The sequence below is a fragment of the Phascolarctos cinereus genome, unplaced genomic scaffold (assembly GCF_003287225.1).
Source record: "Phascolarctos cinereus isolate Bilbo 61053 unplaced genomic scaffold, phaCin_HiC Scaffold_7;HRSCAF=346, whole genome shotgun sequence".
NCBI lineage: Eukaryota > Metazoa > Chordata > Mammalia > Diprotodontia > Phascolarctidae > Phascolarctos > Phascolarctos cinereus.
The window spans coordinates 27960778-28243516 of record NW_027556180.1 but is presented as its reverse complement, the minus strand read 5'-3'; the positions used below and the strand labels follow the sequence as shown (position 1 = coordinate 28243516).

The 282739-nt window shown below is 38.4% G+C and overlaps 2 protein-coding genes across 2 annotated transcripts; both read left to right on the top strand.

Moving 5' to 3' along the window:
* Nucleotides 1–42475: 42475 nt before the first annotated feature.
* SERPINI2 (serpin family I member 2) lies at nt 42476–82949 on the top strand. The gene is made up of 8 exons (XM_020979710.1): nt 42476–42796; nt 47894–48124; nt 50285–50479; nt 51110–51302; nt 59888–59985; nt 73769–73855; nt 78511–78600; nt 82873–82949. The coding sequence occupies exons 1-8, from the start codon at nt 42529–42531 to the stop codon at nt 82947–82949; spliced, it is 1239 nt and encodes a 412-aa protein (XP_020835369.1). The 5' UTR covers nt 42476–42528.
* A 42716-nt stretch (nt 82950–125665) lies between these two features.
* On the top strand, nt 125666–248000 carry ZBBX (zinc finger B-box domain containing). Its single transcript, XM_020980125.1, is given in 21 exon segments — nt 125666–125740; nt 136916–137049; nt 141981–142094; nt 146112–146205; nt 151195–151243; nt 154329–154438; nt 161327–161422; nt 188450–188605; nt 190485–190665; nt 192974–193094; nt 196460–196596; nt 197624–197721; nt 198653–198732; nt 201116–201147; nt 201150–201287; nt 203916–204196; nt 209727–209886; nt 211003–211119; nt 224932–225189; nt 243654–243792; nt 245073–248000. Coding segments are annotated over 20 exon segments (2532 nt in total). The 5' UTR covers nt 125666–125740; nt 136916–136981; the 3' UTR covers nt 245176–248000.
* Nucleotides 248001–282739: the final 34739 nt, after the last annotated feature.

The following is a 282739-nucleotide window of genomic DNA, read 5'->3' as shown; positions in this document are numbered from 1 at the left end:
GCTTCCCATTTCTTTCTCCATCTCATTTTACAGATGAGCCAACTAAGGCAAGCAGTATTATATGACTTGCCCAAGGTCACACAATTTGTAAGTGTCTGAGGTTGGATTTGAACTTAGTTCTTCCTGACTCCAGGCCTAGTGCTCTATTCATTGAGCCACCTAACTTCCCCTAAAAAAGTGCTAACCAAATTGAATCAAATGAAAAGAATGTTAAATAATGAAAGGAAGAAAAGTATCCAAGAAGGAAAGATGAAGAAAGAAGTGAAAGCTTTTTATTTTTTATTAAGCTGTGTTCTTATCTTGAATCCTCATAATCTTTCATGGGATTAATAGCTTGGTTGAATATTTTCCTCTGTACTTATACAAATAGTGGCTGGTTTCCATGGTGCTCAAAGAATTTTATAATATTTTACCTAGAAAGTAGGTGGGAAGGATATTAACTTTAAGCCCTGGGAAACATATGAAGATTAGAGTTTTCCTTTAAAATCTTGCCTAAAGGCCTCAAAGTAAGTTAGTAATTGAGTTAAAAACACAATACAACTCTCTCATCTCCAACACCCACATATAGCAAGCAGAATACCCTATCTCTGGAAAAAACAAAATGCAGATGAGAACAACATGTTAGATAAGGATGTAAGACATACAAAATATAGTATTTCTAAACTAACAGAAAATTATTTCAAATCTGATCAATTCCCAATAAGATTGTTGTTGTTCAATCTTGTCTGATTCTTCATAACCCTATTTAGGGTTTTCTTGATAAAGATACTGGAGTGGTTTGTGCCATTTCCCTTCTCTAGCTCATTTTGCAGATGATAAAACTGAGGTAATTAAAGGTTAAGTGACTTACTCTGAGTCACACATCTAGTAATTGCATACTTAATGATTATGGAATTATGAATCTCAGAGATCAATGGGAATTTAAAGATCATTTAATCTAAACTTTAACCCAATAAAAGAAAAGTCCTTCTTCAGCATCCAAAATAATAGTCATCCCTTCTCTGATTTATTACTTCCAGTGACAGAAACTCACTCTCTCAAATATTAGGAAATCTATTGTTGGAAAATTCCATTGACCATGTTGAAGCAAAATGTACTAACTTGTAACTTTGATGTGAGTCCAGGTCTGCTTTTAGGAGTGACAGAAAACATCTATGCTCTCTTGTACATCAAAGCTATTCAGATATGAGAACATAGCTCTCATTTCTCTGGTTTAGCTTCAAATTCAATTCAATTCATTTTAAAAAGCATGCATAAACACTTTGCTAGCCACTGGAGATTCAAAAACAGAAACAGTAAACAACCACTTTACTTGTGTAGATTAAGTCCATTATGTAATACAAACAAGTAAATAGATAAGTAGACCCTAGATATTTTGAGGAGGAAGACAGCATTAACAGAAACATCAGGAAAAGTGCTGGATAAAAGGTGACCCGAGTAAAATCTTGAAGGAAGTAAGGGCTCCTAACAGGTGGAGGCCAGGTGGGAATACTGGAATACATCATAGGCATGGGGGATTGCCTGTATACAAAGTTACATGTGAAGGCTGGCTATTAGAAACTGGGCTAAAAGCTTTAGCATTGATGATTGGTAGAAGAATTTCAATTAATTCTAGCCCATCTAGATGAAACAGAAGGAACACTGAGGCAAAGGCTTTAAAGACTATTGAGGTCATTACAAGCACTCCAAATTTATGGCAGCATCAGGAGGGAATAGGATTAAATAGTTTAAGACTTTGGGCAGCTTATTATCCTACCAACACATCACACTTGAGATATGGTCAGCAAATAAAACTTGAAGGTCGATAGATACACAGAAAGAGAAATACACAAAAGATTGAAATCTCCTTTAAAGCCATAGGTAAAGATGAAATGAAACACTGGGGAAAATGGCAGGTGACTTTTGCAAGCTATCTGTAGCAATAACAGTGTGAAATGTGTGACAAATGACAGGCTGTGATGTCTGCATAAGTCATTGAAAATTAAGTCTGAAAAATGGCACCCTAGCAACTTTGGGGTGGTTGTGGGGTAGGTGTGGAAAGACAAATCCTCTGACCTTGGCGACAGTGATGGAATACTGATCACAGATCATAGACTTAGAGGTCATTTTATCCAACCCCTTCATTTTTTAGATAAAGAAACTAAGGCTCTGGAAGGATCAGTGACTTGCTCAAAGTCACATGGCACTACTAAGTGATAGAGTAGGGTTCAAACTCACATCCGAGTGCAAATCTTATCTGACTCCACTGTACAGCAGAGAGGGACCCCTGGCAGAGGAGTTTTTAGGTGGGGACTGGGAGGCATGTTCACTTATTCTCTATGGCAGCTGAAGCTTGCAGCTACTTCATATCCAGTGGAGTGATCTAGTTATACTGTGGTCTTGAACTAACTTACAATTTGAGAACCCCATTAAGGATGCTGTAATACTGCCTACCCTTCACTTAAAAGCAAATCTTATGTGACAATGTGGAACTGCCTTTGGATTCTACATCAAATGAACAAAGCTTTTGTAAGCACCTACTATGTGTTCTAGCACAGTCATCATTCTGAATGTTTTGTAATATTGAGAGGCTGTAGCCTTGCCTTCATAAATCAAGTGAACAATCACTTCTCTCATACTCCCATATTCTCCCCTTCTGACAGGGATACACTAGATAGAATGGAGAAGAGCCAGGCAAAAACTTTCTTCTTCATGGAACTGATTGCAACACTGGTAGTATCCTGACATATGGGCTTTTGGGGTTCATGGACAGGTTTACACTGATTAGATCAATGTTGCAAATGTTTTCCAAATATAATGTCCAAACATCTCTATAAGACTTCGCAGATTCTACAAAGTACTTTCCACCCAACATTCTTGTTATGATTGTTATAATATCATTAGCATTTACAGGTGAAGAAACTATGGCTAATAGTGTTGAAGTGGCTTGCCCACAGTGACCCAACCGGTATGTTTGATCCTGGGGGCAGAACGAGGAGCATTGGTAGAATTGCAGAAAGGCAGATTTAAAGGATGTTAAGGAAAAGCTTTCTAGCAATTGGAGCTTTCCTAATGTAGGATAGACTAGGTGTCCATGTGTTGAATAGAAAATAGAGGAGGTTGCTTATCATTTAGGAGGCCTTGAAGACCTGTTCCAAATTTATTTCTTTAAAACAGATTTCCTTCAGTGCTCTCTATTTGACTAGACATCTCCATAAATATTTTGTGCTGAGGCCTCACTAAGGTATGGAGCCAAATCCTCTGCTAGTCAAGGACCAAGTCTGATAACTCTTACCAAGCTGTAAAGGTTTTGAGTTCAAGCCCTTTTAACCTCTCACCTGGACTACCACAGCAGTCTCCCTGCCTCAAGTTTTTTCCCATTACAATCCACCCTCCATGCAGCTGCCAATATGATATTCCTCTGACCAAGACACTCCTCTACCCAGTAGACTGTAGGGGCTCCGTATTACCTTCGGATCAAATCGAATCTCCTCAGTCAGTATTTAAATCCCTTCACATTCTTACATTATTTTAGCATTCTAGGCTCATCACCCATTACTCTCTACACCTTCCTCAGGCCCCCTAAACTCACCTTGCTATTAATTACTCCTGACACTCCATATCCCAGTGGGTAACATTAGCTGTCCCTCATGCCTGGAATGTACTCCCTTCTCACCTTGACAACTTTGAATTTCCCCTAAGCTGCTAATGTTCCACCCTGCCACCTGCAAGAGAACCTTGCATCTGTTTCATATGTGTTTTGTTCACACACACACACACACACACACACACACACACACACACACACACACATATAGCAGATGCCTATTGGCTTATGTTAGAATACAAAATTCTTGAAGGCAGAGACAATTTCATTTTTACTTTGTATCTCTAATGCCTGGCACATAAGCATGTAAGATAAAACCTTCTTGACTGGTAATACACCATGTGTCTACTGTTGGATGAAACAAAGGAAAATAGCAAGGAGTTAGTAAACATTGATTATGTGCTAGGCACTCTGTTAAGGAGGGGGGATACAAGTACAAGCAAAAAGAAACACACTTCCTTCCCTCAAAGAACTTACAATCTGATGGGGGAAGACAACAGACAAAAAGGATCTGGAAAGTGGGGCTATAGAGAAGATTGAAGGTACCTGGCATGGCGTTGAAGTCCAAAAAGTTAGACACAAAGCTGGGAGGGATATTAAATTTGGCCAGCCTGAGCCCCTCCCCCAATGTTGGAAAACCAATTTAGTAACTTTGGAGAATCCCACTCTCACCAGAGGCTTGGGCCCAAGGCAAGGGCAAAGGATCCCCCCTCCCATCAATTTATGAAAACTATCTAAGGCACGGAACTATTTGTGGAGGAGTATCTGCATTTAAGTATTGAATAGTAATAACTCATAATGAAAGGCACCATGATCTAGTGCATGGTGGGCTGGCTTTAGAGTCATGACTACAGACCTTTATTAACTCTGTGACTATTGGTAAGTCACTTTAGCTCTCTGAGCCAGTGTGGATAGGGGATAATAATGATAATAATTATAATGCCTTTATTACCCACCACAACACAATGGCATTGTGAGAATCAAATAGAACACACACACACACACACACACACACACACACACACACACACACACACAAAGGATGGCATCTGTTATTGTCCCTGGTATTTCAATTTGCTCATTAGCACAGCAACAGATGTAAATCTCCCTAAACATGTGAAACACTTTAGCAAATTTAAAGTACCATATAAATGTGTTATTATTATAGTTATTATTATTATTACTTTCATTACTACTCCATAAAACTCTGCCTGTCCCCTACTTCCTGTTCCTCCAAATAACTGGTTTCCATGGAAATAAAAGAATGTCTCATTCTTTGCGTCCAACAGTGATGCTATCAACCAATCAGGTTGTGGGTGCGCTCTTTTAGTTGCTTTTTCAGTCATGGAGTTGGGTGGAATTTGTATCAATTCATGCCTTGGCATTGGAGTGGTGATACATATGAAGGAGATGATGATATCTCAGGTAGGGAAGGGATCTCAGAGATCGTCTAATCTCTTCCAATCATCTCATTTTAAAGATGAGAAAATTGTAAGTGGGGTTAAGTAGCTTTACTAATGGCACACAATTGGTAGAAATACTAGGAACTCAACTCAAATCCCTTGTCTCCAAATCTCAATCTAGAATCTTTTCATTATACCATGAAGAATAGTCAAGAGCCCATCTGGTACAGTTCTAGGAAGCACCCTACCACCAAGAAGAGATTTCCTTTACCTTCCTGCTGATACCTGAATTACTTAATTAGGGGCAGAGCATTTTGTAATCAAATTAAAGATTGAATATATGATGCCAATACCCCCGGGAGAGGGAATTCATTGACTGGAATTCGTAGTAATGTATAATGACTGATAGATCCCTTCCTGAGCACAGTATAGGTAGGGATAAGAAAGAAGACAAATGACTGAAGTAGGATGAGGGGACAAAAGGATATAGAAAAGAGAGTCATAGGGGTAGCAAGATGGTGCGGTGGATAGAACACTGGCCCTGGAGTCAGGAGGAGCTGAGTTCAAACCTGGCCTCAGACACTTACTAGCTGTGTGACTTTGGGCAGTCAATTAACTCTTATGCCTCCTAAAAAAAAAGAGAGAAAAGAAAAAAAGGCTTTTACTCCAAAGATTTTGACATTTTTATTTTATTACCCGAGTAATATATGAAGCAAAGTGAAGGTGGCTAAGCCATGTAGTAAGGTTGAAGAATAACCTCTGGGAGCTTCATGTGCTCCGCTGGTACTTTTTGTTGTGAATAAAAAAATGAGAAAGTTTTCCAGCAGTTTGGGTAGACTCCCAGTCCACATATGAAGGACATGTGTAGACAGGCATGTGATGGGCAGGCATGGATGGATTATGATTAGCATCATGGGAGCAGCAACATGGCAGTTTCAACAGATCATCTAAGTATACCTTTTCCTTAGTTGTGGTAGACAATTGTGTCTGGCCCTTCTCTAAGTCCACGTTATCTTGAGACATTTTATTAAAAGGTATGACTTGGTAAGTACCCAAACAGGGTTAACAAGAAAATAAAAATATTGATTCCTGAAACACCAACATTCTTATAAGCTGAGAATGTGTTATTAGCCTTCATTTGTAGTTAATATTTTATCCCATAATGGATTGTTTTGTCCAGGCTCAACCCAGAGGAAAATAACAATGTTGGCACAAACTCTAAGGAAAGCATAACATTAAAGAAAAAGACATACAAATTCTGCCATGGTGGACTGATACCAAAGTCATCAAGTAAGTACGTATCATTAGCATATTCTTCTCATCATTAGGAACCCATCAATCAGGTAACAAGCCTTTATTAAGTGCTATTATGTGCCAGGCACTGGGCAATGCTAGAGATTGATCAGGTTATGAAGTGCCAGGGGATTTACTGATGATTAGAAAAGAACTGCAAAAAAGTAAGTCAAAACAAAGGTCATCTTCCCATACTGAGTTATTTTCTCTAGAGACTGAGAGGGAACTAGTTTATAGTTCACATCACAGTCTATAATAATGTGATTTCTCTCACTGCCAATCTTTTCTCTGCTGATGACTGAAGGAAACTTCGCTCCCAGAGAAATCAGTTGTTGTATGAAGAATTCAGCCTGAGCTATAAAAAGATCCACCATTATTTGATAACATTCAATAGAAATTGTATAGAATGACATCTTGAATTAAGCCTTCATTTATTTCCTTTCCCTCATCCTCTATCACATGAAGTAGAAGGCTCAATTTCTTTTTTTTTTGTCCAAGTCATTTTTATGGGCATAATTAAAATGGATTTTCATCACCTTGTGCACATATTCAATACAATAGAGCTGCCTTGGTGAACATTTCAGCCAAACTGAAGAGCTCTTCTGAGCTCAGACCTTTCTGCATTCTATTTTGAAGAAGGCTTATTTCTCTAGCTTTTGAGGGGACTACACAAAGAACTCTATTTCTTAATAATAGAAAAGAAATTGGAGATTTTCCAATGTGGCAGAATCCTTGTTTCTATGTGAAAATGACTAAGGAATAAAAAATAAAAATAAAAACAAATGGAGAGTGTTAGGCACCTTTTGGTCCCTTTGAATAAAAAAAGGACCACTGATTCAATTGGCCCAGCTGTGTTTACAGAGTTTGCCGAGCACTGCAGCTGTAAGAGCTGAGGAAGGCTAGATCAGAAAAGTTCACTTGGCTGGAAAAATCTCTTGATTCTGGGGACTTAATGATTTTTAAAAATCCTGTTGTTCTGAAGGTGTATTTAGGTCATTGCATATCGGAACCCTGGAGGAGGTGGCAGAAGTGAACAAACCTGATTTCCTTGTCAACCCAGAGAAATACTTCAGGGAAAAGCCAGAGGAGGGATGCCCTAAAAACCTAAAGATTGCCTCACTTGCAGAAAGTAAGTTTCCCATTCTTATATTTTTGTTCTTCTCTCCAGGATGCCCTCCTTATTAAAAAGGAAGAGAAATAAAAGAAGAAAACAATTGGCTCTTTGCAATGTGGGTTAAGGTGAAATGGGATGTCAAGTCAGGTGCTAAGACAGCTCAGGCTGCTGATGCATGCTTTCTGAAAGGGTAGCCAAGGGCCTGTTGAACCATGCTGAGTTTTGAGGCAGAAATATTTTATTTGACAACTTTTCAGAAGTAAGGACACCCTGAATATTTCTTATTATGATTCTGCCATTGATAAGCCATCTTCTCCCAAATTGCCTTAATTAATTTTCAAAACTTAGTGGACCAGAGAAGAAGAAATGTTGAAAGACAAAGTCACTGACTGGTTTCTGGTGCTCTGATCTTGTTCTCATGTCAGATGCTATTTCTAGAAGATACTGAAGAGAATTATTTTGAAGCATTGTTCCCTTATGAGTAGAGGTACATGATGATAGGATAAGAAAACTCAATTTAGAAAATAGAAGGTTTTTTTTGAACATTCTGACAAAAAGTGGGTCTGAAAGGCTATGTTGACTTTTCTAAGAATTCGAAGTTCTTTTTCTTTCTCCCACATATGGGACTCTAGTTGAGTTTCAAAATAGGGAGACAATAGTTGCTATATAAGAATGGAAAGTCAAGATCAGAGGTGTCAGACGGGTGGCCAGCAAAACCCCTGAGTAAGGCCAGATTAAAATGTGATTGAGAAATGTTTAACAAAATCAATAAATAACATGGATAATATTAACATGTGGTTTTCTAAGTCTATATATCTCCTGCAATGAAGATATTTCTTCCTCTTTAATTTTATTAAATTTGAGTTTAAGTACAAAAAAATGAAAAAAAGAACATTTCCATGTACATAGCACAACATAAAAAGAGGATTCAATATAAAACCATGAATTTCCACTTTATACTGTTTACTTAAAAAATATATATAACAAATACTACACAACATTTTAAAAGCTATCCTGCTCTTCTGGGCTTCCTTCTAAGTTTTCTTTTGTTCTCTGCTATGCACTTTAATTTTTTTTTAACTCTTTCCCTCCCCACCATGCCCTGGAGAAGGCTACCGTTACATGAATATGTGTATGTATGCATATATCTGAATTTATGTGTTTTGTTATAATTTTTTCCAGCTCAGCAAAATAATTTTTCTTTTGGTAATTTAATTGGGATGGCATTGAACAAATAGATAAGTTTAGGTAAAATGGTTATTTTTATTATATTGGCTCTGCCTACCCATGAACAATTCAGATTTCTCCATTTACTTAAATACGACTTTATTTGTATAAAAAGTGTTTCATAATTATGTTCATGTAGTTAATTCCTGGGTTGTTTCGGTAAGTATACTCCCAGGTATTTTATACTGTTTACAGTTATTTTAAACAGGGTATCTCTTACTATCTCTTCTTGCAGGGCTTTGTTGGTGATATATAGAAATGCTGGTGATTTATGTGGGTTTATTTTATATCTTGCTACTTTACTAAAATTATTAATTGTTTCCACTAACTTTTTAGTTGAATCTTTAGCATTTCCAAGCATATATCCTATTGTCTGCAAAAAGAGATAGTTTTATTATTTCATTGCCCATTCTGATTCTTTCAATTTTTTCTTGTTCTCTCATTGCTATTGCTAACATTTCTAATGTAATATTGAATAATGTTCGTGACAATGGGCCTTCTTGTTTCACTCCTGATCTTATTTGGAAGGCTTCTAGCTTATCTCCATTACAAATTATGTTTCCTGATGGTTTTAGGTAGATGCTTTTTACCATTTTAAGAAAATATCCATTTATACCTATGCTTTTGAGTGTTTTTAATAGGAATGAGTGTTATATTTTATCTAAACCTTTTTCTGCATCTATTGATATAATCACATATTTTTGTTACTTTTGTTATTAACATAATCAATTATGTTAATAATTTTCCTTATGTTAAACCACATTTATTCCCTGCATTCCTGGTATATATTCCACTTGGACACAATATATCATCTTTGTAGTAAAGTGTTGTTCCCTAGCTAGTATTTTATTTAAGATTTTTGTATCCATATTCATTAATAAAATTGGTCTATAAATTTCTTTCTCTGTTTTTGTTCTTCCTGATTTAGGTATCAGCACCATATTTGTTTCATAAAATGAGTTTTGTAGGACTCCTTTGCCTATTGTTCCAAACAATTTATTTAATATTGGAATTAGTTGATCTGTAAATGTTTGGTAGAGTTCACTTGTAAATCCATCTGGTCTTGATGTTTTTTTTCCCCCTTAGGAAGCTCATTTATGGGCTGTTCAATTTCTTTTTCTAAAATAGGTTTATTTTGATATTCTATTACTTTTTCTGTTAATCCAGGCAGTTTATATTTTTGTAAATATTCTTCCATTTCATTTAAATTGTTAAATTTATTGGCATATAATTAGGCAAAATAACTATAATTGTTTTGGTCTCATCTTCATTACTTTAATACTTCATTACTCGGACTACATTACTTTATTCACCCTTTTCATTTTTAATACTAGTGATTTGGTTTTCTTATCTCTTTTTAAAAATCATATTAATAAAACCAATTCCTAGTTTTATTGATTAATTCAATGGTTTTCTTACACTCAGTTTTGTTAATCTCACCTTTAATTTTTAAGATTTCCAATTAGGTGTGTAATTGGAGTTTTTATTTTTTCTTTTTCTAGTTTTTTTTAATTGCATACCCAATTCATTGGTCTGCTCTTCCTCTATTTTATTGATATGATCATTTAGAGATAAATTTTCCTCTGATTACTGCTTTTGTTTCATCTCATAGGTTTTGATATATTTTCTCCTTATTGTCATTCTCTTTAATGAAATTACTGATAGTTTCTATGACTTGTTCTTTAACCCACTCATTCTTTAAGGGTAAGGTTAGTCTCCAATTAGTTTTTAATTTGTGTTTCCATGGTCTGTTATTGACTGTATATATGTATATATATAGTCAATAAGACACCATGGAAATACAGATCTCTCTCTCTCTCTCTCTCTCTCTCTCTCTCTCTCTCTCTCTCTGTCTCTCTCTGTCTCTCTGTCTCTCTCTCTGTCTCTGTCTCTGTCTCTCTATTTATATATATATATATATATATATATATATATATATATATATATATATATATATATATATATATATATATATATATATATATATATACATCTGAAAAGGATGCAGTTAATATTTCTGCTTTTCTGAATTAAAGTATAAAGATTTTTATGACCTAATATGTGGTCAATTTTTGTAAAGGTACCATGTACCCCTGAGAAAAAGGTGTATTCCTTTCAGTTGTTTTTAATCTCATGTAGATTACTAGGCTAATCAATTTGGAGTTACTGAAAATCTTGAGAGTGTCCAGCCACATTCAGGGCCTTGGTGAAAAACAATGTTGTCTGCCACCTGGAGTATCTGGAGGACCTCACCGCCTTTAAGGAATCCTTCCATTTAAATTCTGTGTGTACCTCCTCCATGACAATTGTGAACATTTTGGCAGGCAGATGTCTCCCTGTTTTATGCCTCATCTAATATTGATAATTGGAATATCATTGAACAATGTTGCATTTATCAAAATGTGACTTTTTATCTGTTATATTTATTAAAAAATCTTAATTGTTCTTATCATTTGCCTGGGAGATCCCATATTAAGGAAGAGCTTTTATATATGTATTCTGCTTTTACTGGGTCTAATTCTCTTTTTATTGGAGCTGGATGGTATAATGGGAAAAGAATACTAAACTGAGCCAGAAAAGCTGGGTTTAAATTCCATTTATTAGCTGTATAACAATGAGCAAATTATTTAACTTCCAAGAGATTGTTTCTTCATTTGCAAAATTTATCTAATGCTTCTTGTACTTCCTACATCGTAGAATTGTGAGGTGAGTGTGTTCAAAACCTTAAAGCACCATGTTAAGTGCACTATTATTGTTAGTCAACAAACAATGAATACAGGGGGATCTTGCATTCTCTATATATTTCAATCAATTTAATTTTTCTGTGGTGATATGGTCTGCCACAGAAAATAATCCATGAAATCTTGGCTGTCTTTTTCTTCTATTTCCATCAAGATTTCTCTGCATATATGGAGAGGTCATTTTTGTTTAAAAAATGCTATGGAAATGAGAAAGTAGGTTTATGCACTGGTAGTCACTAATGTCTTCTCAATAACCTTCTTGGGGGTAATAATATCATCCATTATTCTTCCCATTATTTTGAAAAATCTTGAAAACAAACCCCTCAGTGCTTTTAAAAGTTTTGCCTTCCCAAATTTCTTCTTTGAATACTTGATCAGGTCAAACTGTTCTCAGTTTAATTCTCTTACATCATTTTCATTTTCTCATAGAATTCTGGAATGATTACATTGTTAGAATTTAGATGTGGTGGTTCTACTGCCATTGCTGACAAGAATTTATTGAAAATACTGGCAAGTCTTTTGCATTGTTGGCATATATATTGTCTACTTCTGGTTTCTTCTATAAATGGTCTAGGAATGATTTGATGGGTTCTATGTCAAGCTTATGTCCACCAATTTTTTCTTACATCTTATGAAATGATACTGCTTGTAGTCATACCTGATCCTAACCTGTAATGTTTGGAAAATCAGCTGGTACTCTATTGTATTGTCTTCGGCCGCCATGCCTCTCCAATTGGTAAGGAAGGAGATCAAGCAAGTGCAGCTTGAGGTGGCTTTTGGGTTCTTGTTCTATGCACTGTTGCCATGGTTTTGTTCAAGTTAAACTTCCCTAAAACTGATGATACTCAGAGTCAATATCTTAACTTTTATCCTTTTCCCCCCCATACTCAACAGCTTATTTAAATAGGTCGTTTGATGTAATTGTAACTGGTGTCATTTTTATCCTTCTAATTTGGTGTTGAATTTGACACCTTCTGTAGCTAGTTATTGGTCTAAATGCAAACAAACAGCTGACTCCAGAGAAGTCAACAATCATTTATTAAGCACCTACTATATACCAGGCAAGGTGCTAAGAGCCAGGGATACAAAGAAAGGCAAAAACATTAACTCCAAAATGCTTTCCACCTCAGAAATCACTACTTTTTCTTCATTAAATATGCATATAGCCATTTTTTATAAATTAATGGTATTCATTGCTTTCCAACTCTCTTTTTGAATAAAGTATTCCTGTTATATAGGCATATATCTTTTTAATAGCACAGAAACTTTTTTTGTCTTTTAATCCTTAATATTGAACAATATTTTCCAACATAATCTATCATCTTTGCCTGTGCCTGCTTTCCTGCTGAAGCTACTACATTATACCTTAGTATAATATAATTTGTCATTCTCTATATAACCCAGTATCCCAGCACCTCAGGCTCTGGATTTATAAAGACTCAGTTCAATTTTCCTTCTCCTTCTACTACATCCCTCCCTGATCCCCACCCCCATTATGCTTTTTGGGCTCAAGATACCTGCACTCAGAGGGAGTTGTTAGATATCTCATAAGGTAGGCAAAATATAGGTTATGTAATGCATGATGGGTATGGCATAGCCTTTATTCCACCCAATGGGAAATGTAAAATCCTATTAAGGACTCACAGTAGAATATGAATAGTCAATGTGATTCCTGTTATTTCTTCAGTGTGTCCCATATTTCTCAAGGGCCTGTGTAGTCCTCCAGATTCTTCCTAGCACCTCCACAGGTTTGGAATTCCTCCAGAAGTAAAATAAACTTTGAGTTTCTAGTGAGTCAACTCTTAAAATTCTAGTGAGTATCTTTGCCACCTGCAGGAGGTTTTCAGGCTTATAGAACTATCCTGAGGTCTTTGGCTACCCCTCAATGGGAAACACATTTGGGGCTGCCAGACAGACCATTCATTCCCAATTAGATCTATATATTTCAGGAATTCACGGTAGTAATAGGAGAGAATAAAGTCCAGTGTTTTCACTCTTCTATATCATGGCCTAAATTTCCTTACTATTCTTCCTCTTTGGGGACCACATGAATCATTCTCTTCTCCCAAAGAGGCTGGCTCTGCCCAAGAGCTACCCTTCTTTTGCTAGAAGGCTGTTCTACAAATGCTAGAGAGACAACCATAAGGCTAGTAGTACCTAGGAATTTCCCCTTCTAGAAGGCTAAGGTTTAGGAAATCTTACCACTTAGTTATATGCTTCCCCTTTCCATAATTGCCATAGCTCAAGCTGTGAAAGCATGAATGAATGAGAAGCATTTATTAATCACTTACTACATGCCAAGCACCTAGTTCAGTACTGGGTATACAAATACAAAAATGAGAAGTCCCTTTCTTCAATGAACTAACGCTGTAATGGACACATAGAGTGGAGAGGTAAGGGATGGGAAGTGTGATCTGGGAAGTCACAGTGATGGTGAGTAGAACAAGAGGGAAGTCAATTGACATGTCTTTTCCATAGATATTAGTAGTGTTAATATTAATATAGTTCCCTATGTAAGAAGTAATAGTCATACTAGTATTTCTCCAAGGCCAGAGACAGAAACTACATACAGGTCAAGGCAGTCAAGCCACACAATGAGGGCATATGCAACTCTCACATACCTATATCCCAAGGTTGCCATTTGTAGCTGTAGGTTGGGATGGGACTCCTTTCTCCCCAGGGTCCATGTTAACTCTTAGCTCTGCTGAGTGCTGGTTTGTTTTCCTAAAAGGAAAAGAAGAAAAAAAGCTAAAAAGGCTGATTCTGTGACTGATCCAATCCGCAAAAGTGGGTATCTTCTCTCCACAACAATTTAGCACAATCAATTCATACCCAATAATACAGACTGATCTTCTATGAGAAATAAAGGGTCCTGCCCATATACTGCACAGTAAGATGTGGAAGACTCACTTCCCTATAAATTGAGCAGAGAGCTCCTATCAACCCCCTTTATCTAATCTATACTTACCTCCTTTAAGAGAACTTTCCTGATTTTCTCTTTCTTAATGCCTCCTCCACCTCCCATTACTGTGTATTTATTTTGTACATATCCTGAATTGACTTCTCTGTGAACATATTGTAAGCTCCTTATAAAATACATACTTCCTTGAGGCATGGATTCTCTCCCTCTTCTATTTGTATCCCAAACACCTACCACAGTGCTTGGCACATATTAGACCTTAATAAATGCTTGTTGATCACTGTTCTCCAAGAGAGGCTGCCATTCTCTTCATAATGGTCTTTTTGTATATGTTCATCATGAGAACTGCAAGACAAGGTTCCCAAACGGTCTGTGGTGAGCCAGTATTTCCTATTGCTTTTAGATACACAGGGCAACCAGCCCTTTTATTTGCCTCTGATAATCTGGGAGCCCTCCTTCTGTTTAGCGGTAACTTCTCTTCGTCTTCTTGTTTTCTTTAATGCGAGAATGTCAATATTGGTGTGGTTTCAGTTCCTTTAGGAGTTTATAACTAGGTTTGACTGGACAAAAATCTCACGTTCAAGTAACTGAGAATTAAATGAATGCTTATTAATGGTCTGAAGAGTGATTATAACAATCTCAGCAATCCCTCTCCCCTAACTCAATGCCAGTAGCTTCTTGCTTCCTCTAGGATCAAATATAAATACTCTATTTGTCTTTTAAAGCCCATCATAACCTGGCCCATTTGCACTCTTCCAATCTCCTTGCACCATATATCCTATCACATACTCTATCATCCAGGGCCCCTGGCCTCCTTGTCGTTCCTCACGTGAGACGCTCCCACTCTGCACATTTTCCTTTGCTGTTCCCCATACCTGGAATTCTCTCCCTCCTTATCTCTGTCTCCTAGCTTCCCTGGCTTCCTTCAGGACCCATAGACTTCTTCAAGAAGTCTATCCCCACCCCTCTTCATGTTAGTGACTTCCCTTTAAGATTATGCCAATTAATCTCATATGTGCATGCCATGATATATACACACATACATCCATCATGATATATCTATACACAAGTATACATATGTATGTATATATGTGTGAATATACACATACACTTATATATGTAATATTCCACAGCCTTCATGACATGGATATCCCTATACTCTAAATACCTGAACAGCTGAGGGAGCACTGAGCCTGATTTTAGGCCTAAACTGCATACCCTTTGAACCGCAATACCTCATTACTTTGCTGTTGTTCAGTCATTTTTCTGTTGTGTCTGAGTCTTCACTGACCTTATTTGGGGGTTTCCTGGCAAAGATGCTGGAATGGTTTGACATTTCCTTCTTCAGATCATTTTACAGATGAGGAAACTCAGGCAAACAGGGTTTAATGACTCACCCAGGGCCACACAACTAGTAAGTTTCTGAGGCTGGATTTGAACTCAGGAAGATGAGTCTTCTTGACTCCAGGCCAGGTACTCTATGACTATAGTGCTACCTAGCTGCCCCTATATATACCTCCTTCTTATATATTCTTTATAGATAATCTGGCTCCAGAAATTTCTATATTTAGAACTTCAGGATGAGCCCACTGCTTTATGAGAAACGACAGATTAGGAAAATAAGATAATGATCCAAGCAAAAGCTGGGAAGCAAGGGTCAGAAAACTCTGAAGTAATCACAATGATATTTTTTGTTACTATTTATTATTTATTAACATTGATTATATTATGAGATTTTCAAAGTGATTTATGAACATTGTCTCATTTCATCCTCCTAAAAACTCTTTATGCTATTATTATCCTCCTCTTACAGACAAAAGATCTAAGAATCAGAGAGATACAAAGTGACTTAGCTAAAGCCCCACAGTCAGTCTATGAGGTAACCAAGGTGTTCTTTACTCTATGTGTGAGATTCTGGTTGCTATGTCACATTGCCTCTCCAGTCCACATGCAGCAACAAGTCCAGTAGTCAGGAAACAGGAAAGCACCTCTAAGGCAGATAAGTGATGAGAGCAGCACACATGATACCCTCAGCCAGAGGGCCTGTGTTGGTCCATGAACTTTTCATTCTGTAAAAATTGACTGCATTCCATTCCATAAATATTTACCAAGTACCTACTATGTGTGAGGATTATTCTAATCTCCAGAGAATACAGACAAAAATAACCACTAAAACATTAGAGAACCTCTCTTCAGAAGGGGGACAATTAGAGCCCAAGGGGTGATCCTTAGCAGCAAAGCAATTTGTTATGCCCAGCAGGATTACAGAGGCTGCTACATTTCAATTACTTGCAGTTTAGGGTAAATCCTGGCACAGCTTTCTTAAATAATTTCATCTCTTGGATTTCCTTCATATTGAATAATCACAGCCCATCCATACCCAGAGAAGTATGAAATATGGTCCTATATGGTCCAGAGAAGTGAAATGTTTGGGTAAGATCACCAACAAAGTGAGCAGAAGACATAGCTCCAAATCCTGGGCTCTTTCCATTATGCTACCTTGGGTTGCCAAGATTTTTTTGACTATCAGAATTTTAAGTAATGCCTTTTCATTTGTAAGAATCCAATCAACAAGTTGAGCCACCTAAGTTTGAACTACTGCCCAGCAGGGTGGGGACATTCTTGTTGGACAAACTATTGGAAGAATTTCAAAGAAGGAAGATTCTCAAGAGAAGGGCTTTCTAGGGATAGACATAACATCAATAAAAGCAGGACTGAGATGGAAATGAGTAGTTGGACATTTCAGCTTTAATCCCCCTTGGAAATGCAACATGCCAATATGTGGATGTTCTCTGGTGAAATCTGACACTAGACTGGCTTGGATAGCTCCTTGTAAATTTTGAAGGTATCCCATGCTCTAAGAATTGATCTGATGAAAGAGGTTTGGACTCAATTCAACTCCTGACTCTGGTACTTCCTGGCTTTGCTGCCTTGGATGTATATAATATATGTGAAATGGACAGAGTAACACTTGTAATCCCTACTCATTGATGGAGACTCAAATGAGAAAATGGATATAAAGTGCTCATTCAACCTAAAAGGACCACAGAAATGTCAGCTACTGTTATTTTTAAGTGTACTATGTTTTCCTAAAATAGATACTTAATAAATATTGGCCCTGGCCAGCATTGTAAAATTGTAAATTTTGTCTTTGGCATGTGGTGCCTCTGGCATATATCGATATATTCACTGTCTGGTCTGACTCACTCACCCCAATCTGTCCTCAAACTGGCAGTTCCCAGAAATGGGCCACCGCCATGTAGCTACACTTGAAATCTCTTGGGGACGTAGAGGCAACTTTAATATGGGGGAATACACTTCTCCTACTTATCTCTATAACTAAAGCTCCCAGAAATGTAACTTCTTGCTGTTCAGTTGTTTTGAGATGTGTCTGAATCTTCGTGATCCTATATACCATACCGTCCATGGGGTGTTTTCTTGGCAAAGATATGGGAGTGTTTGCCATTTCTTTCTCCAGTGGATTAAGGCAAACAGAGGTTAAGCTCAGAGTCACATAGCTACTACGTGTCTGAGGCCAGATTTGAACTCAAGAAGATGAGTATTCCTGACTCCAGTGCTGATGGGTTGTGTCTTCCTGACTCTAGGCCCAGCAGTCTATCCACCATGCCACCTATCTGTCCTAATTGTAATGCTACAATGAGAGCATATCAGAAAATGCATAAGAGTGAATTCTTTAGCTGGGAGCAAGGTAACATCTCAGCTCAATTCAAGAAAGAGGAACTGATTTCATCCAAGTACCATTGTGGAAATATTTAGGTGGGCTAGCTGGAAATCAGATATACATGAAACAGCCATGTTTTACTACATGCTTGCAACCTCTCACTCTCTCCCCACCCCTTCTTTCTCTCTCTCTCTCTCTCTCCCCCTCCTTCCTTCTCTCTCTCTCTCTCTTTCTTGAAATTGAATAATAACAAAGGGCTAAGAGGTGAGACCATCCACCCCCAACCTTCCTGTATTTATTATGCTTCTTTGCATGCAACCCTATCTTAGGCTTTGTGCATATTGCATTCATCCCAAAACCTCACTGATTCTCTACACATCCTTTTCTATTTGGATATTATGTCATTCCCCACCTCCCATCTACCCCGCCCCCCATTCCACCCAACTTGAATAATCTCCTTGGGGGCAGGGATGGTTGTCTTCATCCCTCATTTTCTTTGCTTCCTCAGGGCCTGCACACAGCAGGCCTTAACAATTGCTTACTGCATAGCAGTGGCTTGTGACATCTTCCCAGCTCTTAGGATATTGCCCATGACTTTTTTTGTTTTCTGTTTTGTTTTTGTTTCTGACATTTTCACTCAAACTGATCTTTTCCTCATAAGGAGTAAACCCTTGGATTAAAAATTCACTGCTAGAAAAGAAGATTAAAAAGCATAATTATCCATACACTCTTAATACTCACTATCACTCTAGCCTTCAGTTAATCCTTTATGCCAGGTCTAATATTAATTCATACAATCTCTATGATTGTGTCAAGTGAGAAGTTATTTGGCAGGTATGCCATCCAGAAGAGAGGGTTTTTGCCTGATTGCCATTCAGTCTTTGCAACCATAACTTTTGGAACTTGGGCCTATTTTCTGGTGCTTTATGGTTCCTCTGTCACTTTTTAGGTTCTCTCCCTCCCTCCCTCTGGGTATTGAATGTCCTTTCTCTACTCCATTTCCTTCTTTTGAAATTAAAAGGATCCTCCATACTCTATGGTTTTCTAGCTGTCCTCATTGGGTGCTTAAACAGCATGACATTTCATGTGTCCCAAATCTGAAAACTACTGAGGCCTAGCCTTTGTTCACACTTTGTCAAAGGATTCTTCAGAACCTCTTTAAAGTTTTCCAGTATAGAGAAAATATTGTGTTTGGGGTGTCTCAGAGGAATCCAGTTTTGTGAATGTAATACATTTGCTTAGGTTAAGTGACTTTCCCAAGTCAATTAGGTACAACGAGGGGGGGAATGGTCTAGATCAGAAGTTCTTAACTTGATTAGATTTCTGGGCATCTATGAACTTGGATAAGTAAAAAAAAAATAACATCTTTATTTCAATACAATTCTATATATTTTATTTTATGCATTTAAAAACATTCTGTGAATGGGTCCACAGGCTTCATTGGATTGTCAAAGGATTCCATGACATAAAAAATGTTTAGAAGTCTTAGTTTAGATGGTCCCTTAAGGACTTCCAGTTCTATAATTATGATGCTGGGATCTGAATGAGGAGCAGGGCCAAGGTAATTAGAGCTGACATTTATATACCACTTTATAATATCAACTCACGTGATTCCTAAAATGACCCTGTGAGCACCAAAGTTGTTATCTACATTTTTCAGATGAGGAAATAGAGGAGTTAAGTGCGTTAGCTCATGGGCACACAACTAGTAAATGCCAAGGTTGGAATTTCAATTGAGGTCTCATTTCACTCAATGCTTTTCCCACTTTTCTTTTCAACTTCTCTTACAGTTAGGATTAGGGAAAGCACAAGGGGAGTCTGGAATGCTTAAGAGAACTGGTTTTGTGCCTAAGCTGTGTGTTTAGAGAAATGGATGTTCCATTGGTGGCTACCATTCACTAGCCAATCAGGATGGAGGCACAGAAGCCTGAAATAGTTGAGTAATGGTCAAACTTTCACTGTCAATGAATAAACAATCATCTATTAAATATCAGCTATGTGCCAGATATTGTAGCAAATGCTAGAGAAAAAAAGGAAAAATATTATTCTCACCTTCAAGGAAATTACATTCCATATTATATGTATATATAACATATATATGTGTATGTGTATATATGTACACACACATGCACACATATACATATACATGCATATATATGTATATGTATATGTATATATAGCTATACCCCCCCCAGACTTATCCTTTTTTTTTTGAATAGGTAAAAGAGGCAACTCTTCACCTCATTTCTTACCTAAACTTAATCACTGAATGGGTGTTGTCTCAATTAAATTGAAACCTGGGAAAGACCTTAGCTCAAAAAAGCTAAGGTTTCCCATTGCATCCATCTCCAGTCTTCCTGATCTATATCTTGCCACTGGACCCAGATGGCTCTGGAGGAGAGGAAGCTGATGACTTTGCACAGCCCTCCCTCACTTAAATCCAGTTCACTTGCAAGTCACAGTATCACCTTCCTGATGTCACTGGTCCTCTTTGAGAAAAAAAAGACAAATAATGAATGAATGAATGAGAAATACAAAATAAATGCATAATAGTTATGGAGAAAAGGCACTAAGAGTTGGGGAGGTTGTATCTTGGAGGAGGTGAAGGCTTCTATGAGGCAGAGATGAGGAAAGTGCATACAAGGTATAGGAAACAACTAGTGAAAAGTGTGGAGACAGGAAATCCAGTGTCCTGTATTAAGAACAGAGAGAAGGTCATTTTGGCTGGAAAGTGGAGTAAAAGGAGAATAATTTATAAATTGTATAATGTTTTCATGTAAACCATCCCTTTGACCAACAGTGCTGGGATCCTGAGCTCACAAGAAGGCAGCATGAAAAGATTGTGAGATGTAGTGCAATACATTAGAAAGAAAATTGGATTAGAGTTAGAGGACATGGTTTTTTTATCCTGGCTTTGCCACTTGTCCTTGTATAATCGTGGGCAAACTAATTTACTTTTCTGGCCTCCATTTCCCTACCTGTAAAATGAAAAGGCTGAAGTAAATGGCTTCTGACATCCCTGGTTCACAACCAAATCTACAATCTATGATTTCCTTTTATTTATACTCTAGGAGCAGATGGTCTCTATATCTTTATTGATGCATTGAGATTGCCATATAAAATTGCTTGGGATTTTAGTGTAAATCTAATAGATGCTAATGCTACAGAGTGAGAAGAAATTGGAATTTGTCATCTAGGGTCATTTTGTGGGTCTTTGGTTATGATTGGCATTGGGTGAGGAGGTCCTCAGTGATATGACTGGTGATGCCTTTGTCTGTTAACTTTGGGAAATGTGGATCTCTGGGAAGACAATATCTCTCATTTGTTCATTTGGCTAGCCCTCTCTCACCAACTGTACTCTGTACTTTTGGTGAGACCTTTCTTCCCGACTCAACCAGCCAGTGGGTGTGTTACAATGTGAGTCCCAAGTCTAACCATGCCATGTACTGCCTGTATGATCTTGGGCAAGTAACCACCTCTCTAGACATCTATTTTCTAATCTGAAGTGGTTGGATTCTGAAGTCCTTTTCTTTTCTATATCTATGATGCCATGATATGATTCCTTTGGAATTCTGTATTTGAGACCCAAGGGTGACAAGAACATTTATGAGCAACTTTCAAATGCCATTCCCTGGTTTCCATCTCCAGACAGCCCTTCTGAACCAAGAATTTCCTATGATTTCAGAGACGGCATTTGTAGCTTTTTGCAGATGAATCCAAATATTGACTAATAGAAGTCAATATTCTATAGTGCCATTTTTAGGCGAAAGGAAGCACAGTGCTTATCCCTTTGAGTGGTGCTATTTCGTCTAGAAGTGCTTCAATGGCCACATAGTGATATGTCATCTTACCATCTGCCCTGTCTCTATGCCCTTCAGACTCCCTAACAATGACATCTGACCTCTGACACAATCTAAGGATCTCTGGGCTTTACTATCTGCCTCACTGCTGATCCCTTAGGACTTCTTTTATGTGTTGATATCCTCAATTACAGTATGAACTCCTTGTAAGCAGACTGTCTAGCTTGTTCTATTAGTATTCCTAGGGGTTTGCACATAGTAAGTGCTTACTAAATGGTTTTTCATACATTTATTTATTTCTTTAAATGTCAGTGTTCTATCAAGGTCTCATTTCAGTCTCTCATCAGGTGTTCTTGTTTTTTCCAAGAAGAGTAGCTAAGTGGTACAATAGATAGAGTGCAGGGCCTGGAATCAGGAAGACATAAATTTAAATCTGGCCTCCAACTCTTACTAGCTGTGACCCTGGGCAAGGCACTTAACCCTGTGTGCCTCAGTTTCCTCATCCATAAAATGATCTGGAGAAGGAAATGGCAAACCACTCTAATATCTTTGCCAAGAAAATACCAAATGGGATCATGAGGAGTCAGACATGACGTATAACACTTAACATGGTGTAACAGCCTAGATTTGGGAATTAGAGTGGCTTCAGATGGAAGGCAGGATGATAGATGGAAAGAGTCCTGGATCTGAAGTCAGAGGACCTGAATTCAGGGTCCTGCTCTATCATACACTATGCAACTTTGGGCAAGTCACTTCTCATTAGTACTCAGTTTTCTTACCTCTAAAAGGAGAGGTTGGTTTGATTTCAGAGGACCCAGGATGAAACATGATGCCCATCTTCATACAGAAAGGTGATGAACTCAGGGTACTAAATGAGACAGATATGTTTGGACATGGCCAATGAGGACGTTTGTATTGCTTAGCTCCATGTATTTATCATAAGGGGTCTCTCCATCTCTCTCTCCTTTTCTCCCTTTCCCTCTGTCTTCCCCTTTGTCTCTCCCTTTTTGGCCAAGGCATCTCACAGAATGAATGGTGGCAATCTTGTGATCTGTGTCAATGATAGTAATTCTTACACTGATGAAATCATAGCTTTTTTTTTTTGAGGTATCAAAGAAGCTAATCACAGATAGTCCACTCAATTGGGATAAAATGGGTTGATTCATCTAATCGTGAAGCAAGAAGAACTAGAATGAGAGGCTTAAGTTCTCTTCTTGAATGAATGGTACACTTTCTATGTCCTTCCATGGCAACCCTGATCCCCAGCCCTGTGGACAATCTGTACATTTTTTTAAAGAGAACCCACATCCCTACAGATCAGAATATTTTCAAGGATATGATTGCACTAGATACTCATTTGACCATGCAAACGTTCAAACCGTAGTTTGATTACTTTAATTGCTTTACTTCTATAAAGGATAATTTGTTTTTAGTGTTTTATGAGTTCTTGATAGCAGCAAGTAGATTGAAAAGAATAAAGTTAGAATGGACTAACTCTTATTCCCCTATTCCTTAATAGCGGATCTTTGTATCATGATGAAGGCAAATTCAATAAAATAAAATAAAATAAAAATTAGCTGTGTGGAATGTAGAATGCAAATGAAAATTAAAGTAATAGCAGAAGTTTAGAAACAACACCCTCAAGGCCAGACTTTCCCCTCAAATTATGTAAAAGCCAAAAGTCTTTGTTTCAAGTATAATTTGATGTTTTTGTTATCACTGCTTAATTTTTCCCAGGCCTCTTACCAAACTATAATTTTCATGTGGATTTTCTCATCACCTTTGTAGCATGAGAGCAGCATTTGATGAGAAAAGCCTACTCCCCAAAGAAATTCTGGATCGGGAACGAAAAGCCAAGCAATTATGCCAGGAGACATGCAATAGAGGAAAGATAAAAAGAAATCGAAAGCAAATATCATTGAAAGAAAAATAAATCTTTTGTTGCAGGAGGTAAGAGGGTTACTGCGTGTAAACTTTATGTACATGCAAACACACACAGAGAGAAAAGAGTCCAGAAGGCCACTGTGTCCTATTACCTGGATATTGACAAAAGGTCTTTCTTTTTGTTCATTTTATTATTTTTATGGTGCTTTTCACCCATCATCCTTTGTTCCTACTAGATACTCAATAAGAAATTTAACGGTGGAAGAAAGGGGGGAAAGATTTCATTTGGGGTATTCTAGCCTTAAGTATCAAGATATAAGAAAAGACAGGGCTTTCCACTATAAATATCCAGCTAACCTTTAAATAGGCGCGGTTCTCACTGCTTCTGTGACCTGAATATGCCAACAGAGTTAATTTTCATTATAAAAAATGCATCTAGATGACAATAACGACATTTATATAGTACTCAAAAGTTCACCAAATACTCAGTATACAGGATGCCCCCAAAGTCTTAGTACAGTTTTGAGCTTTAATAGTTATTATGGTTTTAATTATTCTATGCTTAGTTATTATTTAATTTCAATTTAATTAAATTATTTTAATTATTTAACTTTATTTTATTACTTATTACATGCTTATTATAGCATATATAAGTTTCAATAGCTTATAATTCTTTCTGTGATCCTCCCAATAACTACAAGAGGTAAAGACTCCAGATATTCAGTATGCCCATTTGAATAATAAAGAAATTAAAGCATAGAGCAGTTAAGGGCTGTGCCTAGCTATAGACAGCCAGTAAATGCCAGAGGTGTGATTCGACATGAGGGCCTCTTGACCCCAGGTAGAGCATTCTAGTCACACGATCAGCTCCCTTATATTGACTCAACTTCCTATTTATTTTAATAACTCCCATCCATGACATTTTTCTAATATTCCAGGAGCATTTTTTTTATTAATCCTAGAATCATTCTTAAGTTAACTGAAGATAATAAGCCCATACATTTAGAATGGGAAGCAACCTCAAAAGGTACAGATTCTTTTGCAGATGATAATAGTGAGGCACAGAGACATTAAGTAACTTGTCTGGGATTGCACAACTAACAAGTCTCTGAAGCAGACTTTTCATTTAGGACCTCTTGACTCCTTGACTCCAGTTCTAGCACCCCATGCACTGGTTCATCAGCCTCTCAATGTGCTTTTATGCACTTAAGAGGAAGTTAGTGGGCCCACTACTACTTCTGTACTTTCCAATGCAACAACACAGAGTGGCATGACAAAAATCTACTTCGAGATTTCAGAGAGTAGAAATTTCATTTCTCCATGATCATGGATCATGCCCATACGGTAGTTTTCTCTATGATCTTTGGGAGGTTTTTTTTTTAATCTCTCTGTGGCCAAGCTAGCAATGACCTCTTACTCCTGCCTATGTGTGATGTAGATGACACTGGAAGAAGGCCTGATTTATGTTGGTTGAATCATGAATGCTAAGCGAGGTTAGAAGTTCTTTAGGAGGGAAGCAGAAGAATATCAATAAATCAAAAAGCATTTATTAAGCACTTATTATGTGCCACACACTATACCAAGAGGTAGGGATACAAAGAAAAAATAAAAACGGAAATAGTCTCTGCCCTCAAAGAGCTTGTGTTCTAACAGGGGAGACAACACATGCATATACATATATATATGCATATATATATATTATATGCATGTATATATATGTGTGTATATATATATATACATATAAATTTATATAAGATACATTTTACAGTTAAAATTCCAAATTTAATTCCTAGGAAATTAGGAGGATTTTCATGTGATAAAGTATCAGTGAATTTCTTTTGGCTCAATAGATGAGTTGAAATTGGATTTAAGAGGTTTTCTAATGGGATTTTAAAAGTCTTCAGTTGGACATATGTTCCTTCCACCAAAATGAATTTTACTGTCTATCATTTATCATGAAAGGCAGCACGGTCTAGTGAGGAATTTGTAACCTGGGGTCTATGAGCTTTTTTTTTTTAAAAAAAAATGATAATTGCATTTTATTGTAATTGGATTCCTTATGTATATATTTTATTTTTATGGATTTTAACACATTCTAAGAAGGGGTCCATAGATTTTGCCAGACCATCAAAAGGGGCCCATGGCACCCAAAAAGTTTGAGTCTTGGTCTAGCAGATAATTGGCCTTGGAGTCAAGAAATCTTGGGTTTAATTCCTGCCTCTAGATGTAGTGGCTGTGTGACCTTACACAAGTCAATTTACCTCTCAGTGCCTATAGACAAGTTTCTAAGACAATATGTTGGTAAAAATGTAAGGGTAGATGATGGGAAGAACCTTAGGCTTAGAATTAGGAAGGGTAGAGGTGACATCCCCCAGGGAAGTTCTCTATGCCAACGGAATCAAAAGCCTGGTCTCAAATACAAATCCAATATTAATTGTAAACATCCATAAAAATAAGACTTCTCTCTACAAGTCCAGAAAACTGATGAAGGAATCTTCTTTTCACAATCTGTTCAGTTAATAACCACTTACTAAGGCAGTATCATGGAGCATGGATAAAACAAGGTCAGCCTCAGATCTTCATCCCATGACCCCTTGTACAATGAAGCAAATATCTACCTCCTTAATACACTGATGATGTAAATGATTTTAAAAAGCTAAGTTCTCCTTAGGAGACAAATGTTTCCATTTGTACTTCGAAAGTAAAAAATGAAAAAAAAATAGAAGGGAGAAAAATAATAGGTGACATTGATATAGTCATTTGAGGTTTTCTAAAGCACTTTAAGCACATTATCTCATTTAATCCACTATAGCACATGATAAGTCAACTTGGGCTGGATCTAAGGAGAAAGGAATCCTGCGCCCTAAGCCCACCTCTTCTACTAACCATCTGGGTGACTATGGGCACATCACTGAGCTCCAGGCTCTTCATTTGCAGAAGACAGCACTGTGCAAATCTGAAAGCATTCTATAATGTCAGTGTTCTTCCTCCTCATCCTCCTCCTCCTTCTCCTCTTCTTCCTCCTCCTCTTCCTCCTCCTCCTCCCCCCTTCTAACAAGTACTAGATTTGCTGATTAAGGGGGTTTATAAAAATCATCTCATTTGATAGGCTTTTTTTCTGAGTATTTTTGAGTATGTTTCAATGATCTGATCATCAGAGGATTTTAGATTTAGAGCTGGTAGAGGCCTAAGAGGTCATCTGGGCCTCATTTTCATTTTACAAAGGAGGAAACTAAAGTCTAGGAAGGGTAAAGGCATTCCCCATGATCATACAGGTAATAAATGGCATAGCCAGGGCCATAAGATCACAATCGAGTTTGGAAGAGACCACAGAGATAATTAAGTGCCCCTCTTATTTTACAAATGAGATAACTGAGGCCTAGAGATATTTAATGACTTACCCAAGGTCACATAGGTAAAAAAAATAAAGTGGCAGGTTTGATTTTTAAATTTAGGTCCTCTGAATCCAAATCCAGTGATATTTCTGCTATACTACTCCATATAATATGACAGAAATTATATACATATGTATATATGGTAGCTTTTAACACCGTGACTTTCAAGTAGTCCATATAGTTGTTTGCTTTTTTTTTGTCTAGGCAATGGGGTTAAGTGACTTGCCCAGGGTCACACAGCTAGTAAGTGTAATGTATCTGAGGCTGGGTTTCAACTCAGTTCCTCCTGAATCCAGGGCCAGTACTCTATCCGCTGCATCACCTAGCTGCCCCCATATAGTTTTATATTACATGCTGCTCAACCCATTATTTTCTTTGCCCAGTGAAATATTCACCCTTTTTGACAGACCGACTGAGTTTACAGAGAACTGCTTAAAACCTATGTGGCCTCAGACTGATGAAAAAACTCGAACAACAACTACTTCATTGACAGGAATATTTGCTTTGCTGGTACTTTTTTAAGTTTGGAAGTAAATGCAATTTTTTGTTCCTTTTTCAAGAAAAAAAAACAACTTACTTTAAAATGCTGACACTGGCCATGTGGACATAAGGATAATTCACTGGGATTTCTTCAATGTGTCCCCAGGTTCCTGCCTGACTGGATGCCAGGATCAAGAGAAGACACTCCGGAAACCTAGATATTACTGATTGATGATCTTCCTAATTATGATAGATGGATTTGCTTCTTTGCTTGTGTCTTCATATACAAAGAGCTTTTCAGTGGACGTTTTATACAATGAGATTTGCATCAGACTTATTCAGAACGGATTCAGCAAACCTTTATTAAAATCCTACTGTGTGAAGCATTCTAGGATGAATAGTGTAGAAATAGAGACAAAATGATAATCCCTCCTTTTAAAGAACTTAGAGTCTCTGATGGACAGACAAGGAAGGAAGCTGTGTATGAGACCATGTACCTAGAGAGATGATTAATTACTAGATATCTGATGGTAGTGAGAGTCTTGACAGTGAAAGAATCATAACAGGCTTTGAAAACATTTTGGTGCCTAAGCTGAGTCCTGAAGGAGAGGTTTCTGGGATATAAATTTAAAAATGTATCAAATGCCTATTATGTGTAAAGTAATAGGATTATAATCCTAGAGAGAAGGTTCCTTAGAGGTCATCTAGTCCAACCTTCTCATTCTACAGATGAGAAAAGTAAGGATCAAGGAGGTAACTTATTCAAGGTGACATAGGTCATAAGAGGAAGAGGGGTTGTTTTAATCTAAGTCCTTTGACTTTATAATCAATGCTGAGTCTACTATACCCAGGGCTGGCAATGCATGGATGAAACTGTCCATGTATTTAAAAGAACATCTATTAGATGAATAGCTGTTATTTATAGAGTACTTTTTAAGGCTTACAAAGTGTCTTGTATGTATTATCTCATTTGGTCCTTACAACTACCTGGTTCTGTAAATGCTATTCATATCATACCTGTTCTAGAGATGAGGCAATTGAGGCTTAAAGGTGCTATGGGACTCATTCATGGTCTCAAACCTAGAGTCTAAGTATTAAATACAAGTTTCCTTGGCTCCAAGTGCAGCAATCTATCCATTATGCCAGGTACTAACAATACTGTACATTGCCAGCTTGGGGTGGGAGGTGGGTTGTATAAAAGCCTAAAAGAAGAGAATATGAATTGAGGGGGGGCATTCTAGTTTGGATAAAATAAAGTATATGGTGGGGGGGTGAGGTGAAGGAGATAATGAGATATAAGACTGGCAAAGAAAATAGGATCCAGATTCTGCATATCTTGAATGTCAGGCTGAGGAATTTGTATTGTATCTGGGATGGAATAGGGAGCCAGGGAAAATTTTTGAGAAGGGAAATGCTATCCAGGTCTGCTTCTAAGAATATTATTTTGGTGGCTGGCTGACCTATGATTGGAGAAGGGAAACGCTGGAAACAGGAAGACCAATTAAAAGGCAATTAGTAACAAGCTATGGAAAGAGGGGATGAGAATCTGCACTATAAGGCTTGTTGAGGTAGCTCCACGGTGTGGTAGAAAGAGTGCTAGACTTGGAGTCAGAAAGATCTGAGTTCAAATCTACTCTTAGGCACTCACTAACTGGACATGTCACTTGATCTCTTTCCTAAAGCTCAGTTTCCTAATCTAGAAAGTGGGAATTAAAATAGTGCCTATGTCTCTGAGTTATGAGTACCAGGTAAGATAACTTAGGCAAAATATTTTTCAAAACTTAAAATGGTGTATAAAGAGTAGCTATTATTATTTTGCAAAAATAATCAACAAGCCTCAGTGACTGATTGGATATAAGGGTGCGGGGTGGCAAGGGATAGGGGCAGATTCAAGGATAATTTTGAGATTCTGAGTTTGGGTTGACCAGGAGCCTGGTAGTAAGCATGGTAGAAACAGGCTAGATAAAAGGGGCAGTGGAAAGTATGTTGGATTTGGAGTGAGAACAGGGATTCAGATCCTAACTCTGCCTAGCTCATTAGCATTTATAGCTAGGGGGGAGAGGGAAGCCATGAATGCTGCTTAAGCCTTCTCTGGCTGTTCAGGGAAGGCATGTTCTGGGGAAAGCAGCCCTGTCCCAGAGGTATTTGAAGATGCACTTCATCAAACAAACCTAACAGGAGAGTGTAGCTATTGTTTCACACTGAATGGGGGGAAAAGGCCATTTCCTGAATAAATCATCTTGTGGCTTCACTAATGTACAGACATAATCTCATAATGAGGGTATGTAAGATGGATGTTGGCTGATTCCACTGTGTGGGAATGGGGCATGTTGTCTGAATGACCATCTTTCATATTCAGATTAATTATTTATGAATCAAAGAGATAGAAAAAAATAATGACCTGTCTTTGAGTGCCACAAATCTTCTGTGTGTATACATGCAGATGTGCATACATATATTACATATACACGTAACATTAAATGCAAAATATCATATATACTATATGTACGTATTACATATAATAAATACAGAGACAGAGGAAGGAGAGAGGGAGAGAGAGATTGAGAGAGAGAGAAAGAGAGATATCAGTGGTCTCACTCTTTCTTGCAGTCATGTAAATTCATACTACCCCAAGGTTGAAGAAAAATTAAGACATACCTAGAAGAAACAAGTCAATTAGGAAGTAAGAATTTTGTTCTGTGAAGGGAGAGAAAAGTATTATCCACAAATCCCTCTCTCTGCAAACTTATTCGAGCTATTTCCAGAGCTTCTGATACTACTTTTGCTCCAATTCCCCGTTCCAGCCCTGATTCACACAGCTAACTTTCATGCACTCTTCGGTTCATTCCAATCATAGTTCTAATGATGATCCTCAAACTCAACATTCCATCCTCTGGTCACATGCTTTCAAACAAGTCTCTTCCATGCCTGGAGGGCATGCTTCCTTTCCAACTCCAGTAGTACTCCTTAACTGCTTATTTGACTCCTGTATCACCAGTACCAACCAGTTCAGGACCAAGGCCAGTAGCTGAATCATTACTTTGGCATTGCTAAGAGTGAAAAGGGCCAGTGAAAAATTCTGCAGGTAAATAAATGATTTTAAACTTTACCTGAGAGTCAGCTAGGTGGCACAGTGGATAAAGCACTGGCTCTGGAGTCAGGAGGATTTAAGTTCAAATCCGGCCTCAGACATTTGATACTCACTAGCTGTGCGACCCTGGGCAAGTCACTTAACCCCAATTTCCTCACCAAACAAACAACTTTACCCAAAATGCTATGCTCCATCATTACCTCTAATTAAACTGTAGCTTTTTGCAGATGCTAGTTGGTTCCTTTCCATCAGGTCTTGATTCTTGTAAGTAAGTGGACAAGACCTCCTGCCTGTCTCTGCTGGCTCCTTACCACTGGGCATGCTGGCTTCCTGAGTTTTGTCTTGTACCAGAAGTGGGGTCAGGAGATGTCACTGTCTGCCTCCCACTCCAAAAGGGCTTTGACTGAGGACCTTCTCCATTTCTAGCTTGCCCCCTATTCAGGAACTTTTGTGATACAAGTAAAGCACTTTGACCTCTGCCCAGGCTCCCATACCTCTTCCTGCTCCTGACAACTATGAAGGTGACCTCCTTGGATCTCACAGGCCACAATATCTCCATCTTCAAGGAAGGCCAAATGTTGAAGGAGGACCTTGACCTGCCTGATATTATGCCTCTCCCAGCAGCCTTCAATGCATCCATCTCATCCTCTCCAGAAGCAGGAATTCCAGGCGTATGCAACCATGTCTGGCTACACTGTGAAATGTCTATTACATGCACATTTGTTGGTTTGATATTAGACTAACATATCTAATTACCCACCTCCATTTTATTGATATGAAATCAATTGAGACAAGCTGTTGCATGTGATTTTGGTAAATACATTTGAAGCAAGAGATGGAGATAAAAAGGTTATGGTATCACTAGTCACATTTCTTCCTTAAGAAATTGTTTTGGGAGAAAATGTTTGTTTTAAATCCATTTAATTCTGTATCAAATCCAGCAGCATGCAGCAAAGACAAAGAGAAAATAAAAAAAAATCAAGACCCAATTCTTGCTCTCAAGGAGTTTACATTTTAACAAGTGAATGAGCTTCAAACTCAGGCAATTATAATACACAATGATATGTTTTAAGTGCATTGTTGCTATTTGGTCAGGATACATTATTTCATTAGGGGAGACTCCTTGGTGTGGAACTCCCTCCATCTATGCATATTGGCAACTCATCTGTAACCTAAATTCTTAAAAGAGAGAGACAGAGAGTTGATGCTGAGAACGGTTGAGGAAGATAGCTAAGGAGTTCTTGTCAAATGGGCTCACATCTCAGTGAAACAGGAGATAAGCTCACTGTAGATGTCAGGGACAAGGATAAGGTGAGTCACAAGGGGAGGAAAGAACAGGTTTGAAAAGGTTCTCTGGTGAATGAGATCAAGAGTCAGTAATGACACAGTAGGTGGCTTGTCAGGGACCAGCAGTGTTCTAGCTGAAGTTCTTTTCAGATTTTTAGTGGATAAAATCAGTCAGATTTCCTATCATTAACCAGTAATTCTCAAGAACCTGGAGGTGGGAATGGAGAAATCGGATGATGGGACACTCAAGGATAAGGATTCAAAGGTTGAGAATGGTAGAAGGTCATGAAGAATTCTTTGGGAGTATAAAGAGAAAGATTAATGCAGCAAACACAATTGCATCAAAGCTGGATTGGCAAGGCTGTCATCAAGAGTAGAGGAGATAGGGGCAGCTAGGTGGCACAGTGGATACAGCTCTGGCCTTGGAGTCAGGAAGACCTGAATTCAAATCTGACCTCAGACACTTGACACTTGACTAGCTGTGTGACCCTGGGCAAGTTACCTCACCAAAAAGAAAAAAAGAGTGGAGGAGGTGGCTTTGGACAAAAAAAGATATTGGTCATGATTTCAGTGAAGAGTAGAACTACTGTACATGAGGGGAAATAGTGGTAAAAAGAACAGAGATTGTGGCTGTAGAGTGGAATTCCAGAGCAGCGGATCTCAGAGGGAGAGCAATTCCAAAGAACAGGTCTAAGGCATGCCATGTCATGTCATGATTGAAATGGGGCAAAGATGGAGTAATTGTATTATAAGAAGGGTTGCAGTGTGAAAACTGAAGTTTCTAGAGATTATGGCAGAGTTTAAGGTGGTGAGGAAAACCATGAGTGGTCTTCAAGTTATTGAAAAATACAGATAATGATGTGGGGGTCAGTTGGTGGCAGTAAAAAGGATGGGGAAAGCGTATTGCCAGTGGGTTAATGGATCTTGAAAGAGGAAATTTCTTTGAAGAATATAGGTTAAGGAATAGTCTCTAAGTAGCTATAAGAGTGAGAAGTATGCCATCTCTCCTTTTGAACAGATGATTCATGGAGAGTTAGAGAAATCATGGTCACCTTAACCCTACATTTCTTTTTATGGCTCTCCCACCTGTGGAAGAGGACTGATTGTAAAAAAATATATATCTGCCATCACAGCATCTCCTTAGGCTGGGATACAAAGCGTTCCTTATGAGGAGGAAGATGATGGTCATCTACATAGTACAATGGTTATAGAGTTCTAGACTTGCAGTTAGGAAGGCCTGGGTTCAAATTCTCCCTGTGATGCTTACTAATTATATGAACCTCAAAAAGTGATATGCTGAGTCTATTTCTTCATCTGTAAAATGATGGCTATAACACCATTCATATTATGTACCTCACAAAGCTGTTAAGAGGATCAAATGAGATAATGCATACATAAAGGACTCTGCAGAAATGAAAGTACTGTAGGAATGTCAATTATTTTTATGATTACCATTACCATCCTATTTCCAAACTTCCTTTAGGATTTACTATGTGGGCTCATAAAATCACAGACTTAAAGCTTCAAGGAACTTTAAAGGTGATCTAATCCAAACCTTCTCTTTTACAGATGAGAAAACTATGGCCCACAGAGTTTAAATGATTTGCCCCAGGTCAGACAGGTAGAAAATAGCAGAAAGCAGACTAGGATCCAGGTCATCTGACTATAAATTCAGTGCTAAACCCTAATGGTCATTCCACCATTTGTCATTGGCATCCCTTTTCCTTACCTTGTAATGGGGTCCTCAGCATTATGGTAGAGTCCTCATAGACTCTCACACCCACCTTTGTTAGCCTCATTTGGGAAAGGAACATTACTTTGGCCTTTCAAAAAGGACAGTAGTAGTAAGTGTTACCTTGGGCTGATGCATTGAAAACACAGTCCAAAACAGTGCTAAAGAAGCTATACTCTAGGAAACGAAGATGTCTGGCTCATCTTTCTTGGCTGTATGGCCAGTGCTTTCCTGCCTCTCCACGTGTTCCCTTCCATTGCCTTAACTGCAGGCTCACTGATGCTGACTGCTCACATGATTAGGGTTCCATATGGATACCAAGAACATGGCAAGCCTATTATGGTTAAATATGAGAATCTGCTTTGGCTAGTTGACCCACAATTCCATGAGTTGAGAGCTTCCTTTGCCTATATATTGGCATCCAGCTTCTCCTCAGTCTTGAGTTTGTGCTCTCTTTCAGTCCTTCAGATGATCAATCTATCAGAGGAGTATATCCATCTGCCCTATAAAACTATCTAGAGAAGACTGCTCTAAAAACGAATCTAGAGTGCCTCATCTAATGCCATCTTAAAGACCATTATTTTGAGTAATTGACTCAGTACTACATTTTCTTGTTTGGTCAAGGCATTCATATTTTCTTCTAGCTGTCAGGGAAGAACCAGACTGTGGCACATAAATAGTGTCATTGCAGGCCCACTGACAACAAGCTGGCTTTCAACAAGCTGGTCAACTTGAACATTTTTTAGTCTTTTGATTTAGGTAGCGAAGATAAAGATGAATGATGTTAGTTCAAAATTGGGAGACATGTCTCTCTTCATTCCAAATCTTTCCTCCCCAGTTGTTGTTTTTTCATTTCAGTCACGTCCAACTTCATGACTCCATTTGGAATTCCTTGGCAAAGATACTGGAGAGGTTTGCCATTTCCTTCTCCAGCTCATTTGCCAGAAGAGGAAACTGAGGCAAACAGGGGTAAGTGACTTACCTAGGATTAGCTAGTGAGTATTTGGGGCCAGATTTGAACTCAGGTCTTTCTGACTCTAAGGCCAGAGTTTTATCCACTTCACCACCTAAGCTGCCCCATCCTCCCCTTGGCAACATTATTTTTTTTCCAAAAGTGCAGATCTGATCATCTCAATAAATTATAGAGGCTCCCTATAACAATAAAGATCAAATATAAAACCCTCTATTTGATATTTAAAGTCCTTAATAACCTGGGCCCTTTTTCCAGTCTTACACCTTATTCCCCTCTTCCTACTGTATGATCCAGCTGCACTAGCTTTGCTTGCTGCCTCTCACATATTCTCCATCTCTCAACTCAGTGCCCTTTACACATTGTCTGACCCCATGCCTCAAATGCTCTCTCATTCCTTTCCCCTCTCTTCCTATCAATGTCACCCATTGCCTATATGATGTATGTATACATATATATATATATATATATATATAGTTGCATGTCTTCTCCCCCATTAGAATATGATCACCTTGAGGGCAGAGACCATGCTTTTGCCTTTCTTCATATTCCCAGTGCTTAGCCCAATGCCTTGCATACAGTGAGCATATAATAAATGCTTACTGATTGACTGATTTACAAGTAACAGCTAAAGGAGCTAGGTGGCACAGTGGATAAAGTTCCAGCCTGGAGTTCAAACATGACTTCAGATGCTTACTAGCTATGTGACCCTGAACAAGTCACTTCACTCTCTTTGCCTCAGTTTCCTCATCAGGAAAATGAGCTGGAGAAGGAAATGACAAACCACTTTAGTATCTTCACCAAGAAAAGCCCAAATGGGGTCAGGAAGACTTGGATACAACTGAAACAACTTGAACAACATCTACAAGACTGATGGATTTACAAGTAACACATTAATAGCATATATAGTCACAGCAAGTTGAACAGGAGTAAAATTTCCCATGGGAAAAAAAATTTCTCCTACCATTTCAGTCTGTCAATGTTTACATTTCTCATAGCCCTTTGCAGCAATGCCAAGTTTCTAGAAACACCACAACAAAATGGCAAGCCTAGAAACACTATTAATACTACCTTGTCCCAACCCTCCAAATGGTGCTTGAATGATGACCTCTTTGTTCTGCCTAGTGGCACTCTTTCCCAGTGATTTTAACTCTAAATTATCAATAACCTTAACAAAAGGAAAAATTTACTCCACTGGAAGAAATGCATTGTCTAGGCTGAAATTCTCCAATTATCCAAGAATAGAGGTTGTCTTAATGATTCTATGGCATGAGTTTGTGGTTTTTTTTTTCCAGTAGTTTTTCCAACTCTTGATGACTCCATTTTGGGGGTTTTCTTGTCAGAGATACTAGAGTGGTTCACCATTTCCTTCTCTAGTTCATTTTACACATGAGGAAACTGAGGCAAACAGGGTTCAGTGACTTATCCAGGGTCACCCAGCTAGCAAGTGTCCTAGGCCAGATTTGAACTCAGGAAGATGAGCCTTCCTTTTCTTTTTTCTTTTCTTTTCTTTTCTTTTCTTTTCTTTTCTTTTCTTTTCTTTTCTTTTCTTTTCTTTTCTTTTCTTTTTTTCTTTTCTTTTCTTTTCTTTTCTTTTCTTTTCTTTTCTTTTCTTTTCTTTTCTTTTCTTTTTTTTTTTCTTTTCTTTTTTTTTTTTAGATGAGCCTTCCTGACTCCAGGCCCAGCACTCTATCTGCTGTGCCACCTAGCTGCCCAATTATAATAGGAACATTCAATACCTAGACAGATCAAGTTACCATAAGGTATTTCGAGGAAGTTGAGAGCATGAACAATTGTGTTGGAGGAGGATGAGAAGAGGCTTAGTTTAGAAGAGGGCAACTGAGCTGAACTTTGAAGGAAGCTTAGGATTTGGAGAGCTGGGGATGAGTCTAGGCTAGGCTGCAGTTTGGTTGACTCTAGTGAGTTGAACCAAACAAGGACCCCCAGATATTCTCTTACTATTTTCCTTTTCGTTGTTCATTTGTGTCCAATTGTTCATGACCCTATTTGAGGTTTTTATGACAAAGATACTAGAGTGGTTGGCCATTTCCTTTTCCAGCTCATTTTATAGATGAGGAAACTGAGGCAAATACGGTGAAGTGACTTGCCAGGGTCACCCAGCTAGTAAATGTTTAAGGCTGGATTTAAACTCAGGTCTTCTTGACTTCAGGCCCAGTGCTTGATCCACCGTACCACCTAACTATTTTCCAACTGTTTTCCTACTTACGTTTTGTTTCAATTCCTAATTTTTTCTTGCCCTTTCCAGGCTCTGTATTTCTATATTTGCTTGAGCCATGTGTGATTTATTCATTAACAAGCATTTGTTAAGTGCTTCCTATGTTCTAGGCACTGTATTAGGCATTTGGGGGAGTACACAAAGGCAAAAAAACAAATAGCCTCAGCCCTCCAAAAATTCACATCCTATTGATCCCAAGGGAGTCTGCTGAGTCATGCAAAGATGGCCAAGGTCTTTGGCACAGGGAAGGGTTTGGTGGTGATGACTGTGTCACAAGTCCGGTGACACGGGTGCACTTGGTAATTGCTTCTGGCTCTTTCTCTGAAACCCTGGAACTAACATGGGTATTAATAAATCTTCCTGCTCTTTCTCCAGCCCTTGAGTAGTGTTAGAGGGTTTGATGGACAGTGTACCCTATGGTACCATGGTTTAGGTGAACAATGGTTGTCACTTATTGCCTGTAACAGTGGAGAATAGCATGTAGAAGAAGGCCATAGCAGCTCACCCAGTGTCCCTAGTTGTGATGATTCTGTCAGTTGTATTCTTGCCCTACTCTCTCTGCTCCTCTTATGGGGCAGGGAGAGCAGACATTCACCTTCCTAAGTCAGTGTGATATTTCTTAAGACCTACCACAGATCCTCAGGTTCGCTAGGTGGCGCCAGAGTGCACAGAGCCCTGGGCCTGGAGTCAGGAAGACTCATCTTCCTGAGTTCACATCTGGCCTCAGACACTTGCTAGTTGTGTGACCCTGGACAAGTCACTTAACTCTGCCTCAGTTTCCTCATGTGTAAAATTAACTGGAGAAGGAAAGGTGAACCACTCTAGTATCTCTGTCAAGAAAACCCCAAAATGGGGTCATCAAGAGTTGGAGATGACTGAAAAATGACTAAAAAACAAGTATAATATGAACTTCCTGAGGGCAGATAATGTTTCATTTTTGTCTTTGTGCCTTCAGTGCCTAGCATAGTTTTTTGCACAACTTAATCAATTGAGTGTCTTTGACATCTGTCTTTGGCTCTGTGTTGCTTAATGTAGGATCCTAAGTCTTTCACTAGGAGCAACCTAGTCCAACATTCTGATTTACAGATGAGGAAACCAAAGCCTATAGAGCTTAAGTGATTTTCCCAAAGTGGGAGGCAGAATTTGAACTCGTGTTTTCTGCCTCCAGGGCCAGTGTTCTTTCCATCCTTCCACACTGTTTCCTTAATATCTTCATCAATGATTTGGACAATGCATGGATAACATGCACATAAAATTGGAAGATGATACAGTCAGTCAACAAACATTTTTAAGCATTTACTCTGTTGTAAGAACTATACTAAGTGCTAGGGATACACAGAAAGGGGAAAAGAACCCCACCATTTTGCTCTGAAGGAGCTCACAGTCTAATAAGGGAGACCACATGCAAATAACTATATGTACATACTAGGTATGTACATTACAAATAAAAGGTGATCTCAGAGGGAAAATAGTAGCAGAAAGGAGGTTTGGAAAAAAAAAAACATCCTGTGGAAGATGGGATTTAAAGTAAGGCTTAAAGGAAGCCAGGGAAGCCAAGAGATGGAAAGGAGGGAGGAGAGAATTACAAGCATGGGGGCAGTCAGTGAAAAGACAAGGCATCAGGAGAAAGAGTGTTATGTGATAGGAACAGCAAGATGGCCAGTACCATTAAATCATCGAGCCTGTGCAGAGGAACAAAGGGGAAGAAGACAGTTAAGGGGTATAGATGACATGTCAGGTGACAGAATCAGGGTCTCAAAGACCTGTATGGAAAAGAGCCATTGTTGTGCTCTATCTAATGACAGGAGATTTAATAAAGATGTGCATAAAACTATATCTCAATTAAATTAATAAACACAATACATGGAGCTGTGGCTAGATAACAGTTTACTGAAAAAGAGCTAGGTGTGCTAGTGAATAAATGAATGGATTAAAAAAAATTAGATGGTTACCATGTCCAAAAGCATAGTGACTAGCAATGAATCCATGATATAATACGACCACTAGAAAGATGAGGTGGCAAAGTTCTCAGGGCCGTTGTTCACAGTCATTGACTGTACCTGTAGCTCAGTGGCCCTGACTTCCATGATGAGGCACAGATTTTTTTTCTTTTAAATACAGTCATATGATACAGCTGCATCCCCATGTAGACTCAGCTCCATTCGATTACTTTTCTCATGGGTGCCATTAAATATTGATGATGACATCCATGTGGAATGTGTTAAATTCCTTTGTGAAACCACAAGAATAAGTAACTAGTTCAATTCAGACCCGACTGCATAGTCTTCCAAATTCAATTTCCAATCATGCCGTAATTTAAACAGAATGAAGAATAATGGTAACATTTGTTCAATGGATTTCGAGTGGTACATTTTTTGTCCTATTCCTTTTATTGCCCATTGAAATGATTTTTTCTATCAATTCTTCCACCTCTTAAGGGTAATCAGTTAATGTTATCCTTTAGTGCTCTCGTAACAGAATTCTTGAACACCAGCTGTGAGTTTGGAAGGATTAATCAAACAACCTTCATGATAAATGTGTTTGCCCTTGCCCTTCCACAGAGCAAGGCTCTTAACAGTTCCCAGGAAGCTCATTCTAAGTACAACATCCAGTAACTAACCATCAGGCATTTTTTTAAGGTAAGTACATTGATGTTACACCTGAAACTCCTTTGGTGTAACATATGGGTGTGATAGGACCTCATATGATGATTCAGCAGGATTGATAAAGGTTGGAATTCCTGTGGGTACAGGGGACACTATTGTAATTTCAACAATTAAGGGATGACTTTTTCATCTTAATGGATTTCACTATGTAAATTAGATAGCAAATTTGGATTCAAAGCTATTGAATGAAGACCTTTCACCAAATCGTACAGTATGAAAGTACAGACATGTTCAGCTGTCAACCTGAACTTCAGGGGTAAGTAAAAATGCTTCCCCTAGAAGGGGATGATTTGCTGATGCCTAGAAACAGAAAGTGGTAAATAGAGTCCTGGACTTGGAGTCATAAGGGGTTCAAATCTTACCTCAGAAACTTACTAGTTTTGTGATTAGCCTTAACCTGTCCTCTTTTCAGTTTGTCAGCTATGAGACAATAGAGTTGGACTCCATGGCATCTAAGATCTTTTCTAATTATAATCTGATTTCCAGTGTCTTGTCTTATTTTTTTCTTCATTTTTTTTTAACATTTCTGTTTAAAGTTTTTAGTTCCAAATTCTATCCCTCTCTCACTCCACTCCCCTCTTTCTGAGATGGTAAGCAATCAGATATAGGTTATACATGTACAATCGTGTAAAACATTTCCATATTAGTCATTTTGTATACAAAGACTCAAATGAAAGGGGAAAAATGAAAGAAAATGAAAAATAGCATGCTTCAGTCTGTATCCAACATTTATTAATTTTTTTCTCTGGAGGCAGATAGTATGCTTCATCATTAGTCGTTTGGGATTATCTTGCATCATTGTATTGCTGAGACTAGCTAAGTCATTCACAGCTCTTCATTGAACAATATTGCTATTACTGTGTACAATATTCTCCTGATTCTGTTCACTTCACTATGCATCTATTCATGTAAGTCTTTCAGGGTTTCTGAAATCATCCTGCTTGTCACTTCTTATAGCACAATAATATTCCATTACAATCACATAGCACAGCTTGTTTAGCCATTCCCCAATTGATTTCCAATTCTTAGCCACCACAAAAAGAGCTGCTATAAATATTTTTGTGCAATAGGTCCCTGCCCCCATTTTTTGGATTTCTTTGGTATATAGACCTAGCAGTGGCATTACTGGATCCAAGGGTATGCATGCTTTTATAGCCCTTTGGGCATAGTTCCAAATTGCTCTGCAGAATGGTTGGATCAGTTTCAGAACTCTACCAACAATGTATTAGTGTCTCAGTTTTCCCACATCCCCTCCAACATCCAACATTTTCCTTTTTTTGTCATGTTAGACATTCTGATAGGTGTGAATGTGGTACCTCAGAGTTGTTTTAATTCGCATTTCTCTAATCAATAGTGATTTAGAGCATTTTTTCATGTGACTATAGATAGCTTTGATTTCTTTGTTTGAAAACTGCCTCTTCATATCCTTTGGCCATTTATCAATTGGGGAACAGTGTCTTCTCTTATAATGAGCGCTATAGTCATACAAATTATATTTGTTGGGGTTAATATCATGTATTTTCTATTTACTTATGTTGTTTTTCCCCAAAGAGTGTAAGTTCCTTGAAAGTGGGGATTATTTCCATTGTGTCTTCTATCTCCAGTGCCTGGCAAAGGGCATGGCATACAGTAGGAACTTAATAAATACTCATGGCTTGATTTTCAGATTATAATACAAGCAAGAAAAGCATGTTATATGCTTGAAAAACATTGTTTGCAATTCTAATTTGTACTTGGATGCAAAATGGGTCCCTAACGTGGTTGATATTGAATGAATTATAAGCATTTATATAATTTTTAGCTATTTGCATAATAGCAAGCAGATGTTTTGTTCAAAAACCTCACCCAAAAAACTGTTTCTCAGTATATCAAAACAGACTTGTTCACCGAAAATCTTACATGTGAAACTTCTCCTCTGGCCAATTTGGTTTTCTCATTAAGACCGTAGCATCGACAACTATATGTATCGATTTATTTTTTAATAAAATATTTGTTTGGTGCTTTAGAATATTTTTTCAGTGTCCTAACAAAATTTCTTTCAACATGTGTTTGAGATTTCTCTTCTCCCCATGAGGTATTGATCACCAAAACAAAGAGGTTTTTAAATGAGTGTGTAAAGAATATTCTGGATAATTCATGGATGTACCTATATTAGGTTTTTTTTTTTTAAGAATTTGACTTCTAATATTGCAACTGCCTGTACATGTAAAGCTGTATAACTGCAGCTATGTAATGTCAGCAGTAGCTAGAATCCACTCAGATTCTGTCCATTTGAGAGCATTTTTCTCCTCAGGCCTTTGATGTTAAAGTTCTAGAAAACCATATCACAAATGTGGTGAAGGCTGAGAAGGTACCATTCTGAGTGGACAGAACTACTGACAACATTCCAGAATTATGGCCTCCCCTTGGGAAATGTCACATTTAAAAATTACCAGTAAATTTACTAGTAATCTCTAACATGTACTCAGTCACCAGGCACCTCTCTAAGAATATAAGTTACAGATGAATGGCTGATAAGTAGAAGGATTTTCCCTACACTCATGAAGTCATAAGTTGAGACTTCCACTCTAATCCAATCCAATAAACATTTAGTAAGCACTTATTGCGTCCAGACACTGTGTTCAGGCTGCGGATCCAATTAATTAAAAAAAAAAAAGAAAGACAGTCCTTGCCCTCAAGGAGCTCACAGTCTAAAGGGGGAAACAACACCCAAAAGGAAACAGGAAAATGGAGGATGAGTATCTGGAGCAGGGGCTTCTTGCTGGGAGTTGAAAACAAGCAGAGCAGCAGATGCAAGAAATATTTTAAAAATAGTGACAAGGAAAACAATATTAAAACCATCAGTCTTGCTCTTCCTAAATGTAAAAATGCTTAGTGAGAAAACCCCAAATTACAGGGACTCTGTTTACTCCACATCACTGACTTGTGAATTGCAAATGGAAGGTTTTTCTTGAGACTTACAGGCAGTGACTTTTTGGTATTTTCTTGTTCCTTCAATTTTGCTTCTACCCATACACAGGCATGACTATGACTCAGACCTGGTTTTGGAGATTCCTGCTGACCCTTTGTGGACCATTCCTCACATGGATTCACAGCTCAAGTTTCTTGGTTGACAACAATGCTAGGTTTGCTCTGGACCTTTATCAAACCATCCGTTCATCTTATGAGGACAATGTTATATTTTCCCCACTTGGTGCAAGATTGGTTTTGGGAATGGTACAGATGGGGGCCAAAGGAAAAGCCCAGCACCAGATAAGAAAAGCTCTGAGACTTCCAGAAGACTCAACTGGTGAGATTTCTTTAGCAAGAATCATGTTCAATTTCTTCTGTCAGATCTGCCAAGTCGAGTATCAGGCAGGTTCTAGGGCTCTCCAGAGGGGTCCCTCTAGGGAGACAGTGTGCCACAGAGGAATGAGCCTTGGCTTGTAGACAAAGGACCTGGGTTTGTATCTTGATTGACATTTGGAGCCTGTTTGACCTTGGGCAGATCACTTCAGGCTTCAGTTTCTTAATTTTTAAAGGAAGGGGTTTATCACTGTGTCGTCCAAAGTCTCTGAGAAAAAGATTTTTTTTCTTCAAAAGAGAAATCCAGTTTTCAGATACTATGATCGTATGACCAGAAATGGCAAAGATACAATGATAGAAATTTGCTCGTGACCTTTATCAAATCAGCCATTTATCTCATGAGGAAAACATTATGTTTCCCCACTTGGTGCAAAATTGATTTGAGGAATGGTACAGTTGGGAGGGGTGAAAGGAAAAATCCAAAGGAAGAGAGGGAAGGACACACAGAGCCAGAGAGATGATGGGATATGGAGCTTGAAGAGCCTCACTTTACAAATAAAGAAACTGAGGTCCTCAGAGGTTTTGAAAAAGTCAGTCCAATGTTCCTACAGATAAGGCAGTGTCAGAGCCACGATTCAAACCCAAGTCCTTCTATTCCACATTCACTGCATTTTTCCTGTCCTTGCTGGTGCAGAGAAGCCCTGTTTCCTAGAAAATCAAATAAGTAGGCTCTCATTTCTTAGAATGTGACTCATGCAATAACATTCCATTAAAGTCTTTATTAAATACAGGTCATTTATCTGCAAATTAAATTAAGTCTACAAAGCTGATTATGAAGACACACATATATATACACACACAACTTCTGCTAGATGGTGACATTTTCCTACTAACTTCCAAGAATTGTGATTTATCAAAGGGCTGCTGTCACACATTCTTAAGGCCTAAGTACATGACATAAATCCATTTGCTCAGACAAATGATTATGAATCGCATTTTTTTTTTCACTTTAAGAAAAGCTACTGAATTGCAAAATGTCAGGAAATCAGCTTCAAACTCTGCCAAATGCCTTTGGAGTCTTAATTAATTCTTCGGAACTATTCTGCCACCCCCCAACCCCCCCAGAATTCTTAAGGCTGATCACTAGAGTTTCAAAGAGCTAGAGTGAAGTCTTCCAGCTCCTGTGTTAGTCTGGTCACGCCAATCCTTTAAATAGCCCAGAAGCAATTCCTGAAACCAGCAGAGTGAAACAAAAGATGCCAATTAACTTCCTAATGGAAGGAAGGTTTGAGCAGGAACTGCTGTAATTCACTAGGAAAGGGGAACAATTTTTTCCCCTGAGGTAGGAAAGTGGAATCAGAACTGGAAGGGGTTTGTTTTTTCTCATCTGTAAAATGGGTCTAAGAGTATTTGCCCTATGTACTTTGAGAGTTTATTACTCAGCATGAAATGAAGTGAAATCTAAAAAATGTTTTGCTTTTCTAAAAAGTTATATCAATGAAAGCTACTTGTAGCAATGGTGCTCTAATCAGGAATCTTGATTTTACACTCTAGAGAGGAGTGATAATGTCAAACAGCAGGTGGTAGAGTTGGAATAGTTGGCCAGCAACAACGGAGTCTACTGCAAAAGAAAGCTGGTCAAGAAGACTGGAGTTCAGGCACTGATTTAGCTGTGTGACCCTGAGCAAGTCACTAGATCTTTCTCTGTATCAATATCCTTTTCTATAAAATGGGGGTAATATCAGCTCTATCACAGAGTTGTTGTGAGGATCAAATGAGATAATATATTCAAAGGACTTTACATCCTTACATTCCTCTAAGTGCAATATAAATGCTGGTTGTCACTATTTAGGCTTTAATTATCCTCATTCGGTGTGCACCTGATTACTGTGGGTTATACTTCAAGGTTCTCTTCTGAGTCCTCTTCTCTTCCCTCTCCATATTATCTCTCTCAGTGATCTCATAGGTCCTGTATATTCAATTCTTATCTCTATGCAGGTGATTCTCTATATATCCAGCCCTAACCTCTCTCCTGACCTCCAGTCTAGAATCTCCAGTTGCCTATTAGCCGTTTTGAACTAGATATCCTATAGGCAACCGGAGATTCTAGATGTATTGCTTTTACCTTTGCAACATCTCTTCTACACACCCTCTTCCCTCCTCTCACACAGCTACCATCTTGTACAAGCCCTCATTATCTCATGCTAAGACTATTCCAACAGCTTACTGGTTAGCCTACCTCAAGTCTCTCTTCATTCTCCTTCCTCCTTCACTCAGCTGTTAAAGCGAGCTTTGTAAAGCACCTATCATCAGTCTCCAATTAAATAAACTCCAGTGGCTCCCTGTTGCATCTAGGATCAAATGTAAAACCTGGCTCCTTTCTACCTTCCCAATCTACTTACACCTTACTTCTCACCATGTTCTTTGTTATTGTTGTTCAGTCCTTTTCAGTCATTTCCTACTATTTGTGACCCTACTTGGGGTTTACTTGGCAGAGATACTGGAATGATTTGCTGTTTCCTTCTTTGGATCATTTTACAGATGAGAAAACTGAGGCAAATAGAGTTAAGCTATGTCTCACATAGCTAGTACATGTCTGAAGCCAGATTTGAACTCATGAAGATAAGTCTTCCTGTCTCCCGGGCTGGCATTCTATCCGCTGCACCACCTAGCTACCCTCATGTACTCTACAATCTAGTTAAAATAGCTTCTTCATCATTCCTCACACAAGATCTTTCATCTCTCAAACCTGTTCATTTTCAATAGCTGTCCACCAGCTTGGAATTCTTTCTCATCTCATCTATACCTCCTGGCTTCCCTAGCTTCCTTCAAGTTTCAGCTGAAATCCCACCTTCTGTAAAGGAATCTTTTCTAGTCCTCCCCAATTCCCCCCCCCAAAAGCCCCTTAACTTGTTAGTGTCTTCCTTCTGAGATTACAACCCTGTCCAGTGGACTTTCAACTCTACCCTACTGACTTTCTTTGAGATTGTTTTATTGTCTGTTAAATGGGGTATAGCAGCATTAGTGCTATCTTCTTCTCAAGGTTTGTTATAAGGAAAGCATGTTACAATTGGTTAAATAAATATTCAGTATTCTTAGCCTCCAGGTCACTTGATTCTCAGGACAGTTCCTTCAGCTGATCTGGATATGACATGGACTAATGGTTCTTCACCATCATGGATGCCCTCTTCTGGATGCTCTCTATCTTAACAATGTCCTTCCTAGAATGAGCAAAATACTTCTGAGGTTGCCTACAGGTTAAAGTTCATCTCTAGACTGTCTCTAGTCCTGGAAGCCATGCCTCTCTTAATGAAGCTCCAGATTGCATTAACTTTCAATCCTGCCAAATTTATAGCATTGACCCATGTTGAGTTTCCAAGTCTATTTCAATTCTCAGAACTTTATTCAGTCTAACTGCTCTTTAACTATACTTGATTTATCTTGTATAGTTTTTGAACCTAGATATAACAGTTTACATTTATTTCTAGTAAATGTCTAGTATTGGGATTAATAGTCCAACCTGTCAAGGTATTTCTTTTTGGATCCTGATTCTATAATCTAGTGTCAGCTATTCCACTGAACTTTGTATCATCCAGAAATTGGATAAGCATGTCATCTTTGCTCTTATCCAAGTGAATGATAAAAATGTTAAAGAGCATAAAGCCAAATGCAGAACCCTGTGGCATGCCACTAGAGACCTTTTCCAAGTTCCATATATACCTATGACCAAACTTTTACCACACCATTCCAACATTAACTTTTGAATACATGAATTAACTATGATCACACACAAATCAGACCACAAAGATTTTCCTGAAGAATGAGTTTGGAATCATTTAGGAATTGTGCTTTTGTGTATATTCAAAGTCCATAGATCTATTAAAGGGATGATCTAGGCAATTTTTTATAAAGAAGATTAGAGGTGCCTTGCTGTATTTCTCAGAGAATTAGCAAGGGCAGTGACTCAGAAAAAACAACAGCAGCAAGAAGTTTCTCTCAAAGTCTCAAAAGTCAGGCATAAAAACCCATCCCTTTGGAATCACTTTTGTAAAATAAGTTTTGCCAATGTATTTTGTGGTTATGCCACACTAATTTATGGATTTAGCCTTCTTTTCCTCTCATCCCAAATAAGCCCTTCATGTTCATATAGAAAAAGAATTAAGCAAAACAAATGACAGATTGAGTATTTGGCAACAGCATATGCACCATTCTTGAGCTGGAGCTCCCCCACTCATCTCTCCACCAATGTTAAAGTATCTCTTCCTTATATCTTCTTTGGGTGCCAGATCAGTTTTCACAATTATTCAGTATCTGGCTTTGTTTTAATATGACATAATTGCAGTCTTTATGTATATAATTCCCCTGGTTCTTTGCTACACAATATTTCATATAAATGCCTCCAAGTTGTCTGAATTACTCATTAGTTGTCAATGTTTACTTTGCAATGTTCCATCATGTTCATATAACTCAATATTCTCAGCCATTCCACAATTAATGGGCACTCTCTTTATGACTTTGTATTCATTAGTCTAACACTTTGGGGATGATCATAACTTCATGTTATGTGTGAATTGTGACCTAAAGACTAATTCTTAATCTCATTGGGAGCAAAACTGGCTTGTGAATACAATGCTTTCCTTTAGACTGCTATAAATAATAACTGACACATTGCAATGTAAAACTTCTGAAGTGCTTCGCAAAGTAGATGCTCTTCCTCTTCCAGAGATAAGGAATTGGAGGCACCATGTTAATGTACATGGCTCACGTGTCAGAGGTAGAATTTTAATCGAAGTCCTCCTGACTCCAGGTGCAGTGCTCCATTCTCCCTGCCATATTCCTTTGATACATCCTGGGCTTTTTTTGGTAAAGTTTGAAACCACGCTCACTTTCTTCTCCCTCAACATAAATTGTTTTCTGCAAAAACTCATTTTCTGCAGCAAGGAAACATTTAAAATATTTATGGTAACTTAAAATGCAGTGTTAGTTATACCTAAGGGTCTAAAGAATTATGACATCTATCCGAGTGCTTAGATAGCTGGGCTGAAAAGCTGTTGTTTTTATGTTGTTCAAGATGTCAGTATATGTTATAATTATTTTTCAGGGGAAGAATTTTCGGCTCTGAAGTCATTTCTCTCTGCCATACCCCCCCAAAAGCAAGAATTTACATTTAATCTTGCCAACGCCCTCTACCTTCAGGAAGGATTCCTGGTGAAAGAACAGTATCTCCATAGCAACGAGGCATTTTTTCAGAGCGCTGTAAAACTGGTGGATTTCCAAGATGCAAAGTCCTGCGCAGAGGCAATCAGTACCTGGGTGGAAAACAAAACAGATGGTAAAGCTGTCCATTTTCCCAGAATCCTTATTTGCTATTCATATTTGTGGTTCTCTGTGCCCTCAAGCTGGGAATGACTGGCTGTTTTCTTACTAATACCCAGAGCAGAAACATAGGCACAAAGGAATTAAGAAGTGAGAAACTCTACTTCCTTTCCCTCTTATTGTTCCTGGGTCCTAAAACGGAAGAATTGAGAGCAGCTTTAGAAGAATAATGATCTTGGGTTGAATGACATCGATTTTTTATGGTTCACCAGAAAATGGTGAACAGCAATTTTTGCACCAGCCCCAGTTTTTTGGAGTCACTCTTTTTTTGTCAAAGGGAAGGCAGCTGATGATGTACTCACTTCTTTAGTAACAAATGCTTTATTTCCCACATTTACTGTAAATCATTAATACCCCTTGGTTAAATGTGTTAATGCTTAGCAAAATATCCTGATAACCCCCCTGGCAACATGCCACTCAAGAAACTTAATCTTTCCACAAAGTAAATGAAAGAAGACATGGTTTGGGGCTTCCCAAATCACTGAAGGATGAGTCTTTTATCTTTTTGTCACATCCTTCACATGAAGCCTTACCTTAGTTCAAATTTCTACAGTAATTTAATGTTTGCAAAGCATTTTGCACACACTATTTCAACCCTATCGGGTAGTTATTGTTATCCTCATTGTATGGATGAAGAGGGATGTTAAGTGACTTGGCCAGAGTTATACAGCTAGGATCTGACATCTTAGGTCTTCCTAAACTTAAGTCTAATTCTTTATCCGCCATAACATGGTAACTCTCCAAATGGACAATCAACTCAAAAAGTAGACACAAAGGGACTCACTATGTTTGTTTTGGGGTAAAATTCCAAGCCATAGAAGAGCAGGAGCATCTTAACACCCTACCTGTAGAGTCAAAAGGCATTCATTGTGCTTTTTGGTAAAGTTCCTTTCTAAATGCACTTCTCCTAAATTGTTTCTCCAAAAATGTACCTCAGAAGGAAAAAAAGTGCCATATTTGGAGTCAGAAGAACTAGGCTTTCATTCTTTGTCTGCTGTTCACACTCAGGTTCATTTCAATGAGTCAGCCTTGTCCTTTCTCTCTCTCTCTGTCTCTCTCTCTCTCTGTCTGTCTATTTGTCTCCATCTGTCTCTGTCTGTCTCTGTCTCTCCCCCCCTCCATCTCTCTGTCTCTCTCTCTGTCTCTGTCTCTGTCTCTCTGTCTCTCTCTGTCTCTCTGTCTCTCTCTCTCTCTCTCTCTCTCTCTCTCTCTCTCTCTGTCTCTGTCTCTTTCTCTCGTTCTGCTGCACGTAAGGGCTAGGTTAGCATTAGGTCCTGTCATGGGTCTTCCTGCCATTCTGTTCTGCTCCTACTCGCACGTTTGGGTCACATAATGATAACATCTCTGAGTGGGAAGGGCCCACAGAGACCATTTGTCCTAACCCATAGGAGAACAAGAATTTCCTCTTACATCAGAACTTGTAGTGGGCATCCAAACTTTGCTCTAAGCCTCTGCTAAGTGAGAGTCCATTATTTTCTGGAGCAGCCCATTCTGTTTGGGGATATCTTCATTACTAAGTTTGTTTTTCTGACATCAAGCCTAAATTTGTATCTGAAATCTCCACCCATTATGTCTAGTTCTACCCTATGGGGCCAAGCAGAACAAACCTAATCCTTCATTCACATAAAAAGCCTTCTGGAGAGCAGAGAAGGAGCATTTCAGCAACCTCCAGCCTTACTCTGGCCTTAAACTTTTTGCTAGCATTTCAGACTGGAATGCTATTTCCAACTTCAAATGCCTCATACCCATAGTGAGAGAGATACAACTAGACTGTGGCTCTGCAGTTGATGATTAGGAATTGAGGAATAATTGGCCAATCATACTGTACCATCTACCGAAGAGAAGCCCTTGATTTAAAGACTGACTTATCCTACCCATGATGCATATGACAGACAGCTACACATTTCAGTATTCTAACTCCATTCAGTCAGAAAGATGATTACAAATTTGCACAGAATGAAAGGGGAAAAATTGTTTGGTCTCTCTTTCTCCCTTTCCCCTTCCCTCAAACATAAAAACTTGTTAATGGTTATTTTGTAAGTCCTGATAGCTAGGTAGACAGATATTTCTAGTCTAAGGAACTATCACATTCTTTTCTCTCTTTTAACCCCAAAAGGAAAAATAAAAAACATGTTTTCAACCAAGGACTTTAGCCCTCTAACAAGACTTGTGCTGGTGAATGCCATTTATTTCAAGGGGGACTGGAAACAGAAATTCAGAGAAGAAGAGACACAGCCAATGGATTTTACCATTAAAGACGGCTCTATAACCAAAGTGCCAATGATGAAGATGAAACTGAGGACAAAGTTAGGTAATTTGGAGATTTACTGTGGGAGGCAAGGAAAAAGAAAAAGAGAAAGGGAAACCCTTTGACCTCTCCAGGCTTAGGGGCAGGAGTCAGCCATCTGGGAGTTTCCATACAAGGACTATGGATGAAATCCTAAGTGTGAAAAACAACAGCAATGTATTTTCTTGGTAATATCCATTGTATAACTCCTGGCCTCTCCCCCCCACTCCTCATATATTGTATAGTCCGGGAATACTGGTCTTGTTACTTTCCCTTGCACATGACATTTCATCTCCCACCTCTGTGTCTTTGCATTGATTGTTTCCCATGCCAGACATGCTTTCCCTCTTTTCACCTTAAACTATTGGCATCCCTGGCTTCTTTTAAGACTTAATTCAAATGATACTATCTACAAGAGACCTTTCCAGGGCCCCCTAATTACATGAGCCTTCCCATCTAAGGTTACCTTTCTTGTGTAATTTATCTGTCATGTAGGTATCTATTTATGTATTGTCTCCTCCATTAGTTCCTAAGTTCCCAAGCATTCAGCACCGTGCCTATATCTATCTCTATATATTTATATATGGCACATGGTACACATTTAATAAATGTTTTATTGATTGATTGATCTATCTTCTCCCTCCTTGATTGTAGGTTACTTTACTCATTCACAAATGAACTACCAGGTGGTGGAATTGCCTTATGAAGGGAATGAGTTTAGTCTGATTCTCCTGCTTCCAGCGGAAGGGGTAGCCATTGAGGAAGTAGAAAAAATTGTCTCTGTGGATCAAATCCAAGGTTGGCTTAATGAAATGCAGAAGGAACATGTGGAAATAAGCCTTCCTAGGTTTGTAATGGCATTTTATTATTCTGGTCTCTTTCTTCCTTTTGCCTCATCCCCACCCATTTCATTTCACTTAGAGAGGATTCAGAATAGTAGGCTGAAAAGTGACAAATGTTTGAAGAAGACTGCTGACATCAGCAAAAAAAATCCTTTCTGAGGTGGCATTCTACTCTGTTGGCACAAAGATGAACCTAACCTGACTTGGCATAAATCCATTCTAAGGGAGACTGGATTCAAGAGCTCAGTTTTCTCTGGAAGGGATGAAGAATGTAAGACTAGAGTAATAGGATTAAGTGGAATTATTATAATTGTTTTATGACCGTACCTTAGATTTCTCTAGTTTTTTTCCTCAATAGAGCTTAAAGTATTTCCCTCGCCCCAAAGTAAGGGTATTGATGGCGAATATAAGATGCCATCCTTATCTTTTTTCCCCAAAAAAACAAACCACAGCCTAGAACACTAATTCTGTCACTTACAGCTGTAATAAAGTTAGAGCACTTTACCTACTGTAGGAATGGTGGGGAGGGCATATATAAAAGGAGAAATATGGAGGCTCTCTTCAATAGGAGTCCTTTAAATGAAAATAATATATACCTACCTATCCAATGATTTGAATGAACTTGCGGTTTGTAATTGAGCCCTTTTGTCTGCTTACTTCTTCTTCTTCTTCTTCTTGCTGCTGCTGCTACTGTTTTCATATAAGCTCAAGAGGCAGCACCACATGGTGCCTAGGCTTGGAGTCAGGAAAACCTAGGTTTGAATCCTACTTCTGACATTTACTAGCCATGTAACCTGCAAATCAACTAATCTCTATCTACCTCAAGGAACTTCCTTGGACATATCTGTTAATGGCACCTAAGATCCTATCTAATTTTTAATATATGATGCTATAATACTATAGAAGCCTTATATTCAGAGCTGGTAAAGGGAGTTCCCATCCTGATATGCCTCAGTGCTGACTAAATTCCACATTTATTCACTGTGGATTTATATCCATCCTATAGGATATTCTTGGACTGGTTTATTTCCAATTTATGACAAGTACAAGTTTTTTTTAATGTAAAATAGGATAATAGGGTAGATTCACAGGGACAGAAGAGATTTTAAGAGATAATCTTGTATTGTCCCACATAAAGCATTTCTATAAGAAACTGTTGACTACATTTATGATTTCAGTATTAGAGATATCCTAACCACCCACAGAACCAAGTCTAGCATTTCTATGTATTCTCCTTGTCAAATTTGAATTCTTACTATGTGATCCTAGATTTAGAGCAGGAAGGCCATCTGGCCCACCTCCTCCCCCTGCCCCATCATACAGATGAACAACTGCAGCCCATCAAGGTTAAGTGACTTACCCAAGGTCATACAGCTAACAAGTGGCAAAAGTGGGATTTGAATGCAGGTGCTCCAATTCCAAATCCAGTGCTCTGTCCATTGTACCATGCTGCCTCTCCTCTCTCATTCTAATCAAGACTTAACAAGAAGGCAATTAGAATATCAGTTATATGTTGGCAAATGACTTTCACTGGGAAGAAAAAATTGCAACTTTATATCGAGTTCAAAATATGGTTATTAACTCAACCACTTGAGAAGCAAGATGGCCCAGTAAAAGGCACACTGGATTTGAATTAAGGAAGGTCTGGGTTCAAATCCTGCCTCAGTTACTTATTAACTGTGTAACCCTAGGTAAATCTCTTCACTTCTTATCTTTAAAATGGGGATAATAGGAGCCCCCCCCCGCAAGATTTGTCATAAACACTAAATGAGATAACATATGTAAAGTCTCTATAAACCTTTAAGTGCTGTATAAATATCAGTTATTATAATCATAATTGCAATAGAATATTTGTTTTTCCTTTTAAAATGCTTTTATTGATATCTTTTGTTTTAATATTGCATATGTTTCCAAATATATCCTTTCCTACCCCTGATGGAGAAAGTTAGTCTTTGTACCGAAGGGGTGTGGAAAAAAAAGAGGAAGTGGATCAATCCAGCAAAATCCATGAGTACATAAACCGTGTTTGATACACAGTATATTCAATATTCTACACCCATAGACTCCCACCCCTACAAAGAAGGGAGGGAAATGCATTTTTTCAATTCTTCTCTGGGACCACACTTACTTGATCATTAGGATTGTGCATCATTCAGTTGTTTGTTTGTTTGTTTGTTTGTTTTTTCTGGGAAAGAGCATTTCAAGTACCTTCCCTTGTTTTTACTATAGGTGTACATTCGTAGTTTCAGATCATGAAGATAAGGAACATAATCTAAATGATTTAGAGCAGGAAGAGCCCCAAGAGGCCATTTTGCACAACTATCTATCTCGTTTTATAGATGAGGAAGTGATGGGGAGAAGCAAAGTCACTTGGCCGAAGATCACAAAGGTGATCGGAACCCAGGTCCTTGGACTCCACGTGCAAATCTTTTTGTAATAATTTTGTATTACATTCATCAGGCGATCTCGTCTAGCCCATGCAGATGACGGTCCCAAACTTTTAAAAATAAAACTGAAAAAAATGGCTTCCCTCGCACAGGTAAAATGAAGCAGATTTTGATTATATGGCTGCTGATGAAAGCCAAATCAATAGTTTTGCCGAGATGAACAGTAAGCTTTCCACACAACCAAAAGCTGGGCATGATTTCAACATGGAAGTGTGCCTTCTAACTTCGAAGGAGTTATTTATGCCAGCTTTCTTCTGTTTTCACACAGGGACATCCAGATTTGTAAAAGGCAAGGATAGCCATGTGAAAACGGAACTGTCTTCTCAGCCTAATTCAACTAGATTCAGCTTCAGGTTATAGTCATTCAAATTGCAGCTAATTCTGTGGCAAAGCCATACAGAATTCTTCCTTCATCTAAATATAGGGAAACTAACTGTTTACAGAGAAGCTTGCAGAAGAAATTTCTAAAGAATCATAAAAAAGATTTGTAGATGTGTTTCATTTGAAATCATCACTGTTTCTAGGTAATAACAATGTATTAATGTATTATTTTCCAAAAAATTACTTCAATATTAACTATTTCCGATTTTTTTCATGCCAATTTAGTGAGAATGAGAGTGAAACCCTAGAAGTTTTTAAATTCACATCTCTTATTATTAATGATTTTGTATGGTCATTGATGTTGTCATTTTTCTTTTGAAAACTTTTTGTACTATTTGACTACTTAGCTATTAAGGAATGAATGACTCTCGGACTTCAGCACTTGGATAGTTCCCTATGTATTGTGCGTATCATAGCATTATTAATGTTACTTTCTGAAAAATATTTGTCCACCTTCTACAATTTCTCTTCTTATTCTACATGCATGAATTTTATTCATGCAAAAGACTTTTTTCATAATCCAAATGTTCTATTTTGTCATATATGTGTGTATAGAGACATGTGTGTGTGCATGTGTGTGTGTGTATGAGAGAAAGAAAGAGAAAGGGAGAGAGAGGGAGAGAGAGAAAGTGTATTATGGAGAAAACATTTTTTAAGTGGTTGCTATGTTCCTGGTATTGTGCTAAGTACTAGTCAGAAAACAAGACAGTCTGTACTCTCTGTTGCAATCTAATAGAGGAAGACAAAAAATAAATGGGAGTTAGAAGTGAGGAGAAAAAGAGGACTTGACAGTGAGTGTGGCAGTGAAAAAAACTCAGTGTGATGGTAGAGAAGGAGGCCAGTACTTGAAGCAGGAATAAAGAGTGAGTGGCATGAGTGGTTCTTTGAATGAATAATGTGACAGTTCTATACAGGGACTCACCATCCAATGCATCACTGTCAGGCAAGGAAGAATTGTTTCCCGGGTGCCAGGCAGATAGTGTGGAGGTGGAACAGATGGGAGAGTGAAACAGAAGTAAAGATCTCCTTTGTCACTTTATGACCACCTCTATCCTTTGTTTGTTTAAGAATTCTCCTCTTATCTATATATCTGAAAAGCACTTCCTTCTATTTTCCTCTAATTTATTAATTTTTTGTATGATCTTTTATCTTCAGATCACATTTCTATTTGGAGGTTAATGCAGTATATGGTACAAGATACTGGTCTAAACTTTTTACCAAACTGCTTTCCATCTATCCCACAAGTTCTTGTCAAATAGTCGTTTCCTCATTAATTTTAGTTCTTGCGATCCAACCAATTCTGACTCTTCTTTAGCTAGCCTATTCCACTATTAACCAGTACCTAATGAAGAGTCACAGTGGTGCTGGGGACAGAGGGAACCTCCAAGTTAGGAAGATATAATAAGTTCAAGGCCCACTTTTGACACATGTTGCATCTATGACTCTGACTAGCCTCTTTAACCTCTTCATGACTAAACAACTCTCTAAGAACATTAAAATATCAAGCAGTTATTTATATGCATTGGTAGAGGAAGTTTATTCACTGAGAGTTCCCTATATCAATGAAATCAAATGATAACCACTTTACAATCTAGTTTAAACTATGGTAATGATGGGCCCCTTTTGTTCTTATATTTTTCAGTATTTCCCATGAAATTCTAGACCTAGTATTCTTCCAAAGGAATTTTGTCTACTTCTACGAAGTATACCATTCGCTATTTGATTGACATAGCACTAAAGATATTAATTAATTTTGGTAGTATCATTGGTTTTAGTGTATTGGTAAGATTCAGCCATGATTGCTAAATATCTCTCCAATTTTTAAGTATTTCTGTATAGAATATTATATTTTATATATATGTATCTTATGTATGTCTTGACATGTTTATGTTTATTTTTATGTTATAGCTAACACTTAAGAACACCTATCCCCCCCAAATCTGTCTGTGAACAGCTTACTTTTATAAGTTCAAGTATAAAAGTACAAAATGGAAGATATGGTCACACCGTAAGAGGATATTTTCTAGTGTTTTACTTAAGTCAGGTTTATTTCAAACACTGAATGATTAATCTAGCATATTATCCTATATAGCTCTATAGTAAGTAATATTATAACAAGGTTCTTGGAATGTCTATATAATGAGTGCAGCTAGATGGCACACTGGATTCAGGAAGACCTGAGTTCAAATGTGAAATCAGATACTTGACACTTACTAGCTGTGTGATCCTGGGAAAGTCACTTCACCCCAATGCCTTACCAAAAAAAAAAAAGAGTCAAGTCAGGCCAGGAAGCAGTTATTAAGTGCTTACTATGTGCTAGGCTCTGGCTAAGCTCTGGGGATACAAGAGCAAACAAACACGAAAAAAAGAAACATTTCCTACCCTCAAGGAGCTTATATTCTAACAAGAGCAGACAACATATAAAAGGGAACAATATACTGGAATGGAGGGGATGAAGGAAGGGTCCAGAGAGAGTATCTGGAGTGGGGCACCATGGGGCTAGCCAGAATCACAAAATGAGGACTCTGAAAAATAATTCACCAATGAGAGAAAGAGGCCCCAGGAACTGAGAAAGAAGGCAGCGGAGTCATTTGTGATGGTAAAGTCTAGAGAATTAAACTGAATGTTCAGGCATTGTGTATATGTAAGTATGCATATTATTTGTGAATTTATTACCTGAAAAGTCTTCCAAAGAGTATAGTTAATAATAACTCACACCTTTTTTGCTTCTCAAGAAGGTTTCATATAGCTTAGGGGCAACTTCAGTGGATCACAAAATGAGTAGTTAGAATGAACTCAGTTTGAATATTGCCCTAATCTATAGACCTTTTCAGGTTTCTTAAGGTCTTGTACCCAGTTTCTTCATCTGTAAAATGGCAATAATAATAGCACCTATTGCAGGGTTGGTGTGAAAATGCACTGAGATATAATTAGTGGGCTTTGCAAAACAAAATACTTTAGAAATGAGATCTTTTGTCAATATTATTAACAACATCACTATTATATCTGTTCTTTCAGTTGATACAATTACACTGATGTTAGAGGCATTTTCCCCGGGTGACAGGGAAACCAAGTTAAGGAAAAATTTAATGATTTGTCCAAAATCATATAAGTTATTAGTGGTGGGTCCAACACTAGAACCTGGGTCTAGATGTAGGAAAATGTAAACTCCTTGAGGGCAGACACTGCTCTGAACTTACATCCATATTTTCAGCAGCAGGCATAGAGTATAAGTAAAAGTTGCTTAATAAATGCTTACTGATCCATCCATAGGTGATGTTGCTACTCATTGTGAGCAAATTAATTCAAGATCCATCAATATTTATTTATTCCATGTATGCAATGTGTTAGGCCTTGTAGGGGAACACAAAGAAAACAGGCCGCATGGTATGGGGGATAGAGAGTCAAGATGATGTTTGTCATCCCTCCCCTCGCACATGTTGACTGTGTGACCCTGGCCAAGTAAGTCATTTAGCTTCTGCATGCCAAGGCAGCTCTTTAGGGCCATAAGTTATAGAGCAGGAGCTAACCTGCTTTGGCAGAGGGAACTTCCTCAGCTGGGAGTGCCCCATGCTGATAGAGGCACAGGTCTTATAAAAATAAACCACACAAGTGCCTACCTCACAGAATCCTTGAGAGGGTCTCACAAGATAATACCTGAAAATCTCTTTGCTGAACCTGAAGTGCCAACTATAATTCTTATCATTATATATATATCTGTACCCCAACTAGATTGGAAGCCGCTTGTTGTCAAGCATTACAATTTACAATTTCTCTTTTTCACATTTTCTATTTCTTCCTTCCTTCCTTCTTTCCTTCCTTCCTTCCTTCCTTCCTTCCTTCCTTCCTTCCTTCCTTCCTTCTCCTTCCTTCCTTCCTTCCTTCCTTCTTTCCTTCCTTCCTTCCTTCCTTCCTTCCTTCCTTCCTTCCTTCCTTCCTTCCTTCCTTCCTTCCTTCCTTTCCTTCTTTCTCTCTCTCTCTCTCTCTCTCTCTCTCTCTCTTTCCTTTCTTTCTTTCTTTCTTTCTTTCTCTTTCTTTCTTTCTTTCTTTCTTTCTTTCTTTCTTTCTCTCTCTCTCCTTCTCTCTTCTCTCCTCTCCTTCTCTCCTTTTCTCTCTCTCTTTCTCTCTTTCTTTCTTTCTTTCTTTCTTTCTTTCTTTTCTTTCTTTCTCTTTCTTTCTTTTCTTTTTTTCCTCCATAATTTTGCTGGTATGGAGAGCTCCCTGTATGTAACTTCTTCTGAAAACTCCCCTGAAAATTATAGTTAGAGATGAGTGGGAGGTTTGGTGACTTGCCCAGGGTCACATAGCCATTGTGTGTAAGATGTGGGATTTGGACCCAGGTCTTCCTGACTCCCAGGAAGACTCAATCTACTCCACCATGCTGCATCTCAAAAAGCATAATATAGACATTCTTGTTCTCATTGTACATGTGGGGAAACTGAGGTCCAGAGAAGTTAAAAAAATTGCTTGAAGTGATATAGTTAGCCAAGAAGTGTGAAAGGCCACTTGTGAAGGATGGCCTTCCTATGTCCTTGGATTCACTCTAGGCATCACAGCTCACTTACCGTCCAGGAGAAGCTCATGTATATGATAGGCACACTTAATAAATGCTTGCTTGTTGACTGGGGCAGCCTAGATCTTTCATGTCCCTTTCCAAGCCTATGTAACCCCCATTTTGAGTACAGTAACTAAAGACCTCTTTTCCCTCCAGGCAAATTGAAAGAATAGGTCATTTAGCTGCTTTCTTGGTATCAGTTTTGACATTCAGCCCAGGAGACTTCTCTAAAAGTATACTTTCATGTTGCAATATGAATAAGATTCTCAGGACCTTAGGTTTAGAAATGGGAAAGACCTCCATTCACTCACCCATTGGCACAGATGATGAAACTGAGGCCCAGAATCTTGTCCAAGGTAATACAGACAACTGAGTGACATATGAGATAGAGTGTTGGACTTGGAGTCAAGAAAACCTGGTGAATCCTGCCTCAGACACTTCCTGGTTGCGTGGCTCTGGGCAAGTTGCATAACCTCTGTTAGCTTTAATTTCCTCTTCTGGAAAATGAAGAAGTTGGACTCAGTGGCTTCTAAGGTCTATGATCTATGATCATATGGTAAGTAGAAGTGACAGAGATAGGACTCAAACACAGGTCATCTCACTCCAGACTCAGATCTTCTTCCACTTTAGCAGGGCTTCATGAGGGTATATGGAAGCCATACACAGACAGGTGATGTAGTGGATAAATTGCTGCACCTGGAGAGTTTAAATTAAGTCTCAGATATTAGCTGTTCAAGTTTGAGCAAGTCATTTGGTCTCTGCCTGCCTCAATTTTCTCATCTTTAAATGGGGATAACCATGTTAATAACTACCTCGTGTGGTTGTTGTAAGGATAAAATGAGATGTTATCTGTAAAATGCTTTGCAAAGTTTAAAGTACAATATAAATGTTAGCTATGGTAATGCTGCTGATCTCTAAAGTAGAGGCACAACACAAAACAGCTTGTTCAAGTATTCTTTTCATGGTTAATTTAACAAAAAAAAAACCCACTGGGAATATTTTCCCAATTGTTTCTGAGAAATTAATGAAAACTAGAAGATTGAACTTATGTGGGGCCCAGGAAAGAGGACAAAACTTGATTAAATATAAAATGTGATGATTGAAAAAAAAAAGTATTTCATTGCACAGGCAATTGTGGTTGAAAAAAATTAATCTGGTAAGAGTCATGGAGAATGTTTCAAGCATTTCTTTTTTTTCCCCCCTACAGGCTTCAAATAGAACAAAAATTAGATTTCAAGGAAGTTTTCAAGGCTCTGAATATAACGGAGATATTTAGCGGTGGCTGTGACCTTTCAGGAATAGCAGGTAGTGTGATGGATGATTGTGATATTATTCCAGATATTTTAAAGTATGTTTTCAGTTTTTTTCTTCCCTCAGTTATGCCCCTTAACCATTTGATTTTCAAACTTAAAACAATACACCCCATAAAACACAAGAACGAGCTGCATAAATGTCACTTCTGTACATTCACACAGCCAATAAACTCTCAGGATGTTTTCTGTTTAAATAATTCCCTTCATGGAGCTCACAAAACACTTTGGAACTGTTAGTTAAGCCAGATAACTGCAATTTTTGGTGGATTTATGGCGTTAAAATGCAACCATGAGTTCTTATTTCAGACGCTTTCATTTCTAGACCTCTAAAATGGGAATAATAACTTCACAGCCCTTCTCTAACAAAAACTCATAAAAACTCATAAACCATTTTGCAAATGCTAATGTAGGAGTATTAAAGTACTTGAAACAGTCATCTGCAAGCTGCCACTGTTCTCTGACCTAGAATACAGAGAGGGCCCCATCTAAGACTCCAGAACATTTTACTGTCAGACCACTATGGGCCAACTATGGGTAGGGCACTGGGCATGGCATGGGAAGATACAGAGGCAAGTAAGGCATAGTCCCCAACCTCAAGGATTTTATACTGGCCTGTATTCAGTAAACCTGTACAAGACAAAGATTTTCCAGTGAAAATTTATAGCACAAAGCAGGTCACTGAATGTCTCTGCTGAGATTCATCATCGTTTGTTGACATAGAAATAGAACATAGCACCTAGAAGGCCTGTTTCTCCTTTGGGTGAGTGAGTGTAAAACAACGTGGCACATTGGTGCCATTGAGCTGCAGATCCAAAGGTCAATCGCTGGGATAGCTAATGCACAATCTGTGGCCCACACGTGGCTTTTCAGAAGTTCAGGATGCATCCTTACAACATGAAGGGAAAATCAAAATTGCCCTTACAGCTGTATTGTTGTTATTTTGATGAACTGCAAAGGCAGCAAATACTTATTATTGACTGATACAGCATGTTTTCTGAAAGATCCAACATGGTAATCTGCCATAGACATACCTAAGGGTCCTCTAGCCAGTATGATCTATTTAGCATAATATAATAATTACATATGCATTATAGGATTAGGGCTGGGAAGGCCCTTAGAGATAACAGCTGGATGTGGAATGGATGGGGCACTGGACTTGGAATCAGAAAGATCTGAACTTAAATCCCGCCTCAGGCTGGTAGTGCAGTTATCCCTCTTACATCGTGACTTTCCCCACTGTGGTTTTGATAGAGTGTGGGTTGGCATAAAAAAGATTAAATGCTAATTTTTTTGGAGTTTTGCAAAAGCTGCACAGCATAGGTATAGGCCAGCACATGACACAGAAAAAGTTTAGAAACTCAGAAATACATAAAATAAATGCATAGTATCATATAACATCAACATATTTCATTTTTAATACCACAATAATTCAGATTTCCTCTCTGGTATGAAGTGAGGGCCAAAAAATTTTACACAGATTTTCCAGAATGCAGGGGTGCCATGCCCCTAATCTCCTCAGTGTGGAAGGGATAGTTGTATAATCTTGGGCAAACCATTTAATCTCCATCAACCTCAGTTTCCTCATCTGTAAAATGGGGATAATAATATCCCTATTTTACCATGAGGTAATAACATCTTCTTCATAGGGTTGTTGTGAGGATCAAATGAGTAAACATATATGTAAATGCTTCATGTATCTTAAAACACTCTATAAGTTAATTATGATTGTTATTAGCTTGGGATCATCTAAGCCAATCCTCTCATTTTGAAGTCCAGAGAGATTAGGCATCTTATAAATAGGAAACAGCAAAGCAAAGATTCAAACCCAGGTTCTTTGACAATAAATACAGCACATTTCCCCCTATGTCACAGAACACTTAAGGGAAAATTGCTGTAGCTTTGTCATGAGGCTGGTGAATTCTGACTCATACCACTGGTCAGGGCTAGCCACTCTTAGTCTACAGAATGTAACATTCCACCTGAGATAAGAATTTGACACACTTCCCCTGGGCCTCTCAGATTTTACTTCTGCAATGGTCTCATCAGTGTTAAGCATTTGAAGTAATGTGGTTGGTGAGACTTGGATTTAAAAGCTCTCTGTGCCTCAGTTTCCTCATCTGTATAGAGGGGGATAATACTTGTAGCACCTACCTCCTAGGATAGCAGAACTGCACAATCATAGTGTCTATCTATGCTTGCTTTATAGGTTATCTAAAAATATGATAAATACACCTTACATTTCTTCATGCCAGTCACTGATAACAGAAAGGACAGGGTCCTGTGCTACTCTTCTATAGACCTCTTTTCAAATTAACAGAAGATCATTAATCAACACTCACTCTTCTGCGAACCTATCTGCAAGTTTTATTAATTACCCACCATTTTATTCTTCCACCAATAAGTATATTATGGGAGATTTTGTCAAGTCTGCTGAAATTAAAGCGTACTCACTCATTCAAGGCATGTCTTACAAATCTAGCAGTTCCATTATGTTAAAAATAATAATAATTAGTTTGATGTGAGTGACTCTGTGCTAACTTTAGGGATCTCCTTTTTCTTTTCAAAATGCTTGCTATTTACTAATCCTTTAGAATTTTTCTGTAAGACCAGTATAAAAATCATTGGTCTGGAATTTCCCAAATTCATCTTTTTCCTTCTTGGTACATAGCTTAATTTTTATCACTAAAGAGTTGCATTATGGATAGTTACAAAAAGAAAAAAAAGATAAAGCATGGGGAAGTATACTAATCTCTTCTTTCATATTAGTAGAATACAGACCTCTAGAAAGAAATAGTGTGTACCTAACCGTGGTTGGGAAGAGTCTGCATGGCAGGGGATTTGTAGATCTAAAAAAAACCCACCAACTTTCACTGAAATATTAAGGAGAAAGTGGAGGAATGGGGAAGGATGCAAAATGGGAAATATTCTTTGTCTGTTCTCACAGCAATATTACTTTATTTCTCTCTTATTATCTTCATACAAACCCTCTCCCCTATACTTCTATTCTTCTACTTTGGAGTTCCTATACAAGGGCATCCTTTCTTTGTATGAAGTGCTATTTCCCCTATCTCTCGATTTTATCTGATTCCTTTTAACCAACCAAGATAACACCCCTTCAATTTTCTAGCATCTCTCCCCATGACTTCTTACATATCACCAACAGAGGTCCTCGAATGACATTAACATATTCTATTACTATGCTGGGAGGTAGGTTTTTTAGGCCCAGAGACTTGAACACATTTAAAGTAGCTTGGTAATCTCTCACCATATTTTTCCCTGCCGTTGCCTTTCATTTCTTCTTCATGTTGCTTGTTAGACTGAAGACCGTTTAATCTGGAAGAGAGAGAAGCAAAACAGAAATTAAGTAGTCTGTGCTCTCTCTCTCTCTCTCTCTCAACATTACCTCATTGTTTCAAACAATGGGCCTATCTCTTCCTTGATTCTTTCAAACTGAGGAGAGGTTCAGAAGGTATCTATCCCATTAGAATACAAGCTCCCAGAGAGTAGACATTGTTTCATTATTTATGCTTATAACTTCAGTGCTTGACACATAGTAGGCACTTGCAGATTGTGAATTTTTTGATGATAAATTTTAGTGGATTCTGAAATGTATCCCTCTTGATCTCCCCCTCCCCCTCTCCTCCTCCTCCTCTTCTTCTTCATTTTTTCCTCATCCTTGATTATGTGATCCTCTTCCCACTTTTTGTCCATCTGCTTTTTTTAAAATTTGAAGTCATCAGAGAGCCATCTGTGTAGCTCCATTGTTTTCTCCATTGTTAAATTTATTTTGTCACTGATATGAACCTCAACTGTAAAGATAGAATTGCAATAAAAAAACTCCCATCCCCTTATGGTATTACCTTTTATTGTCTCAGGCTATGAAATCATGTCATCTTTTCTGGTAATTTTTTTTTTTGAAATTTCATTTCCTAAAGCTTAAAGTACATTTCTGATTAATCCTAGTGCGTGATTTTCTTTCCATTACAAACTGAAAGTTAATTTGATTACTTTTTTCCAAGATTCCTGTTATTGTCTTTTTGTGTGTGTGTGTGTGTGTGAGGCAATCGGGGTTAAGGGACTTGCCCAGGGTCACACAGCTAGGAAGTGTCAAGTATCTGAGGTCGGATTTGAACTCAGGTCCTCCTGACTTGAGGGCCAGTGTTCTATCCAGGGCACCATGTAGCTGTCCCTGTTATTGCCTTTTCAACCATCATATTTAATTATTCGCTAGAATTTAGTCCAGATTATTTCTCCTCATCCCTTCCTCTACTTTCTGAGAGATTTTCAGGTTACCTAAAGAGTTTCTCAGATGCCCTACGTTTTGCCAAATTATACTTATAGTTCTAGTAGACTTTGGATTTAAACCTAATTGTCCAGCATTGACTTTATACTTTGTCTCTGAACAAAATCTGTATTTGTAAAGCATAATCCACTGCCTTTGTCTTGTCCAGTAGTCTGTTGTATTTTCTCCCAATAACATTGCTTTGTTTTTCCTTTTATCCTCCTCCAAATACTCTCCACTGCGCTTTCATTCTTAAGTGGTAGTGCTATTCTCCCTCCCTTTCCAAATTATGATTCTTTTTGAACACATTCTGCTGCTGCCATCATCCAATCAAACTACAATACCACCAAGTCTCAATGATACCTATTTGATTGTATTTTTTGTGTGAAAATTTAAAGTCCATCTCATTTTTTATATTCTATGTATTGATATACCTTGAATCTTCAGTATTATTCCTGCCTGTTATTTTCTATTTTCATTTGAGAATTACTTAGAGCTATTTATCTCTTTTATATGTATATTTAATAGTACCTGCTTCATAATATGTAATTTTGCAGTTTTTCTGGGCTTTCTCTCTCTCTTGCCCTCGAAATTCCACTGACAGCCTTCTTGACTAGATTAGTAAGTAACCTGACATATGTGAATTACACTCTACCTCTTCATAAAAACCTCATCATTTTGTTATTATAGAAGAGATTAATAAGCTTTCCTCTTCTTCATTCTTTTTGAGCATTCATAATATAATTTTTTTTGTTTTTACTTTTAGTAGTATTTATTTTTTCCAATTACACATAAACACAATTTTTAACATTCATTTTAAAAAATAAGATTTCGAGTTCCAAATGTCTCTTCCTCCCCTCTCTCCTCCTTAAGACACTAAGCAATTTAATATAGGTTATATATGTGCAATCATGTAAAATGTATTTCATATATAATATAACTATTAAATAATTAAGAAACAATATGATCAAAATGAGTTGAAAGTTAGTGTAAAATACTGAGCAAGATTTTAAAGAAATAAAAATTGAGGCAAAATTTGATAGCTTTCTCATAAACCTATAACTTATTTATTTATCACATTTCCTAACATACTCATAGGACTAAATTAATGTGGTCTTTTATAATCCAAGGTACTATTTTAATATGGAGTCTGGACTCTTCCTGGCTTTGGTCATGATTTGGAGCATTAATTCAGTTTAGTGTCAAAAGCAACAGCAACTTCTCATGGATGCTGGTGATCAGCAGATGTCGTTCATTTGTGTTTTTTGCTTTTTTGCTTAGCCAGGGCTTTCTTAGTCTTTCCCTATCCATCTTCCCATTTTTCCCTCTTTCATGTGATAAAAGTCCAGCAGGGAAAACAAACAAACAAATTTCTGATTTTTGGTTCCTATCTTTCTAACCATTTTATCTTTATGGCAGAAGAAAGGAAGAAAGCTATTACAGTTATGCCAAGTTTCTCTTCACTAATAGAATGAAAGCCTCATGCTATCTTTTTTTCGGTCAAAAAGGAATAATTTTTCCCTCTGCTCCCATAGAAGATGGAGTATCTCCCACTGTGAAATAGCTAATTTCTGGCATACTTGCTACTGCTATTCCTCAGAATTTCTCTACGATGACTCACTGTATGTCCCCCTAGAAAGAAGAAACATTCATAAACTACTTCAGATACAGACCCTTTTATTGAGAAGGATTATTTCATTCATTCCAATTTAGCAAATATTTGGTTTCTCATCCCTCAAATAGCTCCTTCTCCTTCACATAAAAATAGGTTAAGGACAGTTAAAACAAAAATGTCTTCCCATGAGCCTGTTACTCCATTCAGCCATCTTTCCATCTCGTTCCAGCTCTTTACTTCCAAAGTTTTGGAACGAGTAGCACACAATTACTGCCTGAACCCGCTCGTTCCTTAGTACCTTCCAATCTGGTGTCCACCTCACAAATTTACTACAATTGCTCTTCCTACAAGCAAATCTAATCCTCTTTTCTGGTTCTTATTCACACTGACTTTGCTTGTTGACTGTCTCATTTTTCTTGATGTCATCTGTATCTTTTGCTTCCATGACTTTGCACCGGAATGGTTAGTTTCCCCTTCTCTAATGGTCCTTCTCTGTCTCTTTCATTAACTCTAAATCCTGCAGCCCTCTCTCCCTTAAATGGAATGTATATTAAAAGTATTACCTTGGATCTCTTCTGTTTCTAATTTTTATTTTGGTCATCTCATTTGGCCCCAAGGCTTCAATGATCATCGCTAAGCAGATTGCTCCATACCTCCCCAACCCAGCCCAAACAGATGTTATGGCTTGGCCTCTCACCAGAGCTGTACTTTGTGGGGTATCTTCAACCTAATATCCCACTAGAATCTCAAACCCATCATGTTTAAAGCTGAACTCTTCATCTGTTTCCCTAAAGCTCTGTTCTCCTTCTAATTTTTCTATGCTGTTTATGGTACCAGTATTCTTCAGATCACATGGGTTGTAGCCTCAGAGTTCTCTTGATACTTTGTGTAGACTAAACCTTGACGCTTATTATATTCTTTCTTATATTGTCATTTATGTTGGTTTATTCCATCCACCTCTTTCATCAGAACGTGAGCTCTTTGAAGGCAAGGCTAGTAGCTTTTCACGTCTCTCTATCTCGGTACCAAAGTCTATTACTCCTTCACTCACTCATTTCAGCTGTGTCTCACTCTTCATGGCCCCATTTGGAGTTTTCTGGGCAAAGATACTGGAGTGCTTTGTCATTTCCATTGTCACAACAGCTCATTTTACAGATGAGGAACCTGAACCAAACAGAGTGAAGTGACTTACCCAGGGTCACACAGCTAGTAAGTGTCTGAGTATGGATTTGAACTCAGGAAGACTATCTCTCTGGCTCCAGGCCCAGTACTCTAAGTCCTGCACCACTTAGCTGCACTTCACACATATTTATTAAATTGAATCAACAATACACGCTATAATGAAGAAAACACTGACTGAAATCAGAGGTACTGGGTTCAAATCTCATCTCTGATAACTCCCATATAACTTTGACCAAATGGGTTATCTTCCCTGGGCCTCTGTTTTACATGTAAAATGAGAGGATTTGGACTAGAAAGCTGCTGAGCTACCTTCCAGCACTATATCTTTGAACCTTTGATCCCATTATATTTAGAAGAGTTATATAAGTAATAACAGAGCTAAAAGCAAATCCCCAGCAGGAAAGGATCAATGTCCCCAATTGTTACTAGCAGTTTTACTTCTAGTTTCTCTATTCTCTGCCCCAGTTCTAGCTAAACTCTGGTTCCCAGATCTGGGGGTGGTCAGCCCCACCATTACAGCTGACCAGCTACATCTGAATGAAAAGTATTTATTAAGTGTTTGCTCTGAGCTGGGCATTAGGTGAAACACTGGGAATACAAATGCAATAGCAGCCTGGGCTGTCACAAAGATGAGTTCAAGGATAAGACAGTCCCCTGGGCCTGTTGACAGGCAAGGAGGAAGCCCTGAGGCCCTTTTGCTGATTAATTCATGACCAAGTCAGTTAAGCATGTAGTTGTGGACTTAGATTCAGGATGTTTAGCTGTGAATCCCATATCACCTCTTTAATCATCTGTGTGGTTATGGACAAGTCACTTACCCACTTACAGCCTAACTTTTTTTTTTAATCTATAAGATGTGGATGGGGGGATAGAGATGGGAATTGTGATTTCCTGAGTACATGGAACTCCCAGAGTTTGTCCCCAAGGCAAAGTGGCATCCCATCTTCCAAGCACTTAAAGTCTTAGAAAGTTGCCTAAAGCGCTGAGACGTTAAGTAATTTACCTGGGGTCACATATCTAGTGCATGTCAGAAGCAAGCCTTGAACTCTGGTGTTCTAGGCTTTGAGGCCAATTCTGCATCCATTGTACCTATATCCACCCACCTATGTCCTCTGTAACTGCCTCTGAAATTGGAGATAATAATACCTGTATCACAAGGCTGTTGTGAGGAAAGTGCATTGCAAACCTTAAAACACCAAATGAATGGAAATAATTTTATTTGAACTCAGCAGATGTTCTTATGGAGGGCAATTTGGATGAGAAACCCTTGTCATGCCCCTCCCTTTAGGAGAAGAAGCAGAACTGATTCTCCCGGACCATATCTACCTCTATGTACAGGGGCCAGGCAGAGAGAATGATTTATCCTTGACATCTCAGCTCCATCTCCCTTCCCCTTTCTCTGGCCTCCAGGGCAGAGAATACTCAAAGTTCACTGGTACAAAGAAAAATATTAGCTTGGAGATAATGAGATTACCTCTTAAAGGTTTTAGTCTGGAGTAAAGGTCTCAGGCTTCTTTTCTCTATAAAGTAGAAAGCTTTCAAGCTTAATGCTGATTATGTATTAAAATTCATTAAATGTTTTGAACCCTCAGGCAGCATTTTAATTGACAAGGAGAAGGGTGGTCTCCAGTAAGCTGAACTTGGTATAATCAATTATTCATATGTTTCACCTCCTCACCTAACATACTTTATATAGTGAAAACACCAACTCATGACAAAATTTAAATCATACTTATCCAGAAAATGATTGCTAAAAATACAAATGAACAGTAAGCAGTCCATGAGACAAAAAAGGTATTTCAAGCACAACACAAACTGTTCAGTCACCTAGCATTTATTATTAAGTGCCTTCTATGTACCAGGCACAATGTTAAGTGTTGGTGATACAAAGAAAGGTTAAAAAAAAAACAATCCCTGCTCTCAAGGAGCTCATGTTATAATGGACAATAAACATGAACATGAACAAAACTATGTGAAAACAAAATGTTATATGGGAAAAATTGGGGATAGTCTCAGGAGAAAGGTACTAAGATTAAGGAAAACTAAAAAAGGCTTGTTGCAGAAGGAAGGACTTCAGCTGAGACTTGAAGGAAGCCATCAAGGAAGAGATGAAGCATGAGAGAATTCCAGGCATGAAGGACAGTCAATGAAAATTCATGGAGTTGAGAGATGAAATATCTTGTGCAGGTACAATAAGGAAGTAAATGTCACTGGATGGCACAGTATGTAGAAGGCAGTAGGTGTGAGAAGATTGGAAAAGTAGGAAGAGGCAAGTTATGAAGGCCTTTAAAAGGCCAAATCAGATTTTACATTTGGCCTTCAAGGCAATAGAGGCTACTAGAGTTTATTGAATGGGGATGGTGACATGGTCAGTTATGTGTCAGATCAATTTGAAAGCTGAGTGGATTCAGGACTGGAGTGGGAAGAGGTTTGATGCAAGGAGACCAACAATAGTCACAGAATGAGGTGAGGAGGGCCTGTACCAGAATGGTGGTGATCAGAGGAGAGAAGAGGGCATGTATTAGAAATGTTGTGAAGGCAGAACGGACAGGACTTGACCAGTGACTAGATAAACAAAATGAGAGAGCGGGTGAGGAATAGAAGATGGCATCCAAGTTGCTAGCCCTGGTGACTGGGAAGATGGTGGTAGCTTTTAGAGTCATAGGGAAGGTAGGAAGAGGAGAGGGACTTGTTGGGGGTGTGATGATGAGTTCAGCTGGTTTTGGTCATGTTGAATTTAAGATGTCTGTGGGACATCTGGTTTGAAATGGAAGTCATGAGATAGCAAAAGTATTGGATGGTGAGAGTAATCTAGGTTAAGGTTTAGAATGGCAAGGTCTTTGATAGGGTAGAGGGAAAAGAGATTCAAGAGAAGTAGACAGTGTAGAGTTGAGCTGGTTCACCAAGGGATCAAGATAGGGAAAGGAAAAGAATACAGCCAGGGCAGTGCTGATTGCTTGGGAAACAAGTGAGGGGTGAATTGATTGAAGGTAAAGATGAAGAACAGGTTTTAATGTTGCAAGCCAGAGGGAGAGTTGGAATGCAACAGATTATAATCAGATAAAGGAATTTTAGAGTTCACAACCATGGATATGGGGTACTTGTGGGTAAGGCCAAGACTGGTGACATGACCATCACTGTATATATCTGAGGTAGAAGAGTAGGTCATGGGAAATGAGTAAACTGAATAATTAAGAGCTTAGGGTATTTGTGGAAGTCCTTTACTATAAGGGCAGGAGGTGGGGAGAAGAGAAAGACTGTGAGCCAGATACCAAAGTCAATGAGGAAGGAAGGAGAGTGTTCTAGATATTTATAGACATCAGTTAAAAGAATCTTGATTGGCTTATAAATATCAGTTGAATGAACCTCAAAAGGTCACTGAGTGATGGTGGTAGAGGGAGAGTCAGGACATGGCACTGGGGGAGTAAGGAGCAATCCAACTCTCTCCCAAGATGAGTGAGTTGGAGGGTATGAGTGGAAGGGCATCAGGTCCTGGAAAGGGGAGCCAGGGAAGCTGTGTCATCAGGAAAGAGCATGAAAATGGAGCAAGTGAGAAAAGCAAAGGTTTCAGATGAAATTCCATCTGGTCATTCCTGAGATCACTGCCTTGGAACTGGAGCTTGCTGGTAGGAGTGGCGGCAGTGGTGGTGGTGGTGGTGGCGGCGGTGGTGGTGATGCTGGGGTGGGGGTGATGGTGGTGGTGGTGGTGCTGGGGTGGGGGTGGGGGGGAGTGGAGAGGGATGAGAATAAAGGAGTCATCAATAAAGAAAAGTGTTTGAACAATGGATACAGGAGATTCCAAATCATTGATATGAGATAGATATGACAGGTGGGAATTATGTTAATCATTGTGGAATGCATTCAGGTAGGTTATCATTATTCCCAAGGGTTCAGCCTCAAGTGGCATACTCTTGGGGTGTCAGGCAATTCTCTGTGTCTGAAGAGCAATGGTGATAGGGTTACTGTGAAGGGTGGCAAGCTATGTAGAGCTGTAGGTGGCTGGGGAAAGTGCCTGCCTTGAGAGTGGTGTTCTTCTCTATCAATATGTGCCATTCACTACACTAAGCCTCAGAAATACAAAGAAAGACAATAAGAAAAAATGTTGGTACCCTCAAGGAGCTTACATCCTAATGAGACAGAATAAAATAAATCTCTATACATGGAAGACACAAAGTAGAAGAGAAATAACCTCAGAGGGGAAGAAATTAGAAGCTGGAGGTAATGAGAAAGGCCTCCTCATGAAGGTAGTCACTGAGCTGAATCTGAAATGAAGCCTGGGAACTAGGAGTCAGAGGTAAGGAGAAGAACATTCCAGCTCTGAAGGATAGTAGATACTAAGGCCCAATACATGACCTGGGGCTTGGGGTGCAAGGAAGAGCAAGAATGCCTGGCCACTTGGATATTAGCGGTAGTAGATGGAACAAAATAGAAGATTGAAAATATAGGAAGGGCTCAAGGAATCAAGAGCTTTAAATTATAAATAGAACTTTTTATTGGATCCTGGAGGTAATAGGAAGCCGCCATGGTTTGTAGAGCATGGGGATGATTTGATCAGACTTACACTTTAGGAAGACCACTTTAGCAACTGAATGGTGGAAGAATCGGAACAGGAAGAGACTTGAGACAGAGAGACCCATTAAAAGGCTCTTGCTTATAAATCTGTCTATGTATGTATGTATATGCACGTATATGTACATGTATACCTACATACAATATGTGTATATAAGTATATATACATATGTATATACTTATATACACATATATTTAATTTGAAGAGTGCATTTATGGCTTGTTTAATTTCTTTCAGTAGTCTAGGCAAGAGATGATAAGGGCCCAAACTAGAGTAAATTGGTGTCTATGAGTAGAGAGAATTGGATATATATGAAAGATGTTGTGAAGGTAGAAATGATAAGATTTGGCTACAGATTTGCTAGATGGGGTAAATGAGAAAAAGGAGTTGAGAATGATATCAAGGTTGTGAGTCTGAGTAACTGGGAGATGGAAGTATCCTTGATATAGAGGCAAGTTTGGAAAAGGGGAGGGTTAGAGAAAAAGATAATGAGTTTGATTGAAGATGTCTTTGGGACATCCAGTTTGAGATGTTCAGTAGGTATTTGGATATGAGGTACTGGCACTGAGGAGAGAGTGAAATTAGGGCAGGATATGGAGATCTCAGAAAATACCTCTAATTTTGTTAGTGAATTATGAAGTAGACTCCTCGGCCGAGAGGGTGGGGAAGGTGCCAGGGGAGACTTGAGAAGAGATGAAGAGGGGTGGGATATCTGCTATGGAGAGTAATAGTGAATCATTTTAAAAAGACTGACAGCCCAGTTATGAGTAGATGATGTAAATTTGTAGTCAATCCAGTCAGTCAGTTTGGAGAAACACCTCATAATGAACCATGCCACTCATTGTTTCTGAGGACAAAACAGAAGGAAGAAATAGAAAGTGGAGGGAATCCCATGGTTCCAGCAGTTTTGAGTACACAAAACCCCTGCTGGATTCTCTTAATGATCTGAGTGGCAAGACAAAGACATTTCAAGGTTCAGTGCCAATCTCTTCAGTCTCCTGGAAAGTGACATCCATTTGTGCTTTCTCTCTCTTTCTCTCTCTCTCTCTCTCTCTCTCTCTCTCTCTCTCTCTCTCTCTCTCTCTCTCTCTCTCTCTCTTTCTCTCTTTCTCTCTCTCTCTGTCTCTCTCTCCTGAAATAGTTTTTATTTTTCCTGGAGTTAAAGAAATAAAACTCCCAGTGTTTTTAGTGATTTAGGCCCCCTTACAATTTAGAATATCTAAAAGGATTTCACTTGTTTACAAAGTGCAGATTTCTTACACTAACTTAGTCTAGCCACAGACCAGTTTGTCAGGCATGGCTTGAGGAATAGGCAGACCTGTTCCTTTTACTTGCTTCAGTGCTGTCTGGAGGGAGATGGATACTACATCCATTCAATTGGACTGAGGTAAATTTATACTGCTTTTGGTCCTAGGTCTGGTCTGCATTTCAGACCCTTCTAAAACCTGCTTCCTAGTCTTCTCTCTAGAACTTACATTAGTATCCTTCCCAACCTTCCTCATTTGCCATCCCAAGCTTTCCTTCCTGTGCAGTCACTGGTCCCCCTACAAGTCCTCTACAGCCTGTGAGCTCCCGATCCAGGAAAGCACTTCCCTCCCCACCCCCAAGTATTCCTACCACAGCTTCAGGCAGTACCAAAAGATCCTTTCAGACATTCCATTGCCTGTCTTCTAGAGGCTTCCATGCTCCTCCCTTACACAAGGGTCCCTCATTTCAGACTTTTTTTCTTTTTCATTTGTTTGGGTTGACTTGCTGAAAGCATATTCACTCAACTGTCATTAGAGGTATCAGTCAAATAAATAGCAAAAAATAGCTAGATTGATTGACAATCTAAAATGAAGCATTTGTTTAAATTAAATGAGGAAAATACAATTATTATTAGACTTAAGTCAAGGTGTCAAAACAAATGTATTTCATTAATAAAATTTTTCATTAAAAGGTGTTCATATGCCTCCTGTTTCAAGGCCTATGGTCTTTAAAACCAAACAAAAATAACCTTGGTTTTTCTATTCTTTTTCATTGATCATTGAAAAGAAAAAGGAAATACTTTTGGCAGCAATCTACCTGGCAATATTTCTTGGTTATTCTCTTTCATGATTGAAAATATTCTCCATTTTCTCCTTCAGATTCGTCTGACTTACACGTCTCTCAAATCACGCAAAAAATTGCCTTTGTGATAAATGAAGATGGCAGCGAAGCAGCAGCATCGACTGGTAAGACAGACATTTGTTTTACAAATAAATGGCAGGAAGGCTTAAGAGGAACAATTATCAGAGGTTCAGCTCCTGTCCATGGACATCACTCCTTCTTTTCCTCTACCTACTCTAATCACGCTACGTGATACTGAAATTGTTGCAGTAAGTTGAATATTCATTGTTCTGCTATAGCAAATACCTAGGGAATAGATCTACTGGTGCGTTAAAGCTCAGAGGGGCAACAGTGGATAGAGCCTTGGGCCTTGAGTCAGGAAGACCTGCATTTGAATCCAGACTCAGTCACCCCCTAGATATGTGGTCCTGGGCAAGTCACAACTCCTGCCCGCCTTATTTTCCCCATCTGTAATATAGAGATGACAATAATAGCACCTACCTATGAAATACACATGAATGAAATACCAATTGTAAAGCACTTAGAACAGTACCTGCCACACAATGCTATGGAAATGTTATTGTTGTTGTTATTATTATTGTATGTAAGCCAGGCAACATGTAAATTAGCATAATAAGGCTGCCTAGACGCAGAGAAGATACAATATATCAATTCAAAGATTTGGAAATGAAATTAAGCAAAGATTGTATCTTTTATTGAATTTCTAGGAATGTGTTTTAGACAAATGTTATTGATACTGACCTATGATATAGTCAGGTGGCGCAGTACAATGAACATTGGATCTGGAGTCAGGAAGATCCGAATTCAAATCTAGTCTCAGACACTTCCTAACTGTGTGACCCTGGGCAACTCATTTAACCTGCCTTCCTCAGTTTCCTCATCTTTAAAATGGGAGTAATAATAGCACTTATCTCCCAGGGTTGCGGTGAAGATTGAATGAGATAATTTTTGTAAAGTGCTTGGCAAACATTAAAATGCTGTATAAAAATGTTGGTTATCATCTTCGATTACTCTTATTCTTTCCTAGCTTTGCTGATTCCACTTTGGTGACTGTGGCCATTTACTATACCAGAATGATGCTTTCATGTTCCGCTTCCAATTAATGATGGTTTATGTAGTGCCTAAGCTTCATGTAATTCTGTAATACAGACCTTTTTTTAAAAAAAAATTTCTTTAAATCTAGGAGAACTAATTGGAAATTGAAGACTAACTCTAAGGAGTCTCTCAGTGATTTCTCTTAATGTCTAATCATACAATTTTTCAGTTCCAAATCAATATTTTCAAGTGCATGCCTTTTTAAAAAACTTCTCTTTTAATCTGTCTGATAAATGTCTATAAATTAGTAGCCACATTGAGAGCAGTGCTTCATTAAAACATGTCATTCAGATTAATTTTCAAATGGCATGCAATGTCAAGGAAATTTGTAGGTTAAATGGAGTGACTTTAAATATATCATTGCCATATTGTCATCAGCTGACGAGCTGGCCACTGCTCTGCATTGGGGGCTTTAAAAAGTTGCTCTGTAAGGCTAAGGAGGACCACCATAGCCTGGCAGCATAGAATTTCAGCACTAGAAGGGAACTCAGCAGCCATATAATGCAAATTTTTCACAAAAAGGGAACTTGTCCTTTGGGTGAGAATGTGGGGTAGGAACTGCATTCCCTTGCCAGATGTGTGTGTATGTATGTATGAAGTATGCATACACGCATGTATGTATGCATGTATGTAGTATGTACATATGTAAATAGGTAGATGTAGATGTGTAGGTGGATAGATGCACACACACAATTAGAGCTGAAAAGGAGCTTAGAAGACAGCAGGTTCAACTCTCATTTCATGAATGAGGAGACTGAGGCCCTAAGAAGTTAAGGGACTAGCCTAGAGACATACAGTTAGCAATTATCTGTGACAAAATTTGAGCCCAGGTCTTCCTGACTTTAAGTCAGAATACCCACACAAATACATACACTTATCTTATATATGCTATAAGACTAGAACTTTCTGGGACAGTTAGGTGGTGCAGTGGATACAGCACTGTGCTTGGAATCAGGAAGATTCATCCTCATGAGTTCAAATCCAGCCTCTGAAATTTATAAGCTGTGTGACCCTGGGCAAGTCATTTAATCTGGTTTGCCTCCATTTCCTCATCTGTAAAATGATCTGGAGAAGGAAATGGCAAATCACTTTAGTATCTTTGCCCCGCCAAAACCCCAAAGGGTCATGAAGAGTCAGACACAACTGAAATGACTTAACAGCAATGAATCTTCCTACAAGGATACGGGCCACAAATGAAGTGAAGGCAGAATAACTGACTTCTTGTCAAACTGAGATTCTGTGATTCTGCACAGTCCCTTGCCAAGGATTAACAACTGGAAGCAGAACCCAAGAAGGGCAAAGGCCTGACTGCTCTCTTACTGTGGGTTCCTTTATGGGGGTAGTTCATGGAGGGAGAGCAGAAGATGGGGTCCAGACCTGATAGTCATAAAATAGTAAAAGCATTAGAAGAAAGCTTCCAGAGAATTCAGTGGATTCTCTAGGGAGTCAATGGAAAATGTGAATGTGAATTGCAAAGGATGAGAAGGACCTGCTTTGTGCTTTGGAGAAAGATCAGTGATCTTCTCCAATAGGGAACCATTTGAGTTATTCAGACATAAACCAAAACACCTTTGAGTCAATAACTGGGGGTGAAAACCTAATGTTTCACACAGGCGAATGATGTGACTGTCACAGATCCCTGACTGAGCATACATTTTCTTATCCTTTTATGCTGCTAATCAAATATTTACAAAAGAGGAATAGATATTTTATGAATTTTTAAAAATCATTTAAAACCTCCCTATTTCAAGTCTTCAAGGATAAACAAGTTATTGCAAATTATAATATCAGCTGCATGAGACTGGTGCAGTCTAGAAGGAAGTAATCAGCTTTTTTTCCTGCTAAACATTGACAAACCCTAATAAAACACTAACAATAGCTAGTATTGACATAGAGCTTTTAGGCTTTCAAAGTGATTTTCACATATTATCTCATAGGATCCTCAAAACAATTCTGTGAAGGAGGGACTGTTGTTGTTCCCATTTAACAGATGAGGAGACGTGAGACTGAGGAGATAAAGGAACTTCCTCAGGGTCACATAGCTGGTGTCTGAGGCCCCAGGTCATCTTAACTCAAGGTCCAACACTCTAATCACTGCTAGCTGCAAAAAGAAGGGAATGAGAGAACACACAATCTGTAAACTACGAATCCAAACTAACAATGACAATGACAATAGCTGCCACTTAGATAGCACCCACTAGGTGCCAGGCACTGTGATAACCACTCTACAATATTATCTCATTTGATCCTCACAACAACCTTCGAAGGTAAGTGCTATGGTTTTCAGTTATTTCAATTCTTCAGGACCCTATTTGGAGTTTTCTTGGCAAAGATGATGGAGTGGTTTGACTTTTCCTTCTCCAATTCACTTTACAGATAAGGAAACTGAGGCAAACAAGGTTAAGTGACTTACCCAAAGTCATGCAGCTAGTAAGTGTCTGAGGCCAGATCTGAACTGGGCAAATGAGTCTTCCTGACTCTAGACCTGGCACTCTATCCATTGTGCCACCTAGGTGCCTACATTTGGCAAATATTTCAGGAACCCCTTGGCCAAAGCCCTGTTGGAACAATAAATTTCTTTCCCATTTAGCCAATAAATTGTTATTCATCCTTTGCTTGAAGACCTTTATTAATAGGGAAGCCTATCCACTGCCTCCCAAGGCAGCCCTTATCACTCCTGGGTGGTGCTAACTGTAGGAAATGTTTTCTTTACCTTTACTCAGTTCTTCTCTTTGTGATTTCTATCTGTAGCTCCTAGTTCTTCTATCTGAAGTTAAAGAAAAGGTCCCATTCCTCTTTCACATGAGAGTCCTCCAAATACTTGAAGATAGCTGTCCTGTCTTCCCTGAGTCATTTCTTCTCTGGGCTAAACATTCTCTATTCTTTCAACTTGTCCTCCTATGGTATAAACTCAAGGCCTTTCCCCCATGGCAGTTGCCTTCCTTGAAATTTCCCTCTAGCTCATCAATGTCCATTTAAAAAAGGTGCCCTACGCTGAACACACCACTCTGGAGGTCCTTACAGGAAAAAAACCTCCATGCATGCGCCACAAAACATTTGGGGATTTTGAGTTATGCATGTGTGTAGGGTTTCTTTTGAGAGGGCACATTTGGAGTAGCCCTAACAGCAACAAGAAAAATAAAAAATAAAACCTTCATGCTTATGGAACAATTTTGCAAAATTTGGTGAGTTTGGCTGTTCCAAGACAGTGAGAAATGCTCACCCCCTTCTCGAAAGCTGAAGAGTAGACAGGATGCAGATCAGACCTGCATCTTGAGGCAATGATGGAAGACCTAAGTCAGCAGCATGCATTGAGAAGGAATAGTTGGGTACTTGGCCAAGCTAGAATGCCAATTTTTCCACAGCTTCAACGTGATCTAGTATAGTGTGAGAGAGTACAATATAATTGCTGGCATTCTTTGCCAGCTAGCAGAACTGTATAGAGAAGAATACTTTCAAAATCATATGATACTTATCTTTTGCTCTTTATCACTCAAATTTATTCCAAATTTCTGTGTTTAGAAAATGCGTCATTTCTTCTGCATGTGAATTATTCAAACAATGTGGCCTTTCCTGCCTATTCAAAAACTCCACGCAGATATTTTCCTCTGAAGCTTTCCATTTCAACCAACCAATCCTATTGACAATGTGTTTTTGTTTGCAGGTGGGCAGGTGCCGGTAATCATGAGTCTGGATTCCAACCAGTTTGTAGCTAATCGGCCTTTCTTGTTTATTTTGAAGAATAACCCAACAGGTAAATTCACTGGGACCCCTGTGTTGAATGGTTTACTGATCATGGTAGCAATAAACAGGCTTCTGGAGCTGAGAGGTAACTGCAACCAGACATAATTTTCATATTAGAGTGTAGGTAATATGAAAAGCCATCTCCACATCTTTCCCTGCTTGGGATAAGACCAGAGGCAAGATATAGCGGGGACATATATTGCCATGTAAATTGGTACTAAAGGAAGACTGTCATATGACACCAAGGAGAAAGGAAAACAACTTATATCAGTCTGTCAACAAGCATTTTTTTTTGCCTTTTTTAGGCGATTGGGGTTAAGTGACTTGCCTAGGGTCACACAGCTAGTAAGTGCCAAGTATTTGGTCTGAGGCTGAATTTGAACTCAGGTCCTCCTGACTTCAGGGCCGGTGCTCTATCCACTGTGCCACCTAACTGCCCCCAAAAGCATTTATTAAACGTTTACTACGTACCAGGCACTGTCCTAAGACAAATAATGCAAAAAAAGAGACATTTCCTGCCCTCAAGGAGCTTATATTCTAATGGGCAAAGCCAACACATAAAAGTAGAGCTGAGAAGCAGGTAGGTGGAGGGGAGAGGTACCCTGGCTGGGCCACGGTGGTTAAGTCCAGAGAATTAAGAATGGCTGGTCTGGGGCCCTCCCCCAAAGTTGAGCTTCCAGGAAGAACTCACCAATACAAGAAGGCAGCCACAGGAGCAGAGTTAGTGGGGAGAGGGGGCCAATCAATCAACAATTATTTATATTTTTTAAATGTATCAGGCGAAGTGATAAGATCAAAAGAAATATGAAAAGGACAACATGAAACAATCCCTGCTCCTAAAAGACCTTACATTCTATCAGAGGAGAAGACATGTATTTATATAAGTACATATATATATATATATATATATCATGTATATATATATATGTGTATGTATATTCATACATACATATATATGAAATAAATCAAAAGTAATCGACAGAGGGCACTAGCGTTTGGGCTGGGGGAATCAGCAGAAGCTTCCCATAGGAAAGGGGCATCTTAGCTGAGCTTTGGAGACAGAGATTAGAGAAGTTTCTCCAAGAAAACTAGCTCCCGCAGGAAAGATTCATGATCAAATCCACACAGGCTGAATAAACTAGCTTCCACTAGAGTTAGAAAGGTAGCATGACACATTAAAAAGACAACTTAGCATATAGAATCAGGACAGATGTGAGGGTAAATGACTTACCCAGGGTCACACGGCCAGTATTTATTAGTGGTGGCACTTGAAATCAGCTCTTCCTGGCTGGCTCCCTACACCCGACTGCCTCTCTTTGTAAACGTTGGCGTGTTATATAAACGGCAGCTACTGTTACATTGGTTTGCATTCTTCCCAGTCCTACCAGATGCTGCCTAAGGGGACACCTGTATCTCTTGCAGCTGGTTACTGGCTGACCCAGGGGAAGTGCTGCATCTTGAAAAAAATGAATAGTTTTAGAACTTTCTTCATTCACCACAAATGCAGTGGTGGATAAGCCTATGTAGAAATGTGCTGAGAGTAGGTCATCTGAGCTATGCATCTCTGACCTTTAGATAACTATTATTCTCTAAAATGAGTATATAATCACTGAATCTCAAGAGCAGAGAGAAATAAAGCATCGGGGGGCACTGATGGGTAAGAGAATAACGGCATTTGGTGTGATTACGTTTGCCTTCTTTATTTTCCAGGTTCCGTGGGGTCAGGGTGACCTGCTTATAGTCTAAAGCCATGCAACAGTGATCAGCAAAACCACAGTGTAGCTCTGTACCAAACAAATCCCACTTATTATTTATTTGTGATGGCACTTAGTCAGCAGGTCTTAATGAAAATTTCCCCCTTTATGGTTAGTGTTGAGATGAGAAAGTCTAAAAAGGGGGGGGTGTCCTTAAATTTGTGTGAGGATGATGGACAGCTCATTTACTGGGGAAGTAATGGCTCCTGTAGGGAGAGGAGAAACTGGACAATATGCTGTCCTCATTTTTGCTTCTGCTGTCCTACTAATGCATACAAGATACTATTTAAAAGAGGAAGATGTTGACAAGCAAAACCATTGCACTCCACAGTGGATTTATGCTTTACATAAACCAGGTAACCCTGTCCTTGACTTTGAGAGTATGCGCATATGTGTGAATTTCTGTTAAGTTCAATCAATTTTTATCTAAAGTTAACATTTTTCAACCAATTCCATTTCCCAAAAATGACTCATTTCTTCTAATTTAGTCATCAAGCAACTTGGAGTGTAATCAAATGATACTTTAGGAAAACTTCCTTAACACACACACACACACACACACACACACACACACACACACACTCTTCTCCTTTTCCTTTTTTCTTTCTCCTTCCTTCCTCCCCTTCTCACTTTTCCTTCCATTCCTCTCTTTCCTCATCTTCCCTTTCTTCTTTCCTATCTAAATCCTTTGTCCTTCCTCTTTTCCTCCCTCCATTTCTCTCTCTCTTCCTTCCTTCCTTTCTTTTTTCTTTCTTTCAGTAGCACATTTTCAATAATAGTGTATGAAATGAAATGTTCTAGTTCAGAAAAGTAAAGTGAATCCTTTGATTCCCACAGAACAATGACATTCCACTTAAAATAACAGAACCACCTGCCGTGTTCAGAACTCTCAGATCTGCTCAGGAGATAAACAGATATCACTGAAACTTTATTAAATCATCTCTCCTTTCCTCTCTTCTCTTCTCCTCCTCTCCCTTACCTTCCCCTTGACAGATAATCATGCTGCAAAGGCAGCATGATTATAATAGGTGAAGATGAGAACCAGCCAAGGGTGGAATCCAGTGGCTGGTTCTTATAGTGCCTATCATCTAGTGAATGGACAGTCAATACCCTACCAGGATCAACTGATGGATAGAGCAGCTTTGTTTTTGCCTCGGCTCCTGTGGTGCTTAGTTCCAAGTACCTGGGCCGGTGCACGTTCAGCTATTTCCACAGTATGGATGATCAATTTTCACCACAATTAAAAATAAATATTAGCCTGTACAGGTTGCTAGGGGGTGCAGTGCATAGAGTGCTAAGCCTGAAGTCATGAAGACTCGCCTTTGAAAATTCAAATCTGGCCTCAAATAGTAACTGCGTGACCTTGGACAAGTGACAATGCTATTTGCCTCAGAAAAATAGCTGGAGAAGAAAATGGCAAACCACGCATTGCCAACAAACCCATAAGTGAAGTCACGAAGAGCTGGACACAACTGAGATGACTCAACAGCATTAGACTATAAGCTCCTTGAGGACAGCAACGGTTTTCATTTTGTATTTGTATCCTCAGACCTTAGGGCAGTGCCCGGCACATGCTAGCTGTTTCATAAAGACTCGATGCCTAACTGATAGCGGACCACAGCTGACCAGTGATTTTTGTAAGATTTATAAGACTCTGATCTTCCTCGGTCCAGTGACAAAGCATCGCTCCACAGCCACACTGGACGCCGAGTATCTTTATCTTAATTATCTGCATTTTTAAAAAATTGCATGAGAATTCACATCACAATTTTCTAAGTGTCATGCATTCATCTTAGGAGGAAATACATTACCTTAAAGTACTAAGACAGTTTTGAATACACTTAACCCATTTGGGTCAGTTTCCTTGGTCGTTTTAGAGAAAGGGTAAATCAAGCAAAGGGATGGCTAGAAGCAAGTGCTTTCCTTTTTTATCCTTTCTTCTGCTATACAGCTCTCGTGAAGGTGTGAAAGCATTAATGATGAAAAATATCTCTTTGAGTATTAAATATTGATTCAGAGTGGGATAAAGAAAGCTGGGAAGCAGTATCTCTAACCTCCAGGGCTCACATTACATGCATTAAAAAATATCTACTAAGTTTTGGATGAAGCCTTCAACATGCTGATGACCATTGTTATATACCTTAAATGTGTCTCTGTCTATTATTACAACACTATTTCCACAGCTACTTTATTTGTTTTGCTGGTTCAAAGAAGGATTTCCGATTTAATGTGGTTATTTCATAAATGCTTTATAATTTTCCATGTGATATGATTAATAATAAATAAAATGAATAATGATGGTTAGTAGTGATGTGAACAGACAAAGTCAGTTGAGCAACGGAACAATGAAATAGCAGGATACAGTGTTACATGCTACCTATTCAGACACAGGAAAAAAAATCTTTTTTTCTTAAATTTTGGGGAGGGGATATTTTAAAAATAAATTAGTGCCTAGTTTCCCTGTCACCTCCAATCTATATATTCCTTCCAAAATGCAAAAAAAATTTATTTTTCTTTTCTTTTCCTAGAATCAATTTTGTTTATGGGAAGGGTGACAAACCCTGAGGCCCAAAAGATGAGGGGAAGAGATATGGATTCACTGTAAATGAAGACAGACTCCAAAGAGAAATGAATGCTTAGAATATGAATGATTGGCCAAACATTATTATTATGAAAGTGCCATTTCTTTTCCTTCCCTTTTTCTGGTACAGACAAATTGGAGACCCTGTGTAATGAGTAAATGGAAAGTTATATATTGGCTTATTGGTGTGTATGTAGTCACTATTCTCTGCATAAATGGTCTTGCTACTTTATAGCATGCATATAAATGCTGTAGGTAGTGAAATTCTTTGAAAATTTTTTTTTATAAAAACACTCATACTAGGACATGGCCAAATGAGATATTAAATTCCTCATGTTCTCAGCTGGTGAGTCACTTATCTGAACCAGTCACTTGAGCTCTCTAGGCCTTAGTTGATTAATCAGTAAAATGAGGGTTTTAGACCAGATGACCTCTGAGGGCACTTTCAGTCATAGATCTATGATCCTATAAAAGTTCCAATAATAGCTATGGCTAAAATGACAGTTTGAAATCTGAGTTATAACTAGGGTAGGACAATGGAGCTTTGCCTAGGGCACATAATTTTAGAGAGTGCTAGCAACAATTAAATTGTTTCTTCTATATTAAATCAAGAATCAATTCTATAGCACATAGCTCACTTCTTTCCCCTAGAGGTTGTGCCCTAGGTGAGCCCTTCCTATTCTAACCCCATTTTACTCCCTATCCTTGGGCTTATTTTGAGCTATAGATTTGCTACTTAGGGGTCTGTTTGAAAAACGTGCTCTCAGAAATAGCTTTCTTCATATTTTCTGTGTTCAGAAAGCTTTCAGGAACTTGCAAATAAGATTCATGTCTTTACAAAATAGTGAGCACCATGAGTTGGTTAAGGTCACTTTTTATATTCATAGGAGCATAGATTTAGAGTTGTAAGAGACCTTAGAGGTGACTGATCCTAAGCCCTTCATTGTACAGGTTAGGAAACTGAGGTACAGAGGGGTTAAGTGACTTGTCCAGTATTACATAACTATGAAGTATTGCAGTGGGATCTGAACAAATGTGTTCCTGACTTCAGTCCACTGCCCTATCCTCCATGCCATGCTAGCTCAAGGTGCTATAGGTAGGCCAAATGTGTGAGTCCCTGGGTTCTATAATTCAGGGCCTAGTAGAGAAATATAGTCTGGGGTGACTGGGGATGAGATTATCAAGGAAGAAGAAGAGACGTACATTCCTCCTTGTTCTAGCTGATTGCTAACACTGCCATTTTGAGGGTCACCCCGTATGACAGATGCTTGCATTGCTCCTATTTCATTGATTCTTTTAACCTCTTCTATGATTTAGGTAGTGCAGTGGATAGAGTGCTGGGCCTAGAGTCAGGAAGACTCATCTTCCTGAGTTCAAATCTGGCCTCCGACAATTGCCAGTTGTGTGACCCTGGGCAAGTCACTTCACACTATTTGTCTGAGTTTCTTCATCTGTAAAAGGCCTGGAGAAGGAAATGGCAAACCACTCCAATATTTTTGCCAAGAAAACCCCAAATGGGGTCATAAAGAATAAGATACAACTGAAAAACCCTGAACATCACCACCACCACCATCTACCAAGGAAAGAGATGCTATGGTTGATAAGCCTCTACCCTAGAAATGATAAGAGTCTAGAACTGCTCAACTCTGCTCTATCAGCCTACTCTTTGCATTGCCTGACCTGCCTTAGCAAGGTTTCAAGCTGTTTCATGGCTACTTGCAACTCATACTTCCCACTCCTGAAGGTGAATGTTATTTATGAGTCTCTCTTCAGCAGAGAAATCTGTAATTCTTCTTGGCCAGATTTCTCAGGCAGTAGCCATGACCCTTGTCTTTAACCTTCTCAGCTAAGCTTCTCCGCAGATATTTTTCCTCACCCAGGCTGCACCACAAGGTATGGAAGTCTAGGTTCAGATCAGGTATATTTTTGGAGCTGTTACTAGAACTTTTAATTATTTTAAAATTTCTTTAACTACTCTGTTCTTTCTTTCCCTTGAAGTTCTAAGTTCAACTGTCACCTACATTATGGCCAGAAACCCATCCAATTAATATCAAATTTAGTTAGCTAATATTAAGTAGCTTTTAGAAAGGAATTTTTACTATATGAACAGCTGGTACAAAAATCCCCCAAATATCTCTGACATATTCTCTCTCACAGGTATGTACAGAATCGAGGGGAAAGTGGACGGAAGTTTAGAGAGTACATGTGGCAGGGATGACATACAGCTCATGATTGCTGGAAGTCTTCCCCCTCTCACCCCTCTTGTGGGGTGCTCAGGGAGTTTCCCTTAGGCCTGATGCAGTCTCTTTACAAGGATCCTGGTAGAGCTGTAGGTCCAATCTCTTCTTGGCTCCCGATACAGATACCACCATCAGTGGATTCAGAGATGCACCTTGGAAATAATGGGGAGATAGATGGTCTAAAAACCTAGGAGCCCTTCAACGTTCATAGAATCCTCTTCTGATCAAAGGGTGAGGAGGGAAGGATACTTGGACACCTGCCCACCCCTACTTCTCCTCCACCCCATAGTGTCTGATTCCCCAGGACGTGCTAGAAAGCCACACTTTCTCTAGTTTCTAGAAATCAATACCTTCTCAACTAGCTTAATAATTTAGAGATGATCCTAGGGGTGTGGTCAACTTTCTTCAACCTACTATGATATGATTCCTGTGAAAAATCATTCTAATTAAAGACCTTTTACGATTTATCTTAAGGCCTATGGTTAGTTGACTGATTTATACATATTTTCACCTAGATGAAGTATTGATACTATGAAGAGTTGAGGAGTTTGGGCTTCATCTTTCCAATGGCAAACAGCTGAATTCAGAAGTCATCACCTCTCAATTAGATGACTAATTAATTGGTAACTAATCAGCCTACTAATTAGCCCACTAATTAGTCTCCTTATTTTAAGTGCTTCCCTTCTCCATTCAATCCTTCCCAAGTCTGCCAAAGGGATGTACCTAAAGCCCAGTTCTGAATGTGTCAGCAAACTCCACTAGCTTCCTATTAACTCTTAGGTCAAATACAAACTTATTTCTTTGGCGTTTGAAGCTCTTTACAAACCGACCCCTAGTCATTCCCCTTTACGTGCACTATGCAGTCCAGCCAAACTGGTCTTCTGGGTTCTTAACACAGGAGGATCCCAGTTCCCTTTCCATGTTTTTCCACAGGCCATCCCTCCATGCCTGAGGTGCACTCCTGTATTACTGCTACCTCTTAGAAACTCTAAGTCCCTTAGCGACAGACGTTTAGCTGAAATGCCACCTTCTATATGCCCTGAACCCATCTCATCTGCTAGTACCTTGGCCCCTCAAATTTATTTTGTATTTATTTGGAATGCAGTTATTTACATACTTACATACTTATTGCCTCCCTTGATGAAATGCAAGCTCCCTGAGGGAAAGACTTTTTTTTTTTTGCCTTTGTATCACTGGCATCCAGCACAATGCCTGGCACAAAACAGGTGCTCTGTAAATCATATTTGTTGATTGACTGCACAGTGATTTGGCTGAATGAACAGAAGATATGCTTAGCAAACACAAAGCTTGGGAGGGAGAGCTAACAAATGAAGGTCAGAATTGGCATCCCAAAAGATCTTAGCAGGTTAGGAAGTTGGCAGAGATCTAATAAAATGAATTGAATAGGGATACATTTATAGTCTTACACCTAGGTTTAAAATGATTGAGTTACATATATTGGGGGGGGGGGGGAGACATGACCAAAAGCAGAACAAGAAGAAAAAGAAAAAGATTTGGGAATTTAGTGGTCTTTAAGCTAGGCCAAAAAGGTAATATAAATAGGCTGTTTTAAGAACAGCACAGTGATCAGGATGAAAGAGAGGAGAGCCTTGCTGAATTCTGATTGGGTCAGATCTCATCTGGAGAATGAGGCTTAGTTCAACATATTTTAAGGAAGGACTTTGATTATATAAATGGTCTGCAAAGAGAAGGAAGGGCTTCAAGGTGATGCCATATGAGGATCAGTGGAGAAGAGGAGGTATAATGAAGACCTGATAACTCCTTAAGTACAGTAAGGATTGTCTTGTAGAAGAGGGTCTAGACCTTTGGGACCACAAGTGTGGATAGAGAAGAGATGTTCAAGATCCAAAAGTCCAACTTCCTCATTTTTTAAGTAGGAAATTGAGGCCCAGAGAGGCTGTGACTTCTCTGCTATTGTACAGGCTGTGGCAGATCTGGAACAGACATCGCCTAAGTCACTACCTTGTGCTCTTTCTCCATGCCTGATTTATTCCTCCTTCGCCCCAAAGGAAAGAAGTAGGGACAGCACGTAAAAGTTGCAGAGACAAACTGAGGTTTATTTAAGCCTTTGAGCTGGTCAGGGCGGAATGAGTCACTTCCCTTCTTCTGAGGTCTTTGAGCACGAGCTGAACTGCTGGATGTGGAGAAAGGATTCTTCGGCAGCTCTGAGTTAAGCCAGATCACGACTGGGGTTCTTTTCGACTCTCAGATTTGGTTATTCTTTGATTCTGCGACTTATTCAAAATCCAGATTTGAGCTAAGAACCCTGAATCACTTAACTATCACATTCTAAATTTAGAGGTGGAAGGGACCTTAGAGGTCATTCAGTTCAAACTTATTCCTTCACAGATGAAGAAATTGAATCAGAGATGGGTGAAAGTTGCACAGGTTGTAAATGACAGAGCTAGGATTGGAACACCTGTCCTGACACTTCAGCTCTAGCTCTTCCTGCACTGCTCCACAACACTTTGCATCTGATTGGTTAAGACAACTTGTCCTCGACACTCAACAGGAACGTTTTCCCTATAGGGAGTTTAGTGGCAGAGATTCACTGACATGATGGAGCACCGTCATAATGCAGCATCAATTTCTGGCCAGGTCTAATTGTCTTCCCTTAAGTGGTAGATGTATGGTTGGTTGACTGTGGGCATCATGTTCATTATAAAAGCTTGGTCCAGACCAAGGGTTCTTAACCCTTCCTATGCCCCTATTGACAAGGCTATGAACCTCTTCTCAGAAGAATGTTTTTAAATGCGTAAAGTAAAATACATTAGATTACAAGGGAAATAAATTATTTTTTAATTCTATTTTATTTTTTGTTTATATTTATTTATTTTATAATTTTTAATTTTCAATGTTCACTTCCATGAGCTTTTGAGGTTTAAATTTTCTCCCCCCTCTCCTCTCCTCCCTCCCCAAGATGGCATGCAATCTGATATAGGCTCTACATATACATTGTTATTAAACATATTTTCACATTAATCATGTTGTAAAAAAGAATTAGAATGAATGGGAGGAACTACAAGAAAGAAGAAATAAAAAAAAAAGAGCAGATAGTGTACTTCGACCTGCTTTCAGACTCCATAGTTCTTTCTCTGCATGTGGGTAGCATTTTCTATCGTGAGGCTTTTGGACATCTTAGATCCTTGCATTGCTGAGTAGGGCTAAATCTATCAAAGTTAGTCATCACACAATGTGGCTGTTACTGTGTACAATGTTCTCCTTCTTCTGCTCACTTCACTCAACATCAGACCACATAGGTCTTTGCAGGTTTTTCTGAAGTCAGCCTGCTCATCATTTCTTATAGCACAATAGTATTCCATCACATTCATATACCACAACTTGTTCAGCCACTCCCCAGCTGATGGGCATCCCCTCAGTTTCCAATTCTTTACCACCACAAAAGGAGCTGCTATATGTATTTTTGTACATCTGGGTCCTTTCCCCATTTTTATGATCTGTTTGGGATACAGCCCTAGAAGTGGTACTGCTGGGTCAAAGGGTGTGCACATTTTTATAGCCCTTTGGGCGTCTTTCCAAATTGCTCTCCAGAATGGTTGGATCAATTCCCAATTCCACCAACCATGCATTAGTTTTCTAATTTTCCCACATCTTCTCCAGCACTTATAATTTTCCTGTTTTGTCATGTCAACCAGTCTGATAGGTGTGATATGGTACCTCAGAGTTGTTTTGATTTGCAGGAAAGCAATTATTTTGAAGTATAATTAGCATGTTAAAAAATCAAGTGACCATACCCTTCCAACCAAATATAAGAACCCTTGCTCTAGAGTCTGTTGCCATTGCAAATTCTTCTTCGGCTTTGTTCCTGCTCAGGAAGCCATTTCTAAAGAAACGGAGTGTGTATGTGGGGGGACACAATGCACTGAAAGTACTAGAGTTTCTAGTTTCTAGTTGCATGAGTCATCAGAAATTACAGTTCTGAACCAATCAGTCCTCAACATAACAAAGCAAAGTCTTTCATGATTACAAAGTCAAAGAAAGCATTACAGAGTGTTCTAATCATGATTCTCTAATGAGGGCCCTCAAAGGAGAGCACAATCTTACAATGATATTCTGAATAAATCCTTCAGATTGCCTTCAATTACAAAATCAGAGAATTTCAGAGTTGAAAGGGACTTTAGGGACCATCTAGCCCAGCCCACAAGGAAAACAGAATTTTTCCTTCAGCATACCTGACAAGCTGCCATCCATCCTTTGTCCGTAGACTCTAACTCCTGTGACATCTCATTGGACTTCAGGAGAGCTCTCGTGATTAAGAAATATTTTTTCTTATATCAAACCTAAATTTGCTGTCTTTCTTTACATTTTTACCCACTGTTTCTAGTTCTGCTCAGGGGGAGGGTGGAAAGTGAAATGAAATAAACTTAATCTTTCTTTCATGTAGCAGCCTTAAAAATACTCAAAGAAAGTGATCAGTACCTCCCAACTCTTTTCTTTCTCTAGGTTAAATAGTGCCAATTCTTTCAAATAATCCTTATGAAACATAATGCCCTTCACCATCCTGGATCCCCCTTTCTTGATGCCATCCAGTTTATCAATGCCCTTCTTAAAATATAGTGCCCAGAAGAGAACACAATATTCCCGATGTGGTTAGATCAGGTCAGAGGACAGCATGCCATTGTAAGCTCAACCCTTTTTAGAGCCCAAGATAACATTAACTGTTTGGGTTGCCATATCACACTCACATAATAGTGAAGTTTTTGAGCCTAAATTTCCTTTTCTGTAAGAAATAAAATAAGGCTGTATCCCAAAGAAATCATAAAACTGGGAAAAGAACCCACATGTACAAAAATATTTATAGTAGCTCTTTCTGTGGTGGCAAAGAATTGGAAATTGAGGGGATGCCCATCCATTGGGGAATGTCTGAACAAGTTGTGGTATATGAATGTAATGGAATACTATTGTGCTATAAGAAATGATGAGCAGGCAGACTTCAGAAAAATCTGCAAAGACTTGTATGGTCTGATGCTGAGTGAAGTGAGCAGAACTAGGAGAACATTGTACACAGCAACAGCCACATTGTGTGATGACTAACTTTGATAGACTTAGCCCTACTCAGCAATGCAAGGATCTAAGACATCTCCAAAAGCCTCACGATAGAAAATGCTACCCACATGCAGAGAAAGAACTATGGAGTCTGAAAGCAGGTTGAAGCATACTATTGGCTCTTTTTTCCCTTCTGTTTTATTTTGTTTCTTCTTTTTTGTGGTTCCTCCTATTGGTTCTAATTCTTCTCTACAACATGACTAATGTGAAAACACGTTTATTAAGAATGTAGATGTAGGGACAGCCAGATGGCGCAATGGATAGAATACCAGCCCTGGAGTCAGGAGGAGAGTTCAAATTCAGCCTCAGACATGTAACAATCACTAGCTGTGTGACCCTGGGCAAGTCACTTAACTCCATTGCCTGCCCCCCCCAAGAAGAAGAAGAAGAAGAAGAAGAAGAAGAAAAGAAGAAGAAGAAGAAGAAGAAGAAGAAGAAAGTATATGTAGAGCCTATATCAGATTGTGGGCTGTCTTAGGGAGGGAGGTGGGAAGGGAGGGAGAGAAATTTAAAACTCAAAAGCTTATGGAAATGATTGTTGAAAACTAAAAATTAATTAATCAATTAATAAAGAAATAATGATAGTACTTACCTCATCATATAGTTTTTGAGTTTTTAACATAAGAATTCTATAAATGACAGTTGTTGCTGCTTTTGTTGTTTGTTCTATTACCATTGGTTTCAGAACTACAGGGGGTAGTGAATACAGGGGTACTCTTGTAGTCATGAAGAGCTGGGTTCAAATCCTACCTCTGACATAGACTGGCTGTCACTTAATCTTGTGGTGCTCCAAGTAATTCTGTAAAACTGAACATTACAGACAAATTACTGTTCTGAATTGGTGAAGTGTGTCCAGGGTACCCTACAGTAATGGAATCACAGATTGGGACCACTAAAAATGGGCCCCAAACTACCTGAGGCTTGGGGTTATGAACACACACTGGTAAACCTGACTGTGGAGCAAGAATCATCTGAAAGGGCATTTGGAGAAAGGAAATAAGGAAGCAGAGAGAGCACCAGAGGCAAAAGAGATACCAAAGAAGGCAAGATATATTCATTGCAGAGCAAAAGCATGCATGCTAGAATGGTCTGCCAAATGAAAGCCAAGTTTGTTTTTTAGAGTATACCAGGGCCACAGGCAGATGTAACAACTTCAGGAGATCAAATTCACACAACAGGAAAGTTCATAATAGGAAAAAAAATACAACCCTCTCAAAAAAAAAACAAAATGAAAAACTTTCCAGTAATCTGTCCAGGGAAGAAGCAGAGCAAATCTTTTAATGATCCGCTAAGCCTCAGGCACCTATGTTTCAAGTCAGAAGTGCTACTAATTAACCTGCACACTCTTTTATTTCCTTTGCGCAAAGAAAAAATAAAGTGTCCCAAAGCTGTAGCCATCTGCTTAAAATTATAAAATTGTAATTCAATTTCTGTGTTGTTTTTCTTTAATAAAACAAAACAAATAAAAAAAGCCTGACTCCAGTCTAAATAGAATGTTGCCAGAATTTTAACGGCTCCACTTTTTTCAGCTTAGACTTTCTGAATAGGAATGACAACAATAATAACCAGCGCTTGCACCACCAACTATGCGCTAAATAGTTTACAATTATGTCTCATTTGATCTTCGAAATAACCATAGGTAGGTACTATTATCACCTCCATTTTACAGTCAAGAAAAAGAAAACAAAGGTCAACTGACTTGTCCAAAATCACACAGCTCTTAAATGTGTAAGGTTGAATTGAACTCAGATTTTCTTGACTCAAAGTCAGCACCTTATCCTCTGTACCACCTGAATGCCTTTAGATACATACCTACATACGCAAGGATGTGTGTAGGTGTGTATAAGTATATATATGTGTGTGTGATTGAATGTGTGTGTGTGTGTATATATATACATACATACATACACACACACACATATCTATACACACACACACACATACATATATATGTGTGTGTGTGTGTATCCCCATAAGGGCTTTGTTAATTTAAGATTATTTGTGTCAGAGTTAAAAAATGTCCACCGAATCCCTGCATTTGTTTGTTTTTTTATTTATTCTTTCAAAAACATTGAATAATTTCCTGCTATTCTATAGTTAATGGGGGAATAAACATATAAAAAAACAGTCCTTGTGTTCAAGGAGCTTATAATCTCTTGGGTGATGGGAGTGGATTTGGAGTGGGAAGCAGATTATTACTTCTTTCTGTTTTTCATTGGCTAAGTAGGTAATTTACCAAGTAGGTTTTTTTTTTCTGCCTTAAATATCTATGTGATTACAAAAATTATATGAAGGAGAAGGACCAAAGTACATATCTATCTGTTTATCTATCTATCTATCTATCTATCTATCTATCTATCTATCTATCTATCTATCTATCTATCTATCCATCTATCTATCTATCTATCTACACATATGTATACTCAAGATAATTTTCTTTTGGGTAGAGGGAAAGTCTTTCTCTAGACAAATTATATGCATATGAGGTCTTAGGCTGTGGATTTACCAAGTTCACTAAATAATTGCTAGAGTCTGACTTCCACGAGAATTGTATAGAGCTGGTCATAAAATTAAGCTGTCTTTTCTCCACACATCAGTAGAACTTGAATTCCAAGTAATAGCCTGCACTGATGGCTCCCAAGGTAGAGTACAAATGTGAACTGAGAGCTCAAGGAAAGATTAGTTATCCTCATTAGCAGCTAAAACTTCATCTTTTAAAAAAATTGAGATGTATCTAAAAGATGAAAACTACACAGATGAATTTTAAAATGATCTGATTTTGCTAACATGTGGATAGAGTAGAAAGTTGAAACAAGTAGAGGAGGTGTATATGGGTGACAATTTTCTGGTGAAGAATGGTACCAAGTGGTATAAACTGTGATAGTTCCTTTGGAGAACACTGCAGATTACATAGACAAGAAGGCAGAGACGAGGAGTTCAGAATAAATTCCAAATCCATCCTAGAGGGATTGTGGGAATGGGGGTCAGAATTCAAATGGATCTTGAGGGCCTAAGACATTAGAGCTTATCTAACAGGCCAATGGACAAAAATGTGCTATGTGTCAGTTACTATGCTGAGTTCTGGGGATACAAATAATAAAAAAGAAGCATTTCCTGCCCTCAGGGAGCTTATATTCTAATATGAGAAGACAGCATACAAAATAGAGCTGAAATGGTAGGAGAGAGGAGCAGTGAGTGGGGGAGGTACCCTTTGAGAGAAAGAGGCTGGCAGCAGAAAAACAAAAACCAAAAAGCAAAAAGCAAAGTACTAGTCCAGTGCTTTCCCTGCAGGCAACTGCCAAGCAGGAAGTTCGTCCTGCCAGCCAGTGATCTGACTTGAAAGCCTGCAGTGAAGCCCCTGGGGCTGTGTGCAGCTTCCTCCCGGGCAGAGCTGTTCCCCACTGCAGCCCCCTGGCTGCCCTCAGAACCTAAAGGGGTGAAAAGCGAAGGTCAGAGAAATACCACTTGGGGACCATTACCTTCTATCTGAAGTAACTTCGAGGTGCTGAGGCAGGTGCAGTGTGGCCCCTAGCTTCCGGCGAGCCTCGGGTTGCCGTTCAGCTGCTCCCCTGCAATGTCACACCGCCAATTTGAACTCTCGGCCACCACAGATACTCAGGCAACGAGGGGCGGAGCAGAGCTGACGCTCGGTGACGTCAGCAAGCGCCTTTGTGAGGCCTGAGCCCACCTTGCCGCCTGGATACGCAGGCTCCACCCCCCTCCACACCGGCCCCCCGCTGGGACTCCAGGAGCCACATTCACCTTCTGCAGGTCCGTTGGTTCTGCTACCCCCCCCCCCCCCGGCCCCGACACGGGTGCTACTGGGTTCGTGTTAGCTGCCCCACCCCTAATAGATCCCCAGCCAAGAGAACCTGGCTATACTCCTGTACTCCAGGTGCCGTATCTCACTGAAACCCTTGCAGCTGCCCCACAGGCAAAGAGGAAGAAGGGGAACTGGACAAGTGTCCATGGCACAGTCTATCCATGTCTTTGTCCATCCCTTGAGAAAAACCCATTTGTTTGTATCTTCCTATCCCCAAGTCTTTCTATAGTTTTTCATGATGTTCATAGTAATGAAGAACTCACACATTCTCTTTCTATATTCATACAGAGGAATGCTTATGGATTCTCTCTATATTCATATGAAGGACTTCTGGGAGAGCCTCTGACATGGGTACACATGTATTGTCTAGGTGGATAGAGTGTCTGGCCTGGGCTCAGCAAGACCTGAATTCAAATGTTCCAGGCTCTGAGGGACATCCCCGGGCAAGACTGTAGCTGAAGCCTGGTGTTCAAGTCCAAAAAGTCATAAGTATGGCCAGTATGGGCCTTTTCCCAAAATGGAGTTTCCAAATCCACTTCACAAGTACATACTGATGGGAGCCCCAACAAAGATGATAAAGTAAAAGGAAGTAATGCAGCCCAGCTCCCGTCGGCAGCTCATCCAAACAGATTTATAAAACACACTAGACTGACTCCTAGTGGAGAAATCCAGAAAAGGCCACAGTGAGTCCTTTGACTCAGGCTTTCATAGGCAGAATGATGCTGCTGAGGTTTGCAGGCATTGCGGATAGTCAGGGCAGGAGCACAACGCATATGCAGCACCCTAGTGTCCAGGGAGAAGCTGTACAGTGGCACAAGAGCAGACCCCAGACCCAGACTGGGGCACCTCCAGGCCAGTACCAGAGCATTGCAATCAGACAGGTCCCAACTGGCAGCTTTTTAAGAAAAAATTATTATTTTATTTTGATTTATCAATAATCACTTCCATATGCTTTTGAGTTTAAAATTTTTCTCCCCCTTCCTCCCCACCACCCTCCCCAAGATGGCACACAATCTGATATAGGCTATACATTTACATTCCTATTAGACATTTTCACATTAGTGATGTTGTAAGTAAAAATTAAAACCAATAGGAGGAACCAACAGAAAGAGGAAAAAAAACTCAGCAGAAGAGAAAAAAAAACAGCAAGTCAACTTCCATAGTTCTTTCTTTGGATGTGGACAGCATTTTCCATCATGAGGCCTCTGGAGATGTCTTAGATCCTTGTATTGCTGAGAAGGGTTAAGTTTATCAGTATTAGTCATCGCTCAACGTGGCTGTTACTGTGTACAATATTCTAGTTCTGCTCACTTCACTCAGCATCAGACCATATAAGTCTTTCCAGGCTTTTCTGGAGTCAACCTGTTCACAATTTCATATAGGACAATAGTATTCCATTACATTCATACACCACAACTTGCTCAGCCATTCCCCAATGGATGGGCATCCTCTCAAGTTCCAATTCTTTGCCATCACAAAAAATAGCTGCTATGAATATTTTTGTACATGCGGGTCCTTTTCCCATTTATGTGATCTCTTTGGGATACAGCCCCTAACTGGCAGCTTTGTTGTCCACTATCCAATCTTGGGTCACAAATCTAGAGCAGAGTGAAAAGGACACCCACACGTTGCCCAGCACAGTGGTGGCATTGCCTTTCCTAGGCAGAAAGGCCCTGGGTGATGGACTGGAAAGAGAAAAACCAGAAGCCAGAAGTAGCAATGGCGTAGTTCAGGCCTGAAGTTCAGAGCGAGGTCCCATTTCCATCGTCTAGCCCAGCATGCAGAGGGATAATTAAGATAGAAAATTGTAGAGCCTACAATTCAGCCATTTTGAACCAAGAGAGATTTCCAACCGGCTGACAGCAATAGAGTCTAACAGAACTTTATGTTTGCACAGACTCAAGCTCAGGTCAGAAACTTGCAGAGCTCAGACCAGCAGGGCAGCAATCAGAGTCTGCCTCCGGATCAGATCTCTTTGGGAGCGCTGAAAGCATGCAAGTCCCCAGCCTATCCCTGCGATCCTAGAATAACACAACACTTGGTGGGCCACCTACAAGACGAGCCTAGACCTTCCCTGCGAAGTGCCACAGAGCCCAGCCCTAACGGTAAGTCCAAAATCAGGAAGTAGGTTGGAAGAATGAGAAAACAAAAAAGAACCCCACCATAATGGAGGCAGGGACCCTCAAGACACAAACCCAGAAGGAGAATGACTCCAAAACACCTACTGTCAATGCTTCAGAGAAAAGCACAGTCTGGACTCAAGCTCAAATTGAATTCCTGGAAGAGATGAAGCAAGAGTTTATTTTGAGTTATTTTTTTTTTGCGAATAAATTCAATGAGGGTACTTGAGGGAAAAGATGGAAATGAGCTGAGAGCTATGGAAGAAAGAATTGGAAAGTGAATTAACAGCTTGACACAAGAGGTATGAAACCTTACCCAAGCCACAAACCAACCCTCTCAAAATTCAGACTGACCAAATAGAAACCAATGATTTCATCAAGGAGAAAAGAAACATTAAAACAAAGTCAAAAGGCTGAAAAAAATGGAAGAAAATATGAAGTCTCTCATAGCAAAAACAACTGAACTGGAAAACAGGTCAAGAAGAAAAAATATATATAGTATCATCAGACTGTCTGAACACTATCACCAAAAGAGAGCCTAGACATTCTATATCAAGAAATCTTAAAAGAAAGGTGGAGAAATGCTATATGACAAATCTCTTAGAACCCACATCTCGTAGAACCGGAGGTCAAAGTGGAAATGAAAAGAATCCACTGGTCACCTCCTGAAAGAAACTCTAAAATGAAAACTCCTAGAAACATCATACAGAAAATCTAGAGCTTCCAAGTCAAATAAAAAAAAATACTGTGAGCAGCCAGAAAGAAAGAATTCAAGTAGTGAGGAGCCACAATCGGGATGACCTACTAGCAACTAGTTTAATGATCAGCCACCATTATGCAGAAGTGAGAACTTGGAATATGATTTTCCAGAAGGTAAAGGATCTGGGTTCATAACAAAGAGTAATTTTGCTGGCAAAATGAAATATAATCAGACAGGGGAAAAATTGATCTTTAATGAAATAGAGGACTTCCAGACACTCCTGATGAAAAGGAGAAACTTTGAAGTTCAAACACAGGAGTGAATAGAATTATAAGACAGTAACCATGAATGAATAATAACAAAAAGGACCAAAGATAAACTGCTTACATTCAAATGTCAAGAGATGATACATGTGTTCCCTCTGAATGTTATCATCATCAGGGTTGAAAGAGTGATTCCAATTAGACAAAGCCAAGGAGTAGTTTAGTTATTTCTTGATGATCTTAAGAAAACAATGGAAAGAAAGTGGAAGAGGAAGGCTCTAGGGAAGAAGTGAGAAGAAAGTTAGGAAGAAAAATTATCTCACATGATGAAGGTGCTTAAATAGATGTGTATACAATCAAGGAGGAGCGTGGGGGAAGTGGGAGATACTTGGGCCTCACTCTCTTCTGAACTGGTTAAAAGAAGGAAGAATACATCCACATACAGAATTGGGTACAAAAATCTGTTTCACACAATAGGAAAAATAGGAGGGAAAAGGGAAAAGGGGGAAAGGGTTTAGAGAAAGAATACATTAAGGGGCTGATGAGTCTGAAGCAAAGGACATACAAAAATATTTATAGCTCTTTTTCAGTTGGTGAAGGGTGGGAATCTGAGAGTAACTATAAATTGGGGAATGGATGAATAAGTTATGGTATATTAATGTGATGGATTACTTATTGTGCTAAACTCTCATCAGTGTAATAATGATCAGCCAGAATCCCAGAGGGCTAATGGTGAAACATGATGCTCACCTTCTGATAGAGAGATGAAGAACTCAATGCAGAATGAGACTTTTTTTTGACACGACCAATGTGGACATTTGTTTTGATTGACTATACATGCATGTAATGGGTTTTGGTTGCAAGAGAGGTTGAGGAGGGAAGGGGAGAAAGTAGATTTCATCTTATTGAAACAAATAAAATATTTATTTTTAAAAAATCACATAATTTGAAAAAATTCTGGGGATTTAAAGGAAAGTATGCTCAATATGAGTGAACAGTGTGACATGGCAGCTGAAAAAAAAAAAGAACAAACTGACATAATATTAAGCTGCTTTAACAAACATAGTGCCCAAATCAAGGGAGATGTCCAAGTCACTGGAGGGGATGACTCACTCAGAAGTCATCTAATCCACTTGCCTCATTTTACAGAAGCAGAAAGTGAGGCTGAGAGTGATTCATTTACCCAAGATCCAGATAGTAAATAGCAGAAGTAAAATTGCAGGCCGCATCCTGTGATCTCAATGCAGCTCCTTTTTAACACATGACTTCATCAGATTAGCTAGCTAGACATCGATAAAAGTCTTGGTGGAATATGACCAGGCAGCTGAGTTGAAAGACAATGGGCACTACGCAAGAAAGCAGATTGGAAGAGGAGCTCATAGAAGGAAGTCCTGGTAAGGAAATGAGCATCATGAGAGTGTGACACAGGTGGCAGGAAGGAAGATACTCACCTGATGAGGATAGTGGGAACAACAAACACAAATTTACCTGCCTGCCAATTGTAAGCCAAGACTATGGCACTAATATTGCCATCTTTATAATCATAACATGTCATATAGCATCTCTCCACTACATCTAATGTGGAAGGGACTTGTAAATGTGGAAATTCAATTTAAATAAATTTATTATTTTTTTAAAAAGTTGTTTATCATGAGAATCACCAAAAGTAAAGCCACAGATATGTAAACTTTTGGAGCAGAGAAGGGCTCACACCTGCCTTTCAGATGATAGAACTGAGATCTAGTAAGGTTGTAACTTGCTTTGGGCCACGTAGTTATTGCCAGAGCTGATCCTTGAATCTTGTCCAGTGTTCTTTCCACTATATACTATTGCCTCTACTTTTTAAACTTACAGTATAATTCGTATGATCTGCATCAATGGAAGGAGTTCCCAAACTGGCCAAACTATGAGATATAGATGTATTCATATATCAGAATGATTTGGTGAGAAGAACACTAGAATTAGAGATACCGAAGCTTCTTCAGTTGGCTAGTCAGTCTAAGAAATATTTGCTAAACATCTGTATGTGTGTTGTAAAAAGCAACAGCTTTTCCTATGTAATGAGTTAATGAGTACCTACTATCTTTTTTTTTAGTGATGTGGAGGTCTTTGGTACAGCAATCTCATGGATAGTAGGGCCTATGTGCAGGATTAGCTGCTTAACAACTCTAGAGATGCCTTTTAGGCTGCTAATCAAGCTAAAATTGAGGAAGGAGCCATAATTAGCTCCCTGGAGAAGAGGTGGTTGATTTCTTGGACTCCGGAAAGTAGTTGGTATTTTCCTTACTGAGAGTTTACAATACGCTTTACTACTGTTGCTTCTCCTAAATCATAACCCTAAGTTTTGGATCCAGCGCCCTGAGTTCAAGTCCAGAAAACAAAACATACAATGCCCACAACAATATCCCTATAAATCAATAAAGTGACATCTACATGATTAAAATTGAATTCTGTGAAATTTTGATGACCAAAATTGGCCCCCCCCAATAGCTATTAGAATATTGATCCCTTCCTTCTTTGAAGAGGTGGGAGACTATAGATGTGGAATATCATGTTGATATGTGGTTAGTTTTGCTGAACTCTTTTTGTTTCTTTATTATTTGTTTTAAAGGCTAATTATCTGGGAGAGGTATGTGTGAGGGACATATTGAGAAACATAGGTAATATACAATCAAGAGACATCGATAAAAATTTTTAAAAATCACATATTATTTGATTTGTTTGTGCATCATATCTTCTTAACAGACCTTAAGCTTTGTAAGAATAGTAAAGATGTCCTATTTAAGCTTTACATCTTCTCCTGTTGCAGTGTTCTTCACGCGATAGTTGCTTTAAATATACTTGTTGAATTTAATTGAATAGTATCTCCAGTACTCTTGTTGAGGTGTCCAGGGTCCTGCCCTTCAGTGTCAAACTATTTAAATTTCATCTTCTTCCCAATATGGCATCTCTTGAGCTATCTAGGACCTCTGCTACTCTTGCCAGTTTGAATATACTTGTTTCTTATTCTGTTGAACTCGATACCTTTAAATCCAGTCTGTTTGACCACGTCATGTTCAGCCTAGATGACAGTAATTCATTTCTTGGAATTGATTTTTTGGTATCATTTGCAACATTTTCATAGTCCCTAGAGAAAAGTAAGATTTTTTTTTTTTTGGATTCTGGCATTATATACCATACGGTATGCTAGAATATTGTTCTACAGTAAATGAATTCAAGTTGGCATATCTAAAGATTGCAAATATTTAAAATCCAAACTTAGACTTATTTCTCAGTGCCAACTTCTACCTTAAACACATGATGGTTCAGTTGACTGGTGAGATGGATGGATTCTGATTAAAAGAAGTTTGATATAATCAATGGAGTCCAGTACCTAGATATCTACTAGTGACCATGGGCAAGTAAGATCCTCTTTGGGCCTCATTTTCTTCCTTTGTAAAATGGAGATACTAATGTTTATGCTGAATACTCGTAGGGATGTGGGGAAGCTAGCAATTACAAAAAGATTGTTAAATATTTTAACTAGTACATTTATATATAATTCAGACCATTAGCTATGAAGACTACGTATGTTGGCATTACAAGTTCTGTCTAGCTCCCCAAAATCTTAAATCTTCACTTGACTGGACTTCAATTATTTGCTTGAATACAAGAAAAATAAAGTACTTACTATGTTCAAAGTGGAAAAGCATGGTGATTCAGATACCAGGATGAACTTAGAGTCAGAAAGACACGGGTTGAAATCCTGCCTTTAACACTTACTAATTATATGAAGTTGGCTAAGCCACCTAATCTTGAGAAATTCCCTATGTCCACTGTGGTCCAATGGTAAGAACACTGGTTTTGAAGTCAGAAAACCTAGCTTTGAATCCTGCTTTTGCTACTTATTATCCATGTGACCTTGAATAAATCTCCACTATGAACTTTAGTCTCTTTATCCATATTAAATAATAGGTTGGACAAGATCAATCAATCAATTAATCAATAAGCATTGTGCTTCAACTGAGCCAAAGTTATAGATGGGTTGCAGTCAGTGAAGTGAATCCTCAGACTGGATGCTCTTGTACCTTGATAAAATCACAGATCGTTAATTATCACAGGAGGAGTAAAGAATCTTGCGGCCATTGAGTAACAGGAATGTTTCAATTTGCATTAGTAGGGGAAATGTCCATGGTATCAACATCTTTGATGCTGGAATTCATAGTGGTAAACACAGGGCGAGGCCGGATACAATAATGAAAAACAATCTAGTTCCTATCCTCAAGAAGCTTATAGTTTTGTTCCCCTATTGCGGATTTCAGCAGTTGGCTATGTTATCTCGTGTGACCAAAATATCATATTTTTTTCATATTAGAGTTGTAGCCAGGCAATAAGTTATCTGGCACTTCAAGATAAAGTAAATTTGCATTTTTCAGATGCAGTCAATATGTCCCCTTTTGTTATGATAAGATGCTGAAAAAAGAAACCAAAACCGAACCTCAGTAAGACATCTTGACACATCTGAAATATAAACAAAATGAGGAATTTGTGAGCACACAAATCAATTTCCTATTGTAGCGATTCATTATCTCTTATCCTGCCTGACTGAGCAGCTATATGACTGAACAAGAATTAAAGCTCATTCATTTTTCAGTAGTGCTTTGTTGACTAACTAGAAACTCAAGAGCCAGGGTGAAAATGGGCACATTCTCCAGTGTGTGTACTTTCTCCTGGGAGCTCTGTTTGCTGCTAGCCCAAACAAGCTGCCTCTTTGGGTTGCCTATTTTTGTCTCTGTTTGAGTTTTCCCAGGTCTGTGCTGTGCTATGCTGAGTCTATCCTCATTTGAGCATACAAAAGCAGACATTTGGGGCAGCTATGTTCAGATTCCAATATAGCTAGGCCACATGTCATTTTCAATGCTGTTGGGAAGGATGGAGCAAGGAGCATTTCTTTAGTGATTGCTTCCCCCACCCCCCTTTTTGGGCTGTGGTTGGGAGAAGGAAACTCTCTCTCTCTCTCTCTCTCTCTCTCTCTCTCTCTCTCTCTCTCACACACACCCACACACACAAACACACACACACACACACACACACACACACACACACACACACACACACCCCTTCCTAGAAAGACACGATTTCTCTGACAAGGCTGCTGACTCAGCAGCACAATTTTTCTTTTGAAAGCTAAAGCTCTTTTCAGTGAAAGTTCTCCTAAAGATGATTTGTTTTTCTTAACTATGTAAGTTTTGTTATCGTCTGCATTTCCTTCCAGAAGGAGAGCACCCACCCCTTTCCTTTTATTTATAGGCTACTGTACTTGTAACAGTTTCCCTTGAACTAAGTTTTTTTGTTTTGTTTTGCTTTGCTTTGTTTTTGCACTGCTAATTTAATGCTGTGAAAAAGACTCTTCATTCTTCTGAGAATTCAAATTCAGAAAAGATCGCAGATCCATAGAATCTCCAGATTGGGAAGGCCCTTATAAATTACCAAGTCCAATCCCAATGAACATCATGAATCTTGTCTTCTAGCACTCCAACAAGTCAAGACATAGATTACGTTAAATGGAATACTGGGCAGAAGTTTACATCACAATTCAGTCAATGGACATCTATTAAGCACCTCTTAGATACAAGGTACCATGCTAATCTCCAGGAAAATGAAAATAAAATTGAAATATTCTCTAACCTTAAAGAGTTTTCATTCTAACAGTGACACAACATGTGTGCATAAGCATATATAGACTATAAATTAACCAGTATGGAAATCTGTGAATTTCCTTGGGTAGAAATGGTAGATGACACTTGGGTGAGGTTCAAAGACAGAAGAAAGAGAGGCAGTATACTCAGGCAGTCCACTGCAGGCTATTGGGCCAGTTGAAGAAAATAGAGAATAAGTTCTAGACATAAATCATAAGCTAATGCAAATCAAGGATAGTCTCATGATCCAGACATATTGAAACATTTCAAAATACAACTAAATGTAACAAGCATTTATTAAACACTTAGCACTCACCGAATTCTTTACTAGATGGGGACACACAGACAAAAATGAAACAATCCTTGCTCTTGATGGGTTTACATTACTTACTAAAAATATGGTAGCTGATGACTTGAATTGCATTGCTGATAATTTCAGCAGATGAGAGAAGAAATTAAGAATGCTTCTATTCTGGACCTGATTCAGACCAATTTATACTCAGAAAAGGTAGAAATATTAAATAAATGTCAAATATTTGAAAATGTATGTTTTGACATTTGTTTTCCATCAATAAGCCAAGGATAGGTAATTTCCTCAACGTGGAGAACTCTCTTAACTAATACAGATCACAAGCTATTCAAAACAGTTCTTCCCTGACCCCCCCACAATCATGCAGCTAGCTACTTTCAGAAATGTTATTTGAACACGGGTCTTCCTGATTCCAACTCCAGAAGTCTATTTATTATCTTACTCTGCCCCTTTTCACTTAGCATAGTTTTTTTTTTTTTTTGGAAGGGGGCGTAGGAGAACTGTACACATAAAACAAACATATGAGAAAAAAAAAGGACAGGAAAATTTGATGTGGCCCAATATCACAAACTGAAGATGCTGCCCCATGCACTGAGTCATCCTAGTTTCTAAGCAACCCTTTTAAAGACAGCAACTAATGTCTGAATTGGGTAGGTATAAGAATCCAGGTAAAATTCTAAGGGATCAGATGGAGAATGAAAGAGGGGGTGTCTATAGGAAGGGGCCAGGAGTGTTATTGTTCAAGTTTTCTTTTTCTTAGTTAACATTTCATTAAAACACACACACACACATACACAACCAAATAGGCAAATTCTTCCTGCTTTTTTAAAATTATCAAATATCTTCAATTTAATGCTAAGAAAAAGAAAACATAGGGCCTTTGTGCTTTCCTAAGGCAATTCCATGACTAGTTTTTCTCAATGGCCTTTTCTCTTATTCTCTTTCCCTGTTACTCCTTTCTCAAAATCAATAAATAAAGAGGTACCAGATTGGAGACCAAGGGATATTTAAATAAATTTAAGCCTCAGGTCAAGGTAATGGTTAAACTTTCTCTTTTGACATTTTCAGTTATTGTCTTTTTTTCTGACTCTCACTCTTAGTTTGGAAACAAAAGATAATATAATTTTCTCCCATCAAGTTTTATCACCAAAGCTTTGAAAAGCATTAGTAGATTATGATCATGTGTTTATTTTACAAAGCTTTTTTTGTCACTTACATCTTCTCATTTCAATTTAAATATTTCTGAAATGTCAAGACATTCATTAACATTCAGTTTTAACAACAGCAGCCAGAGCCATCTCCATACTGTTCTTTCTCAATGCAGGTCAAAGCTAGTTATAAAAATATAACACAAAGTTCAGTTAAAAACAATCCAAAAGCAAACCAAACCACAAACCTACCGCAAGTTTTCTCCAGTTGCCTACTTAGTTTATGCCACATTCGATTTAGTCAAATGCCAGCACAATGAAGGAATGTAAGCAGCTCTTTGAAGGTCATTACAAAGGGATTTGGACTGAAGAATGCTAGTAGGATGTAAGCTCTTTAAGGACACAGAGACTCGATCACTTTTGTCTCTATGTCCAGCATTGAGGACAGTACCTGGCTTATAACCAAGGTTTAGCAAATGCTTGTTGCTCGATTTAAATTTATTGGATTTTTTTCTTCAATTATGGCTGGATTAAAAGGCAAGAAATGGTCCATTTAGATGTGAGGAAGGGAGAGATAACTTGAATGAACAGGGAATTTACATACATATACATATACCTATACATACACATACAAACACATAAGTGAAGAAACCATGTACTTTGTTAGAGTGCTGAGAAGTTTAGCAACTGGATCTGAGTCACACAGAAAAGATGCATCAGATAGGATTTAAATCCACATCTTGCTGGACTTAAGGCTAACTACATAGTTTATATCTATCTATCTATCTATCTATCTATCTATCTATCTATCTATCTATCCCACACTGCTTCTTTCTCTCCTTTCTGTCCCTCATATATATATATATATACATATATAAAAATATATACACACATATACATATATGTGTGTGTATATACATATATATATACATATATAAAAATATATACACACATATACATATATGTGTGTGCATATACATATATGTATATATGTGTATATATGCACATGCACACACACATAAGTGGGTGTATATATACACATATATACATGCACACACATATGTGTGTGTGTGTGTGTGTGTGTGTGTGTGTGTATGTATACATGAGCCAGTGAGATGAATGAAAAACCTGAGAGACACAGTTTCTGGGTAATTAATAATCAACTTATTAATTATGCTATCTGATAATCAATAAATTGATGATGAGTAATTTCTCTCAGTAACCAAAGACACCTAATGGAGTCACTGAATGCCTTAAAAATTTTATGAAAGGGAATGCCACTTACAGGAGAAATCAACCCTGATTGGTGAGCAATTAATGAGAAGGTGAATTTTTAAATGAGGATGGGGGCTGAAATCTTTCAGCTCCTCCTGTTGAGAATGTGGCTTGACCATGAGACTCAGCCACCCTCAGCAATCTAGACAAAGGAATCCATCTCTACCTAAATCACTCTGGTTCATTTTCTTCTTCATGAGCTGTGTTACCCTAAACTCAAATGGAGGGGTACAAGGACATGGGCTTAATGGTTTGGGGCTGGAATTCAACTAGATTAGATTCTGTTAGGTTCCCCAAGATCGGGAAGCATGTACCCCAAGGATTAGGCCAGTGTCATGTATCAGCCTTGTCCTTCAGAGATTGGCTGACCTACAGGTGCTGGTCCCTGAATGAGGAAATGAAAACCTTGATTCTAACTAGTAATTGGTCATTAATAAAATAGAACATTAATTTCCTTCACTAGAATTTATACAGCACTTTAAAATTAACAACGTACTTTACAAATATCTTGTTTGATCTTCAGAACAGTTCTGGGAGACAAGTACTATTGTTATTGTCATTCTATAGAACAGGAAACTGAGGCAGACAGATGGTAAGTGGCTTGTACAGGGTCACTCAGTTAGGAAGTATCTGATGTAGATTTTGAATTCAAATTTTCACTACTCCAGGATAGGAACTCTCTCTAAATATATATCCATATACACTACATATAGTATTTATATTATACACACACATACAAACATGTATGTGAGTATATACATACATACATGTATATGTATACATATATGTGTATATACGTATACACATATACACACGTTTCTCGAAATTAATGGACTGGTAGGTTAGAGTAATGTTATGGATATAGTTTGCATATATTTTAGCAAAACATCAAGTGTATTATGTGGTTGTTGGGATTATGAAGAGATATGGCTAAAGGTAAACAATTAAATGGTGTTCAGAACTGGATGAATTTCAGGATACAAACAGTTTTCATTAATGGCTCAATATCAACCTGAAAGGAAATATCTGTGCTTGGCCCTGTGCTATTTAATATTTGTATCAGTAACTTGAAGTCATAGATTGCATGCTTATAAAACATACACATGATACAAAACACAGAGATATAGATGATATAAAATGTATAGCTGATAAAAACAAACAGAGAGGGATGGTTAATATATTAGATGAAAGGAAGGATTAAAGATCTTGTCAGCCTGGAACACTGATTCAAATCAAATATAATGAAGTGCTGACAAGGACAAATGCAGAATATTCTTTTTAGATATAAAAAAAACCTGTAAAAGTGCAAACTGGGGAAGCATGGCTAGGTAGCAGTTCACCCGGGAAATACCTGGAGGATCTGATGAATGCCATGCTTAATATGAGTCAAGATGGTGATGGGGCTATGAGGAAAGCTAGTGTAGTCCTAGATTGTAAAGAGTGTGACAGTGTCCAGGAATAGGGAAGTTCCAGCCCTATCATACTAGGAGGCCTTGTTCTAACTACATCTAGAATATTACGCTTACTTTGGGCACAACCTTTTTAGGAGGGACGTGGACAGACTAATAACCAGAAGAAAGTAATCGGGATTGGGAAGGCAACTGAGACGATGCTATTTGAATACTGGTTGAAGGAACTGGTAACATTTAGCCTAGAGAAGAAAATTTTTAGAGGGACATCAAGTTATCTTGAAGAATTTGAAAGGCTGTCATATAGAAGAAGAATTGGACATATTCTGCTTGTCCCTAGAAGGCAGAACTAGGAATTGTGGGTAGAAATTGCAGAGACAGATTTACACTTGATAAAAGGCTAGAGTTCCTATCTGTTAGACGTAGCCATAAATGGAATGGCTTGGCTCGGGAGTGGGTAAATTCTTCCTTGCTAAACATTTTCAAAGAAAATGTAGGTGGCATTTGCCAGCTCTACTTTAGAGAGGATCTTTTTTTTTTTCAAGCTGCCTTCTAATTCTATCAGATTCCCTAACTTTCACTTCACAAGTACCAAGGAATCTATGTGTTGGCCTGATATTAACATTGTAGAAATCTGCTGTCTTCAATGGCATATGTACTGAGAATATGACAGAGAACCTTGATGCAGCAATACCTAGGGACCATTCTCTATGTTTCTAAGATTGGGAATCATTGTTGCAATTGGAATGATTTCTCTCCTATACCTTTCTGAGGGAGGGATTAAACAGAATGTATATGCTGATACAGACACCTGCTTGTAAGAATCAACCCTGATGAATCTTGGCTTCATGGCAACAGCCCAGAGTGCCTCTCAGAATGGATCATTATTAATGTAGTCTTAGCTCTGACTGACCTGTAGCATTTCCTGTCAGAGGTGCCTGGAGGTAAGCCTTTTATCACCACCTGTCCTTGACAGCTAGGAGAACATGAACTTGAGACAAGGGACACGAGCTCAATTGTTTCATTTGGCAGAATGGAGCACAGCAAGCAGGTTTGCTTATTTCCAAGTCAATTTCTTTAACCTGCAGAGTTTTGTATAAGAAACAATTCTAAATGGGAGAAAATTGTGAGGAGTTCAGCAGAGCTCAGGCCTTTGGGATTTACATCTTAGGTACCTGGAAGATGTGCTAATTTTCAAAATATTTTCCAATTTAGATTTTAAAAGGTTCCAAGAAAGCCAAGTTTTTATGGTGACAATGTAAAGGGGTTGTGTGTGTGTGTGTGTGTGTGTGTGTGTGTGTGTAAGAGAGGGAAGGGGAGAGAGAAGGAGAGAGAAAGGAGGGACAGAAGGGAGAGAAAGAGAGAGAGAGAGAGAGAGAGAGAGAGAGAGAGAGAGAGAGAGAGAGAGAGAGAGAGAGAGATTGTAATGGCTGTCAGAGATCCCTTATTCACATAAACTTATAGGAGAATGCCACCCAATGGATTTCTGCTGAATTTCACTTGTATTAAGATATTCTGTACCCCATCAAAATTCACATGTAAAATGACTCAGTTCATTTATTTTTTTTCAGATTTTCAGTGAAAGCAAAACGCTTATAAGCAATGATCTGAGTCTTTATAGCTCTGAAAGATTCTCTCTCTCTCTCTCTCTCTCTCTCTCTCTCTCTCTCTCTCTCTCTTTAAATTTTGTTTTTCTTGCTTTAACTCTTCCTTCCACCTGGGCCTTTCACTTGCTGCATGATCAGGGCTGGTCTCTAAACCCTCTGTGTTTGGTGAATTGAATTAAGTCTATGCACCCATTTGCTCCTCTGTGAAATAGTGCCCTTATTATGTCTATTTTACTCTGGACTATGAAATTAAGTAGATATAAGGAAATAAATTTTATGATGATTATTATGATGAAAAGAATAGGATCTATGCAGTATAAGGTAATACTATTGCTTTTTAATTTTATTTTTTATTATTTTTATCAATCTTCTTTGTTTTATAGCATTTTATTTCTCAATTTTATCCATCCATGATTCATCCCCAGTAGCCCATCTCTTGTAAAAAAGATTCGAAAAGAAAAAGGAAAAAAAATACCTCAGCAAAACCAACCAATACCTCAACTGTGTCTGAAAAGTGTATAAAATATTCCATTCACATAGTTGTCCATCTTTTCAAACTGAGAAGGGAAAAGACATTTTCTCTTTTTGCTTTAAGCTTGTTTATTATAAGTGCACAGTGTTTATTTGCCTGCAGTTCCTCCTGTTTATGTTTTTATAGTCATTTTGCACATTCATTTATAAACATATATACACACTCATACATATATTCTATTTTCTACAATCTGCTTACTTCATCCTACATCAGTTCAAACAAGTCTTCCTGTTCTTCATTGAATTCTTATTTTAAATGGTACAGTAATATTCTATTACTTTAATGTGCCCAAAATTGTTTAGCCATTTCCCAAATATTGAGTGCCTCTATTTTTCCCAGTTCTTTGCTACCATAAAAAAGGGTTGCTATAAATATTTTGCCATATATGGACTCTGCTTTTATTCTTAAATTCCTTGACGTATATGTCTAGCCATGTGAAATCTGAGTCAAAGACCCTGGACTTTTAAAATCACCCATCTAGTTTAATTCCATGTTAGTTCCCAAGTGGTTTGACCACATCACAGCTTCCCTAATTATGGGTTAATATGGATGAATAAGGCCCCAGTGGAACCAGAAAGGTGGCCTTCTTTTTGGAGGCAGCTAGGTGGCACAGTGGATAGAGTGCCAGGCCTGGAGTCAAGAAGATGAGTTCAAATCCAGCCTCAGATTGTTATTCACTGTGTGACACTGAGCACTTAACCCTGTTTGCCTCAATTTCCTCTTCTGTCAAATGAGCTGGAGAAGGAAATGGCAAACCACTCCCATATTTTTGCGAAGAAAACACCAAATGGATCAGGAAGAGGCAGACATGACTGAAACAACTGAATAACAATTATCCAATACAATATCATTGCTTATCTCCTCCAGCATCATGGAATCACAGGTTTAGAAAGGAGAGGGGCTTTGGAGATCTTTTGTTCCAAAGTCCTCAGTTTGCAGATGGGGACTCAATTTTCTTATCTGTAAACTGAGGGGATTAGACAACATATGTCTTCTAGATCTGAATCTAGAAGTCCGAGAATTCTAGGAGTCTGAGAAATGGTCTCAGAGAACAGAAATCATTTCCTCAGCGCCATCCAACAGTCAGGGGCACAGTGACCTGCAAACAATGGGGGCTTCATAAAGTCTTGTTGAGAGTATTGAGTAATTGCTTCATTTCTTGGAGCTATTTTGAAACATCAGCACATTGACAATATTTTTAAAAAAATAAACACAAATGAGAATCATTAGGGAAAAAAAAACAATAAACAAGATACCATAGCAGGGAAACATTACAAAGACAGGTGGCAGTTATTTAGCAGATGCTGGGAAATAAGTGGATTTCTTTCCATTTCCACATCTGGGGTGCTAAAAACTGTTAGGAAAACCATCGTTTTCTTGGAGGGAAGCCACTTATAACAGACATTTTATAGCTTCAGGAATTAAGATTAAGGGCAAAAGTAGGTCCGTGGGTAATATTGCTTGCTTGGGGCACATGCAAGAATCATTAATTTTGTTTCGCATACTAGCTTCATGTGGTAGTGGCCTTATGGGGATGTTTTAGAGCAGCATCTGAAGAAAGGTTTATTATAATGGCAAATATATGTTTCTGCACAATCTGATGAAAAATTTGCCCTTGGGGACCCAAGCTGAAGAAGAATCAATTTGATGACGGAAAATTACTGTCAGATATATTCCAGTCAAGCAAGCCTAGAAACTCTTGTTTTGCTTCCCAGCTTGAGTGCATAAGTGAGAAATGCAAATCTTCCCAATGAAGTGCAGCTAACAGTGCATAAATCTCAAGAAGACAGTAGGATACACTTATTAAAACTTGGCAAGGATCAGAAATGAATGACTTTTTCTTTTGGAAATGCCAGCTTCTTTTTTGTTTCTCCCTCCTTCTTTTCAAGACGAGCTTTACCCTGAGCTCCATCAATTATAAATAATGGTTTCTTCACCAAATTGGCACCACTAACCTAAAAGCAAATAAGCTGAGAAATTAAATGGATTGAAAATCAACATTGTGACAAACATATTAGCGATTTCTTGATGATTTGAAAAGCATGCTCCAAGTTATTTTCGCAGCTGTGTTGGAATATTGATGGCAAGGGATGAGAGAAGGAAGAAGAGCACAGCAATGATTAGAAAACCATGGAGAATGGAGCCTCAGGACAGCCCTTAGCTCTACAGGGTGGTATTTCATGAGAGGGGCAATGGGGCAGGTAGGGCGTTTTGTCAATGTGCACATAAAAACCTTGCATAGTGGGATCAGTGTTTCCATGTGGTTTTCTGGTTTCCATGGTTGTCTTCTGGCATCATGCAAGACTGAAGTTTAGGGTGCCCTGATGTGGACAGTCTCTCTGGTTAGCCTTATGCCAAAACATCCTCCCTCCTCCACTCTAACTACTGACCTCCCTGACTTCCTTTAAATCTCAACTAAAATCATACCTTCTAGAGGAAGACTTCCCCAACCCCTCTTAATTCTATTGCCTTTCTTTTACTAGTTATTTCCTATTTATCCTGTATATAGCTTGCTTTGCATATATATATATATGTCTGCAAGTTGTTTCCCCCATTAGGTTTTAAGCACCTTGAGGGCAGAGACTCTTTTTTGGTCTATTTTTGTATCACCAGTGCTCAGCACAGTGCCTGGCACATAGTAGGTGCTTAAAAAAACATTTATTGATGATTGATTGATGAGACAAGCCAAGGAAGGGAGACCAAGCTAGATGTAATTTCTGGGGTCGTGTTCTTATTTCATATACTATCACAGTATCATAAATTATAGAAAGGACCTTAAAAGTAGTTTACTTCAATCTGTCCATTTTACAGATGGACCAACTGAGAATCAGAGAAGAATCCACTTTGCCTTGGGGCCCCGGTAGGAAACATTAATTGTATACATATTGAAAGGTCAGTTTGCTGGGAACCACTCAGCATTCTCAACTTAATAATGTGTAAATATCATGAGCTTCAGGGCAGAATATGTAGCAAATGTAGTTGGCTCATTCTGCTGAGCAGCTTTCCCCTTCTCTTTTCTCCCTCTGTCTTTTTGCCTTCTCCTGTCTCTACCCATCCTTTACTTTTATATACTGCCCTCTGTTTATGCTACCCCACAGTCATTGGATTAATAGGTATTTATCAAGTGTCTATTTTGTTCCAGGAACTATGTTAAGTACCAATGTTACAAAGAGAAAAAATGAAACACAGTCTCTGTTTTCAATATATATATATAATGAATATAATTGGTACATACAAGATACATGCAGAGTGGATAGGCATAAAGATAGTGGGGAAGGCACCAAATACTGGTGGGAACCAGGAATGGCCTCCTGCAGAAGATCTTACGGATCTCAGTTGTAAAGGAAATTAAGGGTTCCCTCTTAGAACCTGGGTTTCCTTTAAGATTCAGCTCAAATAAGTAAGGACAGACAGCATGCCAAGCCTAGAGGAGAGCCAGTACAAAGAGGTAAGAGCTTAGCTAAAAGATGACTTTAAAATCATATATTTAGGGTTAGAAGATATCTTAGAAGTCGTTGAATCCATTTCCCTCATTTTACAAATAAAGAAACTGAAGGCTGGAGAGACTGTATGACCTGCTTATAGTATCTCAGTTAATAGACAATGTTAATTTAACTTACATGCAGATTATATCATGCAAAATGTCAGGCTGGATGAATCAAACCTGAAACTAAGGTTGCCTGGAGAAATAGCAACAATCTCAGATATGTAGATGATACCACTTTTGAGGCAGAAAGTGAAGAGAAATTAACAAGCCTCTTGATGAGAGTGAATGAGGAAAGTGTCAAAGCTAGCTTGAAGCTAAGCATAAAAAAAAAGACAACAACAACAACAAAAAAACTAAGACCTTGGCAACTGGTCCCACCACTTCCTGGCAAATAGAGGGAGAAGAAATGGAAGAGTGTCAGATTTTATATTCTTGGGCTCAAAGGTCACTGCAGACGGTGACTACAGCCATGAAATTAAAAGACACTTGCTCCTTGGAAGGAGGGCTATGGCAAATTTGGACAGCATATACTAAAAAGATAAGAAATCACCTTGCCAACAAAGTTGTCTGTATAGTCAAAGCTACAGTTTTTTCGTAGCAATGCATGGCTGTAAGAGCTGGACTATAAGGAAAGCTGAACACCACAAACACAATGCTTTTGAATCTTGGTGCTGCAGAAGACTTTTGAGAGTCCCTTGGACAGCAAGAAGATCAAATCAATCAATATTTAAAGAAATTAATTCAAGCTATTCATTGGAAGACCAAATACTGAAGCTGAAGCTTAAATACTTTGGTCACGTAATGAGAAGGTGGGACTCATTGGAAAAGACCCTGATATTGGGAAAGATTAAAGGCAAAAAGAAAAAGGGTCAGTAGAGAACAAGATGGATAGATGGTGTCATGGAAGCAACAAACATGAACTTGGACAGACTTTGGAGATAGTGAAGGATAGAAGGGCCTGCTTGCTGTGGTTCAGGGGTCACAAAGAGTCGGACATGGCTGACTGAAGAACAACAAGTGAGATGAATCAGAACCTGGGGAACAGATTTAGAGCTTAAGGGACCTTAGAGATCATCCAGCCCATTTTACTGATGATGACACTGAGGACCTACACAGGTAAAGTCATTTGCCTGAGGCCACGCAAGTAGTAATTAGCAGAGGAAAGCTTTGAAGCTAGGTCTTCTGATTCCACTTCTCTTTCTGCTTTGCCATGGGTCTTTTATTTTTTATTTTTTCAGCCAAAGACAAGTTTATGAGAGCATCCATCATATTGGGAAGACTCTTAAGGAGTTGGAACAGTGGCTAGATTATAAGAATCTAAGCAAATTAATGGAGACAAGATGGACCTTATATTCAGAAAGCCTGTGGGAGGGATCTTAGAGTGGCCAAGTAGTTTATGAGGTAATGGAGGCAAGACAATGAAGGGGAGATTGGGTGTAGCCACAATGAAAGGCCAGTTGGTAGGGTTATAGCCTCAAGCTAAAGCCAAAGATTTGTCCATGTGGGAAAGTCCAGGGTTTTTCCTTTCTGGGGCCCAGATCCCAACCCCATCATTCCCCCCTAAAACAAATGGGACCCAAATTCTTTTGGAGTAAGGGGCGAAGTTCTTGGCTTCTGAAACTGCTTCCTGCTGGCAAGGGGTATAGAGCTCTCTCTTCCTCGAGGGGGTCCCAAAGAGGAGGTTAACTGGAACCAAGCACAGGCTGCATCCAGGGAGCCATGTGGGGACATTGGCTGGTACTTGCTGTTTGGTACCAACTGTAGGTGAATGGCCCATAGTCTAGAAGACACAAATCTGACAGAAAAAACTGCAGGGCCCAGATATAAAGCAGGGACTAGATTTAGGGCCCAACTTTGAAAGGATAAAACATCCTTAGCTCTGTTTGAATTCAGATAATACAGTTTTCCAACAATGCGGTATCAAATCCACCTCACATCCAGACTCAGAAATAGCCAGGAGGGTAACATTCCCTTTCAAAAGAACATAATGGGGAAACTGAGCCAGGAGTTATCCTCTTGGCTTTTCCCAATGCTGACCTCCCACCAGTATCACCTTCTCTGAGTAGCATGTGGCATTTCTCTCAGATGGTGGATTATTGATTATCGATGGATTATGACCCATCATACAACTCAAAACAAAATCCCATGAGCTTTTGCCTCAACAAGTTTTACTAATCGCAGCTTAGGAAAAACTTTTCCAGGATTTACATAGCAAACTTAAATTTGTCCTAGTGTTAAAAGCCAATCATTAGAGATTTCTATACACTTGCAAATTCTCAGCAAGCCATACATAACCTAAACAAACTTTTTGGCTAGTTTACACATTAAAACAATAACCAAAAATGGCTAAATTATTTTAGTTGTAACCAAATTATGAAAAATTGCTTGGCATAACTGATACAGAAAGTTCACCAATTTGAAACTTGAAACAAACCCATTACCAATTAGGTGACTTCAGTTTTGTTAAATGCACTTCCAAATTACTTTACACAGAGAATCAACATCTCATAATTAACAGTTAAAACTACAAATTTAAAAGAGCATGCTTACCCAAGTTCAGAGGCCAGCTTCTTTACCTTGAGCAGGATGTGCTGAACCTGGGTGATGCTTCCAGGCAAAGGTTGCCCTAGGGCCCAAGCCCATTGCCAGTGGGGCCCACACTGTAGCTGCTGCCCCTCCCCCTCCTTCCTTTCCCAGGTGGGGAAGTGCAAAATCAAAAGTGAGGGGTAAAGGATGAAACTCTCTTCTATGAGTGGAGTTAACATACCCTCTTGACTCAAGGGAAGGGAGTGGGAGAAAAAAGTGACCAGGGTTGTAAGAAAGAGTTTCAAAACTCCTTAACGATCAATCACAAAACCTCCAAAATCTGCGAAGATATTTTTAGCTGTTCTAACTTTCCCTGTAACCTCCATGAAGGGGGATTCAGAGGTATAGAGGGAAGAGAGTAAGTAAGCCTCCGGGAACCAAAAAGCAACTGCAGCTTTCCCCAATTCCCTAGCACTAAGGGAATTACCACAATTGAGCATACACTTCTGGATAGGGCATCTGTCCTTGTCCTCTATGCTTTGGAAGGTGTACCCAGGTCCATGGCCTTCAACTGACCCAGTGAACAGAGAGCCTGCCAGCATCAGGCCAAGTTCGAGACAGCCTTGTAACTGCTTGCCAGAAAAGTACCTCCAAGCCTTGGTTCTTGGAGAGCGACCCCAACTGCAGAACAAGAAAGGAGGGGAGGGAAAGGCTCACATACCTCTAGTCTTGGCTGGAGAAGAAGTTGGGGTTAGGCAGTTTCCCTATATGGGCCCCCAAAATGATATGGTTTAAGGGTGCTGGGACCCCAAAATCACAACACGCAGGTGCTGTCTGAAAGAATTCAACTCAAGCCTTCTTTCAGCCAAAGACAACGTTTATTAGAACATCCATCATATTGGGCAGACTCTTAAGGAGTCAGAACAGTGGCTAGATTATAAGAATCTAAGCCCCATGGGTCTTTTATAAACTAGCATTTTCTAGGCTAGATTATAAATTAGAACCAGAGTGTCAGAACTCTAGAATTTGAAAGGATTCCAGAGACCATCACATCTAATTCCTTTATTTTACAGCTGAGGCAATCAAGGCCCAAGGAGGTTAAATAACTAGTCTCAAACAGTAGTAAGTGTCAACGGTTTGGGAATTCCTTCCATTGATGTAGATCATGTGAATTACAATATAAGTTTAAATAGTATATAGTGGAAAGAACAGTGGATAAGATTCAAGTATCAGTTCTGGCAATAACCATGTGGCCTGAAGCAAGCCACAACCTGCCTAGACTTCACTTCTACCATCTGAAAGGCAGATTTTTGGAAAGGCTGAACTTACAAACCCTTCTCAGCTCCAAATGACTCTACTCTTGGTGATTCTCATGACAAACAACTTTTTAAAAATATGTAAACTTACTCAAATTGAATCTCCATATTTACAAGTCCCTTCCACACTAGATGTGAAAGGTGGACAGATGCTATATGAGATACTATGAATATAAAGATGGCCATATTAGTGTTATAGTCTTGGCTGACAATTGTCGGGCAGGTGAACTTGTGTTTATTGTCCCCACCATCCTCATCAGGTTAGCATCTTCCTTTCCCCCAGCTATTCTATACCCTCATGATGCACATTTCCTTAGCAGGATTTCCTTCTATGGTCTCCTCTTCTGATCTCCTTTCTTGCATAGTACCCATTCTCTTTCTTTTTTTTAATTTTTAAAATTATTATTTTTATTGTCAATTCCAAATTATTTTCTTCCCTCCCCCGTATTGAGGAGGCAAGAAATATGATACCCATTATACATAAGAAGCTGTGCAATACTTCTACATTAGTCACTATCTATTGAATGCCTACTATGTGAAGTGAAATGGAGTACTGAGGTAGAAAATGCAGTTAGGATACTTTCTCCAGGTAAGTGAAAATAAAAGCTTATACCTGTGGAGTGAAGTTGGGTAAGATAGTGGGAATAAAAAAAATGCAGAGGTAAAATTAATGGAACCTTATATGAAAGATGGGGGAGGCGGGAAATTTAAATAAAACTTTTTAAAAGTAAATAAAACTTTTTGTAAATAAATCATTTCAAAAATGGATAAATTGTTATCATTGAGACTGGGATAGATGATTTACTGGACTTCTATTTTATTCAGATTAATATTAATCAGTGATTATAGGAGCAGTGATTATAAGTTCTGATAGTAGGCCTCAAAGCCGTGAATTGCATATTGTAAAATAATTTTCTTAATCGTAAGAAGCTAAATAGAGAACCTCTACACTATGACCTCTACACTATGACCTCTACCTATGGTGACATCTCAACTTGACTCCTCTCCTTTTCTCTCCTCTCCTCTCCTCTGTCCACATAGGTTATCAGACCCTTACCTCTGGGTGCTCTGCCCAAAGTAATGTATATTTTTTAAAAATTTATTTATTTTTAGTTTTCAACATTTACTCCCTTCTATCTCTTCCCCCCCTTCTCTTATCCCCTTCCCCTTCTATTTTCCTGAAGGGCAGGACAGACTTCTGTACCCGATTTCCTGTATTTCTTATTTCCCAGTTGCATGTGAAAACATTTTTTAAAATGTGTTTTTAAAACTTTGGGTTCCAAATTTTCTCCCTTCCTCGTTCCCCACTCACCCTCATTGAAAAGGCAAGCAACTCAATATAGGTTATACATGTGCAGTTATGCAAAACACTTCCATAGTAATCATGTTGTGAAAAACTAACTTTATTTCCCTTAATCCTAAAATGCCCCCTCCATTTACTGTATTCTTTCTTTTGACCCTGTCCCTCCTCAGAATTGTTTGCTTCTGATTACCCCCTTTCCCAATCTGCCCTCCTCTCTATCATTCCTCTGCTCTCTTGTCCCCTTCTCCCCCTATTTTCCTGTAGGGTAAGACAGATTTCCATACCCAGTTGAGTGTGTAGGTTATTCCTTCTTTAAGCCAAATCCTATGAGAATGAGATTCACTCATTCCCTCTCACCTTCCCCTGTTTCCCCTCCACTGTGAGAGACTTTTTTGGTTTTTTTTTTTGTGAGATAATTTACCCCATTCTACCTCTCTCTTTCTTCTTCTCTGAGTATAATCCTCCCTCATCCCTTAATTTTATTCTCCAGATATGACCCCTTCATCTTCAACTCATCTTGTGCCCTCTATCTATCTATCTATCTATCTATCTATCTATCTATCTATCTATCTATCTATCTATCTATCTATCTATATCTATATCTCTCTATATATACATACATATTTTTTTTTCCCTCCAACTATCCCAATACTGACACAGGTCTCATGAGTTATAAATATCATCTTTCCATGCACGAATGCAAACAGTTCAAACTTAATAAGTCTCTTATGATTTCTCTTTCCTATTTATCTCTTCATGTTCCACTTGAGTCTTGTATTTGAAAGTCAGATTTTCTATTCAGCTCTGGTCTTTTCATCAAGAATGCTTGGAAGTCCTCTATTTCACCGAATGATCATTTTTTCCCCTGAAGGATTATATTCAGTTTTGCTGGGTAGGTGATTCTTGGTTGTAACCCTCTCTCCTTTGCCCTCCAGAATATTATACTCCATGCCCTGCTGCCCCTTAATGTAGAAGCTGCTAAATCTTGTTTTATCCTGATCATTTTTTCACAACACTTGAATTGTTTCTTTCTGGCTGCTTAAAATATTTTCTCCTTGACCTGGGAATTCTGGAATTTGGCTGCAATATTTGTAGGAGTTTTCCTTTGGGGATCTCTTTCAGGAGGAGATCAGTGGATCCTTTCAATTTCTGTTTTGCCCTCTGGTTCTAAAATAACAGGGCAGTTTTCCTTGATAATTTCTTGAAAGATTATGTCTAGGCTCTTTTTTTGATCATGGCTTTCAGATAGTCCAATCATTTTTACATTATCTCTCCTGGATCTATTTTCCAGGGTCAGTTGTTTTTCTAATGAGATACTTCACATTGTTTCCTAATTTTTCATTCTTTTGGATTTGTTTTACAGTGCCTTGATTTCTCATAAAGTCACTAGCTTCCAATTGCTCTATTCTAATTTTTAATGAAGTATTTTCTTCAGTAAGCTTTTGGACTTCCTTTTCTATTTGGCCAATTTTGCTTTTTAAGGCATTCTTCTCCTCATTGGCTTTTTGGAACTCTTTTGCCATCTGGGTTAGGCTATTTTTTAAGGTGTTATGTTTTTCAGTATTTTTTGGATCTCCTTTAGCAAGCTGTTGACTTGTTTTTCATGATTTTCTCGCGTCATTCTCATTTCTCTTCCCAGTTTTTCCTCTACTTCTCTTACTTTCTTCTCAAAATCCTTTTTGAGCTCTTCCAAGGCTTGGGACTGATTCATATTTTTCTAGGAGGCTTTGGATGTAGAAGCTTTGACTTTGTTGTCTTCTTCTGGTTGTATGTTTTGCAATCCCCCTCTGATCAGCCACCCGATTCACCCTCAGTCTGTGGGTCAGAAGCTCAGGAGGCAGCCGCCACCTTGGGGTCACGCTGGCTTGGGAACTGAGGCTGAGACCTAGCTTCTCTCTCACCATAGAAACAGACTTTTCCCACTGACCTTCTAAGTTGTCTTTGGTGTTCATGGATTGAGAGATCTGGAAACTGCCAGAGCTGCCCGAGATTCGGTCCTCTGAGTCCTGCTCCAGGTTTGTTGCAGTCTTCGTGCCAATGCTGTACTGTGCTCCTCTACCTACCCAGCACGATATACCTTTCTGATCAGCCATCCAGGTTGTCTTGGGCTGGAAATTTGTTTCGCTCTGTCTTTTTATGGGTTCTTCTGCTTTAGAATTTGTTTAGAGCCATTTTTTATTGGTATTTGGAGGTGTTTGGGGGAGAGCTCAAGCAAGTCACTGCTTTCCCTCTGCCATCTTGGCTCCCCCTGCCCAATTCTCTTTCAACTTAGCTGCCTGGTCATATTCCCCCAAGCTCTTTCTGGGTGTCTTAAAACTCTCATGCAGAAAGTATGCTACTATTCTCAAATCAGCATGCTGGCCAGTGCCATGAAAGTTAAGACCACTATACATACATGGGGAGCCAAATATTTTCTGATGCCCCAGCCTGTAGCAGCATAAGCTTCTGTGTGATCTTCCACCCTCCCTATGCTCATTAGGTGTCATAGAAATAGAATTTCTAGTTAACGTTCTTGCAACAATACAAACAAAAAAATGCTGCCAAAATAGTAATCTATAGGTGTGTTCTTGTGGCAGGACGTCTGAGATTCTAATCCAAATCCCACCAACTGAAATATGGGTCTTCTATTAAATTTAACTTTCCAAAATGTACAACTTGTTCACAAATTGTGTTTCTATACTGTAAAAATTAAGCACAATTTTGCAAAAACTTCAGAAAATACTGTGTACCCTGACTGGCTCCTCCTTTTGAAAGTGGGACAGGGACCTTTTGGCTTTGACCTTCCTGGGCTTTCTAAATTTATGAATTAATGAAAACAAAAGAATTGAAATGAATAAAAACAAGTCTAAATGCTTACTATGTGCCACACACTGTGCTAAGTGCCAAGGCCATAAACAAAAGGACAATTCTTGCTCTCAAGGAGTTCACATTCTAATGGGGAATTGGGAGACAGAGAAGAAACATCACTTATCTATCCATCCATCCAGCTACCTACCTATCTGTCCATCCACCTACCCAACTGTCTGTCCACCCATCCATCCATCCATCCATCCATCCATCCATCCATCCATCCATCCATCCATCCATCAGAAAGTCCAGCCACAGGGCAGGTATAAATACCTGGTGGTTCCTGGTGTACAGTTGCAAGAGATATCCTTGGTTCTTACTTTATTTCTTCACTCCTTGATTTTGAAGATCTGTCTCCACTCAGTCCCTAATTCCCTTTCCCCTGTCCTTCAGTTGTCATTTTCATCCCTGGATATGCTGGTTTGGCATCTGATTTTTTTGGCCCCCTGGGGCAGCTAGGTGATGTAGTGGATAGAGCACTGGGCCTAGAGTCAGGAAGATTCATCTTTCTGAGTTCAAATCTGGCCTCAGACACTTATGAGTTATGTGAGCTTGGGCAAGTCACTTAATCCTTTTTGCATTAAATCCTCATCTGTCAAATGAGCTGGAGAAGGAAATGACAAGTCACTCCAATATCTTTGCCACAAAAACCCCAAATGGGGTCATGAAGACACTACTGAACAAATCTGTCCCCCTATATACTACAAATTGGAAAAATGAGTTTTCTAGGGTTTGTCATGAAGGGGAAAAGCATGACCAAATTGAGAAGAAATACTTCATCCTCAGGTAATCAGAGGCATGTATAAAAGAAACACTTCCCTTCTCAGACTAGGTGGCACTTAAGCTTTTTGACTAATTCTTAGGTCTCTAAAATGGTTCATTCCTTTTAGGCCAAAGCCATTTTGTTTCTTGTGGTCCCATTTAAGAATAATTCCTCTCTAGAATCAAATTAACTTTTCCTCACCCTTGCTAAATATGAGTTTTCCTCATTTGGGCATTTTGGGTGTAGTTCATTCAGATATTATATAGCTTAGGATTTACTCTCACTTATAAAGCCTCTGATTCAACCAACACATGGTAAACACCAATCCTGTGCAAGGCATTGTGGCATATAAAGGCGAAAATGTAAGATAGCTTTTGCCTTCATGGGGATTATATTCCACTAAGGGGTATGTGCGTAAATGTGTGTGTGTGTGTGTGTGTGTGTGTGTGTGTGTGGTGGGGGTCAGTGGATATAAAATGAGCACAGGTAAGTAAATGTGAGATAAACTGAGATCAAGAGGTCACTGACAACTGGAGGGGATATCAGTAAAGCCTTTCTGCAGGGTGTGGTAACCTGAGCTTGTGTGAAGAAAGCTTAGCATCCTGAAAGATGGAGGAAGTGCATTCCAGGCTGGTGACAGGGCTGACCAAAGGAACAGAGTGATGGAAGCCCAAGTTTGGAGAACAATCAGGCCAGTTTGGCAGAGTGTCTGAAGGGGAGGGAATGTCAAGTTTTTGATGCTTCACACACATGGAGCATAGACTCATCTTTTTTTCCCCTTTTCTTCTCCCTACATAAATCCCTACATGACTGAAAACTCACTGCTTTTGAAGTTCTTTATCTTGTTTTGGGTCATCATTTATTCAAATCCATAGCTCTGAACCCCCACCAATACATCTCTATGTCCAGCCAAACCAGATAAACCATGAATTCAGAGCAAAAGATTTTAAGAAAATGCAAATAGCAAGACAAAAGAGAAATTTAATCAAGCAGTAAATGGCATTCTGGACCAATACCAAATGACTGCCACCTCACATCCCTCTAGTATAGCTTTTGCCAACTCCCCTCTTCATCTGTAATGCAGAACGCTCCTGGCCCTCATGTGTCACAAGAGAGTAGCATCCAAAGATTCTCTGCCTAACCACTTCTCTTTGAAACTCTGCACAGCAATCTAGTGAATGTTGACTTCTTTTAGTGTGGAAGTCTTCCCCCACAGAGAACATCTCTGCCACTCATACGAGCTTTCCAGCTCTTTTAACTCTACCAAAGACTCCTGTAATGATCTGCCATACTTCTTTTCTGGAGAGCCTTCTTATGTAAACAGACTCTATATCTGGTGACATCCTCAGTCTGTAGGTTAATGCACAGACTTGTAGAACATGTAGTCAATAACATTTCCACCCCATGTCCAAGAGTCTCTTGGTCTCAAGCATAGATAAAAAAAAATTGTAAAGTGGGGATAATAATAGCATTTAGAATTGCTATGAAGATAAAATGAAACATAATTTATAAAGGGCTTTGCAAAACTTAAAGTACTACATAAATACTACTGATTGTTGTTTTTGTTATTGTTATTAATGACACATTTTCCATTAAGATTCTCTCCTTCCTAACTTTATGTGGAAAGGAAAGCATACTTATATCACAGTTCAGAATATATTTGCTGGAAATTAAATTACTAGAATAGAAAGATAATCAAAAGACAGTATTGAGACTCTTAAGCAATTGGTTCCCTACTGCTTGTAACGCTATCTCAATGCTTGCCCCAGTTCATAACTGAGTTTTCCAAGTAGAATGCCACTCATCTGGAGACCTGTGGTTTCCTTGTGATCTGAACTCATGCCCTTTCCCACTCTCAGTCTTCATCACCTTGAGTCAGGCAGGTGTGGATTCTTTTATTGAGGAAATGCTTCCTATGTCCATTCAAAGTTTTAAAGAAAAAGGGAAACTAATAAATCTCATCCAAATATGTTATTCTCATGGCCAAGCAATTCATGAACTAATGTTGGCAGCTTCCTGTCTTTGTTGCATCTAAGATGAAATGGAATTTCCTATCCAAGTGGGCATGGTGCCATGTGAACCAGCAGTTTCTTGGTTTCTAGCTCTAACCCATGGATCTCCAGGAAAATGATAGAAGTAGAAAGCAGAGGGATTCCCTTATATCCAATGGTCAAATGATCTACCTGGCCCATTATACCATTCGTGTGATCTCTCTCCAGAATCCCTGTCTGGCCATCCTGGCATACAGCCTGGGTATAACTGTTCCAGGTGTAGTGTCACCAAGAAGCTAATCCTTTGGGTTTTTAATTCATTGACTCAACACTTCACAACAATCCCATTAAGTAGGGCCATAGCTCTAGAACTGGAAGGGTTCTCAATCTAATCCTCCTCCAGTATCCTCATTCTGACAAGTGAGGAAACTAAGGCCAGAAAGGTCAAGTCACTTGTCTAAGGTCACAAGTAGGATCTCCAGTTCCTCCCAAATTCTCTCCAACTCTTTATTTCTGATCTCTGGCATGAGCTGGTCTGGGGGAAACTAGGGATGTGAGGATAAAGGCAAAACTACATAAGCATGGACCATGTTACCATAACACCAATAAATCACCTCTCTAAAGAGCTAGGCCTTATAGAGCACTTACCTCACAACACTCTCAGTAGATAAGAAGTGGAAGGATTGTTCACTTTCTTTTACAGATGAAGAAACTGAGTCACAGAGGCATTAAGTTATCTCCTCAAGGTTACACATCTGGAAAGAATCAGTCATCTCTTCCTGCCAACTCCATTACACCTGTCTGATTCACTTCTCCATTTTTTTACAAGAGGTAAAAATGGAAATACAAATAGGTAACATGACAGGGATCTCAAAAATCAGAAAATCCCAGTGCAATGTAGTTCTCCACCCAAAGCTTACAAAAACCAAAAACCAGTTATTTGAACCAAGTGTGATGGCTATCCCTTGTAATTCCTGCTGCTATGGAGGCTGAGGCTGATGAGTTGATTCAGCTTGAGAGTTCCTAGCTGTAGTGAACTAGGTGTATATGAGCTACCAGCCCAGGAGCTTCTGGACTGAGAGGAGATATGGGTGGGGGCATCAGGCTGCCCAAGGATGCATGAGCTAGGACAGGTCACAGACATAGGCAAAGTTCCCTTGCTAATAAGTAATGAGATTTTCCTGTGAACACAGGGAACCAGCGTTGTGCTGAGGCTAGCTCCTAAGAGTTAATTGTTAAATTTTTAGTGTGAGCATTTTTCCCTTGGAAATTGACGAGAGCTACCATTTAAGGCTTGATTTCTTTTTTTGTTGTTTGTCTAGACTGAAGAAAATGATGGAGGAAATGTTAATTTAAAACTGAACTTAAAAGTATGTTGTGGGCATTTTTTTGGGAAGAGATTGTTAAGAATTTACCAGCATACACCTGTAACAGGAAGACCCAATGTCAACAAAGAAAGTAAATTATTGGAAAAAACAACACATGAATCATCTTAAATGTCTTTAAGGAATTGATTATGCCTCTGTAGACAGCATGTCATTTTCTGGGGCTGTTGTTTTATCTTCTATTTGCTTTTTCACTTTGTCACTAATCACAGGTTAGAGAAGTAAGATGTCTGGATATTGTTTCAGAACACTTTCTCACAAGGCATCAACCTTAATAACAATTTCTGGCTCCTGATCTGTTCCGCAGATGCTGAGAGAGGTTTCTACATGTAAATGAGATTGTGCTGCAAAAGGCTTTTAGTGCTTGTTCCCTGGCAGGGACTGCATGATCATTATAATTTATTGGCTCATAAAGTTGGGTCATCTGCCCCCTCGTCATTTGTCTGGTGTGGGGCGCGGTGAATTCAGAGCCCCACTTGGAGTCTGGAAGACTTCGTTCCATCGGGCCTCACTTAGCTGTGTGACCTCGATCAGTCACTTCACTCTTTCGGCCTCAGCTTCCTCGTTTGTAAAACAGGATGAAACAGCCTCCTCACAGGGTCGTTAACATTGTATGTTTTGTAAACCTTACATCATTGTAGCAATGCTAGTTGTTATTTATTGAGCCACCCAGGGAGTATACGGCGCTGGGGACAGAAACACAGAAATGATCACGTCACATTCCTTGACTGCAAGAGCTTCCACTCTGCTCTTTCATCTGCCCTGGATGCCGGGGTGACCGGGATGGAGGCATCTCCCCCACACACCTGGGCTGGTTGGAACGCGCCGGCGCGCTCTCCCTGCGGCCCAACTCGGGAGTGGTACGGTCCGGCAGGAGCGGTTGCCATGGACACGGCGGGTAGCCAGGTAACCAGGGAGACAAAGCGGAGGCGGGGGCACCACGCAGGGCTGGGCGGCCCGCCCCGGGCAGGCGGCGCTGGAGATGGAGGCGCTGGGGGCCACAGGTGGGTCGGGGGTCTGGGTCCGGCTCAGCAGCGGCTCGAGGGCGATCTGAGCCCGGAGGTGGCCCAGGAAGCGCGGGGGCCGCTGGCCAGCTGGGAACCATAACGGTGTCTGGGGCCGGGCGGAGGGAGCGCCGAGGGTCAGGAGCTCGGAGGCGGGGCGGGTAGGGAGCTGTTACCTGCCCACCTCCACCTGCTCTTGCCCCACCCCCCTAGGGCTGAAGCTGGAGGGACCGACCCCCTGCCCAGGCGGCCAAAGTCCACCGGTCTTCTCTTTTTACAAATGGGGAAACTGTGGCCCAAGGTGGGGAGGTGAAAGGACTTTCCCCCAAGTTGGTCACACAGATAGCAGGATTGTAGGGAAGGGAATAAACATTTATATAGCACCTTCTGTGTGCCGGTCACTGTGCTAAGCATTTTTACAAATATCTCATTTGATTTTCACAACAACCCCAGAGATAGGTACCATTAGTATCTCTATTTTTACAATAGAGGAAACTGAGGCAAACAGTGACTTGCTCAGGGTCAAACAGCTGTTAAGCGTCTGGAGCCAGTGCTCAACCACCGTGCCTCCTGCTGCATCACAGATCAGAGACCATCTATACCAATCCTCCTTCACACCACTACCAGAAGATAACAGAATGATCTTTGAGTAAGGGGCCATCTGGTCCAAACTCCTCCTTTTTACACATGAGGAACTGAGGCCCAGAGAGGTAAAAGGATGTCTTGTAGGTTCTACAGTTCTTAGGGTCACAGGGTAGATGACTTCCAGTCTACCACCCTTCCTTTTACAGCTGAAGACTATTGGTCAGCTAAACCAGCTCTCCCATTTTACAGGGGAGGCAACTTTTACTCAGAGAAGACTGTGCCACCAAGTGCGGCACAAGGCACCTTCCTTAGTCCAACCTCTTCCTTTTACAGATGAGGCAATAGAGGCAAAGTTGGGTTTATGGAAGGATTCTAGGTAACAGAGGCAATTTAGCCCAACCTCTGCCTTCTATCCGAGTGGAAATGGGTGAGTGTGATGTAGTGATTAAGATCATCCATCACAGACCATCAGCTCAACCTTCTCATTGTACTCTTGAGGAAACTCAAGTCCACATAGGCCAAGGACTTGTCTGAGAGTGTTCAGCAGGCAGATTTGACTAAGTCCTCGGCCTAGGTGGGACCAGCCTCCTAAGGTCTGTGCAGGGGGCTCCGCCCACTTCACTCTCTCACTGTGGATGCCCTGGGTACCATGTAAATTACCTGTGGACTTTTCCTTTGGGCCTTTGTTATGTCAATCAGAGGCAAAACGGCTTAGTAAGATAGACAGCTGGCTTTGGGGCAAGGAAGACTTAGGTTCTAGTCTCACCTCGGACATTTCCTGGCCATGGTCTCTTGGAGGAAGTCATTGAACTTCTGGAAGAAGTCTTCTCGGAGGAAGTCATTTAACAGGCATCTGTTTATTGGGTAAATGGAACAAAGTTTATCTAGAGTGGGGTAAAGCCCAACCTAGTTGAGAGTAATTTACCTCTAGAGCAGGAATGCAGCACCTTTCCTGTGATGTCAAAAGGCCACTCTGACAACGAGGAGGGAGCATTACAATTGATATTAACAATATAAAGTTAATTTTCCTGTAACAAATATTGAGTAAGCACTGGAATACTAATGCAAGCCAGGAGAAAGTCAGTTCTTGCTCTCAAAGAGCTTATAATCTCATGCGGAAGACTCCAGGGCTGGGTGTTCTATCCAGCCTGCCACCTAGCTGCCCCATCTATATGTTGTAGACATGACTTAAACCCAAGTTTTCCTTATTTTAAGGCTTACCCTTTCTCTGCTAAGTCAGGCAGAAGTTCTTAATTAAGGTACTTACATCAGTAATTTACATTAGTTAGTTAAGATACCTAAATTATTTACTCAATTAAGGTACTTAAATTAAGAGATATTTAATAAAAGTCCAACTGAGTCGTGGAATTCTCCCCAAGTATCACTTCTAATTAAAAAAAAATTAAGGCTCACTTTTCACTGAAGTCTCACTTAGATGTCACATCATGGTATGGAGTTGACTGTAGGTTCTCAAAAGCTATGCCTGTGGAGTACAGCAGATCCTACCAAGCTGGAAATATTTCAGATCTGGGCTAGAGAGTGATGACCAAATTGGCCTCAGGCTGATGAGCATTTTGGCCACTAGTTAAGACCATTTAGGAAAATATAGAGGGGTTGAACTCTGAGTTAATAGAGGAAAGAGTCATCCTCATGAAATTTCGAATCTGGGAAGTATTGTAGTAGAAACAATTTGGTATTTCTATTTCTCTCCCCTCCATATAGGGTTTTGATCTCCCAACACCTTTATCTCACTTTGCCCCCAAATAAAGGGACACATTAAGTCTGAATGTTATGAGCTTTTTTTATATGATGTTTAGATCATTAAGCCATTTTTATCAACAAAAGACTGTTGCATTAAGCACTTATGTGTAAGGATGGGAGTGCAAAGAGGTATGGATTCCTTACTACAGGGTTTGTGGTCTAATTAGGAAGATTGGGCATAACCCAACGCAAGTTAGAATATAAAGTTCAAATGAATGGCACAGGGCCAGACATGTTCAGAAGAGGAGGGCATTTGAGAAGGGAGAGATCACATCTTGGGAGAAGAACAATTTCACAGTAGAGTTGACTCTTGAGCCTTTGCACCACAAATAAAGGAAGCATAAGATTATTGAATTAAACAGAGAAGGAAGGTTAAAAGAGTATTTCTGAAATACATAAAAGTTCTGAGTAGGGCATATTCAGGGATATGGAGTTGGGTATTTTAGTTAAAGAATATGGAGCCCTCTAGGGAGATAAGGTTAGAAGGAAGGGTGAGGTAAGATGGTAGAGGGACAAGCCTGAGTGCCAGGCCTGGCAATACGGACGTTGAACTTGATTCTGTAGAGAGTGGGAAGCCATTTAAAGACCATAATAAGTGGCCTGATAAGTGAAATGCAAAAGCTGTTTAAGTTATTAAAAACATTGTTGTAAAGTTTAGCAAATAGGGCTTTCAAAAACATAATAGATTCTCCTCCAAATTTTCTTATTTGTTACAGATTAAAAAAGAGTGTGATAGAGGAATGAATACTTCATCAGCAGCTTGCTTAAATGATATGGGTGATCTTTGTAAAGACATATGATGTGATTTATGGGATTATGTGGGCATAGAATGTGGAAATGGAAGGGACTTTTAGAAATCTTGCCACTTCCTCAACAGATGAGGAAATAGAATTATTTTCTAGATAAAAGAGACTATATTTTGAATCTAGTTTTAAATCTAGATTTTGTATCAGGAAAATGATCATTATTGGTAAGGTAGCTTTACGTGCAGATTGTTGACTGGATGTAATCATGCCCCTTTTCTATGGTTTTGCCTGGTTTACTCAAGGTAGGATAAGACCTGGACCAGTGATTTCAGTGCTGTAGGGATTTCTTGGATGAAGAAACTCCCAGCACCTTGATTCTCACATCCAATATGTTTCAGACGCTGTACTTGAACCCAGATCTTTCAGGCTCCTAAGCTAGCCTTCTATGCTCATATTTGAATGGCAGCAAGGAACACAAAATAGATCTTGAAGGTATGGTGAATGGAGGGTGGAGAGTTAGAAGTGTAACCAGGAGTGGGGAAGGATGGCTAGCTATACCTCTCCCCAAAATAGAGGTCCCAGAAGGAACTCACCAGTGGAAGAAGGGGCCAGAACAGAGAGACACTCCAGGGAGAGAAGGCCCAACAAGCAGGAATGGGATGCCAAAAAGAAGCACTGCATTAGGGTTCACAGCACCTAAGAATTAGGATTCAAAGCTTAACCCTGTTAGCATCTGGGTGAAGTGGGTCCAGCCACTTAACCTCCATGTAGGCCTCTCTTTTCTCATCATCTGTTGATTAAAGCAGAGGTGCCATCTACACAGCTGGGCTGCATGTTAGCCCACTGTTAAGGGTAGCCCAAAACAGATTAAAATGTTATAGGGAAATATTTAACAAGATAAATAAAAATACAATAAAACCAAGATAATATTACATTTTAAAATAAATAAAGTCAATATGCAGCCTCTCGGGGATCCCTACGTATGGATTAGTGGCTCCTCTTTCTATTTGAATTAGACATATTGGATCACATGACCTCTGAGGTTCCTTCCAGCTCTAAAATTACACAATATAAAGCCAATATTGAAGAAATGTTAAAGTGAAATTTCATAAGATTAAAAATAGAAAACTTTTAAACTGAGTTTACTTAAAAAAAACTTAGGTTTGCTGTGCTCATTGGCACTAGAAATTATCAAGGGTAACAAATAGCTGGACAATGTTAACTCACTTAAGTACATGGTAGAAAAACTCATGTTTAATGAATTCTAAAATGGTCTATAGTTTTAAAAGTACTAAGGCTTTGAAATCAACCATTCCCCCCCCCCAAACTTTCCATTTATAAATTTTCATGTGCTTGAATAAAGTACCTTCCTTAACCTCCTTTTCTCCTAAGGGATTCCAATAAGATTATAGATATTAGTGACAAACGGAGTTTGCCTCTAAGGCAGGGTGACTCATTGTGACAGTGTGTGTCCTAATGGAGTCTCCCAGCTTTTCAGACCTTCTCAATTTTCCTGGCCTTATTCCATTGACTGCTTATAGTCTGTTTCCTCAGAATGGGAATATGTATTGTGCAACTATCAAGCCAGTCTATATTAGGTCAGGTCATATTTCAGGTTTTTATACACACACACACACACACATACACACACACACACACACACACAGTACCTGGAAAAGTCACAACATGCTCAAAAGACTTTTTGGTATCCCACCACCACCACCACTACCATCATCATCATTATCTTAGCATATAATACTGACTTTTTTTAGCTTGAATCATGAATTTGTGTTTTCTCCTTATTTTATTAGTTAAAATCTTTGACCATAGATTGATACTTTACCATATTCACATTGCTATTGTCTTGGTACCCCAACAAAGTTGATTATTTCTCTTTTGGCTTTAAGAAAAACACTCAGGGGAGCATAACTTCCATATATAGTCTTACTGTTTTCTTAATATCACCTTCCCCCCAAAAGAAAAAAATGCTTTTGTGCCATTGTTTGATGAAACACTTAATTGGGGGGAAACTTCACATGAGTGAAGTGAAATGAATAAAATAATTTGGCTAATAAAACAATAATTTAAATGTGGAACAGATCAACATTTAGGAATTGACATGGTTTTTTTTCCCCAAAAGAAAGGCAAATTCAATCAGTTATTCACAATGTATATTATACATTTGCACATGTATCTATGTGAAGAGCAGTGAGTTATTTCAGCAATCCTGACAGTCATCATTAGAAACTTTTCATTCCATTTTTTGCAAAAGCAGTGATAGCACTATTATGATTGTAACCAAAGAGCATGTTAGAAATAGCAGACTGGTGATACGAATATGGTGCTGATACCCAAACCAGGAAGAGTCAAAACAGAGAAAGAAAATTATAGACCAATTTCTCTAATGAATATAGATGCAAAAATTTTAAACAAAATACTAGCAAATAGATTACAGCAACTTATCACAAGAATAATACACTATGACCAGGTAGGATTTATACCAGGAATGCAGGGTTGGTTCAATATTAGGAAAACTATCAGCATAATTGAGCATATCAACACCAAAACCAACAGAAACCACATGATCATCTCAATAGATGCAGAAAAAGCTTTTGACAAAATACAACACCCATTCCTATTAAAAACACTAGAAAGCATAGGTATAAATGGAGTCTTCCTTAAAATAATAAATAGCATCTATCTAAAACCTTCAGCAAGCATTATATGTAATGGGGACAAGCTAGAAGCATTTCCAATAAGATCAGGGGTGAAACAAGGATGTCCATTATCACCACTGTTATTCAATATTGTACTGGAAACTTAGCTTTAGCAATAAGAGAAGAAAAAGAAATTGAAGGTATTAGAATAGGCAAAGAAGAAACAAAGCTATCACTCTTTGCAGATGACATGATGATATACTTAGAGAATCCTAGAGAATCAAGTAAAAAACTACTTGAAATAATAAACAACTTTAGCAAAGTTGCAGGCTATAAAATAAACCCACATAAATCATCAGCATTTCTATATATTACCAACAAAGCCCAACAGCAAGAGATAGAAAGAGAAATTCCATTTAAACTTACTGTAGACATTATAAAATATTTAGGAGTCTACCTCCAAAACAAACCCAGGAACTCTATGAACACAATTACAAAACACTTTTCACACAAATAAAATCAGATCTAAATAATTGGAAAAACATCAGTTGCTCATGGGTAGGCCGAGCTAATATAATAAAAATGACAATCCTACCTAAGCTAATTTACTTATTCAGTGCCATACCAATCAAACTACCAAAAAATTATTTTATAGAGTTAGAAAAATAATAACAAGATTCATTTGGAAAACAAAAGGTCCAGAATATCAAAGGAACTAATGAAAAGAAATGCAGGGGAAGGTGGCCTAGCAATTCCAGATCTTAAATTGTATTATAAAGCAGCAATCATCAAAACTGCTTGGTACTGGCTAAGAAATAGAGTGGATCAGTGGAATAGGTTAAATATGCAAGACACAGTAGTCAATGACTATAGTAATCTATTATTTGATAAACCCAAAGACCCCAGCTTCTGGGATAAGAACACTCTTTGAAAAAAACTGCTGGGAAAACTGGAAAAGAGTATGGCAGAAACTAGGCATAGACCCAAATCTCACACCATATACCAAAATAAAGTCAAAATGGGTTCATGACTTAGATATAAAGGCTGATACATAAGTAAACTGGGAGAACAAGGAATAGTTTACCTATCAGATCTATGGAGAACAGAAGAATTCATGACCAAACAGGAGATAGAGAACATTAAAAAGCAAAATGGATAATTTTGATTACATTAAATTGAAAAGTTTTTGCACAAACAAAGCCAATGCAACTAAGATTAGAAGGAAGGTAGAAAATTGGGAAAGAATTTTTACAACCAGTCTCTCTGATAAGGCCTCATTTCTAAAATATATAGAGAATTAAGACAAATTTCTAAGACTACAAGCCATTCCCCAATTGATAAATGGTCAAAGGATATGAACAGACAGTTCTCAGATGAAGAAATTAAAGCCATCTATAGTCATATGAAAAAATGCTCTAAATCATTATTGATTAGAGAAATGCAAATCAAAACAACTCTGAGGTACCACATCACACCTATCAGATTGGCCAATGTGACAAAACAGGAAAATGATAAATGTTGGAGAGGATGTGGGAAAATTGGATACATTGTTGGTGGAGTTGTGAAATGATCCAACCGTTTTGGAGAACAATTTGGAACTAGGCCCAAAGGGCTACAAAAATGTGCATACCCTTTGATCCAGCAATAGCACTTCTAGGGCTATATCCCAAAGAGATCAAACAAATGGGAAAAGGACCCACATGTACAAAAATATTCACAGCAGCTCTTTTTGTGGTGGCAAAGAATTGGAAATTGAGAGGATGCCCATCAACTGCGGAATGGCTGAGCAAGCTGTGGTATATGAATGTAATGGAATACTATTGTGCTATAAGAAATGATAAACAGGCTGACTTCAGAAAAACCTGGAGAGGCTTGTATGGTCTGATGCCAAGTGAAGTGAGCAGAACCAGGAGAAGTTTGTACACAATAACAGCCACGTTGTGCAATGACTAATATTGATAAACTTAACCCTTCTCAGCAATACAAGGATTTAAGACATCCCCAGAGGCCTCGTGATGGAAAATGCTGTCCACATTCAAAGAAAGAACCATTCAACCAAGTTGAATCGCTATCACTGTTTTTTCTCTTCTGTTGAGTTTTGTTTCCTCTTTCTAATGGTTCCTCCTATTGGTTTTAATTTTTACTTACAACTTCACTGATGTGAAAATATGTTTAATAGGAATGTAAATGTATAGCCTATATGAGATTGTGTGCTGTCTTGGAGAGGGTGGTGGGGAGGAAAGGGGAGAAAAATTTTAAACTCAAAAGCATATGGAAGTGATTGTTGATAAATCAAAATAAATTAATAAAATTAACAACAACTACAACAGAAAGAAATAGCAGACTGGCTCTTGGAGCCTCACTGAATTACCCTCAGTATATGTTAAATGGGTAGAATAACTGTTTCAGGTTTTTCATTTAATACATTGGAAAAAAAATAATTTTCTAAATGTGACCTTACCATCCTCAAAGAACGATCACATTTTCCAAGTCATTCAGTTAATGTAAAGAACTTGCGTTTCTCGAACATAATCAAGTCATATACCTAGAGGTGCTTTCAAAGTGTTTATGGAATTGAACTGAACTGAGTTGAATTGAGTGAATGACTTTTCCTGGAAGCTAGTTTTGTTTTCCCATCTTCATTACCCCCAAATCATTGAGGTTTGTTTTTTCAGGGGAACTAAGTTGGGCTTGAATTCTCCAAGAATAGAGAATGACAGCCCTACTTCTTTTTCAGGCTTTTGGAGAAGCAACCACAGCCGAACTTTTGGCTATAATTCCTTCCTTCCTTCCTTCCTTCCTTCCTTCCTTCCTTCCTTCCTTCCTTCCTTCCTTCCTTCCTTCCTTCCTACCTATCTCTTTCTCCCTCTCTTTCTCTCTTTCTCTCTTTCTCTTTCTTTCTCTCTTTCTTTTTTTTTCTTTCTTTCTTTCTTTCTTTCTTTCTTTCTTTCTTTCTTTCTTTCTTTCTCTTTCTGTTTCTTTCTCTCTCTCTCTCTCTTTCTCTTTCTTTCTTTCTTTCTTTCTTTCTTTCTTTCTTTCTTTCTTTCTTTCTTTCTTTCTTTCTTTCTTTCTTTCTTTCTTTTATTGGTGGAGCTCATAATAGAATACAGACTTATTCACAATCACTACTTGTACTCCATGTCAGTAAACTCCAGTGCCTTCTGGTTACCTCCAGTATCAAATATAAAATCCTGTGTTTGGTTTTTTGAAGCCCTTTATAACCTTGTCCCTTCTTACCTTTCTGCTTTTATTCACCTTACTCCCTTCTACATACCCTGCTATATAGTGACACTGACCTCCTTGCTGTTTCTGTCATAAGACCCTCAGTCTTCCGACTATGCATTTCACTGGCTGTTACCTATGCCTGGAAGCCATCCCTTCTTGGCTCTACCTCCTGGCTTCCCTACTCCATCAGACAAACAGCTAACATTTATTAGGTATTTACAAAGAAAGGGAAATAATAAAGCCAATTGACCAATCACCACTACCACCACTAACAACATAAAAACCTGTCTCTGCTCTCAAGGAACTCATAGTAAGGTGGAGGAGGGAACAGTCAAACAATGTGTAAATATAGACAGGATAATGTGGGGGTACACTAAGATTAAGGAGGTCTGGGAAAAGTTTCAGCTGAGACTTGAAGGAAGCCAGAGATGTGAAGAGGTAGAGGTGAGGAGGCATGGGATAAAAATAGTTGAGTCAAGACTATCCTGTAATAGGCCACTGTTACTGTCTCATCAGGGTAGGAGGGCTTTGGGAAGGGACCAGCTTAAAAGCCAAACAGAGAATTTTATATTTGAGCTTGGACAGAACAGAGAGCCATTGGAATTGAGTGAGTAGGAGATGATACGGTCAGACTTATGTTTTAGGAAGATAAATTTGATGGCTTAATGGAGAATGAATTGGAGAGGGGAAACGCTCGAGGGAGGGAGACCAGTGAGCAGGCTAGTGCAATAGCTCAGGTGTGAGCTGGTAAGGGCCTGTGCCACGGTAGTGTTATGTCGGAGGAGAGAGGTTAAGAGAGTAACAAGGTCGAAACCGACTTCTCTGTTCTTCACACTTACCTTCCATTTACTCTGGATGTTTATCTTGTTATTTATATGTTGTCTGCCCTCCTAGAATGGAACTCCCTGAAGGCAGAAATTCTGCCTTTCTTGGTATCCCCTGGTCTTTTGTCATGGTGTCTGACATTAGCTGCGTCGTGGTTGGTCAGTCGCCTCCGATGCTTTGTGGTCCCATTTGGGGTTTTCCTGACAAAGCGGTTTGTCATGTCCTTCTCTGGCACACTTTGCAGATGAGACATGGTAAGCGCTCACTAAACGCCTGATGAATAACTAATGTCCTTCAGTGTCCCGTGGTCTGTGCGCTGCACTGGCTGTCGCCCGTGCCTGGAGTGCGCGACCTCGTTCCCGCCACCATGCTGGATCCCTTTCTTTCTTCAGGACACCATTCAAGCACTGACTTCTACCAGCACCCTTCCTGTTCCCCCTCAACTGCTGGTGCCCATGGACCCCTACTGCTTTGTCTTTATATTTTATTATCCCACATGATTTTGTCCTATATATACTAATATTTGAACATTTCTTCCCTGATGGAACATAAAGGCCTTTGAAGCATGGATTTTTTCAGGTTTGTCTTTGTATCCCTCTACCTGGTATCATGCCTGGCACACAGTAGGTGTCTAATAAATGTTTGTTGATTGATTTAGGGCTGAGATGATGAAATCCTAATGGATCAAACAATCTACTAAAGTGAAGAGTGAATGTAATCTCTCACTGGAAGGAGAATCTAAGCTGATCAAATGAGGGATCTTTAAAGTTTTTTTTATAAGGGAGACTACTGACTCTAGTGGAAAGAATGCTGACTTTAGGGTCAGGGGACTCAGGCTTTAGTCTCAGCTTCAACATTTTTAGGCATTTAGGCAAGTCATTGCTTTTCTGCCCCAGTTTCCTTATCTGTAAAAGGGGTTAAAATATCTGAAGTAAATGGTACTTGAATGACTTCTAGTATTGTTGTAAAGGAGACCGTTTTGAAAATCTTAACTCATAATGTTAGTCCAGCACTGTTGGCAGTGTTTTGGATTACATACCACATTTGTGTAAATATATAGGCCAAACATTTTCTCTGCCCACTCCTGTGACCATGTGGTTTGTACTAAAATGGGATGCTACGATTGCTATTTTCTATGTATACCTAATGGCGTTTTCCTTTTAAAGCAACCTAATATTAAAGCTATGCCTTCTACTTGGCAGTGACTTTATTCAGACTAATACAGGATCTCAGGTGTTACGTAGAGGAATTTAAGTTGGAACATGTTATCGTGAATGTTTTTGTTTTGTTTTTAGATTTCTCTTTACATATGTGTAGTTTTGACTTGCATTTTATCTCTTTTTGGCTAAAACATATTTATTCCATTTGATGACCAGGTTATATACCATAAAAGAGTTCATGAATCAGAATACTTTGGAGAGGATATTATTACATCATAAATCATGAACACCAATGATTTTATAGTTCTTCCGTGGGGAAAAACTGGAAACTCTGTAAAACTAAAAACCAAGTAAGTGCATATGTTCCATTAACTGTAATTGAAATAATTATGAAAGTTTGTAGATGTCAGAATTTAAAAGTGTTTAAATATAGCTTTCAAATTTAAATGTATAATGTAACTCAAATGTTATGCATCCATAATTCCATTTTTCTCATCCACTTTCTATCCAAGTATTTCCAGATATAAATATGAATATTTCACACCTGATTCATCTATAGTCAAGAAAACTAGCAGGGAAGAAGAATAGTGTTTGGGCCCTAAAATAACTGAAGGAGAAAGTTGGATATAGACAAGAATGCTTAGCCAGTAATCTCAGCTTAGAGATGAAACAAAGCCGCCATGATGGTTTTTATGACTCTCAATAATGCTTTCTCATTCACATTGCAGAAATTACCTTAGAGAGAAATAGAGATTTAGGGAGACCTCTAAGCTGTGTGTAATAGTGGAAGGACCATTTAGCATATAGTTAGAAGATGCAAGTTCAAGCCCCAGTCCTAACACTTACTAGGGATTTGACAGTGGGCAGATTATTTCACCTCTCTGAGGTTTGACCTCCTGATCTGTGAACTGGGGATAATAATCCTTGTAGCACCTATGTCACCAGGTTGCTCTAAGGGAAGTGTTCATATGAAATACAGATATGGGCTTTTACTGTCATGTCAGATGAGGTACCTAATGCCACTGTCATCCATCCCAGCAGCAGGAAGCTGTATCCCCGAATGAGCCTAAGTTGGAGGGAGGCCCTCAGGAATAAGCTGGCTGGGAGGTTCAATGTGCTGAGGCACCACACTCCCAGAGCCTTCTGGTATTTCCAATTTCCACTGAAGTCTGCTCATCCAAAGAGGTCTCCCCCTCCAAATATCCCATGTCTTCAGGACTCCTTACGTTATTACAAAGCCTGAACTAGGACTAATATTGTTATCGTCGTTCAGTTGGTTGTGTCTGACTCTTTGTGACCCCGGATAGGGTCTTTGTAGCAAAGATACTGGAGTGTTGGCCGTTTCCCTTTCCAGTGGATTAAGGTAAATAGAGGTTACGTGACTGGCCCAGGGTCACAGAGTGAGTGTCTGAGGCCGGAAGAATTAGGAGTAGACTACCCTAGATCAGTAGCCCTAGTGAGACTTTGAGGCATTTAGTGGTCTCTCTAGACTGACAGCTTAGTCAATTCATACCTTTATAGTTTGTTATTTGAAGGTGAAGAGATGTGGGGAAAATGTTCACATTAATGTGCTAGTAGGGGAGCTTTAAACTGGTAAAGCCATTCTGGAGAAAAATTATACTCAAAAAGTTCCTAAACTATGCATACTCTTTTTATCAGCAATACCACACACACACACACACACACACACACACACACACACAAACACACGCTGGATTCCTTAATTCAGGGGCTGCCCCAGGCAGAGTATACTGCCCCCCACCCGTGCCCCTGTACCTCTTACTCCTCTGCTCCTGGCTGGGTATAGTTGAGGTTCGCTGCTGTTCCAACAGAATACTGGGTGGTTTGTACCAGCAGGAACTGTTGCAACATGGACATTTCTGAGTGGGTGCCAGAGCACCATCCTGTAGGTCAGTTTGTGGGTCCTGCTGGCGAATAGAGGGTGATGGAGAAAGGCTATGGAGTAAACTTTAGGGATGAGCATTTTCTACTGTACGTTCCTAAGGCTCTTACCTTGTTGGTCTTCTTTCCTGTCCTGTGTTGACAGCTGTAATTGCTCTGTGTCTGATGCCTAGTTCCTTTGTTGGAGGTTTTTCGAGCGTGCATGGTACCTGGAAAAAATTGTCTGGTTCTCTAGTTTGTTGGTCTATGACTCCTCTCCTTGGGCAGTATGTCTTACTACCTCTGTGCTCTGTTTCCACTGTCCCCGTGAGACTGGTGCGTATTTGTGTGAGTGTGTGCTTGATTTTTGGAGGTCATGTTTTTCTAATTACCATTCTGGTTATACTATCATAGTCATTAGTGAAGTATGGCAGTAAGTACATAAGAAATAGAAACTGAGGTCTGGTCCTTCTGGATTACTTATAGAGTTCTGTGGTAGTAGTAGTCCTGCTCTGGGGACCTGACCTGCCAAGGAGAGTAGGAGTTGGGGGAGTAGCCCCAAAGTGGGGTTTTAGTTACATCCAAGATTGGTAGGAGCAGAGAGCAAAGGATCCTGGTACACACAAGAGGAACCACAGCAAACATAGTGGGGAGGTCCCCAATAGAGGACTTACGGGTAGACATTGTCATGTCTCCTAGAATGAGGACAGATGGATGGTTTCCTGTCTGCAGTGGAGGGAGTCTGCATTGTTGAGATTATGATTCCATTGATAAACTGATACATACATCACATCAGCCCTGGAAGTGACCTTATTCATTTGTTCAGTCTAATTTGACTATTTGTTACCCTGTGGACCATTCAGTCCAAGGCATTTTCCTGGCATAGATACTGGAATGGTTTGCCATTTTCTTCTCTTGTGGATTAAGACAGAGGTTAAGTGACTTGCCCAGGTCACACAGCCAGGAGGTGTCTTAGGCCAGATTTGAACTCACATCTTCCTGACTCCAGGCCTGGTGCTTTATCCACTGAGCCACTTAACTGGCCCTGGAAGACATCTTGGAAATCTTCACCTCTACCTTGCAGTGCTACTGTTGAGAAAACTCTTGCTGAGAGACTTTAAGTGACTTATCAAAGGTCATACTGGTATACACACACCAACACACACACACACATCTCCATTACTTATTTCCATGGAATCATAATCTTAGCAATGTAGAAACTCCCTCTACCTGTACATATGTATGCATATTTTTATATGTACTTGCATATATATATACATATTATATGCATGTGTATACATATATTTACACACATATATATATATATACATAAGCACATATTACATATATGCATACATTGCTCACACATAGTCCTTCTATTACGTTAGGCAAGTAACTATGTTCAACAGATGATTTCTAGGGTGTATTTGTAGCTCTAACTCTGTTTTCCTATGATGTAAGCAACACATACACGAACGGGATATACCCAGTCAAAATATGTGTGTGTCAGTATATGAATAATACATGTAGTCACAAATACATATATGTATATATCCACATGTGATAAATACATGTAATTATATGCATACGTGTACATGTGTGGGTGACACAACTCTTATTATCAGTCCACTTGTCTGCTTCCCACTGTTTGCTGAAGAACTAGACTTATTGATTGCCGAGTATTTTGTGAGGGAGCTAACATTAGACTTCACAAGCCCCAGAACTCTTAAGAGCTATAGCTGGTAATCTGTACCCCACTGGATACTTTTTGCTCTTTTGAGAAATTTGTTATCATTACCAATTCACCAACTACCACTTAAAATAATAGCAGATATTTGTATTGCTTTACAGTTTACAGAAATGTCATATGCATTAATTGGATTATCTGTAAAACACTTTGAGGAACATGTCAGAGGGCTTATTATACCCATTGAATAGATGAATTAGAATCACTGCAGTTAAGTTACTTTCTCATATTTACATAGTTAGTGAATTGGAAGCAGAATATTAACCTATGATCCAGCTCTGAGGTTATCTCACGTCTAGTATACCACACTGGTGAATTACTCACTTCCATTTTGGGGGTGAGGAACAGTAGGTAAACACAGAAGAATAGAAGGAATAGGCAGATTTGTAGAGAAGAGAGAAATGCAGATAGTGTCGATGGTGGGAAGGCTTGTGGGCTGTTTTTATTTATAGCTTGTTATGAAGTAGAGTTGATGGGTTGCCTCAATAGATCTTAGGTCTGTTTGAGTGTGAAGTATGCCTGTTTGCATATACCTCCACTTTTGAATCATGTCTGGAAACGAAATGATGACTTCTATACCAGCAAGGAAGAAGAATGAGCAAATTTATCAATTATGGTTTCATATATATTTCTGTTTTCTAGACTAAGGACTTATTAGCTTTAAGTAAGATGTTCCACTCAGTTTGCAACAGTTAATATTAATAGGCACAAATCAAAGGGTATTTAGTTTTCCCTTGCTCGGCATTTCACAGAAGGGAGGCAGGTTTAGTGTTTGCATTTCTCCCAAGTCCTGAAAGATTTCCCTTAGCTCTTCTACCCTTTCTAGAACTTACATCTTGATCAAGCTCTGTGCTGAAATTAAACTAACAAATGCATTTTAAATAGAAGGATAAAATAAAGCTGAATTTGAGAATTTTTTGCTTTTGTATTTTTAGTCATTGTAAGTTATGGTAATGAAATAAGTAAGCCAATTTTGGTCTATATGTGATGTATTTTGTTATTTTTCTGGATATGTGTGTATGTGTTAATTTATGTATATACACATGTATATATGAACTTCAGGTAGAAACTACTAACATTTTCAACAACTAAATTAAGATTTCAGCAATTGGCATTATTCAAATATTGTCTGCATTATGCATATTGTCTGCATTGAAGAATTACTTGAAATGATGACAAGAATTATGATTAAAAGCCATTATAAATATAAAAATTTGTTGGAGGAAAGGAATTGGAATCTGTCAAATACTTTTATATTTCATTCTTTTACATTATTTTCCTAGTGCATATGAGTTTTCTGGGCACAATTCATGTATAAGAGAAAATGATTTATAATCTCCACTTTTAGCTGAGTAGTAGCAACAACAGAAGTTTAAGATTTAAATAAGCACAGCTTATAAAGGAAATATTAATAGAGTCAGCACCCCAAAGATTGAATGGCACCTTAGGGAACATTTTTTAAGGAAAGCAAAAGTACAGCCATTGTATTACCTTGAAATTTCCTATTTATTTGCAAAATTAAAGGAAAAAAAGTTAAAATATAAGCTAATAGTGTCCTATTTCAGTATTTCCCCCCCCTCCCCGTTGTTAACATTTACAATACTTTTTTTACAAGGCACATCACCACCATACATTTCAATCCTGTTTCTTCAGGAATGTGCGAGAATTGCGGGTGGAGAAAGTACAGTTAGAGCTGGAAACCCAAGAGATGGAGAAGAAACTCCAACAATTACAATCAAGCATGAGCCGGGAGAAAGAAGAAAGAGAGTAGGTGACATTTCTGGAATTCTCTCCATAAGTCTTTTATAGACTAATGCCACTCTAGCAAAATGTTTTCCTTAGGAAAATGAGGAATTTCTTGGTAATCTGGTGAACTCTGTTCCCTGAACATGCTGAAGAATAAAGACTTGATTTTATTACTTTGTGTTATCTTATCAATTCTGTATCACATTTGTTCACAGTGACTTTTCCATCTCTTTCTTCAACAGAACTGAATAGAAACACATTTATTAAACCCTTACTTGGTGCTGACCGCTGTGCTAAACCCCTGGGGATATACAGAGAAAAGGAAGACAGCCCTTGTTTTCAGGGAGCTCACATTCTAATGGAGGAGACGGAACAGAAAGGGCAATTTAGTTTTATGGCCCTGGATAGGCCAGTTTGGCAGGCAGTCAATGGTCAGATGGCAAGGCCTGCCTTGGTAACAGTGGCAGTGCAGCTGCTCCCCTGCCTTCAGTGACTTGGGACCAATGTAGTGGGGTGAAGGGTAAGGGAGGAGTCAGAACCCTGGGTTACCGCCAAGGGAGATCAGGTTGGGGCACGGGGAATTAGTATCTACTTGAGTACAGGGCGGTAGCACCTGGTTGCACTCGAGTCCTGGGGATTGGATGGAGGAGGGGAACGTCCCTGACCACATCTGCTCACTTATACTTTGATTAGTCGAACAGATGGATTCACTTGAAATTTGGATGCCATCGGACAAGAGCTTCCTCAGTTGTTTCCTTAACCCCCACCCCCACCCACAAACACCTCAGCTCTCTTTCTAGTCTCTAAGGAAGGATCCACCTGCCTGGGCCATGGCCTAGCTCAAGCAATCAGTGCATCTCTCATGCATTTTCAGTCTCTCCATATGACAAAGGGCTTTCCCTTGACCCTTCTATGCAGTTCAGCCGTCGCCCATCTCTATTATTACCTTTATTGCAGAACCTCTGCAAAAAGTTATCTATGGACTTATGCCTCTACTTTATCAAGTAATCAACAGGTATTAAGTGCCTACTATGCACAAGGTACTGGGGATGAAAATACCAGAGTAAAATAATCCCTCCTTGTAATGAGCTGACATTCTAATAAGGGAGATATCATCTCCTCCTCTGTCCATACTCCTTGTGATGCGTGCAGCTGTCTTCTTTCCTCACTACTGAAACTGCTCTTGTAATTATGGTCACCAGTAGTCTCCTTCTTGGCCAGAACCAGTGGATTTTTGTCAGTGGTTATCCTCCAATGAACTGGCATAATTAACCCTTGGATACATCCTCCTCATCTGTATCCTTCCTTTTCTCTTGGTTTCGGAGAGTACCGTACTCAGTATTTTCCTTGTACTTTTCCAATGGCTTCTCTTTCATCACTGGCTTCACATGCTAGGTCTGAGATTAACCCAAGAGTAGCCTAACCTTGCCCCTTTTCTTTCTTCACCCTCATCTTAATAATCTTATTAATTTATCTTCTCTACACAGACAGATCCCCTTAGCTGTATCTCTATCCTTGACTTCTCTTTTGAGCTGTGAACTTCTGTTACCAAATGCCTGAGGTATAACTGAATGTCGTACTGACATATAATTTGATGATGTCCTAAACCAGGGGCGGGGAACCTGAAGCCTTGAGGCCATGTGCGGCTCTCTAGGTCCTCAAGTGCAGCCTTTGATTGAATCCAAACTTCACGGAACATGAACTGGATTTTCTAGCCTGTGCCTAAACCAAAATCGACATATAGAAAGCTAGGTGGTGCAGTGAATAATGCCCTGGGCCTAAAGTCAAGATGGTGGTATTTATTTGTTTCAGTTGTGTCCAAGTCTTCATGAACCCATTTGGGGTTTTCTTGGCAGAGATACTGGAGTGGTTTGCCATTTCCTTCTCTGGCTCATTTTGCAGATGAGGAACTGAGGTAAAAAGTAAGTGTTTGGAAGTGTCTGAGGCCAGATTTGAACTCAGGAAGATGAGTTTTCCTGACTCCAGGCCTAGCACTCTGTGCACTATGGCGCCTCCTAGACACCCCAAAAGGCCAGTGGAAATCTCCAATCTCTCCCTTTTCTACCATAGCTTAGTCTGACCTTCTCATCTTCCTGTCATTGGCCGCTTCTGGGATGCTGTTTTTTTCTGGCTCAATTCTGGATATCCCCTCTCTCTCTTTCCCGCTGCCAGACCCTCAAGGTGATCTGAATTCAAATTCATCTTCAGACACTTACTAGCTGTGTGACCCTGAACAAGTCACTTAATCCCTGTTGAACTCAGTTTATCAACTGTAAAACAGGCATAAAAATAGCTCCTCGAAACTTTGTAGAGTTGTTTGTGAGGACAAATGAGATATTTATGAAGTGTTCAGGACAGTTCTTAGCACATAATGGGTACTTAATAAATGTATTTCCTTTTGCCGACTAAACTTGCTCCTAAACTTTGCCTCCTTCTTAGATTCAATACTTCTTTCAGCGGCACTACCATTTGAATTGAGTTCCAAGTCTTGGACAATTCCTTCTTTCATCTTCTCACGTCTTGTAGCTTATCCATCCCAAAGTTCTGTCAGTTTTGTCTCCGTGATATCTCTCTGCAGTAGTCTTATAATATCTCCTCTGTTCTTGCTGGCACTTCCTTAGTATAGGACCTCATTACTATCTCTGAATTATTGGCAGTAGCCTCCTAACAAGTGTTTTCAGCTCCATTCTCTTCCCCCTTCAGTCTCTCCTTCATACTAATGCATACAAATTTACCTTACTTGCATCTGTGCACATCATGTCTCTGTTGACAGAACTTCAGTGGCTCCCGATTACTTGAAGAGCTAACGTCAGAGCTCCTTCTTTGGCATTCATGATCTTGGATGATAATCTGTTTTTAGCATCCTTCGCTCCTCTCCATCTTGTCTATGATTCAGCCACTTTGAGCTACTCTCTCTTCACTAAACATGCCCAACAATTTCTTTTGCCGTGATTTTCTTTGTCCCCCTTATTTTGTCTTTCTAGAACAGGGATCTTTATTTTTTGTACCATAGACCCCTTTGGCCGTCTGATGAGGTCAACTGGACGCTTTTCAGCATAATGTTTTTGAATGCATAAAATAAAATATATAGTATTACAGGAGAAATCAATTATCTTCAAATATAATCATCAACATATTATTATTATTATTATTTTAAAGTTCCTGACCCCAGGCGATATAAGGCCTATCCCTTTCTTCTTTGCTTGTTAAATTGCTATCTGACCTCAAATGCTACCTCCCCCAAGAAACTTTGTATCCTTTTGTAATATCATTATCAGAGTAGGTGTTATATCCAGTATTAGACTGTTAGCTCCATGTGGATTAAGGCCGGAGCCTGTCTAAACTTGATTGACTTCCCAGCCCCTAGGGAGGTCCTCTTCCCATAGGAGCTATTTAATAAAGACTTATTTGATTGGATAAGGAGCCTACTTCTTTGCTGTTCATCAGTTACTTTAGGCACCTCTGAATATTCAGCTGAAAGCTTTTGGGCTTCATTGGTTTAGATCAAAGGATCTTCAGTTTGTCCTCGGGAGAGCTGCTGAATTCTCTGCTTGGAACATTATTCAGATGTTCCTAAAAACTGACATAGTGATGCCTTCCTGGAAACCTGCATAGTTTTTTTAGTGCTGAAATGTTGCATATTTTAAAAAATAATTATTTGCTTCCCAGAATGTTCATAATTTTGGATCCTGGTCAGTAAGTTTGGAAAACTCAATGATGATCCTCAGCATTTTCTATAAGATGGTGTCCATGAGGTGGTAAAATGTTCCACAATTGAAATTCTAATCTGTATTTTGCTTGTCATCTATACTTTTAAGATGACCATTATTGAAGGGGTTATATTTTCAGAATTATGGAGGATATAATGACTTTAGAAATATATCATTAATCATTTTCATTTTGTAAGTCTATTTTAGGCCCTAAACTAGATTCCCATTTCCTGGAAAAGGAAATATATATTTATTTTCACTAGCAAGAGAAATATATTTATATCTATATCTATATTAATTACATTTTTATTGTTCTTTGTGTATACAGAAGGTCAAATGGCTATCACTGGAAATCTGGACAGCCGGGTAAATTGGGTAATCAGTCACAAATGATGTCACAAAATAAAGACAATGTTGTTAAGGTAAGAATATTTTATTTGCTTTTTGGTCAGTTTGTTAGGCAATATGATTCTGACTTGTTCTGGTAGCTTGTATTCATTCACAGAGTTGAGAACTGAATGTTTTTGAAATAGTAGTATGATGTGCATTTTTAGATCTTGAATTGCTCCTCTTTTATCTCAACGTACACCTTTTTTCTTTAAATAGGACTTACATCTGTCAGCTAAGAGTTGATGGTTTTTCATTTCATTTAGTCTGGGGAAGGTTCAGCCCTGGATTAAAGCAAGTGAAGTTATGTTTTATTAGATGTTGTATATGAAGGATAAAGCTTTTGCCATTGGTATGACAAATATTAAACATTTTCAACCTTCTCTTCATGAGTAGAAATTTTTATTTCTATGGAACTTTTCTATAGAATCTATAGAATAATTCTACAAGTTTTTATATGAGTATAAATTCTATTTGAATAGTAAGTATGTTGCTTTGTGTCTTAAAAATAAAAGAAATATTTGTGAATTATTCTTATTTTTTAATTTCACAGTCATATCACAAATAACTTTAAATAAATTCAAGATTGGTTTTTATCAATTCCTGATTCCCATGACATTGTATTATTGGGAATCAGGAATTGATAAGAGTTGTTTATGGACCAGAATTGGGTACCATTGTGTTAAAGGAGAGGAGGAAATCAAAGTTTGCTTCCAGGTTTCAAGCCTAAGTAAACGAGGTGATAGTGGTAGTCCCTTAGAAGAAAGAAGGAAGTCAGAAGGAGGGTTGGTGGGGAAGATGACTCATTTCAAAAGGACAGATTATCAGAATTGGAAGAGACCTTGGAGGTGACCTAGGCCTTCTCCCTAAATAGGAATCTTCTGTACAAGGTAGAATTCAAGAGGTCCTCCAAACTTTGCTTGATGACTTCTCTGTCTCTGTCTCTCTGTTTCTCTGTCTCTCTTTGTCTCTGTCTCTCTCTCAGAAACTCAGTACTCTTTCAGGCAGCAGGCCCATCTAACTTTTGGTTAATTCTCTTTGCTTGAAGACCTCTCTGCCTCTCTGTCTCTGTCTCTGCTCTCTTTCTCTCTGTCTCTGTCTCTCTCTGTCTCTCTCTCTTTGTCACTGTCTCTCTCTCTCTCTTTCTCTCTCTCTCTTTCTCTCTCAGAAACTCACTGGTCCTTCAGGCAGCAGGCCCGTCCACCTTTTGGTTTAACTCTCATTTTGGGGAAGTTTGCTCACATTAGGACAAGAGTTCTACAGCATATAGTGGAAGGAAGTTGTTAATCTGGAAGAACTGGAATACAAAAGGCCGAACTGGATAAAGGAGAGGTATGGGAAAAGCAAGGAGGAGGTGGGAAGAGTGAGAGTGTGTATCAAGCAGTGTCTCTGGGGTGTAGAAAGCAGGAGGTTGGAAGATGAGTTATAGAAACCATTAGATCAGGGCCTCAAGGCCCCAGGTTCCCCACCACCGCATTAGATAGTGAGCTTCTTGAGAGTAAGGACTACCTTTTGCCTGTTTTTGTATTCCTAACACTCAACACTGTGCCTAGCACAGTGCTCAATAAATAAATGTGCTTAATAAATAAATAGGTTGACTGACTGACAGAAACACACAGGTGGCAGAGGAGGGGAGAATGATAGACAGTGGTTTTGTTAAGAGAAGCTCAAAGTTTAATTAAACTCAAGATTCTTGTTGGAGGGCTGCTAGGTGACACAGTGGGTAGAATGCTGGCCCTGGAATCTGGAAGACTTGAGTTCAAATCAGGCCTCAGATACTTTCTAGCTGTATAACTCTGGAGAAGTCATTAACCCTGTCTGCCCCAGTTTCCTCATCTGTAAAGTGAGCTGGAGAAGGAAATGGCAAGCCACTGCACTGTCTCTGCCAAGAAAACCCCAAATGGGATCATGGAGAGCCAGACTCAGCTCATCGGAATGTCCCTGTGCGAGGGGCCCTTGCAGTTGTGCTACGGCAGGAGGGGGGAGGGAGGTCTCTCACCCTTTCTAGTGTGAGTGCTCTGCTGGCCGGGCCAGAGTGATGGACTGGTCAGGGGACCATTCCCTGAGGCACTGGGCTGAGTGTACATTAAAGGAAAACACTGATGTAGAAATAGAGATGAGGATGGAAATCAAACTGAAGTGCGTGTGCATTTCTTTTTTTTATTAGTTTATTTTGATTTATCAACACTCACATAAGTTTTTGAGTTTAAAATTTTTCTCCCCCTCCCTCCCCAAGAAGGCACGCAATCTGATGTAGACTCTACATGCACATTCACATTAAACATATTTTCACATTAGTCATGTTGTAAGGAAGAATTAGAACCAATAGCAGGAGCCACCAGAAAGAGGAAACAAAACACAACAGAAGAAAAAAAAAGAGCAAATAGTCTGCTTCGATCTGCATTCAAACTCCCTATATGGTTCTTTCTTTGGATGTGGGTAGCATTTTTGGATGAGACCTCTGGAGATGTCTTAGATCCTTGCATTGCTGAGAAGGGCTAAGTCTATCAACATTAGTCATTGCACTACGTGGCTGTTACTGTGTACAACATTCTCCTGATTCTGCTCCCTTCACTCAGCATCAGTCCATACAAGTCTTTCCAGGTTTTTCTGAAGTCTGCCTGGTCATGATTTGTTATAGCACAATAGTATTCCATTACATTCATATACCACAGCTTGCTCAGCCATTCCGCAGTTGATGGGCATCCTCTCAATTTCCAAGTCTTTGCTACCACAAAAAGAGCTGCTATCAATGTTTTTGTACATGTGGGTCCTTTTCCCATTTGTATGATCTCTTTGGGATATAGCCCTAGAAGGTGCACGTGTATTCCTTTAAGAAAAGCAATCAGTATCTTCATTTTAAGTTGTTTTTTCTGCTTTTTATATACTTTGAAGAAACTTTTGACTATCGCTGTCTGGTACAAAAAAACAAAGTGTAGAATTGTAGAAACAACAATTTATCTATATTTGTATCTGTTTAACTCAGTTTGTGCAGATGTCCTGACCTAGCATTAAGATGTCCAAACCAAATGATCTGACCACACCCCAGTTAGGTGTGTTAACTCCATCTATCTACCTATTATGAAATTATAAAATTAATAATTTATATCACCAATAGTAGTTTTTAAAACAAGATGGGATTTGCAAGACTGGTGTTTTTATTCTTTTTAGCTTTTAATGCATACTTAGAAAGGTTCAGGATAAGAGGGTCTAGTACAAGGAGACACTTGAAGCCACAACAAGACAGGAAAGCAGCCGATTTTATTGAGGAGCCATACTTACAGTAAGAAGGTCAGTCAGGGATGATGGTGGAAACAGGTCAGGTCCTCTGAGATCCTAGGTGGAATTGATCCTGATTAGAATTCTGCCGGTGCCTCAGAGGGAACGGAGCAACCTCCCTCTCCACCCGTAACCCTTAACCAGTTGGGTAGGCTTTTATAGCATTATTACCTGGGTTTAGCAGGACATTAGGTATTGGGGGAAGGGAATTAAGAACCTGGATCTGGGGACTGGTTCTGAGTCTTGCTAGTGGAGGGAAGAGAAGTCTGTTGGGGAACTGGCAGCTAGTTTATATTCATACCCTCTGCCAATAGCAAAGGGGCTTTGGGCCATTACTGCTGGTCTTTCTCTGACAGGCTGACTCAGAAGGTTTTCAGTTTCCCATGGGCTTTTTTGTTTACCTGGATGAAGAGATTACTCCTGGGGTCTTGGCATGGCTTCATAGAATCTCAGTAGCCGAGGCTTCAGGAATGATGAACATTGAATTCCATTTCTGGAGCAAAATTGCTGATGTCTTTGAGAAAAAAAATTAGGGTCATATTGGCAAAGGAGGAAACCAAAGTTGATAAATATGTAGGAAGCACAGGCATTCATTATTCTTATATTTACATGCATAAGTTGAGCAATTAAGCATGCAAATTGAAAATTGATCGTTAGACATAAAATAAATCCGTGGGCAGATTATCCGGCTTGCTTACATGGTTTCTTCAGAAATGAATTTAAATAAGATGGCACCCTATGCAGACAGTTCAGCTAAGTTATCACATATACAATTCTCTTATTAATATCTTAGGCACTTTGAATCTTAAATACTCTCTAGGCTCATTTTGAAGTCTCTCCCCCCCACCCCCTTTTCATTTCACTTATTGCCTAACCTTAAATCTTTTTGTCAAACAAAATAAAGAATTTGGAAAGTTGCAATGGCTGAACCTTGGGAAAGACATTTGAGAGCCTAAAAATGTGTTAGGAAATGTAAAAATTTACTATACTTAGGTATCATAGACACCAGATTGACAAAGACTGATTTCTGTAGTTTTATGACATATACACACACGTATACATCTTTCTTCAGTTATATGTGGAATAACTACAGGTCTTGGTCTAGCAGGACACTTGTCATTGGGGTAAGAGAGTTAGGAGCCTCTATACTCATAGACATAGATTATTTCGGGTAACTCAATTTGCAAAAAAAAAAATCATAGAATTTGGACTTTTAGAGCCGGAACAGACCTTCGAGATACTCAGACCTCGTTACTTTTCAGATGAAGAACCTGAGGAAAAGCGATTTGCTCAAGGTCACACAGTAATGGTACAGATGGGACCAGAACCCAGGTCCAGTGACCCTGACTCCCAAGTCCCTATACCATGGAACATCCCCTAGAATCAGATTCAAAAATAATGGACACAGTGAGAAGTTACTGTATAGCATTTGAACATTTACCTAAAACCTTTTTATAGGAGACAGTTTCAGTTTGTTGTTGTTAAAATTCTAAATAGTGATTCTTAAAAATTCTTTCCAAAATTTATTTTTTATGTATCTTCTCCATTTAATTAGTAATGACTAATTATAAAACTTTGGTTTTTATATTACTATGTTTCAACAGGGAAACTTTCCATTCAAACTATTCCAAAATGTTAGCTATCTTTAATGCTTGTTTTAGTAATAATATTAATGTTACTTTTCTTGAAATAAGCCCTATGTAGTCTTCAATAATATGGTAAGAGCACATGTTTCATTAATGCAGATATCTCCAGGAAAAGTGAAATTAAAAATCCTGAAGGATGAAGTTCAAGGTAAATATTTACATTTTACTTTTTTGAACTAAAAAATGTATAAAATGTTTCTCTTTTAATTTCCACATATAATTCCCTGGTGGTCCTTAATTATGTTCTTAATTAAGAACAACAATAATATCTGAAAATATTTATATTTCTAGAGAGAAAATGCTGACCTTGGTGTCAGGAAGGCCTAGATTTCACTTGTTCTTCTGGCCACCTTCTGGCTGAGCGACCATGTCACTTCACTTCTCAGCACCTCAAAGCACCGTTCTGAGATTATAAATTGTAGGCAAGTTGCTGATTTCCATCACGAAGAGAGTTACCATGCTAGGTGTTCCCTATGTCAATGTAATCATAAACCCATACCATACCCACTCATACCCACACCCACACTCACACACACACACACACACACACACACACACACACACACACACACACACCAGCCCAACATGCACCTTGCTTTTCAGTTATAGAGAAAGATTGATGCTGTTTCTATGTACCCACAGAGAAAGCATGTGATTCACTGAGGGTCAGATGTGGAATTAAAAAAGGAAATAGTGTCAATATTTTCTGAAACTCGATTTCTTCATCTTAAATATGGTGACAATAATAGTCAAACTACCTCCTCCACAGGAGGAGCTGTGGCTAAAGTTTATTGTCAGCATTCCGGTGTGATATAAATGTGTGCTCCTGTCACTACTTTGTGACCCTCTAATCCACTAAGGTTGCTAGTACATGTTTTCTACATTTAGGAGTTGGGATTTCATTGGTGTAGGTGCTCCCCTACTGCCCTCCTGTGCATGACATAGGGGATGGTCTCCTTGGTTGCTGACACCAACAGAATTCATCACCTTCTGGTGATGAGGCTCTTGAAACTCAGCTAAACTGGCCTTTGGCTCATGGACATACAGTCTATATTCATGGAAAACTCTTCCTGCTGCTTGGTGGGACCATCCAGAGATTTCAGATCTATGACAGAGCTTTTGAGAGCTCTCTAGGCCACAGTGAGGGATTGTGGTAGGGATAGTGGAAGAGAACACATATTATTGTCCCATTTTACAGATATAAAAGGATCAGATTAGTAAAGTGGTAGGTACTAAATCACATGGCTAGACATATAATTCAGAACTTGGGTCGACTGTGACCTTACACTCTTTCTATTACATGTTGCTGCAACTGGCTTTTAATGAGATGCTTTATTCCAAAATCGATCCTAAAATGGCCAGAATTGCTCCCTGTTACTAGTTCAAACTAAAAATAAAACCAAAACTAATAACATGGTAACTTTAAAAAATAATCACATTTGAAAGTAGGTTTCATTCATTATACTTTGAGTATTTCGTAAAAATAAGGTGAGAATTAATTGGGGAGTACATTAATGATGCTATGACTTTCCCCTATCTTTATAAAAGTAGGATTTTTTCATGTGAAAGTATTTGACATTCTTTTAAAAATCTTGGACAATTGAAAGCTGGTTTAGAAGCCTAAAAATGTAGTATATTCTTTGATTAATGGAAACTAAAGGGACACCAGCAAACTGCTTTTTAATAATAATGAAAACCAAAAAGATCGTTATGAGTTTATAGAAACTCCTCAGAAAATCAAGCCAGTTCTGATCTCATTTTTTCCCTAAGTTCAGCATTTTTTTTTTTACACTTCTAGCCCTTGGGCCAGGATTCTAAGTGATATAAAACTCTTAACTTTTCTTTTGGGGGAATATTTTCAATTTCCTTGGTTCAATTTCTTACCCACAGATCTGGGGAAATTTCTCTATTAAACAAGTATAAAGATTGGTATCTCACAATATCTCACATGCAAGCATTCTGACTAACATATAAATCAAATATTTCATATTCTTCATACCGACACTAAAGAAGACTTGGTTTTATTTCAGTAAAAAAAAGTTGAATGCAAAACCCATAAACAGCTTATAGAAATACCAAGTTTAGGTGCTTTTAATCACAGGTATTGAGTTGAGACTCATGGACTAAACCCCTGAGCTCCTGAGCTGGCAGAAGAGAGCATCCTTGGCTTGAGCCCCACGTAGTCCTCGGGGCACAGTGAGGCTTCATTGCCAGGCCATGCACATACTAGGCTTTGTCCCACTGTCTTTGCTTCATCTCTCTCCTCAGCTGCTGTTCTCCTTGAATGTTCTTTGATATATATACACTATATATATATATATGTATATATATATGTATATAATATATATATATTATATATATATATATATATATATGTATGTTTTTTTAAAAAAATTTTTTTAAATTTTGGCTAGGCAATCAGGGTTAAGTGACTTGTCCAAGGTCACACAGCTAGTAAGTGTCAAGTGTCAAGTGTCAAGTTCAAATTTGAACTCAGGTCCTACTGACTCCAAGGCCAGACTGGGCCGCCTAGCTCCCCACCCCTCTTTGATATTTAAGAAATCTCCTTGGGCTCTCTTTGGGTGGGTTGTCGTGTCCTGAATTCAGCTGGCATCCTGCCTGATCCCTTGTGGCTTACTCAAACAGGTTTCTATGTTACCATCACAAAGTAGGTAACAACCATTCTTTGAAAACATTTGATACAAAGGTATAGTATGCCCCTAAGGAGATTTCTCATATCTATCATATATACACATATATATACACATGTACATAATTATATGTATGTGTGTGTATATATATATTATATGTTATATATTATATATATGTATGTACATCTGCATATCTTTACAGCTGTACATTTTATTTTGATTTGGAAAAGTTGAGATCTTTTGGAAACTAAAACTGCAAAATTACAGGATAGTTTAGCATAGAGATGATTTTGACGAAATATTAAAAATGAAAAAGAATCTATGATTCAATACATTTTTGCTCCCATATAGACTCCTTTGGTCCATTGAATCTGTTGAGAGATTTGCGTACATAAATATGTAAAGATATATGTGGTTGGTGGGTGGAGAAAAGATTAACCATAATATAACACTGTGTGAACAAGAGTTAAAAATAACAGCTATTACAGAATTAGGAAAATACCACCTAATTTACTTCATCAATAAGTGAAAAAAAATCTCATTTACAATTATTTAACTAATTTAAAATGTTCTTTCTTTTAGAAGCAGTAAAACAATCACTTAATTATAAAGTGACAAACATTTCTACCCAGGAGAAAACAAAAGGAAAGGGGAAGGTGTGTGGACAGTGTGAGAACAAATTTGCATTGCTAGTAAGTACCTTTCTTCAGGATTTTTTATTTGAATTTGGGTTGGGAAGGCACTTGCTATGGAAGTGTTCATTTTAAAAGTGATAAATGCTTAAAATTAGTTAAAACATGTTTCTTATTCAAATAATATGATATATATCTTTTTAAAGAAATGTATGTTATAGTTACTGAGTAGAATTTTAAGTTTTATTGCTGGAAATTCAAAATATTGCTATTTCAATTGCATTTATGGCATCTTAGATTTAGAACGGGATGATCATTTAGTCTACCTTTCCTTCCAATTTTCCACATGAGAAAAATGTAACTCTGAGAGATTAAATGACTTGCCTGAGAACATACAGGTAGTCAGTGACAGAGCTGAGATTTGAACCCAGGTCTTCTGACTCTATAGCCATTATTGATTCCCCTGCAGGATAGCTAAATATGCTGTGGGATATGCATTTATCATTGCGCCGGAGAAATATTATTACAATTATGTAATAACCCTTCTAGATTAGCCTCTCCAACTTGGTTGGCATTCATGGGTTTGCAGAGTGGGTCTGCTGGGGGCAGCTACTCCCATAGGTTGAAAGCATCTTTGATGGTTTTGTATTCATACAACTCATATTCACAAATCCCTGAGAGTGAGCTTTACTGTAATAGTCAGCATACTGCTGTTGAACTGCTTTTCAGTTATGTCTGACTCTCCGTGACCCCATTTGGGGTTTTCTTGGCAGAGATACTGGAGTGGTTTGTCATTTCCTTCTCCAGCTCATTTGGCAGATGAGGAAACTGAGGTAAACAGGGTTAAGTGACTTGCCCAGGGTCACACAGCTGGTAAGTGTTTGAGGCCACATTTGAACTCAAATCTTCCTGCCTCCCGGCCTAGTGCTTTATTCACTGTGACACCTAGTGTCCTAATAGTCAGCCAGGAAATACAATTGGATCAAATAAAAAGCAGTTACTATGATAATATAGTAGGAACAGAGAATGTAAAATGTTTCCCTCCTGTAAATCTGGGGTGCATCCTTTCCCAACTGCACAAAATATACATGGCATAAATCAAATTAAATCATGTCAACAAATATTAAATGCTTATTATGGGGCAGACACTGTGCTAAGCAGTAAGGATTCAAATAGAAAACTGAAAAGAAAGACATCCCCTGCCCTCGAAGAGCTTGCATTCTAATGAAGGAAGACCCCACATAAAAGGAGACTGAAAAACTTGTAGGGGCTAAGGTGGAAGGAGAGGGGGCAAGGAAAGCATATAAATGGGGCATGGTGATGAAGTTCAGATAATGAAGGAAGGCTGGTCTGGGGCTTTCCTCAAAATGAGAAGAGAAATGAACCAGTGGGAAAAGGGGGCCACAGGGCTGGCAGCAGAAGACTGCTGAGGCATCGTGGCAAAGGCCAGAGAATGAAGAGGCTGTGGGCAAAATGGGAAGAAATGTAGAGGACACTGGTGCGGAAGCACACACCTGCAGAAGACCTGTGGCCAAGATCCCCCATGCCTCCAGTTCTGTAGGACTCCAGGGTCTTTTTCCTTCTTGTGCTCATGTTGCCCTTTGGGAGCAGGGTCTTCGCTAAGCAGTTCCTTGAGCCGGGCTCCCTGGGCTCGTTCCTCACCACAATGCACCTCTTCACTTCTCTTGAATTCCTAGACTTCTCTGCTGCCAAGTCAAGTTCCTCAAAGTTGTTTCCTGCCTCAGTTGCCTTCAAGGATGGTTGGCTTTTTTTAGGGGTCCATGGCAGTAAAGCCAATCTTTGGCCACCTGATGGCGGGCTGCTTTCTTAATTCTACAAGAGGTTACTTCTTTATGCCCCGTAAAGTGTTGACAAGGGGGTGGAGGTATTGTTGTACTTGATTTTAACTTATTAATAATTAACACGTTACTGTTGTTGTCGAGTAGGTTGTGTGGGAACCAGTTCTTCCTTCTGTCACCATAAATTGAAAAAGCTTTATTTCCACATACCGAGAGATAGTTAATAGAAACAGTGCTTCACTGATCTGGGTACAGTAAATTTTATAGTTCTGTTCAAGTATAATATCTACTGATTACCTACCATGTTCATAAAAGTATTCTCAGACGTTTATATGCCCTCTCTGCCCCCAGTGAGTTTGTAGTCTAGTTGGGGAAAAGACAGCCACATCTAAAATGTTGTAAGTAAGGATGCAAAGCTATGATTCAATGCCAGATGAATGATACAAAGTGCTTTAGTAATTGAATGATAGGAGGGGGTTATTGTGGACTGCAGTGATTAAGGGAAACTGAAGCAGAAGGAACTATTAGATTAAGATCAGAAGGATTAATTGAATTTGGATAGGTAGAGAGAATGGAGGGCATAATATAGTGATTGGCCCCTAGGGCATGATTAAATGCTTGGAGATTGCTTGTAAAAGGAAAGAGAGACAGAGCATACATTAATGAGAAAAACCAAACCAAAAGAAACCATATTTGGTTGTCGGTAAATAGACCATGCTAGTTTCATTGAAATCTCCTTTTTAGAAGTAGTAAATCATATGACTGGAAGAAAAATACAGTGTGACCAGATCACAGAGGGCTTGAAATGCCGACTTAGTGAGAGCTGGAATTTACTGTGCTTGTAACAAGTATTGTTCATGGAAATAGTGTGTCACGATGGTTAACACCACTTCACCTCTGTCATTTAGAGTCAGAAGAGATTAGAAAGGGAAACCATTTTAGAGGCTATTGCAGGGCTTAGAAAATGAAGTGCTTATGACCTAGCTTGGATACTGATGGTGGGAATGGGTAGGAGGAGAGTCTAACTGCGAAAGACATAATGAAGAAAGAAACTGTAGCAGTGGCTGACTCATTGAGTTTAGACAGGAAGGAGAGAAAATTCAAAGAAAATTCAAAAAAAATGTTTATTAAAACTTTAATAATATCAACAGCAGGCTTTTCATCAACAGCAATTTGGTCACCAAGTCATGAACTCTTTGCTCTTGCCAACCCAACAGTGACATCACTATGCGTTAAAATTATGAAGGGAGCAACGATTTTTGAAAAGAGCAAAATCCCATAGATTTTGACCCGGATAATTTAGAATCTGTTATTATTGATATAGAAGCCAGACTTTAATTACCTTTCTATTTTTTAAAAAATTTGCCCAGAAAGTTAATGTTTTAAATACGATTTCAGGAACATTTTCAAAATGTAGTTTTGACTCACCATCAAGTAGTTTAGAAACATCCATTCATATCTAAATTATTAATGTGTTAATTGCATTATTTTATTGCATTGTTTTTACCTAGAATAATTGGATAGAATACATTGAGCTAATTTCAAAAGTAGATAAATTTGATTTGTTAAAACTATTAAATCTAAAATTTTACTTATTCAGTCTGCTCTTCATCAACTATCTGGAATTTGTTTTAGAATTGTTTCATTATATTCATTATAAGAAAGTTGAGAGAATGTTCAAGATAGTTACTGTCAAGGAATTGATGTGATGGTTGAAAAGGCTCACATAAACCCCCAAAAAGTAGTAGGGGATGCAGTGGAAAGACTACAGAATTGGAAGTCAAAGGTTCTGAGTTCAAGTCTTGACTGTGATCTTGGGCAAATAACTCACTGAGACTTAATTTCTTGTCTAGAAAGGTGGACTAGAAGGATGCTAAGATATGGAGCAGTGATTATGATCCTGTGGATAGGAAATGACAATCAAGCATTGTTATGAAGAAAAAATATGGATAAATGATAAATGCACGAGGGGTGAGAAGAATGAAGGACGGCCTGGAGATAAAGAGGGCTGCACTAGGATATAGAAGCCTCAGCTTCTAGTCCCACTTCTGTAGCAGTGTGATGTTGGGCAAAGCCAATTGACCAGATCTCATCTAGGGCATCAGGGTGTTGCCAGATTTAATGGCGTGCCTAGACCTTACTGGCACGAATGTAGAAAGGCACGTCGTTGTTATTGTTGTTCAGTCAAGGCTGACTCTTTGTGAGCCCATTTGGGGTTTTCTTGGCAGAGCTACAGGAGTGGTTTGCCATTTCCTTCTCTAGGTCATTTTACAGATGAGGAAACTGAGTTAAATTCAGTTAAGTGACTTGCTCAGGGTCACACAGCTAATAAGTGTCTGAGGCTGGATTTGAATTTAGGAAGATGAGTGTTCTCATCATCAATAAGCTTTTATTCCCTTATCTGTAAAATGGTAAAACAATTGTATGTAAAATACTTTGCAAATCATACAGCACTGCATTAATGTTTGTCATTAGTATTATTAAGAAAAAAGTCAGGCCAGCAACATCTGTTTGTGAGATATTCCATAACACTTGGTCAGGATGGGAAGAGCAAATTTTTCTAGAGCTAATTGAATTGAAGTGGAAGAACATTGTGCCTAGAAGAAATTATTTTTCTGTTGGTTTGCAAGAAATAAATGTGTTTTGCAAGGTATATTCAGGGAACCAGTGGTGGGTGTGCCAGAATGAAAGAGTATGCAGGAGGCAGGGTAGGGTGAGAGAGATCAGACAGGAATGGGAGCTATTGAAGGTCTTGTTCAAGGATCTTCAAGTGATTGCAGGGAACATTAATTAGCTAGCAGACATACTTTTGTAGCTGTGGTTGAGTTTTTTTTTTTTTTTAAGAGTTCTTTGATCTGAATTGGTGCCTGAGAAAGATGGTTTGTGATACTGCAGAAAGAAAGGCTAGATCAGAAGTCTTCTCAACAAATAATTAAACAACCAGTAACAAACCATTCTTAAATCAAAATGAGGCAGAAAGTCTTGATGAAGTAGGTAAAAGACTCAGTTGTGAAATATGTATGAGTGTTCTTAGAGCTCTGGTGAATGGATGATTAGGAGACTTTCATCATAATGATTGTTTTGTGATAAAGCTCTTGTTTTTAAGAAACTTCTTTTGACTTGATGCATTAAGTCCCATTACCCACATTCATAGGCAAAATTAACTTATTTGTTATTAAAATAAAAATGTCAAGTCAATAATAAGCATTTAATAAGTCCTTTCTGTGTGCCTGCTGTGCTAAGCTATCTCAAAGAATAAAAGCCAGTCCCTGCCCTCCAGTGTCGGGGGAAGTAAGAGGAAGCTACAGAAAAGGGAGCTGAGAAGGAGGGCCTCTGAGGTGGGCTAGACAATTGTAGAGTCTGCTGGGCAACCTGGAGTAGAATGAACACGTAGGTGGTCTGGGAGTTGTCCTTAAAATGGAAGATACCAGGAAGGGAACCATCCCTGCTTACTTTCTAATTGGGAAGAGAAAGAGGACCTACATAAGTATGTATAAAATAAAGTCAATGAATACAAATGCATGCAAATGAATTAAATTCAGAGTGGTCTGTGAGCCTCAGCACTAAGCAATTGAGGAGATAAGGGAAGGCTTACTGTAGAAAGTAGTGCTTGGGCTTCCCTCCTCTGGTTCCCTTGACATTGTGTGGATGCCAACGGAAACCTTATGATGCTTATTTTGGAGAACTTTGGGTCAAATCTGAGCGTGGCCACTTTTTACGTAGATAACCTACCTCTCTGGGGCTCAGTTTCTTCAACCCTAGAATGAGGGGGTTGGCCCTGATGGCCTTCAGAAGCTCCTTTTCATCAGGGGAAGTAGAGTCAATTTTTCACAACACATCTACTATGGAAATGTTTTGCATAACTGCACATGTATGGCCTGTATTGACTTGCTTAGGGTGGCTGGGGTGGAAGGAAGGGAGAAAATTTGAAACTCAAAGTTTTAAAAACATATGTTCAAAAAAAGTGTTTCCACATGCAACTGGGAAATAAGAAATACAGGAAATGAGGTACAGAAATCTATCCTGCCCTACAGGAAAATAGAAGGGGAAGGGGATAAGAGAAGGAGGGGGGAGAGATAGAAGGGAGGGCAGACTAGGGGAAGGGGTGTTCAGAATGCATGCCATCTTGGGGTGGGGGAGGGGCAAGATGGGGTGAAAATTTGGAATTCAAGATCTTGTAGTAAATGTTGAAAACTAAAAATAAATAAATTTATATTAAAAAAATAAAATAAAATTGAATTTTCACCAAAAAAGCTCCTTTTTGCTCTAAATCTATGATCTTAAGTACCATTCTCAGACAGTTTTGTGTGTGAGCTGCTTTTTTCAGAACAAAAAGCCTCAGATACTGCAAAAAAATACTACCCTGAACCTGCTTTTTGAGGTGCTCGGTTCTCAGCCACCTGCCTCTCGTTATCACCATGTAGGGGAGAGGGGTAATGGGAAGAAGCTGAAGAGTAGAGTCTAGGTGGGCAGAGCAAAAACAAAGTGTTAAATAGGATATCACAATTAGACTTCCTGTCTTGGTCCTCCCACTCTGTTCTCCTGAGTCCTCCTTATTGGTATGGTCAGTGCCTTCACCTCAGGTCTGGTCAGAGACACAGTGGGTAGGCATCATATGGTTGGCATTGCTCTTCTTTGATGTGGTACTGATGGTGTCGGCAGCAGCAGCAGCAGAAGCAGCACATTGTACTCTGTCTAAGTGAAGATACTTAGAATAAAACTGTTTACCCTATGTTCACCTTGTTCTCTTGCTGCTTGGGAATCTCTCTCAGACAAAGGCAAATTTCATCCTTACATTTTTGGACCATCTGGAAGATCCTTTGGTGTTACTTTGAGGACTACTGGTAAAAGTCAAAAGCACAGAACTTACCACATAGTAAGCATTTAATAAATGTTTGTTGACTGACCAAATAATATAGTCCAATGAGGAAAAAAACTGACAGTATTTGTGGAACAGAGCTTGAGGGAGGTTTTCAAAAAAAGAAAAAGAAAACTTACATGAATTGTTTCATAGTTTCTGCTAAGCATTCCATCATGAGTGGCACCTTGGCATGTCGGGGAAGTAATGAGAAGAAAATGAAATGATTATGTGAAATTTCACTAAGGATCATGTCTTAAAAGTATCTTTTACTGTTTTTTTTTCTCCAAGGTTTGCCTTGAATGTGGAGAAAATTATTGTTCATCCTGCTTTGCTAGAATCCATCAGAAGGGGGCACTAAAGCGCCATAGAACGACTCTTTCACAGGTTGGGATTTTTGAAACGCTTTTTATGTGTTTTTGTTTCTTTGTGAGAAATTTGAAAGCATATGTTTCATCATCTAGAAGACAGGGTATTTTTCATTAATTTCCAAAGCTCCTACAGATAATTTGCACGTATCTCCTAAAATTATTTCATTGAACACTAAATACTACTTTTCAGTTAATTTTTGTTTTAGCATGAGGCTTTACATTTTTGGTGGAATGATTGGAAATTTTAGGTAAAAATGAACAATCCTTTGATAGAGGCTACAAATGAATATAGACAGTCTTCATATTGATATTGTTTGTATTTAATTTTTGATGAATTTTCCTATTTTTATATTTGTTGAAAATCATTATTCAAGACATTTTCTTCATAAATCAACCTGTCACTTAGCTTCCTCTTTTTCTGCTTAATTCTTTTCAAAGTGGATTAATTTCTCCAGAGATCACAGTTATTTCTCAATATGCTCCTCACCAACTGCCATCAGACTGTCCTTTGGGACAAAAACCAACCAAACAAAAAAACCAGTTAAGCCAAATAAACCAGCAAAGCATCCACATCTGATCCTGTCCCATTTACTGGGGGAAAAATGGGCCTGCAATCCTGTTTCCTGGGACCAGGACTGTTAATACAGTTAACCAGATTCCAGGTGCTTTCATTCATATTATTGCAGTACTTGTATAATTTATTTTTTTAATTTTATTTTTTCTGTGTCACATCATACACATTTCCCCACATTTCTCTTAACTGTAATTAATTAATTAACCCTAGTTTCTCTTAATTGTAATGGCTTCCAGCCCAATAATATTCCATTACATTCCTATAGTACAATTATTCAATCATTACATTTTTGGGTGTGAGTTTGGTTTCAGGTTTTTTGCTATCGCAGAGGGTGCTGTAATTGACTGCAATATTTCACCAGTGCAAAGAGTCTAAGGCACTCTTAGATTACAGATCAAAGAAATGCAGATTATGTCTACTATACCACACCTGCTAGGGTAAGAAACAATAGGGTAAGAAAAAAAATGTTAATTTTAACATTTTTCTTATTTTATTTTATTTTATTTCATTTTTCAGCGAGGCAATAGGGTGAAGTCGCTTGGCCAGGGTCACACAGCTAGTAAGTGTCAAGTGTCTGAGGCCAGATTTGAACTCAGGTCTTCCTGAGTATAGGGCTAATGCTCTGTCCACTGTGTCATCTAGCTGCCCCCAAGAAAATTCTCTCACTCTCTCTCTCTCTCTCTCTCTCTCTCTCTCTCTCTCTCTCTCACACACAGCTGGGGTTAAGTGACTTGCCTAGGGTCACACAGCTAGTGTCAGGAGTCTGAGGCTGGATTTGAATTCAGGTCCTCCTGACACCAGGACCAGTACACTGCGCCACCTAGTGTCCAGGTCTGTTAATTTTTAAAATTTTTCAACAAGTTGAAGAGTTAACCTGTTAAGCATTAGGGTGGTCTAGTGGGGGAAAAAATGCTCAATCTAGTTTCAGAAAACAGGGCTTTGTATCATGGCTTTCATATTTTATAGTATGTGGTCTTTGATAAGTATTTAACTTATCTTGAATTCAGTTTCCTTACCTGTAAAATGGGCACTATGATACTTCCACCACCAGGGTTCCTGTGGGCAAAGCATTTTGTGGGCATTAAAGTAGTGTGCAAATACAAAGGATTATATAAATGTCGTACCCTAGTGGACCTGCAAACTTCTTGACATGTGTGCTCCTTTTATAAACAAAGGTCACACCCCAGCCATACCTCTCGTCCTATGTGATTCTCATTCATTTCTTGTTCTTTCATAGACCCTCTCTGGAGCATCTGCCCATGCTGGAAGCCTTGACACTTTCTGGGTATCAGTGGAGCTCACTGTTAACCTTCATTCTTACCATATTACCAGCCTTTTTCTGTTGCATGCTTTTGTGATGATACCTCTTAAGTTACTCCTCGAAGTTAAATTATTATTGGAAATAAGCTCTAGCCTCCATCCATTTCTCCATTGCCCTCTGGGTAACCCCTAGTTAGATTCCTCAGGGATATGATGTTTTAGTACTCATAATTATAGAGTATCACTGCAGAAACATTTTCATTGAAAAGATGGGTCTTTGCACATGAAACAGCTTGGGATAGTTAGAATGCCCCACACAAATCCTATCCAGTGTGCTGTCTTCTTTCTATTCCATTTTGGCTCCAACCATGGGCCATCTGCAGTGCTTTCCCCAAATACATGTACTGATGTACTGACTCAATAGACAGCCGATGGACTGGTCCACCAGCTGCACGTCCTCGTCTGACAATAGGCGTTTTCCAACCGTTCCATTTTTCCTATAAGATTTTTTGGCGGATCATTTTTGAAGAATCCCAGCTTTTTGTAGAGGAGACCCTGTAGTTTTCTTGGGACGGATATAATTAGAACACTATGATCCCTAAGTGGGGGCATCTGGGGGAACTTAGCATATTTAGCATCACATTTGAACCTCATGCAAGACATCTCCCATAAAAGTGGACAGATACCTTGGATGGACGTGTATCTCTTATGTGTTTGCCTTTCTTGGTATTAATAATCAGAGAGATCATTGAAGCAAGTTATCTCTTGTTGCTTTTATCAAACAATCTTATATGACCTGGACATATGTAAGAGAAATGCATGTTGGGAATTAGAATCTTTACGATTGAGCTTTACTCTGCCGAAGCAAATGCCTGATTTGTTCGTGGTCAACACACAGTAAATCCAGTGGGATCTTGTATTCTCCACATTTTAGTCAACTATTACAGTAAAAATGAAGTTTATGGGAGAGAATCATTTATAAAAACCGACCTCTTCCTATTTTCATTTAAAACCCTCTTTTATTAAAAAATAGAAAATAGGCATATGGACATAGATCAGGATATTTTCCTGATTTTCTTTCTGGGATATTCATATTTATCTGTGGCTTTTTCCTCACATTTTTTAAGATCATCCTTTCCCTATCATTTCTTTGAAACTGTAAAAATATAAAAGTTACATATGAATACATTTAATAATTCTGAGGTAGGAATGTTAATTTTCCTGTTCTTTATTAATGAATATGGGGGAGGGAAATAAGCCTTTCTATAGTGGCTACCCTATGTTAGGTGCCATATTAAATGCTTTTAACAAATGTTTTTTCCTGTGATCTCCACAATAATCCTGTAGGGTATTTTTATAACGTAACGTAACGTAACGTAACGTAACGTAACGTAACGTAACGTAACGTAACGTAACGTAACGTAACGTAACGTAACGTAACGTAACAACATAACAGCATAACATAACATAACATAAGTGTATGTGTGTGTGTGTGTATATATATACACAGATTATATATATATACACAGATATATATACTATAATAAAATGAGACTATTATTATCCCCAATTTATAGTTGAGGAAACTGAGGCAGGTAGAGATTAAATAACTTGTGTTAATCGCTACTCAGCTAGTAAGCATTGGAGGCCAGACTTGAATGTAGGGCTTCTTGATTTGAGTCCTAACACTATCTGTTGCACCCCTAACCAGCTACCTCTAATGAAAGCGTGTAGAATATTGGATACACAAAGATGCTTCAGTGACTTTCACTTTGTGGAATTGCCTCTTCCATTAAATTTATCTTGATTTTAGATGTGAATGGTGTATTTTACCCTTCTAGAAAAGTGGGATGATTTGGGGAACATAGATGCTATGATGAAAAGCCTTCTATTTTTATTAAACACATAATTTAATATTCATTTAACTTTATTGAGTGTTGTTATTTTTGTTGTTATTTTATTTCAGTTATTTCCCTTCAGCTCTTCCCACCTGGTGAATCTTTTTTTTTGTTATAAAGGAAGCATTTAGATCACAACTCTTACTAACTGCATTAGCATGTACCATGCGTCACTTCCATCTTCCTCTGCATTTTTCTTCAAAGAACAGACATTGCTCACAAAATAGTTAAATATATGATTGTAACTACTTAATACATTGAAAAAAACTATCATGATACGGAAAGGCAATAACATCTTGTTAGTTAATTTTTCTCACTGTTATTTTTTATTCTAAACCAACATTTCAGTCCGGTTGTAGTCATTCTGAAATCAGTAAAATGTGTCAGTGTTAATTTTTGCTACCAGAGGCCACCTCCAGAGCCCAATTCGGAGACTTCACTGGAACACAGTCTGAAAAATGTTCTAATGCTGACACTTATGAAATGGTCCATGGATATCTTTTGAATAAATGAAGTCAGAGCCAATATGGCATTTTGACCAATTCTAGGAAAATGAGTTTAGTTCAAATAAAAGAAAACTGCCCTAGGACACTTAGCAAAGTATCTTGGATATATGAGAGGGAGAAAATGTTTGAGAAACTATTGGCAGCAACCAGGAAAGAAGAGGACTGTACTTAGAAGATAGTTCAAATAATAATAAGAATACAATGATCACAGAATCTTAGGATTTGGGAGTCTATGCAACCAGGTCGTTGCATAGAAAGTATCCAAGCACTTCACGAAATTCATGAAGTATTCAATTTAATAAAATTTGTTGTTTAGTTGTTTCAGTGTGTTCAACTCTTCATGACCCAATCTGGGGTTTTCTTGGCAAAAATACTGGAATGGTTTGCCATTTCCTTTGCCAATTCATTTTACAGATGAGGAAATTGAGGCAAACAGGATTAGTGACTTGCCCAGGGTCACACAGCTAGCAAGTATCTGAGGCTGGATTTGAACCCAGGTCTTGCTTACTGTAGGCCTATTGCTCTATCTCTACTGTGCCATGTAGCAGCCCTATTTAATAAAATTATAGAACAACCAAATTGAGTCTTTTTTTTTGTTATAATGAGAATGACTTGTATACTTTTTTAAAAGAAGGGGTGTTGTATATTATTTAGGAGATTCATGGTTTGAGATGCTGTCTACTTTTCTTGAAAAATTTTGGGAGCAGAGATGAGAAGGATAAATTAGATTTTTTTTCTTTTGCATTTGGAAAATGGGAGGTAGGCAGCACTTAGAATCAATGGACTCAGCCAGTTCGAGTTCTGAATTTTGAGAATTTGAAGTGGACCTGATTCCCCCTGATGTTTTAGTTGTTACAGTTCTGAGAGTTGAAGGAGATCGAACTTTCCAAAAATGTGTGTAGAATTATTGATAATCATTAATGCTTTCTCAATGAGTAAGTTGGCATTTGAGATAATAGTAGCAGCAGTTTGTATGTTATACCCCACTGATCCAACCACCAATGATAATGTTTTTCTAACTAACCTGAAACTTCTGTTCCTCCTTGTCATCTGTCTTGAAATGCCATAAAATATCAAACCTGTGTGTCCTGATTAATGGTACATTGTCAGAGTGATGAATTCTTCTGGTGGGTAATTTGAAAGATAATATCGTTCTAGGGAAAAAAAAGTTCAGGTGAGAATTTAAAACTGTTACTAGATGAAATCCTACCATCTCACAGCAGAGTGAAGAATGTTGGGGAATTCAGCAACATGAGCAATAAATCACTGTGTTTGGTTCTTTCTAGTTCGAGCTAGTGTCCTACAATGAAGTAGATGATATACTGTGTGTCTTGAAGGTGGATGGATTTGAAAAGCTTTTTCAGGCTCTAGAGAGCAGTCATATAAGTGATCTGAATCTCTTTTAAGTGTTTTGCAGTTGTAAAAAGAATGCTGGTACAGTAGATAGAGTGCTGGGCCTGAAGTCAGGAAGATCTGAGTTGAAATCGCACCTCAGGCACTTACTAGCCCCATGACTCTGGGCAAGTCACTAAACCTCAATCTTAGTTTCCTCATTTATAAAATGGGGATCATAATAGCACCTACCTCCCAGGGTTGTATAAACCATTGCATTGCTAAACTGAAATAGTACCTGTTTAAAAATAAAATAGATAAAACATTAGGTAATTTGTTTTTTTTTTTTAAAGAAAGGACAAAATGGAAAAAGTATTTAATCATTTCTTCTTTTATTTTCCTTATTATTATCATGTCATTTATTTTGATTGTATATAAATATGGATTTAAAAAAGTAAGACATTTAACATAATGATGTTTTCCTGAAATTATGGTAATATTTGACACTTTCTGTGATTTTGGACAAGTTACCTTACTCTAGATCTGATTCATATAATGAATAACAATAACAATAATAATAATACTTTGCTTGCTTTACCAGGTTATTGTATAGAAAGTGTCTTACTACTCTTTCTCACTCCCCTTTGCTGGGTCTTCATCCAGGTCATGCCCTTTCATGTAGATGTTTCTTATGGCTTTGTCTTGGGCCTTCATCTTTTCTCTCCCAGAGTTATCATACTTGGGTTTCTCACCAGATCCTGGGTATTCAATTACAATTCATATTCAGATGATTCACAGATCTATATATTCAACCCTCAGCCTCCTCTTGAGTTCTACTCTCACATCACCAACTGCTGTTTGGATTATCTTCAACTCAAACTCAGAATTTCTAAAATGGAACTCGTTATCTTTTTCCCAAAACCATCCCTTCCAAATTTCCCCATTGCTTTGACCACCACCATCCTTCTAGTCAACCAGTTTCCCAACTTTGGTGTTAAGTCAATAAGTGTTATTAAGCATCTATCATATGCCAGGCAATGCATTAATAAGCACTCTGCTGACAGGCATCACTTGTGACTTCTCTCATATTCACCCCATATGTCCAATCTCGATATTCTTTCTTTTGTTGCCAAGAAGGCCATATACCAGTAGTGCTGAGCCTGACAAAGAAGAACCCAACAGATTTCACATGTGAAAACATGAAAGAAGGACCAGCGCACACATTCAATAAAGATAGAATTTTAAACATTAAATGCTTCAGAAAAAAATTAAAACAACCCATTAATTATTGCAAAGGGGGCAACCCTAAACTTAGTTACGACCTATTACATCATTAGGCAGTCTTTCCCAGTGACTAATGCTGCAAGTCAGGTGGTGTTCAGGCTAAAACTGAGGGTCCCTTCCTGAATCACTCTGTGTCCTGCAGGATAATAGAGAAGACTGCAGCCCCTCAGTGAATCTCATGACATGCCCCGGAGTGCACATTTGAGTGCCTCACTACCTTTCCTGGAGACATAGCAGTCAGTGCCACACACAGGCATAGGTAGAGGTGATAGAGACAAAGCCAGACCACCAGTGAACATTTCTTGCCTCCTGACCCTACTATTTACTTTACCATCTAAATTTTTATAGTAAAATTTTTATAGTTATAAAAAATGGATAATGTGATCAGGCTAAAATGGACTTTAAAATTAGTATAAAGATAGAACTTCCATCCATGGTACCTACTTGCTCTCTATTCTTTCTCTGTACACTTTGAATTCTCTCCTAAACTCTAAAATAATTATCAAATTGAGACTTACTTTCCTTCCTTTTTCTCTGACACATTTTATACATTTTGTGTATCTCTTATACATTCATTTTTCACTTCATTCCCTGCTCTCCCTCCCCCAAGCTCCCATCATTTTCAGCCCAGAACCAATCCTATTCAAGCTTATTGGGGACTGCTATTCTATAATATATTGGAATTTCTTGTTCCAAGAACAGAGTCTCCTATCATTGTTTCCTTCTCTTTTTGAAGAAACCATGTCAAGGAATTATTAGTTATTATGCTTTGGCAGGAGAGCAAAGTCCAGTAGACATCTAGAACATTGAAGTCTTCCATGCTTCTATGTCAGCCTTGTGCTCTGTTTTGCAAACCCATCCAGTTCTTCTTTCCATCTAATTGTTTTGTGGTGGTATTACAATGATAGCATTCATTCTGTTTTTGCCTCTGCTGATGTTAATCTAACCCTTGATGCTGTCCATCATGTTTCTTCCTTCTGGTTCCTGAACTTTCACACATGAGTATCTCTTCTGAACATAAAATATTACCCTCTCTCTTTTGTCCTATTTACTTCTTTTTTTTAAAAATTTTTAATGTGGTGATCTTTTCCAGAACTATATTCTATTCATTTAAGCATCCTGCCAGTTCAAAGAACTATCTCTGGAAGTTAAGTTTGCCTTCTTGCATTAGGGTTTCTAATTTATTTCACTTCTTGCTGCTCCTACTTAACAATCCAGGCTGGACACAAACACAATTTCTTGTTACTGGGTCCATCTTCAAAACTTTTGCATTTTAGTAGGACCTTCTTGAACTTTAAAGCACCCAAGGCTATCTTAATGTCGTAATGAGATATTAGAATAGGATTTTAATGCAGGAACATATATTTTGGATAAGGAAGCTTTCCTTCCAGAGGAAAATCTAGATGTGTATGAGTTATATAGAGACCTTTCTGTTCTTGCAACGATTAGTGATACCTTACTTCAGTTATGGTATTTAATCTCAATAATCATTTACCATTTGCATGTCTTGCTTTTTCTGAGAATGTTTAAAATATTAATAGCATTTCCTTTCACATCATCTTTATTTCTAAATATCTCCCTCTCCCTCCCCAGCCTAGTGAGTCATCCCTCATAACAAAACATTTTAAAAAGAAGGGAGAAAATTATAGAAAACATTTCTGCAACTCATCAACTGAGTTTGACAGTTTATAGAATATGTTCCTCACTCATTGGCCCTCATCTCTCCAATGAAGAGGAAGAAAAGTACCCTGTGGTACTTCCATCTCTTATTCTGAGACAAGCTGGATCATTATATTTCCACAGACATAACGGTGTTTTTGTTTGTTCTTTCTATTTGTCTTGTTTTCATTGTGCATATTTTTTCTCTTGGTTCTGCTTACTTCATTTTGCATCTCTTTGTATGACTCTTACAATGCTTCTTTGAAATTTTCATGTTTGTCATTTCTTCTTGTACAATGTACCTCAGTCTTTGCTACCATAGACATGCTGCTGTAAATATTTGACTTTATCTAAGAACCCTTTTTTTTCCTGTTTTTGACCTTTGGTGGGATCGTGCCTCGTAATTAGAATCTCTGGGGCAAAGAAAATGGACATTTTTATCACTTTATTAACATTGCTTCCCAGATTTGTTGGAACCAATTAATGAATCCTCCACTAGTGTATTAGTGTGCTACACTTCCTGAAACCCCTAAAGATTAAACACACACACACACATTCATTTTAGATAATTCTTTTTTTTTTCAGCCAAAGACAAGGTTTATTAGAACATCCGTCATATTGGGCAGACTTTTAAGGAATCTGAATATTTTAGTAAGCTATTGGCTAGATTTTAAGAGTCTAAGCCCATTTTAGATAATGATTGCAAATTAAAAAAAAATCTTTCTGGTGATAGGATTGTTATAATTTTTGTTTCAGGCAGCTTAATGGTGTATTTGTTGGGCCGACAATTAGTAAATACAAATTCCTTCTGTCATTTTATTCTTTTGCTGTTGCTGTTCAGTTGCTTTCAGTCATGTCTGACTGTGACCTCATCTGGGGTTTTCTTGGCAAAGATTTTATCCTTAGTATTTTGTTAATGTCAAATGAAAGCAGTTGTTTTTTGTCATCTTAGATATCTGTAAGCCTCAATTCATAGAAATCAAATTTAAATTTAATGGATTAATCTGTTGTATTCATTTTTTAAAAAATTATGTAAGGAACTATGAGCCAGTTACAAAGTACAAAGTGTATTGGTAACTCAGTTTTTCCTACGAAAGAATATATGTGTTAGTGTTAGATTACTTTTGAAATGCTCATCTGGAAAATTTGCAGCATATACCACAAATGCAGCTCCACAGGCATGTCACATTTTTCATTATTTCACAGATAATTTATGAATATAGTATGTGATAACTCTGCTTAATTGGTGTCCATTGCCTCGTCTTAGAATTAAGCTGTAATTAATTGTAGCAGATTTAAAACTAAAGTCATGCTATAAAAGTTTTGCTGTAGTTCTAGCTACTAAATGAAAATTTAAAAAAAAAGAACAGTTCTAAGGGAGGGTGCCACTTTGTTATCGAAAAATCTCCTGCTTCAGTTTTAGAAAGGCAACACACTGTCATGGAAAGACTGCTGGTTTTGGAGTCTGAAGAGACCTGGGTTCAAATTTCACCTCTCACACTTAAAGTTTTCTGAACATGATCAAGTCATAGCTTCTAAATTTCCTCATCTGTAACATTTCAGAAATAGCACCATCAACCTGATAGAACTGTTATTAGGGTCATCTGAGATATATTATATATCAAACACATCAGATAGATGTTCTTTTGAAAATTGTTTCCATCTTTTTGATGGTCTTCACATATTTTCATGATTGGGACATGTTACTATTATTCATGTATATATGCACACATATTTGATGTAGTATATGCAGGTAGATAAAATAACTACTTTTTGTAGTTGACTAAAACCTCTACTGGATTAAAATATATTGGGTTTTATATTGTAATATAAAAATTGAATTGAAATTGTTTAAGGTATAAGTTTATTTTTTGTAGACTCAATGAAAGCCTACTTGATACAGTTCCAGTAAACATATATATATATATATATATATATATATATATATATATATATATATATATATATATATATATATATATATATATATATATATATGTATGACATATCTCATCCTCTTCCTATGTGATTTTGATGTTTTTTTCATCTAGGTCTCTTTATTGTGAAAGCTTTCCACTTCGTGTAGATGAGAGGTTATGAGTATTAGGTTATGGTTACATCTATTAACATGCCCTTAAATTTATGTCTGGGTACTTGTGGGCAATAGTCATCTCTGTAATGATGCTCTGGCACTAGTACAATTTATTTTGTTAATTTGCAAGGATATTTTGGGATACATATTTTTAGTATCGAGTTTTGTTGTTTATGAGTTTATAAAGGATAGTGAGGTTCTAGCTTATAATTCTTGCCATCTGATTGTGCCTTTCTGGAAATCCAAGAAATGATATATTTTTACATTTTTTGCAGATTTGTTTCGTAGGTTCCAACAACTCGTGATATGGTTTACATTGATCAATATGTCTGGCATCCTTAAGAATAACCTTCTTGTTATTACTACTGTCTCGTTCATCTCATCTTTTTTTCACTGGGTTCAGATAAAAATGGTCTTGGGAAAGCACTAATATTCTTTTACATAGTGTTCTATGGACTGTTAAACAAGTGGATAAAGTAAATACTTTTTGGAGTTGAAAAAAATACAAGGATTTAAGTTTGTCCTGTGTATGCTTGTGGAGAGCATCCTCAGTAAGACTTGGGCTGCAGACAGACCAGGACTGAAATGTTCCTCATGCTGTTACTGTACAGCCTTTGTTGTTGGTACTCAGCTCTTTGTGACCCCATTTGGGGTTTTCTTGGCAAAGATACTAGAGTGATTTTTATTTGCTTCCCCAACTTATTTTACAGATGAGGAAACTGAGGCAAACAGGGTTACGCACCTTGCCCACAAACACACAACTAGTAAGTGTCTGAGGCCAGACTGGAACTCAGGAAGAATCTTCCTGGCGTGGCACTGTATCTCCTGTGCCACCTAACTACCATCATAATATCCTCTGTTAGATATCTGTATTTTAGAAGCATTGTTTTCCATGTAGCTTGGGCATTATAAATATTTGACGTGGCAGTGCATATTGAAATGTTCTTCAGTTTTTATGAATCTGTTATATTTAAGTTATTATGGACCTATACACATTTTAATCTGGGATAAATGACCAGGTTGACCTTAGTGGTTGGAATCCTTACGATAGTTGTAGGTTTTTATTTGTAGTATGGCGGTTTTTCATGTGTCAGTCCCCATGGGGTTCCGATATTGAATTCTAACTACCAAGCCATGTCTTGCTAGATATTAGGTAGGTGCTAAATTTTTGTAGGCTGCAGTTATATTCTTTTCTTTAATTTTTTTTTTTTACAGCGATCGATAAGTTTGAGGTTTTTAAGAATAACCTTTCTGTACTTTGTGTTGACGATGACCTGGTCTAGAATTCTGATCACAAATGCCTTCATTTCCCATTGACAAAGCTGCACATCAGACATTTGTTCTACCCTGCTTTGTCTATGTGTTGTTGACAGAATTCATGTAGATGTCACCCATGGGGATGGCCTATCGATGCCACTTTTGGATGTTAGCCATTTTATAGGCTCCATCTGGTGGTAGAGTACTTTTGCATTGGATAAATCCAATGTTGTACCTATTATTAGCCTTTACTTTTACTCAAGGAAATGATGTCCACTTATTCTGAAAGTATTATGATAGACTTTGAACCTGTTAATCATGTAGTCTAAGAATATCTATCAATTCTATTCCTTCTTTTGGCAAGGAAGTGTTAATTTTTCTTATAACATCCTTAGGATGAAGGACTCCACATTTGGTTAAGATTGTATGGGGTTTTGTTAGGATATTTTTCAAATCTCCTTTGATCATTTTTACAATTCTTTACATGTATATTAAAAGAGGTATTACATAATTATTGATTATTTTAAGCATCTTCTCATGCCACTTTGATTTCATGATTGAGATAAGCTTCTTAATGTCTGTAGCCCATCTTATGCTTGATGTATCTTGTCTCAAGCAGACCAATAATTTATCACTATTGTATTCATATGTTGGGTTAATGTAATCTTACATTCAAGTTCAAAGCTTTCATTCTCTACCTTTCCTTGGTATATGTTAAGAATTTTTGACTTACTGAGTCCAAAAGACATTTTTACGTCATTGGCAAAAGATTCTGTGAAATGAAGAAAATGCATGACATGTTTTTTGGTGGAGCTATATGGATTGATGTCATTTGTGTACCTCCATGGGTTAATACCATGTTTGATTCCCTGTCCCTCTTTAATTTGGAAGCCATATGTAATTTTGTTTGGGAAAGATGATAATAGATTTAAGGCGAGGCAAGAACCATTATGGAATTCAACTTTCTCCATACAAAAGATCACGTTTCATATCACCTATTCTTAACAATATTGGGTTGGTGGCAAGTTTCAAATATAGAGCAGTATTCCAATTATCCAAGTATTCTAGCATTCTCACTTTATCTGGATCAGTTATATAAATGCTGTATTTCTCAACTGAGAAATACAACTAAGCCATTAGTTGAGAACTCAATCAAAAGCTTTGCAATAATCAATGAAAACATTACAAGTTTTACAGGGCTTTCAGACAACTGATTCAGTAGAGAGAACACCAGGCTTGTAGTCAGGAAGAACTGAATTCAAATCCAGCCTCAGATATTTGCTACCTGTGTGAACCTAGGCAAGTCACTTAATCTCTGTTTTCCTCAGTTTCCTCATTTGTAAAAGAGGATGATAAAAGTATCTACTTTGTAGTGTTGGTGGGATCAAGTGAGATAATATTTGTAAAACTTTTGGTATAGTGTCTGGCATATAGTAAGCACTTAATTAATGCTTGTCTCCTTCCCCCCGTCTTATTAAATCAATAGGTCATTCTTTACTCACTTGTGCATTTTTGGCCCCTCCTTTTTGTTTCTCAACCAATATATTGTTTTCTTGTAATTATTTATAGAATTTTTAATTGATATGTGAATTCTTATAAACTGGCCTATATTTGGAGAGATAACTGGTACTCTCATATTTTAGTAATAAATACATGAAACCTTCTTTTAAGAGAGGTGGATTCAGGCTTATGCCTGAGTGGAAGCTGGAAATGCCTCGCCTGGTAATCCATGTGCAACTGTGAATCCTTTGAGTCAATAATTATGGATCTCAGCTTTACCTGCTTCTTTACAGAGAGGTTAGAATTTTAGTTGCCTTTCTCTTTATAACTGTTCTCTTTAATTATGTTAATGTGTGCTCACATTCTCTTTCTCTTTCCATCCAACTTGAATTTTCAGTATTTTGGACTTCTTGTTACATAGCAGAAATCACAATGGTCTCCAAAGTGGGGGCAGTGGTGTGGTGAGGGGAACAAGACTTGACCCCCTGGATGTATGTGATCCACCAACCAGAGGGTGGGAAAACATGTCATATCCCACCCTTATTTCAAGAGCCAATCATAGGGCTTTTTATCAACAAAAGCACAACTACCAGTATACCCAACATACGCACTCCCAGGTGCCCCCAAGCTCCCTCCTTATTCTTCAAGATAACTCCTTCACTCCTTCTGAGACTTGTCATTTCATCAGCCGAATTTTAAGCTGCGCCAACTTGCGACTTCAAGCATTTGTTTTATTAGTAATTTCATTTTCACTTTCACGCTGGCAATCATGCCCATTCACGGCTATGTGTACTAGAGGAAAAAAAATAAGAGGTGTGATATTCATGTTTATATCAGCAAAAAAGAGGAATGTATTCATAAAAGTGTTTGTGAATCTGCTCCAGAAAGTGCTAAAGTGACTTCTCAAGTGTATGATGAGGGAATTAGAGAAAGAAGGGGAGAGGGAAAGGGAGAGGGAGAGGGGGAGAGAGAGGGAGACAGAGAGAGAGAAAGAGACAGACAGGTAGAGAGACAGAGAGATAGAGACAGAGAGAGAGAGAGACAGACAGAGAGATAGAGACACAGAGAGAGAGAGAGACAGAGAGGGAGAGAGAGAGAGAGAGAGAGAGAGAGAGAGAGAGAGAGAGAGAGAGAGAGGAGAGGAGAGAGAGAGAGAGAGAGAGAGAGAGAGAGAGAGAGACCAAGTTTGTGGGTAGATGAGATAGTGGCTGCCCTTGTTTGTCTCCCTCTGGTGCTGGTGCTGAATGGAGGAGCAGCTCCACAGGCCTGGCCAAGCCAAGCCAGCCAGTACAAGAGATCTGAGCTTGGACTGCCTGGGACTGCCCCCGGGGCATGCACTTTTCATAGGTGGACAATTCAGCCACCAAGTGAAAAGGGAGATTAGAGGTGGCAGGTGTTGCCCCCTTCTCTTGGGCCTCTTCTGACATCGCCCTCCCCGTCCTGTTTGCTGTTACCTCTCCTCTCCCCAGCATTTTATGGGTTATTTCATGGTCATTATGTTAGGAGATGTGCACATTATTAGAATTACTATTTTGTTATAAAGAACTGTATGCAGAAACGGGTATTTTCAGCAATCTCTCGTGAACGATAACAGTTTTTGGTGGTCACAGGAACCTAACTCCCCATGTTCAGTGTATCAGCATTTGTGCTTTTGACTTTCACACCATTTTCTAGGAATGTTACCCCCATGAAAGTTGCCAATTGACTGTAATTGCTACTCACCACAGTTGTGCGGGTGCCAGCAGTAAGATTCAGTTCCCCCTCCCTGCCCCCCAGATCACCTGCTGGCTATGGTGCACACCCCCAAACCTGGGTTTTGTGGTGGGGCAGTGAGTAAGCACCCTGCTTTTATTGGAAGGGGTGTGGGACAGAATCAAGCAGGATGCACTGGCATAGACAGATCGAGTTCTGGATCAACAGACAGCATTTCGTCCTTTTTCCCCAAGCCCCCCCTTTCAGCCTCCTTGGTACTTGCTGAAGGCAGCATGTCCCCCACCTGACTCCTTGCTTTCAGTCACTCCACACCCACACATTCAGTTACCGAATCGTGTCGGTTGTACTTCTACATCTTTCATATGTATTCCCATCTCTGCATTCACACAGCCACCACGCTGCCAGGACCATTGTAATCGCCTCCTCATTGGACTGCTTGCCTCATGTCTTTTCCACCTCCCTGCCACCCTTCACACTGCTGCCAAAGGGATTTCCCTAGTGCATTGGTTTGATAATTGTCTCTCTTCTCTTACCCCTTCCTCATTAAATATATTCAACTGTCTCTCCATTGAATCTAAAGATCAAATAGAGTTTTAATTTTTTTCACCCTTTTTCACTTCTATTTTTGCTTGTTTTGTAATGATAATAATTGTTAGGATAGTAGTATCCATATTAATTTCAAAATGAGTAAATATACACGTATTGGAGATGTGTGCTTAAAACTTTTTCACTGATAAGGTTTTGCAATCAAAAAAAGTTTGGAGAGCACAGATACAGAGGACCAAAAATTTTCCCTATCCTTTTCTTTGGGGATTCTCTCTTTCTTCTATTTTAATTGCTTCTCAAACCTCCATGAGAATGTTTTTGATTGAGGTTGGATTGTTTATTTCATCCTTTGTACTGCTTTGACTACTTGTATCACTTCTCAAACTTTTGCTTTCTGTTACTGTTAATTATCTTATGATTCTCCTTTTCAATGGAACTCACATAGATGTGCTCTTAAGAAAAGTTGCTCTTCTTTCTTTAATCCTTGGTGAATGATTGTGCAGGTGTAGAAAATGATTGCTTTTCGTAATAAAAGCTGGCAAGCAGGTTCATTTTATGACTCTCTGAAAGCATTTTTTACCAACTCCAGTCATAGAGAGAATGGCATCCCCCTCCAACTTTCTGCATGATTTTGTTTTTTTCTGCTAGGTTTCTTTCATTGTAGTTTAGATTTTATGTATTTGGTATGGAAACAACTGTTTGAAATGATAGTAATTTTAGATAATGTTAATGGCCAAGCATCTAAGGGTAGTAGTTGCATCTGTGATAATGCTCTAATTTCAGTATTGTGCATTTCTTGAATTCTCAAGTGTATTCTGCAGTTATATTTACTGTGTAGAAATTTATTCTTTTCTAGCTTATGAAGACTAGCAAAACAATGCAGCAACTAGGTGGTTCACTGGATAGAGCTCTGCCCTTTTGATTTTATCTTGTTAGGTTTGATAGATGCCAAGATTATTAATCTGCACTACTACTACCATTGCACGTAATACTACTACAACCATTTTACCATCACCACTGCCACTGCCATCATTACTCCTACTCTCAATCAATAATCAATAAACATTTATTAAGCACTTACTCTGTGCTAAGCACTAGGAATACAAAGAGAGGAAAAGACAGTCCCTGCCCACAAGGAGGTTACAATCTAATGGGGAGACCACATACAAACAAATATATACAAAGCAAGCTATATACAGAATAAATAGGAAATAATTAATAGAGAGAAGGCACTAGAATGAAGCAGTTGGGAAAGACTTCCTGTAGAAGGTAGACTCTTAGTTGAGACTTAAAAGCAGCCAGGAAGGTCAGTAGTTGGAGTGGAGGAGAGAGAGCATTCCAGGCATGGGGGGCAGCCAGAGAGGCCGAGCCTGGAGCTGGAGCGTCTTGTTCATGGAACAGCCAGGAAGCCCGTGTCCTCGGATCAAAGGGTAAATGTTGGGGAGTGAGATATAAGAAGGCTGAAAGGGTGTGAAAGGATGAGGTTTCAAAGACTTTGAATGCCAAACCTATCATTTAGGATCAGCTTGTTACCAACATTACTTAGAGAAAACTTCACCTTAGGAGACAGACTTATTGATCAATGTATTGAGTGGAGTGTATTGAGTGGAGGAGTCGGAGGTGACATGGTAAGACTTGCATTTTAAGAAAATCATCTCAGTGGCCAAATGGAGGATGGACTGGAAGAGATTTGAGGCTGGCAGACCCCCCAGCAGGTACTGCAGTAATCCAGGTGGGAGCTGATGAGGGCCTACATTAGAGTGGGGCAGAGTCAGTGGAGAAAAGGGTACATGTGGAGGAGCTGGTGCAAAGGTGAAATTGGCAGGCCTTTGCAATAGCTTGGATACGGGCCCAAGAGATAGTGAGGAGTCCAGGATGACCCCTACGCTGTAAGTCTGAGGGACTAGGGCAATGATGTTGCTCTTCACAGTATAGGGAAGGTAGGAGTTGTAGGAGAGAGAAGAGTTTAGAGGGAAAGACAATGACTTCTGTTTTGAATATGTTGAGTTTGAGGGGTTTACTTTGCATCCAACTCAGGATGTCTAAAAGGCACTTGGAGATGGGAGATTGGAGGTCAGTAGAGAGATTGGGGCAGGAAAGGTAGATTACTCAGGGGTCATGTAACTAGTACTGCTACTACTACTATTACTACTATTACCACCACCACCACCATCACAACCACCACCACTACTACCAATGCTACTACTATTAATATTATTACTTTTATCTTGTTGTCCTAATTTTCACAGAATTCAGATAGAAAAGGTTGAAGGATAAGTCACTATTCTGCTCTTTATGTTTAATGTTCTGGAGATTGTTATGCAAGTGACTAAAAGGACTGCCCTTTGTATGTAAGCTCATTTTGCCTGGACTCACTACAGTTATCTTTATGACTAGTGGTAACTGACCAGGTTTCTTTGCCTCTTGTGCTATTCCCGCATGGTTTTCATTTTTTTCCACTTGGTCTCTATCTTTCAAAAGTTTTTCCTTCCATGTAGTTTGGAGATTGAATAGTTTCTGTTTTTGTTGCTTAATTGTATCAGACTCTTTGTGAGCCCATTTGGGGTTTTCTTGGCAAAGATACTGGAGTGGTTTGCCATTTTTTTCTTTAGCTCATTTCACAGATGGTGAAACTGAGGCAAACAGTGTTAAGTGACTCACTCAAGGTCACACAGCTAGTGTCTTAGGTCAGATCTGAACATAGAAAGAGGAGTCTTCTTGACTCCAGGCCTAGCCCTCTATCCACTGTGCCACCTAGCTGCCCCAAGTAGTTGATGTGGTTGTATCTAATAAAAAATTTTAAAATTTATTATGTCTCAGTCTTTGGCCTAGGGAGTCATGGAAAACGGCTCCATTTGTACCGATGCTCTGATTCTAGTGCAGCTTGGTCTTTGTCCTTCTTAAGGTTAGGTTGGGTTTTCCATTTGCAATATGGGGATTATTCATCTGTTAGTTAAGGACGATGACCTTATCATGCATAGTTAGCCCTTTTTTTCTCTTTTTAAGTGTCCTGTAGCTGCCAAACTTTTACGGCCTTTAGTGTTAATGTTGCACAGTGTCCATTGCTTCATCAAAAAATGTGCATTGATCAATAAGTCTGTCTCCTAAGGTGAAGTTTTCTCTAAGTAATGTTGGTAACAAGCTGATCCTAAATCATAAACCTTTCCTTTTCTTTCTATAAACCAAACTCCACAATTCAACCCCTTATTCAGTTCTTTGTTGATGTTTTATTGGTAGAATTCGTGTGTGTGTCATGAGTGGTTCATCTTTTCATTCTCCTCTTAGTAGCTTTTAATACTAATGATAATGAAAAACATTTAAACATTTGAGTTACAATGTGTAAAACATGGTGCTAGGTCATGGGCATCACAACAGAAAAAAGCAAGACCGTCTCTGCTCTTTAGGAGCTCATATTTTGATAGAAGACGCTCCTATCCAAGAGACAGAGGAAGTTTCCCCTGTGAGTCAGATGAAAAGGCTGAGTTGGTCCTCAGGGTATTGCTACAGAGTAGATGGCAAGGTACGTTCATTTATGTCCCTTTTGTTGATAGACACCATATGTGTGTCTGATATTGGACTATAGTGGAGAAGGTTTCAGGGGAGAGAACTTTCATTTCTGGGCCTTCAGTAGCGCTGGCTCCCTAAAGGCAGGTGGAAACTTCAGTGCCTGTAGACAGCGGCCAGGTGGCATCTGCACAAGAGTGGCTCTTCTGGGTGATGGCTGCAGAGACTGGGCTCGCAGTAGGGCCAGTGGTCTAGGTGAAACCACTATTCCTGGGGCACTTCAAACTGTCTTTACCTAGGTCTGAAGGGAGCTGGCGTTGGCAGCAGTTTGACCTGCTTAGGGACATGCTATGTCTTGTCGCTCCACTGGGATTTCTCCCTGCTTTAGCCAGGCTGGCTTGCCTATCCTGACAGTGGTAGTTGGTGTCATTGGTGGAAAGGATGATGGAGCCCTGCTCTGGATGAGGCACTTCATCTTCTTCCCATATAATTTTCATTTTTTTTTATACTAGCTTTTTGTATTTCAGAACCTTTTGGTTTGGGCAGCTTGATGATTATGAGTATTCGGTATGCCTTCATCTGTTAAAATATTGCTTTTAAGTTTCTGTGGGTGAACGTCATAGATGATGGTTATAGGCCCCAGTTTGGTAGGTGATAACATACTGCCACTAGGCCAGTTCATAATTTGATTTCTCAATGCTGTTTGGAGATCTTCATTTCCAGTGTGGGACTTTGTTGTTTGTCAGTCCAAGAAACATAGCTAACCTCTAGTGTATCATTCTAGACTCTTGTTTGACCTCCTCTTAGATCTGCCAACATCTATTTTACTATGACAACAGTTTCAGTTAAAACAGTTACGGCATAGGTGTTAATTGCTTTAAATGTGTTCTTCCCATTGAGCTTCGACTTCAGGATGCCAGGCAGTCTTTGATAGCTTTATGCTTAATGTGTTTTTCCTGGAGTAGACCAAGGTATTTGTGAGTATTGTTTTCATCCATTGGTTCAAATTAACTTCCAGATACAGAGTCAAAGGTTTCAGTCTCTATTCTCGGTGCACTTAAAAAAATTTTTTTCTTAGCGAGTACAAATACCATTTTGATGTTATTGAAGAAAGATTCCATTAGGTGAACTGCATCATGTTCCTTTCAGTAGAGTCATAATAACTAGTGTCATTCAAATACATCAAGAGCTTAAGTTGAGGTTTTGGTATGACCAAGTTCTACAACTTGAAAGCCATATTCAGTCCTATTCAAGATAATTTAAAGTTAGGTAGAACCGTAAGGAGCTTAAGTTGTCACTATGGAAGATGACACCTTTTATACAAATTGTTATTCATGCCATTATTTTGGTGACCTTCTTCTCCCAATATGAAATCTCAGTTGGCCATCCCATCAGCATTCATACATCTAATTATCATCTTTATTCAGATGATTCCTAGAGCTCTGTCTGACCCAACCCTTACCTCTCTCTAAGTTCACTTCTAGCAGTACCAGTTATGCTTTAGGCACCTTGAGCTTGATGTCTCTTAGGCATCTCACACTCGATATCTCCAAAACAGAACTTCCCATCTTTCCACCGACACCTTCCCCTTTTCAGAACCTCTCTGTCACTGTCCCAGGGACCACCATTTTGTAAGTCAACCATACTTACAACCTGGGTGTAAATTAAGTCCCCCTTGACTCCTCTTTCCACATTTCTAGTCAGTAACCAAGTCTTGTAGCTTCTACCTCCGTAATATATCTTGTATGTTTCCTCTTCTCTTCATTGTCACAGTCACCAACCTGTGAAAACACTAATGACCTCATGCCTTGACTATTACACTTCTGGTTGGAATCCCCACCTCAAGTCCCTCATTGCTTTGATCCATTCTCCATTCAGCTACCAAAGTGAAACCAGACCCTTCACCTTCCCATCCCCAATTCAGTTGCTCCCTCTTCTGCATTTATTACAAAATCCTGTTTGGCTTTTAAAGCCCTTTGCAATCCAACCCTTTCCCACCTTCCCCATCCTCTGAAATTTTACTCCCTTGCCCGTACTCTGGGGATCCAATGACGTTGTTGTTTGTCGTGCCCTGCACTACATCTCCCGTCTCCTGCCTCCAAACCTTTTCTTTGCGGAATCCCTCCCTTACCTGGAACACTTTCCCTCTTTATCTCAACTTCCTGGCTTCCTTCAGAACTCGGCTCAAATCCCATCTTTTGCAGGAGCGTTTTCTTTGCTGTCCCCTCTGATTATGCCTCTCCTCTGAGATTACCTTTCATCTCCTCTCTCTCCTTATTGTGCATACATAGATGGCCTGCAACTTGGCTCCCCTGTTCGGATGGGAGCTCCTTCACGATACATGAATGTATCATGTTTTTCATTTTCTTTGTGTCCACAGGGCTCAGCATAGTACCTGGAACAGAGTAGCACTTAACCAATTTTTTTTTTTGACTGGCAAGCATTAAATGGAGATCAATTAACACGTGGCCATCGAGTACTCTGGTGTTCTCATGATGTTTGGGTTCATTGTAAATATTTTCTGTGTGTGACTTAGTTGTGAGTGCATAAGTCAAATATTGTGATAATTAATAAAGGCGGTATAAACATTATGGAGATTCCAGATTTCTCGTTCACTAATCAATCATCAGATGAATCATGAGTCACTCGTTTATATCCTTGGGGCTTTTTGGCATGTGCTTTTTTTTCCTCAGACAACATATTGGTTTTTAAGTGTTTATGGATGTTTTTTCAATGGATACAAGCTAGGAATGATTTGTTTAAAGCACAGAAACTTATAGATAATCTGTATTTGAAGGGGTCACCTTGCGGTAATCTGTGTGTGATGCCTTCTATATAGAAAAGGGGGTCATGTTTGCATTAGAGTGGAGGATGGTAGAGAGCTCTACTATTACATCGTACACCATTGTGAAGTGGAGTCAAGAAGACCCGATTTATCTATGTGATCTTGGGCATGTTGTTTTGCCTCTGCCTCAGTTTCCTTATCTGCAAAATGTGCCTAATAATAGCATTTATCTCCTAGGGTTGTTGTGAAGATCTAATGAGAGAATTATACATTTCTTAGCACATTGATACGTGGTAAGCAGTATATAACTGTTAGTCATTATTACTACTACTATTATTGTTATTATTTTGACTGGTCACTTTCCAGTTTTGAAGAGAAGTGCAAAGTTCAGCTACCTCCCTTAACCTAACTGCTCATTCCTTATATTAAAGGTGTGCGAGCTGTCTGTCACATTGGATGTGTCTTACATTTTTGCAGTGATGTGACCAAATAGATGATCAAGCATTTTTCACGTTCTTCTTGTCTGAGTGGTCCTTCTTCTAATTTCTTTGCTTCTCAAGCTTCTATCATGCAGCCTTTGGTTGATGTTGAAATGCATATTTTGTTCTTTCTGCAGCCTTTGCTTCTGCTGCCTTTCTGTTGCCTTTAACTTTGGAGTTTCACTTTCAATTTTTGATTAGGAGAAAAGAGCATTTCTGTCATAGTTTTGTGTTTTGAAGGTCATTCTGCATTTTTCCTTTTTGCCGTCTTAAATAAGTGACATGGTGTTCAAAATTTACTGAACATAGCTGTTAGATGATGGAATCTTCCATTGTCTTTCCACTCATCTTCCATACTTGTGACAAGCTGCTTTTGCCATGGTGGGATTTTGCACATTTTCTTAGGAATATTCCCATACAGCATCACCTCTCCTCCTAACCGTGACAACAGCTACAGCATATACTGTTGAATGCAGTTTATGGTATGTTTTTTTTTCCTCTGAAGTATTGCTGGAAGAATGCATTTGTTCATAATGTTTATAGCAAATTCCAGCCTTTTAAAGATGTCTTTGTTTGGTGTAAGTAGTCTATTAGTTGGAGTCATGCTGTGACACTCAAAAGGAACTGCAAGGATTCCATTCTAAGTAGGTCCATCTCCCTTTGAAAATCATTCAAGACATCTGTATTATTTTTGCTTTCTGTTTCATTATTTGGTAGCCCATGGGGAGTTGGTTTTGTGTGTATTATTTCAGTACCTTCTGCTTTTAGCTGTAAATAACTTTGATTTTTTCTCTTATTTGTTCTAATTTGTGCTAAGGAAATGATTCTCCTGAATTACATTGTTTTATAATACAAGTGATTGGTAATACATTATTGTATAACTTAGAACCAAGGATATCATTGAGAAAAAGCAAGATGGCATCCTTGCCAATAACTGGTAAAAACCCTTCCCGGTTTTGTTATGATGTAGCACCGATACATAATAAAAGCATATGCATCTTCAGAGAGTCCACTTCATGTGCACCCAGGATCTGCCTGCTTGAGTGGTCAGTGCCTCTGTACTATTCTCGTCATTATGATAGTTCTGGGTAGGGCCAGCATGCAACTGTATCCATGTCTTCGATTCTTAAGAGTAGCTACATCACATTGGCTGGGGTGCTTACCTGATCTGTGAGATCACTAGCCCCAGTTGGTTGGCATTTTAGGCTTCCTTCCAGACCTTAACAGCAAGTGGAGCCATCTCAGGGCACATCAGCTCCTGTTTCTTTGAGAGAATCCTGGAGTAATATGTTAATTTCCTGCCTCTGAATAGTAGATATCCAAATTTATTTAAAATCCTGGTATTTTTGTAGTACCCTCTTAATTATTTTGAAAATTAGTTCATAATTGTATAGGATGTTCAAGAAGAACCCTTAAGCATAGGCTGTCAACCCAGTTTTAGAGGCCTAGTTTTGCTCACTCAGTTCCAAGAACTGCATTTTAGACTGATGGACCTCTACCATATTCTTCTTGGTTCCAGTAATGGTGTTTTGGTCTCCTTTAAGTGCTTAGCAGGCACTGAACCTATCTGGCACTATTAGGTCAGTTTTCTCCAGAGACATACACTTCTTCCTGTAGTATACTGTCTTTCCATCTGAGGAGTAAAATAGGCGGGTCTTTGACATGTCACATGACTTGCGTGAACTCAGATATTTGAGCGTTAGCAATAATTGCTCTTGGCAGCTTGTGCATTGAAAGTTAGTCTCTTATACCTTTCATTGAAAACAAGAGTATAAATTTATTGTCTTAATATAGTACAGTGATACATTTTGTTTTTTAGATCAGGGCATTTCCCACCCTTTCCTCTAGATTCAACCCCCTCTTGTTAATAAGCAAAGCAGTTAAGCAAAAAACATTTGATAAAGGTATCGTATATGATATTATATATGCAATTCTGCTCTCATGGTTTTTCTCCACTCTGCTGAGGGTATGTTCCATTATCTGTCTTAGAAGTGTTATTTATTAAGCATTCAGAGGTAAAATACTCATTGATCGCATTGGGGAAATTTTGGCCCACAGACAAATAAGTGATCATTGCTCATCCAAATAAGAACAAACTTTATCAAATTACTTTGCAATTGGAACTTAGCATTAGCAACTTCTTCCAGTAAATCTTACATCCCACAGGCAAGTGGAAAAGGCACATACAGAAGGGAAATGCACTGGCTTGAGGTTCATAAGACAGAGAAGACAGTCACTCTCACACACACACAAACACACATACACACGCACACATATATGCACGCACACAATATTGGGTGCAGAAGTGGAGATTGCAGCCTGTAGTTAAGGTACCTTTGGGAAGGGATAAAGAGCAATAAAGACACATTCACTGGCTCTTATTGGGCTGCTCTGACATGTCTGGTTATACCGCTAGAAAAAGTCAGTGTATTTTGGAGCTGCTCAGCTTTTAGAAAGAGAGATGGCATGGAGGTGGGGGGCAGGGACGGGAGAGCGAAGTTTAAGGGGAGGATGGTTTGGAGAAGAGTACCTTGTTATCTCTTTTTCAAATCAGAGAGTGAGAAAAATAGAAGTAAAAACCCATAACTTAAAAGCACTATTTTCAAAACACAAATTACCAGCTAAAGATAAGATTGTGAGGAAGAAAAGCCTGTCCTATTCCAAAAAAAAATCTGCCTCTACATGTTTGTGTGTAAGTGTGTGTGTGTGTGAATTTCAAATGTCAAGTGCATCCGTGTTATCTCCTACTCTCCCACACTGGGGAGACAGACACAATTTAAACACTTTTCTGCTAAATATAGGCTCACCATATCGGCACACATATAGTATGCATGTTCTTTGTTCTAAAAGCTCTGGCCTATTTCTTTATACTTCCTTTTAGCCTTGCAGCCACTTACTTCTCTCCTAAATATTGCTACCACTACTACAAGCCAGAATTTATGTCGTGTTAAGATTTGCAGAGTGTTTTACATTTGATGCTCACAGCCATCCTGTGAGGTAGGTACTATTATTATCCCCATTTTACTGATGAGGAAACTGAGACTGAGAGATTAAATGCCTTGCATAGAGTCACACGAGGTCTAAGTGTCTGAGGGAGGATTCAAGCTCTGGTCTTTCTGACACTAAATCTAGTGCTTTCACCCAGTGACACCCTTGGGAGAACTTCTCTTTTTTTTGAAGGATCAGCCTTGTTTTCTTTAGAAGGAGAGGGAGGATATCTATGGTGACCTCTTGTAGATTTTGTGCTGCTAATTATTGCCCCTGCTGTTTTAATCTTAGTTAAAATATGATTGCAGTATTTTCAGTTCCTGCAGCATATTGTCATACCGTGTGTGGCTTATCCATAATAGTCCTGGCTGTGGTCAGGCAGGGCCTTGCACGGTTACCAAAGCATCAGTATGTCTTTCATAAGCATCCCATTAAGCAGGCTGCCAATAACTCCGAGGTAAGATTTCTGGTCAGTTCTCTGTATCCAAATTTTCCACGGAAGTTGAATTTTCTGAGAGCTTGTAAGCAAGTATTAGTAGCCAGATGATGTTTTTCTTGGGTTATGTTGAACTCCTTTGAGTTGTGGTAAGTACTTTATACTTAGTAGATGCTTAATAAATATGTTGATTGCTTGAATGAATGAATAAATGAGCATTTACTACTTACATATAGTGTGGCTAAAAATTGGCTAATGCCAGAACCAAAGAACAATTAGCAATTCATGAATTATCCTTGTGTTCACATGTCTATTGGAAGTTCAATTTTTTGAAAACAAGGTTAATTTAAGTCAATACCTATGGCTTGATTAATGATATTACTATATGAAAATATTGGTTGAATCTGTTTTCATTGTGTGAAATACATGCAAGATTTGTAATATTTGCATATATTTGTTAATATATTGCAGGAAACTTAAACAGTATTTTATTTAAATGGTTGCTAGAGCCCTATAGTCAGCCATAAACTCTTAATTGAAGAAAGAATTAGTGCTGATATGTTTTCCACCGAGTCTTGTTGAATTAAATTCTTGAGTTGAGTAAATTTGCTAACTTTTTCTTCTGATGCATATAAGTATTAGCTACTAATTGGGTTTAGTAGGATATACAGATTAAACACATATCAGTTTTTCTCTTAAATATATTATTACCAAGTAATATAATAAGAGGATTTATATATGTGCTCACTTTCTTGATTCAGATTTCAACCTTCTCCCCCACCCCCTGTCACCACACACACCCTGGAGTACAGACACAGACGCTTTAATGAAGTTATGACCTCAATTAAATCATTACCTGCATTTGGCCAACCAGTTATTTGCTGGTGAACAGTTGAAACTGAAGCTAGGCTGTTGCTTGGGTGACAAATATATTCTCCATTGTTTGCTTTGTATTCAAAGCTCTTTCAATGTGATAAGACTGTCAGATATTGTGAGCCACTAGTATTAGGCCTTTGAAAAGCCTGGTTTACCTCTATACCAAGAGCAAGTCTCAGAGTAGGACTTTCTTGGTGGGGGCATACAGATAGTGAACTGAAATTCATATTGCTGCATGTGTGTGTTAAAACAAAGCTCAAAAACCAAGAGGTAAACATATTGTAGTCTCAATGCAATGTATATTTAGAGCTTGCGCTTTTGACTTTATAGCCGTGTGCTGCTCTTCTTTTATAGACAAGAGCCCAAGTTTTATCCAGACTGGATGTTGCCCATCGATTTCTAAAGGAAATTTATCCTGATGAATCTCAAGAGGAGCAGAATTTGAAAAATGAAATTAAAAAAGATGGAAATGCCTCAAAAACTCAGTCTCTTCAGGTCAGTGACTCTGAGGTAAGAGGAAGGAAAACAAGCTCAAACTTTGTGTTATGTGAAGTGTAGTTCATATTCATCTAAATCTTCACGATTATTTCGGAACTATCTTATTGCATTAAAATTTAGCATTTCTTTTATAAGAAGCAAATTTGTCCTTACTTGTGAAACAAGTCTAATTAAGTACAATGAAAAAAGAGGGTCCAAGACTGGTCATGCTTCCCCCCCTGACCTTTGACCCCATGCCTCATTTGTCTTCTTCCTCTTTTCCTATAGTCCCCTTCTCCCCCTGGTGAGTTCTTCCCAGAACCTCCATTTTGAAAAAAGGTTTAGACCAACCATACTTTATTTTCTAGACTTTGCCATCATGCTCCTGCACTGACAACTCGCCTCCCAGCTCTTTTTCAACTCCCTTTTATGTGTTGTCTTCCCCCGATAGAATGTAACCCCTTGAGGGCAGGGGCCACCTTCCATTTTGCTCATATTTGTATCCCCAACACTTAGCACAGAACACAGCACATAAGAAGCACTTCATAAATGCTGCTGATATGCCCCCCCCCCAAGGATGCCACTGAAAAGTAGACTTTTTGTTGGGGAGTTTCCATACTTTGGATGAGCAAGAAGAAGTGAGATCTGGAACCCATCTCTTCTGTCACCAGAGCTTCTGTGTGTGTACATGCCCACATACATCCATATTGTCACACCAAAAGAATGTATGTTCCCAGGAGGCTGATAATTTTAAAATGTTTGTCCTTGTCTCCTCATTTCTGAGCACAGTTCCTGGCAAATAATAGGTGCTGAATAAGTTCATGCTAAGTGATTGAGTAATTTATTCACAAGCATATAATACTTAGAAAATTTTGCAGTGAAAATGTCATTTTTTTCTTTTGGAATAACAATTTAGGATTGTTAAAAGTATCATGTAGTTTCTCAAATGCAAGATGGCCCATTCTCTTCCTACTATTTATTTTTGGCCCCAGTTCTCATTATATATTCAGTTTTTATTCAAATCATTTGCGTTGATGAACCAATTGAAAGGCTCTTGGTGCTACTGAATTTCGATATCGAAGGCTCAAAGATCCAGAATGAACACACAACAATTTGAATTGTGTTAATTGTACTTGTGTTCTTCCCATAGCATAGGCCCAACATACTTATTGGATGACATTTTAGTATCTCTCTCAATTTGGCCAGATCAAAAAAAAAACGGATTTCCCCAATTAACTGAATAATAAGAAAGTATAATTCTAATAGTTATATGTGATAATTAACTTTTAGAAGTCATATGTATCCCTATAACTATGGAGCTAGAAAACTGAGGACAACGAATTAAATGATGCATGCAAAGGCACAACAGTAAGAGTCTGTTTCTCTGTCAACAATGTACAGAGGCGGGATCTGACAGCTGTGTAATGTATTTGATTGCTGTAGAAAGCCATGCTGAGTAATTCAGGTCCCAGTAAAGAATTATCATTATTTGTTTTTACTTGGATTATCCAGTTTGATCTCACTGAAATGACTGCTAAGTCTCTCCTTTGTTTTGCTGTCAATGTAGGCAGAGGCAAAGTCTTTATATATATTTAGCGAATCTATTTAGACTTTTGTCACTGAACTTTAAGTTGTGTGCAGAACAACAGATCAGGCTGCTTCATCTTATCTAGGATAATTTTTCATATGCTCACAAACTCTGATTTGAATGTTCATGATACTGAATAACTATAGAGAATGTTGGAAAGTATAGAAACAGGCATATTTTTAATAAAAATTTCAGTATAATATTTGTAGTTAGCAATTAATAAACGTGGAATTTAATTTTTAAGAGTTCATGATCTAATGCTTAAGTTGTTAAAAGCATAAAACTTCGCATAACATCTTTGATTAATACTTGAAATTGAATTAGGTTGATTCTACACCATCAAAAAAGACTGAACTGACAAATCAGACTGGGGGGCTCCTGCTTCAAGGTTCATTTGATGAGGATGAGTCTGCTAGATCATTTCAAGAAATTTTAATTCGGTGGAGAAATGGCAGTCATGTAAACAAAGAGAAACATATTCAAAAGAATGCCGAAACTTCTCCAGGTAGAGATTGATTTTCACAAAATTTATGTGTTTTTTTTAAAGAAAGTATGGTTGTATGTGCTTGTTTTTAAAGAAAGTGTGGTTATTTTAATTTCTATTTGGAATAATATTTTGTGGATTGTTACTTATTCTTTCTCACAGATGCCACTCTATCTCAAATATATTGGAAAGAGAAACAAATAAATATGAGATATCTAGATGGTACAATGAGTAGAGTTCTAGATCTGGACTCAGGAAGATCTGGTTTCAAATACAGTCTCAGACATTCACTAGTTGTGTGATCCTGGGCAAGACATTTGACCTCTTCCTGATGCCATTCCCTCATCTGTAAAATGGGGATGATAATAAGACCTACCTCCCAGGGTGGTTATGAGGGTAAAGTGTTTGTGAAGTTCATTGTAAATTTCCAAGTGCTATATTATTATGAAGTGCAATTGTTTTTGCAACAGCATGTGCACCATTTTGTCTCCCTCTTTTTAGAAACCTTCAGTGGATGCCATTTGAATATTAATCAAAATCTTGATCATGAATTTCATTGATTTGTACCTTTTGAAATCATTTCTTTCCTACTCTATTCTTTTCTGGCCAAAGAAACATGCTTACCATCCCCATATCTGATTTTTTGTTTTTCTTTCCTTAATACATTCTAGATGCCACTTCCCATTTGTTGACACTACCACCAAATCTTTTCTCTACACCAGATTTCCTGAAGAAGCCCAAGATATCAGCTGAATACTGTCAACCTAGGGATTATATCTTAATCATCCTTATATTCCCCACAAATTCGTTGTACATAATCAGAGTTAAATAAATAGTAGAGCCATGAGTGACGGCATTACAATTATACTAAAAGCCTGTTAGTGGGTGGTTTTCCATAGACTTTGCATTGTCCATGGTACTTTTGTGTTTCTGTCATATATATTTTTATGTTTTATATTTGTATTTTTTTCTTTCCCATTGGGGCATAATCATTTAAAGGGTAGAGTCTAAAACAGAGATTCCCAAACTTATTTGTCCTAATGCTCCCTTTAAAAAAAATTACCCATTGCCTCCCTGGAAATCTACTGTCTTCAACCCTTTAACATTTTTTTTTGGAAATTTGTGTCGTTTAAAAAATATATAATGTTTTTAAAAAAATGACACATCTTAAATTTAATAATTTATTGTAAAGTTGTGTTTTTTTCGTGCATTGAAATCTTGATGACAAAATATTGATCATGTAACCATATAGTATCGCCCCTGAATTGCATGCAAGGCTGCTACTCCCCCCCATCATTCCAGTGCCTCCACCAGGGGGCAGTATCATTCACTTTGGGAGCCTACGGTTGGAAGAAAGAGAATAATTAAGATTGTGACCATGAGCACTAGTCCTTTAATCTTTCTAAACTTCAGTTTTATCATCTGTCAAATGGGGTTAAGAATACCCTCCATGTTTACTTCAGAGTTCTTTCTGAGGATCAACCAAGATCACAGTTTTGTAAATATGTCAGTTCTTCTTAATGCTCTCCCTTTAGGATTGTCCATCTTGCTGTTTGAGATATACTCTTATGATTAAGTCGTCAATAATTGTTTAAATAGATTGATGAATGCTTCCTAACATCCAAAAACATGATTGTGCCCTATTGACAATGAGTTTTGATGGTAAATTTTTTTTATAGATCTGTAAAGCACTTAGCCCAGGGCCAGGCACGTAGTAACTGCTATAGAAATGTTAGCTTTACTGTTGAAATTATTAACTGTTAATTTTGATGTCAAAATTATAGTGAAAAAGTGCCTAGATTTGTGAAATCATCAGTGCATCAGATTAAAGCAGAAGCTTTTCCTTTAATAGTATCTAAGCATCAGCTTGGAGAATATCATAAAGATATAAATTCTGGCAGGCAGTTGTCTTCTGCAAGTGTCATTGTTGAATATTTCTTCACTCCATGCCCTAGAATGTTAATGTCTTATGGCTAGTGGATGGGCAGTATATCTATTTAATTTATCTTTCTCCTTCAGAGTAATTAGTTTGCTCAAAACGGCAAGCATAGGAATTGTTTTATAGTTGCAAGTCAAGAAATAATTGACGAAAACAATATATGCATTTCAAACTTAGATTTTGTTTATATCACTTTGCAAATTGAATTTGTATTTGGATCCTAAAAATTTCATATATTCAGCAGAATCTTTTATGATTCTTTTAAAGTCTAAACCTATTGATCACAATGACAGACAAAGTGAATACATTCTCTTTGAATTGAGCAGCATTTGATGAGATGTGGTAATTAATAAATTAACTTTGAATGATAGATGAGCAAATTTTTTTTAGAGCAAGTGGAAGCATCTGAGGTACAGACAAATCTTAAAATTTGGAGAGAACCACTTCAAATTGAATTTAAAGACGACAGCCTGACTTATGTGGAACGACTATGGCTTAAGAAGCATAGAAGGTATTTACTGAATTTATACAATATTAATAAGCAACAGAAAAGCTATTACCATTCTATACTTGTGTGAAGTGCCTTTCTACAGCTAATTTATCTGTTCTCTTCGTAATTGAATAAAAAATAATTTGAAGGCAAGATTAAATCACTATGAAACTTCTGTTTTTCTGCTAAGAATTCTAATTCCATTTGTTAATATGACAGGCCATTATTTTTGGACCCAGTGTTAGAGAACAAATTTCTTATATAGAAAAAAGGACAAATCTGCCATAAGAAATCAGAAGACCACTAAGTTAGAAATAGTCTAAAGTTTCATTCATGTGAATGAAATTTTGAATGAAACTTGGTTATTTCAACCAAGGTTTTTTTTTTAGCCTCAATTTCATACTTAGTGTTTAAAACTTTAAAACCAAGAAATGTTGGATCATTTAAATCATATTTTGTTACATTTTCCATTTAATTCTGCCTTGGTATACAGTAGTGAGACACATGAACTCAAAACCAAAATATTTCTGAGAACGACGTCAATTATAACTTTTGGTTGTGCTGGTCCATGTCCATTGTGTATTGTTATAGGTCTCTGTAGCTGTAGCCCTGGGTAGATCAGCCAGGCCTACCAATGTGACCAAACATTAGACCTAGAAACATGCTTGAAATGTTTCTGGTTTTGAGCATGGAGATAGAACTGGTTAAACTCCTTAGGTCCAGCCTTAACAAAAGCTCATCTTTTCCCAACATGTACAGGGCAATGCCTTTGGACATTTTAGTCACAGTTGTAAGACATCTCTGAGATCAGGTAGACCATCTCTTTATTCACAGATTGCCAACCAGCTTCTTTTTGGCCACTTCCAGGGTGGGGAGTTTCCAGCTTCTTACGAAGCATTTCCTTGTATTTGTGAATTCTTCATACATTTCAAAGATCTTCATCCTGCTATCTGAATCTGAAACTCTCACCCATTGATTATTGTGCCATCTTCTGGTGCTATACAGAATAATTGTAATAATCTCAAAATCTGTAGTTTCGTGTGTTATATTATTTGTCAAATGATTTCTCTCAAATATATTGTAAAAGTGCAGAAGGTGATTCATGGTGTGAATTATCATTTATAATGAAAAACAAAACAAAACATGGGGCTAGGAATATGAAGACCTATGTCTTCATTCTGGTTATGTCACTTGGCAGCCTTTCGACCTCGAGATTATGCCATATGAGGATTCACCTGAAGTAATTTCAGACTTTCAGTTTGAACATTTTGTGGTCTAGGATCTTTTTTCCCCCTTGTCTCCAAACACTAATGTTTAAATAAAATTTCCCTGTTAAGATTCATTTAGCTTAATTAGAGCAAATGTAATAATACCTAGGTAAAGGCCAATGTTTCAATTATTATCTAATGATTGTTAGATTTTTTTTAATAGAGAAAAGCTATCTTATGGTCACTGACTCTACCCCTGCTGTGGTGAGCTCCTTCAAAAAAATGTGTTCCATTGATCACAAGGATGAACTGGTGAAAATGTTGAGAGCTCAGTAGACCTTGTTTTTATCATTAGAGAAATAGTCCAAAGTAAGCTTAGAATCTACTGGCAAATCTGTCTCTCTCTTCTCCCCTTAATATATTTATCATGTAAACATGCATATATTTTTACATATATGTGCTTTTGTATTCATATCATTTCACTACCTAGTTACATTTACATATCAATATTAAAGACCAGTGAGTAAATAAGTTCCCAGTCTTTCTCTTCCCCTAACAGATATTGCATAACATCACTTCTCAGTTCTATATTAGTGTTGAGTGGGCTTCAGTCATGGTGCAAATCAGAATCTCAGAGTTCTCCCTGAGAACCGCCTTTATAAATCCACTATACAAAAGTGGTCATGCAGTTGTTTTTGTTTTATACTTAAAAGTCCATTGGTGAAGGGGAATCTACTGTCTACTGAGGCATACCATTCTTCTTGTTATTATTGCTCAGGTTTATTCATGTCAGACTCTTCATGTTGGTAGTGTCTGTGGGGTTTTCTTGGCAAAGACACTGGAGTGTTTTGCCATTTCCTTCTCCAGTGGGTTAAGGCAAATGGGGTTTAATTAGATTAATTTAATTTAATTTTGATTAAGTGACTTGCCCAGGGTCACACAACTGGTAAATGTCTGAGGACAGATTTGAATTCAGGTCTTCCTGACTCCAGGCCCAGGCCTCTATCCACTGTGCCACCTAGCTGCCTCCTTCAATTCTGAGATAGTTCTAATTTTCTGCAAGTTCCATCTATTGTTCCTTGGTGGGATGGAGGTGTGGGGGAGAGTATAATAAGTTTATTCCTTGGTACGTTAAAGATCTTTCATATTCTCAAAGACCGCTCTCATGCATGGCCTTTTCAGATCTTCTCATTTTCAAGCTCAACATCCCATGCTCATTCAGGACTATTCATCTTGTTTTCTCTCCTCTAAATGAATTCCCTATTATTAATGTCCTCCTTTAAAGACGATCCAGAACTGAACCCGGTACTCTAGATCTGGAAGTGTTCTGATCAGAGCGGAGCACAAGGAATCTGTGACCCTCCCCATGGAGCACAGAAGGGCTCTTCAAGTTGTTGAAGATTGCATTACTGATTCATGTTGAGCTTGTAGCTCTTAGGATCACCCGCTGCCTGTAACTTGAACAACAGCTGTATTTTATAGTCACTCTTTCCTGCACACTTGGGCTTCTTCCTGTTGAGTGGAGGAGAGATTTCAGGGGATTAATTATTAGACACAAGCTGCAGGATATTGTCTGTTCTCTGCTCCTGATTAGCAGCTTCATTTGGGGCACGCTGTTTAGCTTTTTTTATGCCTCATTCTACAGATTTGTTAAAATGAAGGACTTGGACTACATGATCTGTAAGGTTCCTTCTAGCCTAAAATTACATGACTGTGAGCAAACCTGTCACATTCTTATCATGAAAACCCCGAACCAGATGCAGATATTTCTGATTTTTCAGTGAATCTAAGTACTGCCTGCAAAATTATCCTTGGTCTAAACTTGTCAAGATGAAAATTTTGGTGGCACTGCATAATGAGTGCGATGTCTGGGGACCTGGCCCAATGCATCTATTACTTGCATAGAAATTCAACCAGTTTCTTGCAGGACATACCTGTAAAGAAATTACAGTGTTTTTTAAAAAAATATATATTAAGATTGTTATTCAGTGCGGAGACATCTCGTGAACTTTAACATTTTGTCAGTAACCTGATATTGTCTTAGAAGACCATGTTCTCCTACCTAATTAGGCATAATCTCTCTTCTTTGTAATATAGTGTGAAATAAATAAGTCGAGATTGCTTAAAGGAGAGTGTTTATCACCATTTCAGACTTTTCGTTACTCTTTTGTTTCACAGGACCCCTCTTCATTGTGCAAAGAATGTGTCACTGAAGAAAGAGCCTAGTCCTTCCGTACTCGTTAGTGAGCCACTTACTCCTTTAGCAGCTTCTGCTGAAGACACGACACTAAGTGAAAAAGACTATGATATTGAAGGTGCACCAAAATTTGATAACACATTGATAATGTGTTATTTTAACTTTAATGCATTACTCTATCAGAGACGCTTGTTTTTTCTTGGATGTAGATTATCCTCAGTTAGAATGGCCAGTCAAAGATTAACCAGATCCCTCAAAACTGCTTTTTCTTCTTTTTTAAAAAGGTCCTTAGTCTTCTATGGAATGAAGAAACACTTTTTTTTTTTTTATTAATTAAAGTACATTTTTTAAAAGTAAGGATGAGAGACAGGGATTGTACCTATGATTTTGCTGTTCTAGGGAGCTCTCGAGTGAAGAAACTCCTACCATCTTAGTGTCTTATCTGAGTTGTCTAGATCACCACTGTAAAACTCAGATAGAAATGGGGACCACTAGCCCATACGTAAGAATCCCATACATAAGGATGTAGGCAACATGTTAACTTTATTTTAAAATGTAATATATATGTTTTATTGAATTTATTTTATTAAATATTTTCCAATTATATTGGAATCCAGTTTAGGCCACATGTGGCCCATGGCAGCATGTTTGGTCCCTCTGGTCTAGAGAGCTAAGAGATTAAATGACTCGTTCAGAGTCACACAACCAATCTGTGGCAGAGACAACCTTTAGCGATGATTTACTGATTTCAAGGCCAGCTCTCTATCTGCTACATCACGCTCCCTCTCTTTTTAAAATTGCAAAGTTAAAATTATTTCACTTCTTTTAGGGGCTGTTGTGAGAAGGACCAAATGATCTTGCATACAATCAATATTTCACTTATTTGCTTAAAATTTTATATATATATATATATAAAATGAATGTTTTTGAGAACCAAACCCTCTTACATTCACAAAAAAGTAGTTTTAATTGCTTAATTAAAATTTATATTTCACTTGTGGAAACTGACAACTTTTATATCCTCACATGAATGTAAAGGAGAGCACCATCTCTGTGCTGATGGTTGTGTTATTTTGAAGAAAATAAATCAACAGGTAAGACATATTCTTTGATGAGTGATACTTTTTTCTTGTTTTACTTCCAAGTCGAAGATCTGAAAGAAAGTTATCCAGATCCTTTCCTACCACAACAACCTGAATTAGTGAACCTTGAGTCATCGGTGAGGATAGTGGAACTCGATGATGTGAGTGTCTCATGAAGAATGATATTACTTCTCCCTAAGTAGTAATACATAATAAAGGACAGAAACTTATTTTCAAGAAGTAAAAATTAGAAGTAATTAAGGAGGAAAGGTAGAACTGATGGAATTTAATATGCTTGTAAAACAAAAACCCAGTTGATGTGCTTCCAGAGAGTAGAAGAACAAATATACCAATTGGATTGAGGCTAAACTTTTCAGTTTTTTTTTTTGCACATACCATTAACTTAGTATCAATCCTATAGCATGTATGTAGAAAAGCAAATTCTTACTATAAATTAATTTTATCCTACCTTAGAATTGGCAGTTATTTATGATAGCATAATATGGAGCCCTTTCGTAATGTTACACAAGGGATGTGCTCTTGAAAAATTATATATAAATTGATTTTTTTAAAGGAATAATTTTTAAAATTTTGGTAAGCTGTGTTCAGTGAGAGTATTCTTTCTGCCTTGAATATCCATTAACACTATGTTCTAGAAAGCTTTCACTAGAATGGAGAAGGTATATTTTAAATTCCTTTATGTATTATAATGATTTTATCCACCTCCCTCTGTAGGTGTCTTCCTGTTCTCCTATAATATAGCCCAGTTTTGAAAGCCATTTGACTACATGTGATCTCTATAGATTTTCTTCTGGTTTTCTTTGCCTCATTTTGTTGTTTGATTTTTATTGAATAGAGTATATTTATTAATATTTTATTATGAGAAGGAAGCCAGAATATTTGGTTAGTGAGGAACTTAAACTCATGTTTGAATCATGCAGAATCATGATACATTTTACAACTCCCAAGACTGAAAATTCCTGGGATCAGTATTGGGATGAAAATGAAATCTGTATATCCTTCAAGTTAATTGCTTTGTTTATGATAAGTGTATTTACTTATATTAATATTTCACAACCTATTTTTGATAAGAATTATGAAGAGGAATCTGGAGGCTCAGGGGATTTTGTGCCTTACAAAGTTGAATTGGCTGACACTGATAGTCAACAAAGGTAAGAGGTCATAGATAAAACAGATTGACTTCTGCATTGGTATCTATTCCCTTTGTTTTCACATCACATGCATTTCCCAAATACACCATTCACCCCATGGAACAGTCAAGATTAGCTGCCTTGGTGACTTTGTTTGTCTCCCCATCACACCGTCCCCTACCTAGCACTGCTCGCCTCTCTGTTGAGGAGGTGGGAGATGGGCATCATCATTTGTTCTCTGGGACCACAATCACATCTGGCTTCTCATTTGTGTCCCTTAGTGCCATTTTCTTTTCTCAAGTTTCTTCCAAAGTTTCTCAGAATCCCTCATATTCATTGCTGCATTGACGTGTTACCATTCCACTGCTTTCACATACCGTAATTTGGTCATCCATTTTCCAATCAATGGGCACCCATTTTGTGTCCAAGTTCCTTCTTTGTTAGTATAAGTTAGTTGCTTATAGATGGAAGTGCTTTAAAAGTGTAATTATCAGTCTATTTAGTTAGTAAATGTATGCTGACTAAATAGTTCAACTGAATTTTGCAAAATATTTTAAGCCATGTTTAAATTTGCATGTGACTTACATCTGATTTATCATCATCTTCATCGTCGTCGTTGTGGTCACCGTCAAGCATTTATATAGTAGTTTAAGCTTTGCAAAGTGATTTACATATGTTATTTCACTTAACCCTCACAAAGCCCTGTGATGTAGGTGTATTATTATGCCCATTTTATAGACTGAGAGGTTAAATCACCTGTACGGAATTACATAGGTAGTGAGTGTGTAAGATAGGATTCAAACTCAGGTATTCCCCAGGGCAAATCCAGTGCCATCTTCCATATGCCACCTACAGAGCACAAATCAGATTCATTTTCTGCAGAAGAAGGAGAGAAAACCTATGGTGACCTCTTGGAAATTGGGTGCTCTCTCAAAGTTTGGTTATTACAAACTCTGAATAGCTTTATGGACCTATGCTCTTTTTTTTTTTTGAGGCAGTTGAGGTTAAGTGACTTGTCCAGGGTCACACAGCCAGTAAGTGTCAAGTGTCTGAGTCTGGATTTGAACTCAGATCCTCCTGACTCCAGGACCAGTGCTCTATCCACTGCACCACCTAGCTGCCTCTGACATATATTCTTCTAATACCATTTTAATCGTGTTGAAGGGATGATTTCAAAACTTTTTAGCTCTGCTGGCATATCATCATACCACCTGAGGAAGGATTTTCACTCAACTCTTTCCGACTCTATGTCAATTCTATCCTCCAGCCATCTTGCTGCACCGTCAATGAGGAGTGGTCAGTGAACTGTGCCCATATCAATCAGGCTAAATCACGTTGATCCTAAAACTTTATCAAATTGTTGCCTTTTTGTTTGGCTTGACAAAGTGATCATCTCAGTGGGGTTTATTCTGTTTTTCCTCTTAATGTTGTGCTGACAGTGAACTTGAGGGCAGAGACTGGGTTTTTTCATCTTTGTATCTGCAGTACCTACACCGGAGGTGTCAGACTTAGAAATGGGGGCTCTCAACCGTGCCTAAGAATCTTTGTGGGACACGTAGTGACTTAGAAAATTACATATTAGTGTTATCTAAGTTCCGGGGTATTTTTACTTATTTAAAAATATTTCCCAATTCCATTTTCATCCAAGTCAAAACAAACTTGGGAGTGTTATAGACCTCAGTGCAGTCTGTGCGCTGTTTCTTTGAGACCTCCGTCTTACATCATGCCTGGCACACAGTCAGTGTTTAATGCATATTTGTTGGGTGAATGAATGGATAGGGAATTAACTGGTAACACCAACATCACAGTTTCACTGTATCAACAAGCATTGCTCGTTGATAAAAAATTAGATAGTTAGACAATAGGAGTCTATGTGCTTCTAAAGAAAATTTCAGAAAATTATAAGTGAGTTTCTATACCAGTTTCACTTATAATCAATATGCTAATTAAAGTAAATATTTCAGTTTATGAAAATATATGATTTTGAGATCTTAAGATGAAAAAAAGTGTGGCAGTGCTTAATGGTAAAGATACACACATTCATATGTACTCATGATGTACATTGTATGTTTTACTGGTAGAGTCTAATTTATAAGTGATTGATCTTTCAGTTTTATGAAAAGTTTTTTTTTCTTTTTCTTTTTGGTTTTGTTTTACTTCTTGCTTTTCTTAATTGGGAGGATTAGAACTAGAAAAAGAGAATTTCTTAAAAATTAAAACCCTTCCAATTGTATGGGTGAAACAAAAAAGAACTTAACCAGAATATTAAGCAGAATGCTTTGTTTTCTAAGTATTAAATCAAATTGAGGTTCTTCTGTGTTTGTTTTGATGATAAACTGAGTTTCAAAAAATCTGATGATTCATTCTTTTCCCCCACATTCTTTTCCTTGTTTCCAAACTGAAGTTGGACAGTTCATCAATATCAGAATAATAATTTTACTTTGGAAAAGACTTACCCCTTTCACTGATGAAGACCACTGACGCTGTGAGGCAGGATGGACATTCAACTAACGATAAAGACCTGTTTTCTCAGTGCAGCAGAATAATCTCTTCAGCCTCCAGAGAGACTTTGAAAGGTATATTTTTAAAAAATCCTTGATTATAAATGTTGGTATAATTTAAACTAATACTAATGTACATTTATAAAAATCTTAATGTTATATAGTTTATTTTGAAATCACAATTATGTTTCTATTATAATTCTAGTAAATACACTGTAAAATAAAGAAATGCAATTCCTAGTTCTGGATTTGTTAAAATGAAAATGAAAGACAGAGAAAAAAAAGACAGGGGGAGACAAGGTGCAGTGGAGAGAGCCCTGGCTGTGGAGTCAGAGTACCTGGGTTCAAATGTGCCTCCAAGACTAGCTGGGTGGCATGGGAAAAGTAACTTAGCCTCTCTGAGCCTCGGTTTCCTCATCGCTAAGATGAGAAGGTTGGACTACATTGTCTCTGAGGTCTAATCCACATCTATAGCTCAATTTGCATAAAATAAAAAAAATGAATAACAGAAAAATATAATGACAAAAATGAAATCTTCTAGTAAATAATTATTTTAACAAATTTCCGTTAACTTCAACACTATTTACATGTGTGAGACAAAGCCACCAAAGAGAGTTTCTTTAAAAGCCATTATTTTCTCTTCCCACATTATGGTCTGAGCCATTCATTAGTGAAGCTTTTGGATCCAGGGGTGGGGAACCTGTTGCCTCGAGGGCACATGGGGCCTTCTAGGTCCTCAACTGTAGCCCTTTGACTGAATCCAAACTTTACAGAGCAAATCCCCTTAATAAAAGGATATTAAGCCTCAATAAAAGGCTCAGTGACCCTTACCATTATCACCTACTGTACCATCAGAGCCTTCCATTGTTCTTATGTATGCTGCAGACCTCAGGACCTGGTGAAGGAAATGGCCATCATCTTTGGATTAGGTCAAGGGATTGATATCTGGATGTCTGTACAAATCCTTAGCTATGGTCATTTCTATGACCTAGTAATTCTCTTAAGCAAACAGCCCATTTACAGGATGAAATCAGATAATTTTTTATTACACTTACATATGTATGTATATTCATGGTATCCATGTCCTGTGCAACTACTTTTAGCCAAGGGAAACTGGAATTCATTGTCTATAGCAATCTCAGAACTAAGATATTGAATAAAGACAAAGTTGAGTCAAGTCTTTCAGAAGGACAGGAGATTTGATTTGTTCTAATTGCCCCCAGAGGATAGAATTAGAAGTAGTAAGTGGAAGGCACAAAATAGGAAATTGAGGCTTCATGTCAGGAAAATAAGCTGTGTCAAAACTGGGCTGCCCTTGGTGGGAGTGCCCCTGCCCAATATTGTGTATCAGGGGGATTCTTCTTTAGAACATACTTTGAGAGTTCTTTTAACTTTGAGTGTTGATGGTGGTTTGAAATCAGTATAACCTCCAAGAGCTTTATAAATCTGATTATCCTCAGCAATGTATCTCTCATGGCAAGATCTCTTTCTCTCTCTCTTATTGATAACATAGACACTTGGGCATCTCTGTTTTCGAAATTTAAATTGCAACTTAATTTTCAAAGACCGAGCAGTTCTTTAACATGCAGGTGTAAATGCTTTGCATCTTTGCCAGGCTGTGTGGAACCTGTTAGCACAACAAACAGCCCAAATTTGGACTGTGAATCCATGACCTCCACTGTTTACAGACCTCTTCGTGACACTTTTAGTGGAATGGATAGCTCCATTGCTCCATTCAGACAAGAGAAATTGGATCATTTCATTGCCAAAAACAGACCTTCAGAAAGAACTTTCTTTCCTCCAAAATTAGACTTTCCCCAAAAAAGACTGAAACCAAATGCAGTGGTAATTCTTTGGGTTTGCATTCATAAGCCTGATTGAGGTTACCTGGAGGCAAGTTTGCCCACTGAACCATGTGTCCTTGCCCTAGTCTTTTCTCTTTTGTTGTATGCCCGCTGGTCACTCTTCACCCATGGGCAGTTAGAGAAGAGTGAAACTCAAATGGCTTTAATTTTGCTGTTCTTCCTTGGTCTTGTTTGTCCTTTGTTCTCAAAGAGGACCATGACATCATGGAGGTGATGCCATGGCTTGCAAATGAATCGGATTTAAGTGAGGGAGGGCTGTGCAAAGTCACCCACCTCACTTTCTCCTCCAGAGCCATCTGGGTCCAGTGGCAAGATATAGATCAGGATGACTGGAGATGGTCCCCACTGTTCATTAATAGTGCCCTTGTAAAGTTTGAGTGGGGGAAAAAATTCCCCGGCTAATTCAGGCATTAGAAGACTTTAGATTGACTTTTTATATCTAGGATGTTTAAATGATCAAATGGATCATTAGAACTGATCTAGGCTACACCCTCCATCCTGTGGTTGATAAGGACGTGCCTCCAGAAAAGCATGGCTTCCCTAATGCTTTTCAAGTAGTTGATGTCAGAACTTGCACTACAAGCCAGGTCTCCTGACTTCCCAATGCCCTTCTTGGTACATTTTATCTATTATATCAACAATATCTACAAATAGATGTGTCTACACACATGTCTCACATTTGGAATACATACCTGCAAACCACACATAATACTTTCACACCAAACCACTTTCAAATAGTTTGATAAAAGTCCATTGTAGCATATTTATTTATAAATATGGGCCCTATTTAACTTTCAAAAGATATGGACAAATCATTTATTGTTTCTTTTTACTGTAGTTTCATCATCAAGAAGCTCCACTTCAGATTCTCCTCAAATAACAGAAAGAGGGTCAACTGTTTCTAGTGAAAAAATTGTAACAAAAAAGAAAAGCGTTTTATTGGAAAATAGAAAACCTGATGAGGAAATCCATGCTTCACATGAAAGGACCTCTTACCACTATAATGTGGTTTTAAGGGATTCCCATGGTGACGAATTGACATACAACTGCAAAAGTTCCCTGGAAGGGAAAAGTCTTCATGAGAACAATAACTCACAGCAATCTATGAAGTCTTCCAAGGTAAAGCAATAAGCTGTTTAATGATTTAAAATTGTTCCCTCAATCTAATTACATGCTGTAATTTGACCAGTGAATTTCACATTGATAGAGAGAGGATTAATACTTATTATAGAGAGATAGCATTTTGATCTAATAGCAGCTTACTAACTAACTCATCTGGGAATGAATGATAAAGAATTAAAAGTCAGATCCTGTTACAGTGAATAACCATCAGGGTGAAAAAGTCTCTATCAGAAAATGCTAACTGATACATTGTGATAGTATATTATGCATTCTGAACAATGACATTCACTACTGTGAATAATAATTCAGTATAAAAAGCCCCTTATCTAACTGTTGCTTAATAAATTACTTGTTACAAGGATATATATGTATATATTTTATATACATGAATTCACATAATATATATGGCATCTGAATCTGTGGCATATGCAAGTTTAAGCAGAAACACAAATGCATTGTCTAATCATGGCAAAAAAAAATTCAGTGGACTAAGGAAATAAATGAAAAAAAGAGTGTTTTTTTTTTGAAGGGGAGATAAAAATAGTGAGTGAATAAGTCATTCTAGTGAGGGGAAGATGAGCCAAAAAGTATTGATTACCATCCATTATCATGTGTATGCTTAAAAATTGCTGTATCTGGTCTATAAATTGGCATAGTGAATTAGTTGATATCAAAAAGTAAAACATTTAAAAAGTATGATATGTTGTATTTGACTTTACTTTGAGTAACACCAATTCATTTTAAAATTATTTATCCTTAATTTTTCTGTCACCTTCACTTATCAATAAATCCCTTCCCCCTTTTCCATCTAGAGAGGTATCTTTTATGGCAAAGTATAAAAAGAGAATGAGAATAAGTTGAGCAAAACTAACCACTTCAATCACATCTAACATTATATTGAATATTCACCATTATATGGGGCCCAGTATGCATGAGGCAGTTAAATGGTGCAGTGGATAGAACTATGGGCTTGGAGTAACGGGGACCTCATTCCAAATCTTGCCTCAGACACTTAACATGTGTCCCTAACCTCTATCTGCCTCAGTTTCTTGAACTGTAAAATGCAGATAGTAACAACACAGAGTTGTTGTGGGGATCAAGTGGAATAAAACTTAGTGTTCATAAAGTGCTTAGCCCAGTGCCTAACACATATTAGGAGCTATATAAATGTATATTCTCTTTCTTTCCCCATCTTCTCCCATCAGTGCAAAGAAGGGAGGAAGGTGAATTCTTCATATTTCTCCTTTGGGACTAAGGTTGGTAATTACAATTGTGCAGTGTTCAGTTTCCTTGTATTGTTCTTTCACTTTACATTTCTTAGTTATCATTTCTATGTTATTTCCTTGGTTCTGCTTATTTCACTTTGCACCCATCAGTCCATATCAATCTTCCCATGCTTCTCTACATTCTTCATCTTCATCTCTTAAAGTAGGGATGCTTCACTGAGGTTACAGTTTAATGTCTTAAATGTCTTTAATATTGTTTCAGGAAAAAAGGCATATTTTCAATGATTCATTCTAAAAGCTTAGAGGCTATACAAAGAAGAATCTCAGATACCTGTTGAATAAATTGATTTATGGAAATATGGTATCCATGGTTGAGTAGAAAGAATGTTGAATTTGGCATTAAAGGATCTGGGTTCAAAACTCAGCTCTGTCGCTTGCTGATTATGTGACCTTGGGAAAATCAATTAACCTCTTTGAGCTTCATTTTCTCATCTGTAAAATCAGAAAGTTGTAAACCAGTGACCTGTAGAACTCCTTTCAGCTCTGGATTTTATGATTACTAGATATTCTGAGAGACACAGAAGTATAAGTAATGTTTCCTGTGTGTAGTAAACTTTCATTGTAGCTATAGAGGCAAAATAGTTGAAGTATCAGTGAATAATCTATTAGTAATATAACTTTTAACATTTTCACCATTTTTCATTTCCCCATTCTGCTCATTTGATGCTACCTAAAATAAATATCCATACTCCAATTCAAATAGCATTCAACGAGAATCTGTCATGTGCTACGTACCATGTTAGGAGTTAGGAATACAAAGAAAGGAACATCCCAGGTCCTACTCTCAAGGAACGTATTTTGTATTGTGAGATTATACCATACACAAATAAGTTAGGGCAGTTTCTGTACAATAGGAATTGAAAGTAATATAAGGGGTGCTACCAATGGGGGGGCAATCAAGAAAGGCCTCAGGAAGGATATGGCTCTTGATTTGAACCTCAAAAGGAATGAAAGATTCCAAGAAGTTGACATCAAGAGGAAGAACGTTCTAGATAGAGTGAAAAGCCTATAAGGTGTGGAGGTGAGAGGCTCTAATGCATTTCACTCAGGCCAAACAAACCTGCACCCCTGGAGGTCAGTCAGGTCTTCCCTAAGGTCTTCTCAAATGTCTTAGGAGGACAACTACTTTACCCAGTGTCTATTTCTGCTACTCTGAGGTGATGTTCTGTCTTTTCTTATGGAAGAAATTTGGAGAGCTGAAAGTTTTCTAACCTACTCTGCTATCTTCCCAGAATCATTGTGGAAAACCATTTTTGAGAAATGAGTTTCCTAAAAAATTAAAATGGATCAAACAGAAATCAATGATTCCATGATATAAGAGGGAATATTAGAAGAAAACAAGTATCTATTTTAAAGGAAAACAAAATAATGGCCTGAAATATAGGCCCATGAGTGATCATTGGAGTATCATTAGACTACTTGAAAACATCAAAAAAAACCCTGCATATCATATTTCAAAAAATTAGAAATGAAAATTTCCTAGCATCTATTAAAGCTAGAAGTCAAAGTGAAAATGTAAAGAAGCCATCAACTATCCACTAAAAGAAATCCCAGTAAAAGGTCCCAGAACTTCAAGGTCAAATAGAAATACTGTAGGCAGCTTAAAAATAAAGTTCAAGTACAAAGGTACTATAATTATCACAGAAGATTTGGAAGAGACTACTTTGAAGGAGAAGTGATATTGGAATACAGTATTAGAAAAAGTTGAAGATAAATGTTTATGTCCACTGTGAAACTCAATAATATATTATTCATAAGAAACACACTTGAAACATAAAGATTCACAGAGAGTTAAAATAAAGGGATAGGGCAGAATTTTGTATGCCTCAGGTGAACTCTGCTGCAGGTGCTAATTAAGCAAGTCCTTCCTATTCATCTTTGACTTTGAGATGCCAGCAAGTCTCTTAACCATAGCTTTCTTTATGGGCTTATATTTGATGGAGACCAAGATATTTGAAGACTAAGGTATTTCTTGGTCTTGTGATTTCCATCTATAATAAAAGTCTGGGATGGACAAAGGCCCTACTGAGCATCATTGTGACTGGTATTCTATTGCTTTATATTACTTTTGCTTTTGTACAGTTTTGCACTCACAGTGCAAAGATGATGGATTGGACTTTAAGGGAAGGAGAAGAAAGAAGAGGAGGTGTAGGAGGAAGAAAAGGATCATTGTGTGGTGGTTGATGACCTCTAAAGTTTCTCTGAAATTCTGATTCCATGTATCATAGGAAATAGACCACTGAAGTTGTAATTATTAATTAAGTACTAACTAATTTAATTAAATCCTGACATCATTTTATGGACTCTTGAGGTTATTTGAAACTTTGATTTCTGAAGTTCTCAACTTGTTTAAAATGAATTATTTTTAATAATAGCAAGGCTGTATCTACTAAAAGCCTCCAACATCTGATTCTAATGTGTGTCTTTGGCCTCTATTTTTCCAGAAACAAGAATGCCATTTTAAGAGGCCGCCATTTCTGAAAATGAGCATTTGTACATAATAATCTAGTGACTTTTCCCATTTGGACTCTGAGTAAGCTATAGATATTGGGCATGCTTAAACTGAAGCCTTCAGTGGTTGGCACAAACAGTAAATTTACATAAGATCTAATTAGATTTACAAAATGCTGCCATAGTGGGTTTTGTTTAGCTTTTTCATTGCCATCTGCCAGTGGAATTCAGTCACCAGTCAATAAGTAAATAAGCCTGAGGCCAAAGAGGAGAAAAATGGAGTGAGAAGTGTTTGTCTAAGAGTATAGACAAAATGTGGCTAAAACTATAGGTGATGAATATGGCTAAAACCAAATTTTTTGGGTCTCTGGATGACCATCCATTTGAAGGCATTTTTTTGGCTCCCATAAAGATATAATTTATTGCTGATGGACTTATTTGAAAACAGTTCTACAAAACCACAGCCAAACATTAGCATCTGGAGAAAGTATTCTTTTTTAAATCTGATCATGGAATTTTAAAATTGGAGATGACTTTAACTTTCTGTTCATTATTCTCTAAAGATTATTTTAAAGCATTTATTAAAGATCAAAGCCCCCACTATTTTGTCTCCCATTTTTAGCCTCTTTTGTGTCTGTAAAGACTTTGATGAGGATTAGCTCCATGTTTAGAATGGCTTGCTGAAGTCCCTCCCTGCCCCTCAAGGTCCACCTCAAGTACCATTTTCTTCACCCAGAAGCTTTCTTAGACCCTCCCCACTCCTCTCCCTTAAACTTCTCAGAGCACAAATCCTGGATCTTTGCATCAGAGTTAATTGTCCACCTGTCCTCCCTGTTACTTCTCTTACTTCTTGGAAGTAAGTGGATTCCACTGTATTCTCATACACCTTATACATAATATGTCCTCAATCATCGCATAAAGGAATTAATCCTGATATCCAAGAATATTTGCTTCATGCCTCACATTCCTTTCACTTATATCTCTTATACGTGGTAATAATCCAGTCTAGTTCAGTTCAATGAACATGTTACCTGCCTACATGTGCCAGGCACTATACTAAGTACTAGGGATAAAATTACAAAAAGAAAATGCCTTCCCTCAAGGAGCTTACAATCTAGTTGGGGTGGGGGGAGGCAGAAGACAACACACAAACGGAGACAGGAAAGAGAGGGAGAAGAGACTAGGGGTCCCTGTGGAGGGGAGGGACCACATTGTTCCATGGAGTTGAAACCAGGCAGAGCAGATGCAGAGTGGACAGAGCTGAGTCTAGCTTCTGCCATCTGTAAAGGAAGGCATTGGGAGGAATTTGGTGCTCCAACTTCCCGCTCTCCAGTCAGCCATGCCAGCCTTGAGTTAGCAGCATGGTGATGAAATTCAAAATGATGGGCTTAACTTGGGAGGGGTATCGTTTTCCCATTGAAACCAAGCAGAGCAGCATATGCAGTACAAGCTCTGTCTCCCACTGATAATCTTAGGAAATCTACAAAATTCTTTTCTGTATAGGCATACGTTAACTGTATGTAGCTCTCTAGAAGGTAGTTTCCCATAATTCCTGAGTAATTGGTAAGGGAAAAAGGCATGAGAGGGAAAAAAGAAAAGAAACATAGAAGAGAAAGGGATATTGTCTTCTCTGAACTCTTCATATCCCTACATAGATAAGGTCGGCTTATCTCATGGTATTTCCAAGTGATTGTTATTTTAAAATGACTTTTTTAGTGGTTATGATTCAAATCTATTTCTTCATGTTGAAAAGTCATCAAGTTAATTTGGTTAAATGTTTTGTTTCCTAGTTACAAAAAATTGCCCTCAGAAGTAAGCCCGTAACTGAACAATATCAAGGACTTGAGAAATTCTTTGTCTTTGGGAAAAACCCTTTTAAGGAAAAGTGCAGAATAAACCTGGCAAGGAGGTCAGAGATGAACCTTTCCAACAGCAGGATTACTCTCATAGGTAAAGCCGGATTATCAAATCAGTTTGCATTTGAGTGTTATAAGTTGTATGTTACCCATTTTTTCTTTAAAACAGTCTCCATTTTAAAGATACTATGGTAGCATTGGGTAATGAATGACATCATTCTTTTCTATTTACCTGTCAAAAATTGTTGTTAATTTTATGCAAGGAGTTATGGGATGATTCTAATGCTGTTATCTGAATGTGAGAAATTTTTCTGTGAGAAAGGAAAAAAGAAAATTTTAACTTGGGGCCTATTTTATTTGTAAATTAGTAGGAAATTTTGGAATCATACTATTTTCATGCAGCATTATTTCATGTGTCTTAATAAGAGAAAAGTGTTGTATTAGTTAATTTGATTAATGGATCAAAGATTCCACTTATTCTCAGGTTACCTCAAAAGACAAGTTTAAGAGTCTCTGAAACTTGAGAAACTTTTAAAAACAAAACAGAGCAAAATAAAATATATTGTTGCTGGTTTTTGTCTTTACCTGATAGGCATTTTCTTCCTTTCCTCCAGACTGAGATCTTTCTTGTGACAAAGAAAAACAATTAAGTCAAGATACACTGACCTTATATAACAATGTATAAAATATTCTGTCCTGGCTGTCCTTCACCTCTCTGCCATAAATTAAGATGTGCATTACAATCTGCAATTTCCAAGTTTTGTTTTACATACATCCACATGTAGTTTGTGTGTTGAATTTTCCATGTCCAAGGAATATGGATATATTTATTTATCTATTATCTATTATAAACAACTACCTTGATGTATAAATACCTATCTTTGAAATTCTTATCACCAAAAATTTTTTAAAGTATTAAATAACTTTTCAACAACTATCTTTTTATTTTCCGTTTTAATTCAATAAATTGGGAACACCTACTGTATAAAAAATATCCTCATTTTTCTCATTAGTGTATGCTTATGTCATTTCATATTTAATAACACAATAAATGGATTCAGCTATTAAAATACTCTTTTTACAGCTAAGTCAACTGTGCTACAATAGTACGTATTCCATTTAGAATACAACTGTTATAGCAAACATCAAGAAGATGCAGTGTTTTTCAGTGTTTAATGTTAGATTTCTGTTTTCCCCTTTTTGATTTCAGGAAATCGACAGTGGATATCTGAGAGTAGTTTAAGTGAACATGCTGATGATTCAGTAGTTCAAGATGTTGTTTGGAATAACCAGAAAAAAGTATCAGGTGTGCTGCATCCTCAAAGGGGTAAGGATATTTCTAAGACATAAATAGCATCTGTTGATGTTGAAATAGGGTTGAATGATTTGAATATTGAAGCTTTTTCTTCTGGGCATTTTGGAATTATTCAAGTCAAGTCAGCAACATTTATTATATCCTTATTATGTATCAGATACTGTGTTAAATTCTATGGATACAAAGAAAGGCCTAAAGAGCTGCATTCAAATGGCTTAACATCTAGTGGGGAAGACAATATGCAAACAAATTGGACTCTCAGGAGGAAGGTGTACACATTAAGGGGGATAAGGAAAGGCTTCTTGTAGAAGGTGAGATTTTAGCTGAGACTTGAAGGAATTTAGGGAAGCCAGGATATATGGGGAGGAGGGGAGAGAATTCCAGGCATGAGTAAAAATGCACAGTCAAGAGATGGAGTGTCATGTGTAAGGAACATCAAGGAGGTCATTGTCACTGGAATGTAGAGAAAGAGGAAATAAGTTACATTAGTTAGAGAGATAGGAAGGGTCTAGTTACAAAGGGTTTTGAAAGTCAAACAAAGGACTTTATATTTGATCCTAGGCCTAATAAGGAACCACTATAGTTTATTGAGTAGAGGAGAGATACAGTTAAATCTGTGTTTTAGGAAGATTACTTTGACAGTTGACTGAAGAAAGGGCTAGAGTGGGAAGAGATTAGAGGCAGGGAAACCAACTAAAGCTACTTATTATGATAGTACAGATGAGAGGTGATGAAAGCCTGTATCAGGGTGATGGCTGTGTGTGTGCAGAGTAGGCGCTTTCTCAGAAAGATATTTCTAACCTAGGATTGACAGAACTTGGTGACAGATTAGATATGGCGGTTGATAATGAGAAGTCAAAAATGGTACCTATGTTATGAACCCAGGTAACTGAGATGATGGTTGTACCCTTCACAGTACTATGAATGTGGGGAATAAGGGCATGTTTGAGGGGGAAAGATAATGACTTCAGTTTTAAATCATGTTGAATTTAAGATGTCTACAGGACATCCAATTTGAGATGTCTACTTGGCTATTGGAGATGCTACACTGAAGGCCAAGAGAGATGTGGGTTAGGGATCGATAAAGAGATTTCAGAATTATCTGAATAGAGATGATAATTGAATATATGGGAGCTGATGGGATCACTAAGCAGAATAGGTTAGAGGGAAAAGAGAAGAGGGCTGAGGATAAACAGAGTCTTGGGGGACTCCCACAGTTAGTGGGTAAGACCTGGATGAAAGAAGATACAGCAAAGTAGACAGAGAAGGAATGATCAGACAGATAGGAGGAAAAGCAGGGGTACAGTGTCTTCAAATTATAAATAGTTCCATTGATTCTTTTGCTTTGTTTGTTTTAAAGGTGGAATGGAGGGAGGATGGTGAACATAATTGTTTTGCATGAGTAAATAGGTTATATCTTTAGTATAAGCATATGCCCCTCTCTGGTTGATAGGGCATTTTGTTGAAATAAGTATGTTTGTAAATGAAAACTCCCTTAAAACAGCTACAAAGGTTTTAATTATGCATTGTTCCTGTAAAAGCTTGGGTTTATTTTTGTAGGAGTTAAGTGTTAAGAATTAGAAACATAGCAATGGGGCTGGTCTGTTGGAGTATTGTAAATTATCAATAAAACATGTAAATGTATTAAGCATGCACACACATGTGCACACAGACATGTGTATGTGCGCGCACACACATACACACACACACACATACACATGCAGGCACCAAACCCCAACACCGAACAAAACAAAAAACCCTGGAGCAAACAGAGTATCAAAGGGAAGAGAGTGATAAACCACGACAGGGTGTACAGAGGGATCCTGAGGCGTGAGGATCAAGAACAGGCCATTGGCTTTGGCTGGCAGCAGATCAGCGGTAACTGGAAAAGAGTCAGTTCAGTGAATCCTTGGAAGCTAGACTACAGAGGTCAAAAGAGAATGAGGAAAAAAAAGAAAGTACAGACACAGTTTATAGACAGCTTCCTCAAGGAATTTAGCATGAAAAGGAGGACAGAGTACAGATAGATGGATCAAGTGAAACTTTTGTTCTTACTGTTCATTGCTTTGTGTTAAGACGTTTTACTTTTGTTTTTAAAATATAAAGCAAGAATTTCCATTCAAAATTTTTACATTATTATACTCAAACTGAAATATATCTCATATGATGATACTCTGTGCAGCTATAGGCCAGCATTTTCTAGGCTGCTTCTCCAGTACTGGCTGCTGCTTCAATCCATGCCAAGAGGAAGCCTGTGTATTTGTGAATCCCCATACTGTGACCAGAATTAAGCACCTTCTCCCCTTGAAGTCTGCAGCAGCATCCCATATCCTCTCCAGTTCCTTCTTATTGTCCTTTGGTCATTTTCTCCTTTCCTCAATAAGTTCAGTATCTGGTTCTTAGGCTTCTTTTTTATCCCAGATCCTAACATTATGCTCAGTGACTTCAGTATATTCACACTGATGACCCTTACCACACACTGGCTTTGTAGTTCATTCATATCTTAAGTCCTGTGATCCCCTCTCCCTTCTACCTCAGCCATCCATAGTTTAGTCATCCCTTTGGCTTTGCCATCACCTTAAGCGATTCAACCTCCAAAATCCTGAACTCTGCAATTCCTCCCTCTGATCATTCTCTACCTTTTTCCTCTCCAACTGCCCCATTCCTCCTGAATCTGCTCCTATCACTCATCCCAAACTCTATTTAGTTTTGGATTCAATTTCTTCCTAATCTTGTCTTTATGGTAACCATTTAAGGAGACACTTATACTCAATAATTGATTCCCATATTCATTTGTGTCACCTTTTCTGTCTTGTTAATCTCCCTGGCCATGGGCTGTTCTTCTCCCCTTCTTCCCTCCTCATCCTCTCATATCATCTATATTTTGTGGCTCCTATGCCTTAGTAATAGAGCTCTTCTGGAGAACGTTAAAAAAAAAAAACAACAACTGCGCTGACTGGACTTACTATAACTCATGCTCTGAATCTCATTTTGGGCCTCACTGCCACAAAGCACTCCTTTTATTAATTTCCCATTGACATCCTATCACTTCCCCTCATGGCTGATGAGGCAGAATTTCTCATCTCTTTTCCTAGGCCTCTGATTCCATCTTTGTCAGCTGATTACTTTGTGTGTCAGCAGGTTGCTTTACTGACAAAATTAAGATCATCATGAACTCCTTCATCTCCTGTCCTTTCCACCTCAGGACTTCTGTGTCTTCACCTACGGTATCAATTTTTGCTTTAGCTTTGGAGGATGAAGGAGACTTCTTTCTTGTTAAGGCCAAGTTCTTGATCCATAAAGAATTCATTCTCTGACTTTCAGTCTCTCCGCTCCTCTCTCTCTCTCTCCTTTGTCCCCACCTCCCATTGCAATGTACAGTCATTGCCAGATCTTCCTATTCTGAAAGCTATTCCTTCAGGCTGTTATTCTATATCTCTTCCTCCTTCTCTGCTAAATTTCTAGAAAGAATAGTTTATAGTCATCCACTTCCTTACGCCTTGCACAATCCTTAACTTTTCAATCTGACTTTTGAATTCATACTTTGCTGAAATTATTCTATACGTAGTTATTGGCCTCTTACTTGCCAAAATCCGGTGGCCTCTTTTCATTATTCCTCCACTTTGACCTTTATGAAACAATTCTCTTGGCAACGTTCTCTTTCTGGATCTCCAACCACTGTTTGGATTTTGAGATATTACTGTTTCTTGGTTCTCCTCATACCAGCCTGACACCTACTCGGTCTCCTTCCCTGGCTCGTGTTCTTCCCAACCCCTCAATTTGGCTTCCACCCAAGCTTCTGTCCTCAGGCTGCTTTTTTTTTCTCTCTGTATTTTCTCCTAGGGAATATCATCTACTCCCATGGCTTCAATAATTATTCTTTGAGAATTACTCCCAAATCTCTCTTTCTTGTCTCAATGCCTCTCCTATGTTGCAGTCCTAGATGTCCATCACATCACATTTATCATATCTAAAATGCAACTCTTCATTTCTCCTCCTAAATCTGGCCCTTCTTCCAAATTCCTTTTTTTCTATTACTGGCATCACCATGAACCCAATTATTCAGGTTTCAAATTTGAGAGCATTTTGATTTTCTTTTCTCTTTTACCACTCATATCTAATCACTTTACAAGTTTCATTAATTTTACTTTCAGAGTATCAAACACCCCCCCCCCATGCTCACAATATGAGTTTTTAGGTCCGTGTTGCATTTCTCCTGGACTGTTTTAATAACAGTAGTAACTTGTCTCTGTGTCTCCACCATTGCCCTTTTCCAATTTCTCCTTCAAAAAGCTTTGGAGATAATATCCTCAATAAACAGGTTCAACTATGCTAGTCCTCTGCTTGAAAAACAAATACATAACAGAATGATAATGCTGTGGACCAAATACAGACTCTTTAGCCTCAAATATATTGCCTTCTACAAACAGTATCCAACTCTTACAGTTGCATTCTTTTCTTTATGTAGTCTGTGTTGTCAAACTTGACAGCTAGCTCTTCCTCAGATTCATCTTACACTCTAAGTCCGTGCCTTTACCACACCATTCTCCAGTCCTGGAACATGTACTTTTCTTGTTTCTTCCTCTTCAGATGGTTCTTTTTCTTCAAAACCCAACTCTATCGCTGTTTCCTCCATAGAGCATTTCTTCAGACCTATAGCTGACAATGCCACCACCCTAGACTATCGTCTTCCTCCTGAAATTTTTCTTACTTTTTCCTTTGTTTTATATTGAATTCCACTCTGTGTTATACTCATTTATTTGCATACTGCATTTCTCTGGGATTAAATTGTAAATTCCTTGAGGGGCTTTGTCTTTTTTTTTTCATTTCATATTCCATAATGCCTTGTATATACCATCTGATTAATACAGGTTTGTTGAATCAAATTATATTATTGGATTAGGTCGAGCACTTATTTGATAGGAGACAGAAAATCTGAATTATAGTTTCAGGTCTGCTACTAACTCCCATGTAAAATACCTTAGCTTCTTTGGGCTTTTCCTCATCAGTAAAATGAGAGCGTTGGATTGTCCCTTTAATTCAAATTATTCAGCATTTATTAAATATCTGTCATATGCATATACTTGGTATTCAAATAAAGAGGAAATTGTTCCTGTGCTCAAGAAACTTACATTCTAGTCAAACATTCTACTTCAGAGTTTACATAAGGCATATAAACCCCATAGTTAATTGATTCTATGTATTTTGTAATTAAGTCATAAACAGAATCATATAATCACAGAATTCTAGATTTTGAAGGTTTTTGGAGGTCACTGAACCCAAACATTGAGCCCAATCTGAAGCATGAACATCTTTTATAGCATCATTCAAAATATACTGTGAGTATAGTAGTATTTTAGAACATCTGGGAATACAGAAGTATCATGGTTCCTGCCCTCATGTTGCTTGCAATGTAATAGAAGTAAGACATGCAAACAAATGATTATAGTGGAGAATAATATAGTAATGCCTTGCCTCCCTAAAAACCTCAGCACTCCCAGATGTAGCAAATAGGCACAAAAAGAGGTCTTCATCACCAAAAAGAGGTGCCAGAAAGTCCATGTTCTGAAGCACACAGCCTCACACCTGGTGCTCATCCTCGACCCCACCCTCTCTCTTATTCTCTGTTCCTAAACAGTTGTTAAGTCCTGTCATTTCTGCCTTTGCAGCATCTCTCCAATTCCCTGCCCCTTCTCTCCTCCGACACTGACACCACCCCAGATTGCTGCAAAAGTTACTCATGGGTGTCCCTGCCTGAGTCTCTCCTCACTGTAGTCCTTCTACTGCACAGTGATCAAATTGAACTTGCGACAACACAGGCAGGTCTGACTACCTTATGCCCCTTTTCAGTAAATTCCAGAGACTCCTCGTTACATCCAGGATGGAATCTAAAATCCTCTGTTTGGCTTTCAAACCCTTCATGTCTGTGCCTTCAAACCCAAATCACTCTGGCTGTCACTGATGGACCAATAGTGGGTCCCAGCCCAGACCTCACTTGCTTATTGTTTGGGTTTTGATGGCTCAGAATGAGTGTAAATAGCAGGTGTTTCTGCTCTGGTCAGAAACTCTGAGGGTTTTCCCCTCCCAGACCAATTCTCTTGAGAGGACAAACTAGGCCATTTTTTGCCTCAATTCTTAACTAGCCTTTAATGACTGGATGGATGCTGCCTCTGATAAACTGAGACGTGGGAAAGACCTTAGTTTAAAAAGACCAGGGTCACCCACTGCATCTGGGCCATGACCAGTCATCCTGACCTATGTCTTGCAACTGGACTCCAGTGACTCTGGAGAAGTTAGGCTGATAACTTTGAACAGCTCTGCCTCACTTAAATCTTATTCACTTGCAAGTCAAGACATCGTCTTCCTGATGTCATCGGCCCTCTTTGAGAATGAAGGACAAATAACAACAATTTTTTTTGGTACATTTTATCCCATGTACTCAGTGATCAAGGACATTGGCCTCCTTTCTCTTCCTCTCAAAGGTCACTCCATCTCCCCACTGAATGTTTTTACTGGCTGTCCTTCATGGCTGGAACACTCTTCCCCCCGTCTCCTGGCTTGCCTTCAAATCTCAGGCACCGACTTATCTTCTGCAAGAAGTCTTACCCAGTCCTCCTTGATCATAGCGCCTTCACTCTGAGACTTATCTGTTTGACTTGTTTGCTTGCGAATAATTGTTTGCACATTGTCTCCCCCATTAGACCCTCAGGGATTCTGTTGCTTTTTGCCTTTCTTTGTATCCTAGCTCTTGGCACAGTGCCTAGCTCAGAGTAGGCACTTAAGAAATGCTGGTTGACTATGCCTGTGACCATGGCTAGAGAGCAAGCCTGGAGGCCTCCCTCAACATCTCCCTATTCTTAGTCGGCCCCAATCCTCACAGTCATGATTCTTACGTGTCTAAGCTGGAAGCAAATCAGAAACAGCAGATCAGAAGGGAGATAAGGACTCTTATTGACAGGGACACAGATTCTAGTTATAGAGAGTCACTGTCCCCCTGAGACAGGGGAGGAAGAAGAAATTAAACACAAGATAAATATAAGAACTTCAAAAGCACAGCTGTCTTTATGTGGCAGAACTGAGAATCCTTCCCACTTCCACAGCCTCACTCTTGCTCCACCATCTAGCTGTCTTTTGTCTCTGAAGATAATGCCACTGACTCACTCTTGGCAGTTTTGAGCTCTTTCTCTGAATGTATAACTGGACTTGTGCTGAACTCCCCCCACGCCAGCCTCTTATGAATCATTACACACACACTGGGGGAAATGATTGACTCAGGGGCCTCTGCCCATCAAGTCTGTTCTTGTGCAAAGCTCTCAGCTCTGTATTTCTCCAGGTAGTGACCTTAGACTGGTCAGGTTCATGTGCGAACCAAATTAATGTTCCGCAAACCTAAAAGATACTTCTCAGTCATTAATACACTAGAACCTATCCATACCCATAACTGTATTATAGATGAAACTCTATTATGTAATCATTCTTTATAAAACAACATTCTGTATATCTAATAATAAATCCACCTCAATCTCCCATGTATTGGATTTTGTGTTATGAGACTCCAAAATACACTCGCTTTCTAATAAACTGAATCAAAATGATGATTTAATAAGATGGAATATTTGTCAAATACAAACATAATTTAATATATATAAATGTAACTAAGTATAAAATTCCATGCCAGAATTTCTCATCTCTGAGTGATAATTGTATGGCAGATCTACTGGGGCCTTTTGCCCTCTTCCCTGACAGTTTTACTTTAGTTTTTTTCTCCACTTGCGATGTTTAGTTCTTTTGAGTATAGGCTGTTGCATCGCATCTATGAGAACTCGAAAAAGAATATTTGTAACAAATACTTAACCATTCTCCAAAGAAATCTCTAACACTAAATCAGCAATGCTTTGCAGATCTGCACCCAGAGACTCTCTCCACCAAGGAGTACCCATCCCTGATGAAATCACAGGTTCAAATTAAGAAACAAAGCATTCAGACTTAGATCAGCTTCTAAGAAGGAATATTCTTTTTTTTTCCTCCTGAGTCATTAAGGAAAGTGCCTTTTAACTCGTGACATTAGAAAATGAATTTTATCCATGAGATATTTTATTTTCTTAATCTGCTCTCTATACCACCCAAACCAATATTTTTCATTATATATTTTATTTTTTTAAATCTACTCTGCATGCCACCTAAACTAATCATATTTTTTTTCATTAAAATCCCCTCATTATATCACAAAAATCTTACCTACCCAAGACATTATAGGATCATAAATTTAGAGTTGGGAGGGACCTTACGGAAAGGAAGAGAGTTGACATTTATCAAATAGCTACTATGTGCCAGGCTGCATGAAGTACTTTACAAATATCATCTCATTTGACCCCTAGAATACCCCCTCATTTTAAAGATGAGGAGCTGAAGTCATAAGAGGCTGTGACATGCCCAGAGTCCCACAGCTGTGACTGGATTGATACTGTGTTATGCAGTACTAGAAATCTGCAATCTGTCCTTGCCTCTAGTGTCTGTGGTAGGATTTGAACCCAGGTCTTCCTAACTCCAAATCTAGCACTTTATCTACTACACCATAATTTATCCCACTTGACCCCAGATTTCTAGACTCAGTGCCCACTCCATGTTCTTTAATCAGCAGATATGGAACCATGAAAGTTACCAAATGGATTGTTGGCCTAGAGGCTAGTATAGTTAACATCCAGAACAATAGTATTAATACATTTTTATCATCATGTTGAGTTTTCAGATAGGGAGGATTGTGTACTTAATCCGTTCGCAGTCAAGATGGAGATTTTCCTATTATTTAGCAAAATTGCTATGCTTAGTGATATAACCCATAAGGACCAGGGTATGGCATATTTTATAATTTTATTTCCCACAGTCTTGTTAGTTGTCATACAACATCTTGTTGGTGTCAAGGACCTGAATATTCCTTCATTGTGTTTTGCATTAGTATACAGGAATGCTTTCCTAAATCCCTGTAATAAACCTTTCCAGTTGACTCACATACTTAACCTCGGATGTATATTAATTACAATTTTAGCTGAATTAATATTAATAGGTATACTGCAGCTCTCTTTTGTTCCTTTTAAAGTCTGTGCTTATTGTTTAATTTTTAGTCTTTCTATTGAGTTAATAGTCTCAAAAGTTGAGCTGGTAAATATAGTTTAACTTGCTGTGATGGTAGTCACCCATTTTTATAATCCACAGCCAAAACAGGCTTTTAGTATTAATATGTTCATCTCCTGCCATTTTAGTATATTGATTAATTTCTTCAATTTCACTATTTCTTGTGTGATATATATATATATATATATATATATATATATATATTTAAATTAACATGGATCTTATATCTGATTTCCATTATTATTATTTGCACTTCATCACTGTGACTCTATTAGCCGTCACTAAAGTGTTCCTCCAATGTTTCCTTCTGGTGTGGAGGTGACTCTGGTTTCTGAAATGCTTTGCCAGCAGAGCTTGGCTCAGGAGTATTACCTTTAGGGGCACTTATGTCAGACACAGTGATTCATACTAAGGCACAGAGGAGTTACCATTTGACTTGTAACCTTGAGTTTTTGACATGAGCAGCCGACTATGTTAAAACTTATACCAGTCTAGCTTCCCAGATTGTTTCAGAGACATTTGTATACTTCTAGTTGACTGTCTGCTTTTTAAATCTTAACCACTAGATGGTAATTTCCTTTTTTGATAGCATGAACCATTCATTCTTTATATCCACCAATTGATAACTCCAAAAATGTTAAGATCATTCCATGCTTAATTTTATTTTTATTCTTTGTTTTTCTTTCCTTCACAAATTAACTCTTTGTCAAAACATAAGTAACAATATTAAGTAAATTTTCTCTGGAAATAAATATTAGACTGAGCTCATACAAAGAAGAAAGATATGTAGCATATAGAATTAAGAATTTCTCTTCACTATTTTCCCCTTGTAATTGTTTATTAACTATAATTGGGTATATTCCAATGATGTTTTGAGTCCTTTACAAATTAGCAAGGAATCTTCACTTTTACCAAATTCTGAAAATCCAATTATATTTCAGTATTACAAGGATTAGCTTTTCAGTTAGGTTCTGTAAATGTTCTCTGTTAGCATAAATATTGATGCCACCTCCAGAAAAAAAAGACTAATCTCATATTTTTAAAAAAATATATATTTTTTCCTGGTAACATGTTAAAACTATTTTTTCAATTGTTTTTTAAGTTCTAAATTCTATCCCTCCATGAACAGTAAGCAATCAGACATAGGTTATACATGTGCAGTCATGTAAAACATTTCCATATTAGTCCTCTTGTATAAAGGACTGAAAAAAGAAAAGGAATGAAAGAAAGAGAAAAATAGCATGCTTCAGTCTGTATTCAAACAATATCAGTTCATACCCAAAGACTATAAAACTGTACATATTCTTTGATCCAGCAATAGCACTACTAGGTCTATATCCCAAAAAGATCATAAAAAAGGAAAAAGGACCCACATGTACAAAAATATTTACAGCAGTTCTTTTTGTGGTGGTCAAGAATTGGAAATTGAGGGGATGCCCATCAGTTGGGGAATGGCTGAACAAGTCATGGTATATGAATGTAGTGGAATACCATTTTTCCATAAGAAATGGTGAGCAGAGAGATTTCAGGAAAAAACCTGGAAAAAGCTTTCATGAACTGATACTGAGTGAAGTGAGCAGAACCAGGAGAACATTGTATGCGTAACGGCAACATTTTGTGATGACTGACTTTGTTAGACTTAGTTCTTCTGAGCAATGCAGTGATCTAAGGCAATCACAAAAGATTCATGATGTAAAATGCTATCCACATTGAGAGAAAGAATTATGGAGTCTGAATGCAGGTCGAAGCATACTATTTGCTCTCTTCTTTTGTTTTGTTTTTTTTCTTGAGATTTTTTTCCTTTTGCTCTGATTCTTCTTTCACAGTGTGTCTAATGTGGAAATATGTTTAATATGATTGTACATGAATAGCCTATATCAGATTGTGTGCCATCTTGGGAAGGGGGGAGGGGGAAAAGTTTAGAACTCAAAACCTTATAAAAGTGAATATTGAACAAGCTCAGAATATGTCTGAGGCTTTACAACATCAAGTTGAAATAGATGCTATGATGCAACAAGAGTTGGATGTTTTAGAGCAGTCAGTGATAGCATTGGGTAGACATATACAACAATTAGAAACGTGCTTCAATTTGAAATGTGATTATCGCTATTCTTTTACCTGAGTGACTCCATATGTGTATTCTAATCTCACCAATATAACAATTGAACAAATATTAAACAAGCTCCAGGGCGCATGGCATTCTGAAAATATTACATGGGAAACTGGACAATTATCTATGATACAACATGAAATAGCTGATTCTCATATTAATAGTAGTGACCCTTAAGATATTGCAAATAAGCTGTTAAATTGGATAAATCAACTCAATCCTTTTAATAATGTATTAAGTTTACTATTACACTTTCTACCTTGGCTATGTTTTGTATTAGTTTTATGCTTCCTACTTCTCTGTCCGCTAAAATGCGCCGGCCACATCCTAGGTGAACTTCATGCATCTGTCCATTATCTCAAGTTAGCACAGAAAAAAGGGGGAAATATAGAAGGCCAGCTCTGAAGAGTCAGAAGATGCAGGCCATGCCAGGTTTTGGCTATAGCATGTCCTATATCTGATGGCTACATAATTCAGGTATGTTGGCTCCCCACCCCCCTGTTCTGTCTCTTGAGAGAAAGGATGCCCTTGGAGATTACAAGGAAGCGAGAAAATGGGACAAGATAACTCCCTGGTTAATGTTCCCATGAGATAAGGAAATGGCCAAGATAATGTTGCAATGAGAAATGTGCTTGTTATTTTGGTCAGTATTCACATGGGAAAAATTCTTGGTGTTGCTTGTTGTTAAAGATATGTAAACTGTGTTGCTTTACTTACTGTTACTTTGGGTGATATTCCCATGAGTCAAAGAAATAAAAACCCTAAACCTCAGATTAATAAATGGAGCTTGTTCTTTACTTGCCTCCCACCTGGCCTGCGTGTTTCTTTCTCTCTTCATACTTGGCTAGAATTTTATCACTGCCCGCGGACGCTGGCATTCGTGGCAGAAAACTGAAATAAATAACTAAAAAATCAGCTCTTTCTCTGGAGGCTGATAGTATGCTTCATCATTAGTCCTTTGGGATTTCCTTGGATCATTGTGTTGCTGAGAATAGCCAAGTCATTCACAGTTCTTCATTGAACGATATCGTTGTTACTATGTACAACAATCTCCTGGTTCTGTTCACTTCACTATGCATCGGTTCGTGTAAGTCTTTCCAGGTTTTTTTTGATGAAATCATCCTGCTTGTCATTTCTTATAACACAATAATATTTGATTACAATCAAATGCCACAGCTTGTTTAGCCATTGTCCAATTGATGGGCAACCTTTGATTTTCAGTTCTTTGCCACCACAAAAAGAGCTGCTATAAATGTTTTTTTGTACAGATAGGTCCTTCCCCCTCCTTTTTTTCCCCCAAAAGATTAGTCTCATATTTACTAATAGAAAATAATAGCTGACATTTGTATGACACTTAAAGTTTTGCAAAATACTTTATAAATACAACTATGTCTTCATAAAGATTGCTTTAAAATCAGTTTCTGAAACATTCATCAAACTAGTGCCTCTTGGAAGTCATACAAGTCATTAATTGTATATATAACTATTCCTTATAAATTCTTTGGATACTGGCTATATGGAGCAGTTAGGTGGGTCAGTGAATAGAGTGCTGGGCCTGGAGTCAGGAGGACCTGAATTCAAATCTCTCCCCAGACAGTTACTAGCTGTGTGACCCTGATCTAGTCACTGAACCCTGTTTGCCTTAGTTTCCTCATCTATACGATGAGCTGGAGAAGGAAATGGCCAACCACTCCAGTATCTTTGCCAAGAAAATGACTGAACAGCAACTTGCAGCAAGCACGGTGATGAACGACAGGGACAGAAACAGAAAAAGCGAGAGACTCCCTGCCCTCAAGGAACTCACTTTCTAATTGAGAGAAACAGCACATTAAGGAAAGTTCTGGTGGAAGGCAATGAAGAGGTCCAGAAATTGTAAGGGGTCAGCAGTAGGGTAGATGATTAAGCCCAGAGAACTTCATGTTACATAAGTAGATCAGGTGACAGTGATGGGGGATTGTGGTGTAGAGGCCGGATAGATGGCAAGGCTTGGGTGGTTCTTCTTTATCAGAAGGCACAGAGTTGTGAGCTGGCAGCCAGCAGGGGTGAATGGGCATGGCTGCCACCAGTGCTGCAGGTATCCCCACTGCCTTGCTATCATAGGTGAGTTCTGGCCTAAAGAGTCATCATCCTGAAGCCAACAGCATAATGAGCTTTTCCAAACGTCAATGAGTGGTTGTTACATGAGAAATATGGGGGGACAGTTCTAGTTTGGTGTAGCTGTCACAGCTTCCATTCCGCTGCTTCTCAAAGAATAATTCAAACCAGTGTGTGGCACTGGAGGAGAATAGTTAAAAATTATCTTATGTTAAAATAACTTTGATTTCTGTAAACTCATACCAACTAACAGTGAGGGGAAAAACATAGGGTAGAAGTCTGCTTCATGGCAGGAGAATCAACATGAAATATGTACTGTAGTGAACCACAAAATTGGTAATTAAAAAGTGATCATCTAATGAACTCTTTTGTCCAATTGAATTGCTATTGATTGCTTATACATATAGTATGTTTATTTGCATTCTCTGATGTTTATTGATAATGATAATACTAATAATAACATCCATATTCTTTGCATTGGATTTTAGGGTGTATTTCCAAGAGACCACTCTCAGCAAATATACCAATTTGTAAAGACCTTCTTAATGGTTCCCGGAGCCATGTGTCTCTGTACCAACGACCAAGAAGTGCAATTTCTAGGCCAACATCCAGAGCTATTTCAGAAATTTCAGAAATTGAATACCTTGATGTAACTGACCAAAATGAACCATTCCTTGAAGATGCTGCCGATCATCAAACATTAGACAGTTTGGAAAGAGAATTAAATACAATGAAGAATCTTTCAGGTAATTTGAATTGATTTGAATTATATATATATTATATTATTTATATATATTATATATATAATATAATATAGATTATATTATATAGATTATATAGTGCATTCGTTTGGATTTCAACCTTCCTTGCTCCAGGATGGGGGAAAAGTCTTCCTTTTGGCCTTTCTCCATTTTGAGCCACTACCCTATATTGTTCTTCTCTCTGACATGCTCTTCTAAGCCCTTGGAGGTAGTGGGAGATGTAAAAGTAGTAATAGAGCTTCCCTTGATGTACCATTGGCACAATGGCCAATAATTGGGCTGCACCTTCACCAAATCTGCGTAGTAGACTCAATAGATAGTGAAAGAATTGCACTGAAATCCACTCTTTTGATGGGCCAATGAGAAAATATTCTTTCCCTTCCCAAAAGCCCGTAGAGGTTTATCTTTCTAAAAAGAGAAAAGGGTAGAATCTACAAAATCTTGCAGGTTATTATTGTTATTGTTTTTGTTATAATATTTTGTTATAATATTGTTATTATTTCAAACAAAGATTATATTTCATTCTGTCTGATTATGTACCTTTGTGACACTAAGAAGGGTAGGAAATCCTGTTAATTCCTAAAATGTTTAAATCACCTGCGTGTATGGTTATTCTCTCTGTTACTTTCCTATGTGGCCAGAGAGGTAGTGTAGAAATATGTTGGGAAGTTGTAGAGCTGCCATTTACACTCTGTAAGGAGAGTACCCTTATGGGCATAGCCAGAATGGCCTAGGAAGTGAAAACATTGCATGAAACTACTCTCTTCTGACTGATGTAGGAGAAAATACTATTTCACTTTTTTTAAACCATAAGGTTTATGGGCCTGAGAAAGGGGGAAGGAAAGGGATATTTAAATATATAGATCAGTAATTTTGACTTAATTTCCTGGTAGAATTATAGGACTTAATGAAAGAATGGTTTGTTAATATTTTAAAAGGGAAGTGAAGATTACTAAGAGCCCTATGACTCTACTAAGCCAGCTAGATCTGATTTTTCTCAACATGCCATCCACAGGTTGTTTTCTTCTTTGACAGGGAATGTTTATTGTGTAGTTTATCTAGACTTTAGGATGGCATTGGACAAAGTCTCAAGCTATCTTTGTGACAAGGATGGAAAAGAGGTGACTCAAGAACACATAGTTGGATTTGGAATTGCTTGAATGTTTGGACTGGAAAACTAGTTATTAATGGGCCAATGTTAACTTGGAATAAGGTGTCCAATAGAGGGAACCAAGGATCTCTCTCTGCTCCTGTTCTATTCACCATTTTTATGAATTATTTGAAGAAATAAATCACATCTTTATCAGATTCTCAGATGACCAACTTAGGAGGGATAACAAACATCATAAATAATAAGATACAAAAAAGCTCAACAGATCAGAATCAGCCATGTCTAATGAGATAAAATCTAATAAATATAAACATAACACTCTACTCTTGGGCTCAAGAAATTAACTTCACAAGTACAATGAGGGAGAGATGTAGCTAGATAACACTTCATCTGAAAAAATTGAGTTTTGATTTCTGGCAGTATAAATATGAGTTAATAAGAACCTAGTATAATTATAGATTATATTAAGAGAGATATAATGTCAAACAGAAGGGAATTGAGTATTTGAAGGGTTTCTGGACCTTCTCTGGTTAGAGGCCATAAGTGGCATTGTGCTCAGTCTCAGTTTCCACATTTTAGGAGTAATGTTGGTGAGTTGGAGAACATTCCAAGGAAGTTTCCTGAAGGACATGAAGACCATGCTACGTGAAGCTCCGACCTAGGCCCTCTTGTCTTCTCTCTTTCTACTCCCTCCTAGTGGCCCCATCAGTTTCTTTATTCTTTCTATACTGATGACTCCCAGATGTGTGTATCCATCCCTAGCCTTTGTCCTGAGTTCCAACTGTGCATTATAGACTTCCTCTATTATTTATTTTTAATTGGATGCCCCAAAGGCATTTCAAACGCAATATGTCTAAACAGAATTTGTTGTTTTTGCACAAGTCCACCTCTTTTCTCAAACTTCTTCCTTACTCTTGAGGCTATCATCTTTTCAGACTTCCAGGTTCCCAACCTCAGTGTAATCCTTCTCCCTCTCAAGACATATCCAAATCAGTTGCCACATCTTGTCTTTTCTCCTGCCATAACATCTCTTGAGTCCATCTCCTTTCCACTGATATAGCCAACTGTACAAGGTCAGCTCCTAAGTGACTGTCACCTAGACTAATGCAGTAGTTTCCCATTGCATTGGGCAGCCTGAGGTCTCTCCTTAACTCTGATCCATGAGCCACTGAATTGCCAAAATAGCCTTCCTAAAAGCACAAGGATATCCAAATCACTCTCCTTTCCAATGAATTCTTTTGGTTTCCTCATCATTCTTTGTGCAACAGTAACCTTCTCTGTTTGGCATTTAAGCCCTTCACCACCTGGCCCAAAACTACCTTTCCAGCCTTATTACATATTCCTCCACATGTCCACCATGGTTCATCCGAACTGGCCTCTTTCCTATTTCTCATCTGTGGTCTACCATCTCCTTATATAGCTTTTTATATAGCTGTCCTTCTTGCCTGAAATTCATTCCCTCTGCACCTCTACCTCTTAGAATCCCAGCTTTCCTTAAACACTCAGCTCACACACCATTCAACTTCTAGTGCTATCCCCCTATAGTTATCTTCTATATTTATATATACCTATGCTTGTTTTTGTGTCTCTCTTGAATAGATTATAAGCTCCTTCAGAGCAGGGACTGAACCAAATTTTCTTCTATTTCTTATGGAAAGGGGATCACACTTGTTCCTTTTGGCAAAAGAGGCCAGAATTAGGAGCAATGATAGCCATTTCAGAAAGGCACATGTGACTGCCATGCAAATAGCATATCTTTGACAATTAAAACTGTCCCAAAGAGGGATGGAAATAATAAGTTCCCCTAAAATGAGAAGTCCTTGAGCTCCTGATGAGTGCCAGCTTCTTGGTAGTGCTGTGATGAGCATCCTGGATAAGGATGGATTGGCCTAGAGCATTTCTGAGGTTCCCTCAAGCTTTATAACTGGGATGATCATGCTATTAGCTTCCTTACCTTTTACAAAAGCCTCCTCTAGCATGCATCTGCTGGAGTGTTGCATTTTTTCTTTCGAGCATTTAAACTTAAGGCATTATGTTTTCCCAAAGTCCATGAATACAGTCTAGTAAACCATACTCATACTCCTGAGTACACAGGATTGTTTTTTGTAACAAAGCAATTAAGCAAACAAGAGCCCAGGGAAAAGATCTTATTTTCCTTTGAAGTTAGAATGTCCTTTACTACACCCTATAGAACTTAGAAGCAACCTGCACATACACAAGAAGTCCCCCAAACTCCTTTCCTCTTTTGACCATGAATCTCATACTACATATTCTGGTTGAAGTTCACAGTCCTCTAATGTTTAATAAGTTTCCATAAATTAAAGACTCTAAAAGGAAGTTTTGTAGTAATCAGCATCTCAGAGGCCAGGTGGTAAAATTTATACAAGGAAATAACCATCTGGTATGCAAAGGAAATATCTACATACATATGTACAGGAAGATAACGCGTGCCAAGCTAGTTAAGGTCCTCTTTTTGTAATCCATTCATTAGGAAATGATCAAAACATTCTTTTAACGTGTGCATACACTCGTCAGTAATGGGGATAATGGCCTCGAAGAAATAGACTACTATCTCTGCTATCTTTTTTAAGTTCTTCTTCAACAGTGTTGTTTATGTTAATGTAGAGCTATCAGTTTTCTGCTTGGGAAATTGGCAAGTTCCCCATTAAATCATTAACAGCCTACATTTATATCTCTATTTTAAGATGTACTTGATGCTTTTCTGACAGCAACCTTGTGAAATGTAAACATTCTAAATTCAATTCAAGTTAATAAACATGTATTAATCACTTACCATACCCAGACCACTGTATTAGGCCCTGAGGATACATACTGTCCCTGCCTTCAGGGGACTTAATATTCAATAAGTTCATTTGTTACCTGGATTCATAAAATTCAGGAGTTTTCAAAGGAGTTGTACTTTCCTATGCCAAGGCTTTTTGTTGACTGCTATTTTTCTAAATTCCATTTATTAATTATATCTGTAATTCAGACATGAATGCAGTGACACAGTCACATTATCATACATACACATGTAATGACAGATACACTCAGGCAAGTTCCAATTATGGAATGCAGATCTCATGAAAAAACAAAACAAAACCCCAAACAAACACTCAAAAGCTTACTTATTGCTTTGTATCATATCAAGGTGTTATTTATTAGATGGCAGAATGAATAAAACTTCACCAGGGCTGATCCCCCTCTCTGGTGCCTGTGCTAGGTTTGAGGCTATGCTAGCTAAGTCTAAAAAAACTATTCATTGATCTTGGTCTGAAGGCCAAGACTTTGTTTAGATTACAGCAAAATTTGTTCACTCATACACATAGATATATGTGTATATGTGTATGAGTAAAAAATTATATAAGACTGTGTATTTATATACATGCATGTATGATTATGTGTATAGATACATGTAGGCATACATGCATTGTGTCTGTGCAGATATGTAGATAGACATGTTTGTGTGTATATATATATATGTATACACATATATATAATGAACTCTTGAAGTATCAAATGTAGTTAGTCCTCTTTGAACAACAAGTCAGTTTAACCTCTCTGGCCCTCAGTTTCCTTATGTGTAAAATGAAAAAGTTGGGATTCTCTAAGATTACTTCCAAGTTTATGATCCCCTGAATGATTTAATTCCCTTCCCCCACTACTTTTTTATGAAAGCAATTTTCAAAGTCTCAGTTTCTGATCCATAGCAAATTGGACCAGACATTTTTCTATCATAATTCCTCCTTGGTTAAAAAAATCAAAGAAGAAAACCACTCAATATGTACCTTAATGTGCCAACATAAGCCCATTTCTCTTTCATAGAAAACATTTCTGTCAGTAGCTTTCTCATCTTATTTTCTGTTAGCCCTAGCTAAGTCTTCTTCCTCTCCATGTAGATCTCTTATGAAATAGCCAGACTCAGGAGGTGGGAGAAAGAATGCTGTAGCATCAGGATAGCTAATGCCATCTTCGGCCTCACCTTTAGTCCAAATGAATACGGCTCCTTTAACAATGTAATTTCAAAAAGACCCCAGCTGGGGAAAAGTTGCAGCCTATGATGGATTCTCCATCAGCGTGCCCCACCCCCCACTGTTTCTACTCCCTACTCATCACCCTCCCCAAACACCCCCACCACCATCACCAACCACAACAACAGGGCCTTCCCACAGAAAGACAAGGAGGTCCCCAGAAGAGTGCTCGGTAGACACACTGGACCGTTGTCTCCCTTCCTCGTCCATTTCTTCACCACCTCCACCTCCACCCTGGGACATTTTGAGTTGTGTTAGCATTCCTTTCCAGGACAATGCAAGAAGAATGACTTCTCAGTTTACTGAAAGACAATGAAAGCCATCTTGTCAGTTCTCTTCTGTCATCATGGCCTAGAGAGATTCAGATCATTGAAGGAAAACATATTACATTGAATATTACAAACACTATACTTTAAAGGATTCCCCTTATCGTTAATTATATGGAAAATATTTTTCCCCTGAAACTGATTGTGTTTTTCAGTTTAAAGAATTGTTTGAAGCCAAAGAGATATTGATAGAGTCTGTAAACCCCTATGGTGTATGAAAGCCTGTAAAAGGTTCCCATTTAGTTAAATGAGCTAAATTAATGGAGGAAAGTATTTTTCTATAATAAAATTGGATAGAAAATTCTTGAATATTGAAAAAATGAGCAAATTTGTTTAGAAAATAAAGAATTGTATCCATATCTTCATCAGGGATTGAGTTCCATTTTGTAAGTTAACATTAATCATAAATTAGTAGACAAAATTTTAAGTGGTCATTCTCATAAAGTACTCATAATAAGTATAATGATCAGAGTAAGAGACTCTTTTTACTATAAAAGGCCATTGAGTGAAAGTTTTTAAAAGAGAAAATCCAGAAGGTCCTACCCCCAAGGAGTTTGCATTCCACCAGGGGCACTCCTTGGGAAGGACAAAACAGGTGGCTTGTTACATCTCCTTTCATACAACCTTGTCTTTTTTATGACATATACCCATTGGATCGTACCCAGGACTTGACAGAGGAGACCATTCAAGCCTGGGTCTTGGGTTACTGTGGTTGCTGTTTCTATCAGTGTGTGTGTGTGTGTGTGTGTGTGTGTGTGTGTGTGTGTGTGTGTGTGTGTGTGTAACTGCCATTATGGCTACTCATTCATGCTGCTATAAGTAAGCCACCTAGCATGCTTGAGGCCTTCATTTAGATCCTTTGCTATCAAAAGAAGAAAACTTAATTTAGTTTAAGTACAACTTTAAAAATGAAGAAATGTGAACTATTCTTAACTTTTTTAGAAATTAAAAACAGGAAACATGAAATAGTACAATAGCTAATACTGGCTAACAGTTTTATAGAACTGTTACTTTTACAAAGTGCTTTACGAACAACTAGTTTGACCTTTAAAGCAATCCTGCCATGAAGGCAGTAGAGGGTATTATCAAGCCCATTTCAAAATGATGAAAAGTCCAAATAAATTACTCAAGGTTACACAGACAATGGCACAGGACTTGAGCCCACGCCCTTTGACTTCAAGCCATCTTTGCACCATAATCATTCCCTATTATTGATTGGGTGTGGTCCTTTGTTCTGGAAGAGTACCAAAATGACATCACTAGGTCAAAGTCAAGGTATGGTGTGTCTAACTGATCAGAACAATATGAGATTAGAACACTCTACCAGAGATTAGGCATAAATAGTCCATATAATGTCCTATTATAGCCAGTTAAGGGAAGTATACAAGATTTTCTTTAAAAAAGAAGAGAGAAAATAGAAAAAGAAGAGTAAGAAGAAAGGAAATGAGAGAAAGAAGAGCAGAGAGACCTACATTTGAAGACAGAGAAGAGAAACAGGAAAAGGATCAGGGGAAGCCAAATAGGTCAGACAGTTTTCGATGGTTTCCAGGCAAGAAGTCATAGTCAATTGACCAGCTTCTCCATAATGATCTACTCTTCCCTTACACCATCACGTCCCAACTTAGTTTGGACTCAATGCCTCATTATATATTGTGCAATACAAGTAAGTGAAAATACTGCATAAGAAGATGATCTAGGCAGAACAAAGGCATCTTACTGTGTGTGGAAGATATCTAAGAGGGGTTGCATAATTTTAAAAGGCTAATTTTGTAAGCTTAGTCTTCAAGCACTGTACTAGGCACAGCAGAGAAAATACAGAGAATGATGTAATCCCTACTTTTAGAGCACTTACAACCCATCGGAGAAGACAACACACACACATGTGTCAGTACCTGCATTATACCAATACAGGGAGGAAAACCGGGAGCATGTGCATATGGAGAGCTCAGAAATGGTTTCCTATGGAAGGGTGAAGGAAGAGAGGGAATCTGTGGGGCATAAGTGAGGGGTGAGGGGGTTGCACAAATGGTGGGACGCCACTGTTTACAAACAGTCAAACAACAAAGGACACAGAGGCAGACTTAATCCTGTGTGAAGAATGAGGCAGAAGGCAAATATGGCAGGCTTGTTGAGTGTGGAGGGGAGTCAGTGAGAGTGAGTCTGGGAAGGCAGACCACAGAGCTGGGCTGTGAAGGACTTTAAATGTTAAAAAGAAGACTTTCTAGTTTATCCTGGAGCTAATAGGCAACTACTGGACTTACTGCAATTAAAAAGTACTTTGAGCTGCCTCACCATAACCCTGGCAGGTCCAGGGAGTACAGGCATCATCTTTTTAAAAAAAAATTAAATTTCTAGCTCGGCGACATTAAGATACTCTCATAGGCTGCTACAGCCAGCAAATGTCTGCTCTGGAATTTTGACTTCGATCTTCTAGCCCTCTCTAGCGTTCCTCCTAATAACCCTCCATGAGCAGAGGTGTGGTTACTTGCTAATTGATACACTTTGGTTTTCACCTATGCCCAAACTTATTTTCTGTCCAAGCTAAACTGTCATTGACCGGAGGAAACTTGAAAATTATGCTGACATAAAAATGTTGGTTTCTGTGAATTAATCATCTTTTTTGAGCTAAATCAGCAGTTTCTTCTTGTAGGACAAAATAAAATTGGGAGGCAGCCTGGCGTCTTGGGGGATAGCAGGGAGTCAGGAAGTCCTAGGTTCATATTCCATCTTGCCTTATGAGCTGTGTGACCCTAGATGAGTCATTAAAACTGACAACTTCAGTTTATCTGAAAAACAGATAGAATACTACTTTATATGCTTGTTATGAGGCTGAGATGAGGTATGTGGAATGCTTTGCAAAGCTTAAAGCAGTCTCTAGAGCTCAGTCATGAGTATGCCTACACTGATGTGATCTAAGAACACTATGCCCTCTGTCCTGCACTATCATCAGTACCATTTTTCAGGATTGGATTCTACAAAATATGGGCACCACATTTTGGAAAAGACATCGACAAACTTGGAATCCAGAGTAGGGCATCGGGATGGGTGAGGCCAAGGGCCTAGAGGTTATGTTATGGGCTTAGTTGAGAGAATTAGAGATTTTCTTCTGAAAGAAGACAGATAGAAGGTAAACAAAATAAGTGTCTAAGGTTAAAGAAAGCAAGGGTTAAATTTGCTCTCTTTGGTTGAGAGAGAACTAAGACCAGTGGCTAGAAATGATAGAGAGTCATATTACAGTTCCCAAAGTCAATGTGATTCTAATGATTATCTCGAAGTGGAGAGGCTCCCTCACAAGGGATTGCTGCATGGGAGGGACCATCTAAAGGGGAGTTTGATTCATAGCTGAGTGGTGGCACTGACCAAGAGTCTCAGGACTTACAAAGCACCTTATCTTCTATGTTTCCTGTGATCCCTCAAAAGTGGGCATGGACTTAGGCCACATGAAGGATGACGGGTCCAGGATTAGGGAGACCATTGTTTACTTCTACTCTCCCCTAGGTCAGGCTGCCTCTGTAATAATTTGTTGGGTTCTGGATGTCACATTTTAGAAAGGAAATAGTAACAAGGGGTCCTCTGGCCTGAGATCTTGGCAGCATCATAGCTGATCATTGGCACTTAGCTCTCTGTGGGCAGAAGGGTCCCCTCCTTCACTTGGCTCTAAAAGGCACAGGGGTAGCCCTCAGTGTTTTGGTGATGAGGGAGTAACTTTTTATTGTGAAGGCGGTTGGTCATCCTCATTCAGACGTGTTCCTAAGTCACTCGAGGTGGCCTGAAGAGGTGGCTTTCTGTTATGAACACTTTTGGATCCTCTGGGTTGAAAACTGACTCTTCTGTTGGCAGAGTTTAGAATGCAGCCTTTCTTTAGAAGGTGGCACTTCCTCCTGAGTTTGGGAGTAGTGGGGAGGGCAGAAAACGGGTAAAAACGTTGTCATTGAAAGAAAAAAACCTTGACTAGAAGCTTGTGGCTAAGTGTGACTGGAAGTATAGATGGCATTGTAGATAGGTCTTTTAGGTCTTCAATCTGGATCATTTGTGGCAAAGCAGTGGCCACCTCTTAGCTCTGCTCTGGCCTTGTTTTCATTCTGTTGACTGTCTCTTCTGGAATACAGAGCAGTGAAATGTGTAGAGGCTACTCACCTTTTTTCTGCAGGCAGAGGTGGAGAGAGGAATATTCTGCTGGAGGCAGGGGAGCTGGTGGTCTGTTTCTTTCCTTTGCTTTTCTCCCTGCTAGAAGTTGGGAAACCTGTACCCTTGTGTCCATCCAGGCTCCACTAAGGTATAAAGGCAGGTATAAATGTTTAATTCATCACTGTCCTCTTTTTAGGAATGAGTGAGTTTCTCATGCTTTTATGAGTATTGTTAAGGATTATTATATTCATTATATTGGTGGCATTTTTGATAGTTGTACATTTGCAATGATCTAGGAATTTCCCCTGATGGTGCATATGCCTAAGAGCTATAAACATGTATTAGATTGGTATTTTTATACTTTCATTAGTGAGCTAATGCTTTTTCTTGGTATTGCATGTGTTTGATAATCCACATAAAATCTCTCTCTCTTCTTTCTCTGTCTCTGTATGTTTCTCTCTGTTTCTGTCTGTCTTGCCTATCTGTCTCTCTCGTGAAATTGTATTTATATCTTTGTTTTGTGGGGTTCCAGTTTCCAGAAACTCCCAAGTCTGCTTCCTGATCTCTCCCAAGAGTGGCAGAGGGCATAGGGCATGCCTCTCCTGAAATCTCCACCTCTTCATGCAAATTCAGGAACAATGTTGATCAACTGGAATGTGTCTAAAAGAGCAAATAGGATGATAAAGGGCCTCAATTAGTTAAAAGATCTGGGAATATTTGGTTCTTAAAAGATTTAAGGGGATATGATTTTTTTTCATATATTTGAATGGTTTGCACATGGAAGAGAAAGAATATTCTCTCTCTCTACCCCTTGGCCCCATTGGGAAGAACTTGGAACAATGGATATGAGGTATGAAGATGCAAATTAAGACTTCAAGGCAATAAGAAAAAAAAACTTCCTAAAAACTAGAGCTATGTCAAAGTGGAAGGGGGAAGTAGTGGTGGTTTACCCCTCACTAGAGGTCTTTAGGGATAATATGTTATACATCAGTGGTATCAGACTCAAATAGAAATGGAGGCTGCTAATGGCTGCACATTGACTTAGAAAACCATGTTAACATTATTTATGTTCTGTTGTATTTTTATTCTTTTTGTTAAATGTTTTCCAATTATGTTTTAATCTGATCCTAATGCCCTGGGCCCAGGCCATAGGTTCGACACCTTTGCCGTAGAGGGGATTCTTGCACAATTGTGCTGGACACTGTCATATCTCATGTCCCTTCCCGCTCTGAAACGTCTCTGATTTTGTTACCCTGTGAAATAGGTGCTACAGTTATTATCTCCATTTTGTGGATAAGGGAACTTCAGAGAAATCAGCAGACTTGCTACAAGTAGGCATTTTCAGAGGTAGGCTTATTCCTCATTTTAGATCCCACACTTTTTCAAGTTTCAGAATCCTCAGAAGAAGGCCAAGTGACTAAAAAGTGTGCATTGCCCAAAGTGTAGCATGCAGTTAAATAGGGAACTTGTCGAGTCAGTAATATGCTTCTGCCTCAAACCACTGCTGCATATGCAAAATAAGTTTGGCGACCCATCATTGCATAGGAGGATTTTGTACCAGATCAATACATTTGGGAAAATGTGCAGCACTTTCAGTGAACTTGTGCTACTCCCATCTTTTATTCTTCCAGTGTTGCTATGTGGGTCTGAAAATTGCAGACTGACTTTTCACTAGTCAGGTTGACACAAAATTTTCTCAGCTGTTTGATCTTAAATAAAAATAAAAAGTAATTAAGAACAACCAGCTTATAATTCCTAACTTCATATTCCTGAAGGGTTATAAGAACCAGGTGCATGATTTCACATGTGGAGAGGCTTTTTTTTTAATCAGAGAGATGTAAAATAATGAGGGGGGGTGAAGAGGAGGTGGTGAATTGGGATGACCTTGCTCTTGTCTGGATGGCTACAATCTCCATCCACCTGGAGGTAGGTTGACCCTTTCGGTGGTGATGGCAGACATTTCCTGTAGGGGCTGGAGACTCCTTTACTTACATGGTGGATCGATGCTGTGGCATCAGCAACACTCTTGAATCAAAAGTAAGCAGAGACAAAAGGCAAATAAGAGTTTCTATCTCACACAATAAATTTCGCTGCTTACAATTTAAATCAGGGCTTAGTTGTTAACTGTTTTAAGGCTGATAATATAAGACATTGAAGTTCTTTATGGCTGTGACACAATCCATAGTTATATAACACTGAAAGCGTATTTCGTACTCACAGAGTGCATAGGAGGTATTTAACTCCTTTTCCTTTTATACTACCAGGCCCAGGTATATTCGTATTATGTGTAACATTCCATTCACAATATAGTTCAAAGCCAACATCACTGGTGGAAATTAAGATTCACAAAAATAAGGCTATGATGTGAAATTTTACTCTCCAAAAATGAATACATGAGAGTAAACAGAAAAATGATGTGGAGATTTTTTTTTAGATCAGCAATGAGCTCATTTATATTGGCCAAAATGGCTTAATGTCTCTGAGGTTGTGACTGAATTGCAAATTTATTGTCTTTTTATCAATGTGAGGAGATGTTTCCAAAACATTTATTCTTTTATTTTGTAAACTTTTTCACTAATATAGGTAATAGCTCAAGGTCTAACACCATTTTTACAAAAAAATTCTCAAGGGGAAGAGCCTTGTTTTGACACTTGAGGACTCTGAGGGTTCTTCTTTGATTGTCCTAAAAACATAGATTTCTAATTAAAGAAAAAGACTTTTCAGTAATTCAGAACAAAATGTTAACATATTGTGACAGTATCTTAAAAGTTAGAAGACATCTGGTATAGATATTCAATGAGCCTAAAGCCTTCAGTCTGAAAACTGTCATCCTTTCAGAACTAGGTGTGCATTTTCCTTGTTATTTTATTCTAAATTCAGAAGGGTTTTTTTTATAATGGCAGGATTCCAAATTTTCCTATTCCGTTGTTTGATATGAACTGCATTTTAACATATTATCAGAAGCTCATATTAATTTAACCCTACACACTTCCCAATTTCAAAGTTTTAGCATGGATATTTCTCTTTATGGAGGCAGCTAGGTGACTCAGTAGATAAGAGTGCTGGAGTCAGGAACACTTGGGTTCAAATCCAGCTTCAGACCTGCACTAGCTGTGCTGCCTTTGGCAAATCACTTTTACCTCTGTTTGCCCAATTCATTGAAGAAGGAAATGGCAAACCACTGCAGTATTTTTCCCAAGAAAACTCTGAAACAGGACTGAATGGCAGAAGAGCATCTCTCTCTACAGCATTCCAAATCTAGGGCACATTCAGTATTATATTTTTAAAGAAACAAAACAAAAATTTCCAAACAGACCCTTTTTTCAAGCCCAATTGAATTATAACACTACAATGCATACATTTTAGGACACACAATGCAATTTTTTTTTCTCTTTAGAAATAAAATATATCTGTCACTTTAGGGAAATGTTAGCTCCAACATACAAATCATTGCTTCACCATTACTTTTAATAATCACTCAATCATAGCAAAACAATCAAAGATTACTGTCTTCTGCTTTAGGAATTGTTTTAGCACAACTAAAAATACTCCACAGTTCTACTTTGGAAACAAAATACTTTCCCAGTCCTGAAGAACACTATAAATAGGGGTCTGTTACATAGGCATAAATACAGAAATGCCTGTACTCTGTAATTCTTCGCTCTCTGATAGTCAAATGACAGAGTGTATATAGAAACGAATTACAGAAATCCAACCTTCTTTTTCTTTATGTATTTTAAACCTTACATGATAAAATAATCAGGAAATCCAATCTATGGAAAACAGTCAAAGTTTGATTACATTTGTAAACTTAACCTCAAATATTGCAATTAATATTGAATTTGCTTGGGGCTATTTCTCCTTCTCCTAGAACAGATATCCCCCCCCCCGGCATATTTTTCATAGCAAAAATATTTCAGAAGAACGAAGAAAGAGTGAAACCTGTGTTTTACTCGTTCTTCTGATTTTCTACCCTTTTCACCAGATCACCAAATTCTGAATGGAAGGCAGAGATTAACAACTGTTCAAATTTAAGTGTACCTGGGAATGGCACAGCCCAGAATACCTCTGATTGTATCGTCATCATCCCAGATCGATGGAGAGTCCTGTTAACATCAACGAAAACAGGCACCTCAGCCCATCTTGGGTGAGGAGACAGTCAGAGAGGACCTGCAAACATGACAATCATTATGACTTAAGCTTAATAACTAGATATTTAGGAAGTTTAGAATATCTTTACCGAAAAACCTTGACTTTCTAAAAGAGATGCTTAGAGACTGCAGCCCGATTAAGTGACATTTACAAGTGTCACCAATGCCTGCAGGCACAAATACATACTTCCTCCTCCAAGTTAACCAAGCCAAGAAGAGAAAGGTCACTGCCCAGCTGTGGCAACAATTCAATTCAGAGTATCTTTTTTATCATATACAAATTGACACAAATTACACCAAGTATTTTCTCAAGTTCTTACATACTTATACATCTTAGAAAACGATAGATTCACATGTAGACATGATTTTCCCCCCTTAATTGCACTATCATGACAAATCTCTAGAGAGTAAATCATAGAGATACTGATGATCCCTTCCTTATGGAACTTCCTCAAACAGATTAAGGCACATGGGAAAAGCAATGAGAAGTTATCAGCTTACACCCACATTTCCAAAGGGAGTTCAACTGCCGTGGAGTCAAGAAAGCTCAGCCGAGCAGAGAAAAAAGAAAGAAATTGGCAGAAGAACAGAAAATCCATAAATACAAAGTTGGGATGAGGGTAGGGGGCTGGGAACAGACAAATAATAAGCCCATTTTCTCAGGGGAAAACTTCCACCCCCTTTAAATCTAAAATGCGTGCGCGAGCGCCCGCACATACGCGCGCACACACACACACACACACACACACACACACAACACACACACACACCTTATCTGGAGACATCAACAATCATTTACTAAGCATTGAGCTTAGTGTCAGAGATACAAAGAAAGGCAAAACAACCTTTGATCTCAAGGAGCTCACAATATAATGTGGGAGACAACATGCAAACAACTATGCAAACAAAATATAGGCTGGCTAAATTGGGGCTAAGTCCAGAGGGAAGGCACTAGCATTGAGAGGGACCAGGAAAGGCTTCTTGGAGAAGCTGGTATTTCAGTTGAGCCTTAAAAGGAAGTCAAGGGAGGCAGGAAGTGTAGATTAGGAGGGAGAGACATGGAGGAAAGCCAGTGAAAATTTATGAAGCGCCTTATGTGCAAAGAATGGCGAGGATGCCAGTTTGTCTGCATTGCAGATCGTGGAGGAGGGAATAAGTTTAAAATTGGAGAGGTAAAAGGGGGCCAGGTTGATGGGCTTTAAAAACCAAATGGAAGATTTTGTATTTCATCTTGAAACTAACGGGGAGCCAATGGAATATAATGATTTGTGGGTGGAGGGTGATCTAGTCAAACCTGCACTTGAAGATCACTTTGTCAGCTGAGTGGAGGATAGATCGGTGAGGGGAGAGACTTGAAGCAGGCAGACCCCATCAGGCCTGTGCTAGGGTGGTGATAGTGTCAGAGGAGAGAGGCAGATGCATACCACAGATGCTATGAAAGTAGAATCCACAGGGGATTAATTGGAGGTAGATGGGATACAGGGGGTGAAAGAGAATTTGAAGGGTCAAAGATGACAGGTTGTGAGTCTAAGTGACTGGGAGGATGATAATACCATCAGTGGTAATCAGAAAGTTACAAAGAAGCAAAAGTTTTGAGGAAAAGATGATGAATTTCAAATGTATGTGGATCATCCAGTTTGAGGTGTCCCGTAGGCAGTTGTTGATTCTATACTGGAGTTCACAATAGACATTAAGATTGGATAAATAAATCTGAGAATCTTATCTGCACTGAAATGACCATTAGATCCATAGGGTCTAATGAGATCACCAAGTATTATTAGGATAGAATTGAAAGGTGAGAGGACCCAGGAAAGAGCCTTGGGGGACACTGCCAAGTAGCAGGTGTGATTTAAATGAAGATCCAGCAAAGGAGACTGAGAATGAGTGGGCAGATAGGTAGAATCAGGAGACCCATGAGAGAAATGAAATGAAATGATATGAAAACAAGAGAGAAGAGAGTGATTGACCCTATTAAAGGCTGCTGAGAGGTCGAGGAAGATGGAGATTCAGAAGAGATCATTAATTTTGTATTTAAGATCACAGCAATTTTGGAGAGAACAGTTTCAATCGAATGATGAGGTTGCAAGCCAGACTGTACAGAGTTCAGAAAACACTGAGAGGAAAGTGAGTAGACACCTGTTGGTAGGTTGATCTTCAAGGAGGTTAGCCATCAAAGGGAGAAAGTGCTGGATGTTAGCTAGTGGGGATGGATGGATCAAGTAAATGTTTTTTAAAGATGGAGAGATATGAGTCTGTTTGTCCGGAGTAGGGAAATGACAAGGAGAGATCAATAATTAGTGAGAGAATGGGAATGGTAGAGTGGACAGTTTGCTGGAGAAGACCATATGGAATAAGATTGCCTGTTCATGTACAGGAGTTTGCCTTGGCAAGGAGAAGGGCCACCTCTTCATGTGAGACTAGGTTTAGGGAGAGATAGTGGCATAAGGCATGTGAGTGATGCAAGATGAGGAGAGGGAGAGAAGAGGGAGCTCTTGCAAATAAATGGCCTATATTTTTTCAGTGAAGTATCAGACAAAATCCTCAGCTAACAGAGTGGTGGGAGAGAGGGCCACGAGAGGGATGGAAATGTTTGGAAAAGTCTCTGTGGTGAGTTGTATAGTGAATTGACCAGGTATGTATAAAGGATTGCCAGCCACAGTGAGGGCCCAGTTGAGATTATATAGCATTAATTTATTTGTTATGCGCCTAGTCAGCATGGTTTCATTACTTTCTCCAGCTTCATTTGCAACATGTGAATAGAAGGCAGATGTTCAGCAGACTAAGCCTGCCATGGTACTTTCTGCAGGTAATAAATATAGACTCTTTCTTGCAGAACCTTAAGCTTCTGCTACTATGGAACCAACAATAGGGCTTGAATCAGCCACACTAAGGATGAAACAGAGTAATGATTTAGATGAAAGGCTTTTACCGACCTAAGAAAAAGGGAAATTCCGAGCCTCCAAGAAATATGGAGTTATAGGTGCCAATATTCCTGAGCCCCGTAATGGTAATTAAAAAGCCCTCTTCCCTCAAATATGACAGTAAGAGGAGAGTGGAAGAAGCTGTTTCTTTTCACTCCTCTGTGCTTAGGATTCACTAACAAAACTGCCACGGAAGGAGGACACATTGCTCAAAATCTAGGGAGTCCATCAGTAAAAAGTTTAATATCGTTTGTGGTTACAAGTGAGGAAGTGAAGAAAGCCAGAGAGAAGGGAAGGTCTCTCAGGGCCAAGTGGGCCTCTGAATGGGAGCTATTTCTCATGGATACTTACTGTACATAGGAAACATATCCTCATGCTGGGTTCACACCCAGTCAGCCACTGGCCTTGGAGTCAGTTTATTATTTTTCTAGAGGAGTGGACAGAGGTTCCTACTTCACCGGTCTCATTATCCTTATGATTCAAAAGAGGACTGTTAGTTTTTTTTTGTTTTTTGACAATGGCTGGGGTAGAGAAGAGCCAAGACACAGTGAGTAGAAGTGGCTTTCCATTTATGCTGAAAGGGAGGCTTATTCTAAAATGGCATCACTCTCGTCAATAAACAGATCACATGGGCTTCCATGCCAGTACCCCAGCCATTATAGACACGTGTGAACAGAAACCGAAATAGCCAATCATGCAGTGAGAGCAAGAGATTCCAGATGGACAAATTCCATGCACATCACATTCATGAGATGTTAAAAGACATCTAGAGGAAGGTTACCAAGTTGTTAGCTAGATCTTCTGTGGAGATGGATATGGAATATGGAAAGATAAAAATGAGAATTCCATAGGATAAGAAGGTACCAATGAGCTGCTTTCTGCAATGGTAGAAGGAAGACGCATGTTGATGAAGTAATAGATTTATCTAAACTCTGTGTGGAAGTACTCTGTTTCCTGTATGTGGTTATCCCTATTGGCCCATTTACTTATCACCACAGTAGAGATTCTATTTACCCCTCAAGGATATTAGGATCAAATGAGATCATATATACTAAGTGCTTTGCAGACCTTAAAGTGATATGAATGGCAGTTGTGGTTATGAATATTATTGACACATTTTGTGTAACTTCTTCATATCACTACACAGCTGCTTACTCCTTCGTTGATTTATGACCTATAGCTCACAACAGGATCTGGAAGCAAAGGAGAATTGAAGTTCTATCTTTTAAAACTCAGAATTTTAATTGCCTCTCAAATCCCAAGGAAAATATTGAACTATAGAACAAGGTACTTTACCTGGAAAGGGCAGCTTTTCTAAGGAAGCACTCTGCTTTAGAATCACTGATATTAGGGTCAGAAGGGACTTCAGAGGTCATATCGTCCAGTGTTAATTGGAATATCTCAGCACAGTTGCTGTAATTTCCAATTATGAAGAGGACCTCAAGGAAGAGTTGAATGTGGGGTCAGTATAGAACAATATAACAGCATCCTGGCTTCATTGACAAGCTTTATCATTTTCTCTTAAACTTAGTGAATTTTTCACCTGTTAGGTAGTCCATTCCAAATATAATTATAAAGGTATCCACAAGCTGATTTTTTGATCACTGGCCAATTTTAGACATCTGCATCACTGATCTCCCCATTGCTCCTTTGCACAGAGAATGGAGAATTAGTTGTATATATGAACTGACACACCACACTCTTTACCATTCCTAGGTAAATTGTCAGCGCTTTTTGTCATGAGATAGAACAGTGACAGTGTCTCATATAAAATATTTCAGATGCTCCAGAAAGACCTTACAGCTTAAACTCTGAAAAGTTATCGGGCATCAACAGACATTCAGAGAAGATAAGTAAAACTAAGACAGAAGTCCCAATGATATCAGGACTAAGGGACTCCAGTAGACTTGACATTTCAAGGTAAGTAACAAATGGCATGCGGTGAAATTGCTGACATGCTGAATTCCTTTCCCGAGCAGCATAATGAAATACATGCCCCACAAGTGTGTGCTTCCCAAGGCTCTAATTACACCAGAGCAGATTTAGAAAAAAGGCTAACAATTCTTGAAATTATGCCATGTTACGTTTTGTAGAATTATATTATACTGTTTCAACTTGGAAGAGGTCAATTGTTCTGTGCCATCCATATAATATGCTAGAACAAGGGGATTATGTGGGGTGGGGGGAGAACCCTCTAGGAATCTTCCTGTATTGACTAAAAGTAGCATATGTGTAAATATAGTTGAGTATTCGAATAAATCATCCTAGTGCGTCCCAAGCTCTTCAGCACTGATTTCTCCATGATCCACGGAATTACATATAAGTGATATTAGTAATTGGGATTATTCCCAGCTGCAATGAGCTTCTTCATCTGAAAATTAAGGCTAGCTTGTTCAGAGATTCAGATTTTAACTTGCTCAGTCATTTCAGCCATGTCTGACTCTTTGTGACCCTATTTGTAGTTTTCTTGGAAAAAAATACTGGAGTGGTTTGCCATTTCCTTCTCCAGCTCATTTTATAGATGAGGAAACTGAGGTAAATAGGATTCACTGACTTGCCCAGGGTCACACCGCTAGTAGGTGTCTGCGGCCAGAATTGAACCCAGGAAGATGAACATTCTTGACTTCAGGCCCAATACTCAACCCAGTGTTCCACCTAGCTGCCCATATTTTAACTGTTATAACAATTCATCAAGTAAAGTGAATATACCAATCGAAGATAGGCACCAGTTGATAGGGACTCTGTATTTTTCAGAATGCTGATGAATTAACTTTTTCATCCAAGATAGTTTCCTACATAATAGTATGATATGTGTACCACGAAAAGACAGTATGGCATAGTGGATAGAGAATATTTCTTAGAAGCCAGGGAGACCTGATGTAAAGCCCTGCCTCTGATAGATCCTACCTGTGTGACCAGAGGCAAGTCACTGAACCTTCCCATGCCCTGGCATTTCTCTTAAGTCTATACATTCCAGATGACTTGATGATCTCAATGGATGGGAGCAGTTTCCTTGGTGAAACAAGAAGCTGCCAACTGCAATCCGTCTGAGAGCTGTTAGCTACCAGTGGAAACTCCAGGTGATCTGAAACCAGCTTCATGCCCTTCATTATGTAGGTGTGGTACTGGTCTTGAAGGCCTCCTCACACCCCGATTTTCTCTTCTGAGTGTTGATTATTGATGTGTTTTGAATCCCCCAGCTTGGATGCTGAAGTTTACGGTCTGTTATTGTCGTCGGAAAGCAGCATAGAGGATGAAGAAGAGAACTCTCTGGAAAAGCTACAAGTCATTGCCCTCCACTGACCAAGAAGAAGAAGAGACTGATCAGTTCCTTATGTTTAACTTTTGTGTTCACAGATGAAAACAAATATAAGACAAGATTTAACCAAATGAACCTACATACTGGTCTTAGCTGACGAAAAAATGGATTATTGAGATCTCATTTCAAAGCCTGCATATTAATGAAAGTTGCTGAAATTGTTATAACTTTAAGATATATTTCTTTTGAAGGATCAACGATCTTAGTAGTAGTAGCAGTGCCATTAATAACAGCACATTGAGATAGCGCTCTAAGGGTTTACAAGAAATATTTCCAAATATACCTTGTTTCTCAGATCTCATTAACAAGATCTGGGTTAGGAAGAAAACATGGTTGTGAATTGAATGCCCAAGGAAACCATATACGTCAAAACAGAATGGAGCATTTCAATAAAGAATTTGTTATTGAAAGACATTTTTAAGCATTGAGTGACATTGTCACTTCAAAAGAGACTAATTTGACTCAAACACAGCAATTTACCTACTTCAGTTGAATTCATGGTTAATGAAGAGAAGCTGTGTCTTTCTATTCATAAAACAACACAAAGCAAAACCTAGCTTTTATTTTTAGGAGTTCTCATAGCTTCAGAGAGGTCTTGTGCTTGTATGAGACTTCTGGTACACCCCCTCCCCCCAAGTCTTATAGCTAAGGAGGCTGAGGTCATGAACTTGAAGTGACTTTTCCCAGATTACACAATAGTAAATAATGAGTGAAATTAAAGCCCAGCTGACTCCAATTTAAATGCTTTTTCTATAGTAACATATGGTTAGGAGAGCAAAGAAGATTCAAAACATTTCTTTGAAGTTGATGTAACAGATATCACTTTAAACTTTTTGCTTAACTTTTTAAAAAATAAAACAAAATCTACAATGTGTATGATAATGAGCTTGGTTTCAACTCTTAAAAATATGCTTGAATGTATTATTAAAGGAATGGTTAGTTAACAACTAGAAAAGGAAGTAGTAACGGTACAGCTCCAGGATGGTTCCAACAGGCTCAGGTTATGCCAGACTGTACTTATGTCTTTTTTTTCAAACTGATGGGTTAGGGGAATGCTGAAGATTCATTTTACTTAAATTTTGGCAGAACATTTAACTAAGTTTCTTTTTTATGCTTTTGTAAGACAGATACAGCAGTATGAAATGAAATGATAGTACAGTTTGGCGTATTTAATTTTTTGAATGGTCAACACACAGAGTAGTCATTGATGTTTAATGTCAACTTGTAAGGAGATCTACTTTAGTCCTATAGACCTATGCTTTGCCCAGTGCTATTTATTTTTTTTTCAATCTCGAGATGGTCACACACTCCCTCACATTTAATATATATTATATACTTTCAGATCTTTCTCATTTAATTGTCATAGCAAATATTTATCAACTTTGGTATTTGAATGCCCACTGTCTAGCATAGTACTTGACACAATGAAATTTTGTAAAGTACTTTTTGAACGTACTTAATGAAGTTATGTTCACGAATTGAATGATTTGAAAATTTGGTATATAGTAACACATATAAATGATAACTATCTAATATGATATTCCTAGATTCTTATAAACCAAATATGTATATATACACATACATAATATTCAGCCTCAGAGAGGGAAGCACTATAGACTTAGGCAAAGATCTCCTATAGAAAATGGGATTTGAACCAAGTCTTGAAGGAAATCAGGGAAAGTAAGAGGCAGAATTGAGGGGGAAGACATTCTAGGTTTGGAAACAATCCTTCTAAAGACCTGGAGACAGGAGATGGAATGTCACGTGTAAAGAATGGAATGTAGGCCAATAGAGCTGGATCATAGAGAGTATGGGAGTGGGTGGGGGAGTAAAATGTGAAAAAGACTTTAAATGTAGGAAGGGGACAAGTTATGGAGTTCTTTAAATTCTGAACAGAGGAAATACACACACATATGATCTTGGGGGTGATGGAGAGCTAGTGGAGTTCATTAGATAGTATATTTCTATACTTTCAAAAAATTCATTGGCAGATAAATGGACATGGACTGGCGAGTAGAGAGAAATGATGCAAGAAGAACAGCCAGAAAGTTATAATAGTACAGGTGAAATGTAATACATTTGTGACTGCATGTGTGGAGAGGAGGGAACATATACAAGAGATATTTGAAAATGGATGGATTATGGAGAAGTGAAAATGAGGAGTTGTGGGTAACTGGAAAGTTGTTGGTGCCCTTATTTGTAACAAGTTCAGAAAAAGAGAAGGTTGGGATAGGGGAAAGAATCTTATGAATTCTATTTTGGGCATGTCAGATTTCAGGGCCTACAGGGTATCCAGTTCAAGATATCCAAAATGCAATTCTTGATGCATGACTAGCTCATTAGAGAGACAAAGACTTTATACATACATCTAGGAATCATCTGCAAAGAGGGGATAATTGAACTCATGGGAACTTGTTCACCAAGAGAGAGAGTGTAGAGTGAAAAGCAAAGGCAGAGCCTTGGGGGAACACCCATGGTTAGTGGATGAAGTGTCAGAAAAGTAGACTGAAAAGAAGATATTAGACAGGTAGGCAGAGACTTGAGTACAGAAACCTAGAGAGTAGAACTTATTCAGGAGGAGATGCTCAGTAGGATCAATAGCTGTGCAGAGATCAAGAATGCTGAGGATCTTATTAAAGAACCTTAGATTGTGAAATTCCAGAGGCTTACTACTGTACTAGCAGACTTTTGTGACTACCACTCCATTGCTTCCAAAGCACTTACTGGGTAAAAATTCATCTAAGTTTTGCTTGTATGCTTGCTTGGAGCTGTTATGTAAAGGAATTTTTGACATTAAACTTGGAAATTAAAAAAAAATGGACTCTGGTTGTATTTTCTTGCCTCTGTCCTGGGTTTTCTTCTCTCTTGACAACTTCTGTCCCTTGGTGGTCATTATCACCCTTGAATTCCATTATCATTTCTATGTAGATGACTCCCAGATCTGTATTCCAGCCTGAGTCATTCTGAGCTCTGGTCTTATATCACCAAATGTCTTTTGGACATTTCCAACTTGATGTCTCCCATTTGCATCTTAAATTCAACATGTCCAACTCATTATCTTTCCTCCAAAATCTATCCCTTTTCTTAATTTCCCTGTGTTACCACCACCATGCTTCTAATCACCCATCAAAATTAACTACGACTCTTTCCTCAATAGCTAAGCATTTCCCAAATTTCTAGATTCTGCCTTTATGACATTTCTCACATATGCACCCTTCTCTTGACTCCTGTATCCATCAAGTACCCTCATCCAAATATGCTCTTATCTCTCACCCGGATCACTACAACAGCCTCCTCATTTGCCTCTTTCCCTCATGTCCCTCTCTCCAATTCAGTTTCCGCTTATCTGCCAAAAACAATATTCCCAAAGCACAGGTCTATCTGGTGATCATATCACACTCTTACTTTTAAAAGATTAAATTAAAACTCCATTAGCTCCCTGTTACCTCTGAGATAAATATATAAGCCCATCTGTTTCAAACCCTTCAAGCCTTTCTTTCCAGGTTTATTAAACATTCCTCAGCCTCTCCTTGCTGCTATTCACACATGGTGTTGTATCTCCTATCTCTAGGCCTTGGCCCAGGCTGCTGTCTCTGCATCAAATGCACTTCCTCCCCGCTTCTCACTCTTAGGGTCCTTAGCTCCCACCAAAGCTTAAAGGTGTCCTCCTTATGCGAAACATCTCCCTAACCACGCCAGTTCTTGGTCTCCACCCCCAACTAGAAATAACTTGCCCTTGATTTTACACACATTTTGTTTTTACTAGGTGTAGGTGTTGTTTCCATCAATAGAGTATGAGGTCCTTAAGGGCAGGAATTGCTTTATTTTTATACATCTATCCCCTATGCCAGGCACACTACCCTAGTCACATAGGAAGCGATTAATAAATGTTGTTGTGATTAAAATTATTATAGAACATTTTATTTTATTGTTTTTTCATCTCTCTCTCTGGCTTCGTGTCTGTCTGTTTTTCTGTCTGTCTCTCTCTCTCATATGTATTGCTAGCTGCATTTGCTTGGAAGCAATCTGTATTTCCATAGAGGTTGTCTGCTCCTGCGATTCATCCCCCTCCCCCATCTCTAGTTATAATTCTTTGTTTGTGACACATCCTGATTGTTTGCTGTGTAAATAATTATGATGTTGCAAACAGGATTATGACTGGAGCTGGGGAATAACCAGCAGGAGCAGATGAACTCTGAAGAAATAATGATCCTCCTCTTTTTCTGCGAATGCCTTTTATAGTTAAGGAAAAGAGAAAACAGGCAGCATTGGCCAAGAAATACCAAGCTGATAACTTGAACAGTCTCCTATGTTGACAAGTGGAATTTTTCCTGTCCTTGGAATGTCCACAGCTCAGCTAAAAATGTTTTATTAAGCACCTAATATGTATTAGGTACTGGGGCTACCAGGACAAAAATAAACGGATACCCTCCTCCCCCTTTTCTTCCAAACAGCTTAAATTTTATTCATTACGTAAAGCGACCAAATCGTCAGTGGGTCTGACAGGAAAGTCAGTGGTCCTCTTATTCCCTTCTGCCCCAGTGAAGAACTAGGTGACAATGTTATTGTTTGTTGTTTTTAAGTCATGTCTAAATTTTTGTGAATGATTTTGGGGAGTTACGTATCCAGAGATACTGGAGTGTTTGCCATTTCCTTCTCCACCTCATTTTATAGATGAGGAAACTGAGGCACAGTTCAGTGACTTTTTAGGGTCACACAGCTAGTAAGTGTTTGAGGCCAAATTTGAACTCAGGAAGATGAGTCTTCCCGACTCCAAGCTTGGTACTCCATGCATTAGAGCCACCTAACTGTAACATTATCTGTGTTTATTTCAATCTGACCGTAATAAGCCACCATGTTCAAGATGCAAATGGTGGTCTAGAACAGGGCTGGTAACTTAAGTTCTGTGTTGTTTTTTTTTATAACTGCATTTCAGCAAAATTAATTTCCTTGAATTCCATATGTTTTATGTATTTAAAAGCATTATTCTGAGAAGGGGTTCTACTGGCCAGACCAGACTAGAATAGGTCTTTATGGCCTTTATGGCATAAGCAAGTTTGAGAACCTCTTTTACGGAAGTTCAAGGTATTTTGAAAATTGTTCTTCTTTGAGAAGTGATAATAATGTCTCCCCTAATTTTTACTATTTAAATAAATCTTATTTGCCCAATATTTTTTCTAGCATGCATATGTTAAGATGTTAAGGTGCATTTTTTGAACGTTGTTATTTTCTAATTTTTGTTCTAGGTTTTATATATATATATGTATATATATACATATATGTATATATATGCATATATATACATACATACACACATATATAGACATGTATATAAACACACACATATACACATATATGCTACATATATACCTACATATGTAGGTATATATGGGGTATATAAATATAAAATAAATATCTATAGATTCTCTCTGTGTATATATATACACACATATATATTTATATATATACACACACACATATATATTTGTTGATAAGAATTGCTTTAAGTTTGGTTTGATTTGGGACTATAGCCCTGAAGATCATGTCTAAACCTTCCCTTCTCATTCCATTATTAGGGGAAAAAAAACCAAAATGAACAAAAAAGATTGGTAACATAGTAATATTAATAGTAATGTCAAGCCAAGGGCAGCTAGGTGGCACAGTGGATAAAGTGTTGAGCCTAGAGTCAGGATGACTTGAATTCAAATCCAGCCTCAGGTGCTTACTGGCTATGTGATTCTGGGAAAGTTACTGAATTCTGTTTTCCTCAGTTTCTTCATCTGTAAAATGGAGTGGAGAAAAAAATGGCAACTAAAAGAGGCCACAAAGGTCGGACATGACTGGAAAATGAGTCAACAGCAGTAATGACAATGCCAAGTCAAATGCTGATTAACTTGACTTAATAATAGCTAGCATTTATACAGCACTTTAAGGTTTTCAGAGCACTTTACAAATGTTACCTCATTGTACCTTTGAAAGTCCCCTGTTAGGTAGGTTCTATTATTACTGCCATTTACAGATGAGGAAACTGAGCCTGAGAGAGATTAAACTATTTGCCCAGGGTCACATGGCTAGTTATGCCTAAGGCAGTTTTGGAACTCAGGCCTTCTTGATTCCAAATTCAGCATTCTATTTGACCATCTACTCTCTTCCCTCCTCTTCAATAAAATAAAGTCTGTACTTAAACCAAAATGAGTTTTTCGTCAGTGACATTTGAACGGAGGATAATTAAGAAATATAAGTGCCAACTGAGAGAAAGGCTAGTGTTCTAGAATGGGAAGTTCTTTGGCCTGATGCTCCCCTCTAAGGTGTTGGTTTGAGAAAGGTTGTTCTAAGAATCTCTCTAAGTGCTGATCAGGCAGCTGGGTGGTGAAGTGAGTAGAGCCCTGGGCCTAGAGTCAGGAAGACCTGAGTTCAAATGTGGCCTCAGATACTGGGAAAGTCACTTAATCCAGTTTGCCTCAATTTCCTCATCTGCAAAATGAGCTGGAGAAGGAAATGTCAAACCACTCCACTGGACATGACTGAAAAAGTAGAATTGATTGGATAACATATTTCAAAATTTTCCCCCCATCATTGACCTCACCTGCCACACTGTCCCTTAAGCAATGTCTAGATGAGTCTACTAATTCTCCTCACTAGCCTACATGTTGATAGAATTTCTATTTAGAGTCAATTATACTCAGGTCTCATCTGTGTTCTTTTGTACATGTACCCATTGCCAACAGCAGTTTTTACTTCCTTCCCTTCCTTCTCAATAGCACTTTTTCCCAGGAAGAATATGTTCCAGAGTGCATCGTATGTTAGGTACTTGGGCCTTTCTCTTTAGGCCTGATCAGAAAAGAGCAACCAAGAAACATGTGACCTAGAATACATTGGTTTTCTTAATAATGTAGGTTCACTTGGAATGTGAAATGAATGGAAAAAGGTTTTTTACATCATCTGCCCTATTAAAATATGAACATCTTGAGAGCAGCAATTGTTTTTGCCTTTCTTTGTATCCCCGGTGCTCAGCATAGTTCCTGGCACAAATGGAGGCCTGACAAATTTTTGTTGACTTAACTTGGAACATCAGTGTTCCTGGTACCATGCTAAGTGCTTGGGCTATAAATATAAGCAAACAGGATCTCTGCCTTCAAGGAGTTTACATTTCAATAGGGAAAGTCAATACTTCCAGGGAAGCAAGATTTGGGAAAAGGGCAGTATGGGACAGTGGAGAGAGCTGGGCGTGGCTTGGAGATGGCTGAAGATTGGTATGGTAGACCTGGACCTGGGCATGAAAACTCACTCAGTGCTCTCGGGAGCCTAGGGCCACACCAACTCCCTACTTTATGGTTTAAAAAGATCAAAGAAACAAGGAGTGGCAACATCAAAATGACCAAAGTCTACATGTAAATTGTGAATGTTGTTTCAGCCTCAAAGAATTCACTTTAGGTAAATACTCATCTGTTTAATCATTATTCAGGTTTCGTCACTTTTCAGTTGGACTCTTTGAAAGGCATTATAAGAATTATGAAATCCCAAACATTGTTCTATGCTTTATTTTGGTTTTTCCTCTTCTTACCCCCAAAGCATGCATGCGTGCACACATACATATGAATACATGTATTTGTATATAGTAACAAGTATAACTACAGTTTACTGCAAAACGATCACTTAAACATTATTAGAATGTTTAAAACGTATTCTACATCAAACTACTAAGATGGATACATGAAGATAGAGCAAATGAAAACTTTGTTGCTTTAGAAGTACAGCTTGCAAATTAAATAAATTACCGAGCTTAGGTTTGAGTCAATTCTACTGCTGCAGTAGCATGAGGAAATCCCAGGCTTCTTTCAAGAGTGACATTAGCAATACAGAAGGGGCTTTCTACTTTTCTAGGTTGCTGCTTGGGCGTGGGCTGCGTGTGCAAGAGGGCATCAAACCCCTGCTTAGAAAGCTCCTGCAGAACAATGTAGCAGATGATTATTATGGCAGTTCAAGCCCATATCACCCATTTCCCCCCTTTATTGATTCTTGGAATGTTCCCATTTTCTTCTTTATGGAAGAGAAACGAAATCAGAACCAGATGCTTGTGATTAAAATGAGAGATAATGATAATAGAATAGAATTTTGTAGGGAGCTATGTCTCCTGCTACCAGATAAATGCCAAGGTGAAAACAAACCATTTATCCCCAAAATAAACATTATACTGCCAAAGTGTGAAACAATTATGCTAAGACAGCACAAAGATTTAGGTTTATTACAACAAATCATTTTAGAGAACATTGAAATATTAATGGGACAGATTTCATTGCACTGTTAGGGAAGAATTAAAAACAAAGCAGATCAGAAGATGAAATATTCGTTTCAATGTGTGCATTTTAAACATGTGTTTCACGAATGATTATTTCTTATTTATCGAGGTGTGACATATACTTAATAACCTAAACTGGATTTACTTGGTTGGAAAATAAGCAGGGTCAGTTTTCCATCCTCTTTGCCCATTTCTCACCCTCATACCCACCCTTTTTCATATTATCTGCTTAGGGAAGTAGAAGCTTAAATGTCCCCCGCTTTCATTTGGTTCGAAGAGAAATTATGTTGATTGATTCTCCTCTGTCATGAGCTAAACACAATCTCAGAGCAAAAAAAAAAAAAGAAACAAAACACCTCCCACAGCTCTCTTCCCTTCCCCCACTCTTTAATTTTCTATCTATCCCACATTAAGAATCAGATGAAATAGAGGATTTGGAGAAAATATTTTAGGAAACATTTTCCTTTCCAGCTTTCAAGGTACCCTCAGAAGGAGTACACAGGAGCAACGTTTGGACAAAGAAAGGAATCCTCCATCTGCACCCTGGCCTTGCTCCCCCCACCCAATGATCAAGGTATTTATCTAGAATGCCTTCTTACGGATATTCAATAACTAAGCCCGAAAAGAGCTAAATCGCTCTCATTTTATATAACCTCATGGAAACTCCATGGCTTTGTGGGAGCTGATATCTGACTGTGTGGCACTGTGAACTGGACCTGGCATATTTTCATGCCTGGTCTGCTAATACAAACCATAGCTCCAAGAAGCAGAGTGGTACAATGATAAGGCATTGGACTTGCAGTCACCATGCCCCGCATTCAGATCCTACTTCAGACGTGTGTTATGTGATCCTCAGCAAGTCACTCACCCTCTCTTGGCCTCAGTTTCCTCATCTGCACAATGAGAAGCTTGGCCTCAATGACTTCTGAGATCTGTTCCAACTCTAAATCTGAGAGGTCATGTGTTTTCCTTCAGTGTCATCATCTCTCCACTTCTTTTTTTCTCTAATGTCTCTCATTCCTCCTGCATGAGCAAGCTACCTCTTTTCCCAGGCACACATGACTTCAATAATGCATTATTATTGCAAAATGTTATGTAAACACTAGCATTGTTTTTTATTTAAAAATGTTTGGGTATAATTTAAGTAAACTATATTTTGATTCTGAAAGGTAGTCAAATGGTGACACAGAGGTACCATAGACCCGTTTGGGTTCATTACCTGGCTTTGGTAATTACTGCCTGTGTGACTTTGAGGTAGTTTCTTAAACTTGATGGACTTCACCTTCATCAGTAAAATGAGGGATTTGAACTACATGATCCCAAGTCTCCCATTAAGCCCTAGACTCTATAGTTCTATGAGTTTTTGTCTAGATTGATTATCTGTCTTAGCCTTGCTGCTCCTATGCACCTATCTCTACACATATATGAATGTGCACATATACTCAAACTCTGTGTCTTGCACTATTGGATAGGAGTGGTTTTGGAAGACCAGAGTGTTGAAGCTGGAGGATGATTATTCTGTTCTTGGTTCATTAGCTAGGGTAGCATTTAGCTTTGTGGGTTCCCAGAGATTAAAAAAAATACACCCATTTAAAGTACCTCACATACAATAGACACTTAACAAATACATATTCATTGATACTTGTAAGCAAACCCAACAAGCCTGAAATGAGTTATTTATGAGTGTTAGGAGACTTTTTGGTCCAGTCCGGGTCTTTGATTTCAGATCTGTAGGGAATTTCCAGTGTGCTTCTGTGTAACATAGAGCTGCCTGGGTCACAGTGATTAAGTGACTTGTCCATGGTCACGCAGCTCGAATGTATCAGAGGTAGATCTTAAACGTGATTCTAAGGCATTCCATGTGTTAATATATGTACACAGGATCTTCTAAAAGCCTTTATACAGTTTCAAGATAGCTTAAAACTTCTGTAAGGCTTTGGGGACATTCTGTGTTTATGTATATGCCTACATATAATATGCACACACATATAAGTACATATATACACATACATACATATGTAAACAGATATACATATACACAGATATATAGAAAAAATAATTTGACCAGTCCTGCCTCTGATTTGATTGGTGTAAGTAAATAATTGAGGAAATTCTCTCCCCCAGTGTAGATAAGCATCTATTCTGCAATCTACAATCTTAGACCAGTTTTGTCAGTGCTCAGGGCACTGAGACATTAAGTGACTGCTCACCTTGGCTCACATATCCAGTATTAGAGATAAGAGTTGAACCTAGGTTTTCCTGACTCCAAGACCAACTGTTTCTCTCTCTCTACCATGCATAAAATGTAAGTATTGAATAAAATATTTGTGGGAAGTTTCTAAACAACATCCTATAACCAATAAATTATTGTACAAGGAACTTGGCAAAACAAACAAACAAAAACCACCCAGTAACACTTCCCAGCCTTCTCTGGGACATGTCCTGTTTGGGGCATGTTAAGCAACTCGGCAGTTGCTGAAATCCCCAATTGAGAGTCTGGACCTCCAGTTGTCAGGGGCATATCTGCATTTCACCTAAAGATGAGGCTGTCTGAGCTGTATGGATATTATCTGGCCTTTCTGCTGAGTCAATTTGAAGGTCTATTCTCACGTGCTTGTCTCCCAGGTATGCAGGAGTAGGGGTGGGGAAGGCAAGAGACAGTGGCTACGTTTACCACATTCTGAAGAATCAGGAGAATAGAAGCATTAGAGTGAGGGAAGCTGGATCAAAATGACTTGACCAAGTTTGCAAGGGCATGGGATAGTAGTAGCCTCAAGCAAGGTATCCTTTGAACTCCTCCATGTTTTGTGAAATATTTTTCAGTGTGCTTCATGGAAATTGGCAATTTTTTTCTAAATAAGCTCTGCATTGTTTTATTATATGTAGCTTGGTGAGCAATGTGGTAAAGATACACAAAATCAAAGACTCATTCTATTTTATTCAGAAAGCTAGGGACATTTTGTAATTAGTACACTGTTTCATCTAAAATAAAGCAGTATGAATATGCATAGAATGTATGAGCATAGGATTATGTGTTTAATATTATGAATAAATGTATCACACAGTATCATATATCTCATGAGCTAAAATAGATTGAAATTATCAATAGCTATATTTTCTCAGTAGAACTAGCTTAACCAGAAATATTAAGTCATTCTCATGATTGCCCCCTCCCCCAACTGGTGAAGTCACTGTTTTTCTCCCAGCCTCGATTTCTTGATTTTTAAAATGGGGATAATAATAGCACAGGGTTGTTGTGAGGATCAGGAGAGATAGCTTGTGTAAAGCCCTTTGGAAACATCAAAATGCTTCTAAGTGCTAGCTATCATTAATGTGGGTTAGTGGAAAGAACACTGGATTAAGTCAAAGGGCATGGGATCATATCACAGCTTACTAGCTCTAGGACCTTTGCCAAGTCATTTGTTCTCTCTTGGTCTCTATTTTCTGATCTGTAAAAATGAAGGAATGGGGAACTAGACAGATCCACGAGCAAAGAATTCCATAAAGTGATAGAGCTTAGAAATCCTAGAGTCAAATGTGTGTTGTCTATAAAAATGAAAGACAGAAAAAAGGGAGAATTGAAACAGATAACTTGAAGATACTAACATGTCCTTGTGTACCTTCTCTTCCCCACTCACATTCTTCAGTGTCCCTTTCTAAGTTGCCTTCCCCCATATTACCAGGCTTTGGTTTGTTTTTATTGGTTTCCTCAGAGCCTAGCACACTGCCTCACATATAGTAATCACTTAATCTCTCTCTCTCTCTCTCTCTCTCTCTCTCTCTCTCTCTCTCTCTCTCTCTCTCTCTCTCTCTCTGTCCTATCTCTCTGTGTATGTATCTTCTATCTTTCTGTCTCTATTTTTCTATCATCTCTCTATTTCTCTACCTTCTATTTTTCTGTCATCTATCAATAATCTCTCTGCCATCTTTCTTTTACTTAGCTTCTATCTCTTTATCTAATCATCTATCCATCTGTCTGTAGATCTAATCATCTATCTTTTATCTATCTATCCATCCATCCATCTATCCATATCATCTCTCCATATCAATGTGCATCTACTTTCTGTCCATCTTTCTATCTCTATTTTTCTACCCCTCTACCTTCTTTCTATCATCAGTCTACTTCATTTCTATAGTCTATATATAATCTCTCTCTATAGTCTATCTACCTAGCTTTTCTCTACTTATCTATCTACCTACCTATTATGTATTTACCATTTCTATCTATCTGTCTATCTATCTATCTATCTATCTATCTATCTATCTATCTATCTATCTATCTATCTACCTATCTGTCTCTCTGTCTGTCTGTCTGTCTATCTATCTACTACCTACCTACCTACCTATTATCTCTTTCTATCATTTATCTATAATATATTTCTCTACCTATCTCTCCGGCGTTTTAGTTTTGTTTATTGGTCAAACCTTCTACAGATTGTGTTCCCCTGTCATAGCCTTACAGAATCCATATAGTACCATGACTTTGGAGCTAGAAGCGACCTTCAAGGACAAATAAGACAATCCCTCCATTTTACAGATGAGGAAACTGAGGAGCAAAGAGATGACTTGCTGGAGGTCACCCAGATAGTAAGAGACAGAGGTGAGGTCTGAACGTAGGTCTCCCAGCTCCAGAGATGATTATGTTCTTTCCTTAAGGTCACTGCCATGCTGTGATCAGGCATAGGAGTAGTGAGGAAATTCCATTTCATCCACCTACCAATTCTGTGATAAGCTCAAACTGGATTGCTTTAGGTTTGGGGTGCTGTCTTTGCCCTGAACACCTCTTGTTTGAGGGCTGGTAAGCAGTGAAATGGCAAAAATGCCAAGAGCTAGATGAAGAAAGAGAAGCCAACGACCTGGATAATTTGCAAACTGGAAAATCAGTTACCGAGTAATGGAGTGCTGGCTTCATGTAACACAATTTAGATGCCATTTGATTCTCCGCAGCAGTGGAAACCAGTCAGGAGCTTTCTGTAAAGAAAAAGGCCTCAGTGCTTCTTCAAGTATAATGTAAAGGACAGTTTGCCTGTGCCTGATCATCTCCAGCAGGTAAGAATGGGCTTGTTACATGCTTGCTTTTCACAGACTCACCCAAGCACTGTACTTGCTCTGCCTTTGAGAATATTTTTAGGAGGTTTATTTGTTTTGTTCTTCAGAGTGAATGAAGTTGATTGGACGGTTCTATGTAACATCTTCCACCCTGAATAAACATGTGGCTAGTTCTGTGGCCATTAGCTCCAGTACCACAATCATAGGGAGATGGCACAGTGAGTAGGGTGGGCACTGAACTTGGAGCCAGGAACAACTGGGTGGGAATCCCACCTCATACTCCTAATATCTGGGCAAGTCACTAAACCTCACTCAACCCCAGTTTCATCATCTTCAAAATGGGGGACATCATATCTGTAATAATAACCCCACAGGCTTTTGCAAAATTCAAATGCAGTAACAGAGTTGAAGCATTTTGCAAGCCTTGAAGTGCTAGATAAATATAAGACGTTCTTAGCACCATCACCATCATTAGATGAGACTCAAACCTTGCCTTTGCTCCTGGAAGTATGGGGGCCTTGACCACTATCATACCATTGATATTGTAAAGATAGAGAGGCAATCTGATGTAGTCTATAGGGAATCAGCCTCAGAGCCAGGAAGACCTGACTTCAAATTTGAAACATATTGGCCGTGTGACCCTAGGCAAGGTACTGCTGCCTAGTCAGCTTTCTAAGACTATGAGTCACAGAAAAAGAATCAACCTGTATTTGTGGGTGGCATTGTCTTACATGGAAGTTCCCTTTACTAATGAAATTATAGGTCCAGTCTCATTCCATTTGTTTTTATTACTTTTACATGTAACCAGAAAGGCATATGATTGGTTGAATGAACTCTTTTCAAAGAGCCCTGCCTTCAGCTGTCTCTCTATTTAGGGTGGTGTTAGAGGAGAAGGAGGAGGAGGAAGATGAGGAGTAGGGAGAAGTGACTTTCTTTCCCCTGGTGCATTCTGGACTTCTGTCCCCTACATGTCTAGTTGCACTTCCTCCTTGTAAGATGAAGTGAAAGTAACAATACCAGAGATATAACTCAGGAATCTGATATGAATTGAAAATTGAGAAAGATATCACTTTGTGAAACAACCCCTCTCCTCTCCTCTTTCCTACTCATTCCAGGGTAAGTGATCAGAAAAGCAGGGAAAATCAGGACAACCTGTCCATATAGTACATGAAGAATCAATACTCTTGCCTGACGCCGGGCCTCTAAACCTGACGGATGCCTTTATCTATAGGTGCAACCTCCATTAGTCTAGGAGGTGGTTTGGTTTTTACAATGTCAGAAACTCAAATCCTTTCTGAAGTCACCAGTCTGTCTTCTAGTTTCAATGAACTAGAGCAGGAATAATATGGAGCCTCTTCAAATAATCATCAAAGTCAATGTAGATTTACTTAACAACCTGTATAACTGGGAGCATGCACAGAGAAAGAGAGAGGAGACGAACATGTAAAAAACAAGGTCTGTGTCTTAGCTATTCATGTTCCAAATTAAAACACACACACACACACACACACACACACACACACACACACACACACGATTGTATGATTGTAAATTTGGAGCTGAGAGGAAGGGGAAGGAAACAGACATTTATTAATGCCTACTGTATACTAGGCACTGTGCTAGGTGCTTTATTATCTCTTCTGATCTGCAAAATAGACTGACAGGTAGGCACTCTTATTATCCCCATTTTATAGTTAAGGAAACTGAGGCAAACAGAGCTTAAGTGGCTCACCCAGGGTCACTCAGCTAGGATGTAACTGAGGCCTGATTCGGGTCTTCCTGAGTCCAAATCCAGGCTCTATCCACTGCCTGTTTAGCTGCCTCAGGGACAAAAGAAGGGAGGAAAGGAAGTGTTTATCAAGCACTGTGCTAAGTTCTGGGGATTCAAATAAAAGCAAAACACTGGACAATTCCTTCCTTCAAGGAGCTTCCAATCTAATGGCGGAAGACAAGCCACAAAAGAATGTGCAAAGCAGAGAGAAGTGGGGAAGCACTCCAAGATACCCTGTAACCCAACCCCTTCAATTTGCGGGTGACAAACTGAGGCCTCAGGAGGTTGGGTGACTTTGACTTGAAGGTCATCCAGCTGCTAGAGGCTGAGCTGGGATTCTGACCCCAGTCCTCCAGCTTCCAAGCCAGCATTCTTTTCACTGTGCCAAGCTTTCTTTCACTCACATAGCTTTGCTTTCAGCAGTAGAGTGGGTACATGAGAGACTTTTATTTTCTTCTTTTGGTTTGTGTTTTGTCTTACTTTTGGGTTAAAATCGACTACTGATACTAGGTGGATACCTAAAGACAGGCTTCCAACCATTTTCAAAATTATTTTAAAAATTGACAAGTATTTCAAGAGATATTTGAAGTAGTCTGCCTTTTTCTAAATCCATGAACTTACAATCCCAGCCAAAAATAATCTGTCTCTGATATTTTTTGAGTTGATTCATTATGGACGTGTATATGAATAGTCTGTACTCTTTGTGTGTTTATGCACACACTAATTAATATTGCCTTTCTTAGAGAATTAATATATACATATTATATATATTATACATATACATGAGTAGAGCTATACAGATCAGGTAAAGAACAGATAGATCCCCATTAATGTGAACAATGAATCCCATGAAGTAATTTCGTTACTTGAATTCACACTCCATATTGCCATTGGGCTGGAACCAATTTCCATATTTTATGTAATTATAACTTCAAATAGTATGAATTTGAATACTTGTGACCACCTCAGGGGAATCATTATTCACACAAATAGGAAACTAGCTCTACATGCTGTAAAATAAATTGATTGAAACAGGGATGAAATGAATAAAAACACATTTATTAAGTGCATACTATGTGCTAAGTGCTATGGTAAACAAATAGACAAATTGATGCAATTCCTAATCTCAGGGAGCTTCCATTCTAGGTGAAGGAGATAACATGTGAAAGAAAGTTCAGCTCCAGAGCACATGGAAAGTTCTCGAAATCCTAAGGATGAAAAGTAAAGACCAGAAGACCTCAGGTTACAAAAGTAGGTCAGATGATAATGCCAGGGGCTAAAGGGCAGATGATAAGACCTGGAGAACATTAGAAGCCAGAGGCAGAATAGATGGTAAGTGTGGATAACTGGAAAATCATGGAAAATTTTCACGTCACATCAATGTATGGTACAGAAAACATTTAGCAGATGTACAAGTGGGGAGAAACAGTGTGATACCACACACAAAAAAACTAGCTTTGAATCCACAAAGACCTGGGTTCAAGTTCTACCTGGATCCTCATCAAAGACTTGGTTTCTCTGTATTCTAGGCAACTTTCTAAGACTATTATCCGACCTGCATTGGTAGAAATAATTCCATCCTCTGGGAGTTCCCTGTTTCTAATAATGAAATTGCAGGTCCAGATCTTATCCCCCTCTTTCCTTACCACATGCCTCCCCCATCCCATTCTAACTATGAAAGATAGTTTGCCCATTTGTGTGTGTGTCTGTCTGTATTTTTAAACCATGAAAGATAGTCGATTTATGTGGACATGTGGGTATGTGTATTCTCTAACTATGAAAAATTATTTGAATAAAAACAGAAGTTTATCTCCACAGTAAAATTCCAGTTATCCCTCTTAATAAGCTGGAGAAATGACAGGGGTCATTGATATATATGGATAATTCAAAACAATTAACAATGCCTGGTTGGCATTGAGAAACCACTATGGTCAAATCTGAATACCACTGAATATAGCAGAAGGTAACAGAGCCTGAGGCCCAACCCCAGTGCCAGTGAAGGCTGAGTCCTCTCTGCATCTCAGCTTCTTTCCCACTGACCAGTGCTTGGAGACCATGTTCAAATATGGCTGCTCTAATCACTGAAGAATCAGGCAGACAAATAAACTGCCCAGAATCTGGATGAATATTGAATGTGTGTGCCCAACCCACATTGGCAGAGCATTGAAGGACTAGGAGGATGATAGAACCTGCCAATTTCTCATTCATTTGCTGTGTGACCTTGGACAATAATCCTCCTCTTTTTTTTGTGGAGGATTAATACCTGTCCTCCTTACCTCACAGAATTCTTGTAAGGATCAGATGCGTTAATGTGAGTAAGTCAATTTTAAAAACTGCATTATGATTTATAGGCAACATATTTGCAGTAGAATTAGTGATAGGTTGAGAGTCAGAGGTCGAGGTCTAATTCTGGACTCTGCCACTTACTCCCTACTTGGCCAAGTCATTTGCTCAAGTACTTTATTCTTATGGCCTCAGTTTCCTCATCTGCAAAATGAAGGTGTTGGACTAGGTGGTATTGGAGGACCCTCCCCACTCTAAATATATGTGCCCATTACAATTATGGTTGTTCCCTTCTTGTGGATGTCTGGGAAGAAAGTGACCATGAAAAAATTTAAGATTCTCAGCTGTGTTTTTTGAGGAAATGACCTGAAAGTATAAGAGTTGGGGAAATCAAACTATTTGTCCCAAGCCCTGAAAGAATCCTGAATGAATTTGATTGCATTTTGTTTCATTTGCATTTTCTTAACATAAATATTAATTATGCATAAAATAGATTTATATTATTTGGAGAGGCAGCCTACTTTAGACAAGCATTGCAAGGCTACATAAACTTAAGTGAATATATGTAAAACTACTTATGGAAAGTCTGAAAGTAATACAGAAATATGCCTGTAATCAGCATGCATTGGAAGGGGATGGCTGGTTAATTCGGATGCATATTGGGAAACCAATCTAGCACTGATGTGGGGATAATGTACTACTAATTACCATTCATTTGAGCCTGTTAATATCTTGTTTCCCACCCGCAATGTTCCCTCCTGTTGTCACTTCTGCCAAGCAGATCGACCTGAGTCATTTGATAAGGTGAAAGTGCTGGAGGCATTGAAATCTCCAACCATTTCTGTTTCATCTATAGCTAAGATTTTTAACATTTCAAAGAGGAAAAATTGGAACAATTAGCCATCATGGGGAAATCGGCCTGTTGTAGAGTCGCACACAAGTTTATATTTAGAGCTGACAGAGATGAGAAGGAAAAAAAATATGGTGACATGATAGCTTCAGCTTGCAGCTAGTTTGGAAGACATTTAACAACTGGGGTTTCTAGATCTTGGAGTTGGAGAGTATCGTGGGGAATCACAGAGTCTCAAGGACTTAAAGAATTTAAAGATCAACTGAACATTAAAAGATAATTGTGTAAAAGAAGGTTTCCCCCTCATCATTTAGGAGGGTGGTACCACAAGCTGTAGGGTTGGGAAGCAGGAAGAGAAAATAGAAATCAATTCATCCAACTCCCTCATTTTACTGATGAGGAAAAGTAGTTCAGAGGGAGCACTAACTCACCCACAGTTCCCTCTACCTGCAATGCTTATTCTAACCCAGCTCCTTATGGAAATACGATTGTTATTATTCTTATTATTATAATAATTATTATTATTCAGCAAAATGGGTTATAGATGAGTAGGGGACTTAGGGAAGGCTTTAAGGATGAGGTAATGTTCCTGCTTGGCCTTGAAGAATAGATAAGATTCTGATAAATGACTGTTGTCTCCCCATTAAACCATGACCTCGAGGGCAGTAACTATCTTCTTTCTTTCTTTGTACTTACAATGCTTAGCACAGTGTGTAACGAGTAGTAGGTGCTTCCTAAATGTTTGTTGACTTACTGACTAAATGTAATGAACTGAGTTAGAGGAGGGCATTTCTGCTATAGGAGACAGGCAGATTAAAGACTGGGGGTAGAATATGTTGGGGGTGGATGGTGTAGCATGAATAGTAAGAAATATCAGCTGTAGGTAAATTACCTCATCCAATGAGATAAACACTGAAGGCATTATTCTTATTTTTACAGAGGAGAAACAGACCCAGATGATATTACAGGACAAGCTTCAATCCTTACCTTTACATTCCTCTTGAGAAACTGCAAGTTGGAATGACTAAACCGAGGCTTAGGGTGGTTAGGAAAGTTACCTAGGAGAATAGCTAATGATTAGGATTTGAACCCAAGACTTCTAATGCCACATCCAATTTTTGTGCCAATGCATTGCCCTATACTGCTTTTTAAGAGTACATGTTAGGACTTAGGATGAGGTAGGTATGGTTGGAGTCACTTTGCTGGAAGCTGATCATATGTCTTCACATTTTATAGGAGGTGACTAAGAATCTGATATTTAGTTTGTAGAATTACAGAGTTAGCTTTCATTTCCATTTCTACTGAGGGAACTTTCTGAGCTACCTTTGGGAATTTAAAAGATAGAAGTAGAGGAAATTTCAGGAACTGTTGCCAGAATGGCCAAGTGTATTCCCTTGGCAAGTGTACTTTGAAAGTTCGGAATGTCCTTAGGAGGTTGATCCAATGTGCGTAAGGTGAGGTTATTATAAAAGTTAAGAACAAACAAACAAAAAAACCCTTCTAATGAGTTCTTTATCACCAGCATCTTGGAGTAGAGGCTTGCTGACCATGTGCGGGGGTGACACAGTGGAGAGTTTTGATTAGGTTTTGTTTGGATTAGTGACCACTGAGATACTTCCAAAATCTGAAACTCTATTAGCTGTGTGACTTTGGGCAAGTCACTTAACTTCCATTTGCTTTGATTTTCTCAGATGTAAAATGGGGATAATAATAGCACCTACCTAGCAAGGCTGCTGTGAAAATTGAATGAGATAATATTTGTTTAGAATATTAGTACAGTATTAGAATAAAGAAAAAAGGTGGAGGCTTAGCACAGTCCCTGGCACATAGTAGGTGCTATATAAATGCTTATTCCCTCCATTCCTCCCCTATTATTCCCATTTCCAGGTTAGGTGATATTTAGAATGGACAAAGGAGATGCTGCTGTGTCCCTCTACACATCAATCACTTAGATGGTAGACCCCATGCTGGAAAGAAATTAAGAAATTCTATCTTATATTTAGTATTTGCCAATTTATAATGATAATGCTGGTGTCCGTGAAATGTGCTATGAGATGTTTCACACAATCCTAGAATCAAAGAATATGGAAGTTAGAGGGTTAAGAGATAACTTTTAAATAGCTTTAATAGCTATTAAAAGCATTTATTGAGTGATACTGAACTAAGACTTTTGGGACAGCCTGCATACGTGTGTGTATATATACATAAACATATGTGGATACATCTACACATGCATATACATATTCATCTATAACACATAAGAACATATATGTACTATATATATTATATATGTATGTATACATATATGACAATGCATTATATCCTTATTGTATATGTTTATATACACATATACAATATTTAGGCTGCATTGTTTAATTGCTTGTAGACATGATTCTGTATAGGATCACATATTTGGATTGTTCCTTTGTAGGAGTTCATCAAAATAGCTGTGTCTGTAATTTGTGGACAAAACTGCGAAGATTTATACTTTTAGGAGTTTGACTCAGTTGCTTCTATTTTTAAACATTTTTCCTTTTCTGTGGTTTACAGAAAAACATGAGCATTCTCCCTGTATGCACTGCAATTTACCTTATGTGCACCTAAGTCAATTACATCGGTAACAAACTATCTAAGCAATTAGTTTTAGTTTATTTATTCCTTGAGACTGAGAACATACAACTAGACTTCTCTCTCTCTCTCTCTCTCTCTCTCTCTCTCTCTCTCTCTCTCTCTCTCTCTCTCTCTCTCTCTCTCTCTCTCTCTCTCTCTCTCTCTCACAGACACATACACTCCCTCTCTGTCTCTCTCACACACATACTCTCTGTCTCTCTTATACACATAGTCTGTGTTTCTCTGTCTCTGTCTCTCTGTCTCTGTCTCTCCATTTTATATCACTAATTGCAAACTGTCAGCACCCGAGTGTTTACAAATTACTTTGGCCAGAGAAATTTTTTTCTTGATTAAGAAAACAAAATAAAACAAAACTTTAATGAGAATTAAGTTGCAACTTTCTTTTTTGGATGGGAGAGGCAAAAATGCCTGCATGCAAATGAAATTGGTTCCTGAAAGATAGTAAGTGCTCAAAACAAGTATTAACCAACTTATAAGCAGGGCTTGAGAAGCGAAAAAATGACTCCTCTTTCCATAATAGCAGCTTGTGATTAGACTATGAGCTTCCTTAGGTCAGGAACTGGTTTTGCCTTTCTTTGTAACCCTAGTACTTAGAAGGTGTACTTAATAAGTGCTCATTACCTTGTCCACGTGAACTTTATTAAGGACTTTGCAGGTCTATAGAGAACTTAACTCACAACAACTGTGTGAACCAGGTGGTGCAAGTCTCCTCCCCATTTTACAGAAGGGAAAGTGAAGCTTTGAGAGATGGAAAACAGAGGTGTTAGACACACACACACACACACACACACACACACACACACAGATACACAGACACACGCACACAGACACACACACACACACCCAAGGTCCAAATAGATCAAGACCAATAGACCAAGGTCATAAATCATGTGAAACCTCCCATCAAGGAGAGATTCATCACCATCCCAGATTCTAGTGCTTTCTTTTTATAACTGAACACCAGCCTGTATCAGTGCCCATCCTCTGCCTATGACCTTCGTGTAGTATAAGCAGAGGGAGCCATTATTACTGGTTGGCTGAGAGAACACTGAACCTGGTGAATGAAGAGGAGACTTTTTGGAATGGGTGGAAGACATAGAGAGGCCGTCATGAGAGGTAAATATAAACTTTTGAATAGCTGCTATTCTCTCCACCCTCCACCTTTACATGTACTTTGATTTTTAGTGCTTGCAAAACTAGAAATGTTGGAGAGTGGAATTCCCCTTGGTGAGGGCATTCTCTCTCTTGCTTTGTGCTGAGATCCTATCTCTCTCCCAGGCTAAGAACTCATTTACTCTTGTGTGTGTGTGTTTTTTGGTCAACTTTTTGGAAAAGGGGTAGAACACTGGGTCCAGAGTCAGCAAGATCCAAGTTCAAATTCAGTCTCAGACACTTATTAGCTATGTGATCCTGGGCAAGTCCTGGGCAAGCCATCTTCCTCAGTTTCCTCATTTGTAAGATGGGGAAAATAATACCTTCCTGGTACGGTTGTTGTAAAAATAAAATTAGATATTTGTAAAGTGTTTTGCAAACTTTAAAACACTATATAAATACTACTACTACTACTACTGTTGGTATTATTATTATTGTTAGGTATATTCTAATCTGTGGAACTTCCTTTTTTGTGCTTATTTTGATAAAATGGTATACCTGTGTGGGACAGAGACCACCTACCCAAATTAAAAACCAGAGTCTTGACAAAAGTTTGCAAAAAGGAGAGATCTCTTTATTGACTTTCCCGAGAAAGTGCACCCCCACGCTGCCTAAGCTGCTCCGAGAGTGGGAGTGCTCTTTGTTTAAGGCAAGATTATATAGACCCTAACGCAGCAGCCCATCCTAACCCCCTTCCCGTCGGCTCATTGGCTGAGCCTCAGGTGTACAATCTATTCGTGTAAAAACTACCCCAGTAACAGAGAGAACAAAGAGGTATAGAAATTATGTCAGCATGTTCCCCTTTGCAGGGCCTCACAGTTTCAGCGCCTTTTACCCAAGGTCATGTAACTAGCTAAAGGGTGAGACAGACAGGATGCTCTCATGGCTCAGGAATTTCTGCTAACACAATCTAAGAGTAGGGGAGGGAGAAGGCTAGGGGAGGGGGTCTTGTATTCTGAGGGACCTTCACTTAGTGTTGGTACACATGTACCGCTCAAAAGCGACAATACCAGAACCATTAACAAGAACTGATGACCCTTTGAGGAGGCTTCACTTCTGAGAGATCATCTCTCACACCAGCTATTTGTGATGATGGCCTTTGTTTAAGTTGTGTTGGATGAGAGGGAATTAAACTGGTGAGTGTAAGGTAAGTATTGTTCCTTCCTTGAGAGTGATCTGGGAAAATGGCATTGATTCTACCCCTCCCTCTACCCAACACTGTATTGCTAATCCACCCATATTTGAGGTGTGGTGGATAGATGTGCATGGATAGCCCAATACCTAGCCTGGAGACAAGAGAGACAAGGAACAAGTACTCAGCGTGGCATCTGCTCTTCACAAAGGCAGAAATTAGTCTCCAGCCTTCCATCCATCCATCCATCCATCCATCCACACATATACCTTATATTTTACTTTGTATATTTGTATGTAGTTTTATGCATACACAATTTCCCCTTAACAGAAGGCCAACTTTTGAGGGCAAGAATTGATTTGGTTTTGTCTTTTTTTCTCAGCTCCTAAGTATAATTCTTGGAACATTGTAATGAATGTTTCACTTTTAATAAACATTTGTATAACTTAATAACACTTGTATTACATGTAGTGAACGCTTAATAAATTCTTTTTGGATGAATTAATATAAAAGTAGAGGAAAGGTGAGGAGTTTGCTTTGGTGTATTTCAGTAAAAGAAAAACAGAATTAAAGTCCCAAGCACACAACCAGAGACTTGTCAACTCTTATTGTTGAGTCACATTTCATCTTAGCTATCTTCTCACACCTTCTCAAGCCTTAGGCTTTGCCTCTAATGCTCTGACCTTTGGAGACCTTGCCTGAATGGTTCTTAACCACTTGGGACTGGGAACTCCCATTTTTCAGCCTGCACCATCATGATTGATAAGTGTGTCAGAAAGTCTGTTATATTGAACCAGCGCCAATCATTCTTCACATAGCACCCCAGCTTTCTTGATGTCTTTGTCTGCTCCCCCATTCCACTATTGCCACTTTTTAGCCTTGAATCATGATCAGATCACTTATAGCTGAGCTACTGAAAAGGGTATGACCATCAGTTCCCCTATAACTCCACCGACCATTTATGTGACTGCCTAAATCAAAACTCTGGCCACCACTCCTCTACATGTGTTGTGTCTCCTGTTAGAATGTAAGTTCCTTGAGGCCAAGGACTCCTTTGCTTTTGGATTTGTATTCTCATTGATTATGACAATGTTCAGCAGTTAGTAATCACTTAAGAAATGCTTTTACATTCATTCATTCACGAGCCATGTTCCTGATAGCCTAAACTACGTAAGAAAAGATACAAATTTTCAATGTGTTGAGAATATGGAAGTCTCAAGAGAATCTCTCCTGGACTGACCCTAATTTTCAGGCCATGAAATTTTAGGGCAAGGCAGGTCATTTTGGGAATCTGATGTTCTCTGCTACTCTAGGAAATCATGAAGGTTAAGATGGGGATCTCATTTTGTTCTGGATCTTGCAGCAATTCAACTGAAAATAATTAGAATTTCCTAGAAATCCCAGAGTGGAAACTTCTACTAGATCTGTGGGGACTGGCTATATGGCAACATATTCTGGGGCCAGTAATGAACCAGAGCGTCTGGAGAACCACATGGCTCTCACAATATGACCCTTAGGGCATCATGGCTACCAATGGAAGCTACCCTCATCGAAGCTTCTCTTGGAACGTATACAGGTCTCTCAGTTTCAGTATGTAGAATATGAGACAGTCAAGAAGTGGAACAGATGTTCATCTAAATTATTATGATGGAGCATACAGAGAAGAAATGTCTACAGGAGTCAAGCTAGTATGACCAAGTGACTGAAGAGAAAAAAAAGAAGCTTGTTTGTATTTACTGGTAAGGCATCTAAGTCACTCAAATAATACTTGAAAAAAAAAGATGATACTACATTGAGATTCCCTTATACTGCTGTGAAAGGCAGTATGGTCCAATAGAAACAGCTGTAAGCCAAGGGTCAAAGGACCTGGGTTCTTGACCATTCACTGATCCACTCACAATGAGATATTAGGCAAATTTCCCCATGTGTCAAATAGAAAATAATGCTATCTTATAATGTCACTGTGAGAAAAAGAGAGATCACTCACATATGATTGTGTAAATACATGAATCAATAGTCAATAAACATATATCAAGTGCCTACTGTATGTTAGGCACTAAACTAAGCCCTGTCTCAGGGGTCACTTATGGACTTTTAAATTATACACACACACACACACACACACACACACACACACACACACACACACACACATATATATATATATTTTAGCATATGACTAATCATACACAACTGGAAATAGAGTTAACAATCCAATAGTCTACTCCAGGGGTAGGGAGACTGTGGCCTTGAGACCATGTGTGTCCTTGAGTGCAGCCTTTAGACTGAGCCCAAGTTTTACAGAACAAATCTTTTTATTAAGGGGATTCTGAATGTGGAGTCAGAGGTGGGTTTTCACCTGGTCCTCTCATTTGCTGTCTGTGTACCTTGGACAAGTCTGTTTATCTCTCATTTTCATTATGTTTAAAATGAGTGGTTTAGATTGTGGTTCTAATATCCCTTACAACTCTAACTTTGTGTTTTATTCTCAATACATTCTGATCAGAGGAGAGAACTTGGGACTTTATGACTTTTCATCTGAGTATAAATTTGTTCAGGCCACAGTGGTTAGAGTTCTGGGCTTGGAGTCAAGAAGACTCATCTTCCTGAGTTCAAATCTGGCCTCAGATACTTACTAGATGTTTGGCCCTGGGCAAGTCACTTAACCTTGTTTACCTCAGTTTCCTCATCTGTAAGTTGAGTTGGAGAAAGAAATGGCAAACCACTCTAGTATCTCTGCCAATAAAATGCCAAATGGGATTGGGAAGAGTCAGACATGGCTGAAATAGCTGAAAAGCAAAAACTTAAACATTGGACTATATCCCATGTGTAGCTAAGATGAGCAGCATTAGATACTTTCACTTTACTTGAAAAGTACGTGAATTCATTAATAAATCATAACTCATATTGCTTAGAGTTCATGTAGCCTCCTAAAAGCCTAACACGCATCAAGAAAGCAGTGAAGACCTTACCCAGTACCGTTTAACAGCCTGTGTTTTAGTTCACATCTGATAAGGGTTTCTATAAGATTACAACTATGACCATTTAAATAAGACCCTTTCTAGTGACTAGAATCTAGCCCATCTTGTGTGAATTCCTGAAACCGATATACTGTAGCAGAATGATTTACATCTCTACATTATAGTTTTCAATCAAGTTTCCTTTTAAAACCAGACAGGGTAGAAATTGATCTTAGTAAGCTTCATGTTGTTTTCTGAGCCAACAGTTAAGGGAATCTGAAACTATGATTCTTTTTCCATTAAAAGAAGATGCCAAGAGATTTGGATGTTTTTCCTCTCTTTTCTTTATCTAGACCATGTAAATGATTTGATAACAATTCCGGTGCATATGGTCCTTCTCCCTAGGCTGAATCATCACACTTCAGCTCAGTTGTACTCTGTGTTCCAACCAAACTGGTCTACTAACTGCTTCCTGTACATGGTGTAATGTTATATTTTGCTTCAGTGTCTTGGCAAAGGGTATCCTTCATGCCTGGAATTTTCTCTCTCTCTCTCTCAGGATCCCTAACTCACTTTAGGTTTTGTCTCAAGTGCTACCTTTTATTGGAAGTCTTTTTTTTTGGTTTGTTTGTTTTTTTTATGCCTGATCCACAATTTTAAAAAAATTATATTTGCTGATATGCATAAATGTTGCTCCTCTACCCTTGGCCCCAGTAGAATGTAAGCTTCTTGAGGATAGGGTAAAGAATGTTTTTATTTTCTTCTTTTGTCACCAGAGCCAAGCACAAAGCCTGGCACATGGTAATTTTTTAAAAAATATTTTTCCAATTATATGTAAAAACAATTTTTAACATTGTTTTAAAAAAGTTGAGTCCCAAATTCTCTCCTTCCCTCCCTCCCCTCTCCCCTCATTGAGAAGGCAAGCAGTTTGATATGTTATAAATGTGTAGTCATGGAAAACATTTCTATATTAGTCATGTTGTGAAAATGAGAAAAATAAAGTTAAAAGAAATGCTACAGTGTGAATTCAGATACTTATCAGTTCTTTCTCTGGAGGTGGATAGCATGTTTCATCATAAGTCCATCAGAATTATCTTAGATCACTGTATTGATAAGAATAGCTAAGTAATTCACATTTTTATCGTCATACAATGCTTCTGTTACTGTGTGCAATGTTCTCCTGGTTCTGCTTGTCTCACTTTGCATTACTTCATGTAACACTTCATGGTTTTCTGAAAACATTCTACTTGTCATTTTTTTTATGGCAAAGTAGTCTATTACAAACATATACAACAGCTTGTTCAGCCATTCCCCAATTGATGGGCATTCCCTCAATTTCCAATTCTCTGCTGCCACAAAAAAAGATGCTATAAATATTGTTATACATATAGGTCCTTTTTCTTTTCTTTTTTTAAAACATGGGATAAAGACCTAGTAGTAGTATTGCTGGATCACAGGGAATGTGTGGTTTTATAGGGACGTAGTTCCAAACTGATCTTCAAAATGGTTGAGTCAGTTCACAGCTCCACGAGCAATGCTTTAGTATTTCAATTTTCCCATATCCACTCCAACATTAACGTTTTCCTTTTCTGTCATTTTAGCCAATTTGATAGCATGGGATGGTACCTCAGAGTTGTTTTAATTTGTATTTCTCTAATCAACAGTGATTTAGAACACTTTTTCAAATTACAATAGATAGCTTTGATTTCTTCATCTGAAAACTGCATGTTCATAACATTTTATCATTTATTAACTGTGGAATGACTTGTGTTCTTATAAATCTGACTCAGTTCTCTGTATATTTGAGAAATGAGATCTTGCTATATATTTTTCTTATAGTTATGATTACTATGCATTTCCCTCCATCATATTTTCCTATTTTCCTTTCACTTTGTCCCTCCTCAAAAATGTTTTGCTTTTGACCATCACCTCCCCCAATCTGCCTTCCCTTCTATCAGCCCTCCTCCCTCTCTTGTTTCTTTCCTTTCTACTTCCCTGTAGGGTGAGACAGATTTCTATACCCAACTTAGTGTGTATTCCATCTTTGAGCCAATTCCGATGGGAGTAAGGTTCAAGAATTGTCCACCCCTCCATTTCCCCTCCAACGTAAGTGCTCTTTTATGTTTCTTTTATGTGAGATAATTTACCTTATTCTACTTTTCCTTTCCTCCTCTCTATAGTACATCCCTCTTTCTCACCCCTTTATTTTATATTTTTAGATATCATCCCATCAGGGTCAACTCACAACCTTTTTCCTTTGTCTATGTATACTGCTTCTAATGCCCTAAAATGAGAGAGTTCTTAAGAGTTACAAGTATTATCTTCCCATGTAGGAATGTAAAACATTTAACCTTATTGAATTATTTATGATTTCTTTTCCCCATTTATCTTTCTATGCTTCTCTTGAGTCTTGACTTTTAGTAGTCCAATAATTTTTAAATTGTCTCTCCTGGACCTTTTTTTTCCAGGCCAGCTGTTTATCCAATGAGATATTTCACATTTTCTTCTATATTTTCATTTATTTGACTTTGTTTTATTGGTTCTTGATGTCTCATGGAGTCATTAGCTTTTATTTGCCCAATTCTAATTTTTAAGGAATTACCCTCTTCAGTAAGCTTTTGTACCTCCTTTTCTATTTGTCCAATTCTACTTTTTAAGCAGTTCTTTTCTTCATTGAATTTTTGTACTTTTTTTTCCATATGGACAATTCTGCTTTTTAAGGAGTTTTTTTATCATTGATTTTTTGTACCTCTTTTACAATTTGGCTTATTTTTAAGGTATTATTTTCTTCAGTATTATTTTTGTGCCTTCTTTACCAAACTGTTGAGTCTTTTTTTCCCATGAATTTCTTTTATCACTCTCATTTCTTTTCACAATTTTTTCCTCTGTCTCTCTTATTCAATTTTTAAAATCTTGTTTGAGCTCTTCTATGAATTCTTTTTGTGCCTAAGAGCAATTTATTTTTCTTTGAGGTTTTGGATGTAGCTTTTTGATTTTGTTTTCTTTTTCAGAGTTGTGTTTTGATCTTTCCTGTCACCATAGTAACTTTCTATAGTCAGGTATTTTCTTTTTTGTTCTTTGCTTATTTTTTCCAGCCTATTTCTTGACTTTTAACTTTATGCTAAGGTTGAGCTCTGCTCCTGCGTTGGAGGGGGCACCATCCCAAGCTTTAGATTTTTCATGCTGCTATTTTCAGAGCTAGTTCTGGGGTGGTGTTAGGTTTTAGTTCTTCCAAGGTGATACGATCCAGGTAAAGGTGTAGTCATTGCTCTTCTGGCACGTGCTCCCATCTGTGAATGACTATAAGCACTGTTTTCTACCCTAGATTATGAACAGTATCTATGCTTTCCTGAGGTCACACTCTCTAGTGTTCCTCCTCATCCTGGCACTGCAACCTGGCACCAAGTATGGGCAATGCAACAGAATCTTTCACCTGGTGCCAGCAAAGGACCCTTGTAACTTCATTCTGAGCCCCTATCATCTGTAGGCTGAGATCTCCAAAAGCTGCTGCTGATTCAGTTGCCCACAGAGCCTGCTGCTGGCTTGCTGGGCCATCTGGCACAGATGGCTCTCCACTTTCACCCCAGTGAAATAGACCTCCTGCTAATCTTCTACATTGTCATGGGCTAGAAAAATGTTTCACTCCATTCTTTTTTTTAGATCTGCTTCTCCAGAATTTGTTTTGATACATTAAAGTTGTTTGGAGGGGAATTCGGGAGAACTCAGGCAAATCCCTTCCTTTTTTCTGCCATCTTGGCTCTATCTCCCATTAATTCCCTAATAAACACTTGTTCAATTGAATGAGATCATTCAAAATTTTAGCTCTTCAGAGATTAGGATCGTCTATAATTTATGAATAGTATAAACATAGAAGCAGTACAGAATAATGGGTAATGGATGTAAGTCTTGTCATGAAGACAAAGAAACCTGGGTACAATTTCAGCCTCTGACACATACTGGGTTTACAGCCCTGAGAAACTTATGTAATGTTTCAGTGTCCAAGCCAACTCTCTAAAACTATAACTTGCAGAACAGCTGGAAATCTGTATCAATGAATGGAGTTTCTTCATGGAGAGTTCCCTACACCAATAAAATTATGGGTCGGAACCCAAACAAACAGAAGAAGAGAAAGACGGGGGTGGGAGAGAGAAAGAGAGAGAGAGAGAGAGAGAGAGAGAGAGAGAGAGAGAGAGAGAGAGAGAGACAGACAGACAGACAGACAGACAGAGACAGAGAGAGAGAGAGGAGTTAAATAATTGAACATATGGATGAAAGGATTGAGACATATATTGTTAAATTAATTCATGAATGTATATATGGGCTCAGATAGTATAGGTAGATGTATGGGTGATTAGGGAGATAAATAGAGTTTTAAATAAATGAATGGATGGATGGATGGATAGGTAGCTTTATAGATTATAGTCAGACAGATAGGTAGGTAGGTAGATGGATAGAAAAATACACTCACAAAACCTTCAAGAATGATGGCTATGAAAGCATTGTCCAGCCTCTCTAATTTGTGGTGGCACAGTATTGAATGCATCATTTATCCATTGATTTTTATATGACCACAATCTTCTACCATTCTCTTCTAAATTATTTTTCAAATAAATGTATTTTCTAAATTATTTCCTTGTCTTACATGTCTTTCTACTTCCCAAAGCAATCAAACATTTGTTCATTGGGGGTGGTTGCTAAGGTCCTTTGACCTAATGGTGTTCATTGCTTGTTGAGGCAGTGATCATCTTATATTTATTGTTGTGGTGATTTTGTTATATTGGGTAATTTTTTATAGGAAATTGTGAAACAGAGTCAATATCTTTTAAAAACATTTCCAGGAAAATACTTATTGGATTGTTGTCATTTCTAATGACTTCCCATCCATATCATGGTAAGAAATAATGTAATATATAGACAGTCAACACAAGAAATCAATATATTGATCATCTGTGAAAATGTGTACCCCTTTCAACATCTATAGTCCACCACCTCTCTGCCAACAGGTTTGAGATATGCTTTACTATCAGTTCTCTGAAGTCCTTTTCTTCCCTCATTTTCAAGTTTCATCTCTTCAGTATCACTCGCTAGTTTGAATAGATCAGACTGGAACTGTCTCAATTGCACATGGTGCTTCTTTTTTTTTTATCTTTACATCTTATTCGAGTTTAATGTTGATTTTTGCCTTTTCTTTAACATTACTTAATTACTTTTTATTTTTATTTTAATTTCATTTTTATTTGTTAATTTTAATTTTTAAAATTTATTCTAATTTTTATTTATTTTTTTATTTTTAATACCTTTTCTTTAACATTAAAGACTTCTATGGTCTAACTTTATATAGACAGCTGAAACTAAAAAGATTGTTAACCACATAGTGCTTCTCCAGACTGAACCTGGTCCACAAATGGCAGCGACTGGGTGCAATACTAGGAGTGATGCAGGGCTCCAGTCCATGTGGACTCAGTTTAGAAGTCTCTTTAGTTTTAATTCAGTATAGTTATTAACAATTCTCCTCTGGAAAATGTCATTACCTAGTGTTTGAGGGGCAAGATGAAACCAGATCTGTCAACTCTTTACTTGCCTCTAAAGAGAAATTGAATCATCCTTCTGTTTAAAATCATCCTTATCTAATTTCATTTGTAAGAAGAATCTCCATATTTCCCCAGGCCACCATGCCACTTCTTGGCAATCTCCAGACCATGCTGCCTTCACTCCAGCCTTTCTCTTCCTCACACCAGAACTTGGACTTCTAAGTGCAGATCTTTGACATTTCACCAACCCTTGTCAACCAGACCACCATGCCACTTTCTGGTCATTTCCAAGTCATATTGTCTAGGAGCTAAGCGGCCACCTAGCCAACTCTGTCCTTCTGCAGATGAGAAAACTGAAATCCACTGAGATTGTGATTTCTGTCCTGTGTGTCACACAGATACTAAACATTAAAGCTAGGATTTGAACCCAAGACCTCTGTCTCCCAAACAAATACTGTTTCTACTCTATTGGGTATGATACACGATCCTATTTAACTCACTCATTCCAGTGAATTGCACTCATTACAATATCAAGAAAATATTTCATGTGTATTAGTTCTTTTCAGCAACCATGTTTGATATCACAGTTCACTAGTGTCATCTTACAATGAGGTTTGGAATGAATGCTGGGGCCAGTGCATATGACTTTGGTTTCATGGCCCAGCCCATCTGCCGGTTATGTTGTTGCAATTCATTTATCACCGCTAATGAACTCCTTCTGTAAAACAGTAGGGGAATCAATGCAAGAAGTGTAACATCATGAGTCATTTTTAGTATTCTAGGCACTCAGATAAATCAAATTCAGGACATTTTTATGTCTAACTTCAAAATTCTCTCATATTGCTTGCCACCCTGGATGGCAATATACTTAAGTATATGTTTACTACTAATAGTGTGTTTTAGACTTGGTCTTCATTGGGCTCATTTAGATTTATTCTTGAAGTGTTAATTGGAGCTGCCAAATTTTGCATGACTTACTGTTATGGTCCCAAGTATCATTTGCTTTCATTCCAATTAGCTGCTGTAGAAGGTAATTGTGCAGTGACAAAGGAGGAACTCAGCCCCATCACTCAGAGACCCAAGAGTCGTGCCCTGTGGGTGCTGACTTCCCTGAAAGCTTTCACTGTCAGCCGCTAATTGTCAGCACTTTGTTTGCCAAGGTTCGACTTTTTTAGAATTCTTTCACTCCTCGCTTGAGCTCACATCCCCTTCTCATTTCTTGAATAAAACTGGCTGTTCTTCTCATTAAGCCACCATGATCCAAATGACAGCAAAGCACTGGGAAGAACAGATTGCAGATAGTACAATTTTAACACGAAGCCATCAATATGCTATTTTACCACCCATTGTCAGTGGTGGATTTCTCACAACTCCCAACACCCTGCCAGAAATGTCTTTTGTTGTTATATTTGTCATCACACTTGACAAACAAAAATGCCTCTTTTAAAGAAGGCTGGGGCCATGGAACCGTAGAATTGGGGGATGGAGGAGACAAAGCAGCTCTGTGGTTGAGTTGTTGTTTCAATTCTCCCACCTTTCCCTGCCTCTAAAACAGCCAGCCCTAAGGCTCATCCATGGTCTCTAACTAGTAATATGAAAACCAGTAGATACTACCATTTCCCCCACCTGCACTGAGAATAGACTTAAAAAAAATGAACAACTGGTGAGACTTGAATGATGGAAGAAAAATGAGACAGCCTAGTTCTCTGAAGATTAGGATTTCTTTCCATCAAAATATTAAAAATTAGAGAATATTTCTTTCACTATGTGGAAACCTATATGGTAAGTAGAACTTGAACTTTCCAAACTCAATAATGCTGTTGTTCCTGGTGCTAGACCCCATCTGGAATGCTGTGTTCAGTTTTAGACACCACACATTGGGAAGTATACAGATAGTTGAATGAATGAAGTATTTATTAAATGAGTATTATGTGCCAAGCATGGTGCTAATACGTGGAGATACAAATAGTCCCTGGTCTCAAGGAGATCACATTCTAACATGGAAGACGATACTCAAGGAAAGTTTGAGCTTCAAGTCACATGGATGAGTCCTTTGGTCCTTAGGCAAAGAAGATAGTAATGCCTATTCTTTATTTCCACTTGTTGCTTTCTGAAAGGTTTGTGTGTGTGTGTGTGTGTGTGTGTGTGTGTGTGTGTGTGTGTGTGTGTGTGTGTGTATTGCCTTAAAGTTTGAAAAAAAACATTTTAAAACATGATCTTATTTTATTTTCACAATGACCTTGTGAGGTAGATGCTAGTATTATTAACCTGATTACAGGTGAAGAAATTGAGACTTAGAGTTATCTATGGTCACATAGCTAGGAAGTATCTGAGGGAGGATGTGAGCTTATACTATGAACTCTCAACTGAGAGTTCAATCTAGTATAAATTATCTCCAAAATCATTGTTTGTTGGGCAATTCCCCCACCTGATGAGGGAGCACAATTAGAGGTAAAATGTATTCAATTTAACTGTAGCCTTGAAACTCACTCCTGGCTTTATTTAGTTATCTTTAAGCAGTCTAAAAATTATAAGCTTTTAAAATAAAAATAAGCAAAAATAATGACCTGATTTTCTCCATCTCTTTGGGCCCAAGAAGAGGACATGGGATTAGAATCTAACACAAGTGATATAATGAGGTTATGTATTTGAAAGCACTTTGAAAAATATAAAGTACGATAATTTCAGGATTCATTAATATTTATAGTTTCAAATTTTTAACTTTTATAGACTTATAGAGCTCTACAAGTTACAGAACATTTTAGGATAGGTATAGGGACTAGAACTGTGATTTCTTTGGTAAAGGGTTATCTCCTGTAAAGAAACTCCCTCTGCCTATGCAGAATGGCACCTTCTTTGAAACACCATCTTAGAGAGTAGTTTAAGATGCTGAGAGGGTAAGTGATTTGCCCAGAATTCCAGGAATAGTATGAATCAGAGACTGCTCTTGAGCTCAGGTCTTCCTGGCTTCGAGGTCCAATGTCTATACACTATATAATGCTACATACACATACAGAATATTTTATGTAGAATTATATTCAATTGTGAATTTCCTGACGGCGAAAGTGGGAAGGATTTTCGGTGTCGCTCAGAGAGCCTTGAGAAATCTTTTACACTTGAAGGAGGTTCTTATCCATTTAGTTTGAATGTGGAGCTGTCAAAAAGTTTCCAAAGAGTATTCCTTTTTTCAGGGGCAGTAACACTACGATTTGTGACTTCAACAATATGTGTCCTCCTTTCATTGTTTCATTACTTTAAAAACCAACATGTCTCAGGGGAAAATATCTTAATCCTGCCACACTGATGAATTGTGTGAATCAAATTGTGAAAAATCAGAGTTTATGATAAATATTATCATGGATGTGAAACTGACATCATTGCAAACTAAATTATTTCCCCAATGTGTGCTTGGCAGACTGTGCAGACACAATTTATTTTAAGTTCTATTCCAAGAATTAGTACTTGCTAGCATTTATTTGTAAATAGATTTGCATTATTCACATTAAGGCAAAGAAATATTTTGAAAATAATTGTTTCAAGATATTTCATGATTAAACTAATCTTCTAGTCCTAGAACTTGGATGATATCCTAGCAAAGAAACATTCTCTTGTTTTCCTGGGTCCAAATTATATTTGCTTAGTAATTTAAAAAGGAAGCAAAATCTTATTTCAATATTATGATTTAGTGGAAGACTTGCTTGTATCACTGGCTTTGGGAGACATATAATAGAGTGGTTTGCATTTTGGAGTAGAAAAGATATTTATGTGAAATATTCTGATGTATTCAAGTGAGTATAGTTTGGAATTGCAGGGTTGATAAAGTAAATGAGGTTGGTTATATCTAAGGAAGTAAAATTATTTGACATTGCATCTTAGGTTATAGTAGTAGCAGACTGATGGGATTTCAATTTTATATTTAAGACAGCTCAAATTTACAGCTCTAAGTACTGGGTTGGTTTGGAGGGAGGGGTCAGGGATATTTAATGTTCTCTTTCAAAAGAGAAAACTTTCCATGGAAGTGCCATAATTTATTTGTCTATTACTAACTGGTCATATAGCTCTGTCATTTACTAGGAAGCTAGGCGGCACAGTGGGAGAGTGCCAGGCCTGGAGTCAGGAAGACTCAAGCTCAAATCCAGCTGTATGATCCTTGGCAAGTTACTTAAACTCTGTGTGCTTCAGTTAGCTCATCTGTAAAATGGGGCTAATAATAACACAACACCAGGGTTCTCTCAGGATCAAATGAGACAATAATTGTAAAGCACTTATCACAGTGTTTGGCACATACTAAGCCCTATGTAAACCCAGGTTCACACAACTAATAAGTGTCTGAAGTAGCATCTGAATTTAAGTCTTCCTAAGTTCCAATATTACCCTTTATCCATAGTGCCACCTAGTTGCCTTTCTTTGGGGAATATGGTTTAGGCTGATTTGTAAGTATTTTTCATTACCAAGACAGTATTAGTGTCAGAAAAGCCCCCCACCCCTTGAGCTTGAATAGATGAATAAAAAGGAAGTTATCCATTTGCTCAATAAATGGAGATATATTAAGTATCTACTAGGTGCCAGGTACTCTCTGCTTAACACTGGGAAAAATAAATACAAATAAAGAAGATAATCTCTTTTGTTAAGAAATTTACATTCTAAAGGTAAGGTAGCACATACAGGGGAATGGTAGTCAGGGAGCATGAGTATCAACATGTCCTTCCAAGAATAGTATGCTGATGTGAATATTATTCCTGAAGCTAGAAGTGGAAGTGTGTGTGTGTGTGTGTGTGTGTGTGTGTGTGTGTGTGTGTGTGTGTGAGTGCACGCATGTGTGCCTGTGCACACATTGGTCGTGGTAATGATCATGGCTATTCTGGAGTAAAGATGTGTAGTGCTGAGATTAAAATGGTGAATGTTCACCAATCAAAACCTTAGGCACCCATAGTGGATCAGTGCAATGACAGGTCAGAAATGAAGTCGAGAGAAAGGGTCTGAGTTGGTCTAGAAATGATGAAGGCTCAGTAATCAGGACCCCAGTGACCCAGAGCAGGTTAATGGGATGCCGGGTCAGAAGTAGTTTTTTAAGCAGGAGCAAGGTACGAAGATGGTGGGAGAGCTCAATCAATCTACCCCCTTCACTTCAATCTATGTATTGCCCATCAGCTATACTGACCCAGATATATTTACTGATGAACTAACACAATGGATTACCTATCAAACTACATGTTAAAATCTATGGGTTACCCATTCTTCATCTACTTTTTTTTTTGTTCTTGAGAGTATCTCATTGAAGAGTCCCTGTAGAATACTAAGAACTTTTATAATTTATAATTCAAACTAGTTATTTAAAATGACAGACATTTCCAATTTAGACAGAAAGACTATATGCTACTGACTTGAAACATGATAGTAAACAAGGAGAATTTCTACAGATGAGAGAAAGGCAAATATTCATATTTCCCAAGAAGAGAAGAAATTAGCACCTGAAAGATACATGTCATTCAATTGCCATCAATTCCTCGGAAAATTCTGGAGCCTATTGTTAAAGAGAGGATTATTATTGAAGACAGGTGAACAGCTAGGAAAAGATCAGATTATCCCCCCCAAAAAATCAGCATGACTTCAACAAGGAGTTATCCCAGACTATTTTCTTTCTGGCCAGGGTTACTAAACTTATAGATTAGGAGACTGATAAAGATATTGTTTATCAATATTTTAATGAATTGTTTGGTAAAGTACCTTAGGCTATTCTTGTGCAAAAAAAGATGGAATTACATGATTTAAACAGTCATATATTTAGGTATATTTGAAACTAATTGAATGGTTGGCTGCAAAAAAAAAATAGTTATTAATGATTCAATGGTTCAACTTGGCAGGAAATCTCTAGTGTAGTGCCTTGGGT

Bases quoted from the DNA above. Each gene is read 5' to 3' on its own strand.
- SERPINI2 (XM_020979710.1), top strand. From the start codon at position 42,529: ATGACTATGACTCAGACCTGGTTTTGGAGATTCCTGCTGACCCTTTGT. The intron at 59,986-73,768 runs GTAGTGTGATGG...TTTCTCCTTCAG, and splicing joins TGACCTTTCAGGAATAGCAG to ATTCGTCTGACTTACACGTC. The intron at 78,601-82,872 runs GTAAATTCACTG...TTCTTTTCCTAG, and splicing joins TTTGAAGAATAACCCAACAG to AATCAATTTTGTTTATGGGA.